Consider the following 288358-nt stretch of genomic DNA (forward strand, 5'->3'; position numbering starts at 1 on the left):
CCTGTGGTGTTGCTCTCTCTGACAATGCATTTGGAATAAGTTTTGACTTGACATGCCAGTTCAGTGTTCACAGATGTCTGAGGCAGTTTCTTCCCTGCGCCTGGACGTCCGCTGCGCTAATCCAGGTAGCTCCTTCTAACAATCACCACTTTTCTGTTCTCACCTGGGATGACATCTGCCACTCTACGTTTCTAGTGTTACAATTATAAATTCCCCCAGAGACCAGTTTCCCGATCGGATAAACATTTGTCTCGGCTGTCATGCTGCACCACAGAAAGCTGTGGTCCCTTCAACCAATCAATCTACCAATCTATTAACCATGGGGGCTCTCTGCAGTCTTTTCAGGGCGGCCAGCACCCTCTCCACCGCCATCCACGAAGTGTGCAAAGGGGAGAGCAAAAAGGTTTTTTTGCATGTCAGATTTCTGTTTCCCCTGTTCCTCCTTCCTGTCCCCTCTCTTGATTTTGATCTGGAAATGTCCGATAGCTTTTATTTAATGTGGAAAAAGAACACAGAAATAAATTATTTGATTTTTTTAATGCTGTAAACTGGGTTGTCTTGTCTGCTGTCTGGAGTGGATTTCATTAAAAACATAAGTCACACTGAAAGGGACAGTTCACCCCAACATTAAGAAGCACATTTGTCCCTTTACCCATAGTGCTATTTATTGAAAGGGATTGTTTCAGTGTGTGTTGCTGAGCGTTGGAGATATCAGCCATAGAGATGTCTGACTTTTCTTGAATGTAAAAGAACTAGATTGCACTTTGCTTGTGCTCAAAAATACATCTGAAAAACTCAACAGCAAAGTCTCTTCCCAGAAATCATGACCTGGTTACTGAAGATAATCCACAGACCTTGTTGTGAGCAGTTTCATGTAGGAACGACTTTCTTTCTACCAAACACCAAAATACAGGAAGTTAAGTCTTTGACACTTCAGATATCCTTTCCTGAAGACCCCCAAACCCTTTGTGTCATATGTGTCCACCCCAATGTCGAAATGATAACTACACCCTTGCGAATCCCCATGCAAAAGGAAGCATGCATCTGCTGCTAGAGGCTGTTCTCGTGCACTGTTCGCACATGCCTGCAAGAAGTGATGCATCCATGTGATGCAGGTTGGGGTGGTGGATGTGTCACAAAACAGGACTTTGCCCCAGGAGACTGGTGCTTGGAATTTTGTGAAATCTTTCCTGAATCTAATGTACGTAACTTTGCCTCAACATAACCTATGTAACTTAACGTTTAGTAAGCCTACATAACTTTGCAAAACGTCATTCATGGGATGCTTATTCATAGATGTATGAACAGTTGTATGAGCATATGTTGACTGCTAGCTTACTTAGCACCACTGAGCTAGCCAAGAAGGATGCCATTGATGTTTGTGTCTCATGCTGTCATGAGCACAAGCCTCTCCATCCACCCATTTTCAGCCACCTATCCGAAGCCAGGTCGTGAGGGCAGCAGGTTGAGCAAAGTATTCCAGGCGCCCCTCTCCTCTGCAATGCCTTCCAGCTCCTCTTGGAGGATCCTGAGGCGTTGCAGGCAAGACAAGATCATAAGCCCTCCATGTTCTGGGTTCTGGGTCTGCCTTTGGGGCCTCCCACCAGTTGAACGTGTCCTGAACACCTCAAGCAGGAGACGCTCAGGAGGCAGAACCACCTCAACTGGCACCATTCGACATGAAGGAGCTCCTTATCATATCTCCGAAACTCCGACCTATGGTTGTGAGCCACAAGCCTCTCGTCCAACAAAGTCTGTGGATTATCTTGAGTAACCAGGTCATGATTTCTGGAAAGAGACATTGCTGCTGAGTTTTTCAAATGTATTTTCTTTTTTGGCCCTTAAAGTACCACGAGCACAGTGCCATCATGTTTCATTACATTGGAAAGAAGGCAGACGCCTCTACGGCACCCCAGGTAAGAGGAAAACTGTATTTTTGATTTTGGGGTGGATTGTCCCTTTAAGCTGTATTTATAAGAAAGAGTCACAATCAGACATCTAAAAGAATTGTTTATTTGATCACATCATATCTACATAAAGAGACAAAAAGTGTCCACTATTTTACATCACACTGACCCTAGAACAGTATTATTGCATATAAACAGGCAGTTGTACATTAAGCATATCAGATGGCTCATCAAGTTACAGAAAATATATTTTCTTTGAACTAAAGACAAGACTCTATGTTATCGTCATTGGTGTCACAAACATGGCTCATATGTTCAAATGTTTCTTTTCTGTCTGACCTACAGAAGATGAGTTTTTATTAAATGATTCCTCTTTTTATTAAAACCTTAAGGACTTGATTTTACTACATTTCATTGCAGCTCAGCAATGTGACATTCCCAGGCCGGATGTGTCGACCAGAGCGTCTCCGTTATCTGTCCTTATCTGAACCAGATTAAAACACAGAACCACTATTGTGCAAAAAATGAGCTGGTAGGAAAAAAAAACTTGTGAAAATATGAACTTCTGCCCCAGTGTCTTCAATGTTTGTGCTTATCCAGCCAACAGAAACACTTCATTCATTAGAGGGAAGTCTCTGCAACAGGTCCGCTTATGAACTGACTTGATAGTCATGCACTTAAAAAACAAAAGTAAGATTTAGCAAAATAATGAATTCATACCAGAGTTATATTGTACATCAAAATCTGTTTTATGCTACATACTTTTGTAGGATTATGGTATTTTGTATGAGCGTCTCAAATGCGTTTGAATAAAACATTTACATTTACACAAAATTCACATTTAAACAAAGCGTTAATTCAAATGAATCGTATGTGAAGATTTCTGAAATGTGTGGGACTCTTACTTTAGGAAAGTAGTTCAGCATTTTGAGAAACTTGCTTATACCGTTTCTTACCAAGAGTTAGACGAGAAGAGACCATGAAGCTAATGCTGCAGCCAGGACACACTTAGCTTAGCTTAGCTTAGCTTAGCTTAGCTTAGCATAAAGACAGGAAACGGAGGGAAACAGCTAGCATGGCTCCCTCCAGATAACAAAATCCGTATACCTAACATTTAGCCGTTATTTTGAGGGTCCTGTGTTCCCCACTTTAACACTGTTTGCACTCATTAACCCTCCTAACGTGTTCATGTCTCTTTCCTGTCACTCTCCAGCCCAGTCACCAGAAAAAATGTTGGCGTTGTACATTTCTGCAAACCACGCCACATTACAGGTTTCATATCAAGTATCATATCAAGGTGTCTAATGTTGACATTTGTGATCATGCGTTGGAGGAGACGGTGGATGGTGTGACACCTAAGGGAGATGCCTGTCAAATTGTAGACTGCTGTTCCAAACCAACACCACCAGTTGTTTTATGGCGTTCAACCAGGGTTTGTGGCGCCGAACCTTGGTGTTTTTAGTGGCACATTGCTGCATTTCCCAGTGCCATTTGAGCCACCAAAACTGGGAGTTTTTTACCGACTTATCCCTGCTTTTCCAGCGGCATTTGAGCCACCAAACATAAGTGTTTGAAGCCATCTCACCCTATCCATAACCAAGTGATTTCTTTTGCCTACACCTGACCACACACACACAGTGTATCCGTTACAAAATGATGTACAAATGTAACTTATCCATGGTTTGCAAAAAGGTACAATGCAATATTTTTTCTGGTAGTTGGGTTGCACTTCTTGCCCCTAACATATCTTTTTTTTTGCTCTGTGCATCTATAGGATATACACCACGTTGTGGGGACAGCGGCGCCATCTTGAGAGCTACAAACTGTTATCTCTGTTACCAAAGTGTACTCACTCAGTCTAAAAGCAAGATTGTTTACATTGTCTGGATATGTGAGGGGAGGTAGTGTAACGGGGTCTTTTTGCCTTGACAGTGAGGTGTGAGAGGGGACGCCATGCAGCAAAAGGCTACACGCTGGAACTGAACCCATGGCCACCGCAGCAAGGACGCCACTCCTATGCACGAGGCGCCCACCTCACCCATGAGTCACGTAGTACCCCCAAATACTGTTGCGTGACCACCATGGCAGGTACAGGTAAGGGCCCTGACAAACCAAGCCATTGGTCATCCGTTGGTCAATGTTGGATTGTCGGTGAGCATCTGTCGCCCTTGTATTTGCGGTGTGTCCCACACCACTGTCTCAAGCCCGCTTTTTTTGGCGTCACAGCCCGACAGAAAATGAAAAGAGAAACAGAAATGACAAAAACAAACAACCTACTAAAATCAAGACGGCGTGAGATCGTAAGATTTTTGTTTTAGACATTGAGCTCTTTAGCAGAAGCGGAAAATATGCTTTGTTCTTTCAGCATCTGGTTGTGTTGTTAATTTGCTAACTGACTAACTTGCATCTTGAATATGTCCTGTCGGTCTTCCGGTCTCGCTTTATCAGTGATGAATACAGACTTTCGTTACCTGCTGGTATGGAGAGTTATTTCCTTTCATGCAGGTGCAGAACAAACGTGCTGGTTGGCTGTAGCATTGGAGTGTGTTAATGTGCAACTTTTTAGGTGAGACACAGACATCAGGAGGCAACGCACCAGTCGGCCTTCGTCAGTACTATTGCTTTGATGTTGGATTGGTGTGTTTGGGCCTTACCAAATCTACCTCACAAGATGGCGCCCCCATTCCAAAAATTTAACAGGGTGTAACATCAACTTCAGATTCTCTATTCAGAGTCTTGCTGGGAGTTAGATGAGAAACTGGACCACCACTCTCGACTCTCGTGTCTGTTAAATATGAAGCTAATGTTGCAGCCAGGAGATTGGTAGCTTAGCTTAGCTTAGCTAAGCATAAAGACTGGAAACGGGGAAACTGCTAGCAGTTAGCAGTTCTAAGGTAGCCAGTGGAGACTCCAGCCAAATAATAGTTTGAAACATGACCAGTAAAACAGAGGATTGACGTTGTTTTTTTTTTACACATTTCTTGTATAGGCTAAACAAATGTGTTCATTCGAAAGTTATAGAGCTGTTGGTAGGCAAGTCTCTACCTTTGGAGGGAGCGAAGCTAGCTGTTCACCCTCCAGTCTTTATGCTAAGTGAAGCTAACCAGCTGCTAGCCCCATCTAACTCGCTGATCTGGATATGCATCAAAGCAAATAAGCATATTTTTCAAAATGTTGAACACTTCCTTTAAATATCCTAGCTGTGTAGCAATAAATAAAACTTTATTTACACTAAAACGACTGACACCAAGTCAGCTACGTACAGTACATATATTTACATCGTTTATGTCATGTAACTTTTCTACAGCCCTTTTTTAATTACTTGACAGAAAACCGGCTGGTCGACACTTTCCCCTCAACTCGACCTCAATTTACCAGCAACACTTTCATCCTGCCAATACCCTACTAAAGCATATCTTTTTTTACAAGCAGCAATATTATTTTTTTTATGTCAGAGTGCATCGTGCCAGCCCCGCCGAGCCATTAGAGTCAACATCACCTGACAACATTCAGAAAAGTGCTCACATTGGTACTTTTAGAAAGGGGGGAATACAAAGCTGACCTTTGTGCAGCCTGTACAAATTGTGGCCTATACCCAGTCACTCTCTGTGGATCAGATGAGTCATAGCCAAACAGCCCAGGGTGATTGGAGATGCGGTAGTCATAGCGATGGGGGTGTTTGCCAAGGCTCCTTTACAGGAGCATCAGCCATTGGTCGCAGACAAAAGGAGCCCAGAAGGGACTCGTCAGAACTCATCCTCGGAGCTGTCGGCCAGCAGCATGGCCTGATCCTGGCGGCTGGTCCCGGGCTCTCGAGGTTGCTGGGGAGGAAGAATAAATAAATTTAATACAGGATTGATCCTTAATAACAAGTGAGACGAGTAATAATGAGCAATAAGTATAAGTAGGGTTATTGACCTCTGGCTGCCTGACCTTCCTCCTCTGGTGTTTGAAGCTGTTCCTCCTCTTGCGGTGAATCATCCTGATGCTGTAGAGGGCGCCGACGATAAGCAGGGCCCCAGTGATGCCGATGCCCACAGGGGCCAACATCCCAGACACATAACCCGCCTGTCAAGGGTGAGGACATGGAGGTCAGAATAGAGTGTAGTCCAGATAAATCCATTGTTTTACCCCAAATCTAGGCTAGAATTAGAATATAAATGGGGAGGGGGGTATGGTCAAAATGTCCGCCCCAATATATTGATAGAAAATATTATTGTTGTACTACAACAAGCATATTTTTAGCAAATGTAATTGTCATCGTATATAAACTTGAATTATTACTACTGGTTCTACAGTACATGTGGTTTTTCAAGTGGTGTTGCTGCAGAAGCTGCTGCTCATATGCTGTGGGTACAATCAATATCAAACACTGCACTATTTCTCTGTTTCAGTACTTGAAATATATTAACCTTCTCAGACCTGTTTGGCCGCCAGTGATCAAGCCTAACATCCCTGTCTTTAAATTAAGTGGCTGTAGCAGGCTGAGCAGAAGTAAGGCTAAAGTCTGGCGAGACACAGCGGCCATGGCCACTTTTCAAACCTTTGACCTTCCACCTCAAGATATCTGAATGGAAATGAGTTCTGGGTGCTCATGAGTGTCCCTTTGACAGACGTGCACACTTTACGCTAGTTTCATTGAGTTTGGCATTCAAATGTGTTATTTTCGCCTATTGTATTTGAATATTTCGGTGTGATGATGTTAGTCCCTATAGTACATCAGTGTGACCACTTTTTGAAACAGACATCACTGTATAAAATGACCTATAGTGAACTCTTTACAACCATGAAACTAGAGACCTTGGGCATTCAGAAGATGTATGGCTTTCATAGGTAAATTGAAGATAAGGAGGTTCCTCAGCAGTTTCTATAACGCAAATGCTCGCCATGTAATAACTGAAAAATACAGTTCTCACAGAAAAATTGGATTGGATTGGATTTTTCAATAGTGTTCCTCACGGTTTTGGTGCCTTAATGTGGTATTTTTCAGGGATTTTTGACCATTTTTATCAATTCTCGAGTCATCAGAAATGCTTAAATTTAGCACAAAATCTGTGAAACAATGGCACCTAGTAGCTCACTGTACAGAGCAGGTGTCCCATGTACAAAAGCTATGTCCTTCTAGCAGTGGCTGCAGGTCTGATTCCAGCCTGTGGCCTTTTGCTGCACGCCATCCCCCCTCTCCTTCCCCCCTTTTACACTTAAACTGTCCTATCTAATAAAGGCAAAAGCCATAAAATCAATCTTTCATGAATCTGAAAAAATTCTGTGTAACAAATGGTATCAACCCAAAAGTTGCTGCAACAACATGTGAGATGTAATTGATGGTGAGAATGGCGTCATATACTTCCATCATCATGTTCTATATGCTTTAAACTTGAGTTTAAACAAGATAAGACAATGTTGTATATTTCTGTAATTGTCATAAAATGTCTTTTACCTGCTTTATCCTTAACACTGTCACCAAACTGACATTTTTTTGATCGCTAACCAGGACTTTTCCAGGACAGCAGGGGGCAGTCTTACCTTTTCTCTGATCAGCTCTACCCAGCTCCGCACTGGAAGAGAAGAACCAGAGATTCAGCAGGACAATATCATACAACACTACTAATCTCTTACACTGGTCGTGTCAGTGTTTCTGGTTGCTTTCATGATGGCAGGTGAAGGTATGAGCATTAAATAAACTATGTTAAATAGAAAGGTGATTTATATTCTGTCATACTCAGCCCCTGGTTGCGTTGAACCCAGACAGGAGGTGGAGGGATGAGGCTGTACGGAGGCTGCGTTGAGGATGTTTTGGGTGCTTCTGTCAGGTCCTCCTCACTCTCATCCTCCACTGATTCCTCAGAGTTCTCATCATCCTCGTCTTCATCGGGCTCCTCTGTTGAGAGAGCAAAATCAAAAGTATCTACTCAGCAGCCGAGAGTCACACTTATAATTGAAAATGAAAATTTGTGAAAAGCTTATTAAAATGCCATCGTTTTTTTTTCTTCCAGCTGGTGATAAAACTCATCTTACCCTCAGACTCCATCTCCTCCAACCCCAATCTGGATTTGTGCACCAGATGATGGGTTGCCATGGTTACCGTTGTCATAGCACGGTGGAAGGATGAGAAGGAGGGGCCGGTGGTGGGCAAGTTCTCTTCAAGGTTCAGTGTCCTCACAGCACCTACACGTCCCAAATCACAGTCCGAGGACAAAAAAAGAAAGAAAGAAAGAAAGAAAGAAAGAGCAGTGGAGGATTTCACACACTGTGTTTTAACTCACAGCTGCAACTGATAGCTCACGTTAAAGGGGAACTCCACCTCAAATAAGGATTCCAACATGTTATTTCCAAGACCTAGGAAAGTTTAGTCAGTATTTCTGAACATGAGCTAATGTCTCTCAAAGCCAGAAACCAAAGCCTTGTAATGTCTTCAAGTATTTGAGAGAGAGTTGCTGTCTGGGGACATAGGATTAATGTATGAATTTTGAAAATGCGTGTGGTTTCCCTTTAACGTCTAATAACATCTGAATCTCCTCAGACTTTTACTGAGCTTGTGTTGCATGTATTTGTTGTATTTCAGTGTTTTAAGAAATGTCACATGAATTTATTCTCAGACAACTTTCAAGTCTCTACAAGTTCATGTTGAAGTGACATGAATTCTAACCAGAGGCGGCCTACGGGGAAACTAAAACTAAAAAGAGGTGTGATAGTTTTCTTAATAGAAGCAAGGTGCTGCAGCATCATGATGTACTGTGGCTCCATGATGCCATTTTCAAACTGGGTTTTAAAGGGACAGCTCACCCCCAAAATCAAAAATACATACTTTTCCTCTTACCTGTAGTGCTGTATATCAGTCTAGACTGTTTTGGTGTGAGTTGCTGAGTGTTGGAGATATCAGCCGTAGAGATGTCTGCCTTCTCTCCAGTATAATGGAACTAGATGGCGCTCAGCTTGTGGTGCTCAAAGTGCCAAACAAACACATTTGAAAAACTCAACATCAATGTCTCTTTCCAGATATCATGACCTGGTTACTCAAGATGATCCACAGACCTTGTTGTGAGCAGTTTCGTGTAGGAACTATTTTCTCCCCACTGCCAACTGTACAACCAAAGGCTTAGATTTTGGGGTGGTTGGCAGGGGAGATGTCCCCCTCCATTTAGAACAGAGAGTTCTAGAGTAAAGGAGGAAGTAGTTGACACAAGATAGGTTGGGTTGATGGATGGGTCACAAAACACAGGACTTTCCCCTGGAGGCCGGTGTTTATAACCATGTGAAACCAAGTGAACTTACTTGAGCTACTTTAAGAAACACTGCCACCTATTTTCGCATAAACCTAACCTACGTAACTTAACGTTAAGTATGTAAAGCTATTTGTAGGGTGCTAATTTGTTAGGTATCATATGAACTGTTGTATGAGGATACATCTTAGCTTAGTAGCTAAGGTTACAGCTCAGCCACAGGGGACGCCATGAATGTTTACATCATGAAAGTGCTCACAACAAGGCCTGCAGATTATCTTGAGTAACCAGGTCATGATTTCTGTAAAGAGACATTGATGTTGAGTTTTTCAAATGTATGTTTTGGCGCTTTGAGCACCACAAGCTGAGTGACATCTAGTTCCATTATATTGGAGAGAAGGCAGACATCTCTACGGCTGATATCTCCAACACTCTGCAACTCACACCAAAACAATGTAGACTGATAAACAGCACCACAGGTCAGAGGAAAAATATGTATTTTTGATTTTGAGGTGAATCGTCCCTTTAAATGCATATTGTCATAAGAATGAAGCATACAGTTAAGTCACTGCATGGATTATACTTTTCTGTAACTAGTAGCTCCATCACACTTCATATAAATGTGAAGTACACGTGTAGAAAAAAGGCTGAATCACGGCAAAACAGCATCATGATTCATAAAGTCATTGTTCATCGGAGCATTATCTTTGCAGGGAGATTCACTCACTGATTCTGGTGCTGCCACATCACCTCTCTCACCTCTCTCAGAGTGATCCTCCGCCTCAGTTCCGGCTTGCCGCTGTGAAACAGACGGACCCGATGAGCCGATTGGCTCCAGCAGCTCCCCGCCGGACGTCTGCCAAGGTGACGTCCAGTCTGGCATCAGCAGGGGTGGGGCGTGCGAGGGACCGTCGCTGTCTGTCTCCACGGTGACCAGCTGGTCCAGGTCCACCTCTGACTGAGGCATTCCTCCGGTTGCCATGGCAGCAGGAGGCTGAGCACTGCCGGGCACCAGCGTGACCGCCGCCACTGCCTCTGCTGCTGCCCCCTCTGGTGTGACATCTTCAAAAGGCTCGAAGATGAGAGGGAGCGCCTCTGATGACATGGTGCCCTCCGTGGCTTCATCCTGAGATGGTGGGACCACGGTGTCCACTGTAATCAGAGTCAGAGTGAGGGTCAGGACACAGAGCACGGTGTGTCATTTACAAAGGGCAGAGCTGTTTGGACCTTCTGGTAAAAGTCAGACTGAAAATTATGTTTTTGGGATCGTGCTAGGTTCAACTCAGTGGGTATCATTTAAAAGATTACAATACCAGCATGGGTGGATTATGTGACAATGGGCCCCTGGGCACAGATATGCAAAGGACCCCACCACCTCTCCTACATGCACTGGTCATTTGTGGCTTTGTCGTCTCTTTGTGGTTGTTTTTCCTGTTTTTGTGGTTATTTTGTGTCTTGATGCAGTTCCTTTGCTGATAGGCTTGTTCGGAAATCCATTCATGGATCCCAGTACCAATACCAGTGCCCTTAAAGTGATTCTGCTATCTATAGTACTTCATGCACCAATAATGTGCATGGATGGACTGTTTCCTTAGCATCTCAGCACCCCGAACTGAGAACTCTGTCAAATACACTGCACTCGACTTCACCACGCCACAGGCTGTGTGGGTTGTAGCTGCCCCTGCAGGAGTGTGAGCTCCATGCCTTGGACAGTTGTGACAGTCCGCCCGGCCGCACCCACACAGTGACAGGGCTAACTGTTAGAATTACTCAGCTATAGTTACCCAACAGCTATTAAGTTTAATGACAGAGATGAACTCTTTCGGTGTCGTTGTGAGTTTGTTCGAACTGTTTAAACGGCTTGATGTTTGATGGTAGCCACTGCTGCTGCTGTGTTAGCTCATGTTAACCAGGTAGCACTGGGAGGACAGCAGCTCTTGAGACGGCAGCAACAGAAAGTTTGCTGATATGGTGGGGAGATGGGAGAGTCTGGGATCAGACCCCCAGCACAAAAAGGATCGAATCCAGGTATCGTTTGACGAGAGGCATTTTGATACTACTTGGTACTGGGTTATTTTGATCGATACCTTTAAGGAGCAGCTTGTAAGATTTACAGGGATTCAGTGACATCTAGCGGTGAGGATGGACGGTTTGGCTAATGCTAATTTGTGCTCAAGTGATAACTTGAGATCCAGACATTCAGAAGGGTTTTTATTTGGAGCTGAATTATCCACAGAGGTCTCTTCCTCTCCAAAACAAACTGACCCGCTGATTTAAAGCGGTAAAAACACACAATAAAGCAGTTTCACGATCAAAGAATCTGTTTTTTTCCAGCACTGCTCGTCGCAGAGGGGCTGCCAACTACAGTGGTCGATACGAAAACGCAAATGGCCTTATCTAGAGCCAGCGTTTGGTTTGACTGTTCGGTGCTACTGAAGAAATATGGCGGTGTAACATGGCGATTTCCGTAGACAAGCACCCGCTCCCTATGTAGATATAAATGGCTCATTCTTAGGTTACTAGAGAAACACTTATGATATAATATTCCATTTCTGCCAATATAACCCCCTAAATCCTACACACTGCTCCTTTAAAAGGTTTAGAGTACCAGCTTTAGTGAGTAAACCGGGGCAAACGAGTGAGGGTCTTGCAGTTTCTTTACTCGCAACTCTGCTGACAGCTAAAATGTGAAGTGTTTACTTGTTTACTATTGCAAAGCAGAAAATGTATTCCGCATATATGGCACTTTAGTATTTATGTCAGAATGCAGCTTTGTGAAACAGGTACCTCTGTGGACACGCAGTCTTCTCATTAGAAGCACTTGCACCCTCTCCAGAGTGGAGTTCACAGTGCAGCTAAGACACAGTGAAAAGAGGGTTGTTTGAAAAACGCTTCTTTCTAGATAAGAGGCGACCACGGAGGGGGCTGTCACAGGAGGAACCGTCACTGCATATCTCCCCGGCATTCCCTTTAGTCCAAAGCGTTTCTGAAGTCGGCTGAAAAATGCTTATAAAGACCACAATCCTTTTACATAATGCCATTTTGGGAATTGAGTTTTTTGTCAGCTTCCTTTCAGATGGGAGGAAGCTTCATCAAACAGACAATCCCCAAACGGACGTCAGGAACACATATTGGCTCAGACAGACTCTTTTAATCCATTTCCCTCGTCTTCCTCACTGAATAATAACCTGCCTGTTTCCTTACAATAGTTTGGATGGGGAGTGTGAAGGGTGGGGAAGAAAGGGAGGAGGTTTTGGGGGAGTGTATAGATGGGTTGAATCCTCCAAAGACTTGTGTAACACACCCAGCCACCAGCCCCTTTCCTGGCAGTTGTGTGTGTTCCCTTTTTTTTCTTCCAGGCTCGAGTCAGGAATAGAAAGTAATTAGACTGCCACGGGTCCCAGCTGGGGTTCAAAGTGGAGCGTGGAAAAGCGAGCGCCTTTCTTTGCCAATCATCAAAGGCAATCTCTGCAGCAGCGACGTGTCGTTTTCATTTCCGCCTCACTTTTTAATGAAGCCTCCTGAAACCCTGCAAAACTCCAGCAAGCAAGAAAATAGTGCTTGTTGTGGAAGGAAGTCTTTTAGGGTGACAATGGCTGCAGAGTATTACCTTACACCAGGGACTTTGTGTCTTAAGTTTGGACATGTTGAGGAAGGGATTACAGGAAGTTTTACCCCCTAAAAGAACGCCCATTTTACATCAACATTATTCTAGTTTCTCTGACCTACCTCCACTGGGCCTCGCCGCCTCAGTCCACAGGCTCTCAGGTCCATCCTCTCTGGGCATCAGGTTTGGTCCGATCTCAGGTAACAAGGGATCTGGGAGGGAGGTAGCTCCATCATGGCCCCAAATCGACAAGTGTGTGGAGGTCCGTGGTGAGACGAAGAACAAGGGAGGGATGTGGGAGGTCAGTTTCTGGATCTGTGCTCCAGGATTTGGAGGTTCTGTAGAGATTGCTTCTGGGTCTCTATCCTGAAGAGAATCACCATAACCAGGTAGCTTCATTCCACCTTGCTCTTCTCCCTCCCTGGTGGAGATGCTCAGCTGTGGTGCTGTGGAGGAGGCGAAAAATCCATCTGGCGTCAACCTTGTGGTGCTCAAGGCCAGGTCCAAGTGTCTTCTCCCACCTGTTGGCTGGCTGATGGCAGGTACGTCCTCCTTTATACCTTCTGGATCAACAGACGAAGCTGTCTCTGACTGACTTTGAGCGTCGCCCATCTCAGATGTGCTCCCAACCTTCCTTCCCCCGCTCCTTTGGCTCCATGCCTCTCCACCAGCCTCGCTCGGCCCAGATCTTCCATCAAGGCTGTCCCCGTTTTCCGTCTGCGTCACTGGAGCTATCCCCTCAGGTCGTCCATGTGGGCCAGCCCCTCCTCCCGCACCTACATTCAATATCAGGCCAGTCACATCATGTTCTGCATCTGAGGGTTCAGACTTTACATCTGTAGGGTGCGTTGACCCGACAGTTGCTCCTGAGCTGGCGCACTGCCCGTCACAGTCCTGCGTGGGGGTGAAGTTGAGGAGGCGGACAGGGGTCCCGCAGACACAGAGACAGGTCCCAGCCAGGAGGAGGCGATGGAGCGTCCCAGACATCAGCATCTCTGTCTCGTCTCAGTGCCTGCTGAGAGGGGACACAGATGATAAACGCCAACAGGCTTGAACTGAGGTGTGAACAGCCCCTGCCTGCAACCTCAACGCTTTGTCATGTGGACACAGAGACAAAGCAGAGGTGAAGGTGTGTGGGGAGGGAAGATATAGGTGACAGGGCACGTTGCAAATGAGTGCAGATTAAAGGGTCATAATGCAAAGTGTGTGTGGGGTTTTTTTTAGAACTTCATACAGCCTGTGATAATAACCACAGAGAACAGGATTAACTGTGTGTCTGCCTGCCTTTGCTTTGATGCTGCAGTTGCACCGTTTTGGAATAATTTGGGTGAAATTCCTTTTCATCTCAGACTCCTCTGTTCATTTTGTATAAACAGAAGGAGATGCTGGGCACACACACACACACACAGAGGGAGAGTGACAAACACACACACACACACACACACACACAGAGGGAGAATCTGACACAGCAATCCTTAGCACCCCTCCGCACTTCACCTATAAATAGCACCAGGTTTTCTCCTCCACAGATGGATCCATGAATGTTACATCTCCACATTAAACAGAGCTGCATGTCTCTGGGAAAAAGGAGGAATTTTCAAACAGCTTTATGCACATTGTCACACGCTGAATTGGATTAAAAAACAAAGCAAGCAACGTGTGCATGGCGCATTTGTTGCTTCACATGACGTGTCCGCAATAATCACCTAATAATCAATCACTGCTGGAGGGAAGGAGGATGAATGCGCGACACGTCTGGTGCTCACAGGGTGACACCCTTTCCCTGAGTCAGAGAGAAACCATCCTCATCCCCACCATGCACAGCCCTGATGATGCCACGGTCCAACAATATCACAACACAACCCACTTTCTTTTCTGCCTGCGCACCTCCCCTGTGATCAATACAGCGAACAGCCACTAAGCTCATGCAGTCCACCACCTGACAACACATCGGCTCCAGCGTTTAGACTGTAAACAAATTCACACTGCAGCATTACCATACTGGAGCTGATCACAGCCTCAGAGAGGAGACATACAATGCATTCCCATAAATCGCACCAGCCGTCATTTTCTGCACGAGGCGGTAATTATAAGGCTATAAATAAATACCTTCCAGAGTTCATGACGGATCGCGGTGCCTGGAGGACGCAGAGCTTCTCTTTGCAGCGTGCAAAGAAAAAAATGCAGCTCGCTCGAGTACGAATTGAGGATGTAGTCAAGTGTGGAAGCTGAAGGAGAGGCTTGTTGTTGTGCAGCTCGGCGTCACTGACTCAAAGTCTCAGTCTTCTCTACGTATGTCCGCCTGCTTCACAAGTGCAGCTGCCACCAAGTGCCTCAGATCTGCAGGATTTATTTGACACACAGAGCTGTGACTCCCAGTGGAGAGCAGCTGCTCCTTGATGAATTATCAGCAGTGCATTTATTTATTTATTGTTTTGCCCAAAGGGTCACATGAGGCTTTTAGTGGTGCTGAATGGACAGCTCCTTCACCTCGAGTTAAAGGTCGCCAGAGAACAGCGGAGACCACAGAAGAAGACACCTGTCAGTTTATGATGCTGTCACCATGAGCTCAATATCAAATGGGTTTTTTTTGTTATTGCTAAAGATATTTAAGTGTATAATCACCTGTGCTGCAACAGAGGCAAATGGAATGTTTAAAATAATCCTAATGCATAAATTAGATAACTTAATTAGCAAATTCGCACCTATCTTTTTTTTCCGATTGTTTTTTATTTATTTTTTGTGTACTGATTTCTTATAAACTCTTGTTCTTGTAAGTAATAATGATAATAATAATTATGATGTAGAAATAATAAGTGCTATACCAAATAAATGTATTATTATTATTATTATTATTGTTATATATGATATAATATATAAAAATGTGATGTCTTAGAATATATTATAAAATATATTATAAGTTAAATAAATAGTAATAAATAATGATGATGATGATAATAATAATAATAATAATAATAATAATAATAATAATTATTATTATTATTATTATTACGGGGGTGCTAGGTCGGGCACAGCCTCTATCTGCCATGAATTGTGGGTAAATTAATACTATTTAATACTAAAAAAATTGTATTTGATAATCATTATGATCAATGCCTTTACAGGGTGGTTAACTTGTGCCAGTATACATGCAAAAATTCTTTTGAATGGAGTTTAGCTCATGTGCAAGTGTATCTGATATTTTCGTAGGCTATCAGTGCAACTTGAGAAATGAAACTTTAACTTTTTGCATTAAAAAAATCTCTGATAAAAAAACAAAACAAGGATTGAGCACAGAAGCTCCATTATGAACTCACAGCTTTCACATGCCATCATATTGTGAGCATTTAGGATATTGTGCTACTTATAGAAATAAAGAGATGTTCTGTGGGCAGCTGATTAGTTTTTATAAGACTACCTTTGCTCTTTAAATCACAGTTATTCTAAAATAGCACAGTATACAAGCAGGTGCATGCATGGGCACTTAGTACCAAATAATAATAATAGATTTTATTTGTAATGCACTTTTCATCCTTGGATCTCAAAGTGCTACAGGTTAAAAACATAATAAAAACATAAGAAAAAACACTATAATTATCTCAATTTAACAGTCAAAGGCCTTTTTGGATAAAAAGGTTTTCAGGCCTTCTTTAAAAGAGTCCAGGCTCTGTACAGTCCTCAGCTGGAGAGGGAGGTTGTTCCACAAACGTGGTGCGGCCGAGCAGAAGGCTCTGTCTCCCATGGTGCAGAGCTTGGTGCTGGGGACTGGGAGGAGTAGGCTGCCTGCAGATCTGAGGGTGCAGGTGGAGGATTGCGGAGTGATTAGATCTTGTAGGTAGGGGGGGTGCGTGTCCATTGATGCATTTGTGGGTGAGCAGCAGAATTTTGAATTGATCCGGGATGAGAAAGGGAGCCAGTGCAGTGAGTGTGGAATGGGGGTTATGTGCTCGTGTTTACAGACTCTCATCAGGACCCTGGCAGCACTGTTCTGGATGTATTGCAGTTTCTGGATGTTCTTGCCAGGAATCCCAATGAAGAGTCCGTTGCAGTAGTCCAGTCTCGAGGAGATAAAAGCATGGACTAGCTTCTCTGCATCTGGGAGGGTTAAAGTGGGGCGGAGTCTGGAGATGTTGCGAAGATGGTAGAATGAGGTCTTGCACAGGTGTTTTATATGGTCATTGAAGGTCAAGTGGGGGTCAAACCGAACCCCCAGATTTGTAACTGAGGAGGAGAGAGGGATGAGCTGGCTGTCAAAGGTAAGTTGGGATATGGGTGAAGACTGAACCTGGTGTGGGGTGCCAATAAGAAGTGCCTCAGTTTTATTGCTGTTCAGTTGGAGAAAGTTATTGTTCATCCATGCCTTTATCTCCTCGAGACAGGTGGTGAGGGATGACTGGGCTGCAGAGGGGTTTGGGGCAGTTTTGATGTAGAGTTGTGTGTCATCAGCATAACAATGGAAGGACATCCCATGTCTGCTGATGACACAACTGAGGGGAGCATGTAAGTGATGAAAAGGAGGGGGCCAAGAAATGACCCCTGCGGAACACCACAGATGACAGGGAGCAGCCTGGACTTGCATCCTCCTAGCGAAACATATTCCTTCCTGTCTGAGAGGTAGGACTGAAACCACTGCAGTGCACGGTCAGACAGTCCAACAGTCCAACAAATGCTGCTGTCAGGTCCAAGAGAATGAGGAGTGATGGAGATCCTGCATCAGCTGCCATCAGTAGGTCATTCATCACTCTGAGCAAAGCTGTTTCGGTGCTGTGGGCTGAGCGAAAGCCTGACTGAAATTTTTCAAACAGGTTGTTATGTTTGAGGTGGTCCTGAAGCTGGGAGGCAACTGCTTCCTCTAGTACCTAGGACAGAAAGGTGAGGTTTGAAATAGGCATGTAGTTTGTGAGAGCCTCCGGGTCCAGGGTGGGTTTCTTAAGGAGGGGTCGGATGACTGCAACCCGGCAGGATTTGAGTGACACTGCTTGCAGGAAATGATATGGTAATGTGGTAGGGTAATTGCATAATAAATGGTATAATAATTTGCTTGAATTTCCACCAGAGAAATGTGATTCATGGATGAGAACATTCAGTGATCCCATGTGGTGGCCCAGTGAGGTTACACCATCAGCATCCATGGGTTACATGCAGTAGATGTAATGTTAACAGTCAGAGGGAGAACTTTCAAAAAAACTCTGCATCCATTTATAATTCATGTAGCCTATTAATAATTTTCATTCAGTGGAGCAGCTCCTCACGGTTACAGTTGTTCCTGGTGTCACCTTAAAAACAGGGGTTGTCATTGCTTCAAAGAGTAAAATACACAGCACAACACAACAATATAGACTAGCCTATCTGCAATATGTGACATTAATAAAGAGTAATTGGAAGCTGATATAAATTGTAGTTTGAGCTTGTTTGCAGTATAAGGTCATTTCTAAATTTTGTTCACGCTTATGTGTTTGAAAAGTCCACATTTCATTAAATAATCTGAAAAGTATTGGTTGAATAAAAGTTTCCATCGATCAAATACTTTCCATCACAATTTTGATCAGGCAACTCTATGTGACGTCATCGCGCTCTGAGGACCCAACCCAACCCAACCGGAAGACAACAGATTTTTTTCTCCATCCCCCTGATACGATGCACTTTTGCGATTGAGCACTGATATTATTAACTACATTAATAAAATGCCCTTATTTGATGGGTTGGGAAGTGGAGGAGAGAAGACTGCGATCGTTATTGACTTAGGAGCAGCATTCACAAAGTAAGTGTCAGCCGCTAGCACGCCTTGCTACCAATGCCGGTCCGGTTAGCATAACATGTTAGCATTTATGATTAGTTTCTTAGCTAACCGCCCGTGTTTTAGCACTTTAAATCTAATACAGGGGTTAAACTTTCACAAATACATGGTTCAAAATTGTATATATTGGTAGTAAATGCTGCTGCGTAGCGGTGTTAGCTAGTAAGCCACCCAGTTAATGCTAACATGTCAAGCTAGTTTTAGCTAATGCCAAATTAAAGCTAAGATAAAACCCAGTAAGTTAATAAAAGCAATGCTGTTGAACGCCAGTGACATCATAGCTAGCTACACTTATAAATGAAAGTTTTTTTTCCACCCTATATATTCGTACTTTGGTAAATTTTGGACAAAGAGTCCATTTAATGCTAAAGCTAAACTTGATAAGAATCCAGCTAGACATACTGTGTTACAGGTATTAAGTAGCATTTATTGATGCTAATTGGATTATATTAGATATATAACTGTCCAAATGAACAACATCTCTGTTTTGCCATTTGTCTGCTGTGAGATCAAATTACCGCCCCATGTTGACTGTAGTTTCAGTGACCTAAATAGTGTGTTTTAAGCACCTGCTAATCTGATAGCAGTCTGCTACCAAAAGTCACTTAAGCTGTCACCAAACCTCACACACCTCTCTACATTTAGGGTGTTTACAGCAGCAGCACACGACTTGAAATTTGCCATAAATGCTACAGTTCAATTCTGTATGCCATCCTGCTTGATGTTTAGCTGAATGTCTGATATTATAAGATGAGAAACTAGCCTGAGGCAAGTCACATGAAGATCAAGAGGACTGTTGGCTTTAATAATGATGTCTTTGTCTGCAGTTTCTGTCCCACATCATTTGACACAACGCAGCACTGTTATTTTATTTCTATGCAACTTCAGTAAAAGGATTTTGCCAATTTTTGCCATCTTGCTTATATCATAGTGTGTGTAAGAGTCTGAAAAAATGGTTGCTGATTGCATTAATCAGTAGGATTACAGCAATACTTAAATTACAATACAATATTATTGTAATTGTATAGGTTTTACAATATGCTGAGTGTTACGATAACATGTGTAACAATATAACATTATTGTGATAGATTGCAATTAATTAACTTTTTCAACTGAAAAATATGTCACCAAAGAAAATTATTGTCAGTATATGTTCTATCTAATAAGATAAAGTTTTCAGTCTGTTCATCTCACTTCATTTTTTATATTTATATAATAAAGAATTGCTCCTTGGCATCCATGTATCCGTACAATATTGTCATGAAAAATATCCCGACCCTTTGCTGATTAATCCCCCCCACCCACCCCTATAAATCTTGCTTGTAATATTACTGAGCAGTCGTGAAATAAAATCTTTTCTGCACATCTTCTAGCTCTCTGCTCACAGTTTCCTCTTCTTGCAGATGTGGCTTTGCAGGGGAAACGGGGCCCAGGTTCATAATTCCGAGCGAGATCCGGAAACCGGGGCAGCAGCAGGTGAGACACTGCTGTGCCTTGCCAGGTTCAGTAATTTGTTTGGAAATTGCAAGATGTTTGTTAATGCGGTGTGTGATGTCTCACTTTTTAGGCCACCAAAGTGGTTCAGTACAACATCAACACAGAAGAGCTTTATGTCATCCTCAAAGAGTTTATCCATTTACTGTACTTCAGGTGAGACTCTGCTGTGTGGTAAACATCTTTTATACAGAACATAAACTGCTTTTAGATGAAACACACAGAGGCCCAGCCTCATCAAATCAAAGTTTATGCTCCCATTTGTCCCATTCAGGCATCTGCTGGTGAATCCTCGAGACAGAAGAGTGGTCATCATCGAGTCCATCCTCTGCCCGTCTCACTTCAGGGAGACGCTCACCAAGGTTTTCTTCAAACAGTTTGAGGTATGAAAACCAAGCGGATCGGTGGTTTATTGGAGCTTTAAAACATGTTTAGAACAAGTGTTGATGTGGAACATGCATGTCACAGATTTACTTACTTAAATATACTTGTTTTTGTGCTCCAAAATGTGATTTCCACCTCAAATTGAAAAGTATAGGGACTTGAGCAGTGTTTCCTGGGTCATGTCCACACCCTGCATGTGTACCATGACTTCATCAGGTGTATATGTGGCCATCATTTTCCCATGTATTGTGATAATTTAATATGTTTTACAGATGTTTGTTTGAACATTTGCACTGATGAACTGTGGAAAAATCAATTAAAAAAAACCACTTAATTTCCTTGTGTTTCATTGGTGTAAGTGTTGTAGTCTTTAGTTTTTGTTGTGGTGGCAAAGACATTACCAGCATAAACAGTATGTCACACTGGACTGGCGCCTCCTCTGATGCGGTAAAAACAAATGGATCTCCTCTTCCTCTTTGGCAGTTTTGGCAGTGCGATACAGCGCCACCATGTCAATGTAATGCCGCAATTGTTGTTACAAATAACAGAACAGAACAGAACTGAGAGCTGGAGGCAGGACAAAGTTTGACGGTGGCGGCCACCTCATTATTCTCTATGCAGGAAAACCCATGTTAAGTTTGACAAGAGCAAATAAGTTCTGCAGTAACGCACTTCTTTTCAACTTCACTGACCACCTTGATAGTAATTGTAAGCTACAGTGTATGAAGTGTAATTCGTGAATGTTTTTTTCCAGGTGCCCTCTATACTGTTTGCCCCAAGTCACCTCATGGCCATCATGACTTTGGGCATCAACTCTGCTCTGGTGATGGACTGTGGCTACACAGAGACACTGGTCCTGCCTGTATCCTTTTACTGTGACTCTTAAAGTAATGTTTCAATTGTTTAGGAAATGGATTTATTTGCTTTCTTGCTGGAGAGTAGATGAGAAGATTTATATGTGTTTAATCTTTGTTAGCTCAATGGAGAAAGTTGTCCAGGTAGGGATGGATCTGGAAACCTGGTGTTTAAGAGCGCAGTATTGATAAGCTCCGACGTTTAGGGTTCTGCTATCGGTATTGGAGAAATTCAGAAGATATATTTCTTGCTTATTTAGGTTCATTTAGTTTTTATCTTCGCAATAAGATTAAGACATTCATCACTGATGCATTTCTGCTATTTAACCCGGAGGAGAGCTCAGTGTGGCGGGATTAGCTCTGCCACTCTGTGTTGAACACACACAGAGGCCCTGCTCTCAGTGACATTGATGGAAAGAGCTAAACACTCATAAGTATGGTTATACTTCACAAGATGTTGATGCTGACACTACTTGTTGCCACAAGTTCAACAGCTCCTTTGTATATAAGGGCAGAAACAGGAGCAACCTTTTGAAACATCTAGCAAAACTGCATCACAGTTCATCTCCCGTTACCTCATCCACATCAGATATGTGATAGGAGTGTGTCTGTAATAGTGTTTCATGCAGGTTACTGAGGTTTCTGGCATTGTTCTCCCTGTTAAAGGTTTTTTTTGGGTTGAGTCATGCTGTAAAGCTTTGCTGTAGCAGAATGTTGATTTATATACTGAACTAACATACATAGAAATTAAAGCAATGTTGATTATGTTCTTATTTTGTTTCATTTTATTCTCTTAAAAAACCACAGAAGAACTGATAAGAGTACCGTTAAAGTACCGGATCGATAAGCGGTATCGTTAAAATCTTACAGATATCAATCCCTAGGTCCAGGACATGTTTAGCCTAGACTAGCACAAAGATGGGAAGCAAAGGAGGTTTATTGTGTTGTGTATAAACCTTATGTGTAACTACCTTAACTGTGAACTCAGGTTTATGAGTGCACTCCTATCCTGCCAGCATGGGAGGCTTTACCTTTGGGAGGGAAAGCCATTCATAAGTAAGTAGCTCTAACAGATCCAAGAGGAGTGTGTGACTTGTTTGTGCACACTCGGCTGTAAAAAGAACACTTCTGTTTCACACTTTGCTCTGTGTTGATTAAATGTCTTGTGGCTGTAAAACGGGAGCTTTTAATAGAAGTGCTTGTTTCCTGCTATAACTGCATGTGTCTTTGTTAATTACAGAGAATTAGATGGACATCTTGTGGAGCAGTGCACCGTGGACACAGACACCACCACCGGGCAGAGTGTTCCAGCTGTCATTGGTAATTACAGAAGAACACTTTGTCTTTTAAATGGGTTAAACAAACTGTAACAGCTTTGACCCAGTGTGCATCATTTACTATTCATGAGAAGAACTTGTTTCTTTGTGACATTTAAGTCAATCCCCCTCTCCATGTGTGAATTATACATATGCATACAGGCTATTTTAGAGTTTAGAGTCTCCTGATGGAGGAAACTGAATCATTGTGTTGTGCTGTGAGATGTACAGCTGCAGCAGAGTGAGAGAAGCCACACATATATACATCAATAATTAAGACAGACAGGAGGCTGACTCACTCGACTGGACTGCTGAACCACCTGCATTTCTGCAGTTAGCACAGAGAGGCTGATGTCTCTGTAATCAACCCTTAAACTCTGCATCACAGAGAGAAATATGATGCCCAGATCTTAAGTTCAGGTACAGTACAGGATTTGTTATTTGTCTGTGTGAGAGTAGTTACAAAATACTGTAAAACATTTTGCAACAGACTATGTTGGACTTTTGTTTGTGTTAAACAAGCGGCAACCTTCCAGTGCCAAAAACTGCAGCTCCTCTGATGGCCACTTGAGGCCGGCTCTACACTGTAAACCCCAATTCGCTTGCTCAACTTCATTTTTTTTGTTTGAGAAACAGCTTGCACTCAAAACTTTTAGTTCAGTATAATACAGCAACATGAAAGTTTTAACAACACCAGACACTTAATAAATGTGTCACATGACCCTTGACTGACAGGAAGTTTATATCAGTTTGACATAACTTTTTGTTGTTGGTGTTGAAGCATTTAATCTTACATCATATGAACATAAACTCACTGAGAACACATTGTAAAACCTTTTTTAAAAATAAAACTGAACTCTAAAAACATATTGTGGTGAGCTTGCAAGAATAAGGCAGAGATGAGATGCCCTTTATTTCACCTTCATGCAACTTTATGTTAGTCACTCTAATATCCTCACAGGTGGGAGGTCACTGACTGTGTATACGACGCAACTCATGATGCAAAATGTGTTTTACCACAACATGAACTGTGACCATTGTGAAACACATAAACATTAATCACTGCGTAAATCGTAATATGAGTGATTTAGAAAACATTTCAACAGTTGTCTTCGGCTTACGGCCTTAAATACATCATCTCGTGGCATGCTGGGAAACTCCACCCATTTAGCCCCAACACACCACAATGCCTATGTTAAGTTAGGGCTGCTCGATTATGGAAGAAATCATAATCATGATTATTTTGGTCAAAATTGAAATCACGATTATGCGGCGCACGTGGTGACTTACATTGTTTGCACGACGGCATGTCATTTCTATCTCTACATGGTCGCGCGTTAACAATTCTCCTCTGCTCTCTCTGTATCGCGCACAGCGGAGTTCAACCCCGATGCGTGCGCACACACACACATACACGTGCACACACACACACACACACACGCAGACAACCTCTCTCGCTCTGCCATTTTCCGCACGCTGTTTTTGAAATCTTCTGTGATCACCTGCCCCTCGCATTATTCGTAGTTATCCAACTTGACTGGCTCATGGAGTGAATAGAGAGAGGAGGGGACGGTATTGCGCATGTGCGGCTTCCATTGAAGACAAATTAACACATCCAGGCGCCTGTGACCAAAAATCGTTTACCCTTGATTTCATTAAGTTTGAAATCTTTTGACCTCAAAATCGTAATCACGATCACCAGACGATTAATTGCACAGCCTTATGTTAAATGCACAATGATAGTGTTGTTTATTGGCCTTGAACTAATAAGGCAAAATCAGCTTTATACATTTTAGTCACATTAACTCAAAAACTGTTGATTTAACATAAGAAATGATGTCAGGCTCACAGGAGATGAGTTTTTGTGTCAAGTGAACATAAAGTTTTTATGTCATTTTGACAGTCCAGGGCATTTGTGTTAGCCCGGTGTTGCCAGACCCAATTCGCAAATCGAATATGAGCTTGTGAGATCAGGATGGTTTCACCAGGCTACATTTGTGTAGAGTTTACATAGAAAGTTTGTGTCATGGATGGATTGGGGTGAACAGTGTATGAGTGAATTAATCCTCATAGACTCTTATATTAAAATGCCCAACTTAGCAGCAGAAATAAACATGTTTACAGCCTGGTACAAAACAAAAAAAAACAAACATTTATTGTGTTTATAGCAGGGTTCACACAAGATGCTTCAAGTGCGTTAATTTTAGGGATTTTATGGGAACAAATCAAGCACTGGAATACCTTAGAAACTGACTTTGAAATTCAAATGAATAACATAACATTATTTTATAGGAATAAAAAGCAATGACTGTCCCCGTTTACTCAGTGTAGAGGTCTATGTTGTGAGCTGGCAGTCTAAAAAGGCATCTGAGGCACTATCTTATAGTCACATAGGATGATGGACCAACATGTTTCGACTTTAGACAGTGTTTATCAGGGTACAATTGTTTCAATTGTTTTCTTCTACAACACTGTCTTAGTTCTTGACCAATGTTTTGTTCATCAGGTCGTTACAATGAAATTGCGCCACCATCTTATTTCACCATACTCTCCTTCTCTTTTGACCCACCTGACATCATAGTTAAGTCACAGTAGACATCGATCTCAGGCCCCTGAATTGCATTGTATCATAATAATATCGTGGCAGACTTTGTAGTGTCAGCAAATATTATATTGTCCAAAGAATCAATAAAATATCGTATCATGATGAAACCAAGTATTTACACCCCTATTGATGCCAGATTTACAGAGCCTAGGTGTAGCTGTAGGTGTCGCTGTTTCAGTGTGTTTTCAGTTCATGAAGGTTAATTATAACAATTTGGTTTCAGCGTTTGGTTGAATTAAAAGCATTAGCAATAGTATTGTCACATTTGTCATGCCTGTAAATGCACCGTGCTAACCAAGCTACCAGCGAGCGTTGGGGTGAGCTCCAGTATATCATCCAAATATATTCACTTCTGGCTCCAAAAAAACAAGATTGTAAAGGTCAGTGATTCAGAACAGGAGTCCACAAACCAATGAGTGATGTCAAGTTGGCTACATCCTCTATTTTACACAATCTATGGTTTAATACCAAGCAGTCATATTTCACACTTGTCCTTTGCTGCAGTGTCAGCGCACACATTCCCCTAACGCTGATTCAGCTTCATCATAAATCTAACTTGGATGTGAAATGGGAGAAATGGCTGATCTGTGAATCAGCAAACCAAAGAAAATTAGGTCTCACTTCATTTCTATGTCTTTTCATCTTTTTTTTTTTTTCTTCCAGGGACCATCCCCGAGGAGATCGTGGAGGATATCAAGGGTAGGTGTGATGGAGTTGTTTTCTGGTTTAATATTTGCATCTCTTGCTTTGCTCCCAAGAGGGTGGTGGATTGTTATGAATTATTCTCTTCAAGGACAGCACTCCCAGAAGAAAACAACACAAAACATCCAAACTTGTAGAGAGACTGTGGCTGTTTGCTTCATTACCGTCGCTCCACTGCAACATTATCCTGCTGAAAACTGATGTTTGTTTCATAACACTGCAGATATGTGACTTACTTGGTCTGTGCTGCAAAGTAGTCACATCAGTAATGTCATTAAAGCTCTCATTGAGGACTAATGCTCCATCTTATAACCTTTTAATTCATTATCAGCTGATAATATTGCGTACAGTCATTAAAGAGGCAACAGATAGGATTCGGTTTTTTTAGCTTGGCGCCACCTAGCATCAGTGGTGTTGCGTTGCACTGTCACAATGACCAAATTGAGCGTGGGGATCAGAGATAATGAATAAAATGTGGGCTGTAAAGCCACCAGTATACCTCTATGTATATGTAGAATGAGAAGGTGTGTGGACACTCTACTAAATAAATGAGTAAAGAGACCGAGCAACAATTATCAGATTTATCTGAAGAAAAAACAAATAGTAATGCAAATAATTATAGCAGAATGCCGTACCAGTACAAACAGCTCACAGTAAATGATACCAATATGCACAGTATCAGTACAAACAACAGTAGACACAGTGGAATTATACCAATATGCACATGTAAACAGTCCCCATTCTAGAATAAACGCTACCGTATGGAAACCATGCGGCCGGTTGGAGCTCAAATTGAATGGGAAACAAAGTCCAGTGTTCACTTAGCTGGGCGTAACTTAGCTGGGCGATGTCCATCGATAGCTGCCTCCGTGAGAAGAGAACAGAAGGAAGGGAGGGGGGTATCACTGTTCGAGGGCTGCCGTAGAATGGCAACCAGGATGTCAGCCGACCAACACTCGCTACCCGCTCCCTGGTTGCGGCAATTTGCGATGCTGGCCAGCTAGGAATGAACTAGCAGCCAGTACAGTACAGTCCTCTCTGGTCTAGCTAACATTTAGCCGTGTTACTTACTGATCCATTAGAAAGAAAGCTAGCTGGACATGGGTTTTGAAGCCTCTTTGGTCACGGAGTTCCCTCCATCTCTTGAACGCCTGACTGAGGTTTACTCTTGTTTTTCCTCTTCTTTTATCACTCTCCTTTTTGCTCTTCTTTGCCTCCTCACACAGAGGAGCTCCTTTTCTTTTGCTAGGCCATTTTTCACTTGTCTCCAAACTTTGTCGGTCTGCCATTGTGCTCGTGACTCAACTATCTCATGCCCAACTCCTCATAAGGACCAGCTCCAGTCCCTGATTGGCTGACCGACCAGTTTCACAATATATGATGCGTTTCCTGCCATAAAGCAGATTTTTTTCCACGAAATTTCAGCACCAGTGGCAGAAGCTTATTGCAAAGATTGCACAGCCACTAAGTAACCTATGTAAACACTGATAGTCTGATTTTACTGTGGCCACTACCCTGTGCAACCCACATTATTTTCATTATGATATATTTAGGAAAAGATGCTATCTGTTGCCTCTTTAAGGACATTAGTTAAAATGTTAATCCTTAGTTTTAAATGAACCTGTCTCTTAGTTTGGTCGTCTGCTCAATGGTTTGGTTTTGTCTTCTGCAGTCAGAACATGTTTTGTCAGTGACCTGCAGAGAGGCCTCAAGATCCAGGAAGCCAAATTTAACCTGGATGGTACAGCTGAGGTGAGTGAAATGTTTGCCAGCCTCACACCAAATTTCTTTTCAAGCAGTTTCACTCTCACAGACAAATTTTCAATGTTGGAATAAGCTCAGGAGTTTTAAATCAGCTGGTGCGCTCCTGTAATCTCAAATGTTTCGTGTAAGGTGCTCATGAAATTTTTAATATGTCATATTTGTTAAAGGGAGTTTGGTGTAATTGTGTGACTAAAAACTCACATTGTCTTTAGGTGTCAGAGGGTGTCATTTAGTCTTTTAAAAGTCTTTTCAAAGTCCTCAAGTGTATGGTAGGCATAAGTTATACTCAGTCTGTGAACAAGTTTGCATTAAATAAGGCTTTGTTGTGTATTTATTTACAATTCCTCCTTGTCGTGAATGTGTTTGTAGCGTCCAGACCCTCCTCCAGATGTTGCTTACCCTCTGGATGGTGAGAAAATCCTGCACGTCAAAGGATCAATCAGGTAGTTCACTGGATTATGCTTTTTACATCTGCTGTTGCCTTTAACTGAGCTAGCAGACCCAGAGACTCTACTCTTTGTCTATTGTAGAAAAAATACATGTTGAAAGAATGTGTTATAACTTAAGATATTTCCACGTTTTATATTTTATTTTCGGTGTGTTCATTTTTGTCGTGATAGAAGGTCCTCCTGTAAAATGAGATGGTGTTAATGTCCTCTTATGATCTGTGGTTCTCTCTCTGCTGTACCGTCCATATATGGGACAGTACATTTGTCTTTTAACTTGCTTCTTTCATGCACTGTCCTTTAGTTTCTGCCACAAAGATGTCGCTCATTATATTTTCTCTTCTTTTTCTAAACAGGGACTCTGTGATGGAGATCCTGTTTGAACAGGACAATGAGGAGAAGAGTGTTGCCTCTCTGATACTTGATGCTCTCGTCAAGGTAGAGAAGATTTATTTTATTCCATGTGTCTTGGCAGGTATGATTATGAGCAGTCACTTACTTGATGCCGTCTGAATGTGAATAAACTGTGGACAATTTAAGGTCTTTTTTTTTGGCGCCATGTTAGCGCTTGAGAAAGGTCTCTTAACAGATCAACAACTTCCTGAGAAGCGCTAACTGATGCAGTGATGGTGCCAGGGGAGAACACACAGTCACAGGGCTAACTGTTAGCATTAAACAGCTAATGTACCAAACAGTTATTGAAAACAGTAACACACAGATGGCGGGAGGTAGGGCGAATGCTGGTCAAAAAGCTGGCCAATGGCAGGCTTATACCCACAGTCTACATTCAGTGAGTCAGAGTGTCATTTTCAAAATCAGATTAGCCATTTTAATGACAGTGCTCACCTCCCCACATGCAAAAGTTCACCCAAAATCAAGGTGACGTTATTTTGCAAGGGCACCGTCGCTGCGTCTTGGAGATGCGTCTGGCTACAGGAGACCAGTTTCTGCTCACTTCCGCTGCTGTGAACCATCAGTATCTGGGCTGGAGGAGCCCACTTTGGTTCTTTGTGTTGCACAGTCGTTGAGATGAGAGTACAGTTCGACTCAGTGTGGTTGCTGTGGCAACACTTGGCTGAGGCCATTCCGTGTCACCGAGAGCAGTTTTGTTGTTCCATGTGGGGATCAAATCAGCCTAATTAATCTCAGTGGGTGCAGCAGCAGCAGACATCACTCCGCCTCACACTCAAACTGCTACAGTAAAACATTTAAACTCGATCTGTGCAGCGCTGTACTCAGGGTATATTGATGCATCAGTAGGGCTCTACACACCAGAGAGAAGGCGCTGCAGTCATGCTCATTTCAGCTGCTTCCATCCATCACATCTCGCTTTAGTCTGCACCTGAAGAGTAGAAGGTGCTGTCCTGTAGAAGTAGAGCTGCTTCCTCCTGTTGCACGACTGATACAAAATGTTTTCATCGTAAAACTCCTCTGAGCTGTCATATCAGGGGGACATGGAGCAGATGACAGATATGTAAATGATCTAATTTAATAAATGTGTGTGTGTGTTTCCCTTTAGTGCCCCATTGATACACGTAAGGTGCTCTCAGAGAACCTGGTGGTGATCGGAGGCACAGCCATGCTGCCGGGTTTCCTGCACCGTCTGCTGGCAGAAGTACGGCTCCTGGTGGAGAAACCCAAGTACAGCGTGCTGGCCAGCAAGAGCTTGCGTATACACGCTCCACCTGCCAAGCCCAACTGCACCGCCTGGCTCGGAGGTCAGATATGAGATTATATTTAAATGTTTATCACTACCTGCTGAACTGAAGACTTTCCGAACAGAGTAAAAGAAATCTCCAGCATCAGCATAGTGCAGAAACTATAATGTCAGCATTTTTGGAGTTTTTTAAATGAGAAGATTTTGTAAAAATAGAGTTTGTGGCTGCATTTTAGAAAGCTGTCTCTGTTTGTTTTTTAGTGAAACATGGCACCAAAACCAGGTGCTTTGTAGCTTGGTTGCATTCCTTGGCAAGATATGCTACCAAAACTGGGTGTTTTTAAGCAAGACAAGGTATCAAGAAACATCAGCAGCATTTCTTACTGAGACATGCCACCAAAATGGGTGTTTTTTAGCGAGACATCGACAGCCTTTCTTAGTGAGACGTGGCACCAAAAGCGAGACATATTTTTTAGCGAGATACCGGTGGGATTTTTTTAGCAAGACATGCCACTAACAGTGGGTGTTTTTTAGGGAGACTTTTGTGGCACCTCCAGCCGTGAATGTGTCACCAAAACCAGGTGTATTTACATTGCCCTCCACTCAACAGGTGCCATCTTCGGGGCGCTGCAGGACATCCTGGGCAGCAGGTCAGTGTCACGAGACTATTACAACCAGACAGGCCGCATCCCAGACTGGTGCTGCTTGAGCACCCCTCCTCCTGAGTCTCTCTACGAAGCAGGAAAGACGCCTCCTCCGCTGATGAAGAGAGCCTTCTCCACAGAGAAGTAGATCGTGCTGTAACATAAGTCAAATAATGTACTCTCCTTAACTCTACGTGATAGAACAGTTGCTATATCTTAAATGTAACATCTCAACACAAGTCTTGTTCATGTGTTTATTACACAAACAGCTCTAGATGTTTGTAATGTCTGGTGGTTACACTACGTTTTTGTATGGACCGACTGTGGACTGTTTGATGATCAGGTGAGCTGGTTCCTGACCTCACCAGACAGAACAGATAGTGGGCGTTTGAATTGATATTCCACAAGGATTACAGTGTTAGAGTTTCAAATGGGTCCTGAGCTACATGCAGCTGTGCTTTGGTTTCATTTGAACTCAAATTAGATGGCTTTCCATCCAACTTTTCTTATGCACAATTTTAATTTGCGCAAAAAAAATCCTGAGTGGAAATGCTTAAAATGGAAAAAAAGGAACTCAAAAAATTGCAAAGTGCAAGAGACACACATACATTAATAAATGATGGGGTACCGTCATGACGTACTGTCAATGCATAGGCCCCTGCAAGCTCTCTTCATTATCTCTGGATGGCGAGCAACACACATATGTTGGCTCACAAGGCTGTTACTAGAACTCCTCCAAGAGCACAGGGCTGTAATATCAGTTGTTCAAGACATTGTCAGAACATTGTCCAGTGTTCTCGCCATTATTTTACACTCATTGTTTTCCTTCAATTGAGGTTTATCTGGCACTTTTGTAATTACATCATCTCCTTATACCCTCCTCTTCTGCAGTGGCACCTGACTGAAGAATTAACGCCACCTACTGCTTATCTCGATGAATCAACTCCCAATATTCACACATTAATTTGCATTTTCTTTTTTTTTCTCTTTGAAAATTTGGTTAAAATTGTGCTGCGTTTAGATGGAAATCCAACTATCAAGCAAGACTGAACCTGCATGTGCACCCTCAAACACTCACTCTGGATTTTCTTGGCAGTTAAACTGAAAAACACGTCACATTCAGCAGAAATTATTCAAATCCTCACCAAGTTAAGCTTCAGTCCTCGTTTGTCAGCAAAACTGCAGAAAAAGTTGCTGAACTTTGGAGAAAGCAGACGTTCATTCATTCCAAGGTGATTCATGATAAAGTGTGAAGATCTGACTGGGTTTTTTTTTTTTTTTGCTCACCACAGAAAAAGTCCACCCAAAAAAAGAAAGTTTCACTTATTTATTATTTGGATCTCGATGTGTAAAGTGGTTGTTGAACTTAATAAAGGCCCTGTACACTCACACAGGTGTTCTCATTTATTTTGTGTGGAGGTGGAGGTAATCTGGGAGAAACTACGTCGTGCCACCCGAAAAAGTCACTGTCTGTCCTTTTTTCCTAAAATAATGCATGTACAAAAACAAAACAGTTTTAACTCAGATATTTTAGACAACTTATCCAGGTTGTCTGCAGGTCCTGAAAGTCTTAAAATGTCTGAAAATCATATGTATAAATGTAAGGCAGTAAAAGTCATTAAATAATCTTAAATTTGAATTTGTGAGGTTTCAATGTCACAAACATTTTATCTAATTTAATTTATCCATCATTTATTTTTTGTCAAAATGAGTCAAGCTTTTCTACGTAAAAGTCCACATTTAGGTTACAAATCTTTTAAGTCTCCACTGATCCTAATGTCTTTTTACTTTATACATTCAGTTACTGGTTGGCAAAATGTAGATTAAACTACCTCACTCTGAAAACCATATTCTACATTAACAAACCTACCTTTGCACAGGACCACATATTAACACTACTTATCTTAATACTTGCCTGCGATGCTTGAATAAGAAAAAGATTATTTGTCTTAAATTTGTGTCAAAATTATCTTGGAAAGGTCGTGAAAGGATGAAATGTATGTGTGTGACACCTGTCGACACCTTGTTATAGACACCATCCTAAAGTATGAACACAATTCCTACTTCATAAGTAGTAAGTAATACAGAGGTAGCATCACAGTAACAGGAACACAAGCATTAGGAAGACTGTTTGTTTACACACACTGAACCCATTAACTCAAACATCACTTAACAAATACCCCCATGAGCCACCCCACCAGTCCCCCACAATGCAACAGGGTACAGCTTGCTTTCTCAGATACAGAGCCTATACATGTATTCATATACCCCACTGTCCAGATGTACACTTGATAATAATAATACTAATAAATTTTATTTGCAATGCACTTTACATAAAAACAAATACACACACGTATGAAAGAACATCATAAAAGATAAGAAATAAGAACTGAAATAAATGATCCACAAGATATTGAGCACTGTTCACCATTTAAGTGATTATTAGGCTTGGTGGTATCAACCAGCTAGTCGAGGGAAAGACCGGAAAGATTCTTAAAGAAGGAAATAAATGGCTGCCAGTGATGTAAGAACTTCACAGTTGAACCCCGCAGTGAGAACACGAGAAGGTGGAGTCTGCTGTTGCCATATGAGAAGGATTCTCCTGCGAGCTATCAGGGAAGTGAATGAAGTTACATTTGATGGTTTCACAGAGACATGATTCTTTTCTTCAGGAACACCAAACATGGCAGTCATTGGGGATGGCTCGATTGTCACAGACCTACTTCTAAAAGCTAGAAAACAAGTAGATTAACTTGTGATGTTGCACCGCAGCTTGCCGCCACAGATTCCTCAGTAAACTAAACTATAAAGACTGAATCTTTCCAGATTCACAGTCTTCAAATAAACTGTAAGTTTAAAAGAAAACATCAGACTAGAACTGTACCATTTCCCCCACAGTATTGCCAGGGGTGATGCTAAATTCACAGTTTCTATTTTTTCCTATGTGAATCTCTGAGTTATAAATCTGCACAGTATTTTCAGGAAATCTCGTTTCCTTTTCTGAATGTCTTAACGACATGTAGGAGGCAACACTGGAATGGATGCCTGCATCCCTCCGGCTGAAAATACAGTCAAGACAATTAAATGCATACGTCTCACTTTTGAAGCAACAGAATGCAGTGTTAATTTCTGTATATGAACTTTACTTGATTTTTCCCAGCCCAGTCGCAAGGAGAAAACATTGGTATTGTTCATCTCTGCAAACTACAGATATGCTACATTTGTAGGTTTCATAAGTATCATATCAACGTTTCAGAAGTGATGTAGTTCAGGTTACATGTATATGAATGGAGTTTTTCATCTGGAGGTGGAGGGCAGGGTGGATGTTGGGAAACAAACAACAACAAAACAAAACTGGTTCTTCTTTAGCAAGACATTTGTGGCATTTCCGGCAGCGATTGTGCCGCCAAAACTGGGTGTTTCTGGAGAGACATAAATAGTATTCAGGTTGTGACTGTGCCACAACAACAGATTTTTTTACTAAAACTAGGTGTATTTTATGGAGACATTGGTGGCATTTCATGCTGATTGTGCCACCAAACTCAGTGTTTTTCAATGGGACATAAGCTGCATTTCTTTTGTCAAATTTAACCACCAAAACCAGGTGTTTTTTAATTAGACATCAGTGGCATTTCTAGCTGCGATTGTGCCACCACATTGGGTGTTTTTTAGCAAGATATTGACTGCATTTCTAGCAGAGATTTTACCATCAAAACCAGGTGTTTTTAGTGAGACATCAACAGCATTTCTACCTACGTTAGGGCCACCAAACCGGGTGTTTTTTAGGGAGACATCAGCTGCATTTCAAGCTGCAATTGTGCCACCAAATCGGGTGTTTTTTAGTGATGCGTCAGCGGCATTTCCAGCTGCGATTGTGCCACCAAACAGTGTTTTTTAGCAAGATATTGACTGCATTTCTAGCAGAGATTTTACCACCAAAACAAAGTGTTTTTTAGTGAGACATCAATAGCATTTCTACCTATGTTTGGGCCACCAAACTGGGTGTTTTTTAGGGAGACATCAGCTGCATTTGCAGCCGCAATTTTCCCAACAAACTGTTTTTTTGCGAGACATCGACTGCATTTCAAGCTGCAATTGTGCCACCAAATTGGGTGTTTTTTAGTGAGACGTCAGCGGCATTTCCAGCTGTGATTGTGCCACCACATTGGGTGTTTTTAAGCGAGATGTGGCACCAAAACCAGGTGTTTTTATTGAGACATCGGCGACATTTCCAGCTGCGATTGTGCCACCACAGTGGGTGTTTTTTAGAGAGATCCACTCTATTTCAGACTTGATTATGCCACCAAAATCAGCTGTTTTTAGTGAGACATCAGCTGCTTTTCAGCTGCGATTGTGCCACCACATTGGGTGTTTTTATGAAAATATCGGCTGCATTTCTAGCTGTAATTTCACCACAAAAACCAGGTGTTTTTAAGAGAGACATTAGCAGCAATTCCAGCAGCAATTGTGCGCCCAAACTGGGTGTTATATAGAGAGACATCAGCTCCATTTCTGACTTGATTTCGCCACCAAAACCAGGTATTTTAAGCCAAAACATGATCTTTTCCAAACCATAATCAAGTGTTTTTTTGTGTCTAAACATAACCACATGTTAACCACAGCATTGTTGAAAGGTAACGAAATGTTCAGGTTTAGCATATACACTGTATAATGACATGCCACCACTTGTGGCTTGCAGAAATGGACAATGACAACATTTCTCTCTCTTGTGAAACAAACAAAACTGCAGTGTAGTGTGTTTTCTTGTTGGGCTAAACTTATCTAAGAAAACCCCCAAACACACTGTTAAAGTCCCAGAATGGAGCTGCATCTGTTTGGCCTTTTGGGTCACATTCATCACTCTGTCTAGTCACTGTTGGCGTGGGAACCAGTAGCATTACCCACAATGCACCTGCAGCCTGAGACTGGCAAAAAGTGTGGGAAATCAGATAAGAGTTTGGATTCTGATCACAGTCATAAAAATAGGCATAAACATTGAGCGGAGGAGAACTGAGCACTGCAGCGATCAAGCTGCAGATGATATGTTCGTCTCTCTTGTCTGTTTCAGTGACAGATACAAAAACCAGCAACTCTTAAGGTCTATTAAAAACCTCCCTAAACCATTTATATCTTTATTGGAAACAAGTTAAAGTGACTTTGGTGATTTGTAGGTGAACTGTTGTGACTTCCAGGCTGTAATCTGGCTACGTTTCAGTTTCATCTGTTATCAGATGATGTAAAGTCAAAAAAGATGCATCTAATGATCCACTTTGAACTCTATGTGGACTTGGAGAGCTAAATAAGAGCTTTTACTCATATGATAGTTAAAGGTCCCATATTATGCTTATATTCAGGTTCATACTTGTCTTTGGGGTTTCTACCAGAACATGATTACATGCTTTAATGTTCAAAAAACACATTGTTTTTCCACCTTTTCATCCTGTCAACTGACGTCATGTGTCCATTTCTCTGTAGACTGAGCATTTTGATACTTTCACAGTATTTATATAGGCCTAGCACCTATACCTGCTTTATTTTTAAAAAGACATGGAAATCTGACTTCTCACAATATGGGACCTTGAAAGGTTTTATATGTAATTTTCAAAAAATGTTTATTATTAGTGACACCACCCTCCGAGGCAGTTTAGGCGAACTGCAGTTAGCATGCTGTTGCTCACGCGTAGGCCCAAGTGAGTATCATCCAAAACAATGTGACATACACAAGACTAATTAACCAGCATCATGTTGATAAGAATGCTGGAAAATGTTCTTACATTTAATTTGGACCATTGGCCCCATGATACTAAGTAGCTTGCTGTTTGCAAATCACTTTATTGGCTGATGCTGTGAAGCAACCAACTGCAGATCCATGCTGCTTAGCTGGCTAAGTTTAGCTCAGGGTACAGTTAGCTAGTTGGTTGCCCAGCTGTTGCACTGCAAAGATCTGGCGTTGGTTGCTTCATAGCCGATAAAGTATTTGCAAACCACCCCAGAGTTTATCCAGACTCTGGATAAAGAGCTGAAGAGCTGACATTTTCCCCTCAAGACAATATTTTGCTACGTTAGCTAGCTAGAAATTCGTATGCATTAGCAAGTTAGCTGTTGTTAGCCAGCTAAAATCAAATTATCACAATATACATCACATGTCAGTGTTTCCTCTAGGATTTTTTCTCAGCACCAGGGGCACTGAATTTTACGGCTGTTGCCATCTTGTGCTGGTGGTGTCATCTGGAGCCACAACATGCACAGTCGCGATCTCCGTGCTGTCAAGTTCCCGCCAACACCAGTCCAACCACCTGTGAGTACACCAATCGGCACACACTGCTGTCAATCATGACGTCAAATCCACTTTTTATTAAACTAATTAAAACCAAACTTATCAGAGAAACAAACACTTGAACATACAGCAGCGTAGTAAGAACTACCTGAAATAACAGAAACCATCTTTGACCCTTTAGTTGGCCCGTGTCACAGCCCCTAACATGGAGAGGGCGGGGTTTATGACCTATACAGCAGCCAGCCAACATATAGTCTCGCCACCAGACAATCAGAGCTCTCCGCCTTCTGATAAGCAAAGCGTCTAAAGACTGACTTGTAAGTCTAGCCAACATAGAGCAATCTAAGATATTTCGGCTTCACTTTTGGGGAACTGTGATGTCATCCATCTTTATACACAGTCTATGGCTGCACACAGTTAGTGCTGTTGTGGAGCTGAAGAGAGGCAATGCACTTGGGAACATGCATAACGTCACATCCTTTGGACTTTCCCACATAATTAGTCCAGACTCCTTTACATAATCCTCAGTCTGCAGGCTGTTGTAGGGGTGGGGGCGGCCTCAGTTTAAAGGTTAAGTTACATTCTCCTGCGGTGTATATGCTGTCCAGAGGCTGCTGCAAAGCGGCGCTGCCAGTGTTTGTGGAGAGTGACCATGCAGCCATCTTGTTAAGGTCGGGATGTGGGGACAGTTAAGTCATTATACAACCACAAACCACAGATTACCATCTGGGAACATGGACAATTATAAAGCAGCAAGACTAAATTTCAGTGCAGTGGTTAAAGGAGTCGATGGAATCACATTTCACTGGAGTTGTACCTTGTTTAATTTCATGTGATGACTAAATGATTGTTTCTCTCATTCGCAATAAAAGCAATTAACACATGTAAAAATGTACATACAGAACCTTTAAAGGGATAGTGCACCCAAAACTGAAAATTCAGCCATTATCTACTCACCCATATGCCGAGGGAGGCTCAGGTGAAGTTTCAGAGTCCTCACATCACTTGCAGAGATCCAAGGGGAGAGGAGGTAGCAACACAACTCCACCTAATGGAGGCTGACGGCGCCCCAGATTCAAACGTCCAAAAACACATAATTGAAACCACAAAATATCTCCATACTGCTCGTCCGTAGTGATCCAAGTGTCCTGAAGCCCCGACATAAAAAGTTGTTTGGAAAAACCTCATTTGAACTCTGTTTTTAGCCTCATTGTAGCCTATAGCTCTGACCGCCTCTCTGTGCACCACGCTCACGTGTGTGCGCTTGCGCGAGACCGTGAGACATGGACACTGCATTCATGTGTGTTCACATGCTTTCGCTGGTGTCGTGCACACGTGAGATATTTTGTGGTTTCAGTTATGTGTTTTTGGATGTTTGAATCTGGGGCGCCGTCAGCCTCCATTAGGTGGAATTGTGTTGCTACCTCCTCTCCCCTTGGATCTCCGCAAGTGTTGTGAGGACTCTAAAACTTCACCTGAGCCTCCCTCGGCATATGGGTGAGTAGATCATGGCTGAATTTTCATTTTTGGGTGCACTATCCCTTTAATGTTTCAGGCTTTGAAACAGGCTCATAGACCTCCCATCAAATCTTACTTGCGTCATCCTTTTCTGATTATGTAACCAAACACAGTCACATCGCACATCTGGGGACACAGAGCTGCATCGTCCCACCTGCTGCCTCTGCTCCAGCTGAGGGAAACCCCATCCTCCCTTGATGGGAGACTGGGACTGGAGTGTTGGTGTGGTTCCCAGAGACAGGAAGCAGCAGCTGTCTGTCTGTCTGACCCCTGGCTATCAGACTGGGAGTGCACGCCGGGATGGGAAACCCCCGGAAAGTGGGTGAGCCGGGCCCAGCTTGTAAGGAGCACTAGCGAGCCGTTCACTGGAAGACAAGGAAGTTGAAAAGAGTTCACACGGCCAAATCTGTCAGGCTGTTCTCTCAGTGTTCACGGCGGGTTTTAGATGAAATCCTGACACGCTATTTGTAATCTGCGCCAGATTAAGAGTTCGTTCTGATAGATTTGGGTGCCCAAACTCTCCTTGAACTCAATTTAGCCTTTTCTTTTTTTCTATAACGCCAGAAATACTGCAGAATACTCAAACTGTACATTAAAGGTGACACAAACATGGATCCGGTCCACCATCACAGCCTGTGAGGAGTGAGAGGTGAGTGTGGTGAGCAGAGAGGCATCATCCATCTTGGTTATCTCCTCCACAGAGGCCAGCCCAATTATCCTGTAAATCATGGCACCTGAGCCCTCCTAATAAATGTAGAGGCGCCTCTATCATCGTCATTCACGCCCTGCAGAATGAGCACACAAGAGTTGTGATAGGGCTGCTATCGCTCAACCTGTTGAAGAAGTGAACATAATCAGGCATCAGCATTAATTGTGACTGAAAGACACACAGGACAAGAAGCAGAGTACTGTGTAACAGGAAAGCTACAATCATATAGCAGTTGTTTACAGCACTCATACCAGACATAAACTGATGATAACACATATGTTATCTGTAGCGAACACACGATTGTGCATAAACATGCCTAAATCAGGAATGAAGGGGGGTTTAGCCCTGAGACATTCTTCTCATTCTTGCAGCATCGGTGTTGATAACCTCAGGTCTGCTGCGCTTGTGCCAAGACTAAACATGCAACACTCTAATGGGGTATAAACGATGCAGAAGAGCCAGTACTTTTAAACCAGGAACAGATCACAGATTACAAATTGTAAAGCCCTCACTCATCACTGAATGCTTTATTCCAGGGCTGGTCAGCCATCTTTGACCTTTTGTAGGCGCAGTCACTGGTGTTTGTTCATTTATAAAGCCATACTGGGTGAACTCCCCTCGTACATTTGTTCTTTGATCGAACAGATGCCTGACTGTAGCTACAGTCTGAGATCTCAAGACTTAGTTTTGTCGTCTATTCCTGGTGCTCAGACTGAGCTGGGAAAGAAAGCTTTCACATGCTCTGCTCCTCTCACTTGAATAACCTTCAAAGAGAGTTGAAACTATGTGAATTGGTCTCTGCCTGATTTTAAAGATCTGATTAGTACAAGGTTGAGTGAGTTGTTGGGTCTTGTCATTGTGCTTAGCAAGAGGGTTCCTGGATTCGAACCCAGGGTGGGGGGGCCCTTCTCTGCAGAGTTTGCATGTTCTCCCCATGTCAGTGTGGGTTTCCTCCAGGTGCTCCAGCTTCCTCCCACAGTCCAAAGACATGCAGGTTAACTGGTGACTCTAAATTGTCCGTAGGTGTGAAAGTGAGTGTGAATAGTTATCTGTCTCTATGTGTCAGCCCTGTGATAGTCTGGTGAACCTCTTGCCCAGTGTCAGCTGGGATAGGCTCCAGCCCTTTGCGACCCCAACAGGATCTATCCATCCATCCATTCATCCACTTATCTGGGGCCAGGTCGTGGGGCAGCAGGCTGAGCAAAGTGCCCCAGATGACCCTCTCCCTAGCAACACTTTCCAGCTCCTCTCGAGGGACCCCAAGGTGTTCCCAGGCCAGATGAGATATGTAATCCCAGAGCATGTTCTGGGTCTGCCCCGGGGCCTCCTACCAGTGGGACGTGCCTGGAACACCTCTAACAGGAGGCGCCCAGGAGGATTCTGACTGGATGCCAGAACCACCTCAACTGACCCTTTTCAACGCAAAGAAGCAGTGGCTCTACTCTGAGCTCCTTCTGGATGTCTGAGCTCCTCACTGCTACAACAAGCGGCCGAAACTCATTTCTTGTATCCGCAATCTCATTCTTTCGGTCACTACCCAGAGCTCATGACCATAGCTGAGGGTTGGGACATAGATGGACCAGTAAATCGAAAGCTTGACCTTCCAGCTCACCTCCCTCTTCACCACAATGGTCCGGCGCAGCACCTGCATCACTGCAGAAGCCAAACCAAACCATCTCATGCTCCATTCTACCCTCACTCATGAACAAGACCCTGAGATACTTGAACTCCCTCGCTTGAGGCAGTAACTCTCTCCAAACCCAGAGCAGGCAATCCACCGGTTTCCAGCAGAGAACAACGGCCTCAGTTTTGGAGGTGCTGACTCTTATCCCGACTGCTTCACACGCGACTGCTAACCACCCCAGTGCATGCCCAGCACGCAGTGGTTCATTATTATTATAAACAGGACAGGACAAAAGAACGAGAGGATTTAAAAGGACGGTGTCTGTGTCGTGGGTTTTAACTTGTATTTAACATGTTTTTCATCATGTTTTGTATCGTTCCTTGCAATCATTGCTTTTCAATTCATTTCTGTAAACACGTCGCTGCCATTTATCTCCAAACTTTTCAGCTTCTCATGAGTCATGAGAAATGTTTTCAGCTTTGTGACAGTGCTTTTGAATGTTTTCGACTGTCAGTCCCATTCTCATGAACGTGATATGTCAAGAACTCCTCGAGGGAATTTCTTCAAATTTGGCACAAATGTCTAGTTGGACTGAAAACAATGAACTGATTAGTTCTGGTGGTCGAAGGTCAAAGGTGAAGGTCAAGGTGACATCATAAAAATGCTTTTGGCCAAACTCAAGAATTCATGCTCTAATTCTGAGAAGATTTCACACAAATGTCTGATAGGGATGAAATGATTAAGCGATGACATTTAGTATCCAAAAGGTCAACATCACTATGACATCATAATGTTCGGCAAAAACAGTTTTCTGGTAATTATTTAGCATCATAACTCAGGAACAGAAGGGGACATTTGGTCAGATTCTGAATTGATTGTGTAGATCAGCAGTCAGCAACCTTTAATATCAAAAGAGCCATTTTTGACCAAAACAAAAATAATAATTAAAAGAATCAGTGTGTAGCTGCAAAATATATTTGAGCCTTAATGAAGGTAACACAGCATATAAAGTCAAAATTAGTCTGTGCTAATAATCTAAATGAGCTTTCATTCATATGTTTTACCACAAGGTGGCGACTCTGCAGGGAGGGCACCATCCATGGTTATTAATTTAACTTTGCAGAGCTGGCAGTGAAAGTGAACAAATATGTCCATGTACTACTAAATTCTCTATTTTATTCTGAGACTGTTACTTTTTTGGATTTGTCATCCATAACTAACAAGCCAGGAAGACTCAAGACGAGCTTCTGCAATCGAGGTTCGGCAAAATTTAGAGGAAAAGGTGCCAGGTAGTAGATGTATTACGCACATTTTAGTTCTTAAAATGTTAAAACAATTTTTTCATTCTGTATTTAGGCTTCATGTTTTTACAATTGGAGAACATAAGAATTTCTTTAGGCCTACAACACTGATAAATGTAAATGTAAATACTTAAAAAAGCCACTGGAGAGGGGCTGAAGAAGCACATGTGGCTCTGGGGCCACAGGTTGCCTACCCCTGGTGTAGATCTGCTGTGCTGCCGGGTTGAAGATGTGTGTGAAGCAACATCCATATTTGAAGTATTATCCACTGTCATATGAGTCTTGACAAACATGGATGTAAACTGCAACTTGCTCTTCACCTAATTCTTCATTACAGCTGAACATCTTGTATCACCTAAGCTGGAGACATTCCACTTAAAAGCAACACTCATGGAAATCAATTAGCAGAATTCACAGGACAGTGAACATCAGGTGTGTACTCATTTTCTCATTGTTACATTTTAGTTGTGTGGCTATAGTTCACCATAAGTGATCGCCCAAGACTTTAGACTACTTTACTTTATAGATTTCCATTTTATATTGACATGAATGAAAACCAGTGAGTGCCTGCTCGTATAAATAAAGTGGGATTTTCTAAATACAGCAGCATGGTTTGCAAACTACATGTTCATTGTGGTGAATAACATAGGTATGGTTGGTTGTAAGTGCTTTATCATAGGCAACTGGATTTGCTAGAGTTTCACCTCTCATCCAGGAAGCTTCTTCAATTCTAGAATAGAAGAAGCCTTTGCAGTAGCTGCTCCAAAGCATTGGTATATTCATACATTTTTATTTGATAGGGATGATGCAGTTTAACATAGTTCCAATACAGAGTGTGGGACTGATGTGCTGCACAGAGTGTCCTCATATGACAGCATCACATTTTGGGTTTACTTGACCTTATACTTTGTTCTGTTTTAACCTGATGTCCTCATTTATGGACATTCTTTGTGCCATCTAGTGGTAGTGAGAGCACAATACGCTAATCAATGTAAAAAGTCAGTCCAAGTCAGTCTGCAGCCGATCCTGACACAAAAGTGGACAAAACCTGATCGAATTTTATGCTTGCAAGTTGTTTATTTATGATTAATAATGTTAGTAGTTTGATATGGCAACAAATTTGACCAATTTTAGCAACAGGAAGCAATTAGGAAGTACTTGTTTGAGGACATTGGGACTTAAAGGGAAATTTCAGTTTATTTCAACCTGTCTCCTATCGTCCTAAATTTGTTTCAAATGACTAGTGACATAGAAATAATAGTTAGCACGTTAGCCGTTAGCCTAGATACAGCCGGGGTGCATAGTAGCGTCAGACCTGTTAAAACGTAAGTGAACGGGCAACCTTCAAGTGCAAAGTTAGTCCACTAAACAAGCTTTTTTTCCACAAAGACCGCCTCATATCGTTAGGATAAATGTCAGAGAACATATAGAAAACAACATGTAAACGTGTTGTCTTACCTTACCGGTGTGCTGCCATGTTTGTTTACCATTTAGCTCTGCTTTCCAAAGCGCAGCCGAAATATATCTGGCGAGCTCTAGATAAAGCCCAGCTGGATACTACTCCAGGTGGAGGTGTCTCGTCCTCGGTCACATCCAGACCTTCAAAATAAGGCTGCAACCGGTCCCATTCCTTGCAACAGAGGCATTCCTCTTCTGTGGGCACTGGGGCACAGCATTCACAGGTACACCACCAATCTCCAGAGCTACGCAGCCTTGCAGCAGCCATTCCTCCTCTCTCGTCCTCTACCTGTTGCTCCTCTCTCTCTCTCCTCCTCCGTTCCTCAATTTCACGAAGCTCTTCGTCAGTGTATTCTGGCTCAAATAAATAAGGGCGGCCATCAAACTCTGCAAAATCAAATTCCTCCTCCACAAAGTCGAAGTCTGGCAAAAAGTCAGCCATTATTCTATAAATCTTTCATAAAATAAATGAATGAACTTTTCAGGCTACTGTCCGGTTCTGCCTTCCAGCTGTTGCTGCTTGTTCCCGCGATATTTCGGCAGCGCTTTGGAAAGCAGAGCTAAATGGTAAACAAACATGGCAGCACACCGGTAAGGTAAGACAACACGTTTACATGTCGTTTTCTATATGTTCTCTGACATTTATCCTAACGATATGAGGCGGTCTTTGTGGAAAAAAAGCTTGTTTAGTGGACTAACTTTGCACTTGAAGGTTGCCCGTTCACTTACGTTTTAACAGGTCTGACGCTACTATGCGCCCCGGCTGTATCTAGGCTAACGGCTAACATGCTAACTATTATTTCTATGTCACTAGTCATTTGAAACAAATTTAGGACGATAGGAGACAGGTTGAAATAAACTGAAATTTCCCTTTAACTTAGACCTGATGTCCTCATTTATGGACATTCTTTGTGCCATCTAGTGGTAGTGAGAGCACAATACACTAATCCATGCAAAAACAAGATGGCGGCCATTTCTGCCAAGTCAGTTTGCAGCTGATCCTGACACAAAAGTGGTCAAAACCTGATTGAATTTTATGGTTGCAAGTTGTTCATTTATGATTAATAATGTTCGTAGTTTGATATGGCAACAAATTTGACCAATTTTAGCAACAGGAAGCAATTAGGAAGTACTTGTTTGAGGACATTGGGACTTAATTATGATTGACAGTGTTTAGTTTTTTATACTTATCGGGTCCTACTGATCCCAAATAGCTAGGAGAGAGTAAAAATGCATACCAAACAAAAGCTCTGTGTGTGTGTGTGTGTGTGTGTGTGTGTGTGTGTGTGTGTGACAGAGACAGACAGACCTATCCCAGCCTCTCTTTCCTCTCTTGATAATCAGCTGTATTTATTCAAGGGTTTGGCGCGCGCTCTCCATCCCCAGCTCGCGCACAGCGGGACGGCGCGCCAATCAAAAAGCACCCTGGCCGCCTCACGAGGAAGCTCCTATTTTGACTTGTCCAGTTGTTCCTGACCGGCCGGAGACGAGGGGAGGTAACGGGACCTGGTCTTTGGCGCTATGATGCAAAGTTTCATCGGAGTGTGTCACCTCTTCTCGGTCCTTCTGCTGCAGCTCGTACCTGCACAGGTAATTCAGACAACTGCAGAACATAAACTGCTTTTTCTTGTTAAGATATGAAACTGGGATGTTAAGGAGTTTTGGGAGAGGTTGTGCCATTAATTAGTGAAATATTTATCATTATGAAAGTGTCATTTAGTTTTAAATTCAATTCATCCAGTGATATTTCACAGGTTGCAGGTAAGACTTTTTTCTCTTGACTCCAAATGTGACTCCAATTAACACCTCAAATTAAACAGTAGTCACATTTAAATGGCACTTTCTTTTCCAGTGAGACACATCTGCTCCACACACTGTGTTTTAGTGCCCAAACATGAAGATATCATCAGTATTGTGGGGACTGTTTACAGCCATGTGCTCAGATAGGAGCCTGAGATGCAGCTGCTGCATGTTACTGATCCAGGTTGAGATTATGGAGGTGTTCAGATATCTGAGAGCAGCACTGTGAAAACAACCAGGCAGCAGAGCTCAGCTGCTGACATGATGTGGAGACCCTGCAGCTCCAGGTCCTGAGAGTGTAATCCTCTACATCTCTTTCTAGTTTTGCACCAACCCACAGGCATGACATATCAACCATTACAGAGTAAAACTGAGTTGCAGGCTAAAATCTATAAAGGTTGCTCTCATATGGAGTGTGGATTGAATTGTTTTAATGCAGCTGCAGCCCAGAAAGCTTCTCACAGGATGTGAGATGGGCAGAGTTGCAGCAATCCCAGTTTTAAAGTATGCTGTGATATCAAAGTTGATGATTATTGTACTGTGTACATTTACATATCTACAATATTGAAAAAAAAATGCAACTGGAATGAGAGTCTCCTTAATTTGAGTTATTTTCTAAAGGGGAGACTTTTTACACACACTTCCATTAACACAATGGTTTCAAGTTTCAATTATAGTAATAAAACCCCTCAGTTTTAATTCCTTTAAGGGTCATTCTGATTGATAATTATATACATACTGTGATACCATGAAACTGCGATATTTTCTGAGACAGTTATCGTACAATGAAAATCTCATATTGTTGCAACCCTACAGATGTGTTTGCCAGATTTAAAGTTTAGAGTCACCCCTAAAATACTGTGACATGTATTTTCCTTATTATCTGAAGTTCATCCCTCTACAAAGTTATTTTGTGTTTTACTGATATTTAAAGTGACACAGAAACAGATCATGAGAGGAAAACTTAGGACCACGCAGTGCGCAGTTCATCAAAATATCGAACTTGCAATATGGCCAAATGCGAGATCCAAATCACAGGAGCTGCAAGTTTTTGATGAAGGTAAAATGTGTCACAGCATGTTATTATAAATGAAGTATGGTGGTGCTACAGAGCTGCCCCAGCCTATGAATCATATTCCAGACATTTCAAGAGCATGCTTGTTTGGTAGGGGAGACGGGGGACGGTTGTAACACAGTTACTCAGAGACTATTTGGACTGGACTGACCAAACTTTTAGATATTAAGCATGCATCTGTCTGCTAATTACGCATAGCATTTAAACATGATCACATATGACATGTCGTTCACAATAATTATTTGAATAGAAAAAGTCAGATGGGGACAGCTGCAACATGTTAAAAATACATTCTAAATATTTGAAACTTTTTGTCTGAGTAAGCATAGTATATGCTGAATATCCATTGTCCATCCATCCATTTCCAACCGCATATCCAAAGCCAGGTCACGGGGCAGCACGCTGAGCAAACTGTTCCAGATGTCCCTCTCCTCAGCAACACTTCCCAGCTCCTCCTGGGGGACTCCGAGGCATTCCCAAGCCAGACAAGATATAGAAGCCCTCCAGTAGGTTCTGGGTCTGCCACAGGGCCTCCCTCCAGTTGGACGTGCCCGTAACACCTCTAACGGGAGGCACTCCTCCAAGAATCACCAGGGTGTGCATGTCCCTGTGATCCTGGGAGATGTGTTGTCCAAGGCTGATAACCCCTGGTAGGATCTCCTAAGGCAAAGTGGTCCCAGGAGAGGGGCCAGAGAAGAGCGGTTAAAGAGGACCTAGATGAAATGGCACATTAGGGAAAAGACACCAGGGACTTGCAGGGACTGGCATTGGGGTTGGGTGCATTGTATCCCAGGTGGCAGGCAGGGGCGGGGACCTTGGCGTACTGACCCTCGGTGTCACAGATATGCATTGTTGTACAACAATATATCATGTATTCATGCAATAATATTGGCCCATAGTATTATTTATTTACTTAGTGATATTTTGAGTTTTGTTTCTATGGGAACCCTTCTGTCAGTAACCCTCTTCCTCACCATACTGTTTACTAATGGACCTTTACAATAATGAGGTCATTACGTTAACTGCAATAATTATGTAACTTACAGTTAGTTGAACTGCGCAAAATTCTTTTATGTAATCACAGTGGCTTGTGCCTGCTGGAAGATCCTGCTGTGTGGTCAGTTTTAATTTGGCTGCTTAGCTCGGGGACGGTTGCAACAAGTTGTTGGGAGACTAACTGAGCACTCTGGCATATTTTTGATTGGAGGAATACAAAATCACATAATTATTTGTATTTATTTCTTTCAGTGAAAAAAAAATGCAAAAATTCAAATCATTAATCTGTCAAAATAATTGCACTATGACTTTTTCTTGCGCATCTCACAAATTAATGTGAGAAAAACCCATCCGTGGTTTTTAAGATAACATGGATGACCTGCATGTAGAGCACAATGTCAGGGATATTTTTTATTTTCTTTAACCCATCTTTAACCAGGTACGTCCTGTTGAGATCAGTGATCTCGTTCACAGGGGAGACCTGGCCGAGACAGCAGCACACAAAAAGTTACAGCCAAACAACCATGAAAAACAAAAGATGCACAGTAACATGAGAAATATTAGAACTCCTACGCAAAAAGACAAGACCCAACCGACTCATTCATCCTCGTACTTATGAGAGCTTTAAAATCAGGCAGAGACCAGTTCATGAAGGTTATTCTAAGTGAGAGGAGCAGAGCACATACAAACTTGCTTTCCCAGCTCAGTCGGAGCACCAGGAACAGACAGCAAAACTAATTCTTGAGACCTCAGACTGTAGCTACAGTCACATCTCTGCTCAATCAAAGTACAAATGTACGAAGGGAGTTTACCCAGTATATCTTTATAAATGACTACTGAGCGTATGAAAGGTCAAAGATGGCCGACCAGCCCTGGAAAAATATGTACAGAGATGAGTGAGGGCTTGTAACAAATACAAGCATTAAAGCAGTTTTTAAAGACAAGATCTTATAGCTTGAACTCCTAACACAGAAATATGGATGCAGCCACATCTTTATCTGTACCTCTGGCTGCAGTTGCCACACACAAGCACTAACTGATATGAAGAAAATGTGGATTTAGCTTCAAGAATCAGGAAATCACTTATAGAATTGAGAGTTTATAGTTTTAAAAATACAAAATGACCACCACATTAATGACTGGGAAAATCACATCTGTGTCCTAACTACTAGTTCTGTGTAGTTTCCAAAATTATTACAAAACACAGGTGCAGATTTTGAGGGAGACACAGGGGACTTGTCCCCGTCAAGATTGAGAACATGTGCATTTATCCCCTCCAGTAAAAACAAAATTGCAGAGGACTTTTGTTTTGAGAAAATTAAAGATACTTCCACCATAAACTGATGCAGAGAAGGCACAAAGTGGTGCATAGAAATAAAGAAACGTCAGGTTTTCATCACAAATACCTGACCTGTATATGGAGTCCATACCTCCATTTCTCAGACTACACTGTGGCTTCAACACTTGTTAGCATTTTGCTTGATTAACTAGAGACACTGCACCTACGCTGTGCAGACCAGTGATGTGCAGAGCTGTTAGATATTGTTGTTTGTAAAAAGAAGAAAAGTCAATAAATATACTGGGAAAAAATCATCAGAATGCAGAAAATTACATGTTAGATGTTCAAAATTTTTCTGGCAGAGGACCCCTGATATATAAACGCAACCTACACCTTTGCGTGAGCACGAATTAAAATGATGAAAATGTGGATTTGTCTTTAAGAATCACGACATACACATAAAGAATTTGAGATATTGAGAGCCCAGTTTTTAAGTTGCCTTTTTAAAAATTCAAAATGACCACCACATTAATAACTGGCAAAATGAAAGCAACTGTGTCCTAACTGGTTGTTGTTTCCAAAAAGTGTCCCAAATGCAACTTTGCAAATGTCTTAAGTATGATAATGACCGTCGTGTATGTGCTTGGCAGCTTTGTGAAAGTTATAAAATTAAAAGGAAGAAAAGAAAAATGAAAGAAGAGAGAAGAACATAAGTTTTCCATCTGTAATACTTTTCCAAATTTTTCCTTTTTTAGCAGGCCAGCAGTTTTAGTTGTTAGCTCATCACATCCAACATGAAGCCACTTCAATCACACTGTAATGTTTATGCATGTGTGTGTATGTTTTATACTAATTACAGCTGCTGTGATGCATCTGGTTTTTTGGTTGGATAAAGCAGCACAAACTCTTTGGCACGCCCTTCCAGCGAACATAAAAATCCCACAATTAAACCTTATGTTGTCCGAGATTTACAGCGTTCCCTGCGCGTGATGTTCAGAGGACAATGTTCCCATCCATGTTGACACAATGTGAGAGGAGAGCAGGAGAGGTGAGGAGTCAGAAAGAAGATTGTTGATACTGAAAAGAAGGAGAGAGCCAAAGTCAACTCTGCGCTTGCGTTCCTGCTCGATTTGGCGTTCAGAAATCAGGAACATTGTCACTGTGAGTTTGGAGGCTGGGATGTGAGAAGTTCAAGCAATTCACGCTGTGTCATGATACTTTTCAGTACTGCCTTTGTTTTAACTGTGTTTATTGTGTGTGAAAACAACCACAAGTGGAGGCAGCAGCTATTCTTTGCTGTTATTCTTTGCATTCTTGGAAGGTTTCTGCTTCTTGTGATAATAAACCTTCTGGTGTTACATCAGATTGAGAAATCAAGTGTTTTTGTTGTTGGTTGAATGGCTCGTGTTACTGCTTAAACAGCAGCACAGTGGTACACTCCTGAAACCATGCTGCATCATTGTTTTCACTGGACCATTGTGGGTGCACTGCTTTTGCTCTGCCACATGAGGGTGCTCTGAATCTGCACAATGAGCCCACTGCTGCTGAAACCATGTATATCACACTCATGTTCAGCTTCGGTCCTGATTGTCTGCAGGTTCTGCATCATTACAACCAAGCTTTGTGTTGACGTTGATACTTTCATCGGATCAAATTAAAAGGTTGATCACTGAACATGTAAAATTTTCCGAATCTTTTTTTTGTATTTTCCAGATCTCACACCCTCCAGAGGGAAGTCACTCAAAAGGTAATTGCAGTCCCACTCACCAATAATTTCCACCTCTCTCTTAAATGACCTAAATACTGAAGATTCAACTTGTCTTGTAGTGATGGCGTTCCAGGAGGTGTGGGCAAAGAGCCTGTGTCGGCCCATGGAGCAGTTGGTGGATGTGGAGCAGGAGTACCCTGGAGAAGTGGAGTTCATCTACATGCCTGCTTGTGTCCCACTTTGGCGCTGCTCTGGTTGCTGTGGGGACGAGAACCTGGAGTGCCAGGCTACGCTCGAACGCAACATCACCCTGCAGGTGCAGCAAGATTTCTAATCAGGCATGATTCATCAGAAGTACCTAAAGAGAGATTTTAAAATGTGCTGTTCAGTTTAAAGGGAAGCTGAGGTATTTTTCAACCTGATGTTTTGTGTCTGAGTGACTCATGGAGACAACAATTTTAGAAATTGGTCCAGTATTGAGTGAGAGGGCAGACAGGCTGCGATGTCATATTAATGAGCAATTGTGCACTGCAAATTTATGTCCACTGAAAGGGCAGGTATTTGTCACTGACAAGCATGGATTGTTATTTTAAGTGTCTGACAGTGGCAGCATAATGGAAAACATCCCTACAGACAGTCTCAAATTAGCACCTGCCACCTTACAGGTGTGGGTAGAGGTGGGTAATATCGTCAGGTCAAATGTACAACAGAAAGATACCTCGAGCAGGGGCGTAGTTTGCAGTGGCTGTATCTGCCACCTCCCTTTTCCATACTGTGAAGCGAGTTTGACCGACGTTCAATTCATTTTAACAAGTCAGAGCTTGTTTTCACAAGTTGTCCAGGATGCACCGTGAGTGGGTGGGTTTGTCATCACAGCAGAGAGACATGCTCCCTCTGTTGCCTCTCTTAGCGCAGAGCAGGGTGGATGTACTGTATGTTTATGTGCAGAGCCCACAGTTAATAAATGAGCCATTTGGAGCCACAGGGCCCCTTAGTAGATGGCTTCACTTGAGCTAAAAGATCTAGGGTTACAGTACTGTAACCTTTGTTCTCACAGAGGCTCTGCCCTCTACTGGACTCCATGGGTACAGTGGGTGGAGCCTAATTAAGGAACACCTCATGGGGGAGTGATGGCCTAACCTTGCACAGATTGAAAGATAGTGGGCAGTCGCCGTCGCTGAAGAAATAAAAGGATGCTGATGCCTTCCTATGGCTAGTGGCTGAAGCCGATGCGGAAGTTAGCATCTCACTGGTTCCCTAGGCTATAAATGAACCACACCATGGTTGCATGACCTAACGTCCCCACCCGTGATGACATTCTTTAGTGTTACTCAGCCACTTGTTAGCAGCCACCCACATACAGAAACTTCAAAGTTTACAAGTGGGGTATTTACTGACGTGTTTTATGTCACAGAACAATAGTGAAAGTCTTAGACTTGTGTTAACCAAAGACTTTATTTCAGGCTCGTACTCGTCGTCCTCTGCTTATCCGGGTCTGACCAGGCATCTAACCAAAAAGTCATATACTTTGAGACGAGGGAAACAGGAGTGGTAAAATGCTAACTCAAAATGACCACAGACATCATGTTCATTTATAGAGATGATACACCATCTTATCTAGTTGCATTGGTGAGAACCACCAGGTTTTTACAACGCTGCAGAACAGCGCAACTGAGCGAGTGTTATCCATAGAGTCCAGGAGAGGGCGGAGCCTGTTGGAGATGAGCACCTTTATGGGAAGTAAATTGATGGTGAACAAATGCCCCGAGTGGGAACATTGCAGCCTGTTTCGCAGCCCTCTCACTGAATACTGGACCAGTTTCAGATTATTATTGTTCCCATTAGTCACTAAGAAACAGACACATGGGAAAATAGGATCCACATTGAGAAATAGCCCACCTGCCCTTTAAAGACATGGCCCTAACTTCAGTTTTCCCTGTCCTTTGTCTCTCAGGTGATGAGGCTTCACCCCATGTTATCTATGCACCACATGGAACTGACATTCGTGGAGCATCAGAGATGTGAATGCAGGTGATTCTTTATTGCAAACACCAGATGCAAATTTAGATATTTATAGCACAGCTAACAGCCAGTTGTTTGTGCTGTTTTCTCTGTTTTCAGACCCCGTCAGAAACTCCTGAATAATAAAAGGTCAGTGGATGAATGTTTTATCTATCGGACCTGAAAACATCAATATCCTCACTGCACTTTGCTCTTCCTCCACAGCAGCAGCGAGTCTATCAAGAACAGACCTCGCAGGAGAAAACACAAGAAGACAGCAAACGGCTGTGGCAAGTAAGAGATGGATTGCCCTCCTGTGACACACACGCACTGTATCATAATGTTTGGACATTTACAGCTGCATTTATCTCTGTTTCCTCCACACTGTCAGAGTACCAAGGACAGATGAGATTAAACAATATCACAATATATTGTCTGCTGCGTTGCTCCTCTCCTTGGCAGGCCTAAAGGCCACAGAGCATGTGTAGCTCAATAATCCAAGGCTGCTGATAGTTCCAACCAAGGTCTGCCAGTGTAAAGGTTGAATTGAAAAATCACCAGTTCACATATCAGGAAAAATAACAAGAGAAATACCAGACAAAAGAAAAGAAGAGACAGGAAGGAGATCTGTGGAAATAGGTGATGGGACTCGATATAGCAGTTAACCTCTTCAGCTCCCCAATTTGTTCATTCATTTTCTGTCAGATTGTTGTCGGCAGCAGTCAGGATGAGAATTGATGAAGGAATAAATCCAAAAAGCAGCCAAATCTTCCTCATGCGCAAGTGAAAATGCCTTTTTAGGTAGAATCCAGTGAACTTTAAAGCCGAAGCGATTCAGTTCTAGAACAATATCATACCATCATTTTACAGTCACATCTTGGAGTTTTATGTGCAGTGAGTTTGGTATTTTGTTTGTCTGTGTGCTCACTCGTTTCACATAAAGTTTAAAAGGGCAGCATGCGTCACAGGTCGTCTCTCTGTGCCTCTCCCCCTCTTATTTCCTTCTTTTATTTGACAAGGGAGATTGTAACCAATGTTGAATTAGTGCACAATGAAGACATTGCCACAAGCAATGATTGTAATGCTGCGACCGGGTTTGTAGAGTGTTACAAAGTGGTTCTGTTAAAGGGGCCTCTCCACAGATCTCATGAAAGCCTCTATAGGAGTTTAAGGATACGGTGCTTTAGGAGATTGATCCACACAGGAGACTGAAAATCAATTTTTAACATTCTTTCTTTAACCTCTCTTTCACAAGTCCCTGAACTTTACAGAAGTACAATACTAAATCACTGACAGGTTCACATTTTTCCAATTCTATCTTAAGACAACACTCATGTCCATGTGTACACTTAAACTGTTTGCGCTACAATCATTGATCCTGTTCACGCTGGCCCTGAAAAGATCCTTTCTTCATAGAATTTCCGATCTGTGTTGTGGGGAACAAAATACACAATGTTTTTTTTGTGCAAAGTGGCATTTTAAAGTTCTGCTGGAGCTAACAAGAGGCTGAAATCTGAGATGATAGTAGTCTGGGTTAGACAAATCAGTTGGGTATATTGGGCTATAGTCCTTTCATGGGGTTCACATAGTCATGAAATTCCTGGAAAAGTTAGGAAATTTGAAAAACTATTGTCCAGGCCTGCAAATGCTTTGGATTTAACACAAAGTTTGGGAGGAGGTTAGGTTCATTGGTTACCCTAAAATTGCCCGTAGGTGTGAATGTGAGCGTGAATGGTTGTCTGTCTCTATGTGTCAGTCCTGTGATAGTCTGGTGACCTGTCCAGGGCGTACCCTGAATCTATCCCAGTGTCAGCTGGGATAGATTCCAGCACCCCCGCGACCCCAAACAGGATCCATCCATCCATTTTCATCCACTTATCCGGGGCCAGGTCGCAGGGGCAGCAGACTGAGCAAAGCACCCCAGACGTCCCTCCCCCCCAGCAACGCTTTCCAGCTCCTCCTGGAGGACCCCAAGGCGTTCCCAGGCCAGATGAGGTATGTAATCCCTACAGCATGTTCTGGGTCTGCCCCAGGGCCTCCTACCAGTGGGACGTGCCCAGAACACCTCTGACAGGAGGTGTCCAGGAGGAGCCTGATCAGATGCAGAATCATCTTAACTGACCCCTTTTAAACGCAAAGGAGCAGCGGCTCTACTCCGAGCTCCCTCTGGATGTCCGAGCTCCTCACTGCTACAACAAGCAGCCGAAACTCATTTCTTGTATCCGCAATCTCATTCTTTCTGTCACTACCTAGAGCTCATGACCATAGGTGAGGGTTGGGACGTAGATGGACCATTAAATTGAAAGCTTCGCCTTCCAGCTCAAGGAAAAAAAAATTTCAGTGGTCCAGACCCTAATTGCATTAGGGCAGTCAAGGAGCCTAGATCACCTGAGAGGCTCACTAGGTCTGAATGAGAAGTGGAGCTGGATATCATCTGCATATAAATGATATGCAATGTTATATCTGTTTATTATAGAGAGAATAACAGAGGCCCAAGAACCGAGCCCTGCGGGACACCACAGGACAGTGTAGAGGAATCAGATACAAAGTCGCTGATAGAGACAGAGAAACTCCTGTCAGAGAGATATGGAGTAAACCAGTCTAATGCAATGCCTGATATGCCAACGAAATCATGCAACCTATTAATGAGGATTTGATGGTCTATTGTGTCAAACGCAGAGCTGAGGTCCAGAAGTACAAACATGCAAAGAGATATATCAAAACTATAACCCAAACACACGTCAAATTGCATTGACGTCTTTTCTTGTTTTTTCTATCCCCCAAAAGTGGCAGGCCTTGATATTTTGTGAAGTACTTGTATGTGTCGGTCTGCTCTGTTTGCATATGTCACTATTTGGTGGCGGGAATGTCTGACAAGCAGTACAAGTTAACAATATATGGCTGTATTGGTATATAGGCCCACCTACCTAACTGGGGTAAAATGTTGACACAGCAAGGGAACGCTGTCTGTATGTAGAAACACACAGAGACAATGTCGCACTACTAAGGTCATAGCTTTGGAAGATATCTGTTTTATTTGTCTCTAGAATGCCTTTTTGCACAAAGTAAGGACTGAAGATATTGTTCCCCATTACTTACACTGGAAACACATGACAGAGGAATCTCTTCACAGCCAGTGGCAATCAAGTCTTTTTTTCTTCAACAATCTGTTTATTAAATTTTCAACATTATACCAACAATTTTTTTTACAGTGGGGGCACTATACGACAGACACCGTCACAAGTACTTCATCACATACTTTATATTACATTTACTTTGTATACATCAAGTCTGAGTGAGTTTTATTGCAGAGGTTGTAATTATACTTCCCCTGCTACATCCAGCATACAAGATAAATCCTTGCCCCTAAGATGTTTTATAAATGGGCCCCAGATACACTGAAACCATTCGTGTTGAAAAGACATTTCCTTAAGCCAGTGCCACATGCTTGGTCTCTGGGTGCTTTTCCATGTTAACGCTACAGATCTTTTTGCTTGTAGAAGGCACACGTCTATAAAAATTAGGTCACTGCGTTTTATTCAATGTCCCTTTGCATGAATGGCAAGAACAAAGAATTTAGGATATCCAGTCAACTGAATTGACAAAATCTTGTGCACTATCTGCCGAACACCTGTCCAAAATTCTAGAAGTCTTGGGCAGCTCCAAATACAATGGAAAAATGTCCCTCTCCACACCACATCTGTTACACGAGTCTTGAATTTTGGGTTGTGAGTTTTTCTGTTGTGATGTACACCCTCATTAACCAGTTGTATTGCAGGAGTCTCAACTGTGTGTTAGCAGTTTGAGTTTGAGCTCCACTATATGCCTTATTCGACAACCAAGTCTTTTGATGTACATATGGGCATGTGAGTATTGTTTAAAGACAGACTTGAATACACATGAACGTATCCTTTGAGCATTAGCAGCGTCACTACTGGCTCAGTCACTGAAGCACATAAACTTCTTCCCTCTTGGGGAACAAGGAACAATGGGTGATTTGAAGTAGGTGCTCACTCTGGTAAAAACTAGGTCAGCTGTTTGAAGCAATGACTGTAAGCTTTCTCTGTCGGCTCTGGTAAGACAGAGAGTGAGGGGGACGTCTTATCCAGCAGCCTAAACAGAGCTGGAGAGGAGGCTGTTCTCTGAGTCAGCTCAAATAAAAGCCACACAATGGACTTAGAGTCATTGTGAGGTAGGGTTATGTTTAGTGGTGGTCTGTAGGATTTGCCACAATGAGCATTTTATCAACTGTGTCGTGACCATCTTGTTCTGGCTGTTGTCTGATTATGTGCGATGCTAATTCTGCACCATGACTTTTCTTGGCTGCTATTCTGTTGTAAACTACAGCTTAGAGCCAGAGGTCCATTATCCAGAACTCCTCTACCCCATCTTTAGTGGTCAAGGGACCACACAGCTGTAGAGTTTTGAATTTTTTTTTCCAGCAGATTCAGAGATCCAAATTCAATAATACCAGTACTTAACCTAAGCTGAACTGGAGTGAAACTTCCTACGTAAAACCTAAGGGGATAAACATTCCCTTTGATGGTTTCATGATGGTTTCATTCTTGTGATGACCTCAGAGTGAATGTTGAAGCACATGCTTTGGTTCAGAAAGACATTTTGCCTTTTCACCCCGCAATTAGTAATGTCACTTTACACAGAGAATCTGTCTTTGGACAGTTTTTGGGAAAGGACAAAAAAGAGAACTGAAAATACACCCTCCTCCTGCAGCTCTCCCTTTTCTGTCCTAAGCCACTTCCATTAGAAGTCAATGGGCATATGCATGCTTCATACAGTAACCCAGTGTTTCCCATACATTGATTTATTTAATCCTACTTCAATTTAAAGCTCCCTCCCTGTTTAGCAGACCACAAATAATACAAGAATTACCCAGCGACCACACCCTGTGGTCCCTCCCCCTCTCTCCCCAACTGATTCTCCTCTGGTTGGCAGCTGTAGTAACTCATATTAAGTGGTCACAGCAGTGTTACCTCTTTCAGTGACAGCTTACTGAACCGTACTTGGGTACACGCTGGCGTTCAGGTGCCGTTCACAACAATAGCCTTATTGCAGTCTTCACCCCAATATAACAAACATGGCCTTCTCATGAGGTAACCGTGCTCCTGAGCTTATCTAGACACTTAATTGTGCTGACTATCATCACTCTTTGCCACCTGCCATCTTAAACATGACACCCCGAGAGAGCTGCTTCCCTCCACACACACTGAAGCACACGTCACACCCTCACAGGTTACCCACAAGGCCACCGTCCACGAAGGAGAAAAGGGGTGAGCCGGTAACAACAGACTGGTACAGTAGCTCCCGGTCGAACCTCTGTAGCCTCAGTAACAGAGCTGGGGAGTCTGAGCGGTCCATCTTCCAGCATTGGCTGAGTTTGACTTGCTGCAGCCGCTGGGTAGGGGTCTGTTGCCGGAGCTGCCGCTGCTCTCCTCAAGGCGAAGTGGTCTGTAGCGTCGTGAAGTGAGGCAGAGAATTTACTGGGATTCAAGGCTCTAGCAAACTTTAGCTACATAAATATGAGGTTTGAAGCTGCAGCTGTGGCCGTTTGGCCCTGGTTCCCCGAAGGCTAAACTATTAGCTTCATTTTCTCTCCAACTCTGAAAGACTTTGCAGATACTGACACATGTTTTATTTAGTTTATTGCCAGACTCTCTTTTAGACTCTCTCTTTGATAGACCAGTCTATGCAGTGTGGGCAGCTGTTGCCAATACTGGAATAGCAACTTTTTCTGCAGGATTCTCCACCATTGAATCAGACTTTCGCCATCTGAAGGGACATGCACACATCCGCATTTGTAGAAATTACCTGTGATTGTGAAGTCTTCCATCATGGCCTAGATTTTTGAAAACCTGAAAACAGAGCCAAGAGGAGGTGCAGAAGTCTAGTGTTCTCTTAGATCACTTAAATTACAATATGCACAAAGTTTATTATGGGATTGTTGCACAATGACAGCAAAACAAAATTGCCTACCCCATCTTTAAAGGACCAATGACCTCATGGGCCCTGTAGGTCTGTTCTGTAACCCATCCATGCAAGCATCAAAATGATCACGTGGGTGATTTCTAGTTCTGGGATGACATTTTAGTACATTAGCAGGTCTCCTAACCTGAGTGCACTTGCAATGTGGAAATATTTGAGAATGTAAATGATCTGGAAGCTGTTTTCTTAGTGAAAAGAGCAGTTAAACTCACTACATTAAAGATAATATTCAACCTAAAACATTGGTATAAAGATTAAAAAAAGAAGTCATATTCAACCACATGACTTTAGAAATGGTGACTCAGTCCAGATTCCTGTAACCCATCTCTGCTTAAAAAGCAGATTATTATGGAAACCAAGGTTTTGTGCTTTCTGCTCAGAGATGCTACGTAACAGCTATAACACATGCAAACAGGTACTTCTGATTGTTTCTATAATGCTTTGATCTAATTTAACAGTGCATTTGAACAATATCCCCTCAGCACGATTTCACACTGAGAGCAAATAATGATATTCAATAACCAATTCTCACAATTTGGTGCATGTAGCCATAATTTTGTTAATGGAGAAGCAAATCCAGTAATGACGCCGGCAAAATGGGAAATAGCTCATGAATATAATTAAAACCAAATGTTCTGCTGCCTCAGAGCTCAGTCGGAAGATTTGAGATTCAAATGAGATTTGGTGAAGTCAGATAATGTTGGTTGAAAAGATGAACACAGATGTATTTTGTAGACATACCAAAATGTGAGTGTCTTTAATCGTGTGTTTTTGTCTTTTCAGGTGCCAGTTCCCTCAAAACAAGATCGATCTTCACTGAGTCTCATCTGTCCATTCTTTAATGTGGAGGAGTAACTTCAGAGTGGAGCTCATCTGTGAATCGATCATCTCTCATTCATCCTCTGTTTATATTTCTGTCCTCATCCAGTGCGTCCGTCAGACGTTCCATCTTGGCCGTGACATTGTTTTATTTTTTGATAAATTCTCAAAGCAAACAATCCTATCTGCAAACTCCTCCAGCTCTAACTGCTGTTTTTAACAGAACAAAATCAGCAGCAGTTTTAGTTTTAAAAGGTTAGCTGCTTTTGTGGGAGGTTTTAAAAATAGACGACAGATTCAGAATAGGTCTAAAGATAACTGGTAGGATGCAGTAAGCATATCTGTTGCCAGGGGAAATGATTAAAGGGACAGTTCACCCCCCAAAATACAAATTTTCTTCTTACCTGTAGTGCTGTTTATCAATCTGGATTGTTTTGGTTTGAGTTGTCAAGTGTTGGAGAAGAGAGCTGTCTGCCTTCTCTCCAATATAATGGAACTAGATGACACTTGGTTTGTTCAAAGTGCCAAAAAAATATATACTGTAAAAACTCAACATCAATGTCTCTTTCCAGAAATCATGACCTGGTTTTTCAAGATAATCCACAGACCTTGTTGTGAATAGTTTCATGTAGGAACTATTTTCTTTCCACTGAGCTTCACCCACCAACTGTATCACTGTGCAGAAGGAAATGTGCATCTACTCATGGACGAGGGGCTCGTGCTCATGACAGTGTGAGATATAACCATAATGGTGTCCTCCTTGGCTGAGACGTAATGTTAGCTAGCTCAGTGGTGCTAGGTGAGCTAGCAGTTTGGGTAGGGTACTGAACTCTGTACTTTTAAGGGTGCCAACCTAATCACCCGGGCACTGATTAATGTTAAAGCTATCGATGCCAGATTTCGGTACCTAGGAGTGCACCTAGGCGATAACAACAGGTTCAGACAGGAGGCGGAAGCACTGCAAAATGCCCTGAAGCTGGAAAGCATATGAGTAAAGTACCAAAAAAGGTATCATTTGGCACTAGTGCAATTTGAGGTGCCAGCACCAGTGCCGCTATAGGTTCAAATGTGAATGGTACCCAACCCTACTAGTAGAAGATACACTCTTCCTTCTGGGTGTTGCTACAGTTGCTGAGTGTAGTTTGGTAGAAAGAAAATAGTTCCTACATGAAGTCACAAGGGGGGTGAAGCCTATCCCAGCTGTAATTGGGCGACATGTGGGCTACACCCTGGACAGGTCACCAGACTATCACAGGGCTGACACACAGAGACAGACAACCATTCACACTCACATTCACACCTACGGACAATTTAGAGTCACCAATTAACCTGCATGTCTTTGGACTGTGGGAGGAAGCTGGAGCACCTGGAGGAAACCCACGCTGACACTGGGAGAACATGATTACCTGTCAGATCAACAGCAACATTCTCACAGAGGCCAGAAACCTTCATAACTTTATTTTCATTGTAACTTTTGCAGAGTTTCTCCTGTTATAACTGTTATAAAACTGAAACATCATGTATGTGACTTTCTTTAGATTGTTATTTACTTATTACGGGACGTAAACATTCATTCAATAAAATGCAGTCCAAATAAAAGGAACCTCTGTGTCATCTACATTTGCATCATTGGACCATTAGTCTGTGTAACATGTAGGGACACTGAGAGCTCTTTCTCTGTCCTAAGCGCATCTATAACAAAGCACACTGATGTGTTTTGCATTCACAGACATGTGGGATGATAGAGGTGTGGCTGGATTCAACAGCTAAGCTTCCTCATTTGGTATTTCACACAACAGGATGATCAGACTTGCCGGACAACTGTGAAGTGATGAGATAGCATTCATGAAACAGTATGACTTAATCAGAGTTGTTTGATAGGTTTCAAATGAGTGCCAGAAAGAGATGTGATGAACTGCTTTCAGTTTTCTGGAGCATTCTCTTTTAGTGTGTGACAGGCCTATAAAGCTGTGCTTATTTCTCCATGTCCCATTTCTCTCTGCAGACTCATCCTCCATTTTTTTTCTTCTTGCAGGCATGTATGAGTAATATTAATGTGGTTAAGAGCAGGATACATCCACGTGAGAACGTTTTGTTCTGATGGGCAGTGTTTTGTTTACTTTAAACATGCAGCAGAGAAGACTTGCTCTGCTTGGGTTAGCTGTGGGCCAGCCAGCCTGTTATGTAACACACCAGTACATTACGCTCCCGGCCTCACGTCACTGGATTCCCCGACAGTACATTTGAGATGCCTGCACTGTACAGTACACCCCCTAACTGTGCACACAGCGAACACAATGTCCTCAACTTGCCACACATTTGCAGCGGTCACGTTTTTCAGCTGCTGGCTGCGCGGGCCAATCAGAAGCCAGGAAATCTACCAAGTGGGCGGGTGTAGCTGTGACGTGGCCGGTACTCCAGACAGCGCCACGCCCCGAACTTCCAAATATGGCAGAGTGTCTGTATCTAATACCCTGTCGTTTGTGTCCTCCGCCGCCCGGGAACAATTGGCGTTAGGTGAGTGAAAGCCCACTGTCTGTCTGTAGTCCACTTTCCGTTTTGACGCCACCGGGAGACAATTAAACTGCGACGGTTAACGGCTGTTTTTGCCACCGTGCTCCGCATGTGACGGAGCGGACAGGGGAGGGGCGGCGTGTCTCGTGTATTGTACCGTGGAACACCGAGTTCTAGTCAACGTAGCTGGGCGGCAGCAGCAGCAGCGACCACACCGAGGTACTGAAGTCTCCGAGACAGCAGACACCTCGACCCGGCTACAAGCACGTCTCCCCTCCGCTTTAAAGTCAGCGTCGGTGGGACTTAACCGAGGACAACGTAACTCAGGCAAATTCTTTTGTGTTTCTCAAACGTCTTGTGGTGTTTTTGTGACGTTAACTGCGTGACTACTACGTGTCTGCTATCGATCTAACGTTAGCATGTCATTTAACCGTTAGCGCGTAACGTTAACGCATGCTAATGTTAGCTAAAAAAAAAGAGCTAACTTTTATTGTGTGTTCAGTTGTGTTAGCTAGTTAGCTAACGTTAGGATGTCTTAAATCAAATGTTGCCCCAGTTAATAAGGTAACGTCACCTCTAAATGTCATGCAGAATGGATTTGTGGTAATTTTTAACATACATTAGCCGCATACTAACAAAATCTAATGTTAGCAAGTGACTGTATATTTACATTGTTGGCTAAGTTAATGTTTTAAAGGGGAACTTCACCTGTTTTCAAAATTCATACATGTTATACCTAAGGTCTCAGACAGTTCAAAAATATTAGTGAACATAAACAACACTTTCACAGTTGCACAAACTAGTGTGCGACAGTGCTGAAACTCAAATGTGTGACGTCATAGGTAGGGCTGTACCCACTGAGAGTTTGACCATTGTGAATACGAAAATTTGATGCTTTTGGGGTTGTTGTTTTTTTTTTCAATATCACATTTTAAATGGGCTCAGTGGGGGGCGCCCGATGGCTTTGTGAGCAGGTGGGTGTCCCATGTGCAGGGGTGATGTCCCTGCCGCGGCCCCTTGCTGTGCGCCACCCCTCTTTCTCTCCTTCTGCTTGGACAGTTCTATCTAATAACGGCTAAAAGCCAGAAAAATAATCTTAAAAAAATAAAAATAAAGACGCTCAGCGGGACGTTCAGTCACTACGTTTACATGACAGAGAAAATTGAGTTATTGTGTAAGTCCAACCAGGCTTTTAAAATATATGTAAATGTGCTAGTCTGACTGAAATCGTACTAAATTGGATCTCTCAAAGTCGAGATAACACACCCAGATAATGTGATTTGAAAGTCAAATTACTCCTGCATGTATACAGTCAGTCAGACCCAAACTGGCCTAGGCGCTCTGCACATGCTCCACAGTTTTCAACCTGGAAGTCGAATACCATTTTAATGCATAATAGAAGAAGAAGTCCATAACAACATGGTGAAATCAGCATCTAGAGCCATGTATTTTCAGTAGGGCTGCCACAATTAGTCGACTAATCGATGATTAATCGACCGTTAAAATAATTGGTGACTATTTTAGTAGTCGACTAATCGGTTTGAGTCATTTTTCATAGAAAAGTACTATAAAAGTACCCCAAAATACTCTTACTGCAGCTTCTTAGGTTCAGATATTGGCAGCTTTACACACTCTCCCGAGACAGTGAACTAAAACCTCTTGGTGTGAGTACGAAACAAGACATTAGATGACGTAATTTTGGGGTTTGGGCGAGACAGACCGACATTTTTCAACATTTTAACACATTTTTCGATAAAATGATTAGTCGACTAATCGAAGAAATAATCGACAGATTAGTCGACAATGAAAATAATCGTTATTGGCAGCCCTAATTTTCAGACAGATGAGGAGACACATTTCATGCTGTGGTGGCTGAAAGAGTTCAATACTTTTAAATATATGGATGGGAGGAAAACACTTTCAAAAAGTGGCGGAACAGCTGGATGATGCTTATTGTTTGGTCTGTGACATAGTAGGTCAACCGAAAAAAGCTCCTATACTAAAAACTGAAAGGGGGCATATTGCCACCTATTGAAGTGGAGTTGGACATACCTCGACCCCTGCTTGTATACTGGGACAAGGTCAGTTGTCCAATTATATGGCCTAGTTGAGCTGTAACCATAGCTGGACTTAACTGTGCATGTAAACATACTGAGTGTGACTCATCCATGTAATATAGTAAACAAGCTAACTGTGCTAACGATGGATTGGGAATGTGCGACATTTTTTGCCGACATTAGATATCAAACAAAAGTCAAAGACTGTGTCGTATGAAGTACCCGTGAGCTTCAGATTCACCCCTACTCAGCAGGGGAGAGCAGATAATGTTAAATCGTTGACTTACGGTGGAAAGTTTATCCTCCTCGATGCTGCTGCATCACGTCCGCAGCTGACTCTACCAGTAGCGTGAAAGTCAAGAGTGCTCACGTCGCAGCAAAATGTGGGGACCAAAATGTCCCCAGAAGCACACTGCACAAAAACAACTGCTCGTCTTGAAGCATTCTCAGTCAACTGAGGGATCTCCGACTGACAGTTTGAATCTCCAACTTCCAAGGGGCAGCCCTAGTTATATGGCAGGGATACTTAGTCTGCTTTGCCTGGGGGCCACTTTTGCAAAATGACAGGAGGCCAGGGACAAGTTAATAAATAAACATTAAGGATCAATATATAAATAATTAGCCCAGACCTCTGCTGTGGGGTTCGAGGGATCCTCCCCTGGCCCTTTACTTTTATATAAACAAGCTCTGTATTGATGCTTTTGTACACACTCTGGCACCTTATTTATATTAGAAGTACAAGAAATTCCAGTGTGAATCAGTTAATTTTCATTGTCAAAAGGCCACACAGGCCTCAAGTTGAGTATCACTGTCATAGAATATCAAGGCTGGAGCTGCTCCATAGACAGTGAATTGGGAAAGATGTTATTGATGAGAGTGCGTTTACATGGGCATGGATGACTTGATCATGATCAGGTATTTGGAGTTTTCCATTTATGTGTTGGAATATGTAAACATCATATTTTGGTCATGATAAACCCAAATGTGCTAGCTTGAGTACTCTGACACCGAGATGTACACAGGGAAGATGAATAACCTGATTACTCCGTGCTCACGTAAATACCATATCCCAAATATGATCATGACCAGGATAAGCCTCATAAACGGATTATTCATTTCCATGTTATCACACTCAAGTGAGAGCACTCAGGGGAATGTTCTGAGTAAAGGCCGAATCACAATGTTTATTTACAATAACCCCCTGGCAGAAAATCCTTGCATTACATACATAAACTCAAACAGCGCTAAGCAAATACTGCTTCAATAGTCTTAAGCCATCTTTAAAAGGCCCACCAAAAAAATCTATAACAGTTTAAGTGTTTGCAATATTCAGAACATTTTCACGGCCCTTCCAACAGGGAACTAAAGCCATTGACAAAAACAGTAATTAACCTTAGCAAGACACTGAGTTGTTGGTCTACCACAGTGTCGATCAGTAAGTGTGTTAGGTAAAACGGAGAAAATATTGAAATATAGCTTTCACATAGCTCTTATTGATTATTGTAGGTGTCAGAAATACATTTTGCTGTGGCCTCCGTCCACTGCAGTACATTGTTCCATGCCATGCCAGTAGATTTGGTTTATAAAAGACGCAACACATTACATAAAATAGATACAGCAGAAACGTCAGATAGGTCAGACCATCATCTTTAACTATAAATCTTCAAACATTACAGGTATTCCTTGTCTATGGAGGAGCTCCAGACTTTTTACCCTTGTGTTTACAAATATTGATTAAACTTTCCTACGCCATGGAAGTAACACATTGGAATTCTTAATTAAGTTAAGGAGGTGTTCCCCTTCAACGTCAATATCATCAGTTTGACAATATTTTGTTTATAATAGCTAGGGATGGGCAAACGATCAAAATTCATTATTTGATCATCAAAAAAATTAACGATCAATTATCGATTAATTGATAAGCGAGTATTTCAAAAGAGAGAAAACAAAAGAGTGCAGTGCAGACTGTCGCCGCAAGAGAGCGCAGCTGCCCCAGTTTTGAGCTTCAAGCCCCCAAACCAAAGAGGAAGAATGGCGCGCATGCGCAGTTCACCCGTGGGTGTTTACAACCGTTGCCAGCAAGAGGTTACAGGCTTCAGTTTTCAGCAAAACCTCCGTCTTTCAATGGCGTAGTGTTTTCAGAGGCCTCAAGGGAAGCCGCCGAGGCTTTGGAGAGCGATGAGAGCCTCTGTCTGTTTCTGATTTTTTTTGCCTGGCATAGGTCCGGCGGGGGTCTTGTAGGCCCGTCAAGCCGCTGCGCTAGCCGGGCGAAAGGGTATCGTTGGTACGGCGACTCGCCGGGCGGGGGGTCTCGTTGGCACGGCGGCTCGCCGGACCTATGCCAGGCATTGTAGGGGAAACACTGCGACTATCGATCAGAATTATTTGTGATCGATCAAAAGCCTTAACAATCAATCATTGATAATCGAAAATTGATGCCCATCCCTAATAATAGCTATGATGTTTGGTGTTTTTATTCAGCTGTATTGATAATAAAAAAAGTAGGGGAGTGTGGTTGTTGTTACTGAAAAAATTGATGGCAAAACAGGTAATATGATAGACTTTCGTTGTTCATTACACTCACCTAGAACTGTCAAGTAACGTCTGACAAAGTGTGACGTTAATGCAGCCTGTCAGAAGGAAGAGGTGGTTGTTTTACAATATTGAAATAACTAACATATGACCATGGCACGATATAGACATGCTGCCCAGCTCTAACTGAACCTTTCAGCTTTTGCGTTGATTTTGTACACCGATCAGCCAAGTGAACGACATTGCTAATCTTGTTACAATGCAGTGCTCTACCGGGATGCCTCTTGACACGCACCACCCACCCAAACACCTTTGCAGACCAAGTACACCTCCTCATGGTAACCGTGTTCCCAGATGGCAGGACAGTGCGCTGTGCCACACCACAAAAACTGCTCAGAAATGGCCTGAGGAACATGACAAAGAGCTCAAGGCATTCCCTGGCCTCCAAATTCTCCAGACACCAATCTGATCAAGCATCGAGGGGATGTGCAGGTATCCCAGAGTTACCCAAGACCCATGTCAGGGATCCCTTAGGCCTGACTTGGCTCTAATCTGGTGAGGCATGGACACAGGACTTCTGTGGTGTCTCGCACCAGGGCGTTGGAGTCATCATGTGTGTTATGAGGTCCTACAGATGCTTTAACGGGTGGGTGACGTGTGTCAAGTGGCATCCACATGGATGCCAGGACTCAAGGTTTCCCAACCGAACATTGCTAGGTCACAAGATGATCAATGTCGTTCACTTCACCTGTCAGTGGTTGTAATGTTTTGGCTGAGCAGTGTAAATAAGTATACAACTACACATTCTGTCATTTTTGATGTAGTTGCTGTTGAGCCAACGATATTGTCAGTACAGCAGGAAGGAGATGAGCACCAAGAGGAAGGCAGAGGTTCACTCAAGGACAGCAAACAGACCACGCATCATGAAGTCTGGAGGCTCCCGCACTGACTCAGAGAGAGACTCTGGGTTCTCAGGTTCAACCTTGCTTTTGCCACAGTTTTACATACTTAGATAATATGATATCACTTCACTGCACTTACACTTCTTCCTGGTCTTTAGATGCAAGCTCGGAGCACATGAGCACCATGGACACCACAGACTCGGAGGATTCACCCCGCCCTGTTGTACAACATGGACCACAGACCTCTCAGCTGGCTGTGGTGGGAGGCTCCTACTCCAGCCTCTCCCCCATGATCATCATGAACAACGTCCTTCTCAAGCAGGTACCCAGCTGCTACACAGCAAATCCTCAACCCTAAAAGTCTGTGAAGCTTAAAACTTGATCTGTGTGGATGGACTTGTTCCCCGCCTCCACTCAGGCTCAGCTCTCAACCTTTTAACCTCAGGCAATGATACTAGCAGGTCTGAACAGGAAAGCTGTGGTCCAGTTTTGTTGTGCCTGCATTTAGCTGAAATAGATTTTCACAGTCCAGTCACAGCTGCCTGGATTGAGTCGCCAAAAAAAGACTGACCATTCACAAAGGGTCAACACTACTTGGCTGACCAACAGCAGAGACGGAAGAGTAAAGTTGACTTGCTCAAAATGAAAGTCAGATTTCATTAAAAATTAAAGATCAGACTGTGAAAACCATAAATGATGTTTACTTCATTTATGTTTCCCTTTTGGGATAATCAAGTTTTTATGACTTTTGGCTTCAAACAGTTTGCTAAGCAGACCAGTTTAGTTTAACTTTTAATCAGTTAATCAGCCTTTAATCCGTTTGCATTTGGGTTTCCTCCAGATGCTCCAGCTTCCTCCCACAGTACAAAGACATGCAGGTTAACTGCTGACTCTAAATTGTCCGTAGGTGTGAATGTGAGTGTGAATGGTTGTCTGTCTCTATGTGTCAGCCCTGTGATAGTCTGGTGACCTGTCCAGGGTGAACCCTGCCTGTCGCTCAACATCAGCTTGAAAAGTCTCCAGTCCCCTGGCAACCCCTAACGGGATAAGGGGTTAAGAAAAATGAATTTATGAATGAATAAATTAGATGCCATATTTCCACCATATCACTGCAATGCAGCTTTCTATTTCTGTTTAAACAACTCAATTTTAGGTTTCTGTTAGAATTGTCAGTGCCACAGTGTGTGGTTCAAGCTGTATTTATTGTTGAGTATATAACATTGGTACTAGTTATACTCATTATTACAGACACAGTTTAGGTGTAACCTGTGTGTGCAGTTTGCCTGAATGAATGAGCTATGTTGGTACACATCATCTGACCCTCCCATGAACTGGGGTGATCAGACATCCCTATTAGACATGGAAATTAATTTAGAGATATCGGAGTACAAAAGTTATTTTTGTGCCTCCGGAGATCAAGAGCGGGAAGTGGAAAGCATGAACGTAAAGGTCAGCAAGCGACTGAGCGAAGCACTGAGAGGTGAAGAGGAATTAAAATTAAGCTTTATGTGATATTTATGTAATGTAACTCTACGTTTTAACAGGAGTCTCTGATAATGATCATGACCTGAGACTGTCCTGTGACAGCTGTTTCATGAATGGATCTGACGCAGGTTGAACGTGTGGTCGGATATAAGGAGGATTAGTTATCTGATAACAACTGACTGGGTTGCTATGTGGCCATGACAAAAGTGTGTGGGCGTTGGTGCTAATAATACTGACAGTTAACCATCAGAAAATGTCTTAGAATTCTTAAAAGTACTGATAATAGGAGTTGTATGTCAAGTACAAATAATGAATAGGACCCCCATGAAATTTGTTTTCATTTTTCTGAATTCTGTGTTTTATGATTTTAGCACATGTCGTCACCAGAGAAGTGTTGAATTGTGTGGTGGATGAATACAGTTTAAATAATTCAATAAGAACATTTTCCCACATTTTTAAAATTATTTTTCATTGTGTCCCAAACAATGAAAAAGAAACATGTAAAACAGGCAAGTGCTTGTGGGATCTGCCTGTTTTCAAAACGCTCAATTTTGACTTTGTTCCCCTTGTAGCCTCCAGATAATCCTCCTGCTCTGAAGCCCTGGGGGTTCAGTCCTACAGTGGAGGTGGTTCAGCCTGTTGTCCAACCTGTTGTCCAGCCTGTTGTCCAACCTGTTGTCCAACCTGTTGTCCAACCTGTTGTCCAGCCTGTTGTCCAGCCTGTTGTCCAGCAGCCTCAAGTGGTCTTCCTTCAGCCTGTAGTCTCTCGTCAAGCTTCACCCGCCTCCAAAGAAGCCTCATCTAGACACAGACGCCCTAAGAAGTATCTTCCAATCCTGAAATCCTACCCCAAGATCGCTCCACATCCTGGAGACAGCTCCAGTTCCTCAGGGAGAGGAACTGGTTCCTCGTCTTTCTCCAGCACCTCCTCCTCTTCTGGGTCAGAGAAGGGTAGTAGCTTGATGTCCACCCACCGGGAACACTGTCCGAAAGAGAAGCAGCAGAAAAATCTGTGTGGTGGTGCCAGTAACTCTGGCTCAACCACTCCCAGTCTTCCTGCTACCCCCAGCACCACGTTCCCTCTGCTCCAGAGCCGACTCTCTCTGCCCACAACAGAAACCAGGGCCAGCAGTAGTCCTGCCAGGGAGAGGCCTTCATCAGCTGTCAGCCAGGCAGAGTTTTCCACCTCCCTGTCTGTTACTCACACCACTGGCCCTGATACCCGGATGGTCATCCAGGACAACAGCTCACTAGAACAATATAACCACAGTGACAGTGATGCTGATACCAAGAGGAAGCGCTTCTGCAACACTTACAACATCCTGAGCAAATCAGGCCTGCTGGACATTGCACTGCGCACCAAGGAGCTCCACAGGCTGAACCGACGCACCCAGGGCGACCTAGACCGGCTAAAAGAGCACACAGACCTCTTCCTTCAGGCTCTGTGTAGCGGTGACACCAGCATCTTTGTAAAGCTGCAGGCCAGTCTTCAGGAGGAAGACGGGGAGAAGGAGAGGGAGAGAGCTGCTCAGACCAGCTTAAAGGCAGATTAGACCTAGTCTAGTGCTGGGCACTAATCCTTTAGACTGAGATGGGGAAAGGCAGACCAGGGTCGGGGGGGCTGGACTGTATAGAGACAGATGGACCGAGAGTAATGTGCTCCACAATACACACCCACCCTCAGACTCTCTCACACAGTGAGCTGTGGCCTACATTTTGGCTGCAGGCTGCCTCAGGGCCCTGACACACCAAGCTGACCTCGAAGAATTAGTGCAGATGAAGACTTTTTGTTGCACTCACGTCCTGCACTTAAACTCATAAGACTGCAGCTGGTGGCCAGTTGACTCCCAGTGTGCACACGTTTTGTGCTTATGTGAGAGGTCATATTTTAGTCAGCAGTCTGTGTTTATAATCCAGGAACATCATGGAAAGAGAAGCAAAGTAGACTAGACTACCTTAAGTGCTGTATCCTAGGCAACTGGACATTGCACCTCTCATCTAAGAGGCTTCTTCTGTTCTGCCAAGCAAGTCCAGTTAACTACGATGTAACAGTCAAGATTATCATGACCTGGATGACTGAGAATCTTTACCAACAAACTAAATTACCATTTTTTTGCCACAGAACTCGTAAATATAGCTCAGAATCCAGTGTGCTCAGATTGTGAACTGAGAATATGGGTTTACCACCTTAAAAAAGTTTCAGTGGACACTTTGCTTTGCTGCACCTTGACGTTGTCGGCTAGCAGTCTGTAGTAGTGCTGTCCTGAATGCCATTTTTGGGCCTTCAAAGCTTCTGTTATAATTACCTGTGACTATTCAAAGCTTCTATATCATGCAACAGGTCCTGGGGGCGTATTTATATATGCTAATCAACCACCCGAACCCAACCCAGCCTTGAAAGGACATAGTGCTGCTGTGTGTGGGAGAGGTAGAGAGGGTGGAAGGTGGACTATTGCACGCAGTGTTTCTTTAAGTTATTAATAACTTGAACACTGTGGGTCGGGCTGCATCACTAAATGAAAAGCAGGTGCTTTACACAGATAAACATTCACAATTCATGTCACCTTTTCTTTGTCCTTACTGGTGAAAAAACAAAACAAAGCATGCAAGTACTGATTTAGACGTTTATTACCACACCAAGTGAAGCTTTGAAGCATTCAGGTCAGCCCTCAGTCTTTAGCTTGTGGGAAAAGAACAGAAGTGAAAAATTGGAAGAAACCCCGTTAAATCAGCAAAATCACAGATTTGCAAGGTCACTGATACCTCTTGCTAATTGCTTAATCATCAACAAGCTTAATCATCCAGACAGCCGCAGATAAGGTCAACTGGCGCCATCAGTGAAGGACACATGCGCGATGGTCGGCCACACATTCTAAGCGCTGCCTGGTCACCAGCTGTCGGCTCGGTGTGTTGGGGACCTACAGTCGAACGGGGCCATAGCCACAACTCACTGTTGTGCCATACTGAGCCTGACTACATCTTTTCCTCTGAAGCTGCCTTTCTGCTGCACAGAAATCTTCTGCTCATTGGCAATCAAGACCCTGAGAGATTTGGATCCAAAGCATGAAGCAGTGGATGAATACCAAGCTCTTTTGAAATGCACAGTACAAGCTCCGAATCAGAGAGCTTGATTAAAACTCCAAGACTGGACCTGTAAACTTTACCAGTGCATGACAAGGTGTTCTCATGTAAAACTGAAAAACATCAGCGTACTACTCGTCGTGAAAACAGAATGTTTCACTACATTACCTGAATAAGGTTGACGTTTCTGTCGTTTGCATCATTCATGGTAGTCCTCTCATCTATGCTCCACTGATACTGACGTGTTGCTCACCAGACATCCAGCTAACAGTCAAAGAGTGTACATAATCTAAATTATTTCACGCAGCAGCTACAATTGTGTAAAATCGACGATTACGATGACAGGCGTACAGGAATGATCTCATGTGACGTTGAATGTTGTCCAGGGCCGCCTGCCAGTCAGCATCTTTAAATAGACAAACATGCCTCAAGTGTCTTTCAGTTCCCGCTGCGTTTTAAACTTGATGTGGAAGATTTGGCACGTTGACTGTTTTAAGTTTAGCATTCCCATCATGTTGATGGCAGCTGTAATACAAAGTGGCTAGAAGTGAAGCTCTTAGGCATTTAGATGCTTCCTGATAACATCCCACTGTAGAGGGTGCTTCCTATAGTGCAACCATATTTATCAGTAACTTTTGTATGAGCTCTGCCATTTGTTTCATGTGTGTTTTTTATATACTCGGATGTAATTTAACGTGGCAATATTGTCTGACTTTTTGTTGAGGATTTGTCTGTTTTCGCCTGTATGACATATTCGTTTTGTGAACCACTAAGACAACCATGGAGTGATGGAGACCAGCTCAAGTTTGGGCCTCCTGAGTTTAAAGAAACAATTGCGTTGTCCAAATTAGGAACAGTTGTGGAGCTTTGTGATGCTTGATATGAACTTTTTGTATGTTTGTAATTAAATTATGGCCTTAATATCCAAACCCAGTGTATGTCACAGAATTTTGCATTTGCACTAAAATAATTTCGGCAGCTATGGTAGCACCTTTGAGGCAGACTGCGAGTCTTTTTAAATTACTTGAAGTGCATTGAGAGGCATCGTAAGCACACTACCAGTGTATACATACTATTCCTATAGGACAGCCATGCCTAACACTTATTTTTTATTTTAATTACGAGCAGTTTCGCATGTTTTTTCATATTCTGTGTCTTTAACTGTGTAATAATATTTGATGTGATCATTCAAACTTTTGTCGACCAATTCCTTCTCAATCAGATGCAAAAACCGCACTATGTTCTTAGAATTTATGTCAATATTATTCCATCTTAAAGGTCCAGTGTGCAGGATTTAGGGGGATACATTGACATGAATAAAACATAATAAGTATTAGAGCTGGGCAGTATGAAGATATTATATCGTTATCGAGATATAAGACTATATATATCGTCCTAGATTTTGGATATCATCATGATATGGCATCATTTGTGGGGGTTTTCCTCCTCGTACTAAAGGCTCAATTACGGTAAAGTGATGAAAATCTATCAACTTACCAGACTTTTTATGTGTATTAACACTTGCCTTAGCCCACGTAGTCGTTATATCCACATTATTGATCATTATTGATCACAAATCAAATTGTTTTAATATTTTCTGAGGATGCTTTTTGTGTATCAGAGAGGGTATTTGGTCAGAAATACTGAAATATTGTAATGTTTGATTTCGTCACTGTTCTAGCATTAATGAAGTGCTTTTAGGATGTTTAAAAATATCAAGATATATATATATTGTGTATCGCGATATAGCCTGAAAATACCGGGATATAATTGTCAGGACATATCGCCCAGCCCTAATAAGTACGCTTTCTTTAGTGTATAATAACTGGTAAATAAGAGTCATTGTGTTTTTGTTACCATAGAATTTGCCGTTTATATATCTACACGGGGAGCCGGTCCTTGTCTATAGAGTCTGCCATGTTGCAGCGTGCATTGACATTTCTGTATCAGCCGCCATAGTCGGCAGCCCCTCTGTGATAAGCTGGACTGCAGTGGAAGAACAGATTTTCACCAGTTAAAATCCTCCGGTCTGTTTGTTTTGGAGAGGAAGAGACATTTACGGACGATTCGGCTCCAGGTTAAAATCCTCCTAAACAGCTGGATCTTAAGCTATCAGAGAAATAAGGTGAGCGCACATTAGCAGGTGTCACTCATGTGAAACCTCAAACTGCCTTATTAAGTGTTTTTACTGGTTTTAATCACCTGATCCGTTTCTTTTCGAGAGGAGGAGACACCTGTGGATAATTTGACTCCCACTTAAAAATATCCTTAACAATGAATACTGGAGGAATTCTAACCAGGAGCTAATGCTTGGCACATGGGAGAGGTTTTATCTGGCTGTTGCTAGATGCCACTAAATCCTACACACTGCTCCTTAAAAGGTCCACAATCTGATGATCTGCGGAAATTAGATCTTGTCCTGATACTGGAACAGAAATATCAAACGTCAGTGGAGTTTTGGCTGAAAATAGCACAACAACACCAGTCGTGACTTTCTTCTGTAGGAGGGTTCCTTCTTTGCTGCCATCAGTTGCTACCGTAGCACATGAATTCATTAGAGAGCGGCTGCCATCAGCTCACTGTAAAGCTGGGCTCAGTTTACGGGACTGAACTGTATCAAACCATAAGTCTGTGTTTCTATATGCTCCACGCTGTGTCATGGTTGTTATTGCTGTCATTGTGACATCATGTTATGTGAGTGCAGTTTTTTTTTAGGTTCAACTTTATAACCCAGGCGTTAACTGACGAGGAGTAAAGACTAGTTTTGCTTGTACAGTCAGACACTTGTAATTTTTCAACACTGTAAAGTGTGTGAGTTTTTATCTAAATGTCGGCCTCATTTCATTTTAAAGATGCTGAAAATGTTTGTGAAAGGATTTTGATTGTTTAATGAAAATGTTTCACTTGAAATGGACAAAATAATTATCACCCCAGATAATTACTGGGGTTATTTTTATGTGAAACAGGAAGTGTGGTGGAAACACTTCAGTGGATTGTATGTATTCTGGCTCGAGATTGGATGTATTCTGGCTCGCTGGCAATCATTTTTCAGTTCTAAAAATATAAATGTAATGGGACTTAACCAAAACATCTGTTTCATGCTTTGCAGTTTGGGACTTGTCATAAATAATAATGCTTCAGTATCAATCAAAGAACAGTAAACTATGATGAAGAGGTTTTGCTGTAACATGCTTTAGGGTTATTTTTGTACATTTACATTAGAGGCTCATCGCTGGTGTAATAAATGTCATTCCAAAGAAACAATGTCTGTCGGGTTTGATGTTAAACGCCTCATTTTACATTTATATTAGGCTGAATTATTGCGACTGCATGATGAGTTTATTAAGTCCGATCAGACGTTTACATGAGGAGGAGCCTCAAGTTTTGAATCTTGGATAGAGGTGAGAAGAAGGAAGACTGAGATGATTATTTTTGGAGTTTTCCACACACCTCTCATCACACCAGCAAACAGAGAAAGTGAGTGGTTAAAAACATCTCGTGTACAAATGGACGACACAGACACTGAATGATGTGTGGATCTGCAAACACGAGATTATAAAGCTTATGATGCCTCTTTTCCTCTGCTGTCAAATGATCGGGATGTTTATTCTTTACATTTTTAGAACTCAATCTGCCTGTTATAAATACCCACAAGTCAAAATGTATGTGTGGTAGACACAGTATTTGTTCTACACTCTACTCTGTACATGTGTTAACATACAGAGGATTAACGGTCTGATCTCAGTGCACTTCCCCTCAAATAGGCCTTAATTAGGGGATCTTGTTAAATAATTGGCAGTGAGATATCAGATTAAGGTCTTTGGTGGGACACTGCAGATGTCATATGAAGGAAAATGTCACAACAGACGACAGGAGAATTATTTTTCAGTATGGAGGTCTAATCAGCCAGAATAAGACAGGAGGACACCTGTGTGGGTGCACAGCCTTTAAATAAAGGTTTCAAATAAAGGTACTAAAAATAGAGCTGCAACTAACGATTATTTTCAGAGTCCAGCGTGACGTTTTCAAGTTGCTTCTTCTGTCAAACAAACAGTCCAAAACTCAGCTGATCATTTATAACTTCATACATGATGAAGAAAAACAGCAAATCTCACATTTCTGAAGCTTGGAGCAGCAAACGTTAAATGCTTTTGCTTGAAAAATGACTGAAACAATGGTTTATCAAAATAGTTTTAGTTTCTTTAATTTTCTTTCAATCGACTGATCAACTGATCGACTAATTGTTGCATCTTTGCTTCAAAATTATAAGAAAAAGCGAAGAAGAGAATTCCTCCCATTGGCTACAGCCTCTTTTCACCACTGCTCAAACACAGAAAATAATCAAACAAACAAAATAATTAATTAATATATTTAAGACCTATTGATAAGAATACACGTACATACTTATCAGGAGACAACGTTCCAGTGCAATGAAAAGATAAAAACATTTCTGTGGTCACTGACTTTAAATCTACAGTGTCTTTAATTTTTCAGGTATTTGGAAATGGATATTTATTTATTCATTTATTTATTAACTCACCAACAAGCAATAATGCCTCCATAACTTTCTGATCCAGAGTGAAGTTGATCTGGCTTTAGATTATAGTTCACAGTTTTGACCACTGGGTGGTGTGATTGTTCACTACTGGAGAAGCTATGATTGTGGAATATTGATAATTAATCATGGCCTGTAAGACACATTTCTTTATCAAGATCCAACTGAAAATCAGTCCAAACCGTCATCACATGTACACACTGAGCTAGTTTTGTAGACTTATTTCTTTTATTTTATTAATTTTTGTTTTATTTGTGCTAGTTTTGTTGACTTGTTTTTTTATTTTATTTATTAGCTTTTGTGTTATTTGTGCTAGTTTTGTTGAATTTTTTCTTTTATTTTATTAATGTTTTTATTTGTGCTAGTTTTGTAGAGTTATTTTTAAAAAGTTTTATTAATTATTTTTATTTTATTTGTGCTAGTTTTGTAGACTTACTTTTAAAATAGTTTAATTAATTATTTTTATTTTATTTGTGCTAATTTTGTAGACTTATTTTTAAAAAGTTTTATCCATACATTTTTGTTTTATTTGTGCTAGTTTTGTTGACTTGTTTTTTATTTTATTGATTAGCTTTTGTTTTATTTGTGCTAGTTTTGTTGACTTTTTTCTTTTATTTTATTAATTTTTTTTATTTGTACTAGTTTTGTAGAATTATTTTTAAAAAGTTTTATCAATACATTTTTGTTTTATTTGTGCTAGTTTTGTTGACTTGTTTTTTATTTTATTGATTAGCTTTTGTTTTATTTGTGCTAGTTTTGTTGACTTTTTTTCTTTTCTTTTATCAATACATTTTTGTTTTATTTGTGCTAGTTTTGTTGACTTATTTTTAAAAAGTTTTATTTATTATTTTTATTTTATTTGTGCTAGTTTTGTAGACTTACTTTTAAAATAGTTTTATTAATTATTTTTATTTTATTTGTGCTAGTTTTGTAGACTTATTTTTAAAAAGTTTCATTAATTATTTTTATTTTATTTGTGCTAGTTTTGTAGACTTATTTTTAAAGTTTTATTAATTATTTTTATTTTATTTGTGCTAGTTTTGTAGACTTATTTTTAAAAAGTTTCATCAATACATTTTTGTTTTATTTGTGCTAGTTTTGTTGACTTTTTTCTTTTCTTTTATCAATACATTTTTGTTTTATTTGTGCTAGTTTTGTTGACTTGTTTTTTTATTTTATTGATTAGCTTTTGTTTTATTTGTGCTAGTTTTGTTGACTTTTTTCTTTTATTTCATAAATTTTTTTATTTGTACTAGTTTTGTAGACTTACTTTTAAAATAGTTTTATTAATTATTTTTATTTTATTTGCGCTAGTTTTGTAGACTTATTTTTAAAAAGTTTCATTAATTATTTTTATTTTATTTGTGCTAGTTTTGTAGACTTATTTTTAGAAAAAGTTTTATTAATTATTTTTATTTTATTTGTGCTAGTTTTGTAGACTTATTTTTAAAAAGTTTTATTAATACATTTTTGTTTTATTTGTGCTAGTTTTGTTGACTTGTTTTTATTTTATTGATTAGCTTTTGTTTTATTTGTGCTAGTTTTGTTGACTTTTTTCTTTTCTTTTATTAATTAATTTTTATTTTATTTGTGCCAGTTTTCGTTGTTTAAAATCAGGATGTCACACCCTCTGGTAACACTAGGTGGCAACCTGCACCTTTAACTTTGGTTTGTAGCCCGCCAAAAAAAACGAAGAAGAAGAAGAAGTCCTCCAGCAGATGGCAGTAATGCGACGCTAATGATGCTAGCTACCATTAAACATCAAAGAAGAAGAAGAAGAAGAAGCCCAGTACTCTCACCCTTGAGCTCAGCTACACAACAATAACAAGGTAAATGATTTATTAAAATGTTACTGAAGATTTAACGACGTTAAATAAACGCTCGGTGTGCCGCGAGCCGCCGGGCTCTGACACCGGGCAGCTAACATCTGTCTGTTAGCCTCGGTAGCTAGTTTGGTAACTGCTAACCCTGCTAGCTAACTTAACAAGGCAGCCTGTCATCTGTCTTATCCAGCACAGTTTGGACTGACGCGGTGCTGTCGAGCTTTAGCCACAGTTAGCTGCTCTGTTCGGCTGGTTATTGGTGTTAAATTATCAACTTGTAGCTGCTCGCTGTTAGCTAGCAGAGCCGAGACGTTCACCTGGTCCTCTGACGGTTTGTCCTGTTGTTTGACCGCAGATTGTGCGATGGTTTGGACACTGAGATGACCTGCACCCTGCGCTTATGACCGACACTGAACTTCATATTTAGCAGGTCCAGTTTTAGGTGAGTATTGTTTAGACTTGATCCAGCAGGTGCAGGTGCGTTTGATGGACCAGTGTCATCCTGTTATTCTACAGGTTCCACACAGGGTGACCCATGCTTTCTGATGAGCTCGACTCCAAACCAGAGGTAATCTTGGCTCCATGTTTACTGCAGAAACAGGACTCTTTGTTGTGACTTGGAATAATGCATGAAATAAGACATGAGCTGTATCATGCTGTGGCTCTCCTCTTCTTCTTCTTCTCCCCTCAGCTGCTGGTGCAGTTTGTGCAGAACGCGTCCATCCCGTTGGTGCCGGGTCTGGAGGACTCAGAGTCCAAACACTCCTGCCTGCCTCTGCTGGCTCCAGCTGAGAGCTCACTGTGCAGCCCGCTGGAGCTCACAGGTCAGAAGCTGCTGATTCAACTTGTTTTGTTCATCACAGGCCAAAATACTCCAGAAAGTTATGATAGGGAGATGGGGCCAGATGGGGTTCACTGAAAATCTTGCAGTGGCAAAACCAGAAGCCACAACTTAATTTCAGGAAATCAGTTATGCTGTTGAAGTATATTGGCTAGTCCCACACTACGTCAACATGAGAATTAAGTACAGTACAGTTAACATTTTGTGTTTCATTCATCCGTCAAACCATTTTCAACCGCTTACCCAAAGCTTGGTCATGGGGGCAGCAGGCTGAGCAAATTAGTTTAAGGGAGACTTGTGGGCACCCACAGAACCCATTTTCATTCAGACGTATTGAGGTGAGAGGTCAAAGGACCCCGGTGAAAGTGGCCATTCCAGTTGTTTCCACACCCAAATTTTGCCTAAATTTTGAGGCTTATTTAGCCCCCTTCCTAACCAGCTGTGGTGACATGGTTGACACCCATGGATGCATTAAGCCCCAATCACACAGAAGGTGTTTTAGCTGCTGGATGCGTTTTGTTTGTAATTGTTATAATGAGAATTAAGCTGACAGCCTCTCACCCTCAACCAGAGCTAGACCAAGTAAACTTAAATAGCTACTAAGTACTGTGAAATGAATTTTAATTCACGTTGTAAGGTTTGTTTTTCAGTTTTCTAGGTATGTGGATATTTTTTTTTGTTTCACATCATCTCCATGCCCTTTACATTTGGATCAAGATGCAGCAGTGTTACATTGCTTTTAACCCTTTATTGTTCAAATTAGCTCTGACAAGCTCTGTTTCTGACTCTGCTATAGAAAACAGGATTATCATTCACTGAAGATGCCTCCATAGCTTTTTTGTTTGGATGGACAGATGACTGTTAGACAGGATCGGCTTCATGCGGCGACATTCTCTTAACTTTCTCTTAATTTTCTGTTAAGAGAAGTCAATTCCAGATGCACCAAGTATTTTCAACCATCCAAATCTGCTCTTACCCAGGTGTACTGAATGATGAATGCCATTTGAATATAAACTGGAGGCTCTGGACAATTGTTTTTAGTATAGGTTGTGTCCCCTAAACGCTGTATGAGGGAAGGTGTCGTGCCGTGTGCAAATACTCTGGCATATGTCCAAGAATTAGAGAGATGCCACCAAAACAGGAAGGAGAACTTCAGCAGTAGTAAAATTGATGCTAATCATTTTTCTGGATTAATGGAATACTTGCTTGGTCTGTAAAATGTTGATCAGTGTTTCCCAAAGCCCAGGATGACGTCTTCAAGTGTCTTGTTTTGTCCACAACTCAAAGATATTCAGTTTACTGTCAGATAGTAAAACAAACAGAAGGAGCTGAAATCAGAGAATCTTGGCTGTGTCATTACAAAAACACTCAAACCATTTAAAAGATTATCATATTAGTAGGTGATTGAAATAACAAGTTGGTAACTACTTTATTTATCTTTGCAGCTCTAGTTAGTACTTGTGTTACAGGAAAATCAAAAACCCAGGTCCAGCAAATCAGTTGTGATTCTGTAAATGCTGGGTCAGCAGAGGGACAAACTGTTACTGACATTAAAAGGAAACTGAAAGAATTGTATGATATTCATTAGTGTGTTTTATTATGTTTCTTAAATTCAAATTTCTTTGCGTCTTATCGTAGCGCTCTCAACCACTCGGAAAACCTTCTCTTAAAAGAGCAAAACTAAGAAAACAACCTCTTCGTCCTCTTCAAGGAGCCAAGTACAAGACTGCAGCTTGAATAATTTTATTAGCATGCAGACTAGTTCTCCTAAATGGACAAAACCCCACAACCTCTCGGTTAGATTTTATGGTTAAGGGATATCATACAGCAACTAAAACTAGAGAAGCTCATGTCTGTACTTTGTGACTCTGCCGACAAATTTGAGAAAATGTGGTGTATCTTTCTGGACTACGCTGAATCTGAGTTTTAAATCTCCTCATATGCAGCTTTTAGACGTTCGACCATTGTCATTATTATATTTTTTGTCCATTTTGCTTTTATTGTTTGTTAAACACAAAAATGAGGTCACGGATACAAGTGGCTGAAATGAGTTTCCTCCGTGGGGTGTCTGGGCTCAGCCTTAGAGATAGGGTGAGGAGCTCAGACATCTGGAGGGAGCTCAGAGTAGAGCCGCTTCTCGTTTGCATCAAAAAGGGTCAGTTGAGATGGTTTGGGCATCTGATCAGGATCCTCCTGGTTGCCTCCTGTTAGAGGTGTTCAGGGCACGTCCCACTGGTAGGAGGCCCCGGGGCAGACCCAGAACACACTGGAGGGATTATATATCTCATCTGGCCTGGGAATGCCTCGGGATTCCCCAGGAGGAGGGGGAAAGCGTTGCAGGGGAGAGCGACATTTGGAGTAACTTCCTGCAACCTGACCGTGGAAAAGCAGACACGTTTTTTTTTTACGTTGGTAAGTCCCAGAAATCACTGGTCACTAACAAAATAAGAACAAATCATCGACATGAGAATAGGGGAAAATTTGTTGTATATAACTTCCTGCCAGAGGTCCATTGTGTCTGTGATTCAAAAGCTTATTTTCCACAAACATATTCTCATTAGTCTGCCTCCCTCCATGCTGTTAAATCATTCATTGTGCTGTGAAACTAACAAACACTGGTTTTCTCCTCAGATGGAGGCCTGAGCCATGAGCCTGAGACGTCTCCCTCCCTGTCAGAGTTTGGAGGTGTGTCAGAACGAAGCCCGTTAGTGGTCCAGACACACCCTCATCCACGGGCCTCACCCAGCCCTCCACCCATCCTCCATGACCTCCAGCAGTCAGACAGCACTTCCTACGTCCTGCTGAACCTCGCAAAAGGTAAAACCAACTCTCAACCGTTCACATGTGCCAGAAACGTCTTCCTGTGTGATGATGAGTCACTTCCTGATGGATTTCAGTCATCGTTCCCAAAGACTGAAGTTTTACATTTAAACTCTAAATCTGATCTTGTGTCACTACTTTGTGTCTCGCACGGCTCCCGCTTCTACACACAGCGCTAAAGGAAATGGGGTGACACATTTTCATGAGGAACTGTGAATTATTTTGGCTGAAAGAAATGATCCTTGGCAGGCACATTCTCTTGGTTCATCAGCCCTTGGCAGGAGAGTCAAAAAATTAATTTTGGTCTCTTGACATGCACCTTTTGTGCGGCGCGCTGTGTTCTGTCTGTGACTCAGTGAGCGATGTGGAGTGTAGAAAAGGCTCTTCAGCAGACAGAATCACTTTCTGTCTTTTGTTACATTAACTTCAAATCCTGCATAAAGAGGGATTGTTTCTCTGAGCGTGTTTATGTGCCTTCTCACTGTGTGTTGGCCGGCATCCTCTCAGCCTCTCAGAATAAAGCCCGAACATTAAACTCACAATCGCTGAGCGTGATGGGAGGACAGTAATGAATTCAGACCTGGAGGGGCTCAGGCCGTTGATGATCATGCAGAATGTCGCCTTGGCCTTGAATTCCTTGTTTCATGGTGATTCTCCTGCTGCCTTTTCTTTCCTCTCAGGCATTACAGCCTCCTCTGAGTCCCTGATCTTCGCCGCAGATGGTGCCGGGGAGGATGACGATGAGGGGGTCTCGTCAGGCGACTACGGGATAGATGGCAGTGCTCCCTGGTATCTGCGGGTACAGGAGCTGGCACACGACAGCCTGATTGCCGCCACGCGAGCGCAGCTTGCGAGAGATGCTAAGGCCAGCCAGGACGCCAGAGCCGCAAGTGTCAGTAACGGTAAAGTCATTTTGTTTCATCAACACGAGGGGAGGTGGGTTTAAAGATCTTTTATATTGGGCTTCATAACAACATATGAAGCAGTGTTAATTTAATTAATGAAAACTATGATGAAAAACTTTTGTCATGGACCTTTTTTCCTCGACTAAGTCGTCAAGCCAGCAGTAATATCTTTTTTAATAAACTATGGTGAAGTGTATGTTTTGTTTTTGTTGCCAAGACAGGACTTTTTCCTAATGTTGTAATTAGGGTTGGGTACTGAAACTCTGTACTTTTGTACTAGGTACCGATTCACGTCGGTACTACCGAGTACGGATTCACTTAAAATGAATCTGTGCCGAATTTCGGTACCTGAGGTGGAGGCGGAGCGAGAGCGCATGACTCGCACCTCAGACTCAGCAACAATGGCGACAAAAAAAATGTGCAGACAAAAGTTAACGTGCAGCACTGTTCCTAAATGTTCTCAATAAAATGTTGAAACTGAGAAGTTTAGACTATGGGCCCGAACGATGCGTAGTGCGTCCAAATTCACACCCGTTCTTCTCTGTGAATTTTCTCCGCGACCGTGCGTCATAGCGAGAAGCCACGCATATCACCTGAAACAGCGGAACTGTAGCTTTCCGGCACGGCCAAGCACTTGTCGGTAATCCAATGTTTTCACAGCGAAAAAAATTGATAAAATTACAATATAATGATGTATAACAGAGCTTTCATACAGCTTTGCACACACATTACTGTTGGATGGATTACTCGCGAATGCAGGCTCGCACAGAAATGCCACGCATATCACATGAAAGCGCAGGAGCAGAGCTTTCCACTGATACCACACACATCATTGTGCTGTCATCCCATCATGCTATAAATACAGATTAATTGTTTACAAAAAAAAACCCTGACGAATTTCTTTACAATCATTATACAGATCAGTCACTTCATATAGTGAGGAATATCGTATCTTACCACGTCTTAGGCTTGCGTGTGTTTCTCCCTGTCTATCCACATTTGTAGTCCGGCTTTCAAGATGCAAATATCTCCATATTGTCCAGTTGACACTCCATCAAACTTTGTATGACAAGACCAGCCACTTCACCTTTGCGCACCCAGACAACTGCAGCCTAATTATGCATGCATGACAGGGCCGTAGTCACCATATACATTGAGGAGGAGCTGGCACACGACAATGTCCCCCCAATATATAACTGAAAATGAAAAACAAATATTATCTTGGAGGACATCATTGCACTTGGTTGACTATTTTCCTATGATCTTAGATGTAAATATTGCATGTTTCTTTTAGATAAAACACATTTTTGACTTGTGAATGAGTCAATGGAATTTCTTGCAATAATGAAAAAATACTGGCAATCATGTCCGCCTGGCACAAACCACATGTTTTGGACAGAATGTCCCAGCATCATGGTTCTTACATTGCCAGATTCCAGAGAGTCTCCCCTCTTCATATACGGCAGAATATGTCAACTTCCAACTTGCTATGGTGAGATACATGTAAAAATGTAAGAATTTAGGCACACAGATTTGTTTTTTTCATTGATATAAAAATTAATATAAATACAGGCACATAGAAGGACATGGAATGATGGCAAATCTGGATAGCCCAGATTGTCCTGAAAAAAACAAGATATAGCATGTGTATGTAGCCTTTATAATGACTGTGATATGAGCTTAAAAGCAAAGGCAGTAAAAATACACCAAAATAGGGTTAAAAAGTACCGAAATAAGGTACCGTTTGGTACCGGTACTGTATCGGTTCAGTTATGAACGGTACCCAACCCTAGTTGTAATGGCATGAGCTACAAGGGGTTAGTAAACTCCAGTAAATAGTCAGCGCCATAATGTTTCGCTAGCCTGCAAAACACCTTGGAGCAGTGTCAGCCAGTAACAAGACTTTTGAGCTCTAATTTGACCATAAATAAGCAGCCGTGTGTGGAAGTCCTGCTTCAGTCACTGACTGTGAGAGAACATGAGTTTAAACCTTCAGACTTCAGGCCGTACACATGCTGTGTCTTTAACCACCTGGAAAACACAAAGTCAGGCACTAAGTGCTACTCTTGTGCCGAGTTTGTGCCAACTTTGACAGGGCATGGAGGCAGGTTGAGTCTGAGGTTGGTAAGTAACCATAACAGCTTACTAACCAGAGTGCAGAGCTGACCTTCTTCCAGGCGCTGTTTTATAAGTGTGTATCAGGCCAAAAATATTGTCTGTGGGACAGATGTAAAGCTCTGGCAGCTCTGCACTAAAACGTCTTCTTCATATTTACTATAGACTGATATTTATGGAAGAAGGGAAAGATATCTGCTGGCTGTGATTGGTCCATGTCACATGACATGCAGTGCACACTGCTGAGTTCCAAAAGTTGAACTGTTAATCTCAGGGCGCAGCCTTCACGCCCTAAAAAATAGATGATCAGGAACACGTGGGTGCTGCAAGGGAGTAGCTCTGGCATATGAGCACGCCTGCCACACGTCTACAGTGAAAATAATTAATTATAGGGTGCAAAAAACGCAGCATATGTAGGGTCCCTAATGCTGAACATACACCAGAAGACACTGAAAAGACTAAAGTCTGACACCCTCTCACATCTAAAGACAGTTTTTGCGAGTTTTCAGTCACGCACTAAAAGATTTTGCAGACTGGGGATCTTGTTGGGTCACTATACAAGACTACAGCTCGATTATTTCCCTGGTGGAAATTATTACGCCAAACTCCCTTTAAGAAATATGACACATTAACAATTCCTTACGTGTCCGCAAAACACACAACTCTAGAAACACAAGATAAAAGATGTCACGTGTCGACAGTGCGGTTGACAATTCGGCCTCAATAAAATCCATGAAGAAACTGAAGAAACTGTATTTGTGTACAAACTTTACATTTTGGATTTTGTCACCTCAACCTGCTATCAGTGTCCGTTGGTTAGCTGTGCTATTTTAGTGAGAGAAGACTTTGGGAATGAGAGAACTGTTCAAAAATTAAGAAGTCTCACTAAAGTGCTGGTTGGTGGATCAGATACACACTGAATTAAACACATTCTTCTTTACTTCACCGGTTTCTCCTACTTTTCTATGAGAGAACAGAGACGTGTTCACGTTCTTGCTCCTTTCTTGGAGTCCCCTCCATGTTTTCTGTTTTCACCTGGTTTGCTGTTTCCTGTTTGCTGGAGAGGGCGCAGCTATGGGTCGTTGTTCAAGTCATTAATCTTGAGTATTTGCAGGAGCCAAGACTAAAAGCATACGATAATGTTAAACATGTTTGATTTTATTGGAACATCAGGATGAGATAAAGACTGATTTAAGACAGCTCAGACTGAGTTTTATGACCAACTTGGAGATCACGGGAGCACATGCCGACTGAGATGATTTTAATCTGACATCGGAAGTTTGTCGGCCACAGTGAAATCTCATGAACAGTCCTTTGGTTGTTTGGTCGGTCGTTTTTCTGCTCCTTTGAGTGAGATTGATGAGTCAGAGTTTACAGTGAAGCTGGGTACAAACAGTTTTCTCAAATTAGTGATTTATGGTCTCAGAGTTTGAGATGTTGAGCTTTTCAAATGATGATCAGTAAGTGTGTGCTCGTAAATCATCCTTTCAACCTGTCAAAAACTCTGCCAGAGAAATGCAAGTTTGTAAATGTGTTGAAATTATTTGCAGTTGTAGAACCTTGATTCTGATTAGTGATATTTGCATTACCCTGATTGAATAAGCTTAAAAAGAGAAAATATTTTGATTGATAGTTGATGAAAATGTAATGAAGTTTCATCAACTTAAACTAGATTAAAGACTAAATCTAAATCTAAAATATCTGCCAGAATAAACACTGTTATGTTGCTATTAATGGAAGTCTGTAGTGCCTGTTGCATGTGCATTACATCCTGTCTGTGATGTAACGTCAGGTATAGGACTAAAATTAAAAAATAAATAAATAAGAAATGAAAGCTGTGTACAGGAAGCCGCACATTTCTTCGGTAAGATAACATCAGCTGGTCTACTTACGGTGCGCATCAAAGACAGAAAGAAAAGAAATGAGGTCAGTGATGAGATGAAAATGAAGCGTAATCAGCAGTGACTGAAACTGTGTTCACACTTCTCATCATACGTCTCGAAATCAAAATGAATTTGTACCTTTTGTCTGCGATTTACAAGACTGCCTGCAAATATCCAGAGAAGGTCTAAATGGAACGTTATGGTGAAACACTGATAATGCTTCGGCACATGTTGTTGTGCTCTGTCTGAGATGATTTAATGTGCATTTAGTAGTCGGGCTAATGGAGGCTTCAGAGAGGGAGAGAGGGTACAAGGCTGCACAGAGACAGACACAGGAAAGAGAGGCAGCAGAGGAGAAACCAGACAGACACAGACAGAGGAGAGGACACACAGGTGATCAGAGTGAAGTGATGGTTCTGAATTGGTCGACATTTTTGGAAATATGTTTTATAGCTTTTTATTGCAGAGAGTTAAATGAGAGGTAGATACCACTCTTATGTCCCAGATTAGCTTATCTTAGCTTAGCACAAAGACTGGAAATGGAGGGAAGCAGCTAGCATGGCTCTGTCTAAAAATAACAAAACCAGCCTTGCCACTTACGCTCATTTATTAACATGTCATATCTTGTTTTATGCGTGAAACAGCAGTTTAAGTAAAAAATGATCCAATCAGCGCCGTGGGTGTGACTGACACCAAAACCAATGAGGAGTAGAAACAACAATGACGGGCGCTAATGCTGCTATCAAGGCTGTTCTACATCAACTAGTCTTCAATACTGCCACACATCAGAGTTTGTTTTTACTTCGCTCTGCCACTCCCTGGAAAAAACAGTATGTCGGCATGGCGATGCATCAGTGTGGACTTAATATGACGTTAAATTCAGGTGGATATGTTGGCGCCATATGCATTTCTTTTATTTTGATGTCACAAGCTTGTTGATCTTGAAGAAGGCCCAAAGGCCGAAACGTCATCAAAAGTGTGTGAAAGTGTACGATGCTTGTTTTCTACAATCAAGTCTCTTGCCAGTGATCAGCACCTCTTTCTAATTCTTGGTGTGCGTTATTTTTATATTTTAAATAGAGGGGACACAGTCAGTACATTTACATGCACGCAGTAGTCGAGCAAAGCTCATAGCTCGGCTAATCAGTCAAGTCGGACTTCTCGTCTTGTCTGAGTATACATGCAGACGAGGAAATCAAATTTCTGACCAAGTACATCTGACTCCGCCTCGATAGGTGGCGCTGTGTCCTTTTTTTTTTTTTTTTTTTTTAATATATATATATTTTTTGGGCTTTTTTGCCTTTAATATACAGGACTGTGTGAAATGGGGAGACAGACAGAGAGAGTGAGGGGGCGACATGCAGCAAAGGGTTGCAAGCTGGAGTTGAACTCGCGACCACTGCAGCGAGGCATCACCTCTATACATGGGGTGCCAGCACTATCCACTAAGCTACCGATGCCCCGGCGCTGTGTAGTTTTAAACATAGTGCGTATTGAACTAGTTCCGGTTGACCCAACGAATGAAGCTGTCGGAGCATGAATGTAGTTTCCTCGCCCGCCAAGAGGTGCTTCTTCTGCTTCTCGGTCACCATGGTGTTTGTTTGTTTGTTTGTTTGTCCGGGGAGTTACTGCAATGCTGCTACGTCATCTCCTTCTTCTTCCAGGTAAAAGCCTGCGAAAGAAAAAGCGGTGCATGTGCAGAACGCCGAGTGGATACATGCAGCAATAGTTTGATTTTTAGTCGGACTAAGCCAATAATTCGATTTTCTCAAGCTGCATATAAACGTTCTGACTGTCAAACTGAAACGAGGAGTAAAGAGTTGACAGTTCTGATATCAGCAGCTCTCATCCAGAATTGTGACCCTATATTCATATCATAGGCTGTTTAAAAGAAATGGATGTAGCCACCATGACGTCCCCCATTGGTTTGTGCACTGCCACCATCTTAGTGTTTTGAAGCCAAAAGCGACCATATTTGGACTAGAGCGTGGAGCTATGGGGGACTGAGGGATGGATCTGACTGAGAACCTTAGGACACAACCATGGTAGCGACTTGTCAGGTGCATGGTAGCCATGCCCTAAAGCAATAAACATCATGCTATATTGAAGACGACTCGAAACTAGAGATTGAGATCATAAACTCGTCAGGAAAATGTTTATGAGAGGTAATAAATGAAGTGACAAGTATGTTAATTTTTTCCTAGACTTAAATACAATTGGACTTCTTTTTGCAACTGGTGGTGTCGCCTCCTGCTGGCCATTAGAAGGATAACTGGTACTGCAAAGCTGGTTATCAACTGTGATCATGTCTCTTACTTTCGCCTCTGACTTTTGTCCATAGATACTTTTTTCGTCAGTGATCTGATTAGTCAGAGGTCAGGCATGTTGACATGCTGTGATCCGATACTCTGAACATAACCTGCTCCGGAGCAGATTAGCTGTTAAGCATTGGTTACCACAGTGATTTATCCGGGTAAAAAGAGAACCAGCATGGTTGTACTGAGTCCCAGATTTCACCCTGAAGTCACCTCACTAACTCTAAATCCTGCTTCATAGCACAGGCCTCTGCAGATAAACTCTTGATTCACACAGGCACATAGATTTGAAAAGTTTTAAAATCAAGTATGATGAAAAAAAAATGTTTAAAAGTGTTTCCAAACTCTGCTTTGATTGTCGAGTTGTTTACTCCGTCTTCCTCACTCTCCAAAATGATGTCTTAACCTGTTGGTTGCTAAACTCTCTTTGCTGTGGAGCTATCTCCTCTGATCTGAGACACACATCCACTTCCTGCAGCTCACAGCGCCGTAGAAAGCTGTTGACCCACACCAGGAGTCAGCACTTCATCAGAACGCATTATAACTTCCCTCCACAGGCGGCCTGATAGATAAAGACTTTACCCATGACATTCAAGGCACCATGACTCCTAGCTGCATCTCTGATCTTTGAACTACTCTAGAGCCGAATTGCAGCCAGAGGTCCTTGTTAGAGAAGTGATATGAGAGTGAAGTTTATTCCCGTCTTCGCCCGCTCGGACTTTATTTCCTCCCGCCCCGTCCTGGATCTGTTTTCTGTGTTTATGATCTCTTACTTAGATGCTGCGCCGAGGTACCTGCTGCTTCTGTTTTACTACTATCACTGTGTGTCGTCAGCTGATCATGTAGCATGTAGGATTGTAATTTCCCCACATTCATCCTTGACCTCATTATATTTTCATTTAGATGAAGTGAGAACAGTTATCAAAGGAAAGAACATTTTTTAGCCCATGCAGACGTCTTTGATCTGATCAAAGCGACTAAAATTATGTGTTTTACACATAATACAAACATGTCTTCCTCTGAGCTGGTGCCGCTGATAAGAAAGGGCTTAAAATACTTTGTACGTGGTTAAATAAAATGTCTGCTGCAGACTGTAAGTGGTTTCAGTGTGGGACTAAACCTCCACTCTGTGAGCCAGTGTAATGGCCGCCCTCCCACTAACTTGCTGTAGATTAGACAAGTTCCCTCAGCAGTGGGGTATCAGTTATAGGTGCATTACTGCCGGCACGCCGTAAGCAGAATTGGGCCCGTTAAAGACATTCGTCGCGGGGAGTTGGAGCAGGTGAAAAGGGAGTGATTGCATTCAGCTTCGGGTGGTTTTCTTTTGGCCGCAGTTGTTCTGCAGGTCTCCGTCAGCACCCGATGATTAGCTTTTATACAGCTGTGCTCCAGAGGCCGGCCACCTGGCACTCCTGAATTGTTTTCCTGCAGGACCCCGCTCACTTTCCTCTTCTGGTTGCCTAGGTGACCACACACACAGTTTGACGGCGGACGGGGACAAGCGAGAGCTGCCGTCTCGGACCAGCCGCCCCCTCTCCAAGCAGATCCTCCGCTGCTCGTTCGAGGGCTGCTGCAGGACGTTCACCTGGCCAGCTCATCTCAAATACCACCTCAAAACACACAGGTAACACAACAACACACACGGCGAGGGAACGTAATGGGTTCAGGCAGCAGTTACAACAAGATGTCGTCACCAAAGCATCAACATTCAACACTGCACAAGCCTGGCTGATAGGGATACAGATTTTGAAATTGAAAAATAATAATGGAAGCTAATACAGTGTCCAACTTTTTATCCAAATAATTACACACGTTAGCTTTCAGGTATCATATGTTTAATCTAATCTTAGATTTTGATCTGTTACTGTCTGTAAAACCAAAATACAACATAGATGTTTGAAGTCTTAAACAAAAGGTGTCACTTTAGTGCTCCTGTTCTCTGTGCATGAAAATTATGCAGGAATTTCATCCATACAACTATGTCCACCCTACATGGGCTCACCAGCTGTGCTGAGGTGGTTATGGGTAAAAAAAAAAAAAAAAGTGATGCATTACACAGTTAAAAAAAGTAATGCACTACTTGATATAATTACCCCACAGACAAGTAATGCGGTTCATCATTTAAACACACTGGCAAAGGATATCAATGCATACAATAAATATAACATTTATAAATAATAAGAAATTGAAATGTTTTCAGAAAAGCATCTTTATTTTTATAAAAATGTTTTCAGTTCAGACAAGTATCTTATTTTCACAAACTATACAGTAGTACAATAAAAATATTCTCTCATTTGGTATCATAGGATGAACAGTTAATCATAAAACATCGTTTTTGTTGGTATAAAAATAAACAAAATAAACGTGTTCCTGCTGTAAATTTGGGCATTTTAACATGAAGGTCTATGGGGATTGACTCACTCTCGGAGCCTGCCTCAAGTGGCCATTTGAGGAACTGCATTTTTGGGCACTTAATTAACGTAATTGGCACGTAATGGCCAATTAACAATATAACGTTAAACTTTACATGCGCACATTTCAGCAGAAATCCCCTGAGGAGGTAAATCATTAGGCTAAACAAACTCACCAAACTCTATTTGATGTGTTTGTAGTTTAACCCTTTCAAACCTGAGCACATTGGCTTGATTTCTTTTAAAAACCTGGGAAGAAGGCAGTGAGCAACGAAAGAAGGTGAGACCCCAAACATTTGCAAGAAAAAAAAAGAAAAAAGAGAAAATGTTAAAATAATTTTAAAATGTAATAATAATTATTATTATAAATATAGTTTTTCTGTAGCTTTTTGCTTTTTTAAAATAATTTTCTAAATCTATAATTATTTTTATTTTTTTGCAATTTGTGGGACGTTTCTTACCAAGTTGCTCGTTGCCTTTTTTCCCCATGTTTCTGAAAGAAATGGCAATAATTAGCACAGGGTGCAAAGGTTTAAAAACTTGCGAAAGAGTTAAGCAGCAGTCGTGAGGAGTCGTCTCTTAAATTGTTTGTCAGACAACGTGTTCCTCATCAGAGTCAGCACATGACTGCTCGGGGTGAAGAGCCTCTCCACAGGCGCTCTCCACAGCATTGCTGCTGTCGGCACATTTGATGATTTTCTTCTTTTTTTTTATCCACTCATGCAGATAGTTTAAGAAACTAATTAACACAAGTGTAATTGTTTGATAAGTTACTGTAATGTGATTACTGGAGGGTGTTACTTTCCAATGTGTTGGCCCAACACTGCTTAAAAGACACTGCAGATCTATGTAAACCAGACTGAGTGCTGTCGAAGCATTTTCAAGAAATGTAAAAAAACCAAAATCAATCTGAATATATTTCACAGAGTTCATCAGATTTTGAAACCTTTATTGTCTCCACCAAATTAGCATCACTGACAAAAACATTAATTATATATTCATGGATAAACAACAGTTAAGAAAGTTAATAAATCAGACGGCAGAATTAGTGTTTACTGTTCATCAATCACAGAGACACGTGTTGGACGAGTGCTGCTCAGATGGTTTACAGCTAAGTGAAGAGAGCGATCACACAGTGTTCTCCACAGGTTGTTTATGTGGAGGCAGACAGAGCAGCCGAGCAGGAGGATCACAGCTGAGGCTCAGAGCGAAGTGTGTGTTTGTACTGCAGGAGCTCTCTTAACATCAGTGCTGGAAATCTATTTGTGGTCGCCCCGTCTGACCTTGTGGTGGGCTGTTGCAAATGAAATGCGCGCACGGGAGACACTGAGTCTTGTTTGTTTGGTTATCTCCGCTCCCAGGAATGACCGAATGTTCAGGTGCGTCGCAGAGGGCTGCGGGAAGAGTTTCTACGTGCTGCAGAGGCTGCAGGTTCACATGAGGACGCACAACGGCGAGAAGCCCTTCATTTGCAAGGAGAAGAACTGCGGGAAGAAGTTCACCACGGCCGGAAACTTGAAGAACCACAAACGCATACACACAGGTGGGGACCGGTGTGTAAAGGCCCAAACACGCTGGAAGCAATAACTGACTCAGGCCATTTGACTCTGCTCATTTAATGCTTCCTTGGTGCAGTCATGGCCGCAGATTTGAAGAGTCAGCAGCACTGGCGCCTCCATTTCACTGCTGCAATGAGTAACAGTGCTCTGTCATATTTTATTTAGGGTGACATTAAGATTTTTGATGGCCTGTTCCGCAGTCTGCTCCTTCTGTCTGGGGACCAGTTAGCAGACCAGATACACTGTACAGTGTTTATATTTTGCCCATATGTCTGGAAGAATAGCTTTCTATGAGCTGTTATTTCCACTTAGCTGCATGAAGTTAGATTATTTTTTACATTCTTGTTTGTCAGAATAGGTCAGCTGTCACCACAAGTTTATTTTTACCCCTGCCCCGTGTTTTGGAGCGCCTCTTTGCCCCTCTGGAACACAGTTACAAGATCTTCCCGTCAAATGGAAGAATGCTTTAAAGGAAATGGCTACTTCAGAATGGAAATACAGACAGTACTTAGTGACCCTCATGCCAACAAGAACTCCAGTGTAGTTTTTTAATCCACAAAACTGGTTCGGGGTATCGGAGGATAACAGCTAGCCGGAATAACAGCTTCACTTGAAGTGCATGGAACCCACATTTTGAAAATGTAATAAAACTCTGCTAATGCATTTCAAAAACGTCAGAACAGCTCATCCGTCGTAATCCAAGTGCCCTGAAGCTGTGGCATGCAAAATTGACGTAATTTACTCCACTTTTATAGCATCATTTCTCACCGTGGTCAGTTAGCCTGCAGGAGTGCTGTGTTTACATGGCAACTTGCGCGAGACTGCGTTCTGATGTTTTCTGATGGAGATAGACATCATGGACGCTCATGATTTGTTCACAAAGTTTCACACTATCAATCGATCAAACAAGAAATCGGACAAAAAAAAAACCCCCACACTGCTTCATCACCAGGCTGCTGGTGGTGCTCTGTAGGATAACAGCAGCCTGTGCTCCTGAAGCAGCAACACGTGCAGCAACTTTGCTGCTGGACATTAGTTAAATTTTGGGCGTCACATGCCAACAAATTGAGGTAATGTGACACAGAAATATGTCAAAATGCAAGACTGACATGCACAAATACAAAATGTTTGTTGCAGGTAACCTCCAGGTAGACACCTCCGCCTCATTTACATAAATGAAACGGCACGGAGTGAACACTGCCTCAATCGATTAGTTTTTGGTCACCTAAAACAATTCTATATCAGTTTACACTATATTGTACACTATATTTATTATGTTTTCACTGCTTCATCTTCCTGTCACACAGCCCTTTATGACGGGGAAATGAAGCTGTTATTTCAAAGCTGCCAGACTCCATTGACAAAAACAGTCATTTTCCTTTACAGAACATGGGAGCTGCTGCTCTCCCACTGCCTGGATCAGTTAGTGTGTGAGGTACAGCAGAGAAAATACTCTAAATATAGTGTACTCGTAAACTGATATAGATTTTTTTATGTTGCTAAAATACATTTTACTTCAGCTCTTGTCCACAGCAGTACTTGGCTTAGCTTCCATCGTGGTAGATTTGGTTTATGGAGGAAAAGTGACAACAGAAATAAACAAGTTTGTTGATTTCACAGATCTCCGCAATCTTACTATATAATGACGAAAACTCTGTGTGTGTGTGTGTGTGTGTGTGTGTGTGTGTGTGTGTGTGTGTGTGTTCCACGTTTTCCTCCTCACTGACTTGGTCAATCCATGTGAAATTTGGCACAGTGGTAGAGGGTCATGGGAGGATGCCAATGAAGCAATATTACATCAATTGGCCAAAGGGGGGCGCTATAGCAACCGATTGAAATGTCAAACTTTGAATGGGCATATCTCATGCCCCGTATGTGGTAGAGACATGAAACTTTGCACAGAGATGCCTCTCCTCATGAGGAACACATTTGCCTCAAGAACCCATAACTTCCACTTATATAGATTTTCCGCCATTTTGAATTTTTTGAAAAACACTTCAAATGGATCTCTTCCTAGGAAGTTTGAGCGATCTGCATGAAACTGGGTGAACATAATCTAGGGACCAATATCTAAAGTTCCCTCTTGGCAAAAGTTGGAAAACTTACTAAAACTGAGCTTCTATAAGGCAATGAATATTGCGGAGGGCGTGGCTCATCACATAAAGGTGTATAACATCTCAAGGGTTTCACCCATCACCACGCAACTTTGTAGGCATATGACCACACATAATCTGAGGGGACCCCTCCATTATTGACCCCATCAAACAAAATGGGGGCGCTAGAGAGCTCATTTCTTATCTAGGCCTAACCGCCATATGGATTTTTACTAAACTTGGTAGACATGTAGAACAGGACGCCTCAAGGTGACTGGAGAAATTTAACTCTAATTGGCAACTGGGTGGCGCTATAACAACAGAAAAATGCTTCAGAATGGCTAAAATGCGACCCGTCGCTGTGGCTCCACCTGTGGACCAATGTTTCTAATTTTTGGTATGACTAAGTCATGGTATGGTATGCTGTACTCAATGGGTATGGACTAGTTGAAATAAATTGCCAGTTGTCTATTTGGAAATGATCATTGTTGTTAGTGTGACGTCACAATCATTCTGTCTTAAACAATTAAATTTAGCTAGTTAGCTACCAAGACATTAGCATACAACTTTTTTTTGTTACGCTTATTATAAAGATATAGGATAAGATAAAATTTTACTGATCCCACTCCAGGCAAATTCACATTACAGCAGCTCAAATAGCACAGATAGAAAAGCAAGTTGAATGGCAATAGAATAAACAGATAAAATATACATATATATATATATATATATATATATATATATATATATATATATATATATATATCATAATTAGAAAAATATAAAATATAAAGTACTAACTATACACTCAATACTATTTACACTATATACACCTTTCATTTATGCACATATGGAAACAAAAATATGTATATGTGAATATATGTATGGGTATATATTGACAGCTGTACAGGATAATTGCATTTTGGAGAAAATGCATTGTGGGTTTCTTTTGTTGCTTGTGTAGCCATCTTGCCCATTGGTTTCTGATAACACTCAGTTTGGCGTGTGCCTCTGAAACGTCTGTTTTGAGGGCCATGTAGCCCAAATGTTATCCCAGAGAGTACTGCTAGTTGCTTGGTAAAGAAGCAGTGTTCTTTTTATTTGATGACTTGCTTGATCAACTGATAGCATGAAACTTTAGTTGTAAACAAACTGCAAGCGACCATGTTTTTCAGACAAACGGCAAATGTCACTGCCACAGTCACGTCTGATTATGTAAACTCCATCAACAACTGCTGATGATGTTTCAGGATCTTGAATGGTTCATTTCACTGCGGAAAATATCACCATCATTCCTTGTAACTCGAGGGGCAAAGAGGCACTTGGAAATGAGGATAGGGTCAAAAATAAGAAACGAGATTGGGCATAAGTCTCTAACAGTGTGTGTGTGTGTGTGTGTGTTTGGTGGGCGGCTGCTTCCAGGAGAGAAGCCTTTCCTGTGCGAAGCAGATGGCTGTGGGCGATCCTTTGCAGAGTATTCCAGTCTAAGGAAACACATGCTCGTACATTCTGGTGAGTGGGACACAGTGAACAGCTGGACAGCTGAGCACCTTTTTTGTATTTAGTGAGCTGCAGATAAAGTGACTCAAGATGTGGCGTGAACAGATGCATTCAGAGTGGATCACAGGATCTGTGTGTGTGTGTGTGTGTGTGTGTGTGTGTGTGTGCACGTTTCCCAGGTGAGAAGCCTCATCACTGTGGGATCTGTGGGAAGACTTTCTCTCAGTCGGGCAGCAGAAACGTCCACATGAGGAAGAGACACGGAGAGGAAGGGCTCAGCAGTGAGAGCAGAGAGACAGGTCTTTTCTCTCTCTCTGACACACACACACACACGCAGCAGTAGGTGGTTATGCTAATCCTTGGATAATGTAGCTTCAAGCAGCCCATACATTTTAAAATGTGCATAGAGATGGTGTTGGTTTAAGTTACATTTAGGAACATTTCTTGAATAATTAATTACGTTCAACACAAAAATTTATCATTCAGATTTTTATTCTTTGGGGCCAGTAGCTGAATTGTTTTAGACTGCATTTATCTGTATCAGCTCAGCTCCATGCTGCAGAACCCGGCCTGTTAGGCGTCTTGTGTTGGGGTCAGATTTGAGAAGTACATAATCACCACGTTAGAATAGCACAGTAACTCAAATCTGTGTCTTCAAGTGTCTCGTGCCTCACTTGGATGCCTTCCTGCTGTCACCTTACAAATTACTGAGATAAACAAGTGGATACTTGAGTACATCTCCACTGCAGCTGTGAAGAATTTACCCGAGTTCACTCCTGCCTCTTTTCTTAGTATCAGTTTCAGCACCTCTTCAGATTAAAAGCGTCTCTCACCAAGCTCTTTACGTCCCAACATATCGTCTAATTGTACAAAATCAGCTTAAATTAGTTAGTTTTTTTTACGTGAAACAAGAGCTTATTTGCCTCCTTGTCACACTGGTGTAGCAGTGGGGAAGCACCGCAGCTGAATCACCACAGAGGAGACGTTGCCAAAGCTCTAATTATAAACAGCAGATTTATTCGGGTCAGTCTCCCCAAAGACGCTGGTCTTTTGTAAAAGCAGAGCAAAAGGAAGATGCAGCTCCTCAACAGAGGGGTACTTTAAGTTACTGGATGAATTATTAAATTCACTGTGTTGGAATAAGTACAGTCCTAAAAACACCCCCCCCTCCCAAAAAACATTTTTACACAAGCGTCTAAAGGTAACTTTAAAGTCAATAATGAGCCTGTTTGAGTTTGGAAGATGTATTTTTCAGACTTAGTGAGTTGTTGTCTTTAAGTCCTGTACAGTGTGCATCAGTGTCCATTCGAGCTGCATCGACTTATCTGTCAACTGTTAAAGTAACTTCCAGATAATTTGATAATCGATTAACACGCTGGAGGGATTACATATCTCATCTGGCCTGGGAACACCTCGGGGTCCCTCAGGAGGAGCTGGAACGCGTTGCTGGGGAGAGGGAAGTCTGGAGTGCTTTGCTTGGCCTGCTGCCCCTGCGACCCAGCCCCGGATAAGCAGATGAAAATGGATGGATGGATTAATTAATTTGAGTAATTTTTTAAGAGCATAAAAGAAAAATATCTCCAGCTTCATGAATGTGAATATTTCCTGGTTAACTCCTCTGTGACAGCAAACTGAATATCTTTGGGCTGTGGACAGAGCAGGGCCTTTGAGGACGCCATCTTGAGCGACCTTTTTCACCATTTCCTGACATTTTAGAGACCAAACAACTAAAAAATAATCAATGAAAATAATCAACAATGACAGTACCCTCTAGTGTCAGCCCTACTCTCTATTTCATACTTTCACGTGTCATCATTTAGTGTTGAGTGGTGTGTAAAGCTAAAGTTTGACGTCTGTTTGACAGGTGAGGCTCTGACGCAAAGCAGCCTGCTGGAGGCAGACGGTGAAAATGGAGATACTATGGTCACCATGACAACGACCGTGGAGCCTATGAATCTACACCACGCCATGCTGAGATCACCAGGTAGGTTGTTTCCACATGTACAGCAGAGAAAAGACAATTATATACAGGGTGGACAAAATAACACGTCACAGTACAACAACCTTCTGCAAACAGTAATTCAGTGAAGCTCATGACGTTGTGTTGATGAGTCATCGTGCGGAGCCGCTAATGTCTTGTTAAGTGTTTTTCAGTCATTGTTTGTGGCAGTCCTTTGGTAACCACTGTTAATGCCAGCATGACATCACTTTTTTTAAAATTTTTTTTAGCAATTTCGCTGTTGCAGAGAAATTTCCAGTGTCAGAATAAAATCACGAGAGTTTAACCTCTGTTGGTGCACACTGCTGGGATAGTTGATAGTTTCTTCTACGGTGGTCATAAAACTCTGGACTTGACCTTCCAACAAAAATCAAACATGTTTATAAATATTATTAGGGATGCACAATAATATCAGCACGTCATAGGTATCTGCTGATATTGGCTTTAAAATCTCTTGCACTCCACCCCCATTTTGTAGCAAAAACGCCTAAAATGACATACCCAAATTAAAATGACTGTAGCTTCTGAACCACTCTGACTACATGCATGCATGAGGTCTTGCCAGAAAGAAAACTCCCTGAAGTTTCTTGTGAAAGTGTGAGACAGAGTAATGGGCCCCTGAAGTCAGTAAAAAATTTAAGGTTTTGCCTAAAATAAAATAAAAAATGTTTTTCAGGATGAATAACTGTCTGTGGCTTCATCTGAGCAGGTAAATGACACTGTGGGGCTGTAGGCACACTATCAATGAACACTTGTTACAGATTTGAAGAAGACTGCTCAAAGTATGACCATTCTACAGTGTTTTATCCATGAAAAGATCCAGGCGGAGCTCCAAATGACAAGTCAGTCACTCTGCTTCAAAACAGTCCTATCAGTGATCAAACAACACTCAGCCAGCTTCAAACATTGTACCTTATTGAAATCAGGTGTGATTATGATAGCTGATGTTGTTTATGACACAGGAACACCATAAAATATCACCAAATAAAGCCATATGAAACGTGAAAGTTATGATCCCACTTTCTAGACGGTATATCTCAGCCAAAAATAGTGGTAGGAGTGAGACTCTTACCTTTTATAAAACAGCTACATGCCCGCGAACGGCTCCGCATGAGATCGCGAGTAATCCTTTAACTTTTCCCGTCGAAAAACGCCATGACATGACTTGTCACCACTCATTTCGATTATGGACTTTGTGTGTTTAGGCTGTTCTGGTGCGAAATACATAAGAAATAAAAGAAAAACGATGTTATTTTTGAAAAGTCGAGAGCTTCCTGAATCCGGCAATACCAAACATCACATGGTTTGATGACGCAGTGCGCCTGGGAGATACCATTTAACAGAGGGGGGGGGGGGGGGGGGGGCGAGGACATCGGCATCCTGGCAGAGTTAGAGAGGTTAAATGAACTATCATAATTGGCCAACATGCTTTTTTCGCATTTGCACAATGAATGAATACTACATATATTAAAACGTGTTGTATTTCATGTCTCCATCTGCTGGTGGACCGTCACAGTAAGAGTATACATGTATAATATGATGTTAATTCCACAACAGAAGAGACTTGATCATCACTAAAATTAGGTAGGGCAAAAAGTGGAAAAATCGATATTGGTACCAGTTATCGGCCAAATGAGTTGTTACATATCGGCAGTGATATTGGCGAAAAATCCAATATTGTGCATCCCTAAATATTATTGCAAGTTTTAGTCTTGGCTCAAAAACTCACATTGGGCCTCATTCATAAACGGTGTGTACATACAAATCTTTGCTTCGACCGCGCATATGAATATTTTCTTTCTTGAACTTCTTCTCTGCAAACAGATTTAAAACTATCTCAGACCATGCGTATGCACAAATGTTATGTGCGTGTGTGTATATGAAATATTTTTATCTACCTCCAAGCAGGTGTTAAGATGACAGATCTAACCTTGCTGGAAGATATTTTAGTCTGTGCCCTCGGGAGAGAGAGAAAGCGCATCACAGACCAACACGTTTGAACATGTTTGAAGAGAGTGACAGACGGTTTATCAGCTGTTTCCAACTGCGGAGACAAAATCAGTCGGCGCGCACGTGTCATGAATCTGACAGTGGTTTAGTGGCCGAACAGAGTAAGAACATTTCCACACATATGTTAGTAGATGAGGCGTGTTTTCTACTGGTCCAGTGGAGGCATGTTGCTGTCTCCCCTGACAGATGATACAAGCAGTGTGCTTTAGTTTAATTTCAAATCATTTCCGTTTGACTTGGATGTTTCTTACGACAGAGGACACAGAGTTCACGGCATCACCTCTTTCCACGCCTTACATTTACCCGTCTCTGTCACACCACAAATCCACTTCCCCCAAAATAGCTTCAGTCTCAGCGTCAGACGAGTTTTTCTTTCTCTCTCTGTTTGCTCTGTGTTCGCAGGCCGACAGGATGCACCTGTCCACAGTAATTATCACCTCCTTGTATGGCGGTCACTGGCTTTTCATGTGCAGGGATGTATGCTAATTGCTGACTAGCAGGAGCGCACTGTCAATTTACTTCTGATTGGTATTCATGAACATACACACGTGTGCCTACGATCAAATCTGAGTTCTCTGGTACTAAACACCTACAACGGATTAATGAACGCCACAAAGTTTTTTATGTGCAAATCTACTCACACTTTGAGATTTTGCAAAGACTGGGGATCTCGCAGGGCTGCTATTGGAAAGAATTCAAGTAGCTTCTTTTTTTAGATTATTTCCTTCCTGTTCATGGTGGAAAATATTACATCAAAGTCTCTGTAAGAAATATGACATACTAACAATTCCTTATGTGTCCACAAAGACACGTAACTCTAGAAACACAAGATAAAGGCGTCACACGTTGACAGTGTTCTTATCAGTTCTGCAGTAATATAATCTATAAAGATAAACTTCACATTTTGGATTTTGTCGCCTCGACTCACTGCCAGCCTTCAATAGTTAGCTGTGCTATTTTAGTGGCAGGAGACGGTGGGAATGAGAGGGGAACTATTTCAAAGATTAAGGTTCCTCACTTAAATAAGTGTCGGCTGGTGGATCAGATACACGCTAAATTAAACACAGATGCTTGTTCACTCCACAGCTCCACCAGATTCTCCTCCTTTTCAACAGAACAAGAGAAATGAGACCTGTTCACGTTCTTGTACCTCTGAGTCCTCACCATTTTGACTGTCTAACTGATTTGCTGCTTCCTGTTTGGTGCTGGAGAGAACGCAACTATTGATTGCTAAACTTCAGTATTTGTATGAGTCAAGACTAAAAACTTACAGTATTAAACATATATGATTTTATTGTAAGTCGAGGAAAAGACCAACTTAAGGCAGCTCGGACTGAGTTTTATGACCACGTTACACTTAACGATCACAGCCTCATGATTTTATTCTGACATTAAAAATTTGCCTGCGACTGTGAAATCACGCAGAAGGAAGTTTTCAGTTGTCTTCACTTAAAGGTATTTTCTTTTAGATTTTTGAGCAATCAATATATTAATCCAGGCAGCAGCTGATCAGGCCTGTTTGTACAATCTGATACTGTGTAGTTTGCTGATGTTGCCTTAAAACTTAAAATAGTGACTGTTGATCACTGGTAGCTTCATTAACAAACCTCTATCCGGCCTTGTTTGGTTTCACACACACACACACACACACACACACACTCCTGAAAACATTACTCTGAAAAATTGGTTTCAACCCAACTATGATTTATTTAACTCTTGGACCATTACTTCGAAGAATATTTTATATCTGGAGTGCTCCCAAGTTACACAGTGCTGATTCCACTTCACTCGATTATTGGTCCCAAGATGTCAGATTTATTAGAGCCTCAGGGTAAATGTTTTATGGATTCTGATGCATATAGCTCTGACGTACCTTAGCATAATGTTGTAATATTTATATACCAGTGAGGAGCTTTTACTTAAATGATCATCTTCTGGTCTGTTTCTCCAGTATACACTGGGTATTTATTTTTTGTGATATAATAATTATTATTCATTAGCATTCACTGGTAGTATTAGTGGTGTTTTATTACTTTTTGTATTTTGTTATTTTCTCACTTTTGTCGTTTTTATTATATATTTTATTATACATTACATTCTCACACATTCTCTGTGATTTAAACTGCACTGCAGAGAACAGATCATAAGTAGACGGTTAACACCACATCCTGAAATTCACTTTGCAGGGTAAAAGTTTAGTCAAAGCCTCGGAGAGTCTTAACAAACTGCCAACAGATTTTTACTTAATTGGCTTTTATTATTATTATTATAATATTCCTGTGTTATGTGTCATTTTGTCCACCCTGTTGGTTATTTATTTACTGTTAGTGTACCATTTTGTTTTTTCGATGCAGCATAGTATCGCAATATCATAGTCACAGTGCCAGGTATTGATTTTCTTTTTATTGTTTAAATCATTGAAATTACAAATACAAATTAAATTTTAGGCTGCCTACTAGAATGATATAATCAGATGCTTTTTCAGGCCACTAGATAGTTTTTACTGCTGAAAAAAAAATGGCTGAGGTGAGACGAACAAAGTGAAACATTTATCTTATCAGATAAAACAGATGTTGACAGCGTTTTCTTCTGGAGACGTAATTTACAGTTGAAAAAAATGTACTAAATTGCAATATATGTAATACTGCAATAACATTGTATTTTGACTTTAGTATCATGATAATACTGTATCATGGATCCCCTCTCACCCTGCGATACATAGCACAACATATCCATTAATTTCAGCTCTTAGTTTCTGAAAAACACACTTGTTTGAAATTGTTCCCAATTCAGTTCACCCCAAAGTTAAATACCTTTTCCTCTCACCTGTAGTGCCGTTTATGTATCTAGATTGTTTTGGTGTGAGCTGCAGAGTGTTGGAGATATCAGCTGTAGAGATGTCTGCCCTCTCTCCAGTATAATGGAACTAGATGTCACTCAGCTTGTGGTGCTCAAAGCACCAAAAAACACATTTAAAAAAACTCAACATCAATGTCTCTCTTCATAAATCATGACCTGGTTACTCAAGATAATCCACAGACCTTGTTGTGAGCATGTAGGAACTATTTTCTTTCTACCAAACTACACCCACCAACCAAATCACCACACAGAAGAAGGCATGCATCTACTGCTAGCTCACCTAGCACCACTGAGCTAGCTGACATTACAGCTCAGTCAAGGAGGACACCGCTAATCTCGCACTGTTACAAGCACGAGCCTCTCGTCCATGAGTAGATGCACACTTCCCTCTGCGCAGCGATCCAGTTGGCGAGTGTAGTTTAGTAGAAAGAAAATAGTTCCTACATGAAACTGCTCACAACAAGGTCTGTGGATTATCTTGAGTTTTTCAAATGTAGAATTTCTGTCTAGTTCTAGTAATTTGGAGAGAAGGCAGACATCTCTACGGCCGATAGCTCCAACACTCAGCAACTCACACCAAACCTAGATTGATAAACAGCACTACAGGTAAGAGGAAAAGTGTTTTTTAATTTTGGGAGGAGCTGTCCCTTTAAACACATCCATATGTGATGTCTATAGAAAGTATTCACCCCCTCGGACTATAACCCTTTTTACTCTTAATAGTTTTTATGGGCTCAGTGTTACACGAGTATCTTTGGATGTCCTTGAGTTTTTCCTAAATTGGCCCGTCAGCATTAAAACCAAAAGGTGACAGCTTGCAGAAACTGAAGGACGAATGTTTCAGTAAAGTTTTGGGTTTGAACAGTGTTTCATCTGATGATTGTACGAACAGATTGACGAGTGTCTCAGTGTTAGCCAGCCTTCATGTCACCAGGTAGCTCCTCTTTGAACTTGTCTCTGTGTCCCTCCCTCCAGGCCCCGCAGACTCTGTGGTTGTTCTCTCTCAGCCACATGAACTGGTGACCATGACAACCGAAGGCCATGCATATGGAGAAGATGTGGTGGCGCTGCTGTAGTCTGACTGCCATCATGAAAAATGTCACACACTGCCTATTTCAGCAGCGCCAGACTGACAGTGACAGCGGACTAAACATAGACATCTCTCTGTAAATAGATTAATCGCTCGTTCACCCCTGTAGATATTTGCAATTAGCAACCGATGATGGTTTTATTTTGACAAGCGTAAAATGGCAAAGTTTGTACAAACAACCTTTTTTCCTCAAGTTTTTGAAAACAAATACTCCCAAAGAAATACTGAGACGGGTTTAAAAGTTTATGAAAATATAATGACTTTGCATTGTTATTTGCATAATAATTGTAAACAGCAGTCTGGAGGTTAAAATACACTGATGGAAAATAAGGCCCCCTTATTTTTAAAACTTCAGTGGCTGAAAAGATCCACTGTCAAATTTAAATGTACCAGACACATGTATCCCAAAGTATCCTTATTACTAATTTTTAAAAAAATGTAAACACATGTAAACCAGGCCACCCTGTTTATCTGTCTGAGGAAAACTTCTAAAACATTTTTGTGTATCCTGAAATGCCCAAAGCTGCATTAACTGAGTTATTGGTGACATCTTTCACTTAAATGTCAACCTCCAGTGCTTCACTTGTTCTCTGAGTAAGGCAACACATTGCTCATTTACAGTTCAATATATTAACACTTGAGAATAACTGCTTTTTAAAATAAGTTAAGAATTACTCATGAGGTTAGTTCTGCCCTTACGAAACAAACCGCAGATGTCTGGGGGCCGTCAGATGAGGCAGTGCACACATTACCCGTGTTTGTTATTGAGCACCGCCTAAAATCAGCAGTGTTTGTTCCTCCCTTCTCCTCAGTGGATCTTCAGGTTGTGGAAGTGGTCCAACGTGGCGCCCAAAGCCCAGCTTGCCTCCACGTTGTTCACTTTCTTGGTCAACTAGGAGCGTAAATAACCCAACACCAAATCACTCAAATGCCTTTTGTATTTATTGAAATAAAAAAGTAACAGATTTGTTGTGTATGATTTCCTTTCTTCGTTTACTTCTAAGCATAAATTGTGTGTTTTTTTTAATACGTTCTGGGGCATTATGTCTACTACAAGTTAAAAAACATTACCTTTTTTTTCTCTCTTTTTTACAAATGTCAGGTAACTTAAGGTTCACACATAATTATCTTTGCCATTACTGATGAGTCATGGTCTCCTTATCTTGGGTCTCTTTTAATGGTACAAACAAGTGCTAAATGGAGGCTATTATAAACGTAACCATGCTTGTGTCTTCTGAGTCAGCTGTTTATGATTCATACAACTTAAGTCTGAGCTGCACAACATCAAACATCAGTAGTAGATTTTATAATGCCTTGCAACCTTTTGAAAAATTTTCTTCCTGTTTATTACTTCTGTTGTGTCCTTAAATGGGGTTCCTGCAGCTCAAGTCCCTGTCTGCACAAATATTTGGCAGTGTATGTTTTTCTCTATGTTTGGACCTCTTGTCCTCACACAAATACAATTTGAGGTCACTAATGTTTATGTTTTTTAAAACACCTAAGGTTTAGATTTTTTGAAACTCCGGTTACTTCCAGTCATGGTATAAAAAAGTCATAGTATAGTATGTCTTTCAAAATCATGAAAAAAAAAAGTCATAGTTTGTCATCTAAAATCCTGAAAAAAAATGATAGAATAAAATGTTGTCAAAAAAAGTCATAGTATAGTATGTCGTCCAAAATCCTGAAAAAAAGTCATAGTATAGCATGTTGTCTAAAATCCTGAAAAACGTGATAGTATAGTATGTCGTTCAAAATCATGAAAAAAAGTCATAGTTTGTCATCTAAAATCATGAAAACAAGTATAGAATAAAATGTCGTCAAAAAAAGTCATAGTATAGTATGTCGTCCAAAATCCTGAAAAAAAGTCATAGTATACTATGTTGTCAAAAATCATGAAAAAAAGTCATACTATGTTGTTCAAAATCATGAAAAAAAGTCATAGTATAGTATGTCGTCAAAAATCATGAAAAAAAGTCATAGTATAGTATGTTGTCAAAAATCATGAAAAAAAAGTCAGTATAGTATGTCGTCCAAAATCATGAAAAAAGTCATAGTATAGTATGTCGTCCAAAATCATGAAAAAAGTCATAGTATAGTATGTCGTCAGAAATCATGAAAAAAAGTCATAGTATAGCATGTCGTCCAAAAGCATGAAAAAGTCATAGTATACTATGTCGTCCAAAATCATGAAAAAAGTCATAGTACAGTATGTCGTCCAAAAGCGTGAAAAAAAAGAATGTCGTCTAAAATCATGAAAAAAAGTCATAGTATAGTATGTCGTCCAAACTCATGAAAAAAAGTCATAGTATAGCATGTCGTCCAAACTCATGAAAAAAAGAATGTCGTCTAAAATCATGAAAAAAAGTCATAGTATAGTATGTCGTCCAAAAACATGAAAAAAGTCACAGTATAGCATGTCATCCAAAATCATGAAAAAAAAGAATGTCGTCAAAAACCATGAAAAAAAAGTCATAGTTTATTATGTCATCCAAAATCGTGAAAAAAGTCATAGTATAGTATGTTGTTCAAAATCATGAAAAAAAGTCATAGTATAGTATGTCGTCCAAAAACATGAAAAAAGTCACAGTATAGCATGTCATCCAAAATCATGAAAAAAAAGAATGTCGTCAAAAACCATGAAAAAAAAGTCATAGTTTATTATGTCATCCAAAATCGTGAAAAAAGTCATAGTATAGTATGTTGTTCAAAATCATGAAAAAAAGTCATAGTATAGTATGTTGTCAAAAATCATGAAAAAAAAGGCATAGTATATTATGTCATCCAAAATCGTGAAAAAAGTCATAGTATAGCATGTCGTCCAAAAGCATGAAAAAAAAGTATGTCATCCAAAATCATGAAAAAAGTCATAGCATAGTATGTCGTCTAAAATCATGAAAAAAGTCATAGTATAGTATGTCGTCCAAACTCATGAAGAAAAGTCAGAGTATAGCATGTTGTCCAAAACCGTGAAAAAAAAGTATGTCGTCCAAAATCATGAAAAAAAGTCATAGTATAGTATGTCGTCCAAACTCATGAAAAAAAGTCATAGTATAGCATGTCGTCCAAAAGCATGAAAAAAAAGTATGTCGTCCAAAATCCTGAAAAAAAGTCATAGTATAGTATGTCATCTAAAATCATGAAAAAAGTCAATAGTATAGTATGTTGTCTAAAATCATGAAAAATAGTCATAGTATAGTATGTTGTCCAAAATCATGAAAAAATAGTCATAGTATAGTATGTCGTCCAAAATCATGAAAAAAAGTTATAGTATAGTACGTCGTCCAAAATCATGAAAAAAAAGTCATAGTATAGCATGTCGTCAAAAATCCTGAAAAAAAGTCATAGTATAGCATGTTGTCTAAAATCCTGAAAAACGTGATAGTATAGTATGTCGTTCAAAATCATGAAAAAAAGTCATAGTTTGTCATCTAAAATCATGAAAACAAGTATAGAATAAAATGTCGTCAAAAAAAGTCATAGTATAGTATGTCGTCCAAAATCCTGAAAAAAAGTCATAGTATACTATGTTGTCAAAAATCATGAAAAAAAGTCATACTATGTTGTTCAAAATCATGAAAAAAAGTCATAGTATAGTATGTCGTCCAAAATCATGAAAAAAGTCATAGTATAGTATGTCGTCCAAAATCATGAAAAAAGTCATAGTATAGTATGTCGTCAGAAATCATGAAAAAAAGTCATAGTATAGCATGTCGTCCAAAAGCATGAAAAAGTCATAGTATACTATGTCGTCCAAAATCATGAAAAAAGTCATAGTACAGTATGTCGTCCAAAAGCGTGAAAAAAAAGAATGTCGTCTAAAATCATGAAAAAAAGTCATAGTATAGTATGTCGTCCAAACTCATGAAAAAAAGTCATAGTATAGCATGTCGTCCAAACTCATGAAAAAAAGCATGTCGTCTAAAATCATGAAAAAAAGTCATAGTATAGTATGTCGTCCAAAAACATGAAAAAAGTCACAGTATAGCATGTCATCCAAAATCATGAAAAAAAAGAATGTCGTCAAAAACCATGAAAAAAAAGTCATAGTTTATTATGTCATCCAAAATCGTGAAAAAAGTCATAGTATAGTATGTTGTTCAAAATCATGAAAAAAAGTCATAGTATAGTATGTTGTCAAAAATCATGAAAAAAAAGGCATAGTATATTATGTCATCCAAAATCGTGAAAAAAGTCATAGTATAGCATGTCGTCCAAAAGCATGAAAAAAAAGTATGTCATCCAAAATCATGAAAAAAGTCATAGTATAGTATGTCGTCTAAAATCATGAAAAAAGTCATAGTATAGTATGTCGTCCAAACTCATGAAGAAAAGTCAGAGTATAGCATGTTGTCCAAAACCGTGAAAAAAAAGTATGTCGTCCAAAATCATGAAAAAAAGTCATAGTATAGTATGTCGTCCAAACTCATGAAAAAAAGTCATAGTATAGCATGTCGTCCAAAAGCATGAAAAAAAAGTATGTCGTCCAAAATCCTGAAAAAAAGTCATAGTATAGTATGTCATCTAAAATCATGAAAAAAGTCAATAGTATAGTATGTTGTCTAAAATCATGAAAAATAGTCATAGTATAGTATGTTGTCCAAAATCATGAAAAAATAGTCATAGTATAGTATGTCGTCCAAAATCATGAAAAAAAGTTATAGTATAGTACGTCGTCCAAAATCATGAAAAAAAAGTCATAGTATAGCATGTCGTCAAAAAACCATGAAAAGAAGTTATAGTATAGCATGTCGTCCAAAATCATGAAAAAAGTCACAGTATAGCATGTCGTCAAAAAACCATGAAAAAAAGTTATAGTATAGCATGTCGTCCAAAATCATGAAAAAAAGTTATACTATAGTATGTCGTCCAAAATCATGAAAAAAATGTCACAGTATAGTATGTCGTCAAAAACCATGAAAAAAAGTTATAGTATAGTATGTCGTCCAAAATCATGAAAAAAAGTCGTACTATAGTATGTCGTCCAAAATCATGAAAAAAATGTCACAGTATAGTATGTCGTCAAAAACCATAAAAAAAAGTTATAGTATAGTATGTCGTCCAAAATCATGAAAAAAAGTCATAGTATAGTATGTCATCAAAAACCATGAAAAAAAGTTATAGTATGTCGTCCAAAATCATGGAAAAAAGTTATAGTATAGTATGTCGTCCAAAAGCATGAAAAAAAAGTATGTCGTCTAAAATCATGAAAAAAAGTCATAGTATAGTATGTCATCTAAAATCATGAAAAAAAGTTATAGTTATAGTATGTCGTCTAAAATCATGAAAAAAAGTCATAGTAGTATGTCGTCTAAAATCATGAATAAAAAGTTATAGTATAGTATGTCGTCTAAAATCATGAAAAAAAGTCACAGTATAGCATGTCGTCTAAAATCATGAAAAAAAAGTCACAGTATAGCATGTCGTCCAAAATCATGAAAAAAAGTCAATAGTATAGCATGTCGTCCAAAATCATGAAAAAAAGTTATAGTATGTCGTCTAAAATCATGAAAAAAGTCATAGTATAGCATGTTGTCAAAAACCATGAAAAAAAAGTCATAGTATAGCATGTCATCCAAAATCATGAAAAAAAAGTCACAGTATAGTATGTCGTCCAAAATCATGAAAAAAAGTTATAGTATGTCGTCTAAAATCATGAAAAAAGTCATAGTATAGCATGTTGTCAAAAACCATGAAAAAAAAGTCATAGTATAGCATGTCATCCAAAATCATGAAAAAAAAGTCACAGTATAGCATGTCATCCAAAATCATGAAAAAAAAGTCACAGTATAGTATGTCGTCTAAAATCATGAAAAAAGTCATAGTATAGCATGTCGTCAAAAATCATGAAAAAAAAGGCATGGTATATTATGTCATCCAAAATCGTGAAAAAAGTCATAGTATAGTATGTCGTCCAAAAGCATGAAAAAAAGTCAATAGTATAGCATGTCGTCCAAAAGCATGAAAAAAAAGTATGTCATCCAAAATCATGAAAAAAGTCATAGTATAGTATGTCGTCTAAAATCATGAAAAAAGTGATAGTATAGTATGTCGTCCAAACTCATGAAGAAAAGTCAGAGTATAGCATGTCGTCCAAAAGCGTGAAAAAAAAGTATGTCGTCCAAAATCATGAAAAAAGTCATAGTATAGTATGTCGTCCAAACTCATGAAAAAAAGTCATAGTATAGCATGTCGTCCAAAAGCATGAAAAAAAAGTATGTCGTCCAAAATCCTGAAAAAAAGTCATAGTATAGTATGTTGTCCAAACTCATGACAAAAAGTCAATAGTATAGTGTGTCATCTAAAATCATGAAAAAAGTCAATAGTATAGTATGTCGTCTAAAATCATGAAAAATAGTCATAGTATAGTATGTCGTCCAAAATCATGAAAAAGTTATAGTATGTCGTCTAAAATCATGAAAAAAGTCATAGTATAGCATGTTGTCAAAAACCATGAAAAAAAAGTCATAGTATAGCATGTCATCCAAAATCATGAAAAAAAAGTCACAAAAGCCCAAAAGCGTGAAAAAAAAGTATGTCGTCCAAAATCATGAAAAACGTCAATAGTATAGCATGTCGTCCAAAATCATGAAAAAAAGTCATAGTATAGTATGTCGTCAAAAATCATGAAAAAAAAGGCATGGTATATTATGTCATCCAAAATCGTGAAAAAAGTCATAGTATAGTATGTCGTCCAAACTCATGAAGAAAAGTCAGAGTATAGCATGTCGTCCAAAAGCATGAAAAAAAAGTATGTCGTCCAAAATCATGAAAAAAGTCATAGGATAGTATGTCGTCCAAACTCATGAAAAAAAGTCATAGTATAGCATGTTGTCCAAAAGCATGAAAAAAAAGTATGTCGTCCAAAATCCTGAAAAAAAGTCATAGTATAGTATGTCATCTAAAATCATGAAAAAAGTCATAGTATAGTATGTTGTCCAAACTCATGAAAAAAGTCATAGTATAGTATGTCATCTAAAATCATGAAAAAAGTCATAGTATAGTATGTTGTCCAAACTCATGAAAAAAGTCATAGTATAGTATGTCATCTAAAATCATGAAAAAAGTCATAGTATAGTATGTTGTCCAAACTCATGACAAAAAGTCAATAGTATAGTGTCATCTAAAATCATGAAAAAAGTCATAGTATAGTATGTTGTCCAAAATCATGAAAAAATAGTCATAGTATAGTATGTCGTCCAAAATCATGAAAAAAAGTTATAGTATAGTACGTCGTCCAAAATCATGAAAAAAAAGTCATAGTATAGCATGTCGTCAAAAAACCATGAAAAGAAGTTATAGTATAGCATGTCGTCTAAAATCATGAAAAACAGTCATAGTATAGTATGTCGTCCAAAATCATGAAAAAAAAAGTCACAGTATAGCATGTCGTCAAAAAACCATGAAAAAAAGTTATAGTATGTCGTCCAAAATCATGAAAAAAAGTCATAGTATAGTATGTCATCAAAAACCATGAAAAAAAGTTATAGTATGTCGTCCAAAATCATGGAAAAAAGTTATAGTATAGTATGTCGTCCAAAATCATGAAAAAAAGTCATAGTATAGTATGTCGTCCAAAATCATGAAAAAAAGTTATAGTATAGAATGTCGTCCAAAATCATGAAAAAAAGTTATAGTATAGTATGTCGTCCAAAATCATGAAAAAAAAGTCATAGTATAGTATGTCGTCAAAAAACCATGAAAAAAAGTTATAGCATAGCATGTCTTCTAAAATCATGAAAAACAGTCATAGTACATTATGTTGTCCAAACTCATGAAAAAAAGTCAATAGTATAGCATGTCGTCCAAAATCATGAAAAAAAAAAGTCATAGTATAGTATGTCGTCCAAAATCATGAAAAAAAGTCAATAGTATAGCATGTCGTTCAAAAGCATGAAAAAAAAGTATGTCGTCCAAAATCATGAAAAAAAGTCATAGTATAGTATGTCGTCCAAAAGCATGAAAAAAAGTCATAGTATAGCATGTCGTCCAAAATCATGAAAAAAAGTCATATTATAGCATGTCGTCCAAAAGCATGAAAAAAAAGTATGTCGTCCAAAATCCTGAAAAAAAGTCATAGTATAGTATGTCGTCCAAAATCCTGAAAAAAAGTCATAGTATAGTATGTCATCTAAAATCATGAAAAAAGTCATAGTATAGTATGTTGTCCAAAATCATGAAAAAATAGTCATAGTATAGTATGTTGTCAAAAAATCATGAAAAAAAGTTATAGTATAGTACGTCGTCCAAAATCATGAAAAAAAAGTCATAGTATAGCATGTCATCAAAAAACCATGAAAAGAAGTTATAGTATAGCATGTCGTCTAAAATCATGAAAAACAGTCATAGTATAGTATGTCGTCCAAAATCATGAAAAAAGTCACAGTATAGCATGTCGTCCAAAATCATGAAAAAAAGTCATACTATAGTATGTCGTCCAAAATCATGAAAAAAATGTCACAGTATAGTATGTCGTCAAAAACCATGAAAAAAAGTTATAGTATAGTATGTCGTCCAAAATCATGAAAAAAAATCATAGTATAGTATGTCATCAAAAACCATGAAAAAAAGTTATAGTATGTCGTCCAAAATCATGGAAAAAAGTTATAGTATGTCGTCTAAAATCATGAAAAAAGTCATAGTATAGCATGTTGTCCAAAATCATGAAAAAAAAGTCATAGTATAGTATGTCGTCCAAAATCATGAAAAAAGTCATAGTATAGCATGTTGTCCAAAATCATGAAAAAAAGTCATAGTATAGCATGTCGTCCAAACTCATGAAAAAAAGTCATAGTATAGCATGTCGTCCAAAATCATGAAAAATGTCACAGTATAGCATGTCATCCAAATCATGAAAAAAAGTCATAGTATAACATGTTGTCCAAAATCATGAAAAAAAAGTCATAGTATAGCATGTCATCCGAAATCATGAAAAAAAGTCATAGTATAGTATGTCGTCCAAATCATGAAAAAAAGTCATAGTATAGCATGTTGTCCAAATCATGAAAAAAAGTCATAGTATAGCATGTTGTCCAAAATCATGAAAAAAAGTCATAGTATAGTATGTCGTCCAAACTCATGAAAAAAAGTCATAGTATAGCATGTCGTCCAAAATCATGAAAAATGTCACAGTATAGCATGTCATCCAAAATCATGAAAAAAAGTCATAGTATAACATGTTGTCCAAAATCATGAAAAAAAAGTCATAGTATAGCATGTCGTCCGAAATCATGAAAAGAAGTCATAGTATAGTATGTCGTCCAAAATCATGAAAAATGTCACAGTATAGCATGTCGTCCAAATCATGAAAAAAAGTCATAGTATAGTATGTCGTCCAAAATCATGAAAAATGTCACAGTATAGCATGTCGTCCAAATCATGAAAAAAAGTCATAGTATAGCATGTCGTCCAAAATCATGAAAAAAGTCATAGTATAGCATGTTGTCCAAAATCATGAAAAAAAAGTCATAGTATAGCATGTCATCCAAAATCATGAAAAATGTCACAGTATAGCATGTCATCCAAATCATGAAAAAAAGTCATAGTATAGCATGTCATCCAAAATCATGAAAAAAAAGTCATAGTATAGTATGTCGTGTCATGACTGTGTTGTATTAATGCTCACCTGCAGCACAGTGCCATCTTTGAAGCCAAACCCATCCTTGAGCAGACAGGTGATGTAGGTCATGTCCATGCACAGGAAAGAACTGACAGGGGGGTACTTGGTCATCTTATTGCACACTGAGCAGACGAAAGGGAATCACGGGTGTTAGGTTGAATAATCAGTCATCTGTATTCTGCTGAGAGGATGAGGGCAGGATTTCAGTGAGGACACGACAAGTCCAGACTATTGAGATGCACACTGTGTCTCAAGTACAGGGAGCTGCAGATCTGTCACAGTAAAGATGCATTGCTCTGCCCATCTCTCACCCTCTTTAGCTCTCTTCTTGAAGTCTCTGACCTCCACCATCCCTCCTTGGACCCCATCTGCAACAGGGGTTTAGATTGGGGTCATCTTCCGCACATTTTAAATGCTATACCATTCATTAACAGAGTAGATATACATACACAGTTCCATAATACTAATAATAGAGCTGGTGCCCTTTCAGCTCATACTGGCAGAGGACTGCAATTTCTGTAATAACTACACACCTATAGCTCGTCAAATCCACTGAGACGGGTGCAGATGACTCACATTTTCCTACCTCTGTCTCGCATTGGAATGGGTAATAACATCCTGCTGGCTCCGTATAATTATGTAAGGTGTGTACAGAGGGTGTGTGTACTAACCGATAAGGCCTGCATCCACAGCTCTGTCAAAGTAATAGGAGAATGCATAGAATACATTGTTGTCTTGGAGCTCGTCCGGCTGATGAATAATCCCCTTCACCACCTTAAGTACTTCCTGATAACAAAGCTTGTATCCTGCATAACCTGGAGAGGAAACAGAGACAGCGGTGTAAATTATGCATCTCACGCTGGAACATTATGAAATGATGCGTAATTCAACTATGTCCATTTTAATGGGCTTTTGGAAACATAACTTAAGCTTTGTATTTGCTCAAATCTGTCACATCTGATTTACTGTGGATGTTTGCAGTCTGAAAAACCTGAATTTAAAGGAATACTTCACCCACAAAATGATCATTTGTATATGAATTACTTACCTTGTGTTACCTTTAATTCGTGAAGAAAACCTTGTTTTTATGGCATGCCTCCATGGTGAAGGAAAAATCCATAAACAGAAGAAAATCTTTATGTACTGAAGTAAAGGGGGCCGCATTTAAAAACAGCAAAACTATATCAAAACATCTGTTTACAAACTCTAACACAACTTGTGCAGTATAATCCAAATCTCATTTATCAAGTCGTTTGCTCAGTACTTCCCAAAAACATGCATTCTTGATAAAACCTTTGAAGCTGAGCTGAAAGTAAAACTTATCTTTGTTCTTTTCAAAGTCAGACTGCACTGACAAAGACACCAATTTTACCTAACTGAACACGGGAGCTGTTGTGTGAGAGTTTGTCCACGGATGTTTTGATAAAGTTTTGCGGTTGTTAAATATGGACTCCTATGACTTTCATCAATCTTCGTTCACTTAGGAGGCATGCCATGAAAACAAAGTTGTCTTCACAACCTCAGCGTAACACAGGGTGAGTCATTTCTACACAAATGATCATTTTGTGAGTGAAGTATTCCTTTAATAGCATCATAATAAAATTTAAAAAGATGTTTAAAAATGTTGTTCCCACATAAAGCAACTTTGGGTTTACTCTATTCAACAGACTGATTATACTTTAAAGGGATAGTTTGGATCTTTTACAGTGGGGTTGTATGAGGTACTTATTTATAGTCAGTGTTATTACCTACAGAAGATGGTGGTTGGTACTCCCCAAATTTGGATAAGAAGGCAAGAGTACCGCCATGGAAGTTAAGCAATGTACTGCTGTGGATGGGGGCAGCATCAAAACGTATTTATCCACCTAAAGAAATATCTGTGTAAGTTTAAGTTCACGCTTTATTTAGAATATTTTCGCCGCTTTACCTTGACGCAGACAGCCCAATAACATCTTTGGTTCCCCATCTATGTTCTCTGCAAAGCCACCAGACTCCATTAAGAAAAAGAACACAGGAGCTGCTGGTCTACTGCTGCTTTGATTATTTAGTTAGTTTGAGTTATTGTGTGAGTTTAATGAATCTGAACTAACCGTTTAAAACACTGAAGTCACACAATTACACAAACAGACTAACTAATCGAAGCAGCAGTAGACCAGCAGCTCCTGTGTTCATCTGTGTTAAATTATGGTTAATAGAGTCTGGCTTTGAAGAGAGAATAGATGACAGCCCCACTTCCCCATAGGAAATCACTGTCTGACGACAAGGTAATGCGGTTAAAATATTCTAAATATAGCCTTCACTTAACTGATGTTATTTTTTTAGGTGGCTAAAATATGTTTTGCTGCTGCCCCTGTCCACAGCAGTACATTAGCTGTTGTGTCTGTACTCCTGCCTGTGTCTCCATCTAATGTGGTAATACACTGACGATGAAGACGTACCTCACACAACCCCACTTCAAAAGATGTGAACTATCCCTTTAAGCAAGCATGATCTTACCATCTGGGTCCCCGCTCACTTGATAGGACTGCCCTCCAAATTTCCATTCATCCCTGAACTTCTTTGGCAGGCAGGAACTTTTAAAAACCCGCCACTCCAACCCTGTTAGAGCACAGACGTGACTCGATTAATCTTCTAACTGGCTCAACGGCTTCACACCTGGTCACCGTGGTCTGAGACTGACTCAGCCACTAACACAATTTCCTCTGAAGCCCTTCGGTGATTCATCTCAGTGCCTCACTTGAATTGTTTATTCGAGAGGAAGACTTGAAAGTACATCTCAGAAAAACATCTCTCTCTTGTTACTGCTTTAACTCAGTATTTGGAGGAATAGGCAGGAAGGAAACAACACTCGAGAGAGCGCTTGGAGAACTGACTCACTGTTGTGTCTCCACATCCTTCAGAGACATGCTCACAATCAACAACACTGACCAACAGCTAATGGCAACGGAGCACCTTTTTCACTGTGTACAGCACAGTACCTTCTGCACCCAGAGCTCCCATTGTGGCCAGTCGCGCTGCCATCAGTCCATGTCCGAGGTAACTGGAGGAAGTCAAAGGATTGTTACAGAGTTACAAAACCAGGAACAGACTGTGTATATAACAAGCAAGTCACTGTGAAAATAGGCCAAACAAATGGTGTCTGTGTATTATTCACATCCTAATGACTAAACAGATAATAGAAGTTTACCTAATTAAAAACAGATCCAGGTAAAGAAAGTTAAAACAACAAAGTCAGTAGTACTGGTGTGTGTAACTTAATTAGTCCATACTGGAGGCCAAACTAAACAACCTTGAAGAGATTAAATCAGAAACTGATCTGATGCAATCAAATATAATTCAAATGTAGGATTACCAGGGCTGTACCAAATGTCTTCTTTTTCCATTAAAGGCTTTTATCAAGGTTTTCGACTGCAGCTTTAAATGTCTGTCATCTAATTTTATGACATCATCATCATAAAAAGAAAAATCCTTGAACAAAATCCTCTATTTGAAAAACAATGACTCATCGGATTATATTAATTAAGCCTGATTTATGGTACGGTGTTAAGCAATTTTGATGAGTGTCATTTGACAGAAATTAAAGAGCAGCATGACGTTTTCAGTTTATGCCTCAGCAAAAGGTTTCAGTCGTCTCCATGGTAACCAGACGCTATCCTCCAGCTGACCTGTTTTATTTACACTGTATTATCCAGATCAGCACATATATCCCTCTGACATCTACTTGTTTTGTATTTATATTGTGCTACATTGTGTCCTCTGCATTTTGATTACGGAGGGATTTGATCAAGTCAGTGAGTTCACTGAAGAGAAAGATTTTAAAATTCTACTGAGAAGGGAGAGCAAGGACAGGAGGTGGTCAGTGCGTCTACTGAACCAAACAAGGGAGCTACAAAGTGATTATGTACATAGGCACATACAGTGAGCAGCAGCAGCGACCCACCGTCCGACACCAGCACACCGAGAGGACAGAAACAGAGGGCTCAGTGGGGACGGAGCACCTGCCGCACGAAGCGAACACACCGTCTGCGGCCAGTTTGACTTGACTAGCAGACTTCACTACAAGCTGATTGGCTGTAAAAACAGGTGATGTGCTTTACATTCTAAAACCAGCCCCCGGCAACGATTTGACCAGTTGGGTTGCAGGTGACACCATCAGCTGACTTGAGTCGAACTCAGACCGGCCAGTTCACACCGCTGCATCTTTTGTCTGTCACGTTTTAAAACGGTTTCATCTCGTCACGAAACTTTGGTCTGAACTGGGCTTCAAACAAACGGACAAGGAGATTAAAACCAGTAAAGACGGAGACGGGCCACTTGCCCAGTACCTTTTAATTTGTGCTCGCTGTAATTCTCTGATATCTTAAGATCCAGATGGTCAAGAGCTTTATCCTGGGTGCCAATTTATCCACAGCGGTCTCTTCTTCTCCAAAACAAACGGACCAGGTGATTTAAACCAGAAAAACACTGAATAAAACAGTTTCACATTTAAATAAATCAGAGTCTTCCCGATGCTCTTGTCGGAGAGGAGCTACTAATTACAGTGACTGACACAAAAACATGAAAGGCCCTCTCTACAGCCAGTGTTCGGTTTGTTTGTTCTGGGCTACTGTAGAAAAATGGCGGTACAACATGGCAATCTCCATACATGAGGACCTGCTCCCTATGTAGACATAAACAGCTCATTCTCATTCATTCATTCATTCTCATTCAGTTTGTTCACGTTCATGATGAATCATCCTTACGTACTAAAGTTTGTTTTGGAGTTGCGCAAGGTTCTGTGCTCGGACCAATCCTATTTACTCTATATATGCTTCCTTTAGGTACCATCATAAGAAATCACTCTGTAAATTTCCATTGTTATGTGGATGATACACAATTGTATTTATCGATGAAGCCAGAAGAAAGTAATCAATTAACTAAACTCCATAACTGCCTTAAAGACATAAAAACCTGGATGAGCACCAATTTCCTGATGTTAAATTCAGACAAAACTGAAGTTATTGTTCTTGGCCCCAAACAACTCAGAGACTCTTTATCTGATGACATAGTTTCTCTAGATGGCATTGCTCTGGCCTCTAGCACTACCGTAAGAAACCTCGGAGTAATATTTGATCAAGATTTGTCTTTTAATTCTCATTTAAAACAAACGTAATATTGCGAAAATTTGGCCTATCCTGACCCGAAAAGATGCAGAAAAATTGGTCCATGCTTTTGTTACCTCAAGGCTGGATTACTGTAACTCTCTATTATCAGGTAGCTCTTATAAAAAAAATTGATTGATTGATTGATTGATTCTAAGGTAACGAAAACACAACGATTAGAATTCTCCTGTGATTTATTTTTGCTAATCCCTACACACTGAACCTTGTAAACAGGATGAATACACATGCAGAAAAAAAGCTGTGCAGCATTCAAATGTTGATTTAGTATCTGAATGTCAACATGATGAATGAAGCCTTGAAGCTTTGAACTCTTTGGTACAGCCCTGAGGGTCACTTTGTTTTATGAAACATGCATTAATGATCTGTCACCTGTAAGTGTAGAGTTCAAACGTTGTGTTGGAGATGTCAAATCTGGCAACATAATCATCAACAGGAACACTTTCGATGGTTTTCTTCAGAGGAACATGGAGGACATAAAGGGGTTAATAATCATTAATGAGTTTAATTTGTACAGAAATTTCTTAACATACAAACAAACAACTGACCCTTGTTTTTGGCAGGAAAGTGATCTGCGTGGATCCTCCCCCCAGATCCAAGATTCCCACCGTCTTCTTGTTTAGTGCATTCAGGTGACCTAAAAACATTTCCTACTTTAATCCAGCTGACACAACAAAGAAGAGCTAATCAGTTATACCTTAGATGCTATCTTCAAAAGGCCTATTTGACACAGAATGTGCAACCCAAAATATAAAATCCCTACACGGAGCCTGATAAAGATCAGAGCTATCCCCCTGAGGCGACGCAATCATAACTGTATGCATTCAGCCTGGATTTGTGATGCAGGGTCTATAATAAGACACTACGACAATTTCAGACACTAAGTTAAATTTGGATACGAGTTTACAGTACTCACCTGTCAGATAGTTCACAGATATCCAAGCCAGGACTCCTACATTAAAGAGATGAGCAAACCAAGAAAGAGACGTTTCAGGTGGAGCACAATATTTTAGGAAAGCTGACAACAAATTTTTAAAGAAATTATGATGCTTACAGAACGAACAAACATGTGAGTAAGAGCTGCAATCTTAAAAACAAGGTTGAAATGCTGACAAATCAAGTACACTGTGGCACAACAGACAATAACATTTTTTCACCACATAATTACAGACTTTTAAGGTCACAACAACTTTGTGGTGAAGAGCGATTTCATTTTCTTAAGTGTCATCATAAAAGACAGCAATAATCTGCAACAATTTAATTAGACGTCTGCAGTAAACAAAGATTACTTATGAAAACTGCACAGCAAACATAAAGCGGGGCAGAGGGATCACTGATGCCACCGACAAAGTGCTGCAGCAAGAACATGAGTGGCTGTAATGACTGACGAATGTGTTGCTTGTGAGGGCAGAGGGTGGGCAGACATTACCTTCGTTTGTGCCGTTCATTATGCTGACGCTGTTGTCTGAGACCAAAAAAGGAGATTCATCAAACACATGTTGAACCTGTGGAGGAGGAGGAAGAGGATGAGAGGCAGGCAAGGCAGAATGACTGAGAGAGAGAGTGAGAGCACGAGGGCGCCAAGGAAAGCAGCAGAGAAATGGCCCTAATGTTATCTACTGTAATGGTAGCTCATCCAGAGGTGCCCTCCGCTTGAAGGGATTAATTAATTCCCTCAGGGGGATTAATAAAGTATCATTTATCTTCCAAGGTGCCCCAGGGCCATCCATTACTATCTTATCCCCTCCACAAGAGCCTTCCTCACTAAGCTCACACCACTCTGATAACAATACTCTCCCTCTTGTCTGTGTACCACCTGCCATAACACTGAAATGTTCTTTCCCCTCCTGCCTGCTCCTTCCCTGGATAAGACACTGTACTTTCCCCGGAAAGTGTCAGACAATGTCGCGCCTAACAACTCCCCAATGAAAAAGAACTGCACTCTACCTTACAGAAGTCTCAACAGTATGTCATGCCTCAATACTGCTGCACTCTTTTTACCTGCTCCAGAAGAGTCTGAGCTTTCTCTACAGGCAGCAGCCGAAATCCAGCCGTGGCTCTGAGGATCAGCGGAGTCCTCTTCCACTCCAGACGAGGCACGGTCTTCTTGGCCACCTTCAGCAACATCCTCACTGTGTGTGCAGCCTTTAAAAACAAGCACAATGCTCACTACAAAATAGGGCTGGGCAATATGTCAATATTACATTGATACTGTGATATGAGACTAGATATCATCTTAGATTGTGGCTATCGTAAAGCTGCATTCACACTGCTGCGTGGTCACTGCCCTGACAAATGGCTACCCCAGTGCTGCCACTACGGTCCATAGCTGCGATGACAGGCAGATGCTTTGATGAACACTAACAGAGGTGCAAGCTAGCTTGTAGCTGTATACTGTAGCTAGCTAAAGGAAATCTACACTTTCGGACAATTTATCATCATCATCATCATCATCGTCATCTGAAGTTTGGTGGGAATGGTATATCCCAGGCCCAGTTTTTCTTCTGACTGTCCTTAAAAGTTGCTGGTGCCTTTACTCCAGGTATTCTAACACCAACATTATCAGCTCTTCCATTTTGTCCTCTTTCCACGATGCATACTTTTCGGATAGCCAAAACCAGACGGCAACCACCACAAGTTCTCTGTGCTCGATCATGTAGGCATCATCTGTTTCATGCCCTTGCCACTGAGTGTGAAATCGCTTCCCCTCTGCCACCTTACCCTCATTGAAATGCAGGCTGCAAATAACCGCGCAGCAGTGTGAAAGCGCTCTAAATTCTGTTATTTCCTGGTTTTAAAGGTGACATGACAGTTAAGTGATCTCATTTAATAGATTGTTTTTATACCAATGCCATTGTCGTTTCTGCTTATTGGTCTGATTTTTTATCAATTCCTAATCAATTCTCTGTGGGGAAAAAGTAGCCCTTTTCGCACGGGACCAATATGACCTGGAGACCTCAAATTACTTAGAAATTACGCCCCCACGTTTGTGTTTCGTGTGGCGCAAGTCTGTATTTCACTTGAATTTACTGACATTAACCACAGATATGATGTGCACAGTCATTTGTAACTCCACTCTACACAAAACAGAAACACAACACAGCATCACTAGCGGTGATATATAGTGTTAACCTCTGTTTTGTCTTTTAAATGTGGGTTAAATAAATAAACCCGATTCTGCCAAGTTATTACGTTATCCATCTTATCATCTTTGGAGGTTTCACTCTTCTGACTGATGTGAGTTTGCTTTTAATGGTATGGGTCTCCATGCTGGGGAGAGAGATGAATCTCCTGCACCCAAAATGCTGTCAAAACTTTTGCAAAACTACAAACTTTTCTGATAAAAAATAGCTACAGTGTGGAACCTCACGTGAAGTATAATCTAAACAAAAGACAAAGATCCCTATGTGCACAGTTGCACTCGGGAACGTTACTATCAGCCTTAAAGACTGGAGGGTTTAACAGACAGAAGTTGTTTGTTGTATAATTTATTTGAGGTTGAGAATGAGGTTTATTTCTTGTTTTACTGTCCTGAATATGAAGATACAAGGGATGTAATTTTCAGGAAAATGATGTCTATTTATGTTGATTCCTTTTGGTTGGATGATAATGGAAAAAATTGAGTTTTGTTTCAGAAGGGGAACCTTTTTTGTGGCTGAATTTCTTTGCCAGACCAGAAGACAGAGCATTTTGTTTGAGGACTGAGCAGTAATGTAACATGTACTTTGGATTGTTCACTACAACATTATTGTATTGGTGTCTTGTAAACCCATGAGGGTTGTCACATGTTGTGTGCATGAAACAAAAGAAAAAAACAATCATCAATCATCATCATCACCTATGATTATTTATCAAAATCTCATTGACTAAATATTTTTGTTAAAGCACTAATAGTCAACCCTACAATATCGTTGTGATATTGATAAAGTTTTTTGGTCAAAAATATCCTGATATTTGATTTTCTCCTCATCACCCAGCTCTACTACAATCAGCACTGCTCAGAGGTGTCTTTTGACAACAGGGTGACTAGTTAGAGTTGAGAAAACACTTGCTGTGCTACATATCAGGCTGCTTGAATATTCACTTGTTTGTCATTTTGGTTTTCTCACTTCCTACTTACTTTCATTAGCAATGTGATTCCCTGCAGAGGGAGGCTATTGGCAGCGTTTCTGAGTACAATGTAGAGCCAGCGGACCTTTTCCTCCGGCTCAATATAATTGATTAGATTTGACAATGAACTCACCATTTCAGGGGAGTCAGCATATGCTGACAAACCAGGCTTTATGGAATGGAACATCTCATTGTCCAAAACAGGCAGCTCCTCTGAAAGATACGAGATCCGCCTACATCAAATATGCAGCAGCTATTAAAAGCATTAAGAGGCCTAAATCTGCTTAGCATACATATGCAGAGTATATCCCCTTATTCAAGATGAGGCATGTTGACTTGAATCTGACAAAATAGGATTATTTCTTCAAAAGTAATTGAAGTCAAGTATAACCTGTGTCCCCTGAGGTGGATTCACAGGTTTACAGAGCAGAGAGCTGAGCAAAGGAATAAAGCCTGCAAATCAGCTTGTTACTCTGCAGTTTGCATTGTAAATCAATTGATCGCAGGCCATGTAAACACATCACTTGAAGCCCTCGCAGCAGTAAATACACATCTGATTCAACCTGCCTCTCAGTCTGGATGCTGGTATGATAACACAAGTCAAAGATCAGAGAGAAGTAGGTCAGAGTAATCTGCCCAATAATACCTGAGTCACTGTGGATGAAGGTGTAGACATGGATGCGTGTCCCCGTGCTCCCTGCATCAAACATCACCGCGTAGAAGATGCGGCTGTGGTTTGCCGGTCGGCTCAGACTGGGAAGGATGTTCCCAATGCTGTTGGTCAAATCCAGGATAGAGGTCTTGACCTGGGCTCGGCTCAGGTCTGCAACAGCGAGCAGGATCAGGAGTGGAAGTGGCACGGTGAGCTTCATCTTTACACTGGAGAATCAATTAAAGAACAATATTACAGGTCTTCTCATTAGAGCACGGTAAAACTGGTGCTCTATTAAACGGTTTTGAACTGCTCAACAAAGCAGCTCAAACTGCTGCTGACTAATATTGGGAGATGTTAAATGACAGCATGACAAGCAACAGAGGGTAAGAGGCAATAGTTATTTACATTAGACCACACCCTCTAAGACTTTCTAACCAACCCACAGAGACACACCCCGAAATAAACCTCTCTACCTGCTGAGTCGACTCCTGTAGAGTATTTAGAAAACATCACTACACCACGTTAGACTTAAAGATATACTATGCTGGATTTCCTAATATAACAATGCACAGAGACCCACTCAGACCCACTTGAATTGTGTGATGGTGTATTTTTCTGCCTGTATTTTCATATTTATTTCTTACTCTGTGTTTGGGGCATTTATGGCCATTTACCTCTACAGCACTCAGATGAAGTCAGAGCTTTATAAATAGGTGGTGACCAGGATTCATACTAAAAATGTGCGTATAGACATAAGCCAAAAATGACGTATGTCAAAAAATGACAGTTTCTCCAATCAGGCTACCGCCTCACCATCTTCGTCCCCAATTTCCGTCTCTCCGTACATCTCTATCAGGCCTCATTTTGTGCGTAGGCAACATTTATAAATGAGACCCCAGGTGCTTGACCGTGAGCAGCAGGCAACCAAGAGACACAGCACAGAAAAAAACGCAAATATAGCAAGATGAAATGCCAAAGTAGAAAGAATCCTGCATAGTATACCTTTTAAGGGTAACTGGTATTTTTCAGCCAGGACCCTGTTTTCCTTTGCTTTTGTGTCCAAGTGACTAATGGGAACAACTAGTTTTGAAACTGGTCCAGTATTGAGCGAGAGCGCTGCAGCTGGCAGCCACTACACAGGCTGCGATGTAATCACTTGAGGTATTTGGCACCGTCATTGACATCCACTGGAAGTGCTTGTTTTGCCACTGATGGGCTCGGATTGTTGTTCTAAGGGTCTGACAACATCATGGAAAGAATTGTATTTATTCAACCAGAAGCAGCCCCTAAGCTACTGTCACCAAACCCACCAGACTCCATTTAAATAAACACTAATTTAAGCGTGTATAGAGCCAACATATTTTCACATCTAACAGTGTGAATTAAGGGTTTATTTCAACCAAAGCAGAGTTGGTGATTGTTGAAAAAGTGGAATGACGATGATGATAATGATGTTGAGTTTTATTTTGTTTCTGCTGACTTTGAATTAAGTGTGCTTCATGATGATAAACTTTCTATTTATTTATGGAGTTTGGTTGGTTTGGTCAAAGCAATTTCGGGCTGTTTCTTATTAAACCAAAAGGCCTATCTCTGTAGGGATCCTCTCCATAATGCTGTCAGACACTTAGAATTATAATCAAACACTTTTAGAGAATGTAAACTGACGGTGCAAACATGCCCGTGGTGGGTACATCGCTGTCTGTCAGCCCACTCACTCAATACCAATTTCAAAAACTGTTGTTTCCATTAGTCACTTAAGACACAAAAACACAGGAAAATATACCCAGGTTGAAAAACACCAAAGTTACCCTTTGAGGCTGTCGACTTAAATCCTTTGATCTTCGTCTTTAATCAATACATGCCAACACAAGCATTTCTTAACACCTCTCTACAAAACTCTGATGTGAATTATTTCTCAGAAGCCTCAATCAGGCACTTCTCTGTGGGAAACTGCTGAGACACAGTCACTCTGATTACACAGAAAATTAAGTGACTGAGGACATTTTTACATGAGAAATGTTACTGCCTATGAATTTGAATTTAACTTTTGTCTGAAGCAGGTTACAAAAATTAAAAGAAATTCTGAAACTGGACACTCCATAGGAATAACAAATGGGTCCTTTCACTATTTGTCACTGAAATGCTTAAGAAGCTAAGTGGTATCTATAAAGAAGAACAATGACTTAAAGTCAGTTGTTGTACATTGTATTGTTCATCAGCTTTAATTTTTATTTTGTTTTTATTTTTTGTATTCAAGTCAGTTTAGTTTCAGTTAGTTTCCAGAGCAGGTTTCAGTTTATTTTCTGTTCAAATATGTTTTGTTTCACTTGAGTTTTATTACTTTATGTATTAGTTTTGTATTTTTTTTAATTATAATATTAGGGGTATTTGTCAGGGGCAATATTTGAGAGGTTCAGAGGTATTACAATACAAACACAACACTTTTTTTGAGGCAACTGACTCACGACCAAACTGACAATGACTAAAACTAAAGACATTTTCTGTGTATTTGTATTTTATTTAAGTTAAATTTGTAGTACACAGCATATTTATAGTTTTCATTTTTCTACAGTCTAGTTTATTTCTATATCAATTTACTCAAATATTTTTTACACCTAGTTTTAGTTTAGTTTTAGGTAACTAAAATAACCTCGCTTCGATAAATTCAACAAGGTTTTATTTAAGGGTGTGTGCTCCTGTGTGTGACTTTAAAATGAAGCATGAGATCACTTTCATTCGTGGCCTGCATGTTTGCTCATTTGAAGCTACTCTGCTGGAAAAGATGCAAATGTTAAATATTAAAATACACCAGGCATCACATATGCAGAAACTGCCCCTGAACTTGTTAAGAAGTGTCACATGCCTTACGTCTCAGCAGGTGAAAAGAACGTGTTTAAAAAAATCCTTCACAAGTCTGGCAGTGAAGTATTGTTTAACTGTGGTCTCCAGTGATTTGTATAAATGTAAAGTAAATCTGTGGCTCCACAGTGGGCAGTGCACTCTGAACAACAAATAAGAAATCATCTTTTAATGCTGTTCAGTTTTTGCAACATCTTTAGAAAACTTCTTGTAGTTCTTTAATAGCTTAATTCCCACTGCTGACTGAAGGCAGAAGACACGTGCAGCTGAGCCTCTGCATTCTCAAAGTCACATTGGGGAACTTGTCCCTGATTTAAAACAATGTTCTCACTCTGCTGCATGGTTAATCACTGTGCATCAATATTCCCAAACCATGCAAACAATACTGTCTGAGAAGAATACACAATGGGGGAAAATGAGCTGGATCTGTAAGTTTTTGATCACCTCTGTGCATATATAAGCCTTACATTTCTATAAGATCTTACAAGAGATTTGCTGACAAGTTTGGTGGGAGTTTCTACAGAAACTAACGGATTCACTTGAGGAAAAACAATTCATTAATTCAGAAAAATGAGAATTAATTAATCTATTAGTTTGCTGGATTAAAAAAATGTTTTTTTTTCTCATAATTCTGACATAATAATCTTTATTCAGAAAAACAAAGCAGACATTTTTACATCAAAATCGTATTCTATATATATATGTATATATATATATATATATATATAAAAAAAAAAAATCTGCTCTTTTTCTGAATTAATGAGATTATTATCTCGGAATATATATATATATATATATATATATATATATATATTCCGAGATAATAATCTCATTAATTCATTAATAGAGCAGATTTTTTTTTATATATATATATACATATATATATAGAATACGATTTTGATGTAAAAATGTCTAGTTATTTCGGAATATATATATATATATATATATATATTCCGAGATAATAATCTCATTAATTCAGAAAAAGAGCAGATTTTTTTTTTCTTACATGAATGCATTACCTACTTTAAGTTTCATAAAGTTAAAAAAAAAAAATAAAAGCATAAGTTTAATGACATTTTTAGTGTTTTTAAGTCATTATATTAAGGCTTTTGGGGTGGTTTCGGATGTTTCTAGAGCTGCCTTACTTGATACTGAATTTAAAAAGTGGCTTGGACTATCAATGGCAATTTTATAACTAAAATAACCGTACTTTTACTGTAGCATTAACAGAAATGAACCAGAAAATCTACTTCTACTGTGTCCATAAAGTTAATAACCCACTGTCAGTGATGCATTTAAAGTAAAGATAGCAGGATAGCTGATAAAACAGGTGCAGGATATGACATGAGCAGACTAACATGTGGTCAGCCCTCAGTTCATTTCACAGGTTAGACACACACAGCACAACTAGTTATTTCTAGAAAACAAACTCAAGCTCTGAATGTTTGTTTTTTTTTTATAACTAGTCACGTCAGCTTTTTCTACAATAACTAAACAGAAAAGAGCAGGTGAAAAATGAGAATTAATGACTTTATTAGTTTGCTGATTTTAAAACAGAGCAGACTTTATTTCCCATAAAAATGTTCTCATATTCTGAGATAATAGTCTCATTAATCAGAAAAAAGAGCAGATTTTTTTTCTCAAGTGATTGCATTAGTAACTGTAAGTTTAAAAAGTGTAATAAATTGATGAGGTTAACGACATTTTTACTTTTTTTTTTTTTTTTTTTTACATCTTATCAGTGTTTTGGGGTGGGTTAGGATGCTTCTAGGTCTGCCTTACTTAATCTGAATTTATAAAAGTGTCTTGCCAGTGGCTTGAACTATCATTGGCAATTTCATAACTAAAATAAGCGTACTTTTACTGTAGCATTAACAGAAATGAACAGGAAAATCTACTTCTACAGTGTCCATAAAGTTAATAACCCACTGTCAATGATGCATTTAGACTGTGAACAGGTGCAGCATGTTTCATCAGTTAGTGTGTAACCTGACTGGATGTAAAGTCATCACACAGAAATGTGTCAGAACAGATATGTGGTCAGCCCACATCACAACTAGTTATTTCTAGAAAACAAACTCGAGTCCTGAACACTGCCATGGTGTGTTTTAACAAGTTAAACCATCCTTTTCCCTAACAACTAAGAGACGAGAACAGCTGCTCGCTTGACGGAACAGTTAACTTTGACACGATATAATGGTAACAATAACCCAAGTCGTATCCTCTTTAACTTTAATACACTTGACACATGTTTAGAAAACTTTCCCACATGTCCAAAGGCAACTAATTCAGCTGTCAGTGCAGCTAACACAGCTGGCAGCGTTAACTTCACTCAGCTCCTCATTAAGGTTAATTCCCATTCAACTGACATTAGTTAAGATAACGTTAGCTGGCGTGGAAACTACTTTAAAGACAGCAAGGCGGTGAAGTTTGTTAAAAAGCTAGTTAGCTAACAACCTAGCCGTGTTCTTCGAAGAACCTGAAACTTGGAGACCAAACTCCAAAAACACCGACAACAATACAACAGTAAAAACCGTTTGACGGTGAAGTTAGTTTAAAACCTAGTTAGCTAACAGTGGAACATTACGAAATGTTCTTCGAAGAACTTTAAAGAATAAACTCCCCAAACACACAGGAAATAGTAAAACACACGTTAATGAAGACATGTAATTAACTTATTTAAGTGTTTCCTGAGCGCTGGACACACTCGGAGCTCACCATAATATCCTACTACCCAGCTTCTTCTCCAACGGCTAACGGCTGACTCGCGGTGACGTCACCATTGTGATTCAGCAGTGTTGGGTCGCGTGCAGGGGAACAACAGTGTCGGTGACGTCACAGAAGGAGCTGTCCACAGATAACAACACACAATATCCTCAGTCTTTCTGATTATGCTGATAAATAGAGGACATAAACTGGAGAAGAGTTTGGCTTCTACCCCATAAATATTGCATATCTAGCAAGGCTAAAGAAGTACATTTTAAAATACTGCATAATATATACTCAGTCAGTAGTATTATTGCTAAGTTTATAGATGTTGACGATCCTGTACTTTTTGTAATCGTAATACAGAAACAGTTTCACATCTGTTTTTTTATTGTGATATATCCAAAATGTTTTGGAGTGATGCTGAATCTCGTTTTTTTGATGCTGCTAACTCTATCTACTCTCTTACCCTTAAAGATGCTACTATGTTAACCCAGAAGATAATGCTCTTGAACACCTGATGAACTTTATTATCCTATATGCAAAATTTTTCATTCACTCCTCCTTCACTGCTCCTTTTCTCCTGGAACTGAGCTCTTTGCTTAAATCTCTGATTTTGGTAAATAACAAAAAAAGTAATACCTTACTTAGTCATTATGAAAAGTTTTTCCCTGAAGCCCCTGTTTGAACTATTTTGTTTTTTTTTTTATTTTGTACTCTATCCTTGATTTGTCTCTTTGTACTGATTTACTTTTTATTTAATATATATAACTGTCCCTGAAATACTTGATATACTCTCATGTACTGTCACTAATGTGCTGATTGTTATTGTATACCTTGAAGTTTTGTACATTTAAATTATTCAATTAAAAAAAACACACACACAGCCATATGGCAAGCCCTTTTAACATCTAATAGCTAGACTGGATATTCATTACTGATATCTGCAACATAATTTTGCCTAGTCAAAACTCTTATTCAAGATATCTGTAATTCAGTTTTGACTAGTAAGATTCAAACTACTTTTGCCATTCATGTGTATGGGGTTTCTCATTATAGATATCTCCAGTGCAGTTGCAGATATCTGAAGTTCTTATTGCGGATATCTGCAACTGAATTGGAGATATATCTAATTCCAGTTTGAGATATCTACAATTTAATTTTGACTAGTCATAATTCAAGTTCAAGATATCTTTAATTATCATCAATTGAAGATATCTACATGGTCCTTTCTAGATATCTTGAATTAAGTTTCAGATAGTCAGAATGACATTGTAGATATCTTGAACTTGAATTATGACTAGTCAAAATTAAATTGTAGATATCTCAAACTGGAATTAGAGATATCTCAAATTCAGTTGCAGATATCCGCAACTACATTATAGATATCTATAATGAGAAACCCCATACACATGAATGGCAAAAGTAGTTTGAATCTTACTAGTCAAAACTGAATTACAGATATCTTAAATTAGAATTTTGCCTAGTCAAAACTCTAATTACAATATATTGAATAAGAGTTTTGACTAGTAATGAATATCCAGTCTAGCTATTAAATGTTATAACAGCTTGCCATAGGCTGTGGACCAGAATGACTCAAGTTCACACATCAACCAGCTGCTTTAAATCTGTGGGACTCATTAAAGATTATTTCTTATATTATCTGAGCCTTATTTTGCTGCAGCATACAAACATATTAGCTTCATGTGTAATGAACAATCAGTGGTCGTTCAACTAAATATTTGCATAGTGATCCAAACAGTTAAATTACTTTATTTGGATTAGAGAGCTTCTGCGTCACATCCATCTGGAAAAAAAAATTAGATATACTATTAGGGGATCCACCTGAAAATTTTAAATCTTCTGGCAGCCATTTATTTTTTTGTAGAAGGTATGTCAGCTACCAACGTATCTATGAAATGCAGGCGTGTGTGTGTGTACTTATCATATTATCATTATTTCATTTCATTTTTGTTGCTGTCTGCATTTCACTTTTCTCTATCTAGTGTTTATCTTTTTATTTATGTACATGTGAAACTGTGAATGTATGTGTTTACTGTTTGCTCTGTTATATTTGAAAAAAAAAAAGACCTTGATCGAAAAAATATTTACCATATTTGCCACTTCGTGGTGGTTAACGATTGAAAGTTTTAAAGAATTTTAGGCCAGAAAAGGAAATTATTTTCTTTATTGTACCATTGCTTCTCTCCTATAAATGAACCTCCCAAATTAGTATTGATCATTGCTCTTTATCAGCCATTGTTCAGAGGTGTTGTTGCATGCTACTTTAGAAGCAGTTTTGGGGAGCAGTGAATTATGTGTACTGTAAAACCTCAGTTAATAGCCCGGCTATTATTTGCTTAAATCCCTGAAATCAACAGGCCTTTAATTCCTTTCACACAAAACTGTTAATCAGCAAAGATGAGAAATACAATCAAATTGTTTATTTAAACCAGTATGAATATTACTTCTATAAAAAATCTGGCTTCAGATAATATATCAATTATGAATCATTCATTTGATCTAGCGCTGACAGAGAGCATCTGAGATTGAGAGAGTTATGACACCCAGCATGCCAACACAACACCACTTTATCCTGTTTAAACAAGACGCAGAACTTGGATTCATTAATTTGAGGCAGCCAACAACCTGGTTGTACACACCCAAAGAACTTGTATAAAAAAATAAATAAAAAAGAACTGCTTGACAACCAGACCAGGCTTCTGATTGAGACAGGCCTTTATTTGCCAAAATGTGTAGTCACACCAGCCTAGTAAAAGGGACTGGGCTTTTAATTTAAGTGTTAAAGTAATTTAACTAGTAGTTATGATGTAGGTCATCCATTTGCATAATGATTTAAGTAGTTAAATTACTTTTTTTGTCAGTTTCATCGTTTTCAACTATTGAAACTACAAACAATTTGAGCTATAACAGGAAATTAATTATTTTTATTTTACCATTGCCTCACTACTGTAATCGAACCCTCTCTGACCTCATTTAAACACAAGTAGCCTTGCTGTTTATTCTAAGCAGCTTTAGTTAACCAAACTAAATTCCTCCCTTGTGTAGCTTCACTATAGTTCAACTTCTTCCAGTGTGAAGTTATTGGTGCCTCGCAAAGTTTTGAAGTAGCTTCCCCAACACTTTGAACAACACATAAAACTGAGCCAGGGAACCATTTCAACACAATTTACTCAAATTAGTGTCTTTATTCAAACTGTGAACCACACACTCAAACGCCCTTGTTGTCATCTCTTCATCTTCAGCCACAAGAACTAAGGAGAGGTCAAGAGGACAAAGTTCGTAGCAGCACAAATACTTTGGATGAAAATATATCTAGCACGTGTTGTTTCATCGTAACACTTTATAGAAAATATCACGTGAGGTCCATATTATGTAACACTAATTTAGCTTTTATACCATTTGTGACCAGATAAAATTATCACTCCGACAATACAGTACAAAACGGTGACACTATACATCACACACAGAGCACCTTTGTCCCAACACTGGACAGTAGACAGAGGGATACACAGCACATTTAGAGGGACAAGTGTTATTTCACTTTTAACGGAGTAGCAGAGAAAGAGTGTGCTCTTCTTCTACTGTGGCATTTGTTCCATTTATATCTACTTTACAAGTATCTACACAATGCTCTGATAAACAGAACGAGCTACAGAACCACAGAGGACGATGATGGAAGAAATTAGCGGTCACTGCTGTAGAGACAGAATCCCTGATCCTTCTGATATCTACTGTAGGTTTTAGGAAATGAAACACCAGAGAACATAACGGATCATGACAAAGGACTGACAGTAAGTAAATCGTACTTTAGGACATGAACAGGAGAAAACACGTACAAAATACAACAGCACCAGTCGTTGCATCCGTCCAGCTTATCTCCACTGTCTTCAAGTGAAATGTGTTTTTTTTGCATTTGTGTGTTTGTGCAGCGACGAGTCCAGGGCGGTCAAAGTTTAAACGATCACCAACTAAAAATCCCCAGTGTAAATATTTCTCAGAAAAGGACATGTAACCTTCTTCTCCAATCCCCTCCTCGGGCTCCTTCTTAAGGCATATGAGGGGTCACTGAAGGATAACGTGGAGGATATGCTGTCAGTTTAGCGTCCCATGGTTGGCATGGTAACAGCCGGGCTCGTCAGGGTGGCATCTTCGGCCTTCCACTGTGATGTCACGGTCTTGATCTGAGTGTAGAACTGGATGCCCTGGTGGTGAAGAGACAACTGCTGTGTCAGCTACAGAGTGCACGTGAACGTTTTGTTTATTCTGATGCCGAGGATTTTTATGATCCATCACGTGACAAACTGCTTCTATTATTTACCTGCTTGCCATAGAAGTTGGTGTCTCCTCTGAACGAGCCTCTGGAGCCAGTGAAGGAGAACATGGGGAGGGGCACAGGGATGGGCACGTTCACACCAATCTGCACAAAAGCACACACACATTGATACCTGCTGTCAGTGTCATTTGGCTGAGAGAAAACAGTTTGTTTCAAAGGTGTGACATCACTGTAGGCCTTTTCATTGCTGTTCTGTTGCCAGAGCAACAGTTCTGGTCCCTGTTTTCTTCTTGTCAGCTACTGCATTAACAAACTCTCCAACAGGAAGCACAGTACAAAGGGATCCATTTACAATGTTTGTGTTGTCAAGTTCTAAAAGGTCTATAATGTATTTACATCTCTACACATAATACTACAGAATAAATGCAGGGCGGTGTGTCTGTTACAGGAAAAAAAAATATTCTCTGAGATAAGAGTGGTATGCTTACAAGATAAAAAAGCTTGCAAATTTACGAGAAAAAACTCAAATATTTTGAGATTGTAAAGTCTTACATTTGTGAAATAAAGGAAAAAAAAAAGTCACAACTTTCCGAGAAAAAAACTTTTTCTCTAAAGTTAAGTCAAGACAAAAACTCAAACTCTGGGATTTTAGTCACAAATTTATGAGAAAAGTGCCTTGAGGGCTTTCTGCCAGAAAGTTATGTGACTTAGTCAGGGGTGATAGCAAAAAAATTCCACATTTTTTTCAGGTTGAGGCATGAGGAATGGGTCGTCAACAACAACAACAATAATAATAATAATAACAATAATAATCATAATTTTTTGCACCACCCATCACCCCTACAAAGAGCGACAGAGTCCACATCCAGAGAATTCTTAGTTTTTTTTCTTGCAAATTCACGACTTCACAATCTCAGAGAATTTCAGAAATTCAGAGGTTTTTTTTCCAGAGTATTGCCCCCCTCACCCAGCTCCGCATTTTATCAATTTTTTTTTTTTTAAACCTACACTGGCCCTAATATGCCATCGCAAAAATGTGAGGGAGACATGCATGAGAAATGTTATTATACGTTTAAAACTGTACAAAGATTCCACTGGACCAAGATTCAATTATCACATATGATATCTGACACAGTGTCAGACTGACCATGTGCTGATTGTGATGAAAGCTAATATTGGGAAAAAAGGCAATGTCTCCTTTTTTGTGAACAAGAATTGATCAAAAACTAGGTTACCATTTTATTCAAACCCGTCTTAAAACATCACATGGACACTGAAACAAATGTACTTGTGATAATAATTCCTCTTATTCGTACTGGCTGGAAGAAAAAATCCCTTCCTGACATAACTTCAATGGAAGAGATGGAGAGGAATGATTAGAGCAAGTAAAAACCATCTCAATATACATATGGGCAACGTTTTAATAATGGAATTAAAACATTGTGAACATCTCCTTTAATGGCACAAAATCATTAGTGTGGAACTTAGATTTACAAGATGAATTGGAAAAAATAAGAGAGAAATCAGAAATCTGTTTCCCTTTCATGAATACTTTACAGCTCTGTTCCTTTGAACCGTCGTTGCTCCAATAAATATTCACACTTCACATGAACTCTCTGTCTGTTTCCTGTTTCTGAAACAAAACACCTCCCACACAAAACTGTTTACTCATCAAAGTCTCACACAGGTGACTCACTGTGGACCAAAATAACACCAAAAGGTGCTCTGTGTTTTAATCCCTGACAGAAGAAGCTGTTGGACTCTTCAGTGTATGGTTTTCAAACTGACTAACAATCTCCGGTGTCTTGTTATTCAGCCCGGATGAAAGTGTCTCTCACCTGGCCGACATCCACCTCGTGTGTGTATTTACGCGCTGTGGCTCCATTAGTGGTGAAGATGGCGGTGCCGTTGCCATAGGGGTTATTGTTGATTACAGAAATGGCTTCGTCAAGACTCTCGGCCTCCAGGACGACGAGCACCGGTCCAAAGATCTCTTCTCTGTAGCACTTCATGGCCGGCTGGAACACAACAGCAGGGTGGTGACACCAGAGTTTCCACCAGCAATAAAAATCACCTACGACGAAAACTACACAAGGTATTATTATCATGATGTCGTGTCAACACATGGAGAAGACTGGGAAGCTTTAGAATGCATTTAACACTGAAATCTTATAGCTGCTGTTACAAAAAGGCAAACTCAGTATTATTTCATTTTCTCTAAAACTTGATAAATGTCACACTGGGACCGTGTATTTGATCACATCAGACTTCTGAGTAACTGGCGGCCATGTTGCTCCCTGTGCCAAATCTCACCGAAACACCGCCGAGGATGGTGGGTCCAACAAAGTTTCCATTTTCATATCCTTTGACGTTGACCTTTCTCCCATCCAGCAGCAGCTTGGCGCCCTCATCCACCCCGCTCTGGATCAAAAACTCCACCCTGGCCTTGGCCTCAGGGGAGATCAAGGGACCCACATCTGCCCCGGGCTGATCACCTTCAGGATACAAACATTCACATAACATGTTCCCTTATAAAATAGGGCAGTGTCATGCTGCAATAGTTTATATGAAAATGCACAAGAAAGTTTTTTTAGAAGTGTTTTTTTCATATCTGTCACTCCTGCGTCTCAGAGAACAGCTTCACACTAAACCCCTGCATTTTTTATGCTTCAAGTCTATTTTTGATGTGTTTAGTGAAGCGTAATCTGCATAGACGTCAGTTTAAATCACACAAATATCCTGCTTTATATGTGTTGAACTTATTGTATGTACCTACATTGCCTGATTAAGGATCCCAGTCCGTCTGTGAGCTTGCCTCTTAAACTAGGAGCAGGTTCCCCTCATTTGCTACAGCAGGAGGAGAAATAAACTAATGAATTGATAGATAAAATCTTCTGTTGATTTCTTCCCATGTAGCCGACATGAAAACTATTTCGGCTCTTTAAATTTCTGCAGTCCTTCAGCATGATGAAGGCAGGTTAGCCAGCCGCTGTCCACTCAGCTCCCAAGGAGCTGCTGCTGACAGATGGCTGAGACTTGAGCCCAGTTCAGACCAAAACTTCACAAGGAGAGGAGTTGAAACTCGCAACTATTTGCAATATGTCGGTCTACAAGGTTCTGAAAACCTGTGAGTTCACACCAAAGTGACTAGACGAGATGGTGGAACGTCACTATAGCAATATATATTCCGATTAGGCCAGCAGATGCCGATTGGCTGCTAACACAGGTGATGAGAGTTACGTTCTAAAACCAGCCATTGGCGACGAGACCAGCTGAGCGGCAGATGTCACCATCAGACTGCTTGAGTCGAGATGAGAGTGGCAGGTTCACACCGCTGCAACTTTTCTCTACAATGTTCTAACATGGTTTTGTCTTGTTGCAAATCTTTGGTCTGCACTTGGCTAAAGCCCAAGTCAGTGTGGACTAGACATCTCGCTTCCAATGGGTTCCCAGTAAGAACCGAAACTATTCAAAATGTTTTAGACAAGACAATTTTCTTTGTCTATACATAGTTACAGATGAAGTTACCTGCGTTGACGCGCAGTGACTTGGAGCGCTCCACCAGCTCTGGGAGCCATTCGCGAGACTCCCCCACAAAGATAGCAGTGGATAGAGCCATACAGCGCTGACCAGCTGCTCCGAAAGCGGCGCCCACCAGCTGGTTGATGGTGTTCTCTTTGTTGGCATCAGGCATCACCACACCGTGGTTCTTGGCACCCTATAGTGGAAAATGTAGGATATCAGAAGCAGCACGGTGCTAATTACATACATAAGACACATCAGTGATTGACAGATAAGCACGGAGCTGTTGTCTTGGTAACAGAATATTTTGCTCTATACGGTGACAACAGGAATGCTGTTTAATGTGAGGGTTATCATGGAAAACAACAACTTGAGCCTGATGAGACTGATAGTCTCTGATAACAGCAGTACATTTAGGCTGAAATCCCATAATGCCCTTTGAGCAGATTATAATTCAGGTGTCTGAGAGAAAACTAGACTTCTGAACCTCCTCTTGGCTCTGTTTTCAGGCTTTAGAAAATCAAACCTGTGACAGGAGATTTGGCCAATCACAGGTCATTTCACAGAGTGCGGTCCTATTGGCTGTTCTACAAATGCAGATGCACGTCTCTTCAGTGAACGCCTGATTCTATGGGCGGCGATTAGGATTGCAAAGGTACACCGTGACACTGCATCTTGGCATGGAAATTGACAGTTCTCACACCTTATATATTTGCTTATCTACGGTATTGAAAGAAGGCAATCTTTTCCTTTTCAACTGTCTCACAAACTTTTTACACAAACTTCCATTCAAGAAATGGTTTCAAATTTCAATCATAATCAAGAGTTTGTTCGACTAAAAACCTGTTTTCATTCGTTTAAAGTGACCTTAACTGATAATAATAAGAACTGTGTAATATCATATGCTGTGATACTTTTTGATACAGTTATCGTACCATGAAAATCCCATATTGTTGCAACCCTACCAACAAACCTGCAATGAAAGCAGGTATTAAAATATTGGCAACTGTTACACCAAATTCTATGACCCATTTCCTAAGGGGTCGTACACATGACGCGTTAATGTGCCCTCAAATTCATTGTTTACAATGTGGACACCTGGCAGGTGCGCTCAAACACCAGAGCAACGCCGTTGCAGCACGCAGGCGTTCCTGAGCGCCTATATTTTAGGGCCCGACAGCTGCGCCCTTTTATCCTGGAAATCCAGAGTTCTTGCGAGAGCACAATTTGAATTTGCTCAGCGAGTCACTCTGGCAATCAGTAATGATGCTCATTACCTATGCTGTTGGAGCCGAGCTGCACCAATCACATCAGTGTATCTGATATAGGCGGGCCAGAGGCGAGCTAAACAGATGACGACAGCGCTGCTACGACAAAGTCCGGAATCAGTCAGTAAACATTGCAAGATGGCTACGGATGAACACCAGTTGTTTGAAACGGCTTTGGCCGCTACAATGAACGAGTTAGACTTGGCTTTTTCTCTAAAAGAGGAACAGAAGACAGCCTTCGAATCTTTCCTTTGCAAGAAGGACGTTTTTGCTGTTTTGCCGAGCGGATACGGCAAGAGTCTAATCTACCAGTTAGCTCCGCTGGTAGCGCTCTGGATACGTCACCCCGTGAATTGTTCTGATTGGTCGTAGTGTTATAATCCAATTGTGTGCAGTGATATTTTCAAATGCATGCTTGGTGCCGCCCCTCGAGTTGGGCCATTTGCATTACTCATAGCCAGACCCTAAATCTGTCTAGATTTGGGTCTGGATTTCCAGGCTAGCGCCCTTTGATAAACTGTGTTCAACTTCTGGAGCACTGTATAGCATGTGACGACTACTAACCAATCACAGCCAACAGTTATCTTTTCCTTCTTCATAAATATCAGTCTGTGATAAATATGAAGACGTTAATCGTTTTAGTTTAGAGCTGCCAGAGCTTTACATCTGTCCAACAGACAATATTTTTGCCTCAATACACCCTTACAAAACAACCGTTGGAAGAAGATCAGCTCTGCACTCTGATTTCTGATGAGTAGGCTACAATATGGTGCTGGTTATCGTCGCTTAGTAACCTCAGTCGCAACCTGCTTTCACGCCCTTGAAGGTTGGCACAGAGAAGGCACAAGAGTAACACCCAGTGCCCGACCTTGTGTTTTCCAGGCGATTAAAGACGCAGCATGCGTGCAGCCTCTTAATCTTCACCCTAACCACTCAGCAACTCACAAAACACTATGATTTTAAAGGGAGTCTGGTTCTGGGTCACAGCATATGACAGGTCACAGATGTCAGAGTAACAGCAACAACTGCCTACACTGCAAGGCAACCTAAAAAAGGAAGACAGTCTCATAAGAAAGAGAGTCGGACAATAAACAAAACTGAAAAAACAAAACATGTCATTATCAGTAAAGCCTTTCAGAGATGGAGAGAAAATATTGCTAATAGTTTAGCTGACTGCTAACCGGAGCGAGCTTCAGCTTCAAGTTCACGTCTAAAGAGCCAATGTTAGCTAGAGCCTTGAATCAGTGTGTCCTCTGCCTCACTACCAGCTGCTACAGACCACCTCACCAGGAGGAGAACAGGCAGCAGCCCAAGAGACGGCCCCCCTGGTCAGCAGCAGCAGTGCTGGGAGACTGGACCGGTCCAACTCCCTGATTCTACTGATGCCATTACACAGGTTATACCTGCGCTGCTGCTGGCCTACCAAAGGTCGGGCCCTGGGGCCACTGCCAGCCCTCCCCCAGGCGAGGCAGTCCATAGCAGCAGGGAGCGAGGCGAAGGTAACTAGCTTATTCTCATCTCATTGAGGTCTGATAGACACAGAGAGCTGTGCAATAAATTTGGATTACATAATTCAACATATGTGAAACAATGGGTTACTATATAAAGCACATGCACATGCCTGTGGTCGTCTGATGGGAGGGGTGTAGGACAGAGCGGGTACAGCTGCAGGAGGAGGATGTAGTTTTGTCCCCCTTCCCATTAAACTGCCTACCCCAGCTTTAAAATGAGTCACACTGTGAGTCGTGGCGTACCATGTTGGACTGCACTCTCTTGCCGTTCTTGGACCCCCGCTCGTAGATGTACTCTCCGGCTGAGTTGGAGCCCACAAAGCTGATGGCTTTGATGGCGGGGTGGTCACAGATGAAGTTCACCGCTAAACAAAGATACAAACCGATAGGGTTAATCCTCTCCTCCTAATCTGTGCTGCGGCCCTACGGCACAAAATAAGAGCAGAGAGGCCTCGAACACAGAGATTCAAATCCTCTCTCCTCAAACACTCGTGAATTACTTTACAGATATAATAAGCTGCACATAATATGGAAATTCTCCTATCTCCATATTGCCAGGGGGTGTATGATTAGTGTTTGAATCATCCTTGGACCTTCCCCCAATGGTTAGTACACACACAGATTGTGTGTCTGAATGGAGACACACGCTCACCTGCATGCTGGCCATGGATGATGTTGAGTGTACCATCTGGTGCTCCCGAGTCCTGGAGCAGTTTGGCCAGGAGCATGGTGCACCCTGGGACCCGTTCAGAGGGCTTCATCAGGTAGGTGTTGCCACACACCATGCCGATGGGGAACATCCACAAAGGAATCATGGCGGGGAAGTTAAAAGGGGCGATGCCGGCACACACGCCGATGGGCAGGCGGTAGGTGTAAGTGTCCATGTCCCTGGTGATGGAGGGTAATGTCTCCCCGAGCATGAGGGATGTAATGCTGCAGGCGTGCTCAACAACCTCTGTCGGAGTGAAGACGAGGATGAAGTTAACCAATAAGAGATAAACAGATCTGAGATACATAATGAGCTAATGGATGCTCCTCTGAAAATTGTAATAGGAATATTAGTTATTTAAGATGAGATAATTCAATGTCAACATTACAATGCATTATGCACTTTGTACTTAAGCCTCTTACTTAAAGGGACAGTTCACCCCAAAAACCAAAAGCACATAATCTTCAATGCTTTAAAAAACTCAACAGCAATGTCTCTTTCCAGAAATCATGACCTGGTTACTGAAGATAATCCACAGATTTGTTGTGAGCAGTTTCTTGTAGGAACTATTTTCTTTCTACTGAACTACAGCGGCCGACTGTTTCACCACACAGAAGGAAGCGAGCATCTACTCAGGTGCAGCACATTCTCACTCTGACCTCAGACCACATACTGGAAAGTCCATGACGTTTAGTCATGGACTTTCCACGTCCACATACAACGTGCAAGGTACCCTGGGTGTGTTGGTTGTTGATGTTCTGGGACAGCATGTCAAGATCTGCCTCCCTTTTTCTCCGGAAATTTGACGTTTATATACAGTCTCTTTCAAAATAAACGCACTATATCAGTACAACACTGCAGATTGTTTGTTGGACCCATCCACCACCACTCCCGCCCGCCCCAGTCAGACTTTTGCTGGCTGCGTATCATGCCGATGTTAAAGGAAGTCTTTTTTTAGTTAGTTTATGACATTACAAGTCACTGCACAAGAGCCAGATTTTGAAGACTTCAGAGTTAGACCAGGCTCATAGATGAGAGGCGTGTGCTTGTGAAGGCCCAAGTGCACTGAAAGCACGTGTTTTGTTTTAAAACATGCACCAAAAGCATTTTGAGGCGCATCAAACTGCTTTGATGCTTCTACTCAGACCTTATTTTGATTTGGGAGCGCCAAATGAGGACCCAGCAACAACAGTCAGTGAGGCGGAGAGGAGAGACGGAGACACAGAGAGGTGGAAATGTTAGTCTATTAGCATAGCTCAAAACTTCATGAACAGTTACACAATTGTAAATCTGCAATGCTCAACAGAAACACCTACCACTGCTCACAGCTATACTACTGTTGATCTCAACCTCTGTGTTGCCACATGGAAGATACTAAAAATGAGAACAATAGAGGCTTTGACCCTTGGTGGATTCGCGAGCTTAACAGACTCTCGCTGTGTCAAAGTTAACTTGTGGCATAAGCTTTACAACAGCAATTAATTAACATGATACAGAGCTGTGATTAGCTGTGCTTTACTGACAGTGACCCATATGGAGGAATACATAAAAGACAAAAAGGAGGTAGCTGGTTCTCACTGGCTATACTACTCTTCTACTGCTGACCAACTGACCAGAGCAGCAGCACACACGATACAGTTGTCCTTATGTAACACGAATAGAAATGTATGGGCTAGAAAATGAATAGGGGGTATCTGTAAAGCTGACAAACTTAAATAGCAACCCTTTCCTGAAACACTGCTGCTTCTTTGATGTTGGGATTTAAATTGTGGAGCCTGCAGTGCGCCATACGAGCATCTACTGGTGCTTCTAGTGTGTTTGGACCTTACGTGCAAGATGTAAACATTATTGGCGAACACCTTGACTGAGCTGTAACGTCAGGTAGCTCAGTGGTGCTAGGTGAGCTGGCAGTAGATGCACGCTTCATTCTGTGCAATGACACAGTTGGCGGGTTTAGTTCAGTAGGAAGAAAACAGTTCCTATATGAAACTGCTCACAACAAGGTGTATGGATTATCTTGAGTAACCAGGTCATGATTTCTGGAAAGAGACACTGATGTTGAGTTTTTCAAATGTATTTTTTGAGCACCACAAGCTGAGTGACATCTAGTTCCATTAAACTAGAGAGAAGGCAGACATCTCTACAGCTGATATCTCACACACTATAACACTACAAAATGTGTATTTGTGAGTTTGGTGTACTGTCCCTTTAAGATTAAAAACCTGTTAATTGATTTCTTTTCCCTGTGAGTGAACTGTAATGGAACTTGTGAAAACTTCAAGCACTATCAGTCCCAGTACTGTAGGAAATCTGTAACGCTGGCAGCACACCTGCAAATGGAGCCTGTCTTTCAGCTGATAACTTTAAAGTTAGTGTGCCAGAATAAATCGGGCGTCCCAGAACTGGGAGCTGAACCAAGTACAAGAAATACTTTGGCAGCGCCGTCTTGTAATAACCAAAATATATCTCCCTTTATTTGCAAGTGTGCATGGCTCTTTTAATTTCTCAACAGGATTCTTGTCGATGCAAGTCTGCCGAAGTGAACAAGTGCACCTCAATGAGGGAACTGCATAATTTTCTTTTTATAGCATGCGACTAACAGCAGAGCCTGCAGAACGCTTTGCATAAAAACAAACTAGGTAGTCACACTTTAACATCAGGATGTGATGCTGCGGGGATACTGTTTCCCTAACCCTTGTTTTATAATTGGACGCTGTGAGAGCCTCTTGAAAAGTTTAAGCTCCTATATGTCAATATAGACAAAACACAACCCTTGCTCCATTATTAATTTAAAAGTGAACGTCGCTTTCGCAGTAAGTGTCTGCTTACACGCAAATAATTGACACCCTGCAGCCACTTAGTATCAAACTTTCATCCAGGCGATGGTATAAAGGGATGCCAAAGATACAGACTTTTCATCAGGAGACACAGATACTATAGACAGTTTCAACGGTGGAATTTGATCTGCACTATACATTTACCAGCACTCTCATCTAATCAGGATATCAAAACCCAATAGCACACTGGGAAGTCTATGTCTTTACTTACGAAGTCCTCTAAATACGTCTCCCTCTGCATCAGCGAGGGTTTTGCCTTGCTCCAAGGTGATCAACTTCGCCAGCTCTTTCTGAAATGTTACAGAAATACAGCGCGACAATTAATTTAACACATCAGCGTGTCTACAGACCAAGTTAAATTTAAGACCAAGTGAAATTTAAGACTTTAAGACCTTTTTAATACCAACTTATATGCATTTGTGACACACATTTGTAAGCACTCTTTCAAGATTAACACTCTGATGTCAGTTCAAAATGAAGAGTAAGGCAAAATGACAATAATAGAGTTTAAGTTTGATGTGTTAAATGTAAAAAGAAAACAACATCTCATCTCTGTCATAAATGCAATTTATAATGGCAGTTCTTTGGTCTGTCAATCAAATCTAAATTTAAGACAATTTAAGACTTTAAGGCCTTATTAAGATAACTTAATTTAAGACTTTTTAAAGGACCTGTAGACACCCTTTCCTTTCTTTCTTGCCATGTTGTGATCTTAAAGGAGTCCTATGGTGTTTTCCCTTATTTTCTGTCATAAATATAAAATGATAATGTCGGAGGTTCATATTAAATGTGGCAAAAGTTTCAAATGATAGGTGAACAGACGTAAAAGTAATCCCTGTGAGCGAAAACCTCTGGCTTCACACTGTTCTGAATACTCGGTTTCCAATGTGTTTGAGATAAGCTGCACCAGATCATGAAATTCTTTATATGTCATCTGGTCAACTTTAAATGGTTACATAACGTACGTACAATGCTACATGCTAATATCAGGTAAACATGTAATCCTGGTTACTGATGTTTTTTACTTCTCCCCAGTTCTGGATCAGATTCCTGCTGGAACATGTCCAGTTGTGGTTAGAAGCTTTTATTGGTGACTTTTCTCAGGAGAAAAAGCAGCTACACTCTGTTACAGTCATTCCCCAGCTGTAACAACAGTGCAGAGGCACAGTCCAGAAAATGCTGAGCAATCAAAGCAGACTGGGCTGAGAGAAAGGCGCTGAAGCTACGTTCACATCACAAGCAAATGTGGCCCAAATCCAAGTTTTTTTTCTTGCTCTCGTGTGACACAGACCAATCAGATCAGGGACACTTTCAGATGTGCTCCTAAATTCAATACAGATCTGATCACTGGCCATGTGACCACTGTAAGAACAGGCATATCAGAATTCATGTGTGTTTTTCCCCATACTGCCATGTTGTTTCTGTCTCATACTTCACTGTGCATGAGCAGATCACTCAACATGCAGTGTCAGAGCGGTACAGTGAAATTACAAAAGGCTGCTGTAGCTGTACCATTGCAGCAGCAGGTCATCCCAGGAGCCAGCCAATAGACCTCTAGCATCAGCTTTCTGACAGGACCAGACTGCCTACATGCAGTGACGGCGTCGTCATGAGGCACTGACAGAAGCACTGTTTCCACCAAACACTTTCGGTGTGGTACCTTTGGAACCAACAGTAACCCTTCAGACATGGTACCTAGACCCTCGGTCTGTTCAGACAGTCCTCTTAAATGTGGGCGGGGTTGTTGTCACTCACTGCTCCGTGCAGCACTCGCTGTATTTCCTCATCAGCGGTGACACAGATGGAAGTCTGCACCTGGTTTATCGTCCACAGAACGAGGCTGCACGCCCACATTTTCACAACAAAATAGAACAGGCTGCAGTGAGAGTCTCTCTCCATGGGATATTTAAAAATAGCAGCTTTGTGCATTTAGTCCTTCTCAGGCAAGCTCAGGGGTTTAGTGTTGCTGTAGCCCACAGGAAGTGAGGATAAGAATATATGCAGTTCACATAACCTGACTGAAATTAATCTATATCAACACTTGAAGATCCACTCATTACTAAAAGTGTGTGTCATATAAAACTAAAGTGATGGTCAAAGTTGTCACAGTGAAATTTAAGGTGTGCTGATGGATTCACGTCATCAACTCATGCATTGAGTAACATTACAAGTTAACGTTCCACCTTAAAAGTTGCCGTCAGTCGGCCCAGTGAATGAAGTTATTTTTTTCTCAGACTCCAGCTGCTGTGAGAGGCAGCAAAACGTCCTTTCATTTTATAGTTACAGTTTACTAATAAAACTCTCCACAGTATGAACAGTGGTTACATGAGCCTCAAAACCAGACACAACTCAGCCCTGAGCAGAGTGACCGTCCTCTACTGACCAATCAGACTGCAGTGTTCACAGCTCCACCTTTTAGTACCAGATCTGTGTGCTAGGTACCCCAACAGAGGGGGGACCAAACATAGGGACGCTAAGGAACGCTTCCATTGGTACCATCCACATATTTTCACTATGGAAATGGTGAACCGTAACATACCGCTCGGCGGAAACGGGGCTAATATGTTGCCCTGGACATCTTGACATTTTTGGAGGCACTGTCCCTCCGGGCAAGCCTTCACATCGTGGACCACCCACTCATTACTCTTCTCCTGCCTGCACCCACACCTCTCCCTCCACAGAACTACCAGCAATAGCTGCTAACAGATAATATGGCATTTGTGTTCCTTTTTCTTCTTACCCTCATCCTCAACTTATGACAAACTGTCATCTGACCTCTGCAGCAAATCATTTGGGAGATGAACGCTTGCACCACTGTTTCATTTAGTTTTTCACAAATGCCATTGTCTCACAAATGTTATGCATTTGTTCCAATGTGCAGGTGCATGACAGTGTTGGATGCATGTGAGGCCATTCAGAGCAGAGATATGTTCACACCGATGTCAGATATGGGTCACTTCAAACATGAATGTGAACAGTCAGAACTGGGGAACAATTGAGCATTTAGCCCTGTAATGTGAACGTATCGTCGCCTAAAATAGAATCTACCGGGCAAAGGGTGAATACAAGTGCTCTATATCATTAAAGCATGTAAACATATTCTCGTAGAAACCTAAAACACAAATATAAACCTGAAAATGAGCGCAACAGGTGCTGAAAATGTCAACACGAGTGAAAGATGAAACAATCAACCAATCATTGTCTCCGACAGACTCAAATGAGCAAGAGACAGATTCCCTTACAATGTTATCCTTGATGAGCTGCTGGTAGCGCAGGAAGATCTGCTGCCTGCTGAGGATGGAGGTCTCGGACCAGGACTGATAGGCTCTGGAGCAGGAGTCCACAGCTGCCAGCATCTCCTCCTGGGTAGCTTTGGGAACGCGTCCCACCACCTCATTAGTGGCCTGAGGAGGAGGAGCAGGAGACAGTCGGTACAGACGAGTTGACTGAGAGCAGGGGAAGCCATTACTCTGTATTGCGGCATTCACATTAATCCATCGATATTAACAACCACATGTTTGTTGTCTATCCTTTACAAGTTTGATATTTTATGTGATGAAAGCAGACGGCTGTTTCTGCATGCTGTAATCATCCATCACTGCCTTATTAGAGACTCATACTTGACAAGCTAAACTACAGCAGGGAAAGACTTTCGGCGGATATAAAACATGACGGGGCTTTGATTTCTTAGAAACTGAACAAATCAAGACTTATTTGCTCTCCCTAATGTTCATCAGGTACTACGACAGAACTGCGCTGGTTATTTGCAGCCGGCTTTAAGTAGAGATCTTGTTACCGCAGCCTCCTCGCAGGATGTATATAGTTCATCTATGAATACTTACAGGGTTGTGGATGTCGAGCCATTCAGAGCTGTTGGACTCAACGAACTTGCCATCAATGAACAGCTTGGTGGTGGGCTAGAGGATCAGAGAAGCATATGGTTAAATCCCCTCCTGCCTGGTTACATCATTACTAAGTTCATTAAGGACACACTGCAGTGTACATCCATCATCACAACATACACAGAGAGTTCCTAAAGCACATGTTTTATATCACTTTACTTCCTGTAGATTTATACTCTAATTCTAAGAAGGTTTATATAGTGTGTACACTGGAATGAAGTGCACTCAAATAACGAGTATGCATACTATCAAGACGCTTATTTTCGAGTGTGCTGTTACACTTTTGTCTCACAATTAATGTACAAAAGAAATACAAGAGCAAAGAACAGGATTATTTTGGATCATTGCTCTGTGGCAAACAAAAGTTTATGACACTTGCATGTTTTGTTCAGCGATATCGTCACAATCGAACCCCACTTTTTATGATTTTTAAGGCGTAAATGAAATCGCCAGAGATTAAAAGCTAACGTTAGGCTATACGCAAACAACACTAGGATCAAATGACTTCAGCGTCACCACCACTAAGCTTCCAGCCTGTAACCAACAAGTCCAACAGGTCCTGCTATGATGAGGTGAACAGAAAAAATGCAAAGTTAACTTGCTTGATTAACCAGTATTGTGAGGCACACCATATAGCTAATTTTGAAAGACAAGTCGCGTCCAGACCTTTGACATTCCCGTGGAAAACGGTCCGGCTGTGAATGCAGGTTGGTGCATGTGAGTCTCAAAATATGTATCCCACTGGCTAGCTAATTGCTGCCACTCCGCACTGCACTCATACGGCAGTTATCGCAGATATTGGGGCAGCATCATCATGAAGGCGTAGAGGCAAGCCTCTGGTTTCCCTGGTTAACACGGTTAGCTCTTTCAGCAACTGTTGTTGTTGCTATTAGCACCGTTAGCTGCTAGCCACTGGATCAGCCTCCATGTTGAGAGCGTGTGCAGACAATCTCTGAATCACTGGTTTAATTATAGTGTAGGCTGATGTAAAATGTTTCACTTCATACATATCTTGGTCACACTGAATTAGCAACCAAATGAAAGGGATCTTTGTCAAAATATTTTGGCTAATCATATCAGCCAATATATCATTATCAAAACTACATTATGTTGGAAAAACAATGCAGTATCATTTGAGCTGTCATCTTTAAGGTGATCCAAGAACACAGCTTATAAAGATCATAAACATGAATTAAAGTATTTCACATGGTGTTGCTTTGATATTACTGGGTCAGGTGCAGGGGTGTAGCGCCAAATTCTGGGCCCTGTGCATATGTAGTCTATTTGGGCCCCCCACACTTTCTCTCCTGATCCATGTCTCCCTTACCTTATGAGATTTTTTTAACAAAGTCAGTTTGCATTTTTTCCCTTTACTTTTTTTTTTGGAACCCAAATCTCCTTTACACAAGGAAGGGCATGACAGTGTATGTTGGTGCTCCAGCAGCATAAAGCCCAGTTCAGACAAAAGATCCATGACGAGACAAAACCATTTTAGAACATTGCAAAGAAAAGTTGCAGCGGTGTGAACTGGCCGTCTGAGCTTGACTCAAGTCGGCTGATGGTGTCACCTGAAGCTCAGCTGGTCAAATTGCTGGAGGCTGGTTTTAGAACGTAAAGCACGTCACCTGCTTCAACAGCCAACTGGCTTGGTGTAAAGTCCGTTGGTCAAGTCACAATGCAACAGACAGTGTGTTCCCTTGGTGCAGCAGGTGCTCTGTCCCTGCCGAGCCCTCCGTTTCCGTCCTCACAGTGTGCCGGTGTCGGATGGTGGGTCGCTGCTGCTGCTCACTGTATGTGCCTATGCCCCCATTATTTATATTATAGTGGCATATTTATTATGAATTCAGTCCATCTGATTCTAGTTTTGTGTCTGTTTTTCACCACTTCATCACTACTACAAATGCAGCTGTAGCCAGTATCTCACTATCACTATCCTCATTCATATTCTAAGAAGCTACAAATTATGTTCAGCCACAAAATAAACCTGAAAAGCTGCAACTCAGAACAGAAGTACAGACAGTTATTGCATGGAGATGATACACTGTCTCATCTAGATGCATTGGTGTGAACCAGCATGTTTTAGAATGTTGCAGAACGGCGTGTTGCAGGTAGTTGCATATTTCAACTCGTCTTGTTGTAAATCTTTGGTCTGAACTAGGCATTAGCTGCGTTTGGGGACAAATCTTTGTGCAGGGGTGGACGGGACCATCTTGTACCTTTAGGGGACGGGAGGAGCCTCAGAGAGCTTCAAATATTTTTTCATAACACAAAGGTCAAACTGGTTTATTTGGCCAATTTTAGTTATCTAGTTATGACACCTAATTACTCAGAGATAGAATTTGCAAAGAAAACCAAACTTTTCATTCTAGGCTTTTTGCAGATCCCTCTCCCATTGGGGCCCTGGGTAATGAGTCCCACTTGTCCCCCTGCTGAGACGCCCCTGGTCATGTGTGCCTAACAATGAAGATATTAATCAATATTAAGTTAACTGCATAATGCATCAGGTTGACAGAAGCAGACACCTCTCAAGCTGAACACATAACAGTCATTCACTGCTGAGTTATAAAAGCAGGTGAGTGGGGGCTCTTACCACTGAGGAGGAGGAGTAACACATGCGACCCAGCTGGAGGGGCGCCTGCAAGAATTACAACACCACAGTCAACTTTAATTCACGTCAAACTCATTGTCTAAAGTGCTGCACTGCCTGACTGCATTGTTCACATGATGCAAATAAAACCTACCCGGCTTAAATGGCACATAAATATTACATGTTTGCAAAGAAGGAGGGGTGTGCAGCGTGTGTGTTAGGCAACGACTTTGCTAGCTAGCAGGTTGTTAGCTATTTTGGAGTTGAATGAGCGTCAAATATCAACCAAATGTTGCGCAAAACATGAGCGTGACTGAGTTTTACCTTCTTGTTTAAAAGGGACCGGAGAATTGCTGCCATTGTGGAGTGTCTGGTGTGTGTGTTTCTGCTCCGGAGCCCTTCAACCGACCCAAAAGACACAGGGAGCAAAGAGAAGTTTAGCTAGCTGTGATGTGGGGAGCACGGAGACAGGGGGAGGCTCTGCTGCGCTTTAAAACGATCTACAAAACGATGTTAGCGAAGCAGAGCGGCGAACTTGATTTGTAGATCTGTTGAAGCTGCGCGTGGCTGCATTCGCTGTTTCCGTTCGATGTGGGCGGGACGGCCCCGATTTAACAGCCAATCACTGCGCGGGATTCACCAACCGCCCTAAATTAGGAGAAGCTGATTGGCTGTATCTGTAAACACAAAGTAAAACAATTTCTGTTGCTTTATTGAGCCGTTAAAAACCTTTTTCGAGAATATAAGCGTCAAAAATATCGCTTTACAACTGTTTAATATACTTTTATGACCGGAAAAAGTCGCTTTTATGTTTAAATGAATTACGTATCAACATATAGTGGCAGGCAACAGTTTCCATGGCAACTTGCTCACAGGCAACATGGAGTTCCTACAGTGGAGTTGTCATGATGTTGCAGGATGGATCGAGTCTTTAGGATTTCCACAATACAAAGTGGGTGAACCCGAGACAGCACTGGCTGTCACAGTATACGTGTCTGAATATTTCAGCCTTCAAAGCTCCAAACTAACCTCATTATACGTTTCTGTCGCAGGCATGTTTCACCGAGAACTTCATCACCGGAAGAAAGCTCATTTATGTAAATTGCATCTACTTGCCAAGACTTGGAGTCACCGATTTTAAAGACATGAAGGTATTATAGAGAAGAGGCAGAGAAAGTGGAGTTATTTTACTGTAACCTTCAGAGGAGACTGATGTCATTATGGAGGCTTGTTTACATATCAAAGCTGGAGGCTCACACAGTGTTCAAGGCAGTTTTCAACAGGCTGAGTGGCACCAAGATAATGATGGCACTGTGAAAACTACTGTACTCTGTGTGTGTGCTGTTATCATCTGGTGCTGAAGTAATTGGATGAGTTTGTCTTTGCTGATTCAAATTTTGATAAGCGATTGATCATTTGAAGATTCAGTGTGTAAGCTTTAAGGGGATGAATAGAAATAGATTATAATATTTTCTTTAGTGTATAATCACCTGAAGAAAAAAAAAAAGAATTGTGTTTTCTTTACCTTAGAATGAGCCGTCAATATCTACATATAGAGCGGGTCCATGTCCAGGGAGGTCGCCATGTTGCAACGCCGTGTTTGTAGAGTAGACCAGAACACAAACCAAACACTGGCTTTAGATAAGACTATTAGTGTCAGAAAAACACTAATTATTTTAATGTGAAACTAGGGTTGCAACAGTATAGTGCGATAAACGTCTCAGAAAATATCGTGGTTTCACGGTATTACAGAAATATTATTATAAACAGTCAGAATGACTCTTAAAGGAATGAAAACGGAGATGTTATTGTCGGTTGAACAGAAGTTTTACAACTACAATTGAAACTTGACACCATCTTGTCAGTGGAAGTATGTGTACAAAGTCTCCCTTTTGAAAATAACTAAAATAAAGGTGAGATTCTCTGTCCAGTTGCTTTTTTCCCCCAATATCATAAATAAGCAAATGTACAATTTTCAAACTACGATTTACCTTTGAAACCAGTGTACTGCTGCAACCCTACGCGAAACTGCTGAATTCATTGTTTTTACCAGTTTAAATCACCGGGTCTGTTTGATTTAGAGAGGAAGAGACATCGGCAGATAATTCAGCTCATGGTAATCAAGTTATCAGAGAAAAAAGCTGAGCACACATTAGCAGGTGCTGGGCTTGTGGCCCATCTGTGACAAGCCGAACGGTGTCGGAGAAACACTGATTTGTAACATGAAACTGCTTTATTCAGTGTTTATACCAGTTTTAATCAGCTAGTTCATTTGTTTTGGCAAGGAAGAGATCTCTATGGGTAATTCAGCTCCCACGAAAAACCTCCTGAACTATAAACACTTAAGTCGTTCTAAGTGAGAGACGTTTCAGCTGGTTGCAATCTGCAATCCTCACCACTAGATGCCACTAAATTCCCCTAAATCTTACACACTGTTTCTTTACGCAGCCTACTTCATCAAGCAGTAATATCAACTATTTGCTGGCCATCGTGTAAGACAAAACATCAGCACTGTGTGGCATGGATATTTTTGCTTATAGGTCCAGCGTGTAGGATTTAGGAACATCTGTTGGCAGAAATGATGTATAATATTCATAACTATGTTTTCATTAGTTTAAAATCACCTAAAATAAGAATCATTGTGTTTTTGTTACCTTACAATGAGCTGTTTATATCTACATATAGAGTGGGTCCTTATCTACAGAGATAGATGTTGCTCTACAGTAACTCAGAACCCACAATTCAAACACTGATTCTAGATCAGGCCCTCAGGAAGTGGGCCAGGCTTTCAAGCAAATTTCTGTAGTGGTCAAACTGTGAAATTACAACTTCTAGGCATGTATGGATTACTGAACAGGCCTATCAGGCACAGGCCCAGGGGCTCAAAGTGTCAGGGCGCCCCTGGGCCTGTGCCTGCAATATGTTCCTCAAGGAGACATGCACTAATCAGGAAGAGACTCAAAATGACCACAGAGAGACACAAAGAGATGCAAAAATAGCTGCAAGGAGACTCACAACGACTATGGAAAGGAGCAAAACAATCACAAAGAGACACAAAACAATTACAGAGAGATGCAAAACAGCTGCAAAGAGACTCACAACGACTACGGACAGGAGCAGCATGATCACAAAGAGACACAAAATGACCACAAATAGATGCAAAACAACAAAAAGAGGCTTAAAATTAAGTCTCCATGTCTGGGCCCAGGGACCCACTGTCTCATTGTACGACTGTGCTTCCAGGTACATCACATGATGCCATGGGGCCCAAAAAGACATTTTCCCATAGACTTACACTGTAAAAGAGACCTCAAGGCAAGGCCATTCACCTTTGCGTTGGCCACCATCCCAGCTGGCACCAGACATCAAAATGACGTCAGAAAGACGTTGGAGTCTTAAGTTAATCAGAAGTTAAATTTTGGTTACAATAAAAATTGAGTTGACGATATTTTAAATGTCTAATAACACGAGGCACCCACTAGCTCACCTGGTAGAGCAGGCACCCCCTGTGCAAAGGAAGGCCGTATCCTCACTGCAGGGGCCACAGGCTCGATTCCAACCCACAGACCCCCACCGCACCGCATGCCACCCCACCAAACAAAGGCAAAAAAAAAAGCCCCAAAAATGATCATAAAAAAATGCCTGATAACGTTAGAATTTCATATTGTGCAGACGATCGTTATGACGTTTTACAGACTTTGGCTTTTGTCCGTCAGACCTTCAGACTTAATATTGTTATTCTACGTCAAGATGATGTTAGCATGAGATGTTTGGAAGACGTTGGATTTTCTTAACTTAACAATACTTAACAAACTTACAATACAAGTCACTATTCTATTCTATTAGATTGGCGTTGGCATTAGAGGTTGTCCTGACATTGAATTTTGGACATCTGACATCACAGCCTAAATTCAACCAAATATCAACATCTAACACCATTGGTGGCCAGCTGAGCTACACAGGAGAAACTTCAGTTCTGCAGCCTCACTGCCAGATGCCACTAAATCCTCCACACTGGACCTTTAATTTGACCATTCCCAGGTTAAAGTAATGGACCAATAAAAAACATAAACAACAGAAAGATTAACCTGTAGAAATCATTTTTAGTTGCCTCTTCCACTGTGATAAAAGATCTCTCCAGTTAGCTCTAAGTGGACCGTAAACACTGGAAACTGGTGTCTAGTCTGTGCCAACTCAGTTGCACTTCCCATTTGGCACTTTAACACTGTTTCTTTGAACGGTGTGACATCCAATTAAAGTTGCATGTTATAACCGAGCATCACTGCCAGCAGACACCTCAGATCAGCTGTATCACATATATGCTGTTTACAGTTAAAGTGCCTGTTTTTCTTATCTCTCCCAGAGGTCAGGACTAAATTGGCTAAAAGCGCCTTTATGTATTCAGCTCTGCTTTACTGTAGAGGCTTAAAAAAAAAAAAAAGAAGCGGCGTCTCTTGTGAGTGTAAAGTGATAATGAAATACCTGGAGATAGATGGGCTCAGTAAAGAATTGTCTGTGCTCTATTTAGTGGAGAATATTAGCCTGTGAGTCCTTTGATGCGTTTGTTTTTGGGGAGTGTTACCCCGTCACCTTTCTTCCCATGATGCCACAATCTCGGTGTGATCTCCTTGAAAGAGTAGACACTCTCACTCTCAGTGGGACTACCTTATTAAAGGAATGTGAGAGATACTGTAAACACACACTTTATCAAAGGACTCAACCCTGCTGTGCGCCCCGCAGGTCATCTCTGCTCGTGTGCGTGAGCTGCTGGGGATCACAGAGACCCTGTGGAGCCGCAGCATCGCCGACCCACCGCGGGACAGCATGGGCTCCTTCTTGGAAAAAAAGAGCCGGACAGGTGAACGGGCAGATGGCCTCACCTATCAACAGTTCCTGGGTGATGTGTGTCTGTGAGAGAGGCATGAATCACAACAGTAAAGGAGCTCAGCAGAAAACTAAGACATGTCCGTGTCATTTCATATCAGCAAGTGTCAACTCATGATGACTCTGATGAGACACTCACAGGAGGCCACACGCAGGCCTTGACATTAACACTTCCCACCAGCAAAATGCTGGGATGTTGTTGTGGCTGCTGGAAAAAGCAGTTAGTCTGCTGGGTGTTTGTGCAGGTAGCCAACACGAGTGCAACACTTTTACATTTATGTGATATCAGTGAGTTTGTGCACAGACATTCAGTGTGATAAACAGATTAAATAGCTCTATTTTACATTTCCGCATAACCATTTTAAAGGGAGAGTTCACCCCAAAATCAGAAATACATACTTTTCCTCTTACCTGTGGTGCTATTTATCAGTCTAGATTGTTTTGGTGTGAGTTGCAGAGTGTTGGAGATATCAGCCGTAGAGATGTCTGCCTTCTCTCCAGTATAATGGAACTAGATGGCGCTCAGCTTGTGGCGCTCAAAGTGCCAAAAAAGACATCTGAAAAACTCAACATCAATGTCTCTTTCCAGACATCATGCCCTGGTTACTCAAGATAATCCACAGACCTTGTTGTGAGCAGTTTCATGTAGGAACTATTTTCTTTTGCACCTGCCAACTGCATCACCACACAGAACTAAGTGTGCATCGATTCATGGATGAGAGTCTCGTGCTCGTGATAGTGCAAGATGTAAGAGCCCTGATGAACCAAACAGACAGTTATTTAACCTTAATTTAACAAGAAAAACCTCTAAAAAATAAAAATATGCAGCTCTAAAACAAGCAAAATAAAACACAAAATAAGATAACTACAAGGAAAGCCAAAAAGTATGTTAATGTACAGTACAGGCCAAAAGTTTGGACACACCTTCTCATTCAATGCGTTTTCTTTATTTTCATGACTATTTACATTGTAGACTCTCACTGAAGGCATCAAAACTATGAATGAACACATGTGGAGTTATGTACTTAACAAAAAAAGGTGAAATAACTGAAAACATGTTTTATATTCTAGTTTCTTCAAAATAGCCACCCTTTGCTCTGATTACTGCTTTGCACACTCTTGGCATTCTCTCCATGAGATTCAAGAGGTAGTCACCTGAAATGGTTTCCACTTCACAGGTGTGCCTTATCAGGGTTAATTAGTGGAATTTCTTGCTTTATCAATGGGGTTGGGACCATCAGTTGTGTTGTGCAGAAGTCAGGTTAATACACAGCCGACAGCCCTATTGGACAACTGTTAAAATTCATATTATGGCAAGAACCAATCAGCTAACTAAAGAAAAACCAGTGGCCATCATTACTTTAAGAAATGAAGGTCAGTCAGTCTGGAAAATTGCAAAAACTTTAAATGTGTCCCCAAGTGGAGTCGCAAAAACCATCAAGCGCTACAACGAAACTGGCACACATGAGGACCGACCCAGGAAAGGAAGACCAAGAGTCACCTCTGTTTCTGAGGATAAGTTCATCCGAGTCACCAGCCTCAGAAATCGCAAGTTAACAGCAGCTCAGATCAGAGACCAGATGAATGCCACACAGAGTTCTAGCAGCAGACCCATCTCTAGAACAACTGTTAAGAGGAGACTGCGCCAATCAGGCCTTCATGGTCAAATAGCTGCTAGGAAACCACTGCTAAGGAGAGGCAACAAGCAGAAGAGATTTGTTTGGGCCAAGAAACACAAGGAATGGACATTAGACCAGTGGAAATCTGTGCTTTGGTCTGATGAGTCCAAATTTGAGATCTTTGGTTCCAACCGCCGTGTCTTTGTGAGACGCAGAAAAGGTGAACGGATGGATTCCACATGCCTGGTTCCCACTGTGAAGCATGGAGGAGGAGGTGTGATGGTGTGGGGGTGTTTTGCTGGTGACACTGTTGGGGATTTATTCAAAATTGAAGGCACACTGAACCAGCATGGCTACCACAGCATCCTGCAGCGACATGCCATCCCATCCGGTTTGCGTTTAGTTGGACGATCATTTATTTTTCAACAGGACAATGACCCCAAACACACCTCCAGGCTGTGTAAGGGCTATTTGACCAAGAAGGAGAGTGATGGAGTGCTGCGGCAGATGACCTGGCCTCCACAGTCACCGGACCTGAACCCAATCGAGATGGTTTGGGGTGAGCTGGACCGCAGAGTGAAGGCAAAGGGGCCAACAAGTGCTAAACACCTCTGGGAACTCCTTCAAGACTGTTGAAAAACCATTTCAGGTGACTACCTCTTGAAGCTCATGGAGAGAATGCCAAGAGTGTGCAAAGCAGTAATCAGAGCAAAGGGTGGCTATTTTGAAGAAACTAGAATATAAAACATGTTTTCAGTTATTTCACCTTTTTTTGTTAAGTACATAACTCCACATGTGTTCATTCATAGTTTTGATGCCTTCAGTGAGAATCTACAATGTAAATAGTCATGAAAATAAAGAAAACGCATTGAATGAGAAGGTGTGTCCAAACTTTTGGCCTGTACTGTATGCTAGAAATTAACCGTAAAAAAAACGCAAAAACAGCAACTACACATGATCAGAAAGACCAGCCAAGACACACCATGACATCGACTTATAGACGATTGTGTACAAAAATCTTGCGACAGTGTTTTTAAACGGCCGAGAGTAACCAACAAGAGCAGCTTTAAATCCTTCTGCAGAAGATTCCAGCTTACCAAACTCTGTACGTACCCTCAGTACAGACTATAAAACATGTTTTGTGAATGGAGAGCAGAGCCATTTTCTATTTTTTTGCTAATGAATACACAAGTATGTTGGACGAAGGCCAATAATAGCTTTGTAAACAAGAGAACGGCAATGAAAAAGTCTATGAAATTGTAAGGAGAGCAGACTTTTTCAATGGCATTGCCCTAGTTGCCCTAGCCGGCCCTCATCGGCTCTTTTTGGCTCTTTTTCATCCAATTCAGCATGTTGAATCGGGTCAAGAGGGCGTGAGATTGAAAAAACTTGCTACATAAGATAAGATTTTTTCAGTCATTGAGCTCTTTAGTAGAAACACTTCGTAACTGTTTGTTTTATTGTTCACTAGCGCACGGTAAATATCCTTTGTTCTTTCAACATCAGGTTCTGTTGTTAATGTGCTAACTGCCTATTTAGTGTTATGAATCTGTCCTGTCGGTCTTCTGGTTTCCCTTTATCCATCCATTTTCAATCGTTTATCCGGGGGGGCAGCAGTCCAAACAAAGCAGCCCAGACGTCCCTCTCCTCAGCAACGCTTTCCTCCTCCTCCTGGGGGACCCCAAGGTGTTCCCAGGCCAGATGAGATATATAATCCCTCCAGCATGTTCTGGGTCTGCCCCGGGGCCTCCTACCAGTGGGACGTGCCCAGAACACCTCTAACAGGAGGCACCCAGGAGGATCCTGATCAGGTACCCACACCACCTCAACTGACCCCTTTCGACACAAAGGAGCAGTGGCTCTACTCCGAGCTCCCTCCGGATGTCCGAGATCCTCACCCTATGTCTAAAGTCCTATTCAGACGGGATTAGTTTTACATAGGTACGTGGGGTAAAGTAATAATTATCAGAGATTTTAGTCCCGTCCGAATGTGCCATGTCAGTAATCATTACTGCACGATATCAGTAAAAATTACCGCGACTTTTACCTTTTGTAAAAGGGTCCCGGACAATTACCTCAGGTAATACTAATCCTGTGGGAAGAGACCAGCAGTAAAAATGTGTGTAGATATTTCGTCATATCCTGTTTACAAGTGGTTTTTCGTGGATTTTCAAGCATGGAGGCTCTTGAAGAAGCACTCAGTTTTGCACTTCACAGTCGGACAAGTCCGTGTGAAACCTCAGGTACTGTGGGCCTACGACAAACACGAGTCAAGTGTGGTTGAGTGTGGTACGCACAGGAAGCAACGTCATACGCACATGATGACAGGAGGGGACGGCGGTGCATGAATGGATTTACCTCTCCCACTTGTGGTAGTTTTACTGATATTTCTTATCCCATGCGAATTGGCCATTTATATTACCGACGTCCTGTGGTAAAGTGACATTACCCCACATGCCCATGTAAAACTAATCCCGTCCGAATAGTGCTTAAGGCTGAGCCCAGACACCCCATGGAGGAAACTCATATCGGCCGCTTGTATCTGTGACCTTGTTCCACATGCTAGTTAGCTTTCAGCTGTAGTCTTTGTGGTATGTTCAGTGCAACTTTTTGGCCGGGTCAGAGGCGACGTGCGGCAACACAACAGTCAGCTTTCGTCGCCACTAGTTTTTTGATGTCGATTTGGTGTGTCTGGGCCTTAAACAGTCATGGTATCCTCCTCGGCTGAGCTGTAACGTTAGCTAGCTCTGTGGTGCTAGGTGAGTTAGCAGTAGATGCACGCTTTGTTTTGCATGATGACTTGGCAGGCTGTTGGAGTTTTGTAGAAAGAAAATAGTTCCTTTATGAAACTGCTCACAACAAGGTCTGTGGGTCATATTGGGTAACCAGGTCATGATCTGGAAAGAGATATTGATTTTCAAATGTATTTTTTGGCACTTTGAGCACCACAAGCTGAGTGCCATCTAGTTCCATTATATTGGAGAGAAGGCAGACATCTCTACGGCTGATATCTCCAACACTCTGCAAGTCACACCAAAAAAATCTAGATTTCTAAATAGCACAACAGTAAAGAAGAAAAATATGTATATTTAATTTAGGGGTAATCTGTCCCTTTAAACCACTTAAGCTACTCCCATTGATCCTAACTGATGTGTTGTAGCTAGACAGAGCTATTGATCTGGAGTCTAAATCCTTAGGGAAGACAGCGAACACCTATCCCACGGTGCCAGGAGGCCCTGGGGAGCGGGTGAGTCCAAGAAGTCTCCTGCACCGTAACAGGCTACTTCGCCAACTTGCACAAAAGGCCACAGGATCATTGAATCAGATAGTGACAGGTCGTGTGCCAAGCAGACCCCCGGGGAGCCAGGGCTTTAAGTTTCAGCCAACTCAACACTTTGCTGCCAGTAATCTATGTAATACATGCAGGAGTATTCAGCTATAGGCTGCTATATTTGGCTTTATGTGGCAGAGTACTGTGCAGCAAGGGTTTTATTTTTTAAGGGATGGGTGGGTTTGCAATAAAAGTCTTGCTCAGGCCTCAAATGTGACTCTTTTTTAATGTGACTGGCTATGAGTGCTTCTTAGTTCATGTAATTCTGAGGGAATATTATAGACCTACTGCGTTTTCGTGCAGCAGAGTTCAATCTACATGAATAAATTATGATGCCTGCCTGTGAGATAGGCTGGGAGGCACTGCATCTGTCTATGCACACAAATGGTCTCTGTGCAGCTCGGAGCGCACTGATTACCATTCCGAGCACAGCACCTCTGGTCAGAAATGGAGCCGGGTCGGTGGTTGACAGTAGTCCGGGGGCAGGAGCAGGAGGAGGAGGGGGGCATATGATGGCAGCAACCTTTCAGTCAATCTGGATTAACTCGCACTGAGCCCTGCGTCGCCAGCAAAAGCCCGTGAAAGCGATACGAACATCTGGCTGGATTGAGCAGCACAGCACCAGTCACTCACAGCGCTGTAGATATTAAAGCAGCCTGTCGCTACAAAGGCGTTTTCTCTTCTGGAGGTGCACACAGGCGGATGCGCAGTAGGAGGCGATCCCGCACAGCTACAGCCTCGCAGCCACACCGGGACCCTTCAGGTTGCGTTTTACACTGTGTTTTTCACGACAGAAGGGGGAAGCTGAGGCACATATCCCCGGTTGCTGCGACGGGATCGGCGGAGGAGTCGTCCTTTATATGCTGGTCATGGATTTCTTGAAGGGCATCGCTGGTTTCGCAGGCCGTCACATGTTATAGGAGCCAAGACGCGTGTTTCGGGACACCTGAATTATCTCCAAGAGGCACCGTCGGTCCCATTTTAGGCGGAATGCTCTCAGCCCTCCTGGGAGGACATCAGCTCATACCCACCCTCCTCTCTGACTTGGCTGGATGTTTCATCTGCAAGGTAAATTCAATCATTTATTGCTGTGCATTGTGGGCTCTGAACTCTTTGGTGGTGGTGGTGGTGGTGGGGGGGGGGGGACTGTCTTTCAAGAGGCGCAATATTGACTTGAAGTACTTCTCTCAGGACCCATCTGAAAGGGTTCACATCCTCCCCTGTGACAGGGGTTGTGGCCACCAGCCCAGGACCTGCACTGCAAGGTCAAAAAAAACCCTCAATCGCCTAGTCAGATAGCAATTTTTATTTTTAGTATCCACTTGGCTGCATTCTGTGCTGCTTCTCTCTCCCCACAGGTGAAGCTGAGCATCATGCCTAATGTAGCCATTATTCAGCCTCTCTGTGTGTCTCGGATAAAGATTTCAGATGTGAGATGTTTCTTTGTTTGTGCATTTATCAGCACAGAGGATCCAGTGATCTGCTGCTCTGTGTGCTGATATGCAAATCACACATCAGTCATTAAGGTGTGATAAAGTCTAAATGAGTCTAAGTGACAAAACTGATACTAGGGTGAGTGTGTGGGCAGTGGGGACGTGTTGCCAGGTGACTGACAAAGACAGGTGAAAATATGATCGTGGTGATTTTTTTTTTTTTTTTTTTTGTTTTGTATGAAGGGTGAGGTATAATATCTTATGTCGAGTGTTAGTTATCACAGATCTTATTATTCATGAGTGCCCGAGGCACCAGTGTAACTGCTACACCAGTAAAATCAGGCCCACGCCTCATTTTGCTGCTTCTATTTGCTCTCAGTGCTATGTTAATGCACTCAGCGATGTGGCTCATGTGCTGCTACCTTTCACCGACAGCAGAGAAGTGATGTGTGGTTCCTCAGCGCCGAGGCTGTTCTGCAGACCAGCTCTACATTCCCTGACCCAAATTTTTCTTACTCGCCGCAAAATAGGCTTTTGTTCCTGTGCTTTTCGTGAAGATTTGAGACACTTGAGGTAATCTGACAGTCGTAAACTTGCACCTGGTCCACATGTGGTGTGCATGCACTGTGTGAGAGTTGCTTTTTTTTGATTACACAACACAATAAAGAAAGGAGATTATGCATTATTTAACCATTTTGCTGCTGCGCGAGGTGGAGAAACTGAAGATCCTGAGGGTCTGTGGAAGAGGTAAAATGAGTGTGCATACGGTGATCGCGGATTTCATTTCAGCTGTCCTAATTTCCACAGATTTAGAGTGCAACATGAAAAGGGCCCCATGTAGCAGAGCACGGTATGTTCACAGAGAGATGTCAGGGTTTTACCTTTTCTTCCTGTGCTTGAAACTGCACTTGGGAATTGGATAGGAATTGTGAGACGTGTGCAAGGTTTTGATTTTGCTTCAGCAAAACAGGGAAAATTCAGAGCATTCTACTGACATTTTATGCACCTATTGTCTTTACTTTCATCAAAATAAAAGTCCTCTAAATATAAACGCTCATGTTCTAAGTATTGAGGGGGACATGTCCCTTGTGTCCCTCCCCCCTGATATCTACGCCCATGGACGTGTGGGCCCATATAGTGTGGAAAATATTCACTTGACAAGGCCGTATTGATATTCCGAGACAGTGCTCGCGGATTCTGCATTGCTCTTTCTGGAAGAAAATCCCAGGTCATAAGCCCCTCACATCAGGGCACGTCACCACGGTGCAAGAATTAAGATCCAAAGTCTGTGATCGGCATTTCAATTTGGCCCCCACTCAGCCTCGGCATCTAAAATATGAAGCGTGTTTGTTTGTTTATCTGTTGGACCCGATGCTCCGGTCTCGAGATATCCAGCATATCAAGGTATCACTGAATTTCCCTGTGATAGCGTGTGAAGGAAAACACTTGGAATTGCAAGGGGGAGTTGTAAATGCTGATGAACAGCACTTCTATTGATGCAGTGGGGTCTGCTTAGTATGCTATACCCCTGGCACACACACACACACACACACACACACAGATACACACACACAAGCTTGTCTGACTGAAAAATAATTTCAACTACATCAGAGCGCTACATCAAGTCATTTAGGTTTTTATTACGTGCAAGACCGGGGAAAATGGTAATGATTCAGTCACTCCAAACATTGAATCCAACACAAAATTAGCTGAGTGTACAATCTCCTTTCTCCTCATCACTGCAGGGTCGTAAAAGGTACAATGAGCCTGCTCCGGCCTTCAAACACAACCTCAATTGTTGAGGGCTCTTTGTTCTAAATATTATTAGGTGATCTGAAAATGAGCCACTGATTACATCTCACCCAAAACTGACGTTTTCTGTGTTGCCATGGCATCAAGGCTGTCACCCAAGAGCTATCGCATTCTAACATTGGCAGACTCTGTAGGAAAAGGGTGTCACAGCAGCACATACCCTCATTCACAAACACAGATGTGTTAGTTAGACGCTCCATAACGGCATCAGTGTTTGGTCAGGATGTTTGGACTCAGGCTACACCAGCATTTACCCGACAAAACAGAATTTCTAGCAGCTCAGTGAGAATATGATCCTCTCCAGCAGCTGCAGCAGCTCCATTTGGTCTCATAAAAGCAGGCAGGCTGAGGACCTATTTCACTGCTTTGTCGATACCATTTTACCATCATGTTGCAGCATCAGTTTACCTCCTTGACACAACAGAGCTTATTTCTGGCAGCGGCAGACGTCCGGCTGCTTCCCCCAGAGCAGCCCAGGTGAGACGCTGCCGAGACACTGCCATCGTGTCGACCTGCGTGGAGGCATACCAAGCAGACTTCATCTCATTAACTTCCCCCCTTGCAAGGGCTGCTTTCCCTGACTCCCTGCCCAGACGAGGATTGCAGAGACTTTCTCACATGAGCTCCAGCATAAGTTAGACCATCTGAAAACATATCCCCCATTACCTCACCGGACGATTGGCATGCAGTATGCTGCATAAGGCTTTTCTTGGCGAATGCTGCCCCAGGGAGACCATAGATATCCTTTCCTACAGTATACTGCTGCTGCTGCTGCTGCTGCTGCTGCTGCGCATGAATGTCTGTCTCCATTGCTGGGGGTTGTTGTGTAGTGAGCTACCTCTATTAGGCACAAATCCACCCACCGGTGTGCGTGTGTGGGTGTGTGCTGTCAGTCTGTTGTGTCCTCCGAGGGCAAAAAGACCCGCTCAGAGGTAGTAAACGAACATTTGATTGACTGGGAAGGAGATTATGGTTAATGCATCACGAGATTATCTGTTTTCTTGTTTATTCGTGGCCCTCCCAAATCGCCTCACCATAATGAACAGCCCAACCTGGAGGATAATGATTTTTCTGGGGGTGTGACATTTAAAGATGAAGTGCGTGATTGATGAATGCATTGATTGATTATCTACTTATTTGTTCATGTACCTGATGAGTGCAACCTGTTATGCAAATCTCCGTGGATCAACCATAATTAAATGCAAATTAGGGGAGACAGCGGAAGACATTTCCGGCCTCGTCTCAGCAGCGAGGGGGGCTGTCCTTTTGTCCTCACAGAGCGAATTTTGTAGGGATTACCGTTGCCACCATTCTCTTCACGTTTGGCTGAGTTTTCAGCGGCGGAAAAAAAAAGAAAGCCCCATCTCCACAGAGTGAATCAATATCACGTCTTCAGCGCCATTCGAGTCTGGAAGTAGCAGGTCCTCTCCGCCTCATTGCACATCCAGAGGCCATGCCATTCAGAGTCAGAGCAGAAGGTGGTTGGCACACCAACACGAACACACCTACACCTCAGCTTTTATACGCTCTTCTCTGATACGCATGGAGTAGATATTAAAGTTTCCACTTAGGCACCACTACACATACAGTAGCTTTGCAGCACCGCTTGACACTGAAGTCATCTGCCATCTTTAAGGAGAGTCTTGACAACATTTAATAATGACTCCACAGTCCATTTGCTCAGCGGCTCAGATCTCTGCACCACTGCACCCCAGACTGCAATCCACCAAACGGGGCTCTTGTGCGACTTGGTGAAGTTGTCCCCTGTAAAAATGGGTCGAGAAAGACATTGATTGATCGCTGCTCGATCAGCAGTATTCATGAAAATGTCACACCCGGCGTGCTCCCTCCAGTGATATCATTCCTCCCTTTGCTATTATGGGCCATTTTAAGGCGACCTCTCCTCTGCCTCCTTCTCAGGCTGTGATACATTTTACCCAGCTGTCAAAACGCAACTTTTGTCAGCAGACGCCACCAGGCATCCTCCACTCCCCTCCTCACATTAAACACATGCCCCCATGTGGCACGCATGTCACTCCCATCTCCTCTGATGTTTTCTTTACTCCATGATATTTTCCTCATCCACCGACTGTCAAGGTTATTACACCTTGAGTTGTGTGTCACAGCTCCGGTGCAAGAGAGGCTTTTTGAAGCATGAAGGCACTCAGCTGGCAGGCTCTTTGCTGAGGCAAGATTTTTATGCACACTCTCCAAGACCCGACGTCGACAATGGAGACATTACCAGCAGACCACAGAAAGCTATAATCATAAATCAGCCATTCTCTTCTGTATTTAAAGGTTAGCCTTTGTATTTTTACTACAGTTGTGGGATTGGATCTCTTGTTCCCCGTGTTTGATCGGATTGGTGTTCCTTTCTGTGTGCTGTAATGGGACACCCAGAGGGCTGAATATTGCATGTTCTACCAAAATGACACTAAATTCCAGTTCTAAAAATAATCACAGCTAATGTCACTGGCGCTCTGGTACATTGTGCGGCGCACCTGCAGAGCTGTGATCGGATCTCCACTGTCTTAGTTTTATGACATGCTATATCCCTGACAAGGTCTCAGGATTCATCAAATGGATCCCTCCTTATCCCCCATCTCAGCTGTGTCATAAGTAAGAGTAGCAGCAGAGAGAGCAGAGAGAAAATCAATAGCGAGGCATAGCACATCCTCGCCGAGGCGCTGGGCCCAATCATCCCTTCCTACTGGTGATATGATCCTGGGAGATATCAGTCTAATTCTGACGAGGCCCTGGACTGCCAGTCTAGACTTTCATCCTTCTGTACACAAACATAAAAGGACCGGCATTATCATATCAAAAAAGTACGATCGGGGGAGCAGGGGCTAAAAAGGAGAGCTGTCACAAAAATCATACAAGATTACCGGGGATGTTTCACTCTCGAGTCTGCAGGTGACTAATTAGTTTCATGTCTAATTGCACAGCGTTTATTGTTTGTTCAGGCATTGACTTGCTCAGCTTCCTGCTTAGAATTTGGACTCTCTGTAAATCTCAGCTGTGAGCTGGCAATGATGGGGTTTCAAATCTAGCGGAAAAGCTTTAACTTTACACAGCAGAATCCCCCAGTTCCCTTTTTAAAGGGGGAAGTCTCAGTGCTCATGTGATTACCCAGAAATTACAGTCTGATGAAAATGATACAAACAACAATCACAGATTTCATGCTTTGCATTCTTTTAAGATGCATTTCACTGCTGGAAGGATGGTGTTGTCATGGAACTGGGTTGTCTATGCTGTAGAAAGACACGGATACTTTTAAAATTGGTGCCAAATCAGAGACAGCAGAGAAAAAGGGTTGTGGGATTAACTTTTGTTCAAGAGGATGGTTGAAAACCTACAACTAGGAATGCACTGCGCCGCACCGGAACAACAAATGCTCCCACCGGTGGGTGATGTATGCTGCGTTCACATGCTCATTGTGTGGTCCCATTTCCCAAGATGGGAAGTTGTTCGACAGATAATATTCAGGTGGATGATGATGACGAGGAGGAGGATGTAGACAGCTCCGCCCCTTCATGTAGCTGCAGTGCCAAATGAAAGACAGGGAGGGATGGTTTGATGGTTGATGCCAGCCAGATAGGTAACTCCAGTGGAGAGAGACAAAGGAGGAAATGTGTCCTTTCATTTTGTCACGTGTTGTGAATTTTCACAACGAACAGAACAATAAAATGCATCAGAATCAGTGTGCAAGGTTTCTCTGCGTAACGATTTTTTCCGGATGACAGATTTAAAAGAAAAACTCATCCGAAAAAGAGAAAGGGAAAGAAAGCAAACTATGTAAAGAGTGTGTAAGCAAGACATGGATCAAGAGCGGAAGGGCTGGGGACACAGAAGTTGGTGCTACGCCCCTGTTTCCAACATTGGTCACGTGGGGAAAGTCCTGTGTAGTGTGACACATCCACTACTCCAAACTGCCTCTTACTGGGACTACTTCCTCCTTTATTCTCCTCAGCACATTGGTCATGTCATCGCAGTCTTCCCAAATGTGTACGTGGGTTATAAATAAATTCCTGGCTCATGATTATGTGGGATATGTACAAATTTTGGTGCGTTACTTTTTGTAGGAAAATGTACAAACAGTGCATGAGAACAGCCTGATTTTACTGCTCAGAGCATTTAAACACGTTGATACCTATTTGTGCACCAGTAGATTCACCAAAACTATTAAAATATTACTTTACCTGACTTGTTATCATGCTAATAAATAACTTTACTAACTAAACTAGGTCACTCTAGGGGCGCTTTCGAAATCCAATCTGACGCTTTACACTAAAATTTCTGAACACTGCGTAGACAGCAACTAACAGTTACAGCCTAATATCAATATTTGAGCAAAACGTTGATATACAAAACGATTTAATAAAAAGCTTCTTACCATCAACCAAACATTTACTTTTGTCTGCTATGTGTCTGCATACTTCACGTCAATGTCGGCTAGTTGGCAAGTCACATAACAAAATTTTTCGACTAACCAAGTTGTTGTTCGAACTTGATGATTGATGGGGTATTCATGTCAATTATTTCCAGTCAGGAACTAACTTTTATGATTACACAGACACCACATGAATGCAACAGTAATGCCAGTTGGTTTTGGCCTGTCTAAAGAAATGTATGGCAGCCAGCTGGTAACAAATGATTTGGTATTAGAGTTAAACAGTGAGCTAAAAATGTGTTTCTGAAAACATTTTAGGTGAGAAATAGGCAACGCAGTAACAGAATCTTGGTTCACGTTTGATCAGCGCTGCTTAGTTTTACATTTTGATCTGAGTTTAAGAGACAGAAAGAGAGCAGGGCTTTGTGTCTGAAGAGCGGGCATGAAAAATGAGGGTGTACAGTCTGTAGTTCAAGCATGCTCGCAAATGAGCAGGGAGATCTAGGCCATGATTCACATTTCTGTGAATGAAACTAAATGAAATTGTTATTTTTTAAACCTTACATTATTGTTCAAGATGTGAAATGAAGATAATATGATAGGATAAGGGCAGGGTGAAGACCTGAACACAGGCTATATTCACAGAGCCTCGTCCTGCGTTAGAAAAGTACACAGTTAAAACACCTAAAGAGCTAAAAGAACAATGGCCAAATGTCAGGAAGAAGAAAACACTATATTTGTTCAAAAAGGAGCCTATTAAATATGTATTATTGCCAAAATAAAATAAAACATAATACAGACATAGAATCAGATAAAAAAAGGTCCTAAAAATAACAGGCAATCTCATGTTGATGTAATATTCACACAGAGTAACCTGCTTAAAATTCATCCAAATCGCTCGTTTCACACAAACATGCTGCAGTTATTGTGTTCACTGTCTGAGTTAATAGTACAGTTTATCGGTTGTTCTGAACTGTTACTGTTATGCATTGAATATAAAATGTAATATTGCTAAAATATGTCACTCAGTTCAGTTCAATTTCAGTCTTATTTATACAGCCGAATGTCACAAATCAGGATTTGCCTCAGAGGGCTTTACAGCACACAACATCCTGTCTGTCCTTGGACCCTCATGGTGCATAAGGAAGAACTCCACAAAAAAACCTTTAATGAGTAAAAAGAAGGTAGAAACCTCAGGAAGAGCAACAGAGGAGGGATCCCTCTTTTAGGAAGGACAGACGTGCAATAGATGTTGTGTGAGGGGTCGTCAATTTACTCATACAGTAGTTACTAACAGTTCATTTACACATACGACCCACGTTGTTATGATACAAAGCTGGTTGAAAGCGGCAAAGAATCCCTTTAACTGCTAAATGAATAACACGCCTTTCTCTTTCTTTCTTTCTGCTCTGATGTTTTTAGGTGTATTAACCTGACTGAAGAGCCAAATGGAGTCTCTCCTGGTTTATCTGATAGTCCTCGGTGTGGCTGTGAAGGCCCACAAAGTTCAGATCTGCCCCAAACGCTGCGTCTGCCAGGTGCTGAACCCCAACCTGGCAACTCTGTGCGACAAAAAGGGGCTCCTCTTCGTGCCCCCGAACATCGACAGGCACACGGTGGAGATGCGTCTCGGGGATAACTTTGTCACCAGCATCAAACGCAAAGACTTTGCCAACATGACCAAGCTGGTGGACCTGACGCTCTCTCGGAACACTATCGGCTCCATCGCGCCCCACGCTTTCAAAGACCTGGAGAACCTGCGAGCGCTTCACCTCGACAGCAACCGGCTGGCCCGCATCCTCAACGACACCTTCAGCGGCATGTCCAAGCTGCACCACCTCATCCTCAACAACAACCAGCTCACACACATCCAGATCGGGGCCTTTAATGATCTGACAGCGCTGGAAGAGCTGGATTTATCCTACAACAACTTGGAGAGTGCGCCATGGGTGGCCATTCAGAGGATGTCCAACCTCCACACACTCAATTTGGACCACAACATGCTCAGCTACATCCCAGAGGGCACTTTCTCTGGGCTGCAGAAGCTCAAGAGGCTGGATGTGACCTCCAACAAGCTCCAGAAGCTTCCACCTGACCCTATTTTCCAAAGAGCAGGGGTCCTGGCCACCTCTGGGATAATGGGGCCTACGTCGTTCGCGCTGAGCTTTGGGGGGAACCCGCTGAGGTGTAACTGTGAGCTGCTCTGGCTGCGGAGGTTGCGGAGGGAGGATGATCTGGAGACCTGTGCCTCACCGCAGCACCTCGCCGGACGCTATTTCTGGACAGTTTCCGAGGAAGAGTTCCTGTGTGAGCCTCCTCTCATCACCAGGCACTCTCAGGTATAACCTCCAAATTGAGCCATGTGCACTGTAACACACTACAACTACTGTTACACCCTCTGAGCCAGACATTGGATTCTGACTCACTTAATCCTGGGTGGCACTTTGTGTTTTATTTGACTGTCACACCAAATATTAGCCTTGCGAGCCAGAAGAGTCTTACTGTACAAGACGTGTGGGACTCATCTGGGCCGCTCGGCTAACTGAATATTGTAAAAATATATTGGACTGACTTAAAAAATGGAGCCCAACTGTGGCCTGTGGAGAGTTCTTAGAGAAGTCTCTTTAGCAGGATTTTCAGTTACCATTTTAATAAAGCTATTTGCAGGTTTACGACGGATCCACGGCGAAGCTCTTATTACGCCGGGAAGGCTCACAGCGATTTAGCCCTTGATTCATGCATCCAAACAAAATTATCTGATCAAATCCTTGCCAAATAACTACAGCTATATCGCCTAATTTACATTCAGTCGACTTCCTTTGCATAATTGCAGAGGAAATTATGTTTTACTTGGACTCCATCATATGCACTGCAATGTACTGTCACATTGATTATCTTGCCTTCATAAGCATGCTAATTCAATATCAAGACAATGATCAATTGTTGGTTATATTCACAGGGAATAAAACAACACCATCAATAAGGGCATTAATTATAACATCTGAGCTGATCCTCCAGCACAAAGGATAACTGTTTGTCCAGTTTTGGGGATTTTCTTGCATTATTAAATCAGTGTGTCTCTGTGTTTAACATCCCACTCACCGCCTCTCCTGCCTCTGCCTCAGGAGCTGCGAGCTTTGGAGGGTCAGAGTGTGACTCTGCGCTGTAAGGCCAGGGGCGACCCCGACCCCATCATCCACTGGATCGCCCCTGACGGACGCCTTATGTCCAACTCCTCCCGGGCCGCGGTCCACACAGATGGCACGTTGGACATCCTCATCAGCACTGTCAAGGACTCCGGTCTGTTTACTCCCCCGGGGGCTGTGCTTGTGTTGTTGACTGAACAAAATTAGTTGTTTGCTCGTGTACGCAGAAGACTATAGGGGCTGAAGTACTTGTCTACATCAGGCGATAAAGTTTAGAGTGTGGAAGAGTGTTGGCTCGCACACTGATTAAAGTTACAGGGGGATGAAGTGACTTTTTCACCTCGTCGGCTATGTTTCGGTCGTATAGAAAATTGTACTTTCTCACATCTATATGGTCTTGTTTACACACCGCATTAACGTCATGTCTCTGGTGGTCAGATCACAAGTGGACAGCTCTAAGTACAGATGTGCTCAGACCACATTCGGAGGTGGTCTGAGCTGCATGTGGCCACATTCTTTAGGCAGTGTGTACACTAATGTGTCCACACTTAAGGACCGCCTGCTCGGCTGATGTCCTCTCAGGCATGTGCTTGTGTGTGTTACTCACCAAGAGGTGATCCACAGCTTGTAAGATGATGGAACGACTTCCTTTGCGACTGAAGTAGTCTTTCGCCATGTTGGAGTGGGCAGTGATGGTGGTATGAGAGCCATATACTGCTTGCCCGCACTAGTTGAACCCCCATCTCTCCTCGAAACCATCCTCAGCCTCCCGCAGTCTGTCCTCTCGAGGCAAATGAATAAATTGGTGCTGAAGTGTGCATATAGCATAACAAACCTTCCAAACACAATTGGACACTGGTGATTTGCATTGCTGCCTCCAGCTGGTTAAAAACAACAACACATTTGGGCTCTGCAAATGGAAATGATGAACGTGTTTATTTGTTGAGAAGCGGGGAGGTGAGATACGATCACATGTGGTCACTCAAGACACATGTGGAGACACATGCCAACACCAGATGTGAACAGGCAGACTTAAAGGGCTTTCACATCAGAGAATCAGGCCTGCATCTGAGAACACATCACTCCAACATCCAGTTCACTTGATTAGTGTGAACACTGTGTGCCGTACTCAGGCACTGAACGCCAATCTGTGCCCAAATCCACTTGAAAAGGCGGTCTAGTGTTTGGTTCATGTGTATTCCGGTACAATTCACATCAAGTATAAAAACCAATTGTACCAAAACATAGTGGTCTGCTATTTAACAAGACTACAAGGAGTTTTAAACAGTCTGAGTTTAATACCTTACCTCTATATCAGACAGCAGCGCAGTCCACCGTGGACAGACCCAGATCAGAGTTTGCTGCCACCTTCGACCTGCAGTCGGAGCTCCAGGGGGAGGAAGAGAGCTCCAAGCCCAACAGCAGCAGCTCCTCCTCTGCCCAGGAGCAGAGCTTCATCCCGCTGCCCGGCCAGTCCCTGCTTATGTCAGTCCCTGAGGCAGTGTCTGTCTGCGGCGCCCTTTTCTACATTGTAGCACAACAAATGTCACATATATGATTAAGCAAGTGTACATTTGTACGGAACAACATTACTAATGAGCATTGTCGCCTCACAGCAAGAGGGTCCCTGGTTCAAACCCCAGATGGGGGAGCCCTTCTGTGCGGAGTTTGCATGCATCCAAAGACAGGCAGGTTAATTGTCCGTAGGTGTGAATGTGAGTGTGAATGGTTGTCTGTCTCTATGTGTCAGCCCTGTGATAGTCTGGGGACCTGTCCAGGGTGAACCCTGCCTCTCACCCAATGTCAGCTGGGATAGGCTCCAGCCCCCCCCAAACAAGATAAGCGGTTACAGAAAATGAATGAATGAATGAACATTACTAATGTGCAAGCTGAGCTGCAGAGGAGTGTTGAGGAGGGGGACTCGTACTTGAGCACGGTGCGACTCAATCGTACCTAATATGAAAACGCTCTTAAAGCTGTCCACTTGTGATCGGATCCCCAAGATGCATTGTGATACCAGGTGTAAACAGGGCCTGTGTTTTAGTGGTTGAACCATCACATGTTCAAAAATGCCAAATTATTTGCTTTCTTGCTGAGAATTAGTTGAGAAGATTGATACGACTCTAATATCTGTGCATTAAAGGTGCTGTATGTAACTCTGGAGAGGGTTAGTTTGTTGTTGAGTCTCACACCCAGACCGTCAAATACCAACCCAAAACAGTATTTGAGGACCTGGGACTGAGACTCAACCATCAACTATCTTCTCCAGAGTTCCGCAGCACTTTTAAATATGAAGCTAAAGCACAGCCAGCAGCTGGTTAGCTTAGCAATTAGCCTAGCAGACTGTAAACAGAGGGAAACAGCTAGTCTGGCAAAATCCACCTTCTAGCACTGTTAAGCTCCCTAATTACCACGCCAGATCATGTTTGTTTAATTCATACAAACACATAAGTGTAAAAATGACGAGTCGTGGCTTTACCAGATTAATGAGCCGTACCATTTCTTAGCTGGGAGCAAACTTAAGTTGATGAGTTAACTCCAATAGTACAAACATTAATTGTTTTCATGCTAAGGTTGTGTATTGGTTAAACAAAATTGTTAATTAGCGAGCTTTAGAGGTGCTGGTAAGCAAGTTGAATTGCTTTAGGAAAGAGCCAGGCTAGCTGTTTCCCTGTGCCTTCAGTCTTTATGCTAAGCTAAGCTAACAGGCTAATGGCTGTAGCCTTTCAGTGTATTTGCCAGACAGATATAAGAGCACTAAATTCCCAAAAGATAATATTTTATCTTGTGTGCACAGGATGTTAACTTGCATAGATATGTTTTATTGCAACTTTAAAGGGACAGTTCGATCCAAACTCAAAAAATACTTCCACTTCCTCTGACCTGTAGTGCTGTTTATCAGTCTAAATTGTGTAGCATATGGGTTCAATGTGCGGTGGTTGGGTCACCCTTATTGAGCGTACACAGCAGGATGGAGACAGATATTCTCTTAAGCAGCACTTTACTATTCTCCACACTTAAGCAGCTTCACAACAACCTCACTTCCTGGTTACACTTCCTTGTTATGGGTCATATGTCTCTGAACTAACCAATGAGATGCTAAAAGGACTTAGACTGAAGTAAATGTGTGTGAGAGTTACTGAGGCAGATCCAGCAGATTATTTAACTGTTTTTAACAATGCTGCTGTGAATGTTTTAAAATGTAAATAATAACTGTGAACATAAATGTATAAATAGTTAACAGTACAAACACTGTAAATGTGTTTTTAGCAAGTTACTAAAACATATGAATTATCTTAACTTGTAAACCTTACAATAGAGTGTGCCAGGGCTGACGTCAAAACCTGGAAGTTTAGCATCGCACTGGTTCCCGGAAGAGAAAGTGAATGTGATTTTTGCATTGCGTTTTGGATTATGTCAGAAAATAAGCTCTGTGGCTAACACAAGTTTATGATACTTACAGGTTTTGTTCAGCGAGATAATCTTCACATATGAACACCTTTCATACCGCATTTGAAGCTTAAATGCGATCGCCAGAAGTAAAAAACTAACATTAGGATTACATGACTACTCCATGGTCGCATGACTGTTGAGGTCACCGCCACAAAGCTTTCAACTGATTTCGGCCGCTTTATTTTAAAAACATTGTATAATGGGGAAATCGGACTGTTTAAGCTAAATGAGAAGCTGTAATGGCGGACTGCCAGCACTCTCACCTGTTCGGGGGTGATGACGTTTAATGTCCCCGACAGGGTTTGTAGTCGTATTGAGCAGCTTGTTAGCAACCGCCTTTTTTACGACACGTAAAAGCTTCAAAATTCACAAGTAGGGTATTTACTGACGTGTTTTATGTCGTAGAACAAAACCTGAAACTCGCTTAAGCTTTTGTTAACCACAGACCTTATTTGAGGCATTTTACCAAAATCCCATTCAAAAAACGTATTGACTTTTAGACAAGAGAACCGGAAGTGCTAAAAGCGCTAACGGAGTTCCGGGTTTACTGGCACACTCTATTGTTTTCATGGGAGTTGGAGATATCAGCCGTAGAGCTGTCTGCCTTGTCTCTAATATAATAGAACTAGATGGCTCTCAGCTTGTGCCAAAGTGCCAAACTACACCCGCCAACCATGTCACTGCGCAGAAGGAAGGGTGCATCTACTCATGACGAGAGGCTTGTGCTTGTGACATTAGCTTTGTCTCAGCTCAGGGGCTGCAGCCTTCGAAGGCTGCATTTGTCCCATTCTGTCTGAAGGCTCCTTCAAACGCAGCCTTCTTTCCCAGAATTTGGAGGATGCAACGGATGAATCCTTTGTGGCCCAGACTATCCCAAGATGCATTGCGCGCCTGTGACGATTATATATTAAGTTAACTAACAGTTGTTAACTAGCTAACGGCTAATTGTTGTTAACATCACTGTTAGCTAAAAGCACACAGTTAAACAATCTTAATTTAATATGTTTACCTGAAAATGGTCCATCAGCCTGAAATATATCATGGAGGTGTTTCTGGCAGTGAATCATCTCCTCAAGTATTAAACTATATATATATATATATATATATATATATATATAATAACAATCTCTAGGTCCATGATTTAGGGCTAACTAATTTACTAGCGTACTCCTTTCGTCAAGCGCAGCTGGTTGCTAGGTAACAGTAACGCCAACTGGTCAGGGTGAGAACAACTGGTGGTGCAACCAGGAAATCCTCCGCAGACCAGACGTCCCATTTCAGAGACTTTGGTTTTGCTGAAAGGATGTGGCCGACTTAGACCACGAAGGCAGCGTCCTTCAAAGGCTGCAGCCTCTGAATTGAGACACAGCTAGTGTGTTATGTCAACATTAATGGCGTCCTTCTCAGCTGAGCTCTAACGTTAGCTAGCTCAGTGGTGCTAGGTGAGCTCACAGTAGATGCACGCTTCTTTCTGCGCAGTGATACGGTTGGCGGGTGTAGTTTGGTAGAAAGAAAGTAGTTCCTAGGTCTGTGGATTATCTTGAGTAATCGGGTCATGATTTCTGGAAAGAGACATTGCTGTTGAGTTTTTAAATGTATTTTTTTTTAGCTTTGAGCCAACAAGCTGAGTGACATCTAGTTCCATTATATTGGAGAGAAGGCAGACATCTCTACAGCTGATATCTCGTACACTCAGCAACTCACATCAAAACAATCTAGATTGATAAACAGCACTACAGGTAAGAGGAAAATATGGATTTTTGATCTGGGGATTAACTGTCCCTTTAATTCCTATTGGACAGAGCCCAGCTGGCTGTGTCCTTGTGCTCCTAGTCTTTATGCTAAGCAAAGTCAATAGCTACAAAACAATACGAGAGCAGTATCAATTTTATCATTCCACTCTCTGCAAGAAAGCAAAACATACTACTGAGCCTCTGAATCCCCAGAAGATAATATTTTCTTAAAATGTGCACACAAGATGTTATCTCAGATATGTTTTTATTGCACCTTTAATGCATGTGTGGCTCGCAGTGCTTATCTGTGAATCACAATAAATATCAGGAAGGACCATAATGGATTTAGTTTGTGTTCCAGGTTCCTTCACCTGCGTGGCCTCCAACCCAGCTGGGGAGGCCCAGCAGACGGTGGATCTGGTCATCGCTAAACTCCCTCATATCACCAACAACACAGTCGCAGAGCAGGAGCCCGACCCTGGATCATCAGATATCGCCACGGTGACTAAAACAGGGGCAGAGGCGGGAGGGCTGCCTCTGGGGAACGCCAAGACGAGCCAGGAGAAGAAAGTGGTGATTGCTGAGGCCACATCCACCTCGGCCATGGTCAAGTTTAACTTCCAGAGGAGTATTCCTGGAATACGCATGTTCCAGATCCAGTATAATGGCACCTATGATGATTCACTGGTTTACAGGTAAAGTTATACCTGACCTGCGGGGTTGATATAAAGCATGAAATCACAATTCACAATTCAATCACAAAGAGGAAAATGCTCCTTTCCTTAAAATACTGGCCAGTTTAAAATGTTATTTCAATGCTGGAGAGATGCTCTTTTCATAAAACTGGGCTCTGTGCAGTAGAAAGACACAAATCATTTTGAAATTGTTGCTATATTACCAAAGAAAACAGAAGAAAAGGGCTGTGGAATTTGCTTTTGCTCTAGAGGTGGAAAAGCTACAACTACCAGAATGCACTGTGCTTCACAGGATCAACAAACACTCATGCTGGCGGGTGACCTAATGTGAGTTGCTCATCCAAAAAACAACAGGTTGCTCGCAAATGATCTCACGTTACAGTTAAACAGTAAAAAAAAATGTTTCTGAAAACATCTGAGGTGAGAAATGGGTAACAAAATAACTGAGTCTTAGTTTATATGTGATCAGCACTGCCTTACAGTTTAATCTGAGTTTTTTCAACCTCCATTTTTACAAGAGAGGAAATAGTATTATCCACTTCCTGTTTACAAACTCTCATATTACAGCCAAACAGTGCAATAAAATATGTGTCTGAAGACATTTTAGGCAAGAAATAGGCAAAGCTACGGAGCCCCTAAAATCATGACACTTTAAATTTTGTATCTTGTGGGAACAAATAATTATCTTGTGGGAACAACTGAACTTGTTCCCACAAGGTAAAAAATCTTGTTCCCACAAGACAATCACTTGTGCAGACGAAATAAACTTGTTCCTACAAATAAAATAATTTGTGTGCAAAAGGTAATTTTGTGCACACAAGATTAACTAGTTCCCAAAAGTTAAAGAACTTGTTCCTACAAGATATTAACTACTTCCCACATAATAACTTGATCTCACAAGATAATAAGTTGTTCCCACAAGACAAATAAGTTGTTTCCACAAGATAATAACTTGTTCCCAAATAATAGATAACTTGTTACTACAAGATATTAACTACTTCCCACGAGAAAATAACTTGGTCCTGCAAAATGAATATCTTTTTCCCACAAGATAATAACTTGTGCACACAAGATTAACTTGTTCCCAAAAGATGAATTACTTCTTCCCACAAGACAGATAACTTGTTCCCACAAGATAATAACTTGTGCACACAAGATAAACTTGTTCCCACACGATAATAACTTGATCTCACAAGATAATAAGTTGTTCCCAAAAGATAAAAAACTTCTTCCCACAAGACAGAGAACTTGTTCCCACAAGATAATAACTTGTGCACACAAGATTAACTTGTTCCCAAAAGATAAATAACTTCTTCCCACAAGACAGATAAACTTGTTCCCACACGATAATAACTTGATCTCACAAGATAATAAGTTGTTCCCAAAAGATAAAAAACTTCTTCCCACAAGACAGATAACGTGTTCCCACAAGATAATAACTTGTGCACACAAGATAAAATTGTTCCCACTCGATAATAACTTGATCTCACAAGATAATAAGTTGTTCCCAAAAGATAAAAAACTTCTTCCCACAAGACAGATAACTTGCTCCCACAAGAGAACAACTTTTGCACACAAGATAATAAGTTGTTCCCAAAACTTGTTCCCAAAAGATAAATAACTTCTTCCTACAAGACAGATAAACTTGTTCCCACACGATAATAACTTGATCTCACAAGATAATAAGTTGTTCCCAAAAGATAAAAAACTTGTTCTCACAAGACAAATAAACTTGTTCCCACACGATAATAACTTGATCTCACAAGATAATAAGTTGTTCCCAAAAGATAAAAAACTTCTTCCTACAAGACAGATAAACTTGTTCCCACACAATAATAACTTGATCTCACGAGATAATAAGTTGTTCCCAAAAGATTAAAAACTTGTTCTCACAAGACAAATAAACTTGTTCCCACACGATAATAACTTGTGCGCGCAAGATAATTATTCTGTGCACACAAGATATTAAAAAAAAAAAAAAACACCTTTCGGCAATTTCGGGACTCCGTACAATGCCATATCTGAATCTTGGTTTATATTAGATTAGCACTGCCTTATTTTACCATTTGGTCTGTTTGGGGGCGTGCCTCTCTCGATCTGCTTCCATACTCTTCGTGTCCGTGGCGGCGGTTGCGGCATACAAAAATGAGGAAACACGATCTGTTGTTTTTCGCTGACAAATGAGCACAGAGATCTGGGCACTGGCAAGATAGAAGTGTACCACAGTTCATTTACACATACTACTGACATTGTTGTGATACAAAGCTGGTTGAAACTCGTCAAAGTGTGACTTTAATCTCGTACACAAACCTTAAATCCAAATCTGAACGTATGCCAGTAAACTTAAGCTGATTGGAATCACATTATTACAAATTCCTTGACCCCTTCTTTACCTCCATAGTCTGCTTTGATTGCTTAAATCCCTTTAGATATTTAGTCATTAAGAACTGGACTTGGCTGTCGACATGATTATTTGTGGTGTCTATTAATCCTATCAGGAAGACAGACTAATGCACTGCGTCTGACTCCCCATTCTTCGACTCATAATCCCCCCCTCGCCGGAGTGTATCGTTTACTATGTGCAAAACCTTGATAATGCTTAATCAACAAAATCAAAACAGAATGTCAGCACTAAGCTGCGGACTGATAGGAAGATGAAAGAGTAGTCAGCCAGTGTTTTACAAAAAGCATCAGAGGCTTCACACATGCCCATCTGAGAAACTGGCGTACACAGCACTCTTTCATGTCTGCCCTCTTTCACTCCATATTTAGCGCTAATCACTGTGATATGACAGGATTGTCGCAAAGACCCCTTTTTTCCAAAGGAACTTCGAAGTCAACTTCACATATGGTGCTTGGCAGCGGCTACCAAATTCTGGAGACATTAAAGAATTGGCTCTGTAATCCTGATGTTGTAAACATAAGGACCGAAAGCAACCTTTTATCAGCGAAGATTCTGGCAGGAAATAAATCAAATGTCACAAAAGATTATGCCTAGACAGATCTTAAATAGCCCCCTGAGAGATAAATGATTGTCATGTCATTTTATCCACACAAAACAATAAGCTGGATAATCTGATTTGCTTCTGTTTCCTTTCATATAACCCTCCCTAATCTCACAACTCACAAAGCCTTTCTTCTTTTATCCACAGGATGATACCCCCCACCAGTAAGAGCATCCTGGTAAACAACTTGGCGGCTGGAACGCACTACGACTTGTGTGTGCTGGCCATCTACGATGACCAGGTGACCTCGCTGACCGCCACCCGAGTGATAGGTTGTATCCACTTCACTACAGAGCCGCAGTACCTGAGATGCCATTTCATGCAGTCTCAGTTTCTTGGCGGCACTATTGTGGTTATCATCGGAGGGATTATTGTGGCCTCAGTGCTCGCTTTTATCATCTTCCTCATTGTGCGCTACCGGGTGTGTAACCAAGGAGATGCAGATAAGGTCAGTTTGGCATGATTCCTTCTGTTTTGTTCTTTTTCTATTCATTATTTCTGTTGATATTGAATCAGGGGCGTCTAATAGAATTTCATTCTTCTCTCTGTTCCCATACTTCTCTCTTGTCACATCAGGCTCTAGAGATGGGGGATATTCGGTCACTGAGCAGTGATGGACAACTACAAGGCTGTGGAATTCCCAAGTCCCTGTCCAAGCAGGTCCTGCGTCCAGAGAAGAATGACAAGGAGTGCCTCCGAGTTGCCCTGCCGCCCGCAGAGCCAGCCAAGCAGCGACCTCCGGTTGTTGTAGCCACCACCAAACCCTCCGTCCCTGACTGCACTGTCTCTACCTCTGCTGCCAGCCACAGCTGGCATCCGGCCTCCCCGGGCGCCCCAAGACCCAAACGTTCCAGCGCTCCGCCCAAACCCTCAGAGTCTCGCCGAGCCGAAGCTCAGGCAGATGTCGAGCTGGATAACATGAACCGGAATAACTCGTCGGAGGTTAAAATGACCACAGCCGTTGCTCTGGCTGTTCCTGGCCAGCCCACCAAATGGACTGCTGTTCCCAGGGGTCCACGGCCCCAACAGGCCGCTCGACATTACATGACTGTGCCTGCAGGGGGGGTGAGGGTGAACCGCAGGCACTCCCTTAACGCAGACTCATATAGGGAGCGGTGCTATGTGGCCTACCCCAAACCCGGGGCCAGCCTGCGCTCCAAGCGTAGCCTGTCAATGAGCGGAGAGCTGCCGCAGCTGGAAGGCACGACAAACATTCACCGGGCCAGGGACAAGCTCTCCAGGTCTGAGTGGCTTCTGGAGAGCACTTTATGATTTGGAGTTTATGACCTGCGTTCTCTTGTTTTCTTGGATTGGATTTGTGGCCCATTGTGGAACAGACAGGGATTTTATGCCTTGTGTTGAGCTTGTGCGCTCTCTACTGAGGGACCTGTAAGCTTCCCTCATATACTGTGTATGGGGTCAAGGCAGGCGTACAGGGTTATGGGAAATGTTTCACATTTGTTTTCTACCTTATAACCTATCAAAGTCGTCTTTGCAACGACGTTTGATCAAACTTTGATGAAAGGCACAACTATGTATAAAACAAATTCATGTACAAAAATGTTAAGTTGTGTGAGATGCTGTATATCTCAGTACAACCATAAGTGTTCATGTGGTATTGAATGCAGTAACCTGGACATACTGTATTATAACAAAGAAAGAAGCACACAGGGGAGGGGTTATTATACTCGCAGTCTCATTGCCTGTTACTGAAAGTGATACAATCTCTGTAGACTCTGAACATGATTCTTGTCTCCAGCTCTACACACAGACGGTGACATGTCTTAATTACCTTGGCGGTGGTTTGGGGAGATTACGAATGTGCTTTACATCCCAGAGGTGTTGGAACAGAATGTAGTAGACAGGCAGCGCTCCATCTTTTCATCCCAACACCCCCCGAGACGCAGCACAATGCAGTATTTTTGTGGCACAAGTCGACTCGAGCCTAATACTGCCCTCCGGTTTGAATCGATACATTTTTATCACATAATTACATAAAGACTCAACCCTGATAGGATTCCTGTCACGACTGATTTGAGCGACAATTGAACCAACACCGACAGCATGACAGGTGGGGGAAGTAATCTGATACCAGGTGTGGATGAGATCCAGAGGAATGGTGCATTTCCATATTTTTTACGTACTGACGTTATCATGTCACGCCGATGACAACCATTGTAAATTAACTTGTCGATGTAAGAGAAATGATAATCACAAGTATGGGAGGACGTCGGCTCTTGATTTTGCTGTTGTTTCTGTTTGATGTTTACCAGTATAAATAAACCAGTGATAAAAGGGAACACACTCAGACGTATCTCATTTCCAGCTCCTGAATTCTCCCACTTTAGAATTTAAAAGCAGCCCCTCTTTGTGCTGTAAACAACAATAGATGCATCCCTTAGTTGTGCGAGCTCCGCCAGCCAAAGTGGTAATGAATTTGGGGTTTCAGTAGTCTTGCAACAACACGATTCCCCTCTCTCTGCGAGTAGTGGACCTCTGACAGATCCCTGCCCTGAGCCCCTGTGTTTGTTCAAAGAGACGAGGGAAGCAGAAGATGAAAAGAGGCCATGCTAGTCACCGGGGACGCCCCACGCCTGCACATCTCCGCGCTCCTCTGACAGCGCCGCGCCTGTGCCCCTCGGACGGCAGCCACTGCAGAGACCTGCTGCAGGAGAGGTTAAACACGACCTCCGCAGTGGGAACCAGTGCACGACTAATTCTACGGTTACAGTCTCCCTGACAGCGGGGCTGACATGATATGCATTATCTGCTGGAATACGAGCTCTGAATCACTGTGTGTATTGGCTGCCTGATTGATTTTTATATACATGCTCTGGTATGCCTCCTTCAGCATGAAACCTCAAAGGATGGAGGAGGAAACCTGCACATGCTGTATACAAGACATACATTAGGCTAATTGCTGTCACCCAAACAGGCACTTTTTAGTCATTATTTCTTGCTCATTACGGGTGATTAAAATGCTGAGGAGCTTGGCCTGAACCTTGGTTTAGTCTTCGGCGAGAGACAGAGGTGTATGTTAATAATAGATGCATTTCTGGGGAGGGAGAGACGGAGGGTGGAGGGGAGGAGAGAGGAGGCGAAGCAGAGAGAGGAGTAGATGGAAGGTTTTGTGAAACAAATACGGCGACGAGGGTGGGAGGCAGAGAGGCAGGGGTGAGGATGAAGAAGCGGAGAGGGAGCGCGAGGTGCAGAGAAGAAAGCGAGACAGCTCAGAGACAGAGAGAGAGAGAAGAGAGGGAGAGGGCACAGGGAGCTGGGAGTGAGGAAGAATGTAGAGCGAAACAAAACGAGGAGTGCAGGAGACGGAGAAAAGAGCATCCTTTGTAAGCCAGCCATGCAGCCTCTGGCTCCTCGGTATTCAGTGCACCTTCACAAAAGGGGGTGAGAGGGGGGAGAGGAGGAGGAGGGGGGCAGCGGTGGGGTGAGTGCGGGTGATGGACCTCGGCTGGAGGTCTGGCAGTGAGCAGAGCGGAGTGAGCCCTGTGGCCAGATCAGAACCACACGCTCCCCTTCACAACACTGCACGAGCCTGACCCGCTTTCCAAAGCCCTGTAATGTGTTTCCTGGCCTTTGTCTAGTCGTCGTCCTCCCCTCACCATCATCTGACACCCTCCTCCTCCTCCTTTCTGGTCTACTGTCTTGCATCATGCTGACTCACTCCTCTCTGCCATGCTCCCGAACAACCCACCCAGCCCACTCACTGGCCCACTTGAGAGCTGAACCTGCCAATCTCTCAGAGTGTGACCTGCCTTCTACAAACAGAGCGGCCAATCCCCTAGTCGGTCTGACCTGATTTGATATGCAACTCAAACGCCACCGAGGTCACAGTGATCGTCGGAAGCATTTTGATTAACTCGTCCCCCCTCTGCTCAATAGTAGCCTCAATGTTCCGCTGATTAAATCCATTTTATGCTGTCACTGCTAATGGGCCTTTTCATCCCTTTGTGTGAGTTTCACTCAGTTCTGACAGGACGAGTGCCTTTACGGAGCACTTAAACCAACACGGCCTCCGATGGCACCGTTGCCTGCTTTAAATGACAATCATGATGTGGGGAAAATCACATCGGGGGCATTGATGTGTCCAATTTGTGGTCAGTTGTCTTATTTAAAAGAGATGGTCGGGCCTGTTAAAATCACGGTTAGCGAGAGGTGATGTGAAGGCTTAATAGAAGAAGACTGAGGTCCTTCAACAAGTGTGTTCGCACCTTTTGCTGCAGCTCAGTGTTTCATTATCTCCACACAGCAGGCGGTCTTAGTCAGACTCACACATGAGACATTGCTCCCCTGGTGGGTATTATCCCTGGGAGAACATGTAAGAGAGAGCCCGGGGCAGAGAGACCAAAACACCACTGATATGCCTCTCGGGGGGGGGAGGTGGCACAGTGTAAAATATGCACAGGCAATTCCAAAGAGTATGCATTATTGAGAGGAGTAAATGGGTCCAGGATGAACATCATGGCTCATTAATAGTGAATGTGATTACTGTTTCTGGGAAAACAGCAGTCTGTGCAAGGGGGAGATAATTGAAATGGTCAAATCTAAACTAAAGACTTCCTTGTTTACTCAGCACCAACTGTTACTGTCTAGTCAAACTCGTGATTAAAGCCGATAACTAATGCTGCCAAGTGTCCTGTTATGATGCTAATTGCCCGCGCTGAAAACTACTCCACTCCCCTCTTGACCGGCGTTTACCTGTGCAGTTTTAGACACAGCAGATTCGAGGGGGTTTAGAGAACGCGCGCAGTCATTCATTTTTTATGATCTCGGCTTTCGAGTCAACTGTGCCTCAATTACCAACTGGATTTTGACAAAGCCGAGACAGAAAATGACTGAGCATTTTCCAAATCCCATTAGAAAAGTGGAAGAGTCCGCCGAGGGAAGGTCACACACCGGGGGTGCTGACTGAGTGACTTCCTCCGTTTGACGTGCAGACTTACTAAGTGACACGGCGTCATCCCGCAGCACAGACACCAGATTTGGTTTGACGTGAACCCAGATTATCGCGTCGCCCCCCGAGGGGTCCCCATGCTGAATGAACAGATGCTTCCTCCTCTTCCTCTCCTCTGCTGCCTCCTCCCCTCCTTCAGTTACATATGCTCCAGGGTGATGGACGACAAAGAGACTGGCTGCAGTTTACACCAGACATACCAGGCACCATTAGGAACCGTTTTCTGCCCATTTGCCTGATAGCTGCTATCGCTTATAGAAGTGCTCTCTGTCTCTTCGCCGAGCGTCCCCAATGATGGATCTCCCATTGATTCCCCAGTGTTGGAGATCACTAAGAGAACAGTGCAGTAACCAAGCAGATGTGCCAGTCAGCTCCCAACTATCTATCAGCTGTTGGTGGAGGGGGACAATTTAAGCCTCTTTAAGGCTCCCATTCACAGTGACTTACCAAAAGAGCTTATGTTAATCTTGTTATCGCTTCAGGGCTCTGGTAATGGAGGACAGGAGGCTGTTGGGAGGTCATGGGCCACGTTATTTTGGGGTCATCCCTATGTTTCCCGGGTTCCATGTTCCCCACTTAACCCTGCAAAAAAAGGTTCAGTGTTCCCTGTTTACACAAAAAGGGTTCTATGTTTCCCGCTTGGTTGAGTGGCTAAAATAGAACCCGGGAAACATAGAACCTTTTTTGCATGGTTAAGTGGGGAACATAGAACCTGGGAAACGCAGAACCCTGGAAACATACGCTCCCGTAATTTTGCTCACCCATCGCAGAAACACCAAGTGCTCCCAAACTGTGGTCCCAAATGTTACTGCATGCATGCCTGCGTTTCACTTGCTGAATCATTTCTACATCCACACACAGACACAGAGATCTGCATGGCTTCGGGGCTTTCATAACCAGCTCACACTCGGATTATGAGTTGACTGTGTTTCTGGGTGCTAATCTTATTTATTGCTCACAGTGATCTCATCTAAGTGTGCTTGTTAAGTTGAGATATCAAACCATGGCGTCACATTTAACTTGAATTTCACGCTAATTGGGCATATAAAGCGCACACGCTAACGCACATGGTGATATAGGCAGAAAGAGTCCCCACAGCTGTAGTTTGATCAGCTGTCCTCCGCTGCAGCTGAGGGGACGCAGCCACTGCGGGTAAAATTGAGAATGTCGGGTAGCTCTTCATAAACAAGGCTTTAAAGGTCCTTTGATCCGACTGTGACCGTGTTTGTGGTGTAGAACCTGCAGGCCGAACACATCTCCACGCAGCTTTACAGTCAGCGATTTAAAATGTAGATGCCACGGCTACGCTCTTCTGAAAAGAGTTCACCTTTAGTGACCGGGTGGAGCGGAGCGGGGACGTGATGAGGATCCTGAAATGAGGCATTAATCAAATAAAGGTCAATTTGTGATTGACGTGTGGTGGCTGACGGGGGAGAAATGGAGGCACAGAGGAGAGACTACAGTGAGAGAGAGGACAGTACAACGCTCTCACAATCTGGACCAGACTGTTCATCAACAGATTGGATGTCTACAACAAAAACCCAATTCAACAGCCAATACCTAGAAACAAAGTGAGTGATCACAACCTGGCTATTGAGACTGGTGGACACAGACAAACCTGGCAACCCAGAGAGGAGCGACTGAGTCAGTCTGCCAAAAACAAGAGGCAGAGACTGGGCAGCACTAAATGCTTCACTAACACTGCAGCCTGCACAAAGACAGAGGCGAGCTCTTTACCAAAATAAAACTCAGCGACCAAGAACTCGACACGCTCTCAGACTTCAAAGCGCCCTCGTTAAAATATTCTGTGTTGTAGGGCTGCGACTAATCATTATTTTCCTCAGTGATTAACCTAATGGTGGAGGAAGTACACAAAGCCTGTGCTGAAGTAGGAGTAGAAATACAACAGTGTGAAAGTACTCCATTACATGTAAAAAGAAATAAGCAGCAAAAGGTACTTGTGATGTTTTTAATTTACTTGTTCTGCACAATAATGGCTCCTGTATGTCTGTATGCACTCTCGACATCGTCTGGGTGTATTCCTGATGAGCTGGCGGATGGTGTCCTGGGGGATCTCCTTCCAACCCTGGATCAGGGCATCAGGAAGCTCCTGGACAGTCTGTGGCGGCACTTAGTGGCGTCGGACGCACCAAAACATAACGTCCCATAGATGCTCAATTGGATTTAGATCAGAGGAACAAGAGGACCAGTCAATGGCATCAATGCCTTCATCATCCAGGAACTGCCTACACACTCTGGCAACATGAGGCCTGGCATTGTCCTGCACCAGGAGGAACCCAGGGCCCTCTGCACCAGGAGGAACCCAGGGCCCTTTGCACCAGGAGGAACCCAGGGCCAACTGCACCAGGAGGAACCCAGGGCCCACTGCACCAGGAGGAACCCAGGGCCCTCTGCACCAGGAGGAACCCAGGACCCGCTGCACCAGGAGGAACCCAGGGCCCTCTGCACCAGGAGGAACCCAGGACCCGCTGCACCAGGAGGAACCCAGGGCCCTCTGCACCAGGAGGAACCCAGGACCCGCTGCACCAGGAGGAACCCAGGGCCCTCTGCAGCAGGAGGAACCCAGGGCCCTCTGCACCAGGAAGAACCCGGGGCCCACTGCACCAGGAGGAACCCAGGACCCGCTGCACCAGGAGGAACCCAGGGCCCACTGCACCAGGAGGAACCCAGGGCCCTCTGCACCAGGAGGAACCCAGGGCCCACTGCACCAGGAGGAACCCAGGGCCCTCTGCACCAGGAGGAACCCAAGGCCTGCTGCACCAGCGTCAGGTCTGATTTCATCCTGGTACCTAACAGCAGTCAGGGTACTGTTGGCTGTGACATGGAGGTCTGTGTGACCCTCCAAGGATCTGCCTCCCCAGACCATCACTGACCCACCACCAAACCAGTCAAGCTGGATGATGTTACATGCAGCAAAACGTTCACCACGGCATCTCCAGACTCTTTCACGCCTGTCACATGTGCTCAGTATGAACCTGCTCTCATCTGTGAAGAGAACGGGGCGCCAGTGGTGGACCTGCCAGTTCTGGTGTTCTCTGGCAAATGCCAGTCGAGCTGCACGGTGCTGGGCTGTGAGCACAGGTCCCACTAGAGGACGTGGGGCCCTCATGCCACCCTCATGGAGTCTGTTTCTGACAGTGTGGTCAGAAACATGCACACCAGTAGCCTGCTGGAGGTCATGTTGTAGGGCTCTGGCAGTGCTCCTCCTGTTCCTCCTCACACAAAGGAGCAGATACCAGTCCTGCTGCTGGGTTGATGCCCTTCTACGGCCCTGTCCAGCTCTCCTGGTGTAACAGCCGGTCTCCTGGTGTCTCCTCCATGCTCTTGAGACTGTGCTGGGAGACAGCAAACCTTATTGCAACCACATGTACTGTATGAATGTGCCCTCCTGGAGGAGCTGGGCTACCTGTGCAACCTGATTGGGCTGCAGGTACGGCCTCATGCTACCAGCAGTGACAAGGACACTAGCAGAACACAAAACTGGAGAACAATCAGTCAGGAAGGATAAGGAGAGAGCAACTGTCTGTGGACACCACATGTAAAACCATTCCCTTTTGGGGGTTGTCTTGCTTTTTCCTCTCCATTGTTCCTGTTGTCACTTTGATTTGCTGATTCACAATCACTTGTGCTTCCTGAATGGACAGATTAATATCCCTGGAGTTTAAATGAATTAGTATGTATATAAGTGTATTTAATTATTTTGAGCATTATATTCAGAGATCGCAGACATCTCTACGGCCGATATCTTCAACACTCTGCAACTCAAAACGATCTAGACTGATAAATAGCACTACAGGTAAGAGAAAAAATATGCACCTTTCATTTTGAAGTGATAGTTAATACTGAGCAGCATTTTACTTTAGTAAGTAATTAACTAATTAACTAGTAGTTTAACTACATGATGCAGTAGCTTGCAGTAGTAATTATCCCTGTTTTATACATCTGAAGAACTTCTATAAAAAAATGAACTGCTTAGCAACCAGACCAGGCATCTAAACACATGGCCACACCGGGCTAGTAAAAGGGACTGGGCTTTTATTTGAAGTTTTACAGTAATTAAACTAGTAGTTTAACTACATGTTGCAGTAGCTTGCTGGTAGCTCAACTATTTGCATAGTGATTCATGTAATTGTGGAATGGATGCATAATTTGAGGTAGCCAACAACCTGGTTTAATACATCCGAAGAACTTCTATTTAAGAAAATGAACTGCTCGGCAACCAGACCAGGCGTCTAAACATGTGGCCACACCGGACTAGTAAAAGAGAATGGGTGTTTAATTGAAGTTTTACGATTATTAAACCAATTTATCTTCATGTTGCAGTAGCTGGGTGGTAGTTCAACTATTTTGTACTGATGTAAGTGGATAAATTACTTCCAAAGAACTAAAAAATGAACTGCTTAGCAACCAGACCAGGCGTCTAAACATGTGGCCACACCGGGCTAGTAAAAGGGACTGGGCTTTTATTTGAAGTTTTACAGTAATTAAACTAGTAGTTTAACTACACATTGCAGTAGCTTGCCGGTGGTTTGGCTATTTGCAAAGTGATTTAGGTAGTTAAATTACCTGTTAAGAACTTCTATAAAAAAAAAGAACTGCTCGGCAACCAGACCAGGCGTCTAAACATGTGGCCACACCGGGTTAGTAAAAGGGACTGGGCGTTTAATTGAATTTTTCCGGTAGTCTATATTGTACATAGTGTTCTTTTTCACATTCTGCATTACCACACATACATAGTAAACCTCGTACAACCTACTCTGGCAACAGCGTAGTTAATTATGGCCATGCCAGTAAAGCTAATTTGAGTTTTGTCAGGCAGAGAGAGTACGAGGGAGGAGACGGGTGCACACAGATAGAGAGGAAGAGAAGAGAGAGGAAGGCGGTCTATATATAGGAAGAGACAGACTGGGAGCTGATAAGAGGACCAGAGGTGAAGAAGAGGGTGAGATGCAGAAAGATGGATCACAACCTCTGCTGTTCTTTGGTGTGACACTTGAAAAACCCAACCGTCTTGGCAGTTAAAGGATTCAAAGTCAGGCTACAGATGTGTGACGAGTGTTAAACACGGGCTGAAAAAATCTGCTGTAGCGATGCTGACAGGGTGGAGCGTTGTGCTCTACGTCTGCAGCGGCAGTCCTGGTATTCAGGGGGTATCTCAGCCTCTCTTTCTCTCACTCACTCACTCACACACACACACACACACACACACACACACACACACACACTCACTCTCTCCTCTGTTACCTTGGCAACATATTTTCTGCATGGAAATAGCATCTCTCGCTGTGCCCACTGCAAAAAAAAAAAAAAAAGGCACTTCAAGAGATTTAAACGTGTCGAGAACAGATTTAAGTTACAGACCTGCAGATTGGATGGAGTTATACTGCTCTGCATGCTTTTGCATCAAATTGGATGCGTGACGGAGAAATGGAGGAGTTAAGTATAATAGTCACTGACAGGCTTTCACTGAATGTAGGGAGGTAGAGGAAGGTATATCTACATTAAAGTCCATTTGTACAATTTTGTATTTGCAGAATGAAGTTTAGGATACACTAAATCTATGTATACAATTTGATGTTTAAACTGCCTCGGGATTTATTTACATCTCGACTGTGAAATTCAGAGCACACGGGAGACAAAGATCCCCGCAGAAGTGTTATTATTAAGAAATGTAAAATGAATAATAAAGCACAGAGAGCTGATCTGTCAGGATTTCCTGATTTACTCTCCACTCACAGATGAAGGGCTTTGGTGCAGCTGTAAGAACTGTGGGCATCTCGCCGCCTGCTACGCTTCAGTGTGATAAACCTTTGTTTGCTCGCTGCCAGCGCAACAGACAGAGAGTGAAACAAACTAATGAAAGAAAATCCAGGCGTTGAGATTGTAGGTGAGATCACACTCGGCTGCAAATAAGCTCAGGCTTGGCCAAAGCAGAGAGAGTATGAGAGGAAGGGAAAAACATCCAGGTAAACATGCAGCACGGAATTAAAAATAGGAAGGAGGAGAAAAACACCCACAAGTGCCTTGACTCCTGGGAGAGAGGAGCCATAATGAAATAAGCATCTGAAAGAGAGCAGGTGTTGGAGGCTTGACAGACTTCAGCTGCATAACAAGTAGCGCATTTACTCTCCCCTGCCTTTGTCAATCAAAACAACCAATCCTGTGGATAAATGCTCCCTTAGAAAAAAAAGAGAGACAGAGACCCCCAAGTGGAATCATGCCTGAATCAGCCTTTACAGACTCTGACTCTCGCACATAGACACACAGAGTTGGTCTCAGGTAGAGGGAAAGTGTGCCTGGTTCTGAATTTCAAGGAGCACGTCTGAGCTGTTTGGAGCCTAAAAAAACCAATAAGACATGAAGAATGCACCGGAGCTGAATCAATTCATTTCCTCACACACAGAAACACAGCTCCCTTTTGTTTCCCTCTTCCTCTTGGATCGTTCCATGGTGACAGACAGCCAGGACAGTTTTCAAAAAGACTCAAGGGAGAGCTCTTCAAACTTTAACTCACAGAGGAACTGAAGGCATTGTTGTATCCACCGCCGCCGCCCTGGCATCAGCACCATGGATAGCACTGTCACCTGGGTACAGTCACTGCAGCCTGGTGCCAGAAGGGGGCAGTAAGAGCTGGTCTGGAGTCATCAGCAGCTGGATGACCAGGATCAGTCTGAAGAGCAGGATCTTAGCAGGACGCTGAGGTAGACAGTTGTGTTAATCCTGCTGGCTGAGCAGAAAAAGGAATGGACTTATGTGTAAACTCAAAAAACTGCAAGTGGAGACCGGAGGAGGAAGGAAGGAAGGAAACTCCACCGAGCTGATGCAGCTTTCAGAAACTCAGTTATCCTCAGTTGTGTCTAGTCTGAATAAAGAGGGTCACTTTTTTTTATTTCTCTAAACATAAAACACGTTGGGAAACATTTAATCAGCAGCGATAATAACATCTGTGGATATCAACGGTTCTCAGACAGTTTTTTGAGTGGCTATGATTCCACTTTAGTATATCCATAGCAATTCTAACCTGAACATTCAGTTTTGACATGTTGTAATTCCAAACTGACATATCTGTAATATAATTGTGCCTGGCAGCAATTCTAATTAAAGATATCTATAACTTCATTAGAGGTCAGCGTTTACTATTGACTTCTATTCAAACTCAATTACAGACATCTATAATTCAATTTTGCCAAATTGACATAATGTGATTATGACGAGTAGCAAACTGGAATCGAGCCATTGGCCTCTGCAGCAGGGACAAAGCCCTTGTGCATGGGGTGCCTGCTCCACCCACTGAGCCACTGGGCGCCCCAACTAGTAGCGAATCTAAATGAAAACATCTGTAACCTAATAACCACTAGTCAGCTTTTACCATTGACTTCTATTCATACTCAATCACTGATATCTATAATTCAATTCTGACCTGTTACAATTCCAAGTTAACATATCCATAATGTCAGTATGTCAAATAGAAATTCTGATTGAAGATATCTGTGACTTAATTACAAAGAATCAACTTTTACTATTGACTTCTATTTACACTCAATTACAGATACCTATATTTCAGTTTTGACATGTTATTCCAAGTTGAAATATCTATAACGAAATTTGACAAGAAGCAATTTTAGTTAAAGATATCTGTAACTTCATTACAACCAGTCAATTTTTACCATTGACTTCTGTTGAAGCTTAATTACAGATACTTATAATTCAATTTTGACATGTTATAATTCCAAGTTAGCATATCCATAACGTAATTATGACTAGTAGAAATTCTAATTAAAAATATCTGTAACTTAATAACAACTAGTCAGCTTTTACCATAGACTTCTACTAAAACTCAGTTACAGATAACTATAATTCAGTTTTTACATGTTATAATTCCACATTGAAATATCCATAATATAATTTTGACTATAAGCAATTCTAATTAAAGATATCTGTAAATTAATAACAACTAGTCAGCTTTCACCATTGACTTCTATTCAAACTCAGTAACAGATAACTATAATTCAATTTTGATGTGTTAGAATTCCAATTTGAAATTTCTTGGATGTAACTTTGACTAGCAGAAATTCTAATTTATCTCTAACTTCATTACAAAGAATCCATTTTTACCATTGACCTCTATTCAATCTCAATTACAGATAGCTATAATTAAATTTTAACGTGTCATAATCCCAAATTAACACATCCATAATGAAATCCTGACTAGTAGAAATTCTAACTAAAGACATCTGTTACTTAATTAGAACTAGTCACCTTCGACCATTGACTTCTACTAAAACTCAGTTACAGATAACTATAATTCAATTGTGACGTGTCACAGGTTCAAGTCAACACATCCATAATGTAATTTTGGCAAACTGTATTCCCTATTAATGATACCTAAAACCTAATTCTCACTAGTGGAAATGTTAATTTTGTATCTTAATCACAACAAGTCACTTTTACCATACGTAGAACTGATTGTGTTAATTATAAGATTATTATTACTGAAGCATTAGCATGTCAGCTGGAGGCTACTTAATGTAAATGTTGTAGCTGAGCTGCTCCAGGTGGAGCTCATCTTACCTGCTCTATATTCTGGGCATTTTAATCTATAACAGTGGAGCATATTTTATGAGGGGATCATGTTTTTTATTGTAAAATTTTAATCAGCAAAGTAACTAGTAACATTAGCTCTCACATAAATGTACTTTCCTCAGAAGTAAAGTGGAATAGAAGTATGAAGTAACATGGAAATATGTAATTGTGTAGCACTCATGTAAATGTCTATAGTTAATTTCCACAGCTGATGACATTTTCATGAACTGTGCAGGCCTGTGGGTGAGAGCGCTGCTTTCACGGTGGTATGAGAATCCAAACGATACAAACAATAAGCCGGTTGTTGTGAAATGGATCTGATAACATGCTGCGTTCAACAGCTCCTGTTTGACAGGTTACCAAGAATTCCTGTCCCCAGCAGGTTTGAATATGTTAATCTACAGCTGATCTTCATACACGAGACTGCTGTGAAACGTTACGAGAGGCTTCCTCATGTTGAAAAATCACATTCAGAACACTTCACAGTCTTCACTACTAACATCTGGGCTGCATCTAATGATAAATTACTGATTAATCTGTTTTAAACAACTGTTTCCTCCATTACTTGATGATCTTCTTTATAAACAGTAGAAAAAAATCATTTTAAGCTTGTGAAATGTCTCATTTACTCACTTTATCCAACAATCGGTCCAAAACCAAAAGATGTTTAGTTTACTGTGGGATATAACAAAGAAAAAGCAGCATTTGTGAAGCTGCAACTATTAAATATTTGCCGTTTATTGCTTGGTAAATGACTCATACAACTATCAAAAAAAATTGCCAGTTGACTAATAGATTGATCATCTTATTGTTTCAGCTCTTAATAACTTTAATCTAAATTGGGTAAAATCTGCCAAAACACTTGCTGTATGACACTTTCAGATGGCTTGTTAATAAAATACAGGTTAAAGAATATGTTGGGTTACCACTAATACAGACTGTACCCTCACCAGCCATTTTATTAGGTACACCTTGCTAGTACCAGGTTGGACCCCTTTTGCCTTCAGAGAACTGCCTTAATTCTTGGTGTCAGAGACTTTGGTCCATATTGACATGATGACATCACACAGTTGATCCATGATGAGAATCTCCCGTTCCAGCACATCCCAAAGGTGCTCTATTGGACTGAGATCTGGTCACTGTGGAGGCCATTGGAGTACAGTGAACTCATTGTCATGTTTGAGATGATGTGAGCTTTGTGACATGGTGCGTTATCCTGCTGGAAGTAGCCATCAGAAGATGGGTACACTGTGGTCATAAAGGGATGGACACGCTCAGCAACAATACTCAGGTACGCTGTGGTGTTTAAACCATGCTCAGCTGGTACTAAGAAAATCTCCCCCACACCATTACACCACCAGCAGCAGCCTGAAGCGTTGATACAAGGCAGGATGGATCCATGCTTCCATCTGAATGTGGTTTTTCCAATCTTCTATTGTCCAGTTTTGGTGAATTGTAGCCTCAGTTTCCTGTTGTTAGCTGACAGGAGTGGCACCTGGTGTGGTCTTCTGCTGCTGTAGCCCATCTGCTTCAAGGTTGGACAAGGTGTTGTTGCTTCAGAGATGCTCTTCTGCACACCTTGGTTGGAACCAGTGCTTATTTGACTTCCTGTTGCCTTTCTATCATCTTGAACCAGTCTGGCCATTCTCCTCTGACCTCTGGCATCAACAAGGCATTTTGGCTCACTGGATATTTTCTCTTTTTGGGACCATCCTCTGTAAACCCTAGAGATGGTTGTGCTGAAAATCCCAGTAAATACTCAGACCAGCCCGTCTGGCACCAACAACCATGCCACGTTCAAAGTCACTTAAATCACCTTTCTTCATCATTCTGATGCTCCGTTTGAACTTCAGCAGCTCGTCTTGATGCCTAAATGCACTGAGTTGCTGCCATGTGATTAGCTGATTAGCTATTTGTGTTAACAAGCAGTCAAACAGGTGTACCTAATAAAGTGGACAGTGAGTGTAAAACAAATAACAAGCAGCCGTCAGTCTAAAAGATGCACTTAATAAAGGTTGTTGTGTATTTGGACAGGGTTGGAATGAGCCGTTTTATTGTGGGCAGTTGAGATACATGAGTGTAAATATCAACAAAGGAAGTTAATGGTTGACGTCTGTACATTACATTCTAACAAAGAAAGTGATGGTCTCGCAGTCAGTTCAATGTACGCTCCAGATGCTTCAACTGAGACGCGCTCTGAGTAAGTTTACTCATTCATCTGTGTAAAGACAGTTCATAGAAAATATAAAGCAACTCATGACTAAAAGTTTAATTGGTTAACACTTTAAATCACACCTCTATCTATGTCTACGTAATTTCAATACAGCCATACAATACAAGTATACACGGTTATTTTTGTGGTTAGAGAAAAATACAACCAAAGAGGGTATGGAAATGCAAACATACAGCTGTTTTTAAACTTCTCATACATGTGATAACAGGTCACACGAGGCCGGCGGCCTTCTTGTATCATAGGTACGATCTCATAATGCAGGAGAGAATAAAGAAATAAATCACTAAACATAGCCTGAGACAAGTGTACAATATGCACACTTGGGGAAAATAAAAGCTATGTGAGAAAATAAAAATACTAATAGAGTGCTGCCTCTCTCCTCGCTCTGGTAAAAATAAGTCTCTGATATTTGTCCATGAGTTCCATCTTCTGGCAGCCGAGTGCCACTGGAGAAACAAAGGGACTGTGTTGGCCGGGGCTTCGGGGAATAGTCACTGTGTTCCTCATCCAATATGACAGCAGAAGAAAAGGGGACGCAGGAAAACTAGGTGAATTTCAGTGTTTTTAAGTCTTTTAATCTGTCAGATTTTTTTTTTATATAAATCAAAAAGTCTCAAGCTTTTCATTCCGTCCTCAAACGAGGTTTCAGGTGCGCCGCTAGGATGCTCTTTTTTTCATCTGTGTGGCTGGTGGAAGGGCTCTCATTGGTTATTTTTGGCTTTGGCGTGTGTGAGGATGTGAGACTTTAGGTTGGTCGACTGCGCGAATTTCTTATTGCAGCCGTCGAAGGGGCAGACGTAGGGCCGGTCTCCAGTGTGGATCCGCACGTGTGTGCGCAGGTTGAAGTCCAGAGAAAACCGTTTCCCGCAGCCTTCGAAGGTGCACTAAGAGAAAGCAGAGGGAGCAGGGGAGTCAGTCGTCACGCTCATCATGCACTGCGTTACAGCCAATTTCTGGGCTTAATTGACTATTCGCTACACCTCTCTCCCAAACAGCGATTGTCCAATCACAGCTGAGCAACAGCGGGACTGTCAAGATGAGGATTTCCCCACTTGTTAAGGCAGTGTGTGCATGAGGCATTTTAAAAGTTTGGAAGGCTTTTTTTAACCTTCCCAAAAACCAAAGACACAAGAGGAAAAGTTTAAGGAGTGGACTAAACCGTGACACATGCAGACTATTATTCCACATTTAATTTGGACATGTAAACAGCAGATTCCAGCATAATATGAATATAGTATTTTCTAATGAAGGCATGTGGGATATGCTGATAAAATTCAAATTTTAGGAGCATTCTTTGGACATGTGTGCAGCACATTTGGAATATGCATCTCAACTGGGCAGTTTTCAACACACGGCCTCTTGCCTGTTTAGAATTGGCTCTATGTGTTGTACTCAAACCAACTGGCCAACAATTTGAAACAATTTGCACGCCCAAAAGAAAGGCCAACATTTCCAGTCAGAGGAAGACACACACCTACTGCTAAACATTATGAAAGACTTTAATATCAAAAGGGTTTTTGGATATGCACAAATATCGTAAAGCCCTCAATGGTCCGGTCCTAAAAACCTTTCTCTTCCACCTGGTGTATCATTCAGCCTGAACACGATGATCTTTTTTTCTTAAATTGCTATTTTAATGTTTGCACTGTTTTCTTATCGTTGTTTTCTACATCTATTTTTATTATTGATGTTGTTTTAACTCTGTACACACCTATGTGCAGCACTTTGGTCGTTTTAAATGTGCTCTAGAAATAAATCCTGACTTGACTTGACAAACGACATTAGGGTGCATTAATCAGATTGTGCATGGCTGCGCGTAAACTGGAATATTAGTGGACAATTTACTTTCATCAGTCATGTAGACACCTTAGTAGGACTAGTATTTTGAGCATGAAAATGTAGTCAATGTGTTTATGTGTTGCAACGTAAGCCAGCTAACTAGCTTACTTCCTAATGGAGAGTTGCATGAACGAACTACTGAACAATAGATTTGGGTTTACTTTTTTACAAAAGCCTCACTCAAGACAAATAAATCCACCAAGTTTACAAAGCCATACTGGGTAAACTGAGATTGAGCAGAGATGTGACTGTAGCTACAGTCTGAGATCTCAAGAATTAGTTTTGTTGTCTGTTCCTGGTGCTCCGACTGAGCTGGGAAAGAAAGCTTTTATGTGCTCTGCTGCTCTCACTTACAATAACCTTCATGAACTGGTCTCTGCCTGATTTTAAAGCTCTCATAAGTACGAGGATGAATGAGTCAGTTGGGTCTTGTCATTGTGTGTAGGTGTTATAATATTTCTACATGTTACTGTGCATCTTTTACGTTTTTTATTGTGTGGTTATTTGGCTGTAACTTTTTGTGTGCTGCTGTCTCGGCCAGGTCTCCCCTGTGAACGAGATCACTGATCTCAACAGGACGTACCTGGTTAAAGAAAATAAATAAATAAAAATGTAGTATTTTCCCACCACGTGGAAGCTGGTTGATAACACTGAAGGAAGTTAAAGTTAAAGTTAAAAGTACAGCTGCTAATGTTACGCAAAATAATGTTTCCTTTGTCAAACACATTGGTTATTGCAGATAGGTTTTGTCTTGTAACATTAAAGGTGACACATATTGTTTTGATCAATTACACCATTCTACAGTGTGTAGTTGCAGTTCTGTTCTGGCGGTTCTGATCACAGATGCTTAGCGGAAGTGATAAAGTCATTTTTAAATTGTTAAAATGATTTAAAACCAATTAAACGATATTTAAATCAATACTTTGTGTCAAATTATTGATATATAGTAACTGCTAGAGTCAGACGGTAACCGTAAAAAGATTTTAACCAACTCATGAAGCTAACGTTAGCTTCATTAGACAGCTAGCTACAGCTGTTAGTGTAAATTCTGGTAGGTATCAGTTAGGTATCAGGTATTGTCTGTGCACCAATCTAATATTATGTCATTTATTAATAACATTTATAGTAGTTTCACACCTGGATAAAACATCAGTCTTCCCAGAAATCAATCCATCATCCCTCTAAAGCAGTAACCTACACAGTGAGTCTCGTGCAGCCACTGGCAACAACTGTTTCAGAGTTAGGGCGGCGAGGAATTGATTTCCAGTAAACAATGTCATTTTTGCTGTTAACAAAATGTCAGTAATTTGGCAATCTTTTACACCGGAGAGCCCACCAGTAAAAAGACAACATGGACAGTATGCATGGCTTCAGTGGCGAGGGGTGAGCAATGCAATACAACGTTAGCAATCACCTCACATCTGTACGGCGTCAGTAGTATACAGCTGGTTTTTTTTTTGTTTTGATCGGTACTCAGTTTCACCCAATATGCAAATTCAGGCATTGGAATTGTCACTGGGAGGGAAAACGGGTATTGGAACATCTTTACTTGGAATACTGACGGTGCATTTGCCAAAGTTAACACTGTATACTGCGTGTGGGCAACAACAGAAAGCTTCACTGGCGTAGCTAAAGAAACACAAATTGAAAAAGTCTGATTTACGTGTCCAAAAAAATTGGACTGAAACATGTCAGTAATACTGAAGAGTAAATCAGAATTATGAGATTATTTTGGAGCATAGTCTGGAAGTTTAAGATCATGCAAAGACTCTGTTTCCTGTCAGTGTGATGGCTGACCTTTGATTTATCCACCCAAGACAAAGTTTTACTGGCGTCTGTTTCTTGGTGGGTGATGATTCTGAACCCCATGAGCGAGCAGTGACTTATATCTCATTCTCATTAGCTTGAATCTGACTCAAAACTGTGGTGGGCTTATGTGCTTAAAGTGTAAAAATAGTGCAGAGTGTGTCTGTGCGTGGGGGACTGTGAAGTCAGTCCAGATGCCAACCTGGAAGGGTTTTTCCCCTGTGTGAACAAGTTGGTGACGTTTGAGTTTGGAGCTCTCCACAAACGCCTTGCCACACTCGGCGCAGACGTGCACGCGGGGTCCGTGGGTGTGGAGATGCTTCCTCATGGCTGAGTTATCCCTGAACATCTTTGTGCAGCCCTGGGGACGACATAAAGTGCAGCACGCAGTTGACAAACAGCACAGACAAGCAAATAATGTCAGGTTCTCTACAGCAGGCTGGTAAACTCTGAAGTGCTGCACCAAAAGGGCTTTTGTTTCCTCGTGTATAAATGTCAAGCGTCCCCAGCTTAAACCCTGCAAAGAAGAGTTGAATCTATTCTTCCCTGACGTGGTAATGTATTGGTAACAGCTTCACACTCCAATGGCGGACTGCTCATACAGCGAATCACCCCTTACATTAGCTAAACACAGAGTTCAGATAAGGCCTGATTGTTCTTGTAAGTACATGAAAATCAATACACTCAAGTGCTTCTACAATTTTAAATAACCTTTACAGAAATGCTCAATTATCCACAAAACAACAACGCAACAGTGTAAGACTATTAAACCTATCAGGAACTCTGAACTCTATTTGAGTGAAGTACAGTCAGGGTTCACCCGGGGACATTAGACTCACTTTATGAGGGCAAGCTATCGTCCGGGGAGCATCGTCCTCTTTGACTTTCCTGGGCTTCATCCTGTTCAGGAAAAAAAGGGGGGACATGGTTTAGAGTTTTAAACAAACAAAAACAGATATACGAGGTTAAACAATCCCTTTCACGCAAGCTTCACTAGTTAAATGTTGATTTCTTTGTAAAAGTTAATCAATAACCAGTGTCGCTAAAGGGCAGCCTGTTAGAGTAGAAATATCCTCACATGACATTTCACCCTGAGGCAGCATGTTTACAGACAAGTGAAGCACACAGTGAAGATTCAGTGAAGTTATTATGGTAAATAATTACATAATACACACTCACTGGTCTCACAATAAAATATGCTTTGTTTCCATTTAGCTGACCTGCACATACAAGACTACTAGTAGATAGCAGGGTTGTAAGAATATATTGGTAAACTTGAGTATCACACATCTATTCTCAAAAACACTATTTTTTATAGATTTTCATTCATTTCAATGTTTTAATCTTATTAATTTGTTTACCTAAATAATCCTGCGAGCACTTTTTAAACCGACATAGGTAAATGTTGAAGCCTTTGCTCAAATTGAACAACACAATGTTGGATGTCACAGGGACTGTGAAAAATACAAACGCAGACCCCACTGTCCTGATAATATATGGTGGTGTGTTCTTTATACATTCCCTAAAAATTCTATTATTAAAAATAAATCGCAATATATGCCTTGATTACAGTATTACACTATAGTAAATTGTCACCCTGTACCGTGATTCATATCACATGGCCAGTTTCTCGCCAATAGAGTGCCCCAGGAATGAGTCCTAGAACTAGGAAATGAGTTAGCACGTTAGCATTCGTCTAAAAGTCAATGGGTTTTTGTTAGAAGCTAAAATAATGTCTGTCATTAACACAAGCTAAAGATACACAAGCTCATGTTTTGTTCTATGATATGAAATCAGTAAATACCCCACTTGTGAATTTTGAAGCTTTTCTGTGTCTTAAAAAGGGCGATTGTTAACAAGTGGCTAAATGCGACTACAGAACGTCATCACAGCAGAACACAGCTTTACAGCACTGCTGTGGAAAGGATGTCAAGTCATGACTAGAGTTGTACCGATACCGATACCAGTGTCGGAAATGCCTCCGATACTGCCTAAAATGCGGTATTGGGTAACAGCGAGTACAGCCTATGACCAATCCGATACCACGTAATGCCTCACGTCATTACGCATACGCACGCTACAGGCAAACAAAATGGAAACGGAGCGGAGTTTAAAAAGCCTTCTACTGTAGCCTTTAAAATGTCTTTTTTACCAAATTGTGTGGCTGCACTTTAACCTGTGTCTTGATCTGTGTCAACACTGGATAACAATGATACAAAAAAGTTTTATGGCATTCATTCTACTATTATGTATTTATTTCTTAATATTTTACACAGAGTTTTAGGAGTTGAGACATACAACAATTCATATCCCATCCATTTTTATTTTATGTGCTGGTATCGGATTGGTACTCGGTATCGGCGGATACCTAAGGTTCAGGGATCGGAATCGGAATCGGGAGGGAAAAAGTGGTATCTGTACATCTCTAGTCATGACTGTAATGTAGTTGGTTTAATTTTTAAATTAAATTTAATATACTTTATTAATCCCCCTGAGGTTCCCCTGTCATTATCAATTCAATTTTTTCACTCCGCTGTCATTAACACACAGGTCTGAAAGACACACATGCACTAACAGGATCTATACATGCACAAAGTGGAGAGACGTCAGAGTGAGGGGGCTGCCATGGTCAGGCGCCCTGAGCTTTTACTTCTGGTGATTACATTTAGGCTTCAAAAATCATAGAAGTGGTGTTCCTTTGTGAAGATTATCTTCCTGACAAACATCTAAGTATCATAAACGTTTGTCACAGAGCTTATTTTCTGCAATAATCCTATAGGCTTTTTATGACCTGCACTTTCATAGCGCACTTCTAGTCATCTGACCACTCAAAGTGCTTTTTACACTACATTCACACAAGGTGCCACCTGCTGCTCAGTTTATAAACACACTCATACACTGTTGGAACAGTCGTAGGGAGCGACTGCAGCCTGGCAAAGCCAATTAGTGGACGGCCCACTGTACCTCTGAGCCACAGCTGCCCCATGGTGAAGGAACCAGGACAACAGTAACTCCTGTGTTGGCCTACGGAGAAACATCATCCCCAGAGCGCTCTATAGACAGCCTGAACTACTAGACCTGAAATATCCGTTCAATAAATCTTCAAAAATTTAAATGATTTCAAAAAAATGTACTGTTTTTTTTACAAATAAATGTATACAAATAAATAAATGTATACAAATAAATGACAGCTTAAATGGGTGAATAATAAATAATGCATAATTCTTAGTTGCTGAGCTAGCCTAAATGTTTCACTGACTGCACTGAAGACCTTTCCCTCCTTCATGTGTCACTTTAGTTTTGACCAACAGACACCTGTAAAACACAATCTGACATGTCTGAGCAGCAGCAACACACACACTGTTTTGTGATCAACCATTCATCATTTTATAACAAAATATAATGGGACAGGTCAACAGAATAGTTTCTTTGGGTCTCCCTCAGTATTATGTGTTGTATTTGCTGCTCTGTTGTTGTTGTTGTTTTTCTGTCTACCTGCCCTGGGACAACAGATGCAAATTAGCTGCTGGCTAATTTTGGTGCAATTACTTTTAATTGTGTATTGTGTCCCTGCAAAAATAAACAATTAATTAAATGAATAGTAAGAATGGTTCACCTTTCCCCATAATGCACAGCGCTTGATGCTCAAACATTGCTCATATACATAAATCAATATATGAAGACACACAACCATGCATGCATACCAACAGTAAACATTTCTTCATATACTTGTAGTTTTTTGTTGCTGTTCTTTTATAGGATTTTTTTCTCATTTTTTGGGAGATGAGTCATGTTTATCTCTCACTACATTTAACCTTTATGATAGCTTTTTTTGCATTTCAATGAGAGTTATCTGTAATTTGTGTTTCTCTCAGGAAACAGGTGTGTATACATTCTGTGAACAAGGGATGCTCAGTCCTCCACACACACACACACACACACACCTGGCAAACTCGGCCAGCTGCTTGGGGTCTGAGAGGTCGATCCCCGGGATTCCACCAGGTGGCAGCTTCTTCCCTGTCATGTATTCGGAGTAGTCCGGAGGGGAGTTCTCCCCGACGATCTGCTCCTCCACCACCGACTCATGGTCAATGTCTTTATTGTCATCTAGGAAGACATTACAGAGACTGAACCGATAACACATTGGTGTTTCCCTTGCAACAAACTGAGGGAGGGCAGAAATATCTCCGCCTCAAAGACATATCAGGAGTAACATTATTGCTGCATTATTACTTTGGATTTATATTAACAGAAAATGACCCATTTATACATTAGTGATTTCCCTATAGCTAATTATTTTTGCAGGTTTTTACTTTGTAAATTACACTGTAAACATGTAAACACAAATTATGCTAATCATACAGATAACACAACTCAACACAATGTATAGATATATATCTACAGCATAGGGCACATTAGATTTAAGACTTTTTAATGCCATTCAGAATGAAATTTAAGACCAGTTTCACAAGAACAAAAATTGTAGGAAAAAAATAACTTTAACAGACCTCAATTATTTTGCCCAAATGTTTACTGTGACATTAAATCTGACTTTTTTTGGTAAATTTAAAGAATTAAATAATCTTCTTTAAATGCTGAAAAAGTAAAAATTTCTAGAAACACATAGAAAATCCTGTTAAAATTTTATAAAATACTCTTGATGAATAAAAATGCATATTACCAGTTAATATATGTTGACAATATTCTGGCTGTTATTAGGGGTTAGCGATTGGATTTCATGTTTTGTTCCCTGTCATATATATGCTTTAAGTTTGATACCGGTTTTGAATTTAATAAATAATATATAATAAATTATTTTTGATGAAATACATTTCAAAAATATATCCCATTATTTTGAGATGTTACACTCCAAAATAAAAAATAAATACAAAATGATAATATTCTACTTCCTGTGTCTGAGCATTTCTAGGACTTGAAATTGATTTAAGACGTTACAATACCAATTAATTCCTTATTTTTTGATTAATTCATTTAATGGCTTTTATCATTTTTAGGATCCCTGCAACATGACAAACACGCAGAGTAAAAAAAAAAAAAAAGAAAGAAGTTAAGAAGGGCTAAAACCAATAAAAGAAACCATAAAAATAATTTCAGCCATATTTCTACAGTTTAAAGTGCAGGAAAACACAGAAAAATATGTGCACACACCTAAAAACTGGTTGTAAAACACTAATCTTTATTTCTAAATGAAAAACCAATAGCCTCCTTTCATAAAGAAGTGTGTGTGTGCAAATATAAGAAGCTGAACTATTGTATCTTACTGTAACCAACCAGCAGAGTGCACTAAAAATAGCTCCTGATGACTGCTGTGTGCTCTCAACACAACAAAATAAACATGCAGACTATCAGTGAGGAATATGTCAACTATTACCCCCAACCTGGCTGTGAAATAAAATAATTAAACCTCATTAATATCAGCTATTGATTGCCTTTTAAATCCCTTATCGATACTGATCACCTGGTCGATATTCCAGCGCACGCAGTACCAGCAGTCTGCACAGAGGCACTAGTTAGCCCGCTGCAGACGCAAAGCTGTCTGGTGAACCACCACCAACAGCAACCACAGCTAACAGCTAAACCATCTACTCCCTGAAATAAACAGTACATGACTCACAATTTCACGCATATTAAACTTTCACACACTTCACATGAACCTCCGGCGGTGCACCAGCTGCAGCCGAGCCGCCTGTGCGCCACCGTGTTGCGGCCTGCACAGATCCAAAACCCCAGCTGTCTCTACCTCCCCCTTTAGCACCGCCGCCATCTCTGCCTGGCCGCGACTATCGCCATTTTTTCGGGGCCGCCGCCATACTTACTAGTCTCGGGGAATATGGCGGCGCCCAGCAACACCTAAAACATGGCCTCCCTTCAAAACAAAAACATTTCGGTATGATACAGGAGGGTTTCGCATCGAAAACTCGCACTATTTGTCGCTTTTGGCGGCGGTGCGACGTAGCACTCCAGGAACTAGTCTGGTGCAGCAGGACAACGCCCTGGCAATGAGGCCTCATGCAACGGCTAACAAGGGAGCTGACAGACACGGCAGGGCTACGTTTACTTACCCGATGCCCACATTGTAACAGAAAACTCCCCCTCCAGTGTCTTTATCTGCACCTGCTTCTGTTCCCATTTTCTCCCGCCGGCCTCCGCTCCGCTTAAATAGCTCTTTTTGCCCGCTTTCTTCCCCCCGGTGCCGCCTCCCCGTTTCATCCGACCCACCGAGCTCTTCCCGGCCACAGTCACCAGAGTCTGTTCGATGTACTCGTCCTCCACCCCGGGAGCCGGCACCGGGATGAGGATCTGGTCCTCGAACCCGCTCCCGCCGTCCGTGTGCAGGTCCGAGTCATCCCCACCGACCACCTCCTCCCGGGTCTGGACCAGGATCACCTCCTGGTGGTGGTGGTGGTGGATGGAGCTGGGGTCGTCCGTGACCAGCGGCTGCAGCGCGATCATGGGCTGCCCGTCGTCGTCGTCGTCATCCCCGCCGACCACCGTGGTCTCGATAGTCTCCACCGGTATCGTTTCCACCTCTATCTCGTGGAGCTCCACGATCTCGGCCGGCATCTCCGAGCCGTCTGTCTGGATGTACAGAGTATCTCCGGATGCCATGTTGAAGTCCGCCAGCTTGCCTGTCTCATTCACGCCGTGTTGTGCTCCTTGTTGGACCTCACAAACACACTCACACGCCCCCCGGCTCTGCTCCTGCCTCCGTCTCTGCTCCCTCTTCTTCGATAACAACTCTCTTCACTCCGTCCCACGCCAATTCTCGTTGCCACTATCCTCTCGAACATAGAAACATCGCGAGACTTGGGGAGAACTCAGCGATAAGTTGATAACAGAGCTGCTGGGAATTTGCCAAACTTTATATTTGACCCAAAGACATTCATCTGAACACACATGATTCAATAATTACATTTGATATAAATAGTAAAATAATTATTCTATAATATATAGAATTATCTATCTGCATATGTGTATATGTACACATGTATGTAGCCTATTATGTGTGATGTGTATATATATTTTTAACTGTTTATACTTGTATGTGTGATATTTATATGTATATATATCTTATCTTTATATTATTTATATTTGTAAGTGTATGATGGCACCTTGGGGTTAATAATAATAATAATAATAATAATAATAATAATAATAAATTTTATTTGTATTGCACTTTACATTTTAGCAATCTCAAAGTGCTACAGAGCAGATAAAAAAAACAAAAAAACAATTGAAACAGTTAGTATTAATACAATTTAAAAAAAAAAAAGAATTATTAAAAATGATTAGAAACGATAAATAGTTAAAAGGAGAACCTATAAGAGGGTTGGGAGAAAACACAAATTCGTTCCCATGTATTCTGTATGTGGAAATGACAATAAAGTTGAACTTGACTTGATTAACTATCCAATCCTGACCTGCAGCCATTATAAAACTTTACTTAAAATCTAGAAAACATAATATAAACCAGGGGTGTTAAACTCATTTGAGCTCATGGGCCACACACAGCCCAGTTTGATCTCAAGTGGGCTGGGACCAGTAAAACCACTGCATAATAACCTGCAAATATCAACCCCTTCAAGTTTTCCCTTTTTCATTGTGAAGAAGTTCATTCTGAAAACAAAACTGATGATGGACAGCCTGTGATATTCTGGAAAAAAGGTGCAAATCCAACAGTATGTCCCAGTTTAACTGCTACTTATTTTCGTTACATGTGTTTGGGTTTCTTTCATAATTTTCAACTAAAGTGAATGCTACTGAAGAAGCAGGTTTCTTGATCCCCTGCCTTACAAACCATTTACAAATCTGCTGTCAGTGCCTTAGGACCAGAGTTCCACTAATATTGTTTTAAAATACATTATTTTGTACGGAAGCGTGGAAGCAAATAAGGAAATAATTGTACTGTGGTGTGGAAGCAAATACATAAGTGCTTCAATTTTTACAGCCATGATATACTTAATATTAAAATATAAACACCACTGAATTCATAATGCTGTAATATTTCACTTTGAAAACCATGTAGCTTACCACCTCTTAGAAACAAAAAAAAAAAAAATAGAGGAAAGAAATTTAAGGATTTGCAGTTCAAAAAGCTGGATTTGAATATATTTTTTTCAGTTTCAGAATTAAAAAAAAGAAAATATATATATTTTTTAGGTTGTTCAAATTCAAATTTCGAGTTGAAAAAACTAGCATAGAGCTCAAATCAAATACAGGTGGTCAAAACATTCAGGCTCAGTTGCTTTACCTGTCCTGAGTGGCTGGGATGTTGTTATTTGACTTTTTTTTAACATGAATTTTTATGTCTGAATTTGACCAATCAAATTTGAGCAACCTCTTCTTTTACTTTTTTTCTTTTCTTTTTTTTTTTTTTTTTTTTTACTGTTTTTTATATTAAAAAACATATTTAAATTCAGCTTTTTAAATTGCAAATCAAATATTTTATATATTAATTTTAAAGAGGGGAAATCAGCGAAAATAAAAAAAATAAAAATAAAAAAGTATTTTAATGCCATGGATGCTACGTTATGATTGGCCAGTCTGCGTCCAGGGGCGGGACTTAACGAAGCAGGATCTGTGTGACGTGCAGTTACTCTCCACATCAGCAGGGGGCGACATTTCCTCACATAAGGTAACTGCACTGAGTAGACTAAAACAAAGAGCCTAACTAGCATTAACATCCTTAATCACTGTTAAGGATGCTAATGCTAGTTAGGCATTAGCACTAGTTAGATAAAATAAAACTACTAATGCATAAATGTGTTTATTACCTTAATATTGAAGCTTTTTTGCAGGTAGCAGTCAAGTCTTAAGTTTATCCATCATAATTTATGTGGTCGTTATATATATACCTTTTATTATTAGTCTGAATCTGCAGTTTGCAGTTTTTTTTTTTTTAAATTATGATCCACTACCAAATCAAATTAATTAAATGATCAATTGGTTTACAAAATGCCCAACATTGCAAACGTCCATCACAAGTAATAACACAAATCATATAATAAAAGTTGGGTAATCTGGTTATAAGGGTTAAGATCAGAAAGATTTTTTTGTATTTTTTAATACCATATGTACTAACCATGATTGGTATTATTTTTTAAGGGTTAGTTTTAGCTAATTTAATTTAATTTTTTTATTTAGACCTCAACTGGAAACTTACAGAATTGTTTGTAATCAAAGAAGAGTTCATTTTAGGCTTTTTATCTTTCATTGTCAGTTCTGTGACCTTTGACCTCAACTGTACACTATGGAGTTCAATCAGTCCTGCCTGTGCTGCATCAGATTAAGATAATTAGATCTAGATACTGTTATAATGATCACACCCAAATGTAAATATAGTTTTACTGACTAAAGACGTTGATGGTTGGTGTGGAAGCAAATAAGGGACGTAAGTGCTTAAAAGTTTATAGCCACACTATTCTTACTATTGAAATATAAACACCATCGAGTTCATAACACTGAGCATGTAGCCTTCACCTCTTCCAAACAAAAAAATAAAAGCAAGAAATTTCCTGACTTGCAATTCCAAAAGCTGAATTTGAATATATTTTTTCCAATTAAAACAAACAAACAAAAGATTTAGGTTGTTTAAAATCGATTGTTCAAATTCAGATCTAAAAATTCAAGTTGAAAAAAATTAACATAGAGCTAAAATCAAATACAGTTGGTCAAAACATTCAGGCTCAATTACCTGACCTGTCCTGAGTGGGATGCTTTTTGTTTTTTTTCAACTTGAATTGTAAAGTCTGAATTTGACCATTCAAATTTGAGCAACCTGACTCTTCTTCTTTTTTTTTTTACTTTTTTGTGTTACTGTTTTTTTTTTTACACAAAACATTTTTACAATCAGCTTTTTAAATTATAAATCAAGAAAGTTTACATTTTAATTTCAAAGAGGTGAATTCAGCAAAAAATAAATAAATTTAGCTACATGGTTTTCAGAGTAAAATATTTTAATGCTATGAATCCAGTAGTGTAATATTAAATATTCAGTGCCTTTAAACCCTTTGGAACCTGAGCTTGATTTCTTTTAAAAACATAACAAGAAAATGAGAAAAAAAAAACCCCTGCAAGAAGTAGTAAAAACAGAAAATTAAAAACAAGAAAATTAGTGAAAAAAACAAAACAAAAACAAAAAAAGCAAAGAGGGTAATGACCTGGAAAAAGAACTTAAAATTATAGTAAATCTGACAAATAATTCAAAAATAAAATACTACTGCTACTACTAATAGCAACAATAATATAGCTTTCCCTAAATTAAAAAAAAAATAATTTAAAATGTATTTTACTTATTTTTTTGCAATATGCGGGACATTTCTTACCAAGTTGTTCATTGCCTTTTCCCCATATTTTTGAAAGAAGCTCAGAGTTCAAAGGTTTAAATATCTGTGAAAGGCATCTAAAAGCAGCACAAGAAAAGTGATGTCACTCCAGGTTTCAAAGAGTTAATATTCAAATCATATGTCTCCCATTTGCTTCCATAGATGGCCAGATAAAGAAAACATGAAAGAATAAGAAAATAAAGGAAGTATGTTGTTTTATTTACGGTACCACAAAAGGCTGCAGCAAACAGGCCCTTAACGTTACACACCACACTCCTGTGGTTAAATCTATGCACTGGTGTTATAATAAGTTCAATACATTTTCACAGTTATATAAATACGTTAATGAATACCCAGTAAATGAACTAATCCATAAATATCTGAATGTTTTAACGTTTTGAATGTTTTTTGAATGTTTCTTAAACTGTGTGCAGCACTTGAATAACACAGTAAGGTTAAATAGGAACAGCTCAGATGTTTCACACTTGTGCTGCACCAGCTGTAATTTATGGCACTTATTTAATATGTACAAGTCTTTGGGTAAAGTGTCAGACAAAATCACCAGACAGGCATCAAAATAGCACCATAAACAACACAAAAGGAAGAGACGGCCTCGTTTATCCAAGACATTGTTCACAGTTTTATTTGAATTCATTTTAGTGTGTTTCGTTTTTTTTTTGTTGTTTGTTGTCAAACCAGGAAGCACTTTGTCATAAAAGGAGAGAATAAAATGAACAATACTTCACCATATCCTTGCAGCCAATAAACATTTTATTAACAACATGATCACAAATACTCTGGTGCATTATTTATTTATTTTTTTTGTTGTTTATAAGATTGCAATATCCAAAGATTTCACCCTCGGTCTATCAGGTCAGAGCCTGTTGTTTCTCTGCCGTGTTTCCACACGCAGCTGTGTCGGCCAAAAGGATAAAAAACCTTCCAAAAAATGTTCCAGGTTAGACGATGAGAAACTTTTATTTTTTGGGATGTGCTTGCAGCTGTATCTAAAACAAAAACAAATGAAAACAAACAATAAAAAATACAAAAGGCTGACATAAAATGATGTGCAATAATAATTATGAACATTATCATTACTATCATATTCTCATGATCATTTCCTCATTATTACCATTGAACTCACTACACTACTACGACTCAGATCCACATGACACTGACAATCATAAAAATGATAGTAATAATAATGAAAATGATAGTAATAATAATATAAAAAAAATTAAACTTGTGAAAAAAAGCAAAACAAATAAAATCATGTGAGTTTTATCCGTTTTCCTTCAGGCCGAGGACAGAGGGGCGAACTAACAAACAGACAGAACATGTTAAGAACTCAGAGGAATCAGTGCGAGAGTGAAGCCCCGGTCACGTCCAGACAAACAAACCAAATGTTACACAGACACGTCTGAGGTGTTACAGCAACGTTGCCGCGTTGCTTCAACACCGCAGCTGAACAGGATGAGTCAATGTCACAGTTTGCGCCTCCGTTCCTGACGTCTCCTCCTCCTCCTCCTCCTTCTCCTCCTCAGGACCACAGCAGCTGCTGCAGGGGCAATGGTTCAAAAAGGTGGTTCATGTCGGGGGGGGGGAGTGGCTCTGAAAGATTATGTCGTGCTAATTCGACTGAGTTCATGTCTAATGGCTGCGGGCAAAGGAGAGAAAACAGTGACACAAAGTTAGGTTGACAAAAACATGTTAGCAACTGTCATAACATAAAACAACAGAGACCCATGATCCTCAGTGAGGACCTGAGGTGACTCCACAGATCTTACACACTGCATGAGGTTCAGTTCAGGACACAACCACACTAATACGTTCACGTTTTAAAACAGCATTCTAAAACGAAAACGACCTCTCATCGCAGCACCTCCAAATCTGAAACTGTGGTTCTCTGCCGAAAACCGGTGGATTGCCTGTCTGGGTTGGAAGAGAGTTACTGCCCCAAACGAGTCAGTTCAAGTATCTCAGGGTCTTGATCATGAGTGAGGGTAGAATGAAGTGTGAGATGGATCTGCGGTTTGGTGTGGTGTCTGCAGTGATGCGGGCGAGGGCGAAGATTTCGATTTACTGGTCAATCTACGTCCCAACCCTCACCTATGGTCATGAGCTCTGGGTAGTGACCAAAAGGATGAGGTCACAGATAGAAGCAGCAAATGAGTTTCCTCCATGGGGTTAGTTTGGACTAACCGGAGGGAGCTCGAAGTAGAGCCGCTGCTCCTTCACGTCGAAAGGGGTCAATTGAAGTGGTTCGGTCATCTGATCAGGATCCTCCGAGACACTTCCTGTTAAAGGTGTTTCGGGTATGTCCCACTGGTAGGAGGCCCCGGGGCAGACCCAGAACACACTGGATGCATTACAGATCTCATCTGGCCTGGGAACACCTTGGAGTCCCCCAGGAGCAAATGGATGGATGTATCTCTGTACACACGAACGTTTCAGCACTGTTTTAGAAATAATCTCGTCCATAATCACGCCTGCAAACGTGTATCACCTAACCGTTCATGTACACTGGGCATGTACGTGCTGATGTAAACAGGAAGCTACTCTGCAATTGGTTGCTAAGTTACAGAGAATACTCCAGAGACAGCGAAAAGTAAGACGAGATTTCTTTGCTTGAGCCGATGACGAGATGGAACTGAACGAGGCTGTCAAGGCGGTGGAAAACAGACTGGGAGTCACTGGGAAGTAACTATAACAACGTACTAGAGTGGTACTGGGGGCATTACCCATCGACGGGAAAGGAGTACCATCACAAGAACAATGACATCACAAAAGGTATGTAGACCTAGGCATAAACGTAGCAATAGTTCTGTGTTGTGAAACATAAACGTGTTGGTGTGGATAGTCATCACCAGCAGTACTACACATCCTGACATTTCCATCAGACCTGATTATGTCATAGTGATGTCATCATCATCATCATGGTTATGTGCAATTGGTCTTGAGACTTAAAAATGTGACAGAAAGTCTGTTTTACAAACTTGAGGTTTTGAATTTGATATCTGCAGGTGGGTCCTGATGAAGCCGGGTGACAGTCGTCAAAACTGTCCAATCACAGCGTCCCCTGTCAGTCTGTCAACTAATGTTTACTCCTCTTGATTTGTTTGTAAAAGTCAGTATGAACAGGAAGTGGACCTGAACTAAACGCAACAATACAAACAGTCTGTTTTTCCCTCGGCGACGAACAAATGAACCAAACTACAGATGTGACAGCACCCTAACAAGTTGTGATACTGCACCACTTATCTTTCTTTCCTTCTTTCTTTCTTTACTTCTTTCTTTCTTTCTTTGTCTCTTTCCTTCTCTTTGTCTCTTTCCTTCTCTTTGTCTTTCTTCCTTTCCTTCTTTCTGTCTTTTTTCCTTTCCTTCCTTCTTTCTTTCGTTCTTTCCTTCTTTCTGTTGTTCTTTCCTTGTTTCTGTCTTTCTTCCTTTCCTTCTTTGTCTTTCTTCCTTTCCTTCTTTCTGTCTTTTTTCCTTTCCTTCCTTCTTTCTTTCGTTCTTTCCTTCTTTCTGTCTTTCTTCCTTTCCTTCCTTCTTTCTTTCGTTCTTTCCTTCTTTCTGTCTTTCTTCCTTTCCTTCTCTTTGTCTTTCTTCCTTTCCTTCTTTCTGTCTTTCTTCCTTTCCTTCTCTTTGTCTTTCTTCCTTTCCTTCTTTCTGTCTTTTTTCCTTTCCTTCCTTCTTTCTTTCGTTCTTTCCTTCTTTCTGTCTTTCTTCCTTTCGTTCCTTCTTTCTGTTGTTCTTTCCTTGTTTCTGTCTTTCTTCCTTTCCTTCTTTGTCTTTCTTCCTTTCCTTCTTTCTGTCTTTTTTCCTTTCCTTCCTTCTTTCTTTTGTTCTTTCCTTCTTTTCGTCTTCCTTCCTTTCCTTCTCTTTGTCTTTCTTCCTTTCCTTCTTTCTGTCTTTTTTCCTTTCCTTCCTTCTTTCTTTCTTTCCTTCCTTCTTTCTGTCTTTCTTCCTTTCCTTCCTTCTTTCTGTCGTTCTTTCCTTCTTGCTGTCTTTCCTCCTTTCCTTCCTTCTTTCTGTTGTTCTTTCCTTGTTTGTCTTTCTTCCTTTTCTTCTTTCTGTCATTCTTTCCTTCTTGCTGTCTTTCTTCCTTTCCTTTCTGTCATTCTTTCCTTCTTTCTTCCTTTCCTTCTTGCTGTCTTTCTTCCTTTCCTTTCTGCCATTCTTTCCTTCCTTCTTTCTGTCATCATTTCCTTCTTTCTGTCTTTCTTCCTTTCCTTCCTTCTTTCTTTCATTCTTTCCTTCTTTCTGTCTTCCTTCCTTTCCTTCTCTTTGTCTTTCTTCCTTTCCTTCTTTCTGTCATCATTTCCTTCTTTCTGTCTTTCTTCCTTTCCTTCCTTCTTTCTGTCTTTCTTCCGTTCCTTCTTTCCTTCCTTCTTTCTGTCTTCCTTCCTTTCCTTCCTTCTTTCTGTCATTCTTTCCTTCTTTCTGTCTTTCTTCCTCTTCTTCTTTCTTCCTTCTTTCCATCTTTCTTTCTCTCTTCTTTCTTTATGTTTCTCTTTCTTTATATCTTTCTTTCTCTTTACATCTTTCCTTCCCCTTTCTCTTTAGTTTCTCTTGTTCTCAGTCATTCTCTTTCTTTCTCTCTTTCTTTCCGTCCTTTCTCTCTCTCTCTCTCTCTCTCTCTCTCTCTCAGTTTCTCTCATCCTCCAGAATCCAGCGCCTCTTTGAAGGAAACTCAAAGAACATGATGCAACGTCAGGAACAGATGTTTCATGAATAAAACAAAAAACAACACAAACAAAATAATGCATTGATTTAAAAAAACAAAACAAAGCGTAATGTAACTGAGCCTCTTAATGATGTGAACTGATGATGTCATAAACATTCCCATGAATGTTTTTGGGCATATTTTAACTGCTGACCAACAATGTGAAAACACAAAGTCACATTTTTCTGATCTAACCTGAGGCATTATTCACAGCACTGTTCTCGTCTCTGTGAGTTCACACATTCCCACATATCCATGTTGTATGAGGCGTCCATGTTCATGTTTCTGGGCCTGTAGTGCAACCTAGTGGCCACAGCTGCACATAACCACCCAGCTCCCATCATCCCTGTGCTTAGATTTCCAATTAAACATTCATTACCATACATTAGGAGAGAGACAGTGATCCTAAATGTTGATGGATCACCCCTGTTTAGTGTTTACAGAGACAATTAAACGTACCATCAATGATTTCATCCTTCACTTTGTGCAATTCACGAAACACTTCTTCCAAGATTTCCTGATGAGGCACAAACAAGTAGAGAAACAAGAGTTCACACTACATCACACATTTCTTTATTTAATGTGGAAATAATTGAACACAGGGAGTGAGACACAAATTAACTTTTGGAAAACAAAGTTTGTTTGGTCACAGTTTTTACCTGTTTCATTCTATCGAGGTCTAACGAGTCTGTGTCGCTGCCACCTCCCGCGGTTCGTACCCTGAGTGATATAAAAATGACTGTGTGTCAGATTCACTGCTGTCACTCTGCTTCACAGACGCATCCAATGATCTGTGCTGCGTCCAGCTCTCACCTTGAAACCATTGACCTGTCTGCAGAGTTAGCTCGGTCCCACGGCTTCTTTGCACCATCTAGAAGACATCCAGCACCAGCAGGTATAATTACATTTCCACATGAAAAATGTGATGTATTCTCTTCTTTGAGTCAGTTAGGTTTTCCCAAGAATAACTGCATATCATTTTTAAATAAACTTTAAAGGGACAGTCCACCCCAAAATCAAAAATGCAGATTTTTCCTCTTACCTGTAGTGCTATTTATCAGTCTAGATTGTTTTGTTGTGAGTTGCCGAGTGTTGGAGATATAGGGCCCGTCCCAATACCCCCCCTTAGCTCTACCCCTTGGCCCTACTCCTACATTTGCGCGTTCCGGTGAGGGGTAGTGGTGTCCCAATTCCTTTTTACGTGTAGGGGTAGGGGTAGGCTGCTATAAACTGATGATAATGTCCGGTTTTCCGTGTGTTTGTGTGTGTGTGTTAGAGTGCGGCACGGGCCGCATATTTCTGTCCGAACCGAGCCCGACATTATTTAATGACCAAAGCACTGAGTTTGTGTCACACAGTTGTTACGGTTACAAACTATTTAACAGGCCGGGCGTGCTCAGCGGAGAGGGAGACCTCCGTGTTTGAGACGGGAGCGGGAGGAGAGGGAGAAATAAAACAAAATAAGATAAAATAGGAGACACCTGTCTCCCTCATTTATTTTATTTTCAGCGTTTAATCAAGGCGGAGGCGGGCGGCTGGAGGTCCAAGACTTCCAGAGAGGAGAGAGGTAGAAACAAACAGCCAATGTGTGTGTGTGTGTGTTATGTTCAGGTGTTGTCACGTAAATAACAGTGCCCAAGCAACAAACAGGACAGACAATGGGATTTTATTTATTTTTACACTACATTTTCACTGAAAGCTGACCGAATCCGACCCGAGCCCAAATACAATTTATAGCTACATTTTTGACCAAACCCGGCCGACCTGTCGGGTACCGTTGGGCTCAGATCGCCACACTCTAGTGTGTGTATATGTCCCCTATATATAGGGGCCTATATGAATTTCTGTCTTTGAGAGATATTATTTTGTAATATAACTGAATTTTCTATCCATACATATAAATTTTAAATATATTAAAATGATAAGGCATCTTTGAGTAAACTGTGAGAATCATTTAAGTAGGCTATGTCGTGGCCGGTTGAGTGTCCTCTTTTTTGGAAATCAAAATATGGTCACCCTAGGTAGAGGACATAACGAGGGGTAGTGGGTATGAAACTAGCCCTTCGGAGCGAGGGATTTCAGATGCTGACTTGCCAGTGGGGGGCAGATGTCGCCATGGCTACCACCGAGCAAGAGACGGGAAAAAAAGTTCATACCTAGCTAATGTTACCGTCGTCAGCTTGCTTGTTAGCTAGCTAGCTAGCTCGCACTATGTGGCGTCTGTCATCTGTCCTGTTCTGCAAAATTGTTGGATTTTTCACATTACGATAACAGCTAGCTAGTATAACTATGCTGCCTCATAATGTTAGCTGCTTAGCTAGCTAGCAGAAGTCCCCTGTCGTCTGTCGTTCATTAAACGAAGCATGATGAATGCAGCAAACGTGATCAGTAGGATGAATGAGACTCCATTGTAGATGCCGGTTGGAAATGTAGATGGCTCGCAGCTTCCTGTTTAAAGTTACGTATGCGTGAACATAACCAACGCAGTGACGTAGTGAGTGGTGTCCCAATTCCTAGGGAAAGATTTCAACCCTTGTTGCTTCATTTCGAGGGCCAAGGGGTAAGGGGTAGTGATTAAGAGGGGGTATTGGGATTGGGCCATAAACTACAGAGATGTCTGTTCCTCCAGTTAATCCACAGACCTTGCTGTGAGCAGTGTTTTCCTACTGAACTACGCCCGTCAATCATATCAGTGAGCAGAAGGCAGGGTGCATCTACTCATGGACAAGAGGCTTGTGCCTGTGACAGCCAGAGTAGCTAAATAGTATAGGGCTACCATAGAAGTGAATGAAATTTTTATCTTTATGGCTATTACTGTACGAGCTTCATGTCGCTTCTAAAGTATGGTGGCTCTAAAATGTCACAAAGAACAGCCAGTAGAAAAAAAGTCCTGTTGGTACAATTATAGTTTGTCATTTCAGAACTGTTCATAGACTAATACATGGGCATTGTGCAGGGCAGGTCTATAATATGAAATATAATAACATTTGACCGAATAAATTTAACCACAGACTAATAATTTGCCCCGGTATGTATGACATTAAAGTGAAATAAAAAGATTTCATTATCAACATACTTTGTACAACGTGTGAATCTTACGGTTTTGCAACAAAATGTGATCAACCCTTGTGGACTTGATGTTTCTAAACTATTAGGTATTGAGTATCTGATGAATCATATATCATGAGCGGTGTGAATGTGAGTGTGAATGGTTGTCTGTCTCTTTGTGTCAGCCCTGTGAAAGTCTGGTGACCTGTCCAGGGTGTAGCCCGCCTCTTGCCCAGTGTGACCCTGTGACCCCCAACAGAAGAAGGGGTTACGGGAAATGAATGAATGAATGAGTATCAAGTATCATGGTACTAAACTTGGTACTGGTATTAAAGTCAAAATTTTGGTACCTTGACAACACTACATGTAGGAACTACTTTCTTTCTACCAAACTACACCCGCTGACTACATCACTGCACAGAAGTAAGCGTGCATCTACTGCTAGCTCATCTTAGAACACCATTAATATTTACATCTCGCACTGTCACGAGTAGATGCACACTTCCTTCTGCATGGTCATACATGGGTGTAGTTCGGTAGAAAGAAAATAGTTCCTACATTAAACTGCTCACAACAAGGTCTGTGGATTATCTTGAGTAACTGGTTCATGATTTCTGGAAAGACACATTGCTGTTGAGGCACTTTGAGCACCACAAGCTGAGTGCCATCTAGTTCCATTATAGTGAAGAGAAGGCAGACATCTCTACGGCTGCTATCTCCAACACTTGTAACTCACACCAAAACAACCTAGAGTGATAAATAGCACTACAGGTAAGAGAATCTTAACCCATGTTCATTATAACCCCTGTTCTCTAAAGACAACCCCTCCCCCAAACATATGAACACTGTGCACGGACATACTGTACGTAGATACACAGACACAGACTCCTCCCAACCTGCTGTAAAACACAAAAGCCTCTTTCTTCCACTTTCAATCAGGTGTGTTTGTCTGTGTCTGCTGCATGTTTATTTTTCAGTATGTTTGACTTCCTTTGAGACCATACGAGATTCCCAAATTGTTGAAAATACATAAAACATTTTAGTTCAGTGTGCTCACTTTCCCCACCTGTGGCGTTCTGTCCACTCCGGGTGCTGGGTGACGGAGAATTTGGGTCATCCTAAAGGAAGACACAAAGATTAATAAGCATCACTCCCCCCTCTATCATCACCACCATCATCATCATCATCATCATCATCATTATAGACAGTCTCATTTATTAACACATAATTATGGTACAGGTTTCTTTCATCTGAATTTCTTTGTTTGTCATTTCTACCTTGTCGCAGTAATCCTCATTATGACTCAGTTTGTCTCTGTTTTCATCACATTAAAGCAGTGAAAACTGCAACACATCAAAATAACTCTGATCATCATCATGCTCATCTAATCACCACCAACATCACCACGATCCCTGCCTCAATCATCATCCTAACTGTCCTCGTGAATCACAGCAGCTTCATGAATTACAAACATCAGTGTTTTCTCTTCACTCACATTTTGGCTGTCCTCGGGCCTCTCTGAGGCTGCTTTCCTTCTGGGGGGAAGAAGAAGCCTCACGTAAGAACAGGGCATGTCATCCAGTGTCAATAGTTTTAATGAGTGTAATATTCACTAATGGATCCTGAACCACACATTGATTAAAGGCTTCAGTGACAATTATGACCCCCGCCAAGGAGGTTTAGTTTGTTTGTTTGTCAGTGGGGTTACAGAGGAACAACTGGCACAGTCTTTATGAAACTTGGTGGAAAAACCAAATACATTTCGGAGCGGATCAGACTCCTGGGGCAGACACACAAATTATTTCTTACTTTTACTAACATAGTGCAATGGGGCATTTAGCCATGGTGGAATAAATGGCATACTTCTTAAAATCCAGTAGATGGTAGTAAGTTCAGTTGTGACAATACAGCCAAATGTAGAAATGCGACGACTGCATAATTCAGTCCACACTCACAGGTTCCAGTAATCCTCTGGGGCAGCCTACACATGTAGTAACTGCAGTCGTAATGGAGCACTTGTTTGACATCATTTTAATAGTTGTAGCAATTCATGCGACTTATTACACAGCTTTGTTTGATACTCAATTCTTACTGGGCAATTACACTATTGTTTAATCTGTTATTTCCGATGAGCAGGCTGTCGCTATGGATGACAGACCATTGCTATGATTGCAATTCTGATCATAGAGGCTTGGAAGTGGAAGCACACTATCATTTTTCAACTGATAAATTAATTTTTAAATCAGTATTTTGTAATGATTTATTTAGTAAGTAGCCATGTAGTACGTTGAATAATGTACAGCAGACTGACTCAGTTAGTGGCACACAGTCTTTACCAACAGATCTGACTTTGCTTAGAAGCTTTTAAAAGCATCTGGGCTGTGCTCAGATAGTTAAAAAAATACGTCCAGTGTCTTGTCCTAAACATTTTTTATGGACTTTGGTGGAAGTGGGTTATTTTGGTTACTGTTATTGCCGCTTATTATGGTTCTGCACATTGATAGCTGTTTTTTTTTTTTAATTCCAAAACTAAAACAATAAGTACTGCTGTTTTTAAAACTACATTCAATGTCATTACCAAAAGCTAAAAGCATTATAAGGTATAGTGACAAATTTAGGCCAAAGCAAGTGTAATTTTTTTCTGTGCATAAGTAAAACAGTAATATTAAACACAAAGTGATAAAAAAGAATCATTTTTGATGAAAATTTGTCAAACGGACAGTCATTTCGTTCTTTTTTTTGGGGGGGGGGGATTATATGTAATATTTTGAAATAAAATGGCAGCAAGCCCTATAATCTTATTTTGCCACTTTCATTTTGCACTTTCTTTTGTGTCAGGAGACTATGCGCCAAATTTCATGCTTGTATGACTATTTATGCCGTCGTACTGCCCCAATATTTGCATTTATATCATTTCGCAAGGTACATGTCCCAAAAAAGGGGTTTGGGGCCCCAGAGACCAAACGGGGGGGCTCTTTATCAACTTGTGATGGTCCAAGGCATTTACAGGCTGACAGGAAACAATAATGATAATAATAGCAGAACAAATCACCAGGGCTGGACCTGGATGGATCCGGCCCATCTACACTTCCTGGTTTTAAAATCCGGCCCAGTTGAATTTGTAATTGAATTAGTAGGTCATTAGTGGCAGAATAAACCCCGTCAGGGTGAAGAAGACTTCAAGTCCTGCCTCACACTCTCAGGTTTCATTTCACAATAATGACCTACTCGCTGTCCCGTACATACATATTGGCTGTGCTTGCAGATTTGCACATTACAGGCGCCTGGACTGTCTTGGTGGAGGTCTGCACTCACTGAGTGCCCCTCTAGTATCTAATGTGGCTGCAGGATGGTTTTGTGGTTTTCTCTTTGCTCTGACCTTCGCGCCAACAGAGCGTTCATCTCCTCCATCAGTCCTCCGCTTCCTCCACTTGTTCGGTTGGCATCGTTTTTGCCGCCTGAGGAGCTGTCGTCCTGAGGCTGTGGAGAAGAAAGGAGTGAAGTTACTTCTCTGATGTGTAAACAGTGAATGTTTGGAGTGTATCAGTGAGGTCTGGTGGAGATAATCCAGTTACATCCTGCCTGACTTGAAGAAGTTTGATCGAGACATCAAAGTCACAAAGATAAACCGGGGTCTCACTCTTTGAACGCGGCGCAGTTTGGCTCCGGCGATCATAGCGGCGAGACCCGTCTGGGCGGGGGGGTCGTCCCCATGACTCCCTCCACCCATGGGAAGTGGAGGTGGGAGAGGAGGTGGAGGCGCCCCTGCTGATGGTGGTGGAGGTCCCGGCGGCGGTGGAGGAGGAGGGGGGCCGCCCATGTTCATTGGTGGAGGTATTACTGGGGGGGCCACAGAGAGCACAGCAGGGTGGCCTTGGAAAGGAGAACCTGGAGGGAAAGTTGAACATGTGAAGATGGAGACGACTCGATCTGTCTGTATGTTTATGTTCAAAAGCACATGATGATGATGAAGAAGATTTTTACACTTCAGCTGCTCTTTAATGTGAGTACCTGAGTTGGATGACCGTCGCTCCCGCTCCATGTGCGCCTGCATCTGCTGCTGCTGCTCCATCATCTGCCTGAAGGGACAGAAGGGAAACACGGCGGGTCACTTAATATCACAAATGTCACGTCTTATCCGTGATCCTGTCATTTCACTATCCCACAGGAACAGAGCAGCCAACCAGCTCTCAGCAGCAGCCAGAGAAAAGTCCTCCTGCCTCTAAGCTGCAAGAGGAAACTTCAAACATCAGCAGGTCCAAATAAAAGTGATAAGTAACCTGAAAAGGCTTCAAACACAGTAATTACTGCAGGCTGTGTTGTGCACAAGCTGTGACCAAGCAGCGCTAAATATAGTAACGATAAAGGTTTTACAAATGTGATCTTTAGTCTGTTCCTCGCAGGAGAAAAGTGACATCAGTGTCTGTGTTCTCAAATCATGTCTGATTTAAATCATTTCAACACATATTAGATAAATGAATTTCATTCCAGTGCCAACATCATTACTTTATTAAACTGTTTTGGGAGGTAAATTGTTCAGAGTGGTGTTCAGGGGCGGAAACAAAGGGGGTTTTGGGGGCATGCTTCCCATTTACAACAGATTGAGCATAGCGTTAGTTCAGGCAGGACACAATGTCAAGCTCAGCTCGCATCCCAGCTACATCAGCTGATCTCAAGCAGCCCAATCAACTGATGGAGCAGCTGATCAATGGAAGGGAGTCAGCTGATAGATCACATGATTCCTTTCTATGCAACCAATTGGCAGATCTCATTCAGGGCGCCCTATTTAAACTGCTCTGGCCTGCCTACTGTTGCTGCTTCCTCTGCAACCTGCCTCCACCCCAGCTCCTCCTTTTCAAGCTGTGTCTGACTTATCAGTGTCATTTCTGTTTGTCATTGATGCTGCTCTGTTCTGTTCCCGGGGGTCTTTGCTGCTGCTCTCCCTGCCTTAGGCTTTCCATGTAGGCGCATGGAAGGGCAGAGAGGTTTGCTCTCCCTGCCTTAAGGCTTTCCACATAGGTACGTGGAAGAGGCTTTCTGCGTAGGCCCAAGAAAAGGCAGAGAGGCCCCAGAACAGAGTCACACCACCAAATATAATGCTGCAAAAGGAAATAAAGTTTTCTGACAAAAGTGGTTCTGACTGAACTGAATTTTTCAAACCATTTAACATAATAGAATGCCTAAAAATCTGTATATTATTTGGGGAAAACATGATAGTTCCCAAGGAAAATAACCATCTTGTGGAGCTACGTCCGATTTTGTATCTAATCATCCTGTTACTGTCTTCATCATTCTGAAACTAACACAACAAACTAATTTTCACTCCTGAAGAGAGCCTAAAAATTGTCTGTCTTTCTGGATAGCACGGGGAAAATGCTCTCTTATTTTAGCTCTGATTTGGACTCCAACCTGCAGGAAGTATCTGGCTCTTTAGCGGCTAAATACTAATGTAAGTATATTCATCAACTAGTCTGTTGTTTGGTGGTGGGCAGGTGCAGTGTGCGGTGGGTTTGTCAAAGCTTTTATGCTGAAAGCCTCAAGCTGCCAGATATGAGGGTGATAAAAGGGGTGAAACCAAACCGAAACAATAAAGTTGCAGGTTGTAAAGACAAAAGGAGAGGAGGAGGGATAATTCTCTGTGTCTGTTGCTACGAACGACCCCCTTTACATTAAACAAAGTCGATTATTCCATTCTTAAAATAAAAAAATACGGATTAGTGCAGCTTTAAAATCTTAAAATCATGATGCTGAAAACATTTTTCCCAAATCCCACTTTAAGACGAAGTTGAATGAAATGAAGAAAGAAACACCAGCAATTATGTGAAATGACAGGGGTGTGGTTTTACCGCAATGGAGTGAGTTGTGTTTAACGTGAGCTCCCACTTAACTTCTAACTTCAAATTAAAAAAATGTAAAGTGCATCCCATCTTATGTGACAGCAAACCATTTCTAAACATAACCTGAAAGTGAAATAGCTCAGTGGAAGTACAGAAATTGCAACGAGGTATACCCGACCCTCCAACACAAGGCCCAATGCCTCCTCGGACCAGAGTACCAAGAGCCAAGGTGAGAAGACCCCACCCTCAGGGGATTCAGGAGAGATGGACAATCCAGGTTTGAAGTCAGACATCCTTCTCTCGAATAAAGAGGCTACTCTACAAAATATGGTATGTGAGATGAAGGCAGAAATGGCAGAGCTAAAAGAGAAGTGTGAGGATATGGGAGGACGAATGACGAAGAATCTTCAGTGTTCTCCAGCACCACAGCATCTGTGTCAAACCTGCTTACGGAGTTGCTAAAGTTGCAGCTAAAGTTGCTGCTTTTCAGGAGCACCTTCAGTGTTTCCACATCTCCAATATTTTGTGCAAACTGCCTCTAAACGTTGGCAGATGGGCTGATTTTCTCTGTTGCTGCCATCACACTGAAGGCAGCTTTGATTTGTGTCGACTTTACATGACTTGTCGTCTACTTGTCTTCACAGTTCAAATAACTTTTTGGCATTGCTGCACAGTTTCCCCTACAGCACGCTAAACATCCTTCTCCTCATCTGTCCAAACCCACATCACTCTCTCCTTCATCTCCGTCCATCTCCACTCTCCACCTTACAACCTCCCCACTCCCAGCTCCCATCAAACCCTCCCCATCTTTCCTCACATCTCTGCCTTTGATGTGAGAAGCATATGTGTGTCACGACTCAGGAGAGAGAGAGAGAAAGGAGACAGCTCATGGAGAGGAAGTGGAATTTTCCAGCTGTGCGTCGGAGTGGAGAAGTGCTGAGCCAGCAACCTCTCCAACGTGACAGTGGAGTACGTAGCGGGAGCAGAGCTGCTGAGCAATGCTGCCCTGCTACCACTGGAGAGAGCTCAGTCAAATTAATTTGCGTCCCCTGACACACACGTGCTCACGCACAAATCCGAAACCCACACACATAAGCACACAATCTCCCCTCACAGTCACAGACGTAATCCTTTGTGCCAGAGGTTCAGTTTAGCAGACACGGGATCAGAGAGAGCCGTAACTCCCATCATATTTGTTCTCTTAAGCTCTGGCATTTGGCATTTGGATGAACCAATAGGCAGAGCTGAATCAGGTTTAAAAACAGCAACAAAGACCTAGTTGTGCCTGAGTGTGTCTCCGAGGGGGAGAAAGGAAACGTAGCCAGAGTGGAAGAAAGGCAGGCCGCTCAGCAAGCCATGGACATTGCCTCAAGCATCATTTCCAGTACTACTCATCCATTATTGTGGATTATTCAATGTGCCACCATAATTCAGAAAAAAGACCGTCTTGGGGTTTTTTTTAAGCTCGCTGTCTTTATCTGACTGTTCCCCATGTGTGTTAGTCGTGGGAGGCAGACTGAGGGTATTAGAGAGGGATGAAAGAGAATAGAAATAAAAGTCATTACGGGCAGCTGTCAGTCGGCAGAGTTCATATTCTGTGTAACAGGTTGTCACACACACACACACACACACACACACACATGGGGCTGCACTCACCATCATAATCCTAAACATTATACTCATTTAGACTCAGTTCACTTAAAGGTCGTCCACTGGTTTGGAGATGATTCAGTTTAATGTTCTGAACAGGCTGAAAATCTTACGGTAGCCTGGCAGGACCATCCTGATGTCGGAGCTCGACATTCTGTTTCCACACTCTGCAAACGTTAGTCGACCACAACGGTCATTAGTTGGCAAGATTTCATTGGTCGCTTAGTCGCAGAAAAAAAAATGCATGTGTACGGCGCCTAATCTCCAGGGCTGGTACCTGCGGTTATTCCACAGGCTAGTTAATAACATGTCGGGCAGGAAATCCAAAGTGTGGGATCATTTTGAGAAGGTGAAGGACGAACCCAAGGTGATATGTAAACTCATCTTCATTGGTCGACTACAAACATGACGTATCATCTGAAACATGGAAGTAGCTACATGCCCATTAGCCCACAGCGTCATTAACAGGCGGCTCGCTCAGTGTGTGACGTGCACTTGGAGATAAAATATAGGCCTATATTAATGAAGGTTCATTAGTACGGTTGGAGCTTGGATTTGGGCCGCTGCTCCTTCGCATCAGTAAGAGGACTTTACGTTTGTTTTTAAACTGTTTCAGTTTTTTCAGTACCTTGCTCTCTGAGCTTCCATCTCATCTGAAGTCGGTCCATTCTGGACTTGGCGCTGGACAGCTGGACCTAAAGGCGCACATTACAGCAGGGAGAAAGAAGAAGAAGAAGAAGCACAGATTAAGTGAGGTTAACCTTAATAATCCATCACCAGCAGTGTAACGTTAAATGAAATCAGCGCCAGTGCCAAATAACCATGAATTAAACAGCAGTTGATCACTGTGTCCTCTTTCTGCTGGAATGAGTAATGTGCAATGAAAAGCATGTTAATCCCTCACTCCAGGTAAATGAATATTAATTGATTCATCCTCTTGGACATAACACAGAGCGTGTGAGGGAGCTGCTTGACCCTGCTGTCACACTGCTCATATGTTTACTCCTGTTACCCATAATGCTCTGTTAGAGACACATGATGCTCTGTTTAAGTCTCAGAACAACGTACTCATCAAACACACACACATGTCAGCCACAGACCCATGAGTAGGGGAGAGTCGGCTTAAAAGTGACGTGTTACACTTGCAACACACACGTTTTCGCTTGCTACATAAATGCCATCATGACCTCATCATATTGTCAGTGCTGTATCAAAAATCCCTTACAAATTATCAACAGGATTCGTCCTCTCTGCAGGGGATGGTGGCTGGAAAACCAATTTAGCACAAAGTAAGTAAATATTAAAATCCAGGGGTATTTTTCTGAATATAAAGTTCTGTTTCTATGTTCTATGTCAGCACAGTTTTAATATGTCATGCGTTTTACCTTATGTTACTTATTATCCCCTATCTTTGTTTTTCCAGAATTCAGAAAGGACCAAACAGGAGTAGCTTATTTTCTGGATGAAATATTGTTTTGCCAGAATTGTAAATACAGACAGTGCAGACAGGGCGGTTGCACTGGGGCCCACAAGGTGAGGGGGCCCATAGTAGGCCCTCTTACAATATGTAGGGCAGAAAACGGGGCCTTGTGGCTAATTCAAATTGCCACCTTAGATATATGCCTGTGTTAAAAAAGAAAAAAAAAACTTCACTAACCCATCCCCATCATGGTTTTCTCCTGTTTGATTTGTAAAATAGTCAGTCGCAATCTATAAAAAATGTTATAAAATATATGCTTATTCTACATAAACTATAAGCTATAAAAAAACTATTCAATTAAATGAATAATTCCTCATTTTCTTGAGTATTTTTGACATATACGTATATATACAGTGATTATTTCTGGGTAACGTATGTTGGTTACAATGTCAAGTCTCCATTTGATCATGTCACGAGACGATAAGATTACACAGTAACTAGTTTAGGCGCAAGATAGTAACTAGTGTGATCTAGGCCCGTCATAACAGCGTGCACTGGACCCATTGTAACCACCTTACGTCACTGCGTTTTGCACTTGTTTTTTGCAGCCAATTATCTGATGTAATTTTGTTTTTTTAATACCAGGGCCTCGTATAGTATGTCTGCTTTTTTTTGTCAAACTTGCAAATATAAATGGACTGTGTGGCTATAGCAGCTGGTAAACTTAGTGACTTTGGGTGTGGCTACATTTTTGACCGTGAAGGGCTCAGTGGGCAGTTACACACTGGTGTCCCCAGAAGCATGCATCCAATAAGGGTCATTAATATTCTGAGGTTGTAAAATGATGCTCACAAATAATTCTCTGATAAATTTAAGTTTGTGAATGTGTAAAAAGTTTTTCTAGCTGCAGAAATACCAAAATTCTTTCTCTGACCTTGAACTCAAACCACTGTGTTGCCCCACCCAAAATATATTATTTAATAATTGAATTAATATCATAAACATGCAGGCGACTAGTCGACTAATGGCCCTAAATGACGACTACTTACTAAATGACGACTAGGAAAATTCTTAGTTGGGTGCAGCCCTAGTTCTATGATTAAAATAAAAACAAAAACCCACTCTGTGTTCAGTCAGATGTCATGTCATCATATTCTAAATCAGATAAGGGCTGTATAATTGGCTAACTGTGTGGGTGTGATCATGGAGGACGTACACAGATGTGCCGACTACTACATCTACTAAGTTTTGGTATGAAATCAACAGAGGTGTAGTGGTAGCTGATGAGGTGGGTGTACTACTAGGTAGATGAGTAGGTTACAGAGGAGGAAGTGGGCATACTCTCCTATATATCCCAATGGCTTTTTGGCTGATAGGTGGGTATACTGTAAACGGCCACAAAAAGAAATGGGTATACCCCGTACACCTGTGTATACCCTCCACTGCACCACTTGAAATCAAGGTAAAAACAGCTGCTTGACTGAAACATTGTTGATTTGCCCTGAAATATATTTAGTAGGGCCCGACCAATATGGATTTTTTGGGGCCGATGCTGATTCCGATATTATGGAATAAAAAAATCCGATAACCGACATATTGGCCGATTAAATTTTTACGTTTTTCAATTTAAAAACCCCGAAATACCTGCTTTTGATGGCTTAAATATAGTTCAAACACCCGTTACAAAGATATAAATTGAAGGAAGAACATTTTACTATTTTCAAATACTTTTATCAGAAATTGTGTGGAACAAGCAGCATATGAACCATTTGAACACAAAATAAATCAAAAATATGATGTGCAAAAAGGCAGTACACCTCTGGGAAATAAAATAATCATGCAAAGTCTATATGAATTAAGACATTCACATGTATGTTCACAGTACCAGAGTTCTTCTTATTATTGCCAATTTAACAGAGGTAGGTTATAGTGCAAAAAGTAACACAAGGACATCATTTCACCATATTCCCTGCCAGATTTCACTGCCGATTAAATCGGCCGACCGTTAAAACAGTCGGGCCCTAATATTTAGTAGCTCAAACTGATACAAGTGAGACTCATATACGCTTCAGTTGCAAAATCAGAGCGTCCAGTTTAATTCCTCTATTGAAATACTCTAAGTGACACATGTAGGTCGTTTGCCTGAAAATATTAGATATGTAAGTTAGAAAAAACAGAGTAAAAGTGACAAATGTTACAGTTTCGGCGACTCTCTTGTTACTCTGTGATGAAATGCAGCTTGTCCGTGTGTTAAGTGTCATGGAAAGTAAAACCAGAGCCACGTCTGCAGAGTGTTTGAGCTGCTCTCTCCAAACAGACCACCCTAAATTAGAAACAGAGGAAATTCTGTCGTCTGTGGTTTCCGAGACATTGACAACACACTGCAGCTCCTGTAACATCTGCTCTGGGGTCAAAGTTCACAGACGAGAGATTTGACTTAAAATTTTGAGCCATTTTTCACCTTCAGATTTTTGTATAATATCATAAAAACTCAAACATGGTCAGCTCGGACAGTTTTGAGTTAAATACGTGAAGTTAGTTTCCTGATGTAAAGAAGTCACAGCAGAGGAGGCTCAGAATCAAAGACTCGTGACTCCCTCTGGTATCTCCTCCTCCTGCTTATGATGTGATTTGAGCTACAAGGCATTGGGATGTAATCCGTTTAACACCGTAAGTGAGATCTGCAGATGGAGAGCCAGATAGGGAACGTAATTAATTGAAGACACGATAAGATGAGGACAAAAGGACGTCGACGCAGGGATTACAATCGAATCAGAGCGAATCTTCAGTTTTCAGTGAAACTTTTCTTGTCACTGAACTCCTCTGTGACGATATCCATCTTCATTGTTCCTCCTGAGAACAGCTTCAGAGGAGAGGCTCAGGATTTATGCTCACATTTGTGGTTTGGCACCGGCCTCTTTTTGAAATTAAGAAATGGGATGAAGCCTTTTTCAAGTTAAGGGACCAGACGAGAACCCTTGCAGCGTAAGGGCTTTTATTTTATTGATTTATGACATTTAGATATGAAACGCTGACAGAAAGTTGACAATGTTTCCAAAACAAAATATTATCGTTCTCCATTTGGGTCGTTTCCACAGAGCCTGACCTCTTCTGTCTAATGAAAGGTGTCCCTTATGAAACAGTTTTACAGCTGGACACACAGAGGTTGTTTCAGGGTCAATACTCAGTGACGATCCTCTCCACCGCTCACTGCTCTAATGGAAGTCACTCTGCGGCGCTGATGGACGCCATTGATCAAGTTACAGAAACCCAAAAATAGCACAGCACGACAAAAGACCTGACTCACGCCTACTATCAGATACCTCCTCTCATACACACACACAAACACACACACAGTTACAAATGTGTATCATGATTATTTTACTTTTTCATATTCTGTGATGAGAATTAGGCCTGAGAGCATAAAATGTCACCGATAAGAGGCAACCTGTGATGCCTGTATACTGAGTAAAAGAAATGTTTTCACATTTAACCCTTTGAAACCTGAGCAGATTGGCTTGATTTCATACAAAAACATGGGAAGAAGGCAATGAGCAACTAAAGAAAAAATGACACAAGAAATTGGTCAAAAAAAAAAAAGAGAGAGAAAATTAATTTAAAAAAATTAAATACAATCACACAAGGGAATGACCTGGGGGAAAATAATTCTGTACCAATTTTTTAAATAAATTTCTAAACTTTTTTTTTTGTTGCCAATTTGTGGTATATTTCTTAGCAAGTTGCTCATTGCCTTTGTTTCCCCATGTTTTTTCAAAGGAGCTGCACCAAATTGCTCAAAGGTTCAAAGGTTGAAATACTTGTGAAAGGCGTCTGAAAGCAGCACAAGAAAAGTGATGTGTGTTGCTTAGACTGGAAGCTCTCATATTTTTGAATTAAAAAAAAATTAATCATCATCAACATTATCTAATAATATTACCCAGCAAAGCTTCGCATCATGAACCATATATGACCCTCTGTTTGAGAGCCAACCACAAAGAAAGGAACAGCAGCAGGTCCCTCATCATCCACTGTTACTGAGGACAAGACACAAGGTGAGCTCATGAAGAAGCCGCTAAAAGTGAAGCAATCATTTGACATTGAGGTTTCACAGATCTCATGGTAGTGATCAATGAGGCAGGATCTAATTAAAGTATGATCTATGTTTCTGTTTTTCACTTTTACATGGTTACCTTGTGTTATTTGTATATAGTTTTTCAGGTGTTACTGGTGTATTCTAGTCAGCTGTTTAAGCTGTTTAAGAATGGTTTAACCTTTGGGCAACATCAGTTTTCGTGTGCTGCTTTCAGACACCTTTCACAAGTATTTTAAACTTTGAACCTTTGAGCAATTTGGTGCAGTTCCTTCAAAAAAACATGGGGGAAAGGCAATGGGTAACATGGTAGAAAATGTCCCCCATATTGCAAAACAAATAAATAAAAAAATCAGAGAAATTATTATTATTATTATTATTATTATTATTATTATTATTATTAAATCTTAGAATTTTTCCCAGGTCATGATTGTTTGTTTTAAATTTTCTTTTTATTTTTTTTATCTCTCTTTTTTTTTTTTTTTTACCAATTTCTTGAATATTTTTGGATCATCTTTTCTTTGGTTGCTCATTGCCTTCTTCCCATGTTTTTGTAAGAAATCATGGTTTCAAAGGGTTAAAAAAGGTTGAGTCAGGAAAATCACTTTTACTTTTTACTTGAGTGTCTTTAATGCCAGTTGAAATCACCTTTCTAACAGAGTGAATGTTGCCATCCTTCAATACGAATCAGAAAAATTTTGTTTGATTTCTTTTAAAGTCTCTTTTTTAAAAACCTAAAATGATGTATAAACTCCTCTCAGCTGTTTGAAAGCCATACAAATCAGAGAAGCAATCTTCTTCCTACTGTGGTGGCTCAATAACTTTAAAATGGACTGTTTCTTATTCTTACTGAAGTTGGTCTTTTACCAGAGAAAAGTAACAAAATGCTTTCATTGTGATACGACACTGTTTAAATAAAACAGGACAGAAAAACAGGAGGTTGATTAATATATTAATGTCTTTGGCCTCTGCTATGAAGTTATTATATTGGCTGACCATGAGTCACACTCGTAGGAACGCACCCCACAACCTTCCATATGCTATTAACACAAACACACAAACCTGCAGTGATAATAACTGTCATGCAGAAGTTCTCACACACACACACACACACTGAGAGCTGTGGTACCTACAGGACATGCTGAAGAAGAGGAACCGGCTGTAGCAGACACAGAGGCACTGACAGACCCACTCCCCGCTCACCATCTCTCGCCCTCCATCACCTCCCTCTCTACCTCTCTGTCTCTCCCCTCACCTGCCTGCCTCTCCTCCCTCTCCACCTCCTCCTCCTCCTCCTCCCCCTCTTCCCAGCCACAGTATCATTTGTCATCTTCTTGTAACCCACACCTCCAGGCAGCAGCAGCACAGCGAGCATCTCTGGTTAATGTTTCAAAAGGTCGGGTTTGTCTGCAGGCTGTGCAGCCTAGTGCCACACACACACACACACACACACACACACACACACACAAATATTACAGCGAGCTGATCCACATTCATCTCTGGTTCAGAACGAGCCTGATCGTCCAATCAGCTACCAGATCAAAATGTCACTTAAACAATGGACATGTTGTGTTTACTGCAGCTGGTGTTTGACCTGCAGACAGCGGATCAAACACTTTGAACTAAATAACGAATGATTCTTAAAGGTGGAATTTACGATTATTCTCATTTGCAATACATCTGTAGATCTGAGATTTTTCTGCTCAGAATGTGGAAATTTCAACATCTAAGTTTCCATGACAACTTCACATCTGTTGAGGAGGACTGTGTGTGATATGATTGAAAGGTCTAAAACAGCTACTCAGTGAATGTTCTGGTGACATTTGTGTCAGCTACTGTTTCCAAGGTCAAAAACAACTATGAATCTCAATCTGTTAACAGTTTCTTGAATTGCTCAAAGAATAATTTACTCTACTTGTGCATCAGCTCTATGCAGAGCCTACGCTGTAGCCTACACACAGCCTACACCATTGTGAGCATTTATACTTGTGCGGTGGTGTGTCTGTGTCACTCTGCAGTTACACCTCCAAAACACTAGTCAGCGGCGGAGTTTTTATGAAGTGCTGTAAAGTTTAGTTGATTCAAAACACACATTAAACACACATTAAACATGGCTTAATAGAGACAATTTAAAACACAAGTACACAAATCAGCTTCACTATAACTCGCAGCATTCACAGACAAACACTTGTCTTTATCTGGACACATTTTCCCCACAAATACAACATGCTAACGTTATTAGCACAAGCCTATGGCATTTTACATTGTATAAATTAGCCTAGCGATGACCATGGAGTTCCTCTGCTCATATGAAGCCAGGATAAATCAATTAAAGTAAATCAAAGCTTTGTTTCCACTGAGGGAAATGGTGTCAGCTTACAGAGACAGACAGGAGGTCTGCGTCACTGTGACGTGTAGTTACATTTCTGGGGAGGTGCACATCAGGCTACGGCGTAGGCTCTGGTGTTGATTCAACGCAGAAGTATAAATGAAGTATGCACACATCCAGGCAAAAGTACTCAGCTGCAGGCAGGGGTGGTAACACGTTACAAGCTACACAATATTAGGAATGAGTGCTTTTCATGCTTGTTTAACTGTATTTCTACTCTTTACCTGCGTGTATTTTTGAGCCATTAATCTACTTTTTATTTCGCTACATTTGCCAATTATAACTTCATTAGCCTACAACTAGTCTGCTCTACATGTAGGGCTTGAGTGTGCAAAGAGTGTGTGAGGAGCACCTCTCCTGCTCCAAGCTGCAGCTGCCTGAAAGAAAAAGAAGCAGCATTTGTCTTTTGACCTCAGTGCAAGGACAGTGGAACAAAACCCAGAATAAGAAATGAGAGGCAGCTTCCGGCAACAATCCTTGACCACGTCTGGCCACAGTTTTTTACTAAAGATCTAAAAAAAGCCAACAGTTACATGATCGTGTGCTCTCTGTGCCACCTGAGATCTCCGCTTTTAAAAACTCCTCTTCAAACCTTCCCAAGCACAACAAAGTCAGTAACACATACTGTAGGGGAAAGTGTTGTTAGCTAGCATTAGCTCTGTTAATTTTTCATGTGTAACGTTAATCTTTGATGTTATGATAAGTAAGAGGGGGTAGAGAGGAGGAAATGGAGTGATCTACTTCAACAAAAGAAGTGACATTTTTATTATTATTTCGCACCGGCCTGCACACACTAACAATGTGTGTGATTTATGATCCATGCACTTTATTTTACTTTTACCTGAGTAGACTTCTCAAATAGTAATTTTAGTTAGATTTACAGACAAAACTTGACAACAGGGCGCAGAGGTCTGCACGCTTTAGGCTCCAAAGCAATAGTTTATTTCTCTTTTACAGGACAGCGATCCAGTGTTTCTCAAATGCCAGTCCAGGTGTGCCGCGGGATTTTGTGCTAACCACACATTATTATTATTGCAATAAGTCAGCTGGGCCTGCACAAAAAGTTATGAATGATTTTTTAATTGACTGTTTCAGTATGTTGTGTGCACCCATTTCATAATAAAGAGGAAAACTGCACCGTTGCACTTTACCTCACCTTGCTGCTGTTTTTACACTGCCTGCTGCCTCTTTTATCAAAGTTTTTATACTGCTGCTATATCTCTCACGCACTTTATTGTTTTTATACCTTACTGACGTCTTTTTATATTTATATTTATATTTATATACTGTCTGTCCTTTTTATTGTGTTGTTATCTTGCCGAGGGTACTACACGTAATTTCGTTGTGCAATGCACAATGACAATAAAGTCTTCTATTCTATTCTATTCTATGAAAACTGTAGCTAAAAAATGTAATTGAATTTATTCTAATTTAAAAAACCTACACTGGGAATCTATTTGTCGCCGTTCGCACATGGGATCTTTATGTGTGTGACACATCAAAAGCCCTGATTGGCAGCCAGTGTGAGGGATGATAACATTTAAAAGGAGAAAGCTGTGAGCGGGACAGTGGGTCACTTCATTGGATGGAGCAAATTACAGTAAAGCACCAACGGAAGACGACCTACCACCGAAAGAAAAGAGAAGTAAACAGTATCATGAAAGCTTATTTTTCTTATTTTTATTGTCTTATGTGGTGATAAGCGTGATAACACACATTATAGCTATTGTGCACAGATATAAATACAGATTTGGGCTTGCCCTTTGGTGTGCCTTGGGCCCAAAAAGTTTGAAAAGCAGTGGTTTGATCTGGAAGATATTTCTCATATGTTTTAATATGAAGAATCTTCTTAAATTTGTCTTAAATTTCAGAGTAAGGGTGGGACTGAATATTTGAAGCCTGAAATTGAAATGGGTTGATCAGAAGTTGCTGTGAGCTCCAGATCATTTTTGACCACAAAAGTAAGAGAGCTTTTTGCGAATATGGATATTGACAAGTAAACAGAACTCCCTCTGCACAGCCGGTCTCAAGGGTCACATGTGATTGTGCTGAGCAAACCTGAAGAAGCCTTGGGCAAAATGCTTTTTTTGCTCTGAATAAAAATTACAGTAATTCAGTTCAGTGTGCGCTGCATGGTTTATGTTGATGAATACTGACAAATTTTAGTTGGACGATCCATTATAAAAGACACCTAACAGATACTCACTTAATCTGAGTATTCAGCTCAACCTCATGAAATAAAAGTTAAATTTTCTCATAATTATTTTGTATATTTACTTGTTTCATGATTTTGCCCCAAATCTGTTGATCTTCAAACGGCTCATGATTTCAGCCCTGGAGCTAAATTTGACATCAGCCTTACAGGGGTCATTTACAGGTGACAGGAAGTGTCTGTCTGACTATGACAACAGGCATGGGAATAACCCCAATGGTACTTTACAAGGGCGTAAATTTAGTTTGAACACTGGGGGATGGGGAACACATGTAAAGGGGAGTTTGGGGTCCTCTGCCAGAAAAAATTGAGCATCAAACACTTGATTTCCTGCACCGATTTGTGCCTTTTTGGAATGAATTTATGGTGGAAATAAAAGTTGATCGACAAATGCACATAGTCTAAGTATTGAGGGGAAAGTGTCCCCTGCGTACATATCACATTTTGTATTTTTATTGCCTGTTTTTTTCCACCACAATCCACTGTGTTTACTTGGTGTTGCAATGTGAGAACATTGAGGACAAGAGGTCAGGTTTTGACCTTCTTACCACTAGAGGGGGCAGGCACACCCGCTAAGATCCGAGGAACCATCTCACATCATCCTGATCTTTGCTCTACATGGTGTGAATGTGTCTTATAAAATCACTTTGAGCACACAGACGTGATGAAGTGAGATGTTGTGTCATGTAGCAGAGAAGAAATAATTGTCTCTTTCTCTCTTATATAAACACAAACACACACATATGACCGTGAAAGCTGTTTTTATTTCATGTGTTGTCTGCAGTGTGTGTGTGTGTGTGTGTGTGTGTGTGTGTGTGATAGTGTTGGTACCCCTGCACACTCAGATTGTATCTCTTCATGCAGCTGCTGCTGTATGGTAGCGAGCTGGCAGCATGGAGGCTATCAGTCTTTCTATCTGTCAAGCGTGTGTATCCTCCTCGTGTGTGTTTGTGCACTTGTGTTTGGCTGCTGTCACTCGAGCCTCTTTGTTCCCCGTCCCATGTTATTAGGCAGATGAAAAGATCTGCTCTCTAGCACGGGACCCGGGGGAGGTCTTCTCAATGACTCATTCTAATTAAGAGGCTGGAGGGGACTGCAGGGGGAGACACACTGCTGCTGCTGCTGTTGCTGGAGTAATGAGTGGCAAGCTGTGACACTCACTCTGCCTCTTCGTCTCTCATTCTATCACTGCCCAATTAATACGTGTCTTTCTTTCTGTTTATCACACACACTCGTGCACACACAGAGCTCAAGAGGACGAGCTTGGCTCTCTTGCATGTGTATTCAACACTAAGACAAGACTTTAAATAGACTCTTTTTTTCCCATGTTGTGACTGTAGCAGGAGAAACACAGGTGGAACTAATAACATTAATGATGCCTCGTTACTGGTGTGTCACAGGAAGCCATACCACTGAGCCAGCATACACAAAAGGCTCTTCTCTTTTCTAAATTTGAACATCCGTGATTCCTTTCCTTGCCTCCTCTCCTCCTGTCTTAGGCCCTGTCTACATGTCATGAGCTGTGTGCCGCATCTCCTTCATACATCACAGGCTCCAAAAAGACTTCCGCAAAGGATACACCTGTGCATCCTCGCTCATAACTCCTCTGGCAAGTCTCCTCCCTCCTCTCGCCTCGAGATGCATTTTAGGAACTGAGGTGTCCTTCAAGACTGCACATTGAAATCGATTTGCAGGTAACAAGCAGGAGGATGGAGGAGAGATGAGACGAGGAGGCAAAAAATACACAGCTCTTATGTGAAAAAGGTTTACAGCAGATTTAAGAACTCAGATATTCTTAGATGTGGTTGTCACTTGCTGAGGATTTTGTGTCAAGACTTATTTTCCAGAGTGCCCAGTAGAGGGGACTGGGTGTCAAACCAAGCTGCTCTAGCTGCAATATTAAAGGCTTACTGTTTAATTTAAGGCTGAAACCAGGAATGCAGACCTGACTGACATCTCTCTGACCCTCCTTTTAGTTGTGTTGCATCTCTGTGTTGGGGAAGTGACACATTTATCATTCTTTCTAGTTTGTAAAGTTTCAAGCACAGTTTCATCCAACTTTGACCTGGAAAATAAAAACACCTACGAGAGTCTGCAGGGTCTTTAGAGTCTACTTTATACTACGTCAGCTGATGGGAGTGTCCAATATTGCAGCGCATTCTTCACATTGGAGTTAACTAAAAGTTCGGTGCATTGCATACAAATGCTAAAGGATGTCAGTATGAGAACAGGTTGCACACTTACAGAACTGTGTCTTGATCTACAAGGAGAAATTCGACACCCTCAGCTGTTTAGTAGCCTGAGAAAAAGTATTATCATTATAATATGATGTTGGTGATGACAAACCTACAACCGATGCCCCAGATGGCAGAGGGAGTTATGAATCTGTTGCTACAGTGTAAAACAAGATGTGTGACAGAGCAGCAGCAGCAGCAGTCTAAATCACTGTGAGTCCATCAGCGACTTTCTGCTGCACTCTGCTGAGTTTCTACTGCATTATTGATATTCACCATATTAATATTTGGCTGGATTTATAAACTACTGCAGCGACAATATACATGTTTGATTGCTATCTCTGAAGGGGAGATGTCTTTTCACTTTTATGATACAGACAAGCCAACTCACCTGTAAAACGAAACATATTTATTAGGAGTGATGTGCTACAGCTTCAGAAACATGCATGCTGCATTCACCAGCTAAACACAGCAGAATTTCTCCAGGCCTTGAGGAGGAGCAAAGGGAAATTTCAGTTTATTTCAACCTGTCTCCTATCGTCCTAAATTTGTTTCAAGTGACTAGTGACATAAAAATAATAGTTAGCATGTTAGCTGTTAGCCTAGATACAGCCGGGGCGCATAGTAGTGTCAGACCTGTTAAAACATAAGTGAACGGGCAACCTTCAAGTGCAAAGTTAGTCCACTAAACAAGCTTTTTTTCCACAAAGACCGCCTCATATCGTTAGGATAAATGTCAGAGAACATATAGAAAATGACATGTAAACGTGTTGTCTTACCTTACCGGTGTGCTGCCATGTTTGTTTACCATCTAGCTCTGCTTTCCAAAGCGCGGCTTTGCGCTACTATGCACCCTGGCTGTATCTAGGCTAACGGCTAACATGCTAACTATTATTTTTATGTCACTAGTCACTTGAAACAAATTTAGGACGATAGGAGATGGGTTGAAATAAACCGAAATTTCCTTTTAAGGGACCGTACACATGCTGCGTTTTTTGCAACCTCAAATTCATTGTTTTCGTAGATGCACGGCAGGCGTGATCAAATGCCAGAGTGACGCCATCGTGGCTCACACCTGTTCCTGAGCGCCCTAACATAAACAGAGTTCAACTTTTGGGACAAAGCAGCACACACCGCATGTCATGTGACGAGGAACAACCAATCACAGCCGACAGATATCTTTCCCTTCTTCTGTAAATATTCAGTCTGATAAACACTGAAAAGTTGTTCATGTTAGCATGCAGGGCTACCCATTGCTTTACATCTGTCCCACAGACGATAGGCCTACACACTTATAAAGAAGAAGATCAGCTCTGCACTCAGGGATTCAGGTAAAAAGGTTAGGATAATGTGCCCGTTAGGGGCTGTGCACATGTCACACCTGTAACCGCCTGGAACATGCAAGGTCAGGCACTGGCCGCTACTCTTATGTCTACTTTGTGCCAGCTTTCAAGGGCGACCATAACCAGCACTGAATCATAGCTTACTTACTAGAAATCCTGAGTGCAGAGCTGACCTTCTTCCAGGCGCTGTTTTTAAGTGTGTATTGGGCCAAACATATCGTCCGTGGGACAGATGTAAAGCTCTGGGTAGCCCTGCACTAACATGATCAACTTCTCCTCCAGATTTATCACAGACTGATATTTACAGAAGAAGGGGAAGATTTCTGCGTGCTGAGATTGGTTGTTTTTCATCACATGACATGTGGTGCACGCTGGCAAAAGCTGAACTCAGTTCATCTCAGGGCACAGCTGTCCTGCCCTGAAAAACAGGCGTTCAGGAAGGCATGCACACCACTCTGGCATCGCTCTGCTGTTTGAGCGCACCTGCCACGCATCTACATTGAAAACAACGAATTTGAGGACGCAACATAAAAAGGTAGGTTTTTGTTTTGTTTTTTACATTTGGCCTTTGTCTTTTATAATATTGTAAAGGAGCAGCATATTAACGTAGCTCCCCCTAGAGGACTGGAGAACATCTGCAGCGTTTTTCTGTTGCATCTGTTTTAGGGGTTTGTGTGTTTTTGATTAAGCATTGTTTCTGTACTTGCAGCGTGTTTGCTGTTAATTGATTTATTTTGGCTTTATATAGCACTTCCATTCATTTACAGTGCATCTCGTTGTTGTATTTGTTTTGGATTTTCGTATGTGTTTCTGACTTGGCATCATTTTGCTCTTAACGGAAATCTATAGGACTGTTGTAGCTTGTTTGTCCTTGCTGGCTACCGTACACCTGCCCCTAAAATGACCTTCATCAAGATGCTGACAAGCATTTCATCTGCTGTTGTAAACTTTTCCAAAGCTGTCAGCTGTTAAGTTCGATCTGCTTTTTGATTTGGCCATATGTGAGCACTATAAATACAATCTGATGCTGTGGATGGAAAGCTGAGCGTCAGGCAGGTAATAAGTGAGCTCTTCCTAAAATAAGGAAATCTTCCATAACAGTCTTCCTCAGCTTGACTCCATGTGTGCTATCTTGTGTGCAACATGTTGGTGTGATGCAGTGAGGGGAAACGCACCTCCATCCTGAGCGCTGAGGACGTTAAGGGCAAAGAGCATGGCGTTGGAGAAGGTGGTGGCCTCCTCCTTGCTGGCGAAGTTGAGGCCGTAGACCTGCCTGGCATCCCGCCACTGGTGGAAGGTCGGGGTGGCCTGGTTGTACTTGAGGCCCTTCACTATGGAGTAGTTGATAACCACCTGTGAGCAAGGAGGAAGAGGAGAGCAGATGTGAGACAGAGCTGCAGTACAGAGAGAGTAAGGAGAAACAGAATTTCCCCTGCGGAGCATTTATCTTAAACAGCCATCCCTCTCCTTTATCTGAGGGACGATACACATCTACAGATGGTTGGCTGGGGAGATAAATACAACACGGCACACTACAGTTCTCATAACTCTGTTGTGTTACTGGCAGAGAGATCTTTAACTGCCACAGAATTGATTGCTCTGTGTTTAAAAGGATTTAATGTCAATGGTTCCACTGTAGAGACAGATTCAGAGCTGACTGTAAAAGCCTCTGAATTTATTTGTCACCTGTAACAAGTTTTATGTGGCTTACATCATGAGCTATGATTTGGAACAAACACAGTTGTAGATCATGAACTGTTTTTGCCACAGTTAATCACTGACATCAACTTAAAGGAATATTTTTTCTTGCATGCCTCTGGTGAAAGAAGCATCCACAAGTTCATTCTTGATGAATTGAAATAAATGGACGGTGGGTTAAAGAACAGAAAAACTATATCAAACTCTCACAAAACTCGTACAGTATAATCCAAGTCTATTTTAACATAGTTCCAATACAGAGTACGGGACTGATGTTTATAGCTATTGCTAATTTTCAACTCTTGTCCCTAGTCGGGCTTTTACATGTAGACCTAAAATATTATTAAAATATACAGTTTAAAACATCAATGCAACCGCGTTTCACTCCCAAGTCATCGAAATCCGGCACTTGGTCAGTGACTTTCAGCGTCAGACACAGACAAAAAAAGCTGTCCTTTCACGTTGGCATGATACGTGGCTGTTCCCCGTTATTGTTTGACTGCGCCTGGCGGTACCAGAGGGAAACACAGCAGGAAATAAACCAAAGTTAAGGCGGTGGAAGTCCAAGTAGGGCGGGGGCGAGAGGGGTGGTTATTCGTTTTCCGTTTCAAAATAACAAATTGAAACATGGAAAACTAACCATTATCCGTTTTTTGTTTTGAAATGACCAAACAAAAAAGGAAAAAAAACGATCCGTCTCCCATTATCTGTTATCTGTTATCCAATTTAATTTGGGAATTTAAAAAAACCCTGTGGGAAACTCCTTTCTCTATTTTTTGTTCGTTTCTTCTCTGTGACCAGTAAGTTGCATTCATGTGGTGTCGGAATAATCGGAAAAATGACTTTTCCGACTGGGAAAATACACATGAATGCCCGCTCATGTCGGAAAAACAACTCGGACATAATTTTGGAACAGGAGTTGCCGACTTGACTGAAACTGACGTCACTTTCACAGAAAACTGGCGGACAAAAAGGAACGTTTGGTCCGTGGTAATAAAACTTTATTAATTGACGTATTGCATATCATTTAATGTCACCTGTGACCTAGATTAGTTAGAAAAGTTATTTATTAGTTTAACATGTCAGATAAAGCAATATTCTAGTAGTTATAGGAAATGTACATGTATGCTTTGTATGTACATTTCATAGATCTTATGTGCTCCACGAACAACCCGTCAAGAGATGTGCGTCATCAGAGAGCGTCAGGCGGCACTGGGCCCCAGTGGCAATATGTCTTTGGATGAATATGCAGGTTTTACTGCGGAAAATAGAAGAAATGGAATGTTCTGTGTTGATATTGCTGCTGCGTTATGTACAAAGTTTGGAACGAGACGGGGGTTTTCTGAGAGGAATGTGCGGAGGTGGTGTGCTGAGCAGGGGCTTGTCAGGATGAAAAAAAGTGGTGGCTCGCTCGTGGTGAAAAATAGAGAAAGGAGTTTCCCACAGGGTTTTTTTAAATTCCCAAATTAAATCGGATAACGGATAACGGATAACGATTCGTTTTCTGTTTTTCTTTTCTTTATTATCAAATAAAAAACGGGAGACGGATCGTTTTTTTTCCTTTTTCGTTTGGTCATTTCAAAACAAAAAACGGATAATGGTTGGTTTTCCATGTTTCAACTTGTTATTTCGAAACGAAAAACGAATGGCCGCGAAGTACACAGACCTTAATGGGTTCAACAACCACTGACTTTCACCAGGATGCCAGTGTTCGCTTCTCGTATGATGGTAAAGACAAACCTTGTTTGTCGTTGAAGAAAAAAAGACGTCAGTTTGCAGTGTTGTACTGACGCAGTGCTTTTATTTTGAAAGAGACTGTGTGCAAACTGTACATTTCCTGTGAAAACAGAAGCATATTTTGAAATAGACAATGCATGTAACAGGCTGAAGTTGACACGGCGTCCCAGAATGTCAACAACCAACACACCCAGGGTACCTTGCACGTCATATGTGGACCTAACGTCAATGTGTGACGATGTCGGAGTGAGAACGTGTGTGTTTGGGAAGTACTGAGCATACGGATAAATGACACTTGGACTATTCTGCACGAGTTGTGTGAGTACTTGTAAATGGATGTTTTTGATTGGGCTTTGCTGCAGTTACACGCGGCCCCCTTTTCCTCCAAATCATCAAGAATTTTCTCAAGTTTTTTGATTCTTCGTTCAATGTGGAGGCATGGAGGCAACCACACTAAGCTTTCGTCATGAATTCAACAAAAGACGGGGTGTGTAATTAACATACAAATGATCAGTCGGGGGTTAAATATTCCTTTGAAGGTAGGCATTTTTTGTCACTCATACGTGGTGGGTGTGTGACAACTTTTTGAAAAGAGAGAATGAGATGAAATTAGATGAGAAAAAAACTTTACAACCAAAAGCATCTGTATTGTTGTAATACATGCTCTGTAATTTTAAGTGTATACTAATCAGATAATTAAAGTTCTGGTTGTTTTAATGATATTTGCTTTTAAAACGTGTTCAGATCTGTGTCGTCAAATCACTCCTATAAACTTCATGGGAATGTTAGTGGTCATATTTAGTCGCAGTCAGTGTGATGCATGTATTGTTTAGATTGGCACTTTGAATCCAGCACAGGAAATCACAGACTCCTCCACGACCAAAAAACAAACTATCGAAAGGAAATGCATTGAATGGCTACTGCACAAAAATGCTGACCATAAACAGTATCTAAGATGGGATTTAATTCCGGAGCACCAAGCTAGATGGAAACACATTGAATTGAAACACGGTAATATCCCCAACCTCAGGCCAGTCTTGGAGACCAAAAGAGTGAGAATTTAATTTTAGAAGATACAATGAAAATTTAGAGGGATATTGTCAAAAAATACAGATTGGAAGTGGACAGGAAAACGGCTTTGCCTCTGGAGAGACAGAGAGGAAGAAGCTCTCAGTCATGTCACAATTGAAGAATGAGTGATACTAACGACCTTTAAAGTTCATACACACACACACACACACACACACACACACACACACACACTGACTTTGACCAACATAAGGTATAAGGTTTCTCTACACACGCTTGTCTCTGTTTTAAAGCACCACTATTTCCTCCTATTAAACATTCCTCTAGTGAAGAAAACTCACAATCACGACCCAAAATAGCCCGAGTGTCGTGAATGTTGCAATCCTCCCACTGTACGATGAAATCTCTCTCTGGTGACTGGATGACTGAAAATAACGTCCCACATGTCGACATCTGCTGAGTGTGTGTTACCTGCTGGTCCTGCAGCTTGACGCCCACCACTCTGAAGGTGTTATTGGCAGTGTTGTGGTAGATGTTGATGCGGCTGAATCCCTGCTGTCCAGGCTTGATGGGCACCCACTTCTTACTGGTGTCATCGTAGACCATGACGGAGGCCCGCGCCTGGCAGATACTCTGCTCACTGGGAGGGAGAGGGGAAGACACAGAGTCGAGGGAGAGTTAATCACAGCTGAATTCATCAGTTCAGAAGTGAATCAGAATATACAGTACTATAACCCAAGAGTTACTGACTTATTGATATGCACTTTTTTAATCAAGCTGCCACATCTGTCTCAAAAACAGTTTCTTTCACTGAGCCTCAGAGAAGAGTTGTTGATACACAGCTGTGTATTGTACCTGTTTGTAGGTGTTTCAGTAACGGCGATAAGACTTGTGACTGCACATAAAAACTTACTGTTTGTAAAGAAATAAAATTAAAGTTTTCCTTCTATGATGGACATATATTCTGAATTTTTCAGTCAGTGCAAAATGATGAAAAATGTTGTGATGTAACTTTGTCTGAATTTAAGATTCATAAAGGTATTTGTATGTGCATCCTATGTTCAGGTCAGGTGCTGATTCCGTAACAGAAGAAAGTCAAGAGTATCGACACACTGCAACACATACAGCAACATTTAAACCACTGATTCCCAACCTTAGGGTCGAGACTCCTCAAGGTGTCGCAAGATACATTTGACCGGTCACAGGATACTTAATACTCCGGGTCCACAGCAATAAAATGTCCTTTAGAGTGTGTGTCTCTTTCTGCCCGAGATGTTTTCACCACCCCGAGGTCAGGGGGTGTTGGGAGATGTGGGATCTTCAGGTGGTGCTCCGGGTGTATTAAAACTTAACTTTTAATAATTAATTTTAAAACCAACTGTGGGTAAAATATTGTGCCGAATTCAATAAAAAAAAGGGGGGTAACAAAAGCGATCCGACAGGGGCCAGGCTCCCTAACGTTTCGCACAACTGGTGCTTCCTCAGAGGGAAAATGGAGAAAAAAAATAACTGTGTAAACTTGTGTAATTTACGTGATTGTTTATCAGCAAATATCAACTATTGCTTTCATAAATATATATTTACTAAAGTGTAATGCAATTCACATACAAATGGAAGCTTATAATGATTTCTCTATATATACACAGGCAGAGCGAGGTCTGCTGGAGGCTGCCATCTTGTGTCGCCATATTTGAATACAGTGGCCGAAAGGGATATACGCGCTTCGCCTTTCGCGTTTACCTAGAACTTGCCGTCACTGGAGACAGAGAAGGTGAAGCTCAATCCGGGGCGCTTCTGCGTGAACCTGCTTTGTACTTTTATGATTCTGTTGCACTTTAAATGGAGGACCACACATATGTTTTGCCCCGTAAGAGGGAAACCATGCCACCAAATAAAAGAAAAAGATCAGATAAGCAAGGGCGGGACAAAACGCGAGTGACCATCAGCGTTGCTTATTCCAGGTGGAAAGAACTCCTGAAGGAGAAGGATTTCACAAGGGATGCGGAGGTTGCCTGCTTTCTGCTAGACAGGTAATTCAATCTGATATTTTAAAGTCATTTTGGCTTCATGTTTGCAACTACTTTTCCCTCTCGTCTAAGTTCGAGTGACGGCTACGTTTACGTGATAACGTTATCCTGGCCTTGGCTAACGTTATCCCAGAGCTACAGCTAAATGGTTAGCCTAGCCTACAGCCTAATCTGTTGATTCCTCTCACGCTGCTGCGAAGGCTGCCACCCTCTCCTCCTCCTCTTCCCTCTGGGTAGCCGAGACACACCTCTTCACCTGGCTGTTCCTGCACCGCCTCTACCCCCTCACCCCCTTCCTCTCCCTGGTCTTCCTCCTCTCCCTCTCCCTCTTCCTCATCTCCCTGTGTCCTGTGGAAGAACACTCTGGAAACGCATATATTATAATCGTACCAACCTATATTTGCCGCACTTTGCCGTGACTATCACATAAACGTGTTATTTTAGCATTACTGTGCTAATGTTTGCTCGTGTTACCAAAACAATTAGAGATAAAACACTCCTAACATAACGTTATATCTCACAGATAACCTATACCTCACTGGTAAGCTATAACATATCGTAACATGGTTTAGATTCCTAAATAAATATTCACCTCGTCGCTAGATACTCCTGAAAAACTCGAAAAACTCTGCTGTCTGCGCAAGGCTTTTTGTCCTACGAGGCCACCATCACTTACCTGATGGGAGGGGTGAGTGAGTGAGCGTGAGTGAGCCCTGCAATCTAGAATTCGACCGCTGATGTCACTGTTACTCACTATTTTTACACACTGGGGCTTTAAAAGAACAGGAAAGACATGAATAGTGAAATATATTCATTCATCATTCATTTTCTGGAAATGCCTATCCTGTTATGGGTCACAGGGGGCTACAGACTTTGGGCGAGAGGCAGGGTTCACCCTGGACAGGTCACCAGACTATCACAGGGCTGACACATAGAGACAGACAACCATTCACACTCACATTCACACCTACAGACAATTTAGAGTCACCAATTAACCTGCATGTCTCTGGACTGTGGGAGGAAGCTGGAGCACCTGGAGGAAACCCACGCTGACACAGGGAGAACATGTAAACTCCACACAGAAGGGCTCCTCCAACCCTCTTCCTGTGAGGTGACAATGCTAACCACTGCACCACCGTGCTGCCTCCATTCACCTCCAGTCACCTTATATCCAGAGCCCAGGACAAGCTCAAACACCCACTCCTCTTCACATCCAGATCCTCAGCTCCCTCCTCATCTCATCTCATCACCACCACCAACATCTAGACACCTGGAATGTATGATCCTGACTGAAAGGACAACTTGTCTGCTGTGCCCAGTATTATTTGGACCACCTCAGCGTGGACACACAGTTTAAAACCCACCAGACACTGCAGCTGAACCAGCAGATGGTGGAACAATTTCAAGAATGGGAAGGAAAACTTTTGCATGTCCAGAGCGTCACTTGTATCTTTGAGTGAGCTCCTTCTTCCTTATATCGAGGGGTAATAAGCCGTGGTAAGACCTCCAGTAGGTGTTTTGAGAAAGGCAGCATGTATGGTGAATGTTTGGAGTTATTTTGCATCGTAGTGTGGACGGAGACATTTTGTAAAATGAAGGTCATGTGGAATATCCATACTCCAGACTTTGGGCTCTAGTTTCGCAGACCGTGCAAGGCGGGGGTGCAGCGCACCTGCGCTTCGCCAACTGGGTGTGGCCAGGCGGATTTTGCAAGTTTGGCACACCGTGCGCCTGGCGCAGCTACTCCTCTTTCCCACCTCCGTCCCTCCTACCTGCGCAAGTCGGAAAGAGGGAGGAGAGAAGGCGTGGAGTGGGTTTTACACACATCACACCAATCAAATGAGCCCCTCTCCTCACCCTTAAATGCGCCGCGCGAAGGCGTAATGAGAGTTTACTCAATTCGCCATGGCAGAAGAGAGCAGCAGCGTCAGACGGCCAAACTTCTCCCAGGAGGAAACTGATGTTTTGGTCCGGGAGGTCCAAGCTCGCAGTGTCCGAATATACGGAACTGCGAGCAGACCTCCACGGGCTGATGATGCAAAGGTAGCCTGGGAGGAGGTCACCACAATTATAAATCAGTGTTGCGTTTCTCTTGTGCGTGCGCGCTCTCTCTCTTTCTCTCTCGCAGTCTCACTCTGTTTCTTTTCTTTTGACTTTTCTAAGATGACAGATGCTGAATATATACTCACTATCTGATGCTGTGGCTGTTTGTGGTTGGCTGAGAGGGATGTGAACTCATTAGTTTGCAGCTGTGTTAATCAAATCAGGTTGGGTTTCCATTACGCGTGCCAAACGTGCCAAACGGTGCCAATCCCCTTTGATCTGACATCAGATGTGACGGGACAGTTGATATAGAGAAACATTTATGTGCTGATTGCAGATAGTTGCATTGAATAGTGTTTTTTTTGGGTATTTATTGCATCGTTAATGTGCCTGATATTCTGGAAACCTGCCTGTGAGGTTTTGGTGACGTGTGCGCACTGTCTGCTGGTCAGCCAAACTTCGGCTTACACTGGCTGCGCTCCACCTGCGCTGACAGTAGACCTGGTTTCAGCTGGCGAGCTTTTAGCGCACCTTCGGCGAAGCCTTTTGGCCGAAACACCTCGGTCTGCCAAACTACCAAACTGAGCGCGCCTCAGGTTGCACTGCTCGAAACTAGCTCTGCGCGGGGTTCACCACCGTGCGCCACCCTGCGCTGCGCCGGGAAACTAGAGCCCTATCTGTTTGTGTGTCGACACAGCCTTAGATGAGTCTTTATCAAGTCAATGCTTTTTTTTAATCTCTCTGTTTTTTTGTCTGAATATAGTCAATTTTGTTGATGAAAAAGAAAGTTGATCACCAAAATCATTTCAGGGTCAAATCTTCCTTTCACAGTGGTGACTGTTGTGTGTTTGTCTGAGGATGTAAGTGAGATAATTACAGTGAACAAGGCAAAGACTCGGTCTCCTAATCCTGTGTTACACTAACAGTCTAATCCAAACGTAATCAAGCGCTTGCCCAGCATCTGTTGATGTTCTTAATGAGAGGCAATCGTAGTGTGTGTGTGTGGCCTTAAGAGTTTGGTCTGCCTGCTCTCCCAGCTGACTGTGTTTATTACAGCCCACTGAGGCTCCTGCTGTCTCTCCACTGTCCTTCACAGTAACACACACACACACACACACACACACACACACACACAAACAGTATACTGTAAACAGTACACGAGTGGAGTTTCATGACCTTTTCTGTGTGTTTTTTCACATCGCATGCCAGACAAACGCATGTGCTGAATCGCTACAGAGTAAAAGAGGAGATCAAGGTGAAGTGCAGGAGGAACGAGGAGGGGAAAAAACACAGGGGAGAAACACAGAAACAATTTTGACTTGCAAATGAGATTAACAAGAAGAGTCCCATCTGTGTCTTTGCCTCTTTGCCAAGCTAAAATTAGTGGATCGACCCCTGAGGCCGAGTGAAAGAGCTGCGTCAGAGAAGAGGAGGAGAGGAAAAAGAGAAAGAGGGAAAAGTCTTGGCTTGTAGAGAAGCTAATGTGAGGCTGCAGCATAAAGTACAGCAGGAAACAGTGCTTTCATTTATATAAGGATGATGTTAAAGACACGTTAAAGAAATAACTGTAGCATTTGGGGAAATACGACTGTCATGTCCGTGTTTCCACCAAAACACTTACTGCACAGTGCCTGTACAGAGCTGGGGCCTGGACACAGTTAGCTTAGCTTAGCATAAAGAGTGAAAGCAGAGGGAAACAGCTAGCATGGCTCTATTCAAAGATAAATATAAGCATACCAGTACTTTTTTAGGGCTATTATAACTTTTATTACATTACAGAGCTGCTGGAGAGTCACAGGAAACGGGCAAAGAGAGAGGGGATGACATGCAGCAAAGGGTCAAGGGTCTAACCCTATACAGGGCACGCGTTCTACCAGGTGAGTTACAACCAAAATACATGGGACATTTGCACGGCACGATACATTAGCCGTGGCATGCTCGCAGCAGACCGTGACTGTTATAATTAACTGAAGCTGCTACACTGTACACCGAACCCAGAAGCCATAGAGGCCATGCTTGCCAGCGCAGGCACCGCACTTTTAAACTCTATTTTGTGCGGTTGGTCTGTTTTCATCTGTCTGCACTGCACGCAGCCCCACAGCCCTCCAACAGGTAAAAACTACACGGTACTGTTAAAAACAACAGGCAGAATCTGTTTAAAAATTCTAACAATGAATACCTTATTGTAACAGAGTAAGGGCAAAGCAGAAGAGCAACACTGTGTTTTTACACTTCACATTAAAAATAAATCAAACAAATTGATGCATCGTGTTGTTGTCTAAATATAAACCTTCTAGGAAGGTAACAACAAGCAGGAAATGGATAGAGAGGAGTTCAGTTGTACTGTTTGAATGAATTTATCTACGATTAAAGGGATAGTACACCCAAAAATTTCAGAGTTTCAGAGTCCTCACATCACTTGCAGAGATCCAAGGGGAGAGGAGGTAGCAACACAACTCCACCTAATGGAGGCTGACGACGCCCCAGATTCAAACGTCCAAAAACACATAATTGAAACCACAAAATATCTCCATACTGCTCGTCCGTTGTGATCCAAGTGTCCTGAAGCCCCGACATAAAAAGTTGTTCGGAAAAACGTCATTTGAACTCTGTTTTTAGCCCTCGCGAGCGCACACACGTGAGCGCGGTGCACATAGAGGCAGTTAGAGCTACAGGCTACAATGAGGCTAAAAACAGTTCAAATGTCGGGGCTTCAGGACACTTGGATCACTACGGACGAGCAGTATGGAGATATTTTGTGGCTTCAATTGTGTGTTTTTGGACGTTTGAATCTGGGGCGCCGTCAGCCTCCATTAGGTGGAGTTGTGTTGCTACCTCCTCTCCCCTTGGATCTCTGCAAGTGATGTGAGGACTCTAAAACTTCACCTGAGCCTCCCTCGGCATATGGGTGAGTAGATAATGGCTGAATTTTCATTTTTGGGTGCACTATCCCTTTAAGTATTATCTAGAGATCTAGCAACAGCGACCTGCTGTTACACCAGTACACTAATTCACCTTTAATATGAGTTTTAGTTCAGGGTTAGATGTGTAACTTTACAGGTATTTTGTAATATTCTTACAATATCAGTTGGGACATTTTTAGTCAAGCTATAACATTATAGGCTGCTCTCACAAATTTTTCGTATTTTTAATACAAAACGCAATGCACCCAAATTTGTACATATCCCATGTTTTCTAAAAGGCTGCAATCATGTGACCAATGTGCTGACGGCAGTAAAAAAAGAGGCAGTCCCGAGTGCTTGCAAGGAGACTGGTTGGGGTGGTGGATGGGTCTATTTCCTGGAGTCATGTGTTTGGATCCGTGTGAACTTTGAGTGAACTCCGAGTCATCTCAAGGTACATCCTCACCATGGTTCTTTTCCTTTACCGAACCTCAGTAAGTCTACCTGCCTTAATATGCAACCTCTGTATCTCTACGCTAATTATGTAACTGTACGTTAAGGACATAACGTCATTCGTGGGGCTTAAATTGGTAGGATATCAAACAAACTATTCTATGAGAATATGTTGAACATTATTGGGTTTTATTACAATTTTTGAAAAAGTGCAAATTTTATTACATTTTCAGGAAATGATCACATAAATGGTGCTCCAGGAATGACCTGACAGATGTTTTGATTTATCAAGAAATAGTTCCAGCACATAAACCTTCCATAAGGTTTTTCCAGTGTGCCTAAATTATTTGTGTATGTCTGTGCCTTGCCTCTGTGTTTTGTTTTATATGTCATATGTTATATGTCATGTCCACACGCTTGCAAATGAATTGCCCCATTGGGGACAAAAATAAAATAAAGTTCTAAAGTTCATAACCACCACCAGCTGTTCCAGCTGCACAAATGCTAAACTAAGTTGTGGAACATGACTAACATGCTACACATCAGCATGAAATAAAAGGTGCTCACTCACAGATAGAAATGACTTTACAATGCCTGAGTTGCATCACTGGAAGCTACAGGATAAAGAATGCTCTCTTCAAGCTACTGTAGTGTTAGTAGCAGCAGTAACGGTATTCATGACAAGAACAAGAAAGCACCAGGTTAACACTTGGATAAAGAAAATAATACTAGCATTCCTTCTCCTTTACTTCAAAGCTGAAAGTGGAGCATTGGAAGCAGCTGAAACTTGTAGCACCAGACTATTCAAATAACACAACAAAAGAAAATAGCTCCACATAATACTCCGCTGCATGAATTATGAACAGGAGTTATAAATAACTTCCTCCCAGGTTGAGTCCTACTCTCCACACACGTTATCTTGCATTAGCGGTTTCGATGTGCACACACTTGAAATCAGCCCGAGCACCAGCAGGGCAACGATGTGTTTAATTTATTTTCTTTAACTTGTCGACTCCGTTAATTTTTAAAAAGAAGTTCTTGGCAACCGGCTGAAAATGGCATCGAGGGCCCAGGAGCATGAATAAATGAGGCTCTTGTGCTAAAAGAGACTCGAGCAGGAGAAAACGGAGGAGACGGGGAGAAGGAGACGAAGCGGTGGAGGGAGAAGATGAAGAGACAGAGGAGCTGTGAAGAAGCTGAGGCAACAACAAAACAAGTTCCCTCTGACTGACAGTTATGGGACGCACACACACACACACACACACACACACACAAGTACATGCACATGCACACAGATGCGGCAGTGCAGTGTAGATCACTCCACGTGCCACGCCCGTTGAAAAATTAACAATTGCTGCGCAGGACATGAATAAATCAGACGCTTCTGAATGTACCTTGACAGCGCACACACACACACACACACACACTCTAAATGCCATCGTCCTCCTTGGCCTGTTCACATCGGTGCTACAGCAGATTCGAGCTGACAGGGACAGACAGAGAAATCTCAGAGAGCTGCTCAGGAATCATCTTCCATTGAGTCACAAAAATAAAAGGTGCTCACTCACTATTAAAAAGTGCCTTTATGAAAAAAAGCTACTCTGCATGATGATGCACGTTTTGGCTCGGCTTTAAAATCCACACCAATGACAGCGTTTCAAATCTAGCTATTACCTCTAATTTCATCCCTCAATGGTTGTGTCTGAAATTACATACTAACGTAATAGTGCCTACATACTCAGGAAGTATCATCATTTATGCTCAACGTTAGATCCTTAAATGGACATGAAAGGAGTCTTGTGTCCGTACTCTGCGTTCATGTCGTCTGTATTTGTGCATGTTTTCTGAAATGAAGGCTTAAGGATACAAACGAAACAGAGCAGTACCAATGGAAACCTGAGTTCTGAAATTTTCAATCTGCCCTCTAGGACAGATTGAAAATTTGTCCTAGAGGGCAGTAACGTAGTAATATAGTAAATGCATTTCAACAGGATATCAGGTAAAACTGTTACATCTCCAAAGCTGCACTGTGCGTTATCATGTTCAGTGTGTTTCCATTAATTTAATGATAACGTTTCCCATTCTGCTTTTGCATCCTGAGGCTGCCTGAAAGCAGCAGAGATAAGGAGTTGGCCTCCAGTTTGTTTTTTTCTCGTCCTGGTGATCGGCACATCTGGCCTGAGTGATGTTAGTAGGCGTTGGATGTGTTTCCAATCACATCCACTACAGCTGCAGAGCAACACCAGCATGTGTCCCCTTCCTGTGCAGAACTCTCTTTCTGGTGCTGCTGTAGCTCATCGGCTCACTGGGAACCAGCATGTGGATCTTCCAGCTGCTGTGGTTTAATTTGCGCTTGTCATAATGACTGATTTGCACGCCAATCCGTTTGTTTTGCTAACCTCAAAAATTGACCTATGGCTAAGCCCTGCCCTCAGACGCGATGAGCCAATCACAGTGCGTATAGCCATTCCCATACACTCGGACATTCTCTGTCTGGACATCCATTGAAATGCATTACAGAAAGTCAGTTTTGTTCGGTTTTATGAGTTTTTTCTGAGATTTGAAGTTTAAAAATGGTCAAACGGTGTGCATGGGGTACATGCAACTCTGACACAAGGTATCCTGAGAGGCTGGGCGACCAGGTGTATTTTTTACACTTTAAACAACATCTCAACCGAGAAAAGTGTCTCCTTTGGATAAAGTTGTGTGGTAACGTTAGACCACAACATCAACTCAACGTGAATAAGATTAACAATGATGTCTACATCTGTTCTAAGGTAAGTCAACATTGTGTTTGAGGCAACATATTGTCACTTTGCTGGAAAGAAATATAAAGTTATCTTTAACATCTCTAGCTAACGCTAGCTAAAGTTAGCCTAACGTTAGCTCCTAGCTGCGTTGTTCATCATGTCACCTTGTTTGCTGGGAGTTCATTAGCCTAGTTTGTTCTAGTTTTGTACTTTGGTGATCGTACATCATTGTTAGCTGTTGTCCAAAGGGCTCTAGTTAAGCTAACGTTAACTTCTGGAGCTTAGCTTCATTAACTTATCTGTAATGGCACAGATAACAAAGGTTGGCAAACGTTATGCTGAATGATTCAGTGTAAATACTGTAGCACCAAACTAACGGAGAGACACTCTTGGTAAAGATGGTAAAAAGGCCGTTATCCTTTTCTCATATTCTGAGCCAAAAACCTTAACTTCAGTGGCACTTTAACTTGTTGTCTTTGATGGTGACGGCAACCAGATGCGGTTCACAAGCGTACACTAGCCATGTTTCCATCAGCCTGTTTAGATGCGCATCTAGAAGTATTGCATCGGAAAATTATGATGGAAACACCAAAATTCTAATTAAAATCCCCTGATTCGCACAAACTAAAACATGCTCGCTTTAGCCAGGTTTTGGTTGAGTCGAAAAAATGTTGATTCGCAAAACGGGGGATGGAAACAGTTATGTTCGAATTAAGTCTGACATAGCGCACCTCTCTCCATGGTGATATCCACATTCTGGGTCGGGAAGGCGGTAATGCATTTACAAGCTGGTTGCCAACCGCCAGAAAAAGTATTAGAAGAAGAATGCGAGACTTGTTTTGTTTCCGGTTCTGCAGAAAACTCATGCGAGTTCGTAGTTTTCACCAAAGTTCGTACATTTAATGAAAACACACAGGATTCGTATTTCTTTTAATGCCCATTTCCCAATGATTCAAATCACTTTTGGATGGAAACATAGCTACTGTGACCTGTAAATTTTGGCTTGTAATTTAAGCTTTTCATCGACCTTCTCAACAATAAAATGATGAATATATCCCTCCAATGCGTAGTTTAGGCCCTTTTGGTTACTTCTCAATGACATCTGATCGTTATGTCTCCAAAAATCATCAACTGCCTCCTGTGAAATGCCGTGTACTGTGACACCTGCCATAGCGCTGGGCACTGAATGTTGATAGTTTGTCTGAGTGAGTGGAGGGGGCGTGGCTTAGCCATAGGTCAATTAGGTCCCAGCCACTTTAGGTCTAAACCCTGCCCGTTTTCAGTACAGATAGACTTAGTGAAACAGATGCAGACATAGATACATGTAATGGTGTTCTCGCTCATGCCTACCTATTAGTATGCATTTTGAACAGAGCCTGTGACTTTAAACATCACAGCATAACCTTGACGGTGTAGAAAGAGACGACTGCACCGCAGGCAACTGAACGCAACACAAACACTGGGTACTGTAAAATATGGCTGCAGCACATGCACTATAGAAACTCACACATCCCAGAGCGCCCAGTACACTCTGATTTGTAGCTTAAATGACTTGAACACAAAATATTATTACACCATCATCACTAATATGTTTTGCTTTGGCTACACAGCATCGAACCTGTGAAGCTAATAGGTCAGTGTGTCTGTCTGAGGTCACATTAATGAGGGTCTGTAATGATAAACACATGAATTATTCATCCACACTGCTGCATGTTTGCAGGGCTGAAAAGAATAATTACAGCTCAAGTGAACCCACTCTTTTTATCTCCCTCCTTCCTCTGCGCACACACACACACACACACCCACACACACACACACACACACACACACACACACACACACACACACACACGCTGTACACACACAGCAGCCCCATTAAGTTGCTCCCCCTTGCATCTCAGGTCACTGCAGGGTTAATGGGATGCCTGTTTCACCCAAACTCCTTCCACCATTGTTGGTTTTTCTCCATTCTCCTCTCGTTCACACACAAACCAAATTTCATTAGTTCCCCAAAATCTACATTACACAAGCATCTCACAAGTGTTTAGCGGTTCCCTCCCTTACGAGGACATAACAGTCTGCTAACACCTGGACCAGTCACACCGTTGGTTCACTCTAACCAGCAGCTTCAACTCGTCAAAGTGTTTCGTTCCCCTCTCTATTTCTGCCGACACACTTCCTGTCTGCCTGCACTAAATTTACTCCGCCAGCATCACTGCTCTGATCCGAGATGAGCAGCACAACCAGGAGCTGTCGCAGGAGAGGGATACGCTTTTGACTCACAGAGAAATCCAGGTAGAATAAAACACATGGAGAGGAGAGAGAAATATACACATACACCGGTAAAAAACCCTGAAGCATGAAACCTAATTAGCACTTTGATCCTCTCTGCTGCTGATGAATTGCCAAAAGAAGGAGGTGGAATTTAAATTTAGCCAAATTACTGCTTGGTAATGTAATCTTGTGACGAAGCACAAGCGGAAATTCTCACATTTACACGTAATTTATCACTGTTGTGTAATTTGGTTTTCCATCTGAGGGAAATAAAGCACTCATCTATTTAAAATGTCATTGAAACTGAGAGCGAATGTTTGACTCTCTGAATAGTTTTCATTCATTTTTCTGTATGTTTTTATGAATCAGCAGCAGCCAGAGGGCGCGTCGGTTAGCACGGAGCTAAACTCTTAATATCAGCAGCTCTGAGTCAGTTATGAGCCTTTAGTAACTGTAACATTATGTGGAAAAGTGTATTACTGTCACTCAATTCTCTCATTAACATTGGTGCTGCTCTTCTGCCACAGTGTGCGAGTGTGTGTGTGTGTAGCTGTGAGTGTTTGCACGTGTCAGTCCTACTCTGCCTGTTACACTAATCTGTGCTGTCAGAGGGCCTTGTATACGACTCGGTCTCCGTCCACACAGCAGCTCTTACACCACCCTGCAGACATCACAACATCAAAGCCATTGTGCTGCTCCACTTTCCGGGGCCTCTGCGCTCAAGGCAGCGGTGCGCTAACAACAAAGAAGGATGTGCTCGAAATAGCAGCGCCGACACACACGTCGCTGCATGCAAATTTGTGTACACACTCGCAGTACAGATTCATATTGTTCATATTCATATTTGGGTGAATGAAGACTGACACATTATCACTCCCAACTTGTCAAAAAACGACATGTGGTCGGCGGCCCTACATGTCAAACTATGATGCTCTGGGTACCCTCCAGCATCAGCTTCAGATGTTTAGGGACAGTGTGTCGGTTTAACCTTGTAACATATATTGTCTTTTCAAAATAAATGTACAGTTTCTGCAAGTCTCTCTTCAAAATAAACTTAGAATGTTGGTAAAACACTTTGCTTTTGGGTTTCCCTCTTTAGATTTGGGCAACAGAAGCATGTGGTTAAGTTTGAGAAAAGACAACAGAAGAAACTGTAACTGGGCTGGACAGTCACAAAAAAGGTTCATAAGCTGAGATCAATGCAAAAAATGTCAATTTATTTAGGACATCAGTGCACAAAAAGAAGGGTGCTCAATTAAAAAGTCCTTCAAAGTCAATTTTAATTCACATTTTAAAATTTTTTACACTCTGAGCACCAGGGGCGATTGCTCTGAGACAACAAGGGAGGCTGAGCTTCCCCTAAAATTTCATAGAGGAAATGGTCAAATATGCACTATTGAATTTACATTAAAATAAGAATTCACATCGCATTAAACGTGCGCTAGGATGCGTTTAACATCACAACTATGATGTTCAAACGTCAGCTGTTTATCACCAGTTTTCAAACGTGACCTCCCTGTCATACATTCTTGTGTCAGCACAGTGGACGCGGAGCCTCCAAGCATTCCTGTGAGACAGCACTGAGCAGGTTTTTTCACGCAGCAAAGCGAGACACTCATTGGATAAATGCGACAAAATCGTCACTTCCAGGGAGGCTCAGCTTCCCTGGGACCTAATGGAGCGGTGGGCAGGAGAGGACAGCGCTTTGGAAATACACACTGGTATCTTCGCATTTTGAGCTCAGTCCCATCCGGATATTTGCGAGGGGAATTCTTCCTTATCCGCTGTGAGGGTCATAAGGACAGAGGGATGTCGTATGCTGTAAAGCCCTGTGAGGCAAATTGTGATTTGTGATGTTGGGCTTTATAAATAAAATTGAATTGAAATTAAAATTGATATAGCTCATTTTCACCGTTTGTACAGTTCAGGGGCGTCATTTATAAAAGAGTGCTTAGGATTCATACTAAAAGTTGACGTGCGCCCAAAAGCTGAAAATGGCGTGCGCCAAAAAATAATATGATTTTTAAAACCGTGCACACGCACACTTGCACGCAATGTTCTCTTTATAAATCACAGACCTCCTGGAGTTGTGCGCACCCAGATCCGCCTCATATTCCGCCCTCTACACGCCCTAATTCAACCATAAATGGTCATGCTAATCACCTCATGAATGCAATCTGCATATAAATAAGCCGGCATGCGAGTGTTCTCTCGTTGTGAGTCACGGCAACAGGTGTGAGAAACAAACCAAAAAACGGACTTTCTCCAAGACTGAGCTAGAGACCCTTTAACGGGAGGTGGAGGACTGAAGAAAGATTTTATTTGGTGGCCACAGCAGCGGGATCACTAATAAGAGAAAGTGAAAAAAAGTGGCAACACATCAACGCTGCTGATGCTGTCAGCTGTGTCTGTGGGACTGTCTGATCTAAAGGTAGACCAAATATTTCTCCTCCTTTACCAACATGTAGTTAATGTGTTGCTTTTAAATTTGAGGATATCTGACATTGATGTGCGACATGAAGAATCACATTTATTAAAGGGAGAGGCAAAAAGGAGTATGTGCCAGTGCCATCTTGCGCAATTACGCACGAGGGTCACCGCAGCATTTATATGTTTATGGCAATTAGTCTGATCAGACTCCTGGCCTGAATTACAGCATGAACCAGTGGTATCCCTGTCCCAAAATACAACGTGTAATTTGAAATACAATTCAAAGATGAAAGTGTAATAGGCGAACACGTTTCTTCATGCCGGTTTTGTCATGAACAGCACATGTCTAAGTAGGGCTGATGAAATGAGTGTAATGGTTGTGCTTAATGGCTGTATTTCGAGGCACTGGAAATATTTAGCTAAATAAATAAATATATTCCATGCAGTCGCGCCGTCCTCTCCCCCTCCTGCTCTCACAGAGTGGACAATGAGACGTTAGAGGCAGTGCGGATTAAATACGTATTTAGAAAGAATTTCAATTCAGGATTTGAGTTGGATTTTACAACGTTTTTATGAAACAATTATCCCTCACTCCAAGCGCAAAATAAGGCTGCTGGATTTAATTTCAATGATAACGTGGATCTAAGGTGGATATAGTGTGACATTAAATTTGTGTGAGACATCAATAAAAATCTGACTCCACTTCTCCACCTCGCCGTCTGCGTCACCACTTCTCAGTGTCTCCAAAATGTGCACACGCATGACTCAGAGTTTGCTTACAGGTGCGCACATTCTCCCGCCAAGTTTATTTTTATAAATCACAACCTTTGCGTGGCGTACGCCACTTTCAAGCCCCATTTTGTGTGTAAGCAAGCTTTATAAATGAGGCCCCAGGTGTTTAAACCCATCTGAAAAACTTTGAGGTGTGTGTTGATTTTATTTATTTTTTTTTAAATTTAATTTAATTTAATTTTTTTAATTTAAAAAAAAAAAAAAAAAAAAGAGGCCCCAGGTGTTTAAACCCATCTGAAAAACTTTGAGGTGTGTGTTGCTGTGGTTCTATGGCATCACTATCATAGTATGCTACACATTAAATTGTTAGTAAAATTACTCAACTGACTTTTGGTTTCACACGAGACATAAACAGCAGTCTCCCAGGTGAAAGTCCAGATTTGTTTGATTTATCCATCACATGCAGACTTTCTCACTCTTTATACTATGGCAGTTGCTCAGAGTGTCAAAAAATGCTGCCACCAGGTGCATCTCACACCGCAGCTAAAGGATGGGTCAGTGTGCTGGTATCTGATGCCGGGGACCACTGACTAAGCATCTGTGTTTGACAAGTTGGGGGTGAGACGTGATTTGATGAAAACAAACCAAGGCTTGCAATGAATTCTTTTTAAAAAAGCTGAAAAAGCTGCATGAAGGAAATAATTTCTCCTCACATTTTACGTCAGTTGCAGTTGGTGGTTTCTGATTCAGTTTTACCTGCAAACCTGCACGTGACAATTTTGTGTCTCCAACTCTGCTCAAATACATTTCTGCAGAGAGCACACTGTGTCCTTTTGCCAGAGTGGAGTTCAAAGGTCGTGGTGTTTTGTATATTTCACGTTCCTGCACAGCAAAGGCGACACACTTGGTGTCTGGGAGGCACATCTGTTGACACTGTGACACCACAGAAACCAGCAGTGTGACTGATACTGCCATGTTTGGGCTCTTCTCTCTTGGCAGTGATGATACTGTAGGTTAAACTGTTTGCACGTGGAAATTTGGCAGACACTGCTGAGATAAAAACAAAACATATTTTATATTTCCATTCTTACCTACATTGGAAAGCAACTGCTGCAAAACAATCTCCCCCAGAATATTTTTATTTTAGAGAGAGACAGATTTTATTTTAATAAAGGACACCTTAAATAACAAGATGGAGTTTTATGGCAGCTAATGACGAAGCAGAAGATAAGCAGACTTATATTTTGCCATGGGGATGTGAGTGGCTTTGGCAGAGACAACTAGAAGTCTGACATCATTCAAAGTGAAATATTAAAAAACTTGGCACATGAACTCCAGAGACAAATTGGGTCTGAGGCAACGGAGCGCACATTCTTTGGACTAACGGCTGATGGAATCTCTGATGTCACTACGTCTGAGCAGTTTTCCTGCACCTTCTGTGTAAGTACGTGCACATACATGGTCATGAGCGCACATTTATCATCATTCCATGTCTCATATATCCAGTCATATGCTTAGTACGTTTTTGGATTTTATCTTAATCTTGGAATCATGCAAGAAAAACAAAGTTTGCTTCACAGATTCAACAATAGTGCAGGTGAGTAACTGATATGCAAATGGTCATTTTGTGGGTGAAGTGTTCCTTTAAGTGATGTCTAACCTCATAATTTATGACTGGACTGTTTTATGAAGGTTAGCAATGATTTAAAGGAGCTATATGTAAGAAATCTAAAGCAAACAGTTGTAAAATCCTCCTAATATGTCACAGAGACTAAGGAATAATGTTCATATAACATACTGATCTCACCGACAACAATAGTACAGCCAGAATATTCGCAATTAAAAAACATTTTTACAGTCCACAAATCATGTTTATGTTTTGAATTCGTGTTTTGGCCTGTTGCGCCACCCACCGCCGTCTCCCAGTCACGCAGTCAGTAGAGTCTCAGCATCAGTTACAGTTACAACTGAAGCTAGAATGGCTGACGGTGCGACTAAACCCAAACGACCTCGTTGTGATTCCCAAAAACGCCAAGACAAAACTCAAGGCAAAGCGAGGGTCTACACAGGAGATGCTTTTGAACGGTGGAGACGGTTGAAAGTGGTGAAGAATTTGAAACTGGATGTCGAAGTGGCTACTCTTCTCCTCGACAGGTAAGCTTTAGCCAAAGTTGGCTAACTAGCATCATAGCTAGATGGGGATGGACATTTAGAATACTTTCAACTGTTATTCATTTTCGATCATACATTGTAGCCCATGTGCAGGTGGGTCATCGACCCCACTGAGAAACAAACGTTAGCAGCACGGCAAGCAGCATTAGCAGTGTCCAGGTACATAGCATTAGCAGCCGGCTCCTCCTCCGCTGTATCCCGGCAGCAGCAGAGAAGCCGGACTTGCTCGAACAGTCCGCTAGAAAACCGAAGATCAAGGATGCGGCGACGCAGCCCTGCCACGGCAACCTCCCGTGGGCAAACAAATCACCCCCAATTTCCACCAGATGCGTGCTGGTTGTGTCTGCGCTCCGGCACGGCAGCGGAGCCGATAGGATTCAGTTCTAGTCAATGTGTGTGTTTCCACCGGCTGCAGCTGTGCTGCGTTCCGGCTCCGTCTCAGCTGCGGCACTCCGGAGCCCTCCGCAACAGATACGCAGGACTTCCATTTTTGCCGGACGCCAGAGCACAATGCAGCAATTCAGCACAGAGCAGCGACCTCAAATCTGTAGGGGAGGGGGGGGCGGACACGACTCGCGGCAGTATTTTGAATTTGAGTGCAGTAACCATTTTGGCCACATTCTTACATACAGCGCCTTTAAGGACCAAACAGAGCTTAAATCAGAAAGAGTCTAAATATTAAAGACATTAACAGACACAGAGCATAATAACAAAACTGGTACCCATACATTCTGTTATACAATATCCCACCAAACACCACAGACCACCTGCCTCAATCTAACTCCTGATGTCAGTTTCAGCAGTTTACAATGACAGAGAAAATACAACCCGAACAAAATCAAACATTCTGACTGACAATATTGTCCCTGGGTGGAAACGTGCCAGTGGGCAGCAGAGGCCATCACCGAGAGATCAAAATGTCCTAAACAGATTTGATGGATTAGCTTATCCAGTGATGCTGCTGAAGCCAGAACAAGGTTAATACGTAGTAAACCTCCTGATGACGCACCACCAATGACAGCAACAGAAACAGCGACAAGATGAAAATCAGAGCAACACGGAGCCTGCATGCCCTGAAATGACATTATATCAGGAAAATAGACTGAAACTCTCCACAGCTGCCTGCTACATATGAATATATAGGACTATAAACATAATTATACCATAATGAAAGACTAAACTGGCACAGACGTCATTTGCAAACCAAATATTGTATTCTCCTCTACGATTTGTTGCCTCTCATGTAAAAAACAACAATCCCTTCCTCTTAGCCTCGATACAATCATTACACGCTGCAGCAGCGACCTTGAGAGTAGCCGTGCAGCTTCAATATATTTCCAGACTCTAAGATTTAGCTCCAACATTCCTGGCTAATATCACTGTCTGCCGTTCTGGTGGCTCAGCAGTCTCTGACTTTGAGTCTGGTTCATTCTCTCCTGTCGCAGTTTAAGGACATGAAGTCCCTGCAGGTGAATAACAAGTAAATCAGTTCAGGATGTCTTCAGGACGATTTTCAGCCCAGTAGTATAAAAATCTTTATTTTTCTCCATGACTGATGCTGATTAACTCCTCGTCATCACTGTAAACCTTTAAGTAATAAAGATTTCTTTGAGTTTGTGGCTCAGTGAAAGAGGAGGAGGGCAGATCATATAAAGTGTCTTTGTGTCCCGCAGCCAGCTGCTTACAGAGAGCAGCCAAATCCCGAGAGTTCGCTGGCAGAACAATCGTCACCACAAATTGTTTGTCTTTTTGTCTTTACAAAATGTTCTCTGTTTTCTAAGACAGGAGGAAAAACGACAGACAATCCGCTGCCTGCAAACTGGCCAAAAAGGGTGCACAATGAAACTTCTGTGTGTGTGTGTGTGTGTGTGTTTGTGAGCGTGTGAGCATCATCTGCATGAAACATCAAAGCTGCATAAAGCAGAGAGAAGAACAGCTGACAGCTTAAACATTTATAAGCGTGCCAGGGCAGAGCTACATTAGCAATGAGCCTGAGCCCGAGCTAAACCACAGCTTTCATAGAAAATGGGATAAATTGTGATAAACCGACAATCTAACCACAGGGGCCAGTTGGCATAATGAGGACTTTGGTTAAATGACATTAATTTCTGCTCCCATCTGAGCCTCCGAACAAACACTCGTCTGCCGTTGAGTGTTACTTCAGGGAAGATGCGCGAGCACTGACAGAGAGAGTTTGTCCCAGTTGCTGCTGCTGCTGCACTTTCTGTGAAACCAGAGCCTTCTGTGTTGGATGTCAGCCCTGTTTGCTCTGCAAAAATGTTCAGGCAGCTTGTTCTCCTGAAACTTTGTGAAATGATCAAAAAGTTTTGATATGCAAATGTATTCTCTGCACATGAAATATTCCACAACAAGGGCTGTGGACGGGACTCCACTAGAAGCAGGCAGCAAGAAGGACTCGTTTTAAAAGATTATAGTTTAAAACAATGGATTGCCCCCTCTGTGTTGGGAGAGAGTTACTGTCTCAAGCAAAGGAGTTCAAGTATCTCAGGGTCTTGTTCACGAGTGAGGGTACGATAGAGCGTGAGATGGATCGGCAGTTTGGTGCGGCGTCTGCAGTGATGCCGGTGCTGCGCCAGACTGTCGTGGTGAAGAGAGAGCTGAGCCGGAAGGCAAAGCTTTCAATTTACTGATCCATCTACGCCCCAACCCTCACCTATGGTCATGAGCTCTGGGTAGTGACCAAAAGAATGGGGTCGCAGGTACAAGCAGCTAAAATGAGTTTTCTCTGTGGGGTGTCTGGGCTCAGCCTTAGAGATAGGGGGAGGAGCTTGGACATCTGGAGAGAGCTCGGAGTAGAGCCGCTGCTGCTTCATGTCAAAAGGGGTCAGTTGAGGTGGTTCAGGCATCTGATTGGGATGCTTCCTGGTTGCCTCCAGTTAAAGGCACATCCTACTGGTAGGAGGCCCCGGGGCAGACCCAGAACAGGCAGAACACGTATCTCACCTGGCCTAGCAATGCCTTGGGGTCCCCCAGGAGGAGCTTGAAAGCATTGCTAAGGAGAGGGACGTCTTTGGTGCTTTGCTTTGCCCACTGCCCTGCGATGTGGCCCCTGATAAGCGGATGAAAATGGATGGATGGATTTTTTTGAATAGATCAAATAAGCTATTTCTTAAAATGTTAAACTATTAGTTTGTCTTTAGCAAAAGCTTTTCTGTTTCAATCCTAACCTCAACTATTCCTTAAGCTTAACAAACTTCACTAACACTTTATAATACCGCCCTCAACTTACAGTGTAATACTGTCAACTGAGGGTGCTTCCAGCCGTAGAGCTGTCTTGCTTTGGTCTGAATCAGGGACTCATGTTGTTCCAAAGTTGTATAATTGCCTAGAGTTGGTTCGTGTTCTCACGGCCGCATTTACAAGCGGACCAGATCAAATGCCTTGTGTGAGAAAGCTGCTCTTGATTGGTCAGAATTTCCATGTGGGAAAAATCCAGGAAGTAAAGCAAACGTTGAAGAAGAGTACACTTGCAAGATAAATGTGACACTTTCTAATGTCACAATGGAGGGACAACTACGCAGGTTGATTTTAGCGCTGCTCATCGTGGACTATATTGCTGTCATTGTTCATTTTAGTCAAACCATACAGTTTGAAAACGAGGCGCGGCTCCAACTAGAAAACAATGTTTTGATGCATTGGATGTGCTGAATGTGCATATTAAGGCAGTACAGGAGGAGGTGCACATTAATAATCCTCCAGGACTGTAACATGCTCATGTTTAACCCAAACAATGTGTCATGTGACTGCAGTTGGTTCACATCCAGGTCAGAACACCTTCTCACCACAAACCAACCGCACCAGAGTTCCTTTGTAACCAGACTGAGACCACCTCTTCAAGAAGGTCTCGGTCCGGTTGTTTTGGTGCACACCTGAGTGTGATTGCTGTGTTCACACCTGCCCAACGAACCGCACTTTAAATAAACCCTCAGTTTAAATATAATGAGCATGGAGCAGGAATGTGGGAATTTACATAAAGTCAATCCAACCTGTTAGGAATATTTACTCAGGTCAGTTGAGCTCTGCAGGACAAAACTGCTCAGCATAGATTTTCTTGCACTGCGGCTGAAAAAGATGCAAATGATGAGTTCTAATTTTGAAAAACTACCTTGTCTGAAACAGTAGAAAACATCTCTGATTATAACTTCATTTATGTGGTCATATATTAAAACCTTAATGGTGCAAATTCGGTGTAAAAACTGACTCAAAGTAGACTCATGTTAAAAAATGCCCTCTGTCATTCAGCCTACCTGCACATTATTTCATATTTATACATTTAAAATAATACAGAAATCTACATCATGCAGCTCATCTGTCTTCAGCAGTATATGTGAGTAAAATTATGGTTTGATATTTTCTAAAAAATAATCTAATTTATTCCTATAAAGGGGAGCCGCATGAATAAGGACAGCATCACAGTGCGTGCGTGCTCATGCTTCTGTCCCGTAGTATAAATCCCTGCATGTTTATGAGTGGAAGCATGTTTATGAATGTATCTGTGAAAAATGGTGTAGAAGAAAGTAAACTGTCAGGCCGGTTTGCAGGCCAGTTACATAAGCAGCTTGCTTGCGTATTTGAGGTTTTGGTGGTGAGGGGGGCGGGGGGGTGGAAAAAAGTGAAGCAGGGGGAGTGAAAAGAGACAGAAGACTCAGAGGAGAGAAAAATGGGCCCGCGCTGACAGCAGACTTTCAAACAGCCTGCCGGCTCTAATACAAACAGTTATAAAACAAACTGAACGGCTCCACTTGCAAAGGAAAAGTCTAAAAATAAGTGGCCTCGGCTGAATGAGGTTACACGTTTTATAAGTGCACTCACTGTGTGCTTGTGTAAATGTTTACAGTGAAGGACAGACCATCTTGTGACCTGACGGAGGAGCTGGTCATCAGTCCTCCACACTCACGATGAAGGAGTGGTTCATGGGAAAGCTGTAGTGTGACTCAGTAATGGCTATTATTGTTGGATATGACACTGCATATTAGGACCAAAATAGAACGGCGGTTTTTAAGCTTCATCTCTGTGGACCCAGAGTTTTAAATCATCTCTCTCTGGCCCAATTTTTGCAGGCTATTGTGCAAGCCACTCTACCAAACTGTGCACTGGTTTAGTTCACTGACACCGTCGCAGGGACGTTTTCTTTCAACATGTTACAGCCAGAAAATTTTAAACAGACATGCCAGTGTTTGTGCATGTTTAAGGTCATGTAGATGGCCGAGTGTCCGCCAATTTGGTTCAGGCTCAATATCTCAACAAGGACTGCCATGAAAGTTGGTTCACACATTTAAGGTTTTCAGAGGATAAATCCTAATGACTTCTAATAATCCCCTGATTTTACCTCTAGCGCCACTATGAGGGTGATTGATCCTAACAGCAAACCTTCTGTTTCTTTAAATGTGTGTGTCTCTGCTGGTCCGTGAACGCAGGGCAGGAAAAACTCTTAGGCCCTGTGTCCACCAAAGTCTTTTTGTCCAAGCTGAAAATGCCAGGCGCTCCATAAGAAATGCCCAGCTTGAAGCTTTGGAGGTGCAGCCTTTTTCAGATGATTTGGTTGCCTCTGGTTGCTATGATAGAGAATATCCACAGAAATCAAAATGTCATCACAAGGTAGAGTGCTTGCTTTGGATGAGGGGAAGGCATGCAGAGAGAGATGACAGACCCACCGGTCGATGTGGGCTGAAGAGAGGAAACAAAGTATAGATACAGTATATTAACAGATTTCTTTTCCATTATTGCCACTTGTACATGTCAGATGTGACAGTTTGTCTTCGTGGTAGGTTATCTGTCCCTCCTCCACTGTGATTCAACAGCTGAAGTGACACTGACGAGTGCAGCATTTTTACCCAAAGTTTAACATTTTTCAACTCTTCAAGTCAGCGCAGAATACATGCCTAGTTCGTCGCTGTCGTTTCTATTGCAACGTAAATACGCGGCACACCCATTGCAAAGCATTCAAAAAATATGCTGCTTTGGTGGACACTGCTCCTTCATCATTTCAGTCACAGGGTGGAGAATTGATCAGTCAATGAGTTTATGGTCAGACTGATCAGACCTGATCGGATCAGACTGACAGATTGGAGACCTAGCGCTGGACCATGGGGTGCATGGATTCCATGGGAGCGCAGCCGTTTTCATCTATAGCAGGCTGACAAAATGATGGACAACACTAACATGAGAGTGCTGCTGTTCTAAGAAATGTTGCTTTCAATTTCTATGTGAATGAATTAATGGTTAAGTTTCACTTTCAATGCACCTGGTGTTATGCTGCACTGTCTGTGCCCAGAATATGCTCTGTGTTCCAAAAGTGATACTGATGACCAAACTATACATCTTTTCCAACAGTGCTCCTTATGAACAGTCCAGCTTCAAAATTAGAAAATTAATATGTGGCGGCCACCACAAATACATGAATGTGTGGAAAACTCTACCTTGGTTGGTTTAAATACATGCAAAATGACATGTCCATCAGCCTCAGCTGTTATTTGTGTTTAGTGCTACTTTGCAAAAGTTACACTAAGATGATGAACGTGGTAAACATGCCTGCTGCATGTTAGACCGCCTATATTGGCATTCACCTGAAAGCCATGTGTTGCTACAGTCTAACAGAGCCATTACGGCTGCAGACTTGTTTAAAACAATGAAATTTGTGACTGGTTTTAGCTCACGAGCTGAGGAAAAATCAACTTGCAGAGATCTGAAACTAGTCGGCACTCAGCAGTTTGAGTTTCTGGCTGTTTGACACACTGACATTTAAGCAGCAGTTTTAACGCTGACCCTTTAATGATGTTTCTTGACTTGTTTGAGTTTTTGTAACGTCATCAAAGTTTGTGAATTCAGAGCTAGTGGACAACTAATGCCTACCAAACACTAGCAGACTTTAGAAAGACTTAAGTCCAACATTCTCTATATCTAAAGACAGTGTGAGTTTTTAGTCATAGACTGCAATATTTTGCACAGACGGGGGATCTTGCAGGGTCACTATTTGCATGACTACAACTAGATTCCTTTTGAGATTATTTCCCACTCTACTCCTGCATATTACGCCGAACTCCATTTAAGAAATATGATATTTTAACAAATCCTTATGTGTCTGTAAAAACACACAACTCTAGAAACATAAAATAAAAGTCATCATATGTCGACAGCATTCTTGTCAATTCGGCATCAATATAATCTATAAAGATATATTGAATTTGCATAAAAACTTTACATTTTAGATTTTGTCACCTCCGCCTACTGTCAGCCTCAACAGGTCAGCTGTGTTATTTCAAAGCGAGGGGAACGTGGTGATGAAAGATGAACTGCTTAAAAACTAATCTGGTGTAAGGCTGGCATGATACTGAAATCTCTGAGCAACTTACAAGCACTTCCTGGCGCTTCACTCAACCTGAGACAGACAGGGAAGGTGGGGAAATACAATAACTAACCATAAGCTATAAATAAACATAAATACATTTATATTCTTTGGTAATAATTTCACACCAGCAAACATATTTGCATTTTGCCCTGTTTTCTAACCATCATCAGACTTATAGGACTTGAAAAACTTCCTTATTTCTGATGCTGAACACTTTTATGTATTGTGAAGTCTGCTATGAATGTTATTCAAAACATGCTAATCAAACAGTCTGAGTGTCTGTGTGTGTGTGTGTGTGTGTGTGTGAACTTGAGTGTGCTCAGCCTGTGTGTATTTGAATGCATGCCAGAGCCTGGAGATCCTGCAGAGAAGACGCCACACACACATACACACACTCTACTCTATAGCTGACCGCTGAGACCATGCAAGAGCACGCTAATCTGTTGGCATGACAACTGGAGTGGAATATTCGCTTGGCCTAGAAAATATGGCTGTGAAGAAAACATGAATGAGCAGCGAGAGATGAATAAAAAAAACATCAACATAAGCCTTCAGACGCTCTGCTCTTTAATTACAGACCCCACTGTCTCTGCAGTGTTACTACACAATATCCTGTCTCATCCTCTCATCGTCAAAGACGTGTGACACGTGGCTGCAGCTGTGTATTAACACGGGCGTTTGCATCCATATGTATACAATGCTATGGAATACTGTATGAGCTCTCGCTGCTGTCCCAACGCCTCCAAGGCAGACACTACAGACTCCACAGACCATAAAGCATCTTTATAACCATTTGCTTTGTCTACTGTACATGTTGCCTTGCTTTGGGGGGTTTTGTTGTTCTCTTTTCAAACCGCTAATAAAGCGTTAAACTTCTCTGACAGTCCACAGAGGTCAGACGGGGCGGCCAAAAGGAATAAAAACACGTCCCGGTGTCATAAAGCAGGTTTGAATTTATGGTTTAATTCCAGCTGAAAGCCAGCGAAGAGAGAGTGCAAGTATGAGGTTTCTTTTACTGCTGCTCCGCATGATCGCATAAAGCATTTAAGAGTTTCCTCAACCCGCAGCGCTAATGCTGAGACTCTGAAAAAGCAGCACAGCAGCGGGAAATCTTGTTAGAGGAGAGCAGAATCAAGAGGTTTAATGTGAGATCAGGTGCTCTTACGTTTAGCCAATAAATGCGTGTATTATCAAGTATGATGGATACGATAATGTTGCTTTACGATTAAGATGAGTTTAAGTGGTGTGTTAGTGGATTGAGGGAGGATGTTTTAATGTCTGTCAGTGGTTTCAAGCCATATGTACAAAATCTAAAAGGTCATAAACGGGTGTCACGTCAGCAAAATGTCTGCAAGGTCTACTAGTTCTGGCAAGCTCACACTGGATGGTCTTAACTCTCAACTGTCGTCCTGACATCGTCGTGTTCCCTCCTATCTCATGACTGAGAGAAGACGGCAGGCAGAACAACTGAAATTAAAGAAAGGACTGTCTGACCCTGCTCGGCTTATATCAGAGAGACAGAAGAGAGTGGAAAATAACTGAGAGACTCAGCGGCGGAGGATTTAGACTTCGGATGGTCCTTTATGTCTCTGCAAAGACGGCCAAATCCTCTGACATAACAGACGCATCGGCACAGACAACACATGGTCAATAGATCCCTGATGAGTTGACTGCAGCCCTAAACAAACATGTTAATCTGCAGTGAACTCAGTGCAACCCGACACGCGGCTGAGGTTTGATGAGGTGCATGCAGATGGGATTTGAATCCTGCAGGTGCATGAGGGTCATCTTAAAGCAAGAATTCCACATTTAAGATCACATTTTTTTCGGCATTCTTGCCAAGAGTTCAATGAGATTGCTGATATATATTTGTACGTTAAATCTGCTACAGCCAACTGGTTAGCTTCTACAACCTCCTGTGGTGCTACTTATCAGTCTAGATTGTTTTGGTGTGGAGTGGAGTGTTGGAGATAAAGATATATCCGTAGAGATGTCTGCCTTCTCTCCAATATAATGGAACTAGATGGCACTCAGCTTGTGGAGCTCAAAGAGCCAAAAATACAATTGAAAAACTCCACAGCGGTATCTCTCTTTAGAAGTCATCTACTTAAGAAAATCCACAGACCTTGGGCATATATTCGGACCAGGGGAACCTTTTGATAGTTCCAAGAGTGCCGCTTTTGTTGTGTTTCCACGGTACAAACTGGAACAATCAATTCTTAGAACACTATTTTTTAGCTCCTATTCTAGAGTGGGTAGACTTCAAGCACAAGAGGAGCCTTGAATGATGCAAGTGTACACTGACTGGTCGAACATGGCCAATGCAGCACCGCTCATAACAAACATATGTGGGAAAAAATACATACAAATGGTCGACAGTGAAGTCCAGCCTTGACTTAGCATTTATGCGATGGTAGAAATAAAACCCAATTTCATCAAAATAAAAGTAACAGTACTATACCAAACCCCAGCTGGCTTACAGTACGTCCCTTTAGCATTCCAATCAGTGGTGTGAAAGCAAACAGAATGAAAGCCCTTGAAGGTATGTGGTTCTTGTTGGAGCGTGGCTTGGGGTGAGCGTATCTATGTTTCCCGGGTTCTATGTTTCCTGGGTTCTGTGTTCCCCACTTAACCCTGCAAAAAAGGTTCTATGTTCCCCGCTTACACAAAAAAGGTTCTATGTTTCCAGGGTTCTATGTTCCCCCCTCAACCAAAAAAGGTTCTATGTTTCCAGGGTTCTATGTTCCCCGCTTACACAAAAAAGGTTCTATGTTTCCAGGGTTCTATGTTCCCCCCTCAACCAAAAAAGGTTCTATGTTTCCAGGGTTCTATGTTCCCCGCTTACACAAAAAAGGTTCTATGTTTCCAGGGTTCTATGTTCCCCCCTCAACCAAAAAAGGTTCTATGTTTCCAGGGTTCTATGTTCCCCGCTTACACAAAAAAGGTTCTATGTTTCCAGGGTTCTATGTTCCCCCCTCAACCAAAAAAGGTTCTATGTTTCCAGGGTTCTATGTTCCCCGCTTATCCAAAAAAGGCAGGAAACATGTTTCCCTGTTCCCATAAGCAAGCGGGGAAACGCATTAACTGTACATATTTATTTATCTTTATTTCGGCCATGATCAATATTCTTTCCTTTACGGACACTGGTGGATAACTATCTTGCCACCAGGTGGTCTTTGGCTGCTCCTGAGCTTCTTCCATCATAAAAACAAGAGAGGAAGAAATCTGAGTATCTGATTGGTCGAAAGACCAAACGGAACAGTTGATATCAACATCCGTGATCAACAACATAGACGCATTTTTATCACAAAACTAATAAATAATCATGGTGGATTTACTGAACAGAGTTCCCGAAAAAACTCTGCACTTAACAGCTTATTTATCTTTATTTCGGCCATGATAATTATTCTTTTCTTTACGGACACTGGTAGATAACTATCTTGCCACCAATTGGTCTTTGGCTGCTTGAAGAAATCCGCACTGACTGAAATGCTGCATTTAATGGCTGGATTAAAAAACCTTCTGGAAAGGATATAATTGCCCAGATTGCCCACCACAGATCACCCGAAGTGTAAGTTTCTGATTGTGATTTCTCCCCATTATGTTCTGTTGTGTGTGTTTAGAGATGTTAAAACAACATATTAATGCAACTGCTATGTAACATAGAACCTTTTTTTCAGTAAGCGGAAAACATAGAACCTTTTTGGGTGGTAAGCGGGGAACATAGAACCTGGGAAACATAGGGATGACCCGGCTTGGGCCGCATTTTCCTAACCAAATCCGACTCGAGTTCAAGACATTTATAACTGAGCCCGGCCCGAACCTGACAGCCTTTCTGATTTTGAAGTCTGAACCCAACCTGAGCCCAACGCAGTTTGTTACCTGACGTAGTTATTGTTATGGACAGTGTGTAAATGACCATCAAAAGGCTGCTGTTACACAGCACAGCACACACACTCAATTGGAGCAGAGCCTGTGTTGCGTTCAGGCGTTGTCACGTAAATAACAAATTCCAGCACTTGAATAGGCCATAGCACAACACAGCAGCATGTTAAGTGGGCCGAACCTGAACCAAACCCAAGCAAAACATCCACACTATGTTGGGCAGTTCCTCCCAGAAAGTCCTCAGAACTGTTTGTTTGTTTTGAGCGGTTTTATGTGGGAACTATTTTCATTCTACTAAACTACACCCACCAACTGTATCACCTTGCAGAGGGAAGTGTGCATCTACTCATGGACAAGAGGTTCATGCTTGTGAAAAAATGTTAATGGTGTCCTCCGTGGCTGGGCTGTAACGTTAGCTAGCTAAGAGGTGCTGGGTGAGCTAGCAGTAGATGCCTGCTTGTTTCCACGGGGTGATATGGTTGGCGGGTGTAGCTCAGTGGAAAGAAAATAGTTCCTACACAAAATTGTTGTGACGACCCCTAATATAGAAGCTTTTGACTCTTTGTAAACTCATCTCGTCCCCCATCCTTGTTGGGGGACAGTCTAGATTGCTAAATAGCACTACAGGCAAGAGGAAAAATATGTATTTTTGATTTAGGGTAAGTTGTCCCTTTAAGATATAAGGTGTTAATTAGTGAGCTTTAGAGGTGCTGTTAGATTTTTCATCTTTGGACAGAGCCAGGTTAGCTGTTCTTGCCCCCGAGCTTTCTGTTAAACTAAGCTCAGCATCTCTTGGCTCCAGTTTTATATTTAACACCAGAGTGGTATCAATCTTCTCATCGTACTCTCAGCAAGAAAGCAAACAAGTCTATTTCTGAAATTGTCAAACTATTTCTTTCATGGACATTTCATTTCTGTTTCATGTGTGGCATTAAACGCTTCAGGTCCACCAAGGAGCCAGACATTCCTGTCTGGTTTGTTGTTCATGGGAATCCTGATCTCAGCTTAATGAGCATTTGCTGGAATGTTTAATAATCGCCCTCGTCTACCTCCAGCTGGAGCTATGTGCTACTGTAAACATATTAAAGGGATCAAACTTGACTGCGCGTATGCATGTAGGGAGGTCAATCGTTCTCCCAGTCAACCCAGGCATGAGCCGACGAATCAAATGGTCGGACAGAGACGCTCGGACCCCATGCTGAGAGGGAGAAAACGAGAGGGGGAAACAAGGGACAGAGATAAATCAAAGAGCCAGGAAGATAAATTAAGACAGTGGCAGGAAGATAAATCGAGGAGGCAGAGAGATATAGGAGATAGGGAGCACAGCAGAGAGCGGGGGTGGCTTTAAAAAATGCATGCGTCTCCATTTGGCAGAGGGGAAAAAATTTCCCAGCAGAGCGAAGGCTGTAGGTGAGAGCATAGCTGGAGCATCTACAAGAAACGCGTCCTCATCGCTGGAAGAAAAGAAGGAGGGAGGTGAGAGTGAAGGGAAGGAGGAGAGGAAGCTGTGGAGATGCCCCGAGGCTGCGCTCTCTCTCCCCCATGATGCCATTTAAATGCTGCTACTTACTGCCGAGCCTCACACACAAACATATGCACAAACACACACTCAAGGCAGACGTGTTTACATGTGATCCATTTTACGGTGGAGCGTTTGCTGAGGGCCATTAGGTTAAGTGCTCTCTGTCGCAGACTACAGTGGGAGCTGATAGCCTCACTCACTCACAGGCATCTGTAATTGGCCGACTCGTCCTCTTGTGAAACCACACACAGTTTCGTGGTCGACATGTGGTTCCTATTTGTGCCGCAGATCATCAGTCAGTGGATTCAGTGACCCAGAATATTTCACAAATTTCCAGCAGGGCTTTCTTATGTTTGACATGCGTGTGCGGTGGAGTCCGTCTCTAATCTGTCAGGCCACGGTGCACTGAGGGAATAATACAGACATTTAGTCTCCACTGGGAATCCTGAAAAACAGAGAGCCCTTCCATCATCCCGAGACATAATCCTCGAGCAATAATGTACATTACAGCAACTCTTGGGTTTAAGTAAAAGGCTTTTAAGGCGAATAAGACGTGCGTGAGCTGAAGGGGAGAATTAGCACAACTGAAATCCTATTTTCTGACGAGAGAGAGGTCAGAGACTCAAAGTTGATTCAAGCACACGTAAGAAAAAAGCAACCTTCTCATCACCTTTTGTAGGCAACGTTAAGAGAATCTTGCTCATTCTGTTGTTGACTGTGACTGTTAGCTACAAAAATTATTCCTGACTGTTTTCTGACCTGCCACTGCTATGGGGAAGTTATGGTTATGAACACCTCTTGGTTAAGGTGAGGAAAGAATGACGTGGTCAAGGTTAAAGGTACACTATGCAAGATCTTCTTTAAAAAATGTATAGACGTGTACAAAAGTAATCCATCTCAATCATCACTTATGACCCACTAGAAGTGTGTGGTGGTGTATTTATCTGCAGAGACTCTGCCCTCTGCCTGTATTTTCTTATTTCAGTGACGTCAGGTTGTTTCTGGGTGAGTAGCCACCACCCAGTAACAGCCTGCAGGTGGGACAGGACTTTATAAAGAGGTAGAGACTAGGTAGGAGACTGAAGCATCACTCATCCTAAAGAAAGCTGGGAAAATCTAGACTACAAACCAAGAAAACACAAATACCAAGTGGATGCAGGTTGTTCAAAAATGAAAGTGAATCTGGGGTTGGGCTGATGGGCACTGAAGGAGAGGATGGGGATGGAAAGCGACATGGAGTAGGTCCGTGTTCTGTTGGACAGGAAGGTGCCTGCAGTTAGCTTACTTTTCCATTACAACAATTGTAACATTCCCACAACAGCAGTTTGCAGTGTTTGTACAAGCAGTGTATGGAGGAGGGGTCAAGTTTGAATGATGTATTTACAGTCAGTGACCGACAATTCCTGCATGGCATACCTGTAAAGTCCTCATGAAATGAAGGTACATTTTTCCAGAAAAATCTTTTTACATCTTTTCTTTGTTTAAAACCAGGTAAAACGGTTTCAATGTGTGATGACTCATCCTGCACTCAGGGGTGTTTACAAAAGTTAATCCGATCAAATGACTCTTTGATTGACTAACTGGCCACACCAGGCGTATAAAACACACTTCACCGTTTGTGGGTTTAGTAGCTACCTAACAGAGCAAGAGCATGGAAAGAAAGACGGGAAGAGAGAGTGTCTGGATATCAGTCGGCAAAATCTTTGTTTGCATTTCCAAAACAATGTGGCGAACGTCTAATTCATTCACCTCTCTCTCGTCATCTTTCGGATGTAATGGCGAGGGAGGTGTGTGATGAACCAACCATCTCTTGTTACTCTGCATCAAGCTAAACTCTAAGTCCAGCCTGATTTAAACCACTTTTAGGGAGCAATCACACCGAGATGAAACACTAGAAACGTGACGCCAGTAAAACCATTGTTTTCCTAAGATACGGTGCATCTGACCAGCGTTCAAGCGTCTTTTTAGACGGCCGTTTTTCCGGCATCTTTTTAGATGCGCGTTTTTGTAGATGCTTCTTTTTAGAGGCGCACTTTTAGATGCGCGTAGACGCTGAAAAGTTAAAATATTTTCAACTTTTTTGAGCATCAGACGCCAGTAGCTAGCGCGCATTGAATAAGCGCTTCCAGCGTTTCAAGCGTCTTTAAAGTGTCCGCATCTCTAGCGTCTCATTTCTGTGTGATCACCCCCTTAGAACTGTACACCGCTCAAATATGTTTCACTAGGAAATACGTCTCAGTAAGAGAAGCTAAAGACACTCTAACTTGTGTTTCACAGGACTTTATGGAAAGATAACAGTCAAATTAAACCAACACTGACTGCCTCCTAGTGTAGGCTAATGCTTGCTTTACTAATGTTTCCGCACAGAAAGACATTTATCAGTGTGTGGTTGATATCAGCTGAAGGGAGCAATGGCTAATGGCTAATAATGAGCAGCTAGCTTCAGCACACAGCAGTAATTTGTCATTGTCAGCCGCTGGTTAAAACCACAGATTGTATAAAATAATGAACGTAGCTACCGTGACGTCACCCATTGGTTTATGGACTTACAATGGCTACGGTTACATGATGGCTTCTTATTCAGAATGAAATAAATCTGAATGAAATCATTCAGAATTAAAGTCTTTCCAGGTAGTTTACCTGGGAAATATTCATTCTGAATGAGGGTTTACATGGGAGATCAGTTTAATCGCCTTTATTCGGGTCCGCGCAAGGTTTGGGGCAGGGAAGGTTTCTGATTGGATAGGGGGCGGGGCGGATGTTACGTGTTTATGTTTATTGGAAGAAAACACTTCTTAGCGTCTTTTTCGGGCTTGTTTTGCTTATATTCTTGAAGCAGCAGTACGACAACAACCTTGTTCTGCTAATGCTTCGTCTGTTGAGGAGGAGAAGGGAGGTAGAAGGTCGAAGAAGGGAGATAGAAAACCGTGCCGTGGCGAATGGAGAGCAGTTAGTGCAATGAGTCTGACTGCTCTATCTCAGCCCGTTGCTACGCGCGCTACGTCATCGCGCCAGAAGGGCAAGGAAACGAGCATGCGCAGAAAGAATGGAATGGCTGGAATCGGGTAGGAGGTGTATACAAGACAGAAAAATTCTTCCATTCGGGTTCTGAAAAGGAATATTTCACCCCTGTGCACCCGATTTGATTTTCTTTAGGTAGGCTTCCTACCTGAATGCAAAAGGAATACATGGCTCCACGTAAACGCATGTATTGTGAAGCCTCGAGTTCAGAATTTCAGCTGGCGCCATTTTGTGTTTGTGGAGCCAGAAGTGACCATGGGCCTTTTCAAAACCAGACCCTATACCCATTCCCACTCGGTCATAGAATTTAACTCCGTTTGCAGTCACCTTCACAGCTGAATGAAGCACCCTTCATCAAGGTGTAGGGGATGAACACAGCATCAGGCTCTGGGACAAACTTCCCCCTCATTCAACACAATATGGCGTTGCAAACTCAAAGCAGCCACACCCTTGATTATGCTTAACTGAATAAAATGTAAATGTGTGAGTTACATAAAAAGCTGTCATGAATGGGCAAATTTGTTTTTTGCACCAGGCTGTAAATGTGTTTATTTCTATGGTAAAGTTGAGCGTTTTAACATGTGGGTCTTTGAGGATTGACTCACCTCTGGACCCAGCCTCACGTGGCCGCTCAAGGAACCGCAGGTTTTGGCACTTATGAATTGACTTAATTTTCTAGCCCCAGAGGTTACCGCTGGGTCAATGAGCCTACAACAACAGTCTTTTCTGTGGTCTCAATTTCAATTATTGAGATTTGTCTTCATTCCTGTTTTTGCCAATGAAAATAAGACATGAGGCCAACAAAAAAGACACTTTGCTCACTGAGCTAATATTAGGTGGGCAATCAAAAAGTGCACTGCACTGGATCTTCAGAGCAAAGACAACATAGAGCCATCACACATCACCATGAAGGTTGTGTTTCTGCTTGGAGCTTGAGGAGGAACTGAAGCAGAAGGTCTGTTTGCGCATTTCTCAGCATACATGTTGCCGTACATGTCTGTATGCTCTCATGGATTGGCCAGCACTGGTTGTCATGGTTATCTGGCTATATACTGTGCCTGCTTCAGTCACCATGGAGCCTAGGCTGGAGCTAATATCCCAGCATCCCTCACAAAGCATCTGCCACACCTAAAACCCCTCCAGAAACCATCATCAGACATATTTTCTTTTGTATTTCCTCCACAATCACACAGCCGGCTCCTCCTTTCTCTTCTAATTCCACCTCCATCCGTCTGACTGTTTCCTCTCTCACATTTACAATCCACTCTCTCCTCCTTTTGCTTAGCTTTGCTTTTCTCACCATCCCCCCCTCTGTCTCCCTCCTGGTCTCTTATTTTCTCTCATCTCATTCCCCTCCTCTCCCTCTCTCCTTCTCCTCTCCGTCTCTCTTGATTTTTCATTTTTCTATCTCCAATCTCTCTCCTCCTTCTTCCCTCTCACTCAGCTCTAATGAGCTCACCTTGCTAATAATATGGTTCTCGATGCGACTGTGCAGTTGGATCCATTTCCTGGTTACAGTCAGCTGAGCTGACTTTAACAGCCAGGAAAAATATGACTGGTGATTAATCTGCTCAGAAATAGATACAGCAGTCTGTTTAGCAATGCACATTTTTTTAAAGTGAGTATTCATTGCATAAAATCTGATTTGTGAAACATTAATATTGCTTAAAGGCCTGGATTGGTTTTGTGAAAACATGTTACACTTTAAACCTCTTTAATCTCCACAAATGCATGCAGTGTTTGTGTGTGGGTGTCGGTGTCCCTCCATTACGAGTCCCTCTTCCAGCAAAGGAGAGGAGAGGTGTGAGGCGCAGCCGGAAATGTGCGAGACTGTCGTGTTTTTTTCATTAAGGCTGCAGTTTGCACAGACACATCAAACGCTGATATTTGCTGACATTTCCTGATGTTTGCTGATGTGGACGTTCTACAGAGGGACATTCATGTGAGACCGCTGTGGATCGAAACTGTTAAATTGTTTATTAGGCTTAAAACACTTTGCAAGCAAAGCTCTGACCAGAGAGTGAAATATTAACCTGGGTTACAAACAGCAGGTGTGACATGTACGGAAGCTCATAAGGGTTAAAAATGTGATCATTACGGGTTTTAAAACACACAAGTGTTTCATCACCATTTTAGAATGAATCGTTGTCCATATTAACACACCTTAAACACATATCACATAACCATTCACGTACACTAGGCATGTGCACACTGATGTAAGCAGGAAGCAGATTGTCTTTCTACAGAGAGGGCCAAAAGCAAGACCAGAGATTTCTTTGCTTGGACCAACAAAGAGGTGGAACTGGTCCTTAAAGTAACACATGAGTATAAGCCTGTCAAGCCAGCGGTAAACAGATTAGGAGTTGTTACAAGGCTGATACCGTGACATATCAGAGCGGTACATGCCAAGAGCGGTATTGCCAGAGGACACCATGACGTTGGGAAAAAGAGTAACCACACAAGAAGGATGAAATCACAAAGGGTAAGTAGACCGAGATATAATGTTTTGAGTTGACATATTGTGACTGAAGCCTCCGTTACACATGCACTGCAAACCTGAAATTATGTAGATATTACCCGGAGGAACTGCATGTTCATTCATAAATTCATTTTCCGTAACCGCTTATCCTGTTAGGGGTTGCGGGGGGGCTGGAGCCTATCCCAGCTGGCATTGGGTGAGAGGCAGGGTACATCCTGGACAGGTCCCAGACTATCACAGGGAGCTGTATCTGAGTCAGTTGAACCAGACACAAAACAGACTTTATTCCACCAGCTCTCTTGTACAAAGTCCGTGTAACATCTGATTGAGCCCACGAACAGAGCAGGTCATTGTCTGGAGAATTCACAGCGAACTAGTGAACGTGTTGATGATGTTTCTATCAAAACCATTAGAAAACAATCATCCGAGGGTGAAAAAGCGGGACTATTTACACAGAGATGGCAACGAAAATGTTTGGAGGGCTTTCTGCTTTACACCTATGGACCTTTGATCGACAACCAACGCGACTTTATTTCCATTCCCATCAAGAATGCAAAAAGAGGAGGTGCTCTAGGAAGTACATGATGACAGACACTCCCCGGCCTCTTCGACGGCCATGTCTGGCCCATGTATTTGAAACACATGAAGATCCCGAGCTTTGGGAGAATCTCAGGACTTACTCAGATCCGGCTGATTCAAATCCCGAGATCCGATCCCGAGATCCCGAGATTCAGGAATTTCTGTCAGTAACGGCCAAAGCAGGAATTGTCAGACAAATTAAAAGTAACAGCAGAAGAATCTACGTTTATGACCAAATTAGGAACTGGCTACAGGACGACAGTGTCTACCGAGGCCCCACCCCTCACCTAAACCTGAGTATTTCCAGTAGGTAAGAATGTTTCTGACAAAGACAAGCTCCTGCTCTGTGCTACACATGTGAAAGAAAAACTCCAGACAATGCCCGCACCTGGTTCCCCATTAATTGTCCAAAATTCATAAGAGAAAACAGCTTGATAAGAGCCAATCAGGAAGCAAATGTGAATGTTTGTGTCTCCGTTTCCATCTGTCCAGACTGAAATGCAACTGTGGAGTTTCGCAGCTAACACCTGTTCAGCAGTGCTTTCAAAGATTTCCGATACAGGGGTTAAAAAAATCCCAGAGCAGTGTGGAAGCTAGGTGTAACTGTAGCGGGAAAAAAAGCAAATTAGTGTGGATGTGGATGAGTTGCCACAGGATAAAGAAAATGAACAGTACACATATACAGCCTCACTTTCTTTCCCTTTCTTTCTCCTGGTGATGTCATCCAGCCGTGAACGCCCTCAGACTCCTGTGGAGCCACCGGGGAGCTCGGCCAGGCCGTGATAGTGACACGTATCTCACACAAGATTACAAGGGTATCTCAGAACGTGAATGCAAAGATGAATGGATGTATGGGGATGTATGCACGGACAGATGGTGAAAGAGAAGCTGAAATAATTGTGTGATTTTTCTAATGTGGGTGTCAAACAGCGTCGGGTCCGACTTCTTGCACCTCTGAATGCAACAGCTCCATCCGGCACTATTACATTTCATCTAGACAAAGAGCAGGGAAGCTGTTGCATATCTGAGCATGCGTCTTTGAGCGCTCTGAGACCATGACGGGCAGGCGTCGGCTGTGGATGCAACAAGCCACCCTGAGTACTTTTGGCGCTGATTGCAGAAAAAAAAGAAAGAGAGAGGCAGAGAACAAAAGAGCCACAGAGGCAGCGAACAAGAGAGCTGCAGCGGCCACGGGGCCCTGAGTGGCAAATGTGACACAACTGCAGCACTGTCAACCCCTCTGTCCAAACTTGGCAAGCTCCTCCGTAGGCCATCAATGCCCTCTGCTTCTCCCAGGAGCCTCACACTTTTCTGCACAGCTAGCTAACACATTAGCATGCAGCCCCATCCCCCTGCAAGGGCAACCAGCCGCTCACAGCAGCACTCATCGTACACAGAAACGCTTCACATGCAGCTGGGGATCTTGTGCAAAACACAATCATGATGCTACATATTTGGGTGGATCCTAAAGGCACCTGACACTGACAAAAGCAAATGGAGACATCAGAGCTGGGTGTCTCCACCATTCAGGATCGTAAAACACCTTTCCCACCCTCCAAGCATACCTGACTTTGAACTCAGTGAGCTGTGGCTGTGCCCCCGGTTCAGCACAGTAGATCTGGGGGAAGTAAAACCGGTGCGACTGAAGGTTGATGTCCATGGTGTCCCCACACAGCAGACACACAGGTCAGCCCTGCTCCGCGACTACAAAAATGGAAGAAAAAAAAAATGTCTGTTGCTTTTTTCTTCGTCTGTCCCGAATTTGACACTTTTGCTAAAGGTTGGAGTTCAGCGCCAGCATCCCCTGTCACCTTTTCCCCAAGTGGTCGCAGGGTTACAGAGCGCTACTGCCAGGAAGGCATCCCCCTCTTCTTCGCCTCCTCCGTGTACAGCACATTCAATCACCTCTGCTGCCCGGCACCGAACAGGCACACTAACCTATTTCCCCACAAGCAGCCAGTGTACACTCAGCAGCTGTGAGCACAAGAACAAAGATGACTCCAGTGAAAGATGCTGCAGGAGAGACAAAAAAAAATAATCCCGCTTTGTTGTCATCAATTCATCCTTCAGCAGGTGGAGAAGCAGAATTAGGAAGAACTGTAAGAGAATTTTGAAGTGTGGGGCAAAGAGAGGCTTAAAAATGTGAGAGCAGCCCTCAGCCACAAACAGAGGAGACTGAATGGGAGATGAGAGTCCTGTGGTTTTTTTACGCTTCAGAGACAGAGGAGGGGGGGAAGAGAGAAAGAGAGAGAGAGAGAGAGATGGAGATGGAGAGAGATTCCCGGTGCTGTGAGGCGTTGCCCTCGCACTGCCTCTCCTCTCTGTGTCTCATTGGATTACCTCCTCCCTCTCCATCCCCCTCTCCTCTCTCCTCCTCCCTCCATCCCTCCCATCCTCCCCTCCCAGCTGTGACAAGAACGATGGGCCGCCAGCCCCGGAGGCTGCTGGTCCTGCCCCTCCTTCTCCCTCCTTCCCCCCCTTCTCTGCTCTCCTCTCCCGGCTGCCGGATTGGCCGAGGTGAGGATGCGTAAGCCTGCATGGAGGAGGGGGGTGAGGAGGAGAAAAAGGAGGAGCAACAGATTTTAATTCATCTGATGGCTCCCGTCTTTTCTCGCACATGATTTGAGGTGGCATGCCGGGGCTTGGGTGGAGCGCAGGATGCAACACAGTCACATACACATATACATATACACACATATGTTCATTTACAGAAAAGGACTCAGGTGGAGCAAAAAAAAATACATCCCTTTGTTGGAACTTGTAGCTCAATTGGCTATGCACAATAAATGCAAATTGCACACAGTTAGAAGCATGAATTGATTGATCAAATGTCAAATTAACACAAACCCACCAATAAGCGACTCAAAATGACCAATGAGAGGCACAAAAGGCCTCTGAGAGATGCAAAGAAACTGCAAACAGACACCAAATAACAGACAAAAACAGACAAAACAGCCACAAAGAGACACAGAATGACTACAAAGAGGAAAAACACAACCACAAGGAGAAAGAAACAACCACAAAGCAACACAAAACAACCAAAAAGACACAACATTACCTTAAAGAGACCCACAACTACCTTGAAGATTACCTCAATAAGACCAAAAAAATTACCTTAGAGAGACCCGAACGACTACAAAAAGACAAAAAAGCAACCACAAGGTGACAGAAAATGACCCCCATAAGACACAAAAACACCTCAGAGAGAGGACTACAAAAGACACAAAGCAACCACAAGGACAGACAAAATGACTACAAAGAGACATCAAACAAACAAGAAAACATATAATCACCTCAAAGATACACAAAATTACCTCAGGGAGACACAAAATTAACCCAATAAGACACAAAATTACCTCAGAGAGACACAAAATTACCCCAGTAAGACACAAGGTCAACTCTGGGACACAAAATTACCTCAGAGAGACACAAAATTACCCCAGTAAGACACAAGGTCAACTCTGGGACACAAAATTACCTCAGAGAGACACAAAATTACCTCAAAAAGACAAAAAATCACCTCAAAAGGACACAAAATCACCTTGATGCACAAAATCACCCCAGTAAGACACAAAATTACCACAGAGGGACACAAAAATCCTCAGAAAGACAAAAAATTACCTCAAAAGGACACAAAATTACCTCAAAGATGCACACAATTACCCCAATAAGATACAAAATTACTTCAAAAAGACACAAAATTACCTTAGAGACACAAAATTACCCCAGTAAGACACAAGCTCAACTCGAGCACAAAAAATTACCTCAAAAAGACAAAAAATTGCCACAAAGATACACAAAATTACCCCAATAAGATACAAAATTACCTCAAAGAGACAAAAAAAATACCACAAAGATACACAAAATTACCCCAATAAGACACAAAATTACCTCAAAAAGACAAAAAATTGCCACAAAGATACACAAAATTAACCCAATAAGACACCAAATTACCTCAGAGAGACACAAAATTACCCCAGTAAGACACAAGGTCAACTCTGGGACACAAAATTACCTCAGAGAGACACAAAATTACCACAAAGATACACAAAATTACCCCAGTAAGACACAAAATTACCTCAGAGAGACAAAAAATCACCTCAAAAGGACACAAAATCACCTCGATGCACAAAATCACCCCAGTAAGACACAAAATTACCACAGAGGGACACAAAAATCCTCAGAAAGACAAAAAATTACCTCAAAAGGACACAAAATTACCTCAAAGATGCACACAATTACCCCAATAAGATACACAAAATTACCCCAATAAGACACAAAATTACCTCAGAGAGACACAAAATTACCCCAGTAAGACACAAGGTCAACTCTGGGACACAAAATTACCTCAGAGAGACACAAAATTACCTCAAAAAGACAAAAAATCACCTCAAAAGGACACAAAATTACCTCAATGATGCACAAAATTACCCCAGTGAGACACAAAATTACCACAGAGGGACACAAAAATCCTCAGAAAGACAAAAAATTACCTCAAAAGGACACAGAATTACCTCAAAGATGCACACAATTACCCCAATAAGATACAAAATTACTTCAAAAAGACACAAAATTACCTCAGAGACAAAATTACCCCAGTAAGACACAAGCTCAACTCGAGCACAAAAAATTACCTCAAAAAGACAAAAAATTGCCACAAAGATACACAAAATTACCCCAATAAGACACAAAATTACCTCAGAGGGACACAAAATTACCTCAAAGAGACAAAAAAAAAATACCAGAAAGATACACAAAATTACCCCAATAAGACACAAAATTACCTCAAAAAGACAAAAAATTGCCACAAAGATACACAAAATTACCCCAATAAGACACAAAATTATCTCAGAGAGACAAAAAAATATCTCAATAAGACACAAAATTACCTCAGAGAGACAAAAAATTATCTTAATATGACACAAAATTACCTCAGTGAGACTGAATCGACCTCAGAAAAACACAAAACAACCACAAGGACAGACAAAATGACTACAAAGAGACACCAAACAAGAAAGACACATAATCACCTCAATAAGACACAAAAGTACCCCACAGAGACCCAAACAACCATTTCAAAAAAACACAAAACAACCACAAGGACACATAAAATGACTACACCACTAACTCTGTGTGTCTTGCTCCTGTGTCGGAGAGGTGGTGGGGCCTTCTGCATATCTGTGCCCAGGGGCCCAGTGTCTCACAATCTGCCATGGCTGGAAGAATATATCTGAAGATTCATGTACATGTGCAGGAGCTGTAAAGTTTAAACTGAACAGTGCATCAATGTGTACATCAGAAAAATATATAATAATAAAACCAAATTTTAGCGTGCAGTGGCAACATTTGTCTCTTTACTGTAATACTCACTCTGTCCATACAGACGCATGTAGATTATAATTTCTATACAGTGAGTGATGTGTGGCCATAACAGTAATCTTGTGGGTGGTTCCACGTCACAGCAGCCTGCCGGTAACCAATAAATCCCTCCCATATTTACTGTACATCCTCTGACATCCCAGAGAAATATCCCACCCGTGGGCTCTTTCTAGTGCAGCTCACCCGGCTCACATCACCCACATCTGTCCTGCTGTATGCTGCCAGCAGGCAATTTCATTGATTGGACTGGCGATAGAGCTGTTGGATGACACGGTTGGCTTTGTAATCAGTGTGGACGACAGTGGACGCTGCAATTTAGTCCTGTTGACTCGTCCTCGGACAATGGTGTTTGGCCACAATTCTTTATACCAATAAAATTTCATCCTCGTCTTTATTCTTAAATGTGTGTGATATTAGTTTACATATTTGTCAGACCCTGGATAAAACATTTGCTTCAGGCTGGATGCAAATGTCTCCTTGCAGTGAGTTGCATCATGTAGCCTTCTCACGCAAATAAGGCATCATTACTGCTCCACAGCGGTTTAAGCACCGATTCAAAGGGGTACTCCAGCGATTTAGAGCTGCACCTCCACAATGTTGGGAGGCTTAAAAGAGACAGTTTAAAAAAACAGAACAGTCAAAGCTGAAGCAGAGACAGGCTCATTTGTATGGGCACAGCTCCAGAAACACTGCACGCTTTAGTTCCCATAATTCAACTCAATAGCTACTTTCGTTAGACTTCTCCTGCCTGGTACACACATCTTTGACTTCTGTGCCAAGATAATCATGATGACACACCCATTACAAAGGTCATCATCTTATTGGATGGGCATTATCAGTGGTTATCTGCCTCATAGAAACTGGTTAGGAGGGGCCTGCTAAACCAACTAGAAGGTTTAGAAGGCTGTTTCAGTTGTCATTGGGAGCAATTTCATCACCTGACTTTCTCCTTTGCTGCCATCATAAATACTACGGCCACAAGACGTCACTGCATAAAAACAAACAGCCATTTAATGGGTTGATCACAGCCTTTTAAACCTACTTGTAGGTGTAGCAGCCCCCTTCTAATGCATTTCTACAAGGCTGATAACCACTGATAACGTCCATTCAATTGTTTAAAAGGGCACGGATGGAGTGGGTGTGAAGCCTTGACAACTAGGGCTGTCAAAAGCACCATGAAATTAAGTTAGAATATTTTCGAATTAATTTAGTCGAGTTTGAATTTATTATTATTATTATTATTTTTAAATTATTTATTTATTTATTTTTTAAAATTATTTTTATTTTTTGTTGGCGGGCTCCTCCGTTGGCGCCTCTCCCTCCGTCGCTGCATCCCTCTCTGGCCCGGCTTGTGCGCGAGCCATCTCCGCCTGAACGGGATTCGCCGTGATATACAACATTATTATTAGTATTAATTAATTATTAATGATATTCGAATTATCAAATTTAGGTTTGAACTTATAAAAAATAGATATATTTGAATATATTTCGAACTTCTGATTTTTTTTGACAGCACTATTGACGACATGTTATGCATGGGAGATTTAAAAAATAGCATGATAGCAGTTAGCGGCTAACTCAAAGAAGAAGACCAGCACCCAAAAATGTCCACAAATAAGAAAAACAATAAGGTCCTGGAGCTCCTTACAGTCTGAGCAGAGGACGAGATCAGCCACCATATAACACAGACAGTAAATGATGATTGCTACCATATTATGCCATTTTTATCGGTACTATGTTCTATGTCACACTAGAGGGCTGACGCTTTTGAGTTACACATCACGCTTGATTTGCTTCTGCGATGTTGGCATGTTTTCTAATATCACACACTGGAGCAGCATGATGCTGCCGTTGTTTGGTTCTGTGCAAGACATTGAGACATACAATTATACTGTCCAACATGTGCGGTAGGGTTGCAGTGATATACTGGGTATGCCATGATATGAAAATTGATGGATATCATATCGTGTACATCTGCTTATCTACGATATTGAAAAAAATGCATCTGGACAGAGAAAATTAACATTTTTTTTCTTTTAAGCCCCAAAAGCTGAACATGACACTGAATCACTTGTTCAGAGGGATGTTTATATTTTTCAGCTGTGTGAGAGTATTGTGAGGTTTAAGCTTGATTTATAAGCTACATGTAATTCCACAGTGGCCAGTGTGTATCCATACACACTGTACACAGGACAGTTAAATCAATAAATGACATTCTCTCCAAATTAAACTTCAGCACGCAGACAGCAGCGTCCCTTTCTCCTAATCTCTTACTGTGTTTTACTGACTGAGGACTTTGAAACAGACCGAGGCAGCACACTGGGCTGCATTTATATTAAAGCATGAATCGCTTGTCTCTGTGAAAAGGCAGCGAAAGAGCGCTCACTGGCTGAACAGTGACTCCTTCTCAAGTTCAAGAACAGAGTGACTTGTTTACCATCATCATTATAACAGACGCCACTCTCGTCTTCACCACAGTGTGTTGGTGATGTGTGAGAGTGAAGGTCTTTATCTGAGCAGAAAGCACAAGAGAAACTGAGAACAGGAGGGAAACACAAAAGGAAAAAAACATGCAGCAGATTGACAGATCAGGGGTCACAGATGGAGAAGAGAGCAGGAATGGTTTTACAACAAACGGATGAAGGGAGGGGGGTGGAGTACAAAAAAAAGGTGGAACAAGGGAGGGGGTAGAGGGTAGACAGATGGACGGACAGGTAGAGAGGGTTAAATGCCTGGGTGGGTTGGAGATAAACTGCACGCAGAGAGAGAGAGGGAGAGATGGAGTCAGGCAGAGGGCAAGAAGAGGAGGAGGAGGAGGAGGGAGAAAGATGGAGACTGAGGAGGAGAGGCAGAACAGGAAGGGTGAAAGGACGTCCAGCCTTCACTTACAGTACACACCCATCCCCCATCCTCCATCTCTCTGTCTCAGGTTAGACCCCTGCAGCAGATTGTATTCTAATCCTCAAAGCTACACACCTCCGGTACTACTGTGTGTGACCGTGTGTGTGTGTGTGTGTGTGTGTGTGTGTGTGTGTGTGTGTGAGAGAGTCAGAGTAACCAAGTGCTACTATAACAACCTGCCTATTAGCATACAGCAGGAGGGATGGCCTTCTCTCTGACACACAGCATGACTGAGTAAGTGTGCAGAGTGTGTGTGTGTGTGTATGTGTGTGTGTGTGTGTGTGTGTGTGTGTGTGTGTGTGTGTATGTGTGTGTGTGTGTGTGTGTAGCAGAGAGGAGAGGACAGGAAAGGAGGGCGTGATGGAGCTTTGGGGTGAATCGCACAAAGCAAAGATGGCGTTAAAACTGATGCTGCTCAGAGTAACTGTAGTAATAGTGATGTAAAATTTGGACCCTGAAAAGTGTTTTTAATAAGCTGAAGAGGCTCTGTGCACCTTTTTGACTCTTCCTTTTACACCCACTACACAAGTCCTCTGTGGTTTCAACAAATGTTTTTTACTAAGTCTCTAAAGGCTGCTTGATTATAGCAAAAAATTACAATCACAGTTAGTTTGGTCAATATTGAGATGAAGATTATTAAACAGGATTACTCACTGACTTTGGAAACATCATG

The 288358-nt window shown here is 41.7% G+C and overlaps 10 protein-coding genes across 23 annotated transcripts in view; 5 read left to right on the forward strand and 5 right to left on the reverse strand.

Annotated features, from left to right (window-relative positions):
- Window positions 1-5585: 5585 nt before the first annotated feature.
- On the reverse strand, window positions 5586-15022 carry armh4 (armadillo like helical domain containing 4). Of its 3 annotated transcripts, none has more exons than XM_033648266.2 (8): window positions 14847-15022; window positions 12860-13749; window positions 9890-10282; window positions 7926-8075; window positions 7630-7788; window positions 7434-7465; window positions 5826-5975; window positions 5586-5728 (listed from the first exon to the last, which is right to left on the reverse strand). In XM_033648266.2, exons 2-8 carry the CDS (start codon window positions 13728-13730, stop codon window positions 5654-5656), a joined length of 1830 nt encoding a protein of 609 aa, XP_033504157.2. In that variant the 5' UTR covers window positions 13731-13749; window positions 14847-15022; the 3' UTR covers window positions 5586-5653. The 3 variants fall into 3 exon arrangements, with proteins under 3 accessions (XP_033504157.2, XP_033504159.2, XP_033504156.2); XM_033648268.2 differs by having other exon boundaries at window positions 5841-5975; window positions 12860-13752; window positions 14847-14986; XM_033648265.2 differs by having other exon boundaries at window positions 12860-13752; window positions 14847-14986.
- Window positions 15023-18297: 3275 nt separating this feature from the next.
- actr10 (actin related protein 10) lies at window positions 18298-31789 on the forward strand. The gene is made up of 13 exons (XM_033649358.2): window positions 18298-18498; window positions 19938-20010; window positions 20102-20184; window positions 20303-20411; window positions 21167-21274; window positions 22255-22322; window positions 22507-22586; window positions 25851-25886; window positions 27562-27641; window positions 28023-28096; window positions 28456-28537; window positions 29619-29817; window positions 30367-31789. Exons 1-13 carry the CDS (start codon window positions 18422-18424, stop codon window positions 30546-30548), a joined length of 1251 nt encoding a protein of 416 aa, XP_033505249.1. The 5' UTR covers window positions 18298-18421; the 3' UTR covers window positions 30549-31789.
- A 12892-nt stretch (window positions 31790-44681) lies between these two features.
- On the forward strand, window positions 44682-60564 carry LOC117270645 (vascular endothelial growth factor A-like). 6 transcript variants are annotated; one of them, XM_078173657.1, is made up of 8 exons: window positions 44682-44877; window positions 50151-50184; window positions 50265-50461; window positions 52100-52176; window positions 52267-52296; window positions 52372-52440; window positions 53931-54141; window positions 58930-60564. In XM_078173657.1, exons 1-8 carry the CDS (start codon window positions 44809-44811, stop codon window positions 58999-59001), a joined length of 759 nt encoding a protein of 252 aa, XP_078029783.1. In that variant the 5' UTR covers window positions 44682-44808; the 3' UTR covers window positions 59002-60564. The 6 variants fall into 6 exon arrangements, with proteins under 6 accessions (XP_078029783.1, XP_078029785.1, XP_078029784.1 ...); XM_078173659.1 differs by having other exon boundaries at window positions 54036-54141; XM_078173658.1 differs by having other exon boundaries at window positions 52375-52440.
- An 880-nt stretch (window positions 60565-61444) lies between these two features.
- Window positions 61445-74797, forward strand: cipcb (CLOCK-interacting pacemaker b). Its single transcript, XM_033649355.2, has 4 exons — window positions 61445-61806; window positions 66893-67043; window positions 67129-67292; window positions 69028-74797. Exons 2-4 carry the CDS (start codon window positions 66935-66937, stop codon window positions 70006-70008), a joined length of 1254 nt encoding a protein of 417 aa, XP_033505246.1. The 5' UTR covers window positions 61445-61806; window positions 66893-66934; the 3' UTR covers window positions 70009-74797.
- A 2963-nt stretch (window positions 74798-77760) lies between these two features.
- On the forward strand, window positions 77761-105281 carry znf410 (zinc finger protein 410). The gene is made up of 12 exons (XM_033648724.2): window positions 77761-77920; window positions 78270-78356; window positions 78431-78482; window positions 78606-78738; window positions 81387-81572; window positions 82256-82477; window positions 90258-90417; window positions 92566-92747; window positions 96279-96368; window positions 96536-96655; window positions 98221-98340; window positions 104200-105281. The coding sequence occupies exons 3-12, from the start codon at window positions 78450-78452 to the stop codon at window positions 104298-104300; spliced, it is 1347 nt and encodes a 448-aa protein (XP_033504615.1). The 5' UTR covers window positions 77761-77920; window positions 78270-78356; window positions 78431-78449; the 3' UTR covers window positions 104301-105281.
- entpd5b (ectonucleoside triphosphate diphosphohydrolase 5b) lies at window positions 104544-129542 on the reverse strand. The gene is made up of 14 exons (XM_033648725.2): window positions 129432-129542; window positions 123846-124078; window positions 123333-123412; window positions 121091-121234; window positions 120519-120594; window positions 120006-120041; window positions 119638-119726; window positions 119462-119544; window positions 116909-116970; window positions 116427-116528; window positions 114602-114745; window positions 114242-114298; window positions 113937-114052; window positions 104544-105206 (listed from the first exon to the last, which is right to left on the reverse strand). The coding sequence occupies exons 2-14, from the start codon at window positions 124069-124071 to the stop codon at window positions 105123-105125; spliced, it is 1299 nt and encodes a 432-aa protein (XP_033504616.1). The 5' UTR covers window positions 124072-124078; window positions 129432-129542; the 3' UTR covers window positions 104544-105122.
- A 3051-nt stretch (window positions 129543-132593) lies between these two features.
- LOC117271215 (methylmalonate-semialdehyde/malonate-semialdehyde dehydrogenase [acylating], mitochondrial-like) lies at window positions 132594-150535 on the reverse strand. The gene is made up of 12 exons (XM_033649350.2): window positions 150377-150535; window positions 150056-150100; window positions 147406-147480; window positions 146806-146967; window positions 143775-143853; window positions 140670-140972; window positions 140261-140382; window positions 137245-137434; window positions 136030-136211; window positions 135555-135734; window positions 133762-133860; window positions 132594-133645 (listed from the first exon to the last, which is right to left on the reverse strand). Exons 1-12 carry the CDS (start codon window positions 150410-150412, stop codon window positions 133541-133543), a joined length of 1578 nt encoding a protein of 525 aa, XP_033505241.2. The 5' UTR covers window positions 150413-150535; the 3' UTR covers window positions 132594-133540.
- A 9697-nt stretch (window positions 150536-160232) lies between these two features.
- Window positions 160233-181851, forward strand: lrfn5b (leucine rich repeat and fibronectin type III domain containing 5b). 2 transcript variants are annotated; one of them, XM_033649401.2, is made up of 6 exons: window positions 160233-160954; window positions 168947-169863; window positions 170650-170824; window positions 176218-176551; window positions 179704-180004; window positions 180133-181851. In XM_033649401.2, the coding sequence occupies exons 2-6, from the start codon at window positions 168973-168975 to the stop codon at window positions 180826-180828; spliced, it is 2397 nt and encodes a 798-aa protein (XP_033505292.1). In that variant the 5' UTR covers window positions 160233-160954; window positions 168947-168972; the 3' UTR covers window positions 180829-181851. The 2 variants fall into 2 exon arrangements, with proteins under 2 accessions (XP_033505292.1, XP_078029787.1); XM_078173661.1 differs by lacking the exon at window positions 160233-160954 and adding an exon at window positions 166314-166537.
- A 13299-nt stretch (window positions 181852-195150) lies between these two features.
- On the reverse strand, window positions 195151-205797 carry yy1b (YY1 transcription factor b). 2 transcript variants are annotated; one of them, XM_033649037.2, is made up of 5 exons: window positions 205091-205797; window positions 202952-203102; window positions 199847-199907; window positions 199210-199368; window positions 195151-196246 (listed from the first exon to the last, which is right to left on the reverse strand). In XM_033649037.2, exons 1-5 carry the CDS (start codon window positions 205635-205637, stop codon window positions 196064-196066), a joined length of 1101 nt encoding a protein of 366 aa, XP_033504928.1. In that variant the 5' UTR covers window positions 205638-205797; the 3' UTR covers window positions 195151-196063. The 2 variants fall into 2 exon arrangements, with proteins under 2 accessions (XP_033504928.1, XP_033504927.1); XM_033649036.2 differs by having other exon boundaries at window positions 202952-203114; window positions 205091-205786.
- Window positions 205798-209981: 4184 nt separating this feature from the next.
- The window catches only part of evlb (Enah/Vasp-like b), a 92952-nt gene continuing 14575 nt past the window's right edge, over window positions 209982-288358 (reverse strand). Inside the window, exons 1-14 of one of the 5 annotated variants that reach the window (XM_078173662.1) lie at window positions 281217-281349; window positions 280971-281109; window positions 243238-243406; window positions 239478-239655; window positions 225243-225309; window positions 221139-221206; window positions 220768-221015; window positions 220507-220607; window positions 218623-218662; window positions 218194-218245; window positions 214893-214950; window positions 214739-214799; window positions 214539-214596; window positions 209982-211010 (exon numbers count right to left, since the gene is read on the reverse strand). In XM_078173662.1, the coding sequence (XP_078029788.1) occupies window positions 210973-211010; window positions 214539-214596; window positions 214739-214799; window positions 214893-214950; window positions 218194-218245; window positions 218623-218662; window positions 220507-220607; window positions 220768-221015; window positions 221139-221206; window positions 225243-225309; window positions 239478-239655; window positions 243238-243406; window positions 280971-281065 (1233 nt within the window). In that variant the 5' untranslated portion in view covers window positions 281066-281109; window positions 281217-281349 and the 3' untranslated portion in view covers window positions 209982-210972. Of the gene's footprint in view, window positions 211011-214538; window positions 214597-214738; window positions 214800-214892; window positions 214951-218193; window positions 218246-218622; window positions 218663-220506; window positions 220608-220767; window positions 221016-221138; window positions 221207-225242; window positions 225310-239477; window positions 239656-243237; window positions 243407-280970; window positions 281713-288358 lie in introns of those variants that run through there. The other 4 variants (XM_033649191.2, XM_033649193.2, XM_033649192.2 and 1 more) reach the window with 4 other exon arrangements.

Source organism: Epinephelus lanceolatus, chromosome 13 (assembly GCF_041903045.1).
Source record: "Epinephelus lanceolatus isolate andai-2023 chromosome 13, ASM4190304v1, whole genome shotgun sequence".
Lineage (NCBI taxonomy): Eukaryota > Metazoa > Chordata > Actinopteri > Perciformes > Serranidae > Epinephelus > Epinephelus lanceolatus.

What these genes read in the sequence shown, in the direction of transcription:
- znf410 (XM_033648724.2), top strand. Translation starts at nt 78,450, where the DNA reads ATGCTTTCTGATGAGCTCGACTCCAAACCAGAG. An exon ending in AGCTCGACTCCAAACCAGAG is followed by an intron (nt 78,483 to 78,605) that starts GTAATCTTGGCT and finishes TTCTCCCCTCAG; the next exon opens with CTGCTGGTGCAGTTTGTGCA. An exon ending in CAGCCCGCTGGAGCTCACAG is followed by an intron (nt 78,739 to 81,386) that starts GTCAGAAGCTGC and finishes TTTTCTCCTCAG; the next exon opens with ATGGAGGCCTGAGCCATGAG.
- LOC117271215 (XM_033649350.2), bottom strand. Translation starts at nt 150,412, where the DNA reads ATGGCAGCAATTCTCCGGTCCCTTTTAAACAAGAAG. An exon ending in CCATCCTCGGCGGTGTTTCG is followed by an intron (nt 135,735 to 136,029) that starts GTGAGATTTGGC and finishes GTTGTGTTCCAG; the next exon opens with CCGGCCATGAAGTGCTACAG. An exon ending in ACGAGGTGGATGTCGGCCAG is followed by an intron (nt 133,861 to 135,554) that starts GTGAGAGACACT and finishes GCTTTTGTGCAG; the next exon opens with ATTGGTGTGAACGTGCCCAT.
- lrfn5b (XM_033649401.2), top strand. Translation starts at nt 168,973, where the DNA reads ATGGAGTCTCTCCTGGTTTATCTGATAGTCCTCGGTGTGGCTGTGAAG. An exon ending in TCATCACCAGGCACTCTCAG is followed by an intron (nt 169,864 to 170,649) that starts GTATAACCTCCA and finishes CCTCTGCCTCAG; the next exon opens with GAGCTGCGAGCTTTGGAGGG. An exon ending in CAGCACTGTCAAGGACTCCG is followed by an intron (nt 170,825 to 176,217) that starts GTCTGTTTACTC and finishes TTTGTGTTCCAG; the next exon opens with GTTCCTTCACCTGCGTGGCC.
- armh4 (XM_033648266.2), bottom strand. Translation starts at nt 13,730, where the DNA reads ATGCTGATGTCTGGGACGCTCCATCGCCTCCTCCTGGCTGGGACCTGT. An exon ending in GGAGGAGATGGAGTCTGAGG is followed by an intron (nt 7,789 to 7,925) that starts GTAAGATGAGTT and finishes CTCTCTCAACAG; the next exon opens with AGGAGCCCGATGAAGACGAG. An exon ending in GGAAGGTCAGGCAGCCAGAG is followed by an intron (nt 5,729 to 5,825) that starts GTCAATAACCCT and finishes CTTCCTCCCCAG; the next exon opens with CAACCTCGAGAGCCCGGGAC.
- LOC117270645 (XM_078173657.1), top strand. Translation starts at nt 44,809, where the DNA reads ATGATGCAAAGTTTCATCGGAGTGTGTCACCTCTTCTCGGTCCTTCTG. An exon ending in AACGCAACATCACCCTGCAG is followed by an intron (nt 50,462 to 52,099) that starts GTGCAGCAAGAT and finishes TTTGTCTCTCAG; the next exon opens with GTGATGAGGCTTCACCCCAT. An exon ending in ACAGCAAACGGCTGTGGCAA is followed by an intron (nt 52,441 to 53,930) that starts GTAAGAGATGGA and finishes TGACCTGTCCAG; the next exon opens with GGCGTACCCTGAATCTATCC.
- yy1b (XM_033649036.2), bottom strand. Translation starts at nt 205,637, where the DNA reads ATGGCATCCGGAGATACTCTGTACATCCAGACAGACGGCTCGGAGATG. An exon ending in TGTTACAATGTGGGCATCGG is followed by an intron (nt 203,115 to 205,090) that starts GTAAGTAAACGT and finishes ATGTCTTCCTAG; the next exon opens with ATGACAATAAAGACATTGAC. An exon ending in CGATAGCTTGCCCTCATAAA is followed by an intron (nt 199,369 to 199,846) that starts GTGAGTCTAATG and finishes TGTCGTCCCCAG; the next exon opens with GGCTGCACAAAGATGTTCAG.
- cipcb (XM_033649355.2), top strand. Translation starts at nt 66,935, where the DNA reads ATGAGCACCAAGAGGAAGGCAGAGGTTCACTCAAGGACAGCAAACAGA. An exon ending in GAGAGACTCTGGGTTCTCAG is followed by an intron (nt 67,044 to 67,128) that starts GTTCAACCTTGC and finishes CCTGGTCTTTAG; the next exon opens with ATGCAAGCTCGGAGCACATG. An exon ending in ACAACGTCCTTCTCAAGCAG is followed by an intron (nt 67,293 to 69,027) that starts GTACCCAGCTGC and finishes TTCCCCTTGTAG; the next exon opens with CCTCCAGATAATCCTCCTGC.
- actr10 (XM_033649358.2), top strand. Translation starts at nt 18,422, where the DNA reads ATGCCCTTATTTGATGGGTTGGGAAGTGGAGGAGAGAAGACTGCGATC. An exon ending in TTTTCTTCAAACAGTTTGAG is followed by an intron (nt 20,412 to 21,166) that starts GTATGAAAACCA and finishes GTTTTTTTCCAG; the next exon opens with GTGCCCTCTATACTGTTTGC. An exon ending in GAGTGTTCCAGCTGTCATTG is followed by an intron (nt 22,587 to 25,850) that starts GTAATTACAGAA and finishes TTTTTCTTCCAG; the next exon opens with GGACCATCCCCGAGGAGATC.
- entpd5b (XM_033648725.2), bottom strand. Translation starts at nt 124,071, where the DNA reads ATGAAGCTCACCGTGCCACTTCCACTCCTGATCCTGCTCGCTGTTGCA. An exon ending in CTCAGACTCTTCTGGAGCAG is followed by an intron (nt 120,595 to 121,090) that starts GTAAAAAGAGTG and finishes CCTCCTCCACAG; the next exon opens with GTTCAACATGTGTTTGATGA. An exon ending in CAAGAAGAGAGCTAAAGAGG is followed by an intron (nt 114,053 to 114,241) that starts GTGAGAGATGGG and finishes TCGTCTGCTCAG; the next exon opens with TGTGCAATAAGATGACCAAG.